The sequence below is a fragment of the Panthera pardus genome, unplaced genomic scaffold (genome assembly GCF_024362965.1).
Source record: "Panthera pardus isolate Hobbes unplaced genomic scaffold, ASM2436296v1 HiC_scaffold_13, whole genome shotgun sequence".
NCBI lineage: Eukaryota > Metazoa > Chordata > Mammalia > Carnivora > Felidae > Panthera > Panthera pardus.
Window position 1 is genome coordinate 47,733,806 of NW_026526688.1, and position 288,358 is coordinate 48,022,163.

Genomic DNA, 288,358 nt, shown 5'->3' on the forward strand with positions numbered 1-288,358 from the left:
CATTGCCAAGTAGTATTCCATTGTATATATAAACCATATCTTCTTTATCCATTTGTCAGTTGATGTACATTTATGCTCTTTCCATAATTTGGCTATTGTTGAAAGTGCTGCTATAAACATTGGGGTACAAGTGCCCTTATGCATCAGCACTCCTGTATCCCTTGGGTAAATTCCTAGCAGTGCTATTGCTGGGTCCTAGGGTAAATCTATTTTTAATTTTCTGAGGAACCTCCACACTGTTTTCCAGAGTGGCTGTACCAGTTTGCATTCCCACCAACAGTGCAAGAGGGTTCCCATTTCTCCACATCCTCTCCAGCATCTATAGTCTCCTGATTTGTTCATTTTAGCCATTCTGACCGGCATGAGGTAGTATCTCAGTGTGGTTTTGATTTGTATTTCCCTGATGAGGAGTGACATTGAGCATCTTTTCATGTGCCTGTTGGCCATCTGGATGTCTTCTTTAGAAAAGTATCTATTCATGTCTTCTGCCCATTTCTTCACTGGATTATTTGTTTTTTGGGTGTGGAGTTTGGTGAGTTCTTTATAGATTTTGGATACTAGCCCTTTATCCAATATGTCATTTGTAAATATCTTTTCCCATTCCATCAGTTGCCTTTTAGTTTTGTCGATTGTTTCCTTTGCAGTGCAAAAGTTTTTTTTATCTTGATGAGGTCCCAATAGTTCATTTTCGCTTTTAATTTCCTTGCCTTTGGAGATGTGTCAAGCAAGAAATTGCTGCGGCTGAGGTCAGAGAGGTTTTTTCCTGCTTTCTCCTCTGGGGTTTTGATGGTTTCCTGTCTCACATTCAGGCCCTTCATCCATTTTGATTTTATTTTTGTGAATGGTGTAAGAAAGCAGTCTAGTTTCATTCTTCTGCATATGCTGTCAGACATCAATTATAAATAGTTGATGAGGTGCATTGCGATATGAGCCCAAAGCTGGCCAATGACTTATCTCTATCTGCCTGAGATACACAAGTTTTGGAGACTGACTGAAGGAACTGGAGTAAATGGCACATTTCTGCAATATTTTCTTTTGGTTTTAGACCATATATTACAAGGTTTTATAAAGAGTGTAATACATGTTTTAAAACTATGACATCAAACTTTAATTAAAAATAATAAAAACAGGGACACCCAGGTGGCTCAGTCAGTTAAGCCTCCAACTTCGGCTCAGCTCATGATCTCACAGTTCATGGGTTTTAGCCCTGCAATGGGCTCCGTGCTGACAATTCAGAGCCTGGAGCCTGCTTCAGATTCTGTGTCTCCCTTTCTCTCTGCTCCTCCCCCACTCACACTCTGTCTCTCTCTTAAAAATAAACATTAAAAAATAGTAAATAAATACATAAATACATAAATAAAAATACTATGAGGTAAAATTTTGTAATATCTGTATATGAATGCACAATATAATGCTGATCAGCATACGCAAAACCAGAGAAGGATATTGTTCTATCTCACCAGCTCACAGAGACAGTTTTTCAATCAAGAGTTCCTAGAGATAAGACAACATTTAGAGATAGTTCTAGTCCATCCATTCTGTTGAAGACAAAGTAAACTAGTGGAAAGTGCTTTTGTAATCACACTAGTAGTAAGAGAGAAAGCAAATTATCTGAGCCCAGGGTGCTTCCTAGGTAAAAATGTATAATGAATTTATATGTTTTATCAAGAAATCATAGGGCTTTATGAGAACCATTGAAAGAATTTGATCTCAGAGGGATGGAAAAAAAAAAATGAAGTGAACCCTATGAATGTCCCAGCTTACTGATCTGATAGAGTTGTCAGGCTATAGCACAGGGAGAGGGAAGCTTAGATTCCACTGGATTTCTTAACCTGAGAAGATGAAGTTAAAAATCCAGTGAAACAAAAGTACAGTGTATGGGATAAAGCACCAGAGAAAAGAGAAGTGTGCAGACAAAACTATGTTGGTCCCTCTCAGGTATGTAGCAAAATACTAGCAGACATCTCAGGTAGGGAGCCAATTACTGATCGGCACATATGCCACATGTATGAGGAAAATACTCAAGGCCAGAGAAAGAGCCACTCAAAAGGATCAGAGGAAATGAGTACTTGGTGCTCACAGTGTCCCCGCCAGACAGACTGGAAAACATTAAAATTTATGGAGTACTGGATAGAACCCTCAGAAGCATCCTGCTTTAGTAGTGAGGCAAAATTCGACCACTAGCAATGCCTAGTAAATCAGACATGAAAGGAAAGATTACTCTTTCCAAGTAACTTAAGAACAAAGTTCCAAAACAGCTAAAGGAATATAGACAGATCCAGCATCCAAAAAGATAAAATCCACACAAAGGATGACATTCATCAAAAATTAGCAGGCATGCTGAGAAACAGGAACTTACAACCTATTGAAGAGAAAAATCAAGAGTCATCAAAACTGACCCAGCACTCGTGCATATGCTATAAATAGCAGAGAAATATATTAAAACAAGTATTACAACTGTACCCTACATACTAAAAAAATCCCAAGTAAAAATATAAAAAATATTTCAGAAAGATATACATTGAACATGAGAGGTGAAAACCGTGTGAAATGCAAAATACACTCAATGGAATTCTTAGCCAATTAGATGGTGTAGAATAAAAAAAATGAACCTTAAGGCACAGCAATACAAACTGTCCAAAATAAAAAGGAGAAAGAAAATAACTTTAAAAAATGACAAGATTACACATGACATCTGGCATGACTTCAAGTACCCAAACTTACATATGATTGGAATCAATGTGGGGGCAAGGTCACAAAAATATTTGAAAAATAATTGCCAATTTTCCCAAATTTTATGAAAAGTATAAATCAACAGATTTAAGAAGTTTAATGATTCCCCAGCACAGGAAACATGGGAAAATCTATACGAATGCATATCAGATAAAATCGCTCAAACCAATGACAAAAAGAAAATCTTAAGAGCATTCAGAGAAAATAAGACACCTTAGTGATATATGATCAAAGATAAGGATGATTACAGATTTTTCTTCAGAAAAAAAAAGAAATAGTGAAGCAATATTTTTATAATTTGGAAACAACAATAACAGAAAATCCTGTTAGCCTATTATTCTATACCCAACAAAAATATCTTGGAAAATTAAGTCAAAATAAGGACTTTTTCAAGTACACTAAAGCTAAAAGAATAATTGAGTGGCAAATGTGCACTATAAGTAATATTAAAGGTAATTCTTCAGGGGCGCCTGGGTGGCTCAGTCGGTTAAGCAGCCGACTTCAGCTCGGGTCATGATCTGGCAGTCATGGGTTCAAGCCCCGTGTCAGGCACTGTGCTGACAGCTCAGAGCCTGGAGCCTGTTTCGGATTCTGTGTCTCCCTCTCTCTGACCCTCCCCCGTTCATGCTCTGTCTCTCTCTGTCTCAAAAATAAATAAACGTTAAAAAAAATTTTTTTAAAAAGGTAATTCTTCAGGCAGAAGGAAAAATGATACGACACGGCAAAGTGGAGCTACACAAAGGAACTATATGCACTAGATACGGCAACTATATGATTAAATATACAAGACTGTAACCATACTGTTTAAATATCTTGAACAGGTAATTGTTTAAAAATGAATAATAGGGGCGCCTGGGTGGCTTAGTCGGTTAAGCGTCCGACTTCAGCTCAGGTCACGATCTCGCGGTCTGTGAGTTCGAGCCCCGCGTCAGGCTCTGGGCTGATGGCTCAGAGCCTAGAGCCTGCTTCCGATTCTGTGTCTCCCTCTCTCTCTGACCCTCCCCCGTTCATGCTCTGTCTCTCTCTGTCTCAAAAATAAATAAAAAAAAAAGTTAAAAAAAAAAGAATAATAATGTAATGTGAAGTTTATAACATATGAACAGTTCATTACATGCAGAAAAGTAAAATATTTGACAACAGTAGCAAATTCAGGGTGAGGAGAAATGGAACTATATTTTAAACATGTTTCTATTGCTATACATGAAGTAAAATAATTCTGAAGATAAATGTGAAAAATTTAAAATATGTATTATACACTGTAAAGCAAAGAGTAAAATGATAAAGTAATTAAATATAGCCAATAAGCCAATAAAGGATATAAAATGGAATCATAACAAATACCGGATTAATGCAAGATGAGGCAGAAAAAAAAGGAAACGGTAAAAAGAACAGATTTCTCATTAGGGACAAAGAGAAGATAGACTTCATTCAGAAAATGTCAATAAATACATTAAATGTGAGTGGTCTAACTATCTAAATTAAAAGATAAATATTATCATATTGGATACAAAAGCAAGACTTTAATTATATGCCAACTACAAGAAACATTTAAAAGGTAAAAGCACAAATAATTTACAAGCAAAAGGATAGAAGATACACCATGTTATCACTAACCAAAGAAAGTAGAGTGACTGTATTAATATCAGACAAAGTAGGTTCCAGAAGAAAGAATATTAACAGAGATAAAGAAGTCTGTGTCATACTAATAAAGGAGTAAATCCATAAAGAGGATATAACAATCCTAACAATCATGTGTCTAATAATGGCTTCAAAATACATGAAGGAAAAGAACTGATAAAATTTCAGTGATAGAGAAATCCACAATTAGAGGTAGAGATTTCAATACCTCTTTCTTAGTAACTGTTAGAACAAGCAGCTAAAAGTTCAGTACAAAACTGGAAGACTTAAATACCCAATAACAATCTAATTGAAATTTATAGAATACTTCAACCCAATACACCAGACTGCAGATGCATTTTAAATATACACTATAATAAACCGTATTCTATGCTGTAAAACAAATCTCAATAAAGGTAAAAGATTTCAAGTCAAAGTATCTTCTTTCACTACAATGGAATTACATAGACATCAATAAGAGAAAAATCTCTTTAAACTCCCCCAATACTTGAAAACTAAATAACATACTTTTAAATAACTTCTGGGCCAAAGAAGAAAGAAAATGAAAGTTAGAAAATATTTTCTATTGAATGAGAATGGAAAAAGCATGTATCAAAATTTGTAGAATGCTATTAAAGCAGTGGTTAGGTGAGATCTCCTGCACTAAGTGACTATATCAGAAAATAACATCAGGCTTTCTTCTACTTTAAGACAATGGAAGAAGAACAAATTAAATGTGAAGAAACAGAACAAATAAATAATAATAATAATCAGGGTAGAAATCAATGAAATAGAGGTATAATAGAGAAAATAAATAAAAATGAAAGCTGGATCTTTGAGAAGATCTATAAAATTGATAAGTTCTAGCCTGTCTGATTAGGAAAAGAGGGACAAGACACAGATAAACAATGTCAGGAATGAAAGAGCTGATAACATTGGAGGTTCTACAGATATTAAAAGGAGAATAAGAGAATATCATAAGTAGCTTTATCTCAAACTCAACTCTTTAGATGAAATGGATAAATTCCTTGAGAAATACCAACTATAAAAGTTTATTTAAACATAAATAGTCTGAGTAGCCTTGTATCTGTTAAAGAATTTGAATTGGTAGTTGAAAATCTTCTCACAAACGTAATTCCAAGCACCAGTAACCTCACTACTGAATTCTACCAAACCTTAAAGAAAGAAATAATACAAATGCTATGTAAACTCTTCCTGAAAATTAGGGAGAGAATACTTTGCAAATCATTCTATGTGGTCAACATTACCCTAATACCAAAACCAAGCAAAGACTTTATAAGAATGGAAAACTGAATATCAGTATTTCCTATAAATGTAGATTAAAATATCGAAACTAAATTTATCAAAATTTATCAAGCCTATAAAAAGTTTAATTATATAAAAGAGAATACAAGATGACAGTGGTTAGCAGAATTTTTTCTCCCCTAGAATCTCCAGAAGGAAAGCAGCCCTGCCAACAGGGGGAGAAAGAGAGATTGAGATTTGAAAATACTATGTGGCTGGTTTTAAACACAGAAGGGCATGAACCAAGAAATGCAGGCAAGACTCTACAGGCTGGAAAAGGCTAGACAGTTTTTTTTACCCCTACAATCTTCAGAAGGAATGTAGCTTTGCCAACAACTTGATTTTAGGATTTCTAACCTTTCAGTGAATTTGTGCTAATCTGTCAGAGCAGCAATAGGAAAGTAATACAATGATTAAATGGAGTTTATACCAGATTACAGCTGTTTCTCATTTGACATTCATTCAATTTACTGTATTAACAAACTAAAAAAGTCAACCATATTATCATCTCAATAGATGCTTTCTCAGAGCAAGCATTTGACAATGTCCAACATTTATTCCTAATAAAAACTCTTAGCCAACTAGGAACAGAAGGGAACTTCTTCAATCTACTAAAGAACATATACAAAAAAATTTACAAGGAACATTATGTTTGATAATGAAAGTCAGAGTGTTTCCCCCCTGAGATTAGGATTAAGACAAGGATATCTTCTCCCAAAACCTATACTTAACAGTGTACTACATGTTCTGGCCAGTGTAACAAGTCAAGAAAAAGTAATAAAACCATCCAGTTTGGAGGGGAAGATATAAAATTGCCTTTATTCACAAATTACAAGATTGGCTATGTGGAAAATAGAATATAATCTATAAATAAAGCTGCTAGAACTAATACATGAGTTTAGCAAGGGTGCAAGGTACAAGATAAATATACAAAAAGCAATTGTATCTCTATATACTTAAACTGAACAGTTAGAAATTGAAATAAAAAAATACCATTTATATTATGATCCAGTACATTAAATACTTAGGGATAAATATGACTAAATATACATAAGACTTTTTATATACTTATAAAACATTGGTGAAACAAACTTTTAAAAATCTAATAAAGTTTGAGAACTACACTTGTTTTCATGGCTCAGAACAATCAATATTATTGTATCACTTTTTCCCAAACTGATCTATAGTATCAATGTAATCTCCATCAAAATCTCAGCAGAATTTTTGGTATAAATTGACATAAGTATTCTAAAACCCAAATAAAAGGCAAAGACAGACAATAACTAAAGTAAACTTTTAAAAGAAAAGCAAAGTTGGAGGGCTAACATTACCTGTTATTATAAAGGAATTATTATAAAATTACAGTAATAAAACACAGTTGATATTGGTTTAATGATAGAAAAAAAAATTAATGGAAAAGAAAAGGGAATCCAGAAACTGACTCACACCTATACGGAGAACTCGATTTTGAAGAAAACACAAAGGTAATTCAGTAGAGAAATCATGTATATCAACATTCAGTGCTTAAATAATTGAAAAATTTTATTCAAATCATTCAATTTTGAACCAAAGTTTATACTATATACAAAAAGCAACTCAACTTCAGCAGATAACTATTGGGACATCCAGAATATACAACCCAAAAAATACCAGTGAGGAGATAATACTTGAGAATTCTTTGGAATTGAATATATGACCCTTCACACTTAAACCACACACACACACACACATACACACACACACACACACACACCAAAACAACAAAAAACAGCCAAAGAAATATCAGTGAGGAGATAATACTTGAGAACTTTTCAGAATTGAATATATGACTCCACACACTTTAACCACACACACACAAACACAAACAACAAAACAACACACACACACACACACACATACAGGCAAACAACAAAACAACAAAAAATAATCTTCCAGGAATCAAGATAGGTAAGTAAAAATAAGTTCATCCTTAGTTTCACTGTTGTGGGTTGGAGAATATCTACAAGGAGAAGAAATCATAGAGAAAAGGTGGAGAGAGACAGACTAAGGCAAACGAGCTGCAGCCTGACCAAAGTGTCTCCTTAGCAACGATAGACTCCAGAAGGAAATAAAGTGATATCTTACCTATGATTTCAATGAATAATTAACTCTGAACCTAAAATTCTATATTGAGCCAAACTATTTTTCAAGAGATGGTGATAATAAAAACGTTTTTAAGTTATACAAATAGCAAGGAAAAAGTCCAAAGAAATTTGAACTAAGAAGGAAGGTGAACATTCAAGAAACAGTAGTGGACATGGAAATCAATACATATTTTGATAAATGTAATTAATCACCAATTGTTAAATTAATAAAAATGTATATATTTATAATAAAATGGTAGAAACAAAACTCTAACAACATTAAAAAGACAGAGAGGGCTTTTTGTTTACTGGGTAAATCATGCTAATACCTTGTCATCTGTGAAAGAATAAAAGTTCTGAATAATTTATTAGAAAAGTTAGAAGGGGCACTTGGGTGGCTCAGTTGAGTAAGCGAGTAAGTGTCCAACTCTTGATTTCAGCTCAGGTCACGATGTCACAGTTTGTGAGATCAAGCCCCCCATCAGACCTGCTTGGGATTCTCTCTCTGACCCTCCCCTGCTCATGCTCGCTCTCTCATTCTCTTTCAAAATAAATAAATAAACTTAAAAAAAAACTTTCTTTAAAAAAAGAGAAAATTTAGATTAAAAAATTGTATTTAAATTTTAAGGATAGCATTAAAAGAATGAAAATCAACCAATAGTTTTTTTTTCTTACAGAGAAAAATGAAGATAATTTTTTCAATCAGTACTAGGTGTGCATGTTAGAGAATCATGCAAAACAACAGTAATTCAAACAGAATATGACTTAATTCTTTTGTTAGGTCAAGTAGATTAATTAGTACAGGCTAATATTTGGAGGCTCCCTGATCATCTGTTTCATCCACCTAGCATTGGGGTTTTTCAAGTTCATGTCAAAGTCTAAGCTGCCTGCCTTGAGTTTGAGGCCAAAAGAAGAAAAGGTAAAATGGCAAAAGAACACTATTCCAAACAATGCAGTTTTCTTTAAGATTACCCACAAGCCTCATGCAACATTTCTGATAACATCTCATTGCCAAGAACTTGACAAAATGATCCTCATGTTTGCAAGGGAGGCAAGAAAAGCTTAGTTATTTTATTCTAATGAGCAGCAAAATGTGTAACTAACAACTGGGGATATACGAGTGGGCATTACGGACCTCAGAACAAATCAAAAAGTTAATTACTTAGTAGACATGATCTCTCATCTGAAATTCTTAGTGTTCTTTTTCTGGGTTTATTTCCTTAGTATATGTCAAAGTTGAAAGATCATATGGAATAAGAACTAAGTAGAAAAGATTTTCCTTTTTGGATTCGAGAAAAAATGCCTTAAGTTACTTTGGATTCGAGAAAAAATGCCTTAAGTTACTTGTTTCAATGACTCGTGAATAGTAGGCATTCGTTTAATATTTGATGAATGAATGAATAATTTCCTATATAATATTCTTACTAAGCACTGAGAATTTCATCTGTGTCAATCATGATAGACTCAATGCCATTGTGCAAACCCTTCACTTGGGATCCTCTAACATGGTTTCAAGAGATTTGGAAGATACAAAATGCTTTCCTGTTAGTTTTTTTTATTTGAAATAATTCAAGGGAAACTAGTATATTTGGTTTAATAAAAAATATCATATTTATGTTTCTCAGTCTCATCCTTTTCATGTCTTCTTGAAAGAGAAATGATATGCAAATTTCATTTGAACAGTATTAAGTCAGCCACAATGTGACATTTCCCTGATAAACCTGAATCAGGACAGAGAACTAAAAGCCACAAGATACTTTTTTTTTTTTTTTAATCTAATAGGATCTTTTGTTCCTTGGTTTGCAAATCTTCCTGACTTACTAGTGGCACCTCTCACAATTCCCCAGACCGTACAGACAAGTCTTAGGAATTCAGTTCAGAAGAAATACAGTCCAGTGCATATATTTTTCTTTCAACCAGAGGATTTCTGAGCAAGTCTCAGAGGGATTTGTTATAATACACTTGCTCCTCTTGGGTGGATCAGTTGTGTAAGAAAATATTGCAAAGGATAGCTGCAGTAAACAGTTGAGAATACATGACTAGCACAGACTTCAGTGACAGAACTCAAATAAAGAAGAATGACTTAGATGCAAAAGAAAGAAAGAAGGAAGGAAGGAAGAAAGAAAGAAAGAAAGAAAGAAAGAAAGAAAGAAAAGAAAGAACAAAATCCATTCAATTGGTCCATTGTTGATCCAAAGGGTATTCAGTGAAAAGTGTCTAAAATTATTTTATTATATTATGTTTTCATTTCAAAGAGCTTTCTCAGAAGATCAGTGTTTTTCTCACTTGTCCTTCCTAACACATGCACCTTGGTATTTTCAAACAAGGATATTTTTGAAACATCACTAAATGTTATAAGACATCCATCTATTTTAAGTGATTTCCTTTTGCTAATTTTACACTTCTCACTCAGTGCAGTTTGTAAAAGGAGTCAGCATTTGGACCTAAAAAGGTGTCTGAGTGTGTCAGTAATGAAGCTATTATTTCCATTTCAAACTCACTGTTCTATACTCTGCTCTGTGATGCTGGGACTAGGACTCTGCCATCCACGTTCAAGCTTCCCCAACTTCTCTTTTTTAGGCTTTGTCAATAAGAAGCAGGCAGAGGGTATACTTTTTGTCATTCACTCCCTTTTCCTGTTTGTTATGTTTCATTTGCTACCAGTTGTGAGAGTGCCCTTCCAGGAGTTATTTCACGCCAGCGAGGATGATTTGTTCATAGCAACAAATTGATTCGAGTTGGCACTGTTTTCTATTGGTTTGGTTTTTGTTGTTGTTGTTTTGGAGAATCGGCCTCATGACCCAGCAAGTACATCCGCACAAGCCAGCTCATCGTCCCTCCAAAGAGGTCTATACCCCAGCAGCTGTGACTCCCGTCTGATTGAAGAGACACAGCTACACCCACTGCACAGACTCCATCGAGTGTGCTTTAGCGCTCAGGAATCCTCCACCAAGCTTCTACATTTTAATAATTTCAACTTCTTCCCTTTTCCTCCAGTACAAAAACTACTTCCTGCACTTGTTAACTGTGTGAAACTCTAAAGTTTCCCTTTGGAAAGTGGTCCCTTTGGAATGTTCAGATTTTAATACTAGGTCAACAGTATTATTTTTTTAACACTTTCTATTAAAATACCTGGTGTGCTTTCCTTCTTATGGCTGCACTCTAGTTAATGTACTTTGTGATCCCTAACCTTAGAATAATTGCTGTATTTATGGGAGTAAAATCTTTTCATTTAGAGATTAGTGATGTCTACGACTAATTTTTTTCCAACAGTGATTTCGTATCTAATAGATGTAAATGTGTTGTGTTAGGCAATGCAAAGAATTATCAGCCATAACTTCACCTGCAATTACTTAGGCAATTAAAAATTTTAGAACCTCAGTAGGCATATAACAATTATAATGTATTAGGCACTTTATGAGTATTATGCAGCTGTAGAAAAGCTCAGACGAAGGAAATTAATGTCTTTGGAAGTCAGAAGACATCTGAGAAATTTTAATAGAGGATACATGATAGTAGATGGAACTTAAAAGGCTATATTTATAAGGAAAATTAATAATATAATCTAGACTGATAGAGCCTTTGAAGGATAGAAGAAAATAACACGAACAGAGCAGGATACCAGAAGACTTCAAAGCATAAATGCATCAACATTTTGTAGAAATAGAGAGAGGGCTTGTAAAATACAGGAGTGGGAGATAAAATTTGCAGGGAAGCTTGGCATGAAATAGATCTTCAAGACTAAGATTTGAGGTATTCTCCTCCAGACAACACAAGAACAATTAAATTTTTCAAGATAACTGGTGGCTTAAGAATAATCTAGGACAAGTTCAGAATTGACTTGGGTGGGAGGACACCAAAAAATGGAAGGAAAAAACCCCACATTTATTAATTATGGATACCATAGCCTAATATCTCCATCTTGAATTGGGAAAACTCATACCACAGAGATTCTCAGAAATAATCAAGGAATCATGTGGTCTGAACCTTCAAGGGAATGAAAGTCATAGTTATTGTAATGGGAATCCATGGTGGAAAAGTGTTTATCTGCCATGGGAAACAAGGGTTCATTTTAGTTCCTGAAAATTTTGAGTTGTTTATTTAATATCCAAGGGGAATTTTTGAACATGTGGTAATATAAAAATAAAATAAGGAGTTCAGAGATGCAGGCAAGGACAGAAGTGTATAATTTTGAACCATCCTCAGGCATATGTATTTATAACCACCAGGCTGAATGAGATCACTTAGCAAGTAAGTGTAGATAGAGAAATAAGAGAATCTGAGGATTGAATCCTCACTCAAACATTTAGAGATTGAGATAAAGAGCAGGATGCCAAAGAAGACTAAGAATGAGCTGTCAACGAATTAGCAAACTTCAGAGTGTGACGTTTTAGAAGCCAAGGCATGAAGGCTTTCCAGGATGCATAAACTGAACAGCTGTGTCAAACAACACTAAGACTAACCAAGATGTGAACTGTAAAGTGATCATAAATTTGTAATGTAGATGCAATGACTTCATTAAGGGCAGTTTCCGTGGAGGACTTGGGGGTAAAATATGATTCAAGGGTTTTAAGTCATAATGAGAGAAAAGGCAGCAAATTTCAGCAACTCTTTTGAGAAACTTTCCTGTAAAGAGGAGCAGTGAAATGGGAAAGTGAGATATGGGTTAAAGGGAACAATTTAGATCTAAAATTATGGTAGCTTCTTGGTGTACTAAGGGAAAATATCCAGTAGAGAGAGGAAAACAAAAGTGGTGAAATAGAGAGAGAGAGAGAGAGAGAGAGAGAGAGAGAGAGAGAGAGAGAAGAAAGAAAGAAAGAAAGAAAGAAAGAAAGAAAGAAAGAAAGAAAGAAAGAAAAGAAAGAAAGAAAATAATTTCAGAAAAAGAAGCCCTTAAATATGTGAGAGTAGATGGTGGGAAAGATGTTAATCTTGGATGAAAGCAAGGATAATTTACCTACAGTTAAGAGGAAAAAAAGTAAAATTTTTGGTATAGAAGTCTGATAGATTTCTTAATAGGCATATATAGTTATTTTCTTCTAGATGCTTCTATTTTCTCATTAAAACAAAAATTGTCATGAGTATTTGGATTAGAGAAACAGGAGACATTGCTGAATTTAAGGAGAAATGAGAAATGATCACTTCAGAGAATGAACTGAATTGAAAAATGTAGTTAGTCGTCTGGGAGCCCTGAGGTTTCTGTTAAATTTTGTTGGAAATAGGTCAGCAGCATAGGTCACTGCTTCAAAAAAAAATCACCTGTTTAAAGTATAGTCTGAAAGCAGGTAGATTTAATCATGAGTAGGGTTTTGCTAGCTGAGCACAATGGAGGAAGTAAAGGTATGTAGTTGAGGCATATGCAGGGATGACAATACATGGAATCCAACGGGAGTAAAGGAGGAACTGAGAACACCAAGTGTGATGATCAGCTAAACAGTAGTGAGACTCATGAATCATAGATTCCACTGCAATTATAGCATTGTCAGACTGGGGTAATACCAGGAGTGGATTGGATATAAGTTGGTAGGGAAGGAGAAGGACAGTTGATATTGCGATCTGGGAGTAGTATAGTTATTGCTAATTTAGAAAGATACTGTTTAGGAGGGCACCTTTTGGGATGAGCACTGGGTGTTGTATGGAAACCAATTTGACAGTAAATTTCATATATTAAAAAATTTAAAAAAAATAATAAATAAATAAATAAATAAAGATTAAAAAAATTAAAAAATAATAATAAATGATTAAAACAGGAAAAAAAAAAAAGAAAGAAAGATACTGTTTGACCCTGAAAGTCAAGTAGTCAAGTTGAAGGGGAGACAAGGTTGTAAAGAGAGAGGAGTTCAAGGGACTGAGAGTCCAGTGTATTAGATTGATTCTCTACATGGATATCTCATACTGATGTTAGGAAAAATATGTAAAGAAGGTAGTATTCCAGATGCTAACATCTTCAATAAATGAAGAAAAGTGATCAAGATCATGGTAGATGATTATAGAAAACAGAAGTAGTGGATATATAACCTTATATCATATACTTTAAATGCCCAGCGATGTTTCAGGGAGAAAAAGGGAAGAATGGTTTGTCATTGGCAGCATGGAACAAGATAGTCGAACATTAATTTTTGGTCAGGGGAGGCTTGTAATGGACAAAAAGAAAATAGGCACCCTTCAAGAGCCTAATGGGAGGAGTTTACTCAAGTGATATCCAGGTTCATTTAAAGCAAGATATAGAAATCAGTCAAGCAATATTTTAAATCAGTCGGACATATTGATAATACCTCATCAAAAAATCTAGAGGGCACAGTAGGATTTCCAAAAGGAGAAGAAATGAGAGATTTTAGGTTACATTAGGAGATATACAATCTAATGGGGACAAAAGTCTGATTGTGGCTGAAGTAAACTGTGAAGAAAGGTGTAATCAGCACAATAAAAAATTTAAAGAAAAAAATCCCCCTGCCCAAGTATCCACTCTCTAACCCTTAAAACTTGGGAATGCTACATAATATGAAAAAGGGAATGTTGCAGCTGAAATTAAGTTTACAGACATAAGAAGACAATCCTAGATTATCTGTGTGTTGCCAATCTATTCACATGGGTCTTTGAAAGCTGAGAACCTTCTCTGGCTGAAAGCAGGGAAGAAATGCGGAGGGAGAGATAAGGTAGACCAGGAGAGCTTCAACTTGTCATTGCTGGTCTTGAAGTTGGACAAAGGGGCCATAAGCCAAAGAATGCGGATGGCCTTTAGACCCTGAGAACAATGCCTGACTGACAACAGGGGGAACCTCATTCCTAGGACTAGGTAAAGCCCAATTCTGCCACCAAGCTTAATAAACGTGAAAGTATATTTTTTGTCAGAGCCTCCATATAGGAATCTATGCCAGCTTACGCTTTAAATGAGCCTAGTCAAGAGGTGCCTGGGTGGCTCAGGCAGTTAAGCATTCAGCTCTTGATTTTCGCTCAGGTCGTGATCTCATGGTAGGTGGGATTGAGCCCTGCTTAAGGCTCCACACACTGACAGCACAGAGCCTGCTTGGGATTCGCTATCTCTATCTCCCTCTCTCTCTGTCCCTCCCCTGCGTGCACATGTGTGTGCACATGCTCTCTCTCAAAATAAATAAGCATTAAAAATAAATAAATAAATAGATTAGCCTAGTCAAACCTAAAGCAGAGAACTCTGTTGAATCCACTAGACTTCCGATTCTAGAATTGTGAGACACTCATTCAGTACAGTATTAAACTGTGAAATTTGTAGACATTTATTGTAGAAGCAATAGAAAACTAAAACAGAAGGCACACTGGGTTCTTATCATTAGATACCTAATGATACCTAATGATGTCTTAGTGGAGGTTGTGGATCAGACACTATATATAATTTTATTAGGGTAATGGGGATGTCTGAGAACTCCATCTCAAGCTTCCCAAGACCATTGTCATAGCTAGTGAACCAGTGTTTTGTTGTTTTGTTTTTTTTTTTTTTTTTTCAGGAGGAGACACAATTTTATGTGCCTTTTCTTCAGTCTAACTGAAATCTAAGTTCAGGCTCATGTGGATTGGGAGGAACAGCCATCTTATCTATGGGTAGCAGACTTTTGTAAGTTTCCTGTGGTCTAAAAAGAAGAGGAAACTGAATTTTGGTGAACTCACAAATTCTTCCACAGGGGGACTTTCATTTCAATAAACAGATTCCCTCACCCAGAAGTCTGATTTTGAGTGGGCCATAGATAGCCCGTTGCCCAGGAAATTCATCTACTTGGAAAACTTCAATATATATTCAATGACACAAGCAAAATAATTAATTATGCGCACTACAGATATGCTCATTCCAATAAAGGGTGGTACCTATATGAGCCATACAATCATTTTGTATTCTGAAGATGTAGAACATGCTGTTGAAAAACTGCACCATTTCAGCTGGTCTGGACGTAGGTGTTTTACCTGTGACATGGTACTATCACTGAGAGTCCATGGGGCCCATTCATGATACACAGAGGGTTTTGATAACTTTACAATAAAGACCTCACTTTATTATGCCACCAGGAGTAATTCCTGTCCTCAATAGTTCTCTTCTGGTTCTGAATTTCATAGGGAAATGCCCAACTATTAGGTCAACACCAACCTACTTCTGTCATGGGCTCAACTCTATTCCTGTGGAATGTTACTAATTCAGACAAGTGTCTAAGCTTTAAAAAGTACAGGACTTAATGAAAAGAAGACAGGAAAGATAAAGGTGAACAACACGTCTGCTTTATGTAGTTAAAAGTTTGTAAGCAGGGACTTCTGGTGCTCACCATGGCCAAGTAGCAAGCACCAAGCTGACCCGTCTGCTTTCAACAACATGAAAGCTGGACAAAAATATGAAATAACACTGCTGGAATAATTTGGAAAAGGCAGTGACAGAGATCGAGCCAGAGGACAAGGAGCCCTGTGATGACACAGCCTAGTGTTGAGAGTTTCCAAGCAGCAGCATAAAGAAGAGGGATCCAAGTTTGGCCTTTCTCCCAGGATGAAAGAGACAGGATTTAAAGTTTGAGAAGGCCAACAGGATGAGAACATGTGGGACAGAGAATGGAAGAAGCCAGTTTTATAGGAAAAGAAAGTGTTTTGAAGAGTTTCCCAATGTTTCCCTCATGTCTTTAGTTGAATAGTAATCAGCACATGCGTATAAATGGAGAATCGCTGGTAAGAAACAAGCAAAACCACCCAAAGTGATCACACAAATCCCACCAGCCAGAGCACAAAGAGCTCCTAACACATGGACATTCCGCACAGTTCTCAGAAAAATATGGCTCAATAAAAAACCTAATTAGCTATCAATTAAACCCTATCCTGGACCTACCTAGCAAAGCTTATAGCTACCACAAAAGGATCAAATCATTTCAAAGAAACTTAACTACGTTCCAAAACAAAGCCCCTAAAATATTAAAAAGAATATTAAAAAGTGCTGCACACAAATGTAAAATTCACACAACTTGGCATTTAATAAAAATATTACCAGATACGCAAGAAGCAAGAAAGTACAAGTTACAAAGGGGAACATGACTAGTCAGTAGAAATCAATCCATGATTACACTGATAGAATAGTCAAGGCCATTTTCAAAGAGCTGTTACATGCATTTATCTACATACATTTGAACATATACCATATGTTCAAGAACTATGATAGATAAGAAACAGAAGATACAATACAGACTCAAAGCAGAATCTAGAGATAAAATATATAAATATAAATATAAAACGTAATATCTGACATGAAAAATACACTGTATACAATTGACAGCATATTAGACACTACAAGGGAAATGACTAATTTGAATACATAAAAATAGAAACTGCCCAAAAGAAAGAGAAAATTAAGTGAGCATCACTGAACTGTGCAAAAATTTCACAAAATTCCTATATAAAGATGAGACAGATGGAGGGTAAGAACAACGTATCTGAAGACTAAATGAACAATTTTTCCCCAAATTTAATATAATCTAGAAATTGATGGTTGCAAGAGTTTCAAGAAATTCTAAGTAAAAGAAATATTATGAAATATGGTGAAACAACACTAAGACATAATAAAGAATATGTTTAAAATCAGTAACAAAGAGAAAATCTTACAAGCAGCAAGAGAAAAAGAAAGATACTATGTTTTAAAACAAATTAAATAATAAAATAAGTTGATTACACATATCAGTGAGAACACAGACATGATCACATTGGATGTAAAATACTCAATTATATACTGTCAGTACAAATACAATTTTAATTATAAAGTTATAGATAGATTGAAAGGAAGAAGATGGATAAAATAGAATATACCATGCTTACAATTATCAAAGAAAATTTCAGTGGCTATTAATATTAATTAATAATCTGATATTAATATTATCAGAAGAAGTAGTTTTCAGAGCAAGAATTTCACAAGGAATAGAGTCATTTCATAGTAATAAATGATTGATGCATGAGGATATAATGATCTTAAATGTTTATGCTACTGATAACGTAGTTTCAATACATATAATGCAAAATCTGATAAAACATTGAGGAGAAATCAATGAAGATTCAACACCTCTCTCTCAATAATTGATAGACCATCAATGAAAAACTTGCCGTAAGTGACATTTATGGAACACTTACCCCCAAACAGCAGAGTATACATTTTTTCAAGTGTACATGTATTACCAAAATAGAACATGTTTGAAAAAGAAAAAATAATCCACGTACAAGTTGAACAAAATGTAAAGTATTACTGGATTACAGCCCAAGTTATAAAATAAATATGCATGAATCCATAATAACTGAATTAATAAATGGGAGAGATGAGACAAATCTTCTGTTAATAAAAATTCCAAATTATTCATGTTTATATACAGCTTTCAAAATGCTGGAGTATAACTCCCCACTCCTTAAGTGTGGGCTACCCATAGAGACTTCCTTCCAAATTGTACATTTTGGAAGGAAAGTGGGAAGAAAAAAATAAAAGAATAACTTGATAGTAGAGAAATCTGAAAAATACTTTTAACCCTCATAATCAAGGTCAACATCAACAGCTATAAATCGTAGACCCTTGGTATGATGTAATTAAAATGGAATTTCACCTCCATAGTTTTCTTCTCAAAATCTTATAATCCCTCCATAATCAACATGAAATCAGACAAATTTCAATAGTGGGGGCATTCTACCAAAGATTTGACCAGTACTCCTGAAAACTTTAAATGTTATCAAAGAGAAGGAAAATCTAAGAAACTGTCACGGCCTAAGGAGAAATGACAACACATTGGATTCTGGATGAGATTCTGGAACAGAAAAAAAGACACAAAGTGAAAACTATGGAAATCAAAATAACTATGGACTTCAGTTAATAATAATTTTTCAATGTTTTTACATTAATTATAACCAATGTAAACTGTGAGTGAGGTATAGGAGAACTCTGTACCATCTTCTCAATTTTTTCTGTAAATCTAAAATTGTTCTAAAAATAAAATCTATTAGGGGGACCTGGGTGGCTCAGTCAGTTGAGCGTCTGACTCTTGACTTCGGCATGGTTATGATTCCAGGGTGCTGGGATCAAGCCCTGTGTCAGGCTCCATGCTGAGTGTGGACCCTGCTTGGGATTTGCTCTCCTTCTCTCTCTGTCCCTCCCTCCACCTCAAGATAAATAAATTTAAATAAATAAACAAATAAAATCTACTAAAAACTCCCAATTGTCCATAGATTATTTTGTAGAAATTGAAAAGCTGACTCTAAATGTATATGGAAATTGAAAGGATTTAGAATAGCCAAAATAATTACAAAGAAAAACTGACCACATTATTTTATTTAAACTACAGGATTTAATATTCAATATAAAGCTACACCAATTCAGAAAATGGAATATTACTGCTTAAACCAGAACTGGATCATTTGGATAACCACTTAAAAAACAAAATAACTTTGACCCTTGCCTCAAAGTGCATACAAAAAGTAATTTAAAATGGATCATAGATAAGATACATGAGTCATGAAAACAATAAGCATAGAAAAAAAACATAGGAGAAAAATTTTATTGTAATGATCTTACGTTAGGCAAAGATTAAGAAATAGAAACAAAAACCATGAGCTATAAAAGGAAGTTTCATAAGCTGAACTTCATCAAAATTTAAAACTTGAGCTATTCAAATGTAATGTGAAGAAAACGAAAAGGCACAACACAGATGGAGAGAAAATATTTTGCAAACAGAGTACTTGGATCTTGAATGTAAGCTCTCAGAATTCAACACGATAATGGACACTAGATTTTATGACACTTTGTCAAGAAGACTGAGGAATCACATGTAGCACCTGAAAAGATGTTCAAAATTATTAGTCATAGGAGAAATGCAAATCAAAACCACTGTAACACTACTAGGCACTCTTTTGATTGGCTAAAATTAAAAAGACTGACTATATCCATTACTGTTGAGGATGTGGAGATAATGAAGCTCTTATGTACTACTGATGGGAACTTGAATGGGAAACATTTTGGGAAACAATCTGGCAATTTCTTTTTTTTTTTTTAATGTTTGTTTATTTTTGAGAGAGAGAGAAAGATTGCACTGTGCATGAGCATGGGAGGGGCAGAGAGAGATAAGTACAGAGGATCCAAAGCATGTTCTGTGCTGACAGCAGACAGCCCAAAGTGGGGCTTGAACTCATGAACCATTAGATCATGACCTCCACCTGGCAATTTCTTAATAAATTAATATACATCTACCACAGGGGCACCTGGGTGGCCCAGTTGCTTGAGTATCTAATTCTTGATTTCAATTCAGGTCATGATCTCATGGTTGGTGAGATCGAGCCTGGCATGGGGCTCTACACTGACAGAGCAGTGCCTGCTTTGGGATTCCAGTCTACAGTGCAAACTAGTCTACAGCGAAAGAAGGCAGACCAAGGGTTTCCTCGAAACGGAAGTGGAGGGAATGATAGGTTACAAACAGCATGAGAAACTCTTAGCGGTCATGGAAATATTTGTTATCTTGATTATGGTGGTAGTTTTATAAATGGATATATTTCAAACCTCATCAAGTTATATGCATTAAATATGTAAATTTTATTGTATATTAAGTGGCTCTCTACAAAGCAGATAAAATAAAATAAAAATCTCAATGTTGCTTTATTCCCTAACCATAGCAAAGAATAGTTGAGATACATGTGGACTCTTAAGGCAATGACAGTGCCAGACTGTTGATACAGTATAACAAATATTTTCTGGTTATTCAGAAACATTAGAAGAGATTCCTGCACCACCATATGCCCTCAGAGTCAGGGACCACATGCAAAACAGCAACCATGACAGTCACCAAAGACACTGCTCCCAGACCCTCAGTTCATCCTCTGAGCCAAAAGGAAAAATTTCTTGGGGCGCCAGGGTGGCTCAGTCTGTTGAGCATCCGACTTCAGCTCAAGTCATGATTTCACAGTTCATGGGTTCGAGCCCTGTGTCGGGCTCTGTGCTGACAGCTTGGAGCCTGGAGCCTGCTTCAGATTCTGTGTGTGTGTCTCTCTCTGCCCCTCCCCTGCTTGTGCTGTTTCTCTCTCTCTCTCTCTCAAAAATAAATAAACATCAAAAGGAGAAATTTCTTTTGGTGCATTTTATTAAAAGAAATATTAATATTATTAAAATAGGTTTTTTTATATTAAGTAAGCAGGCAAGACAGGTGGAGATTTGTTCATATAAAGTGAATTAAATCTAAGACTTCCAGGTGCTTCTGTTTCCACTGAAGAAAACACAAGAGAAAGTGAGATGCCAATGAAAGCCAAGATTGACAGAAATGCCAATAGGAAAAAAAAAGGTTTTGAAGCCCAACATCATAAACCACTGTTATTAAAGACAATTGTAGACTCACATCTGGATATTACGTTTAATCATGAGCCCTCATATCTTGTTCTTGTCATGAATCAATAAATGATATAATATTCATTCATTCCAAGCTAGAAATGCTAAGATCATTAAAAATTTATATTTTTTTCATCTTTCTTGGCCACTTGGAGATTCGGACATGTTCTCTGAAAGGCAAGGGTTTCATCACTATTTCTTAAACTTCCTTGATACTAAAAATCAGCTGTGGTGCTTTGTTTAATACCCAGCTCCACAGACACCTTTCATGGGGATGATGGGGTTCATGGTCCCAGGACCGAAAATCTGTAATTAACTCCATGGGTCATCTAGTGACTGGACAAACTTCAGAAACACTGGACTAAAGCAGATGGAACCTACTTTATCCCCAGATCACTTCCAAAGTTGAACAGGCTTAGCTATTTGTAATAGTGAAAATGTGCATTCAAGTCAGGCACTATGAGCCTCACTTCTCGAACAGAAATGTAATAAACAGAGAAATTTAAGTAAGTGAATAACTAAAAGAAAAGTCTAATAACCCTCTTGTTGGAGGGCTATTGTGAAAGGGTATCAAATCTGGAGTCTGAATCCAAATTCCATAGATTACTGTGTGAACATGGAAAGGTAGTTAACTCTGAGCTGAGTCTTCATCTGTTTTACATATTATATACATTATATATGCTTATTATAGTTATAATACCTTAATATATGTTATATATAATATGAACATTGTGTACATTTTATAAATACAATATATAGTATATCTCTATATTACATATACCCATAGCATGCTTTATATAATGTATATACAATGTACATATGTTGTAAAATATAAAAATAAGTACAATGTATATATATCTATCATTGAAAAATATAAACTGTAACTATTATATATTATATAGTGCATAATATATACATTGTACACATATGATACACATAATGCATTATACATATAATTAATGCCTTTGTGGTCTGTTATGAATGAATGGATAGATTATATTAGATGATGGTGTTAAAGTTCTTTTAAACAGTAGGTTTCTATATGAATTTACAGCAGTAGTAGTCAGACCTTTCTTTTTATGTTCTTTAAATCTATGTTAATTAATGATGTTTTCTAAGAAGAATGTAGCTGCATATTTGAATGTAGTTTTCAAATTTTATTAGTTTCGACTATCCTTTTTTTTATGGTCTTGCTGCCTGAATCTCACTCATTTGGTCCAATAACCACGAGAAAACCCTTGTCCTTTCACTGATATAGCCGACTTCATATTTCTGTTGATACATTTCAATTGACTTTCCTCCCTGATGAACCATTGTGATAGTCTGTATCCATCTGTTATATCTGTTTTTGTAATATCATCCTCTTTATTACTTTACTTTCACTACAGCTCTGCTCTTCTTGCAGATTTCTCTTTCTCTCTCCTGAGTACTTTTCTCCTCCACCACTACCCCCCCCCCCACCCCGTCACTCCATAACTGTCCTCTTTCCTGGTGTTGTTTCTGTCCTTTGGTATTACTACACTCCTTTATTTTTGTACCATCATTGAAGAAAGAGATATTTAATTTTTAGTGTGCAATTAGACATCTTACTTTCAATAAAGATACTAAATTCTCATGTTTATGATCACAAGACCACAAGGCCACTTCCATGGCTCCGGGGACAATCAAATTTACACCAGAGTTATTGTTCAGCATTCCCCCCGAGAAAAGTGACAAGGCCTTGCATCTGATGACATATTGCCAGCTGTCTTCTGTCAAGAAGAGCTGCTGTCCCCACTTAAATCGTCTTGCTATTCTCAGCATCAAAAAGCTTTTTTTTTTTTCCCCATTCGGAGCTCTTACATTTGTCAGTTGTAAGAGTTCATGACCTGGCTCCACTGGCCTCTGATTATTATTGGCAGGCCACTCATCTCTAGTGGTTGCTCTGACAACAGGTGAAAAAACAATGGATTAACAGCTTTCTAGAATATCTCACAGACATAATTAATCCCTGCCCTTTGGTTTTTACACCTCATGTATCAGTGCTGCTTCCTGCTAAATTTCTATTCTAACATGCTTTGCAAGAACCCTAGACTCACCTCCCTATTTCAGTACAACTAAATTATGTACTTCTCCTTACAATTAGAGAAGTGTTTTCCCGTTACTTTTTTCTTCAAATGGATTTTTTGAATATAAAAAAAAAAATCAAACCACAAGCACTTTTTGGATCTCAGTGTATTATTATTCAGAGTTCATTAACTCATTGTATATCACAAGGAAAGACATTTCCATAAATCAGGAAGTAACAATTTGAATCAGGGAGAAAACTGGAATTCTCTCTTCTGAGACTAATTCAGAGACAAAATTACTTTGGGCTCAATACCTGAATTAGCCAGGAGTTTGCTAAATTCTGTAGTAAATAACCCTAAACTCTCAGTGGTTTAATTTAAAAAAAAAATCTGACTCATTCAAAGTATAGTGGAGATGCTTGTGTTTAAGGGGATTTGGGGGAGGCTCTGGTCTAAGTGAGGGGAATCTAGAGTCCAGGCTGCCTTCCATGTGGTGCAGTCACAACCCTTCGAGGCCTTGAAAACTCTCCTCTGTGCATTCTCTGTGTTTGGCTGAGAAGCAAAGAAAGAAAAGTGGGGGGGGGGGATATCAAGGGTGATACATGACATAGACTTCCACTGACATTCATATATTTCCCTACATTCCACCAGTGCTAACTAGTTCCTAGCTCTGACTGTTGCAAACGGGATAGGAAACCCGTCTTCCTCCATGTTCCTGGCACTCATGGGCACTGACTCTGCCAAAGATGGATTTCATTTTTCATCACTATGTACATGTCGTCATTGCTTCCTGGGCCAAGAACTGGCTTCTAATTCCCCTCTTCCGCTGACCACCTAGGAGAGCTTTAAGTCTCTAGAATTTCCCGGGTCCCAATTTCCTTTAAGGGAATGGAAATAAAAGTAACAATCCTAGAGAAGGGTTTTGAGGATCATATAGTGATGAGCGGAGAATTGCTTCAGATGAAGGAGATATTAATATAATGGATGGCTATTAATGCGTATTACCACTTCATCAACTTTTTGTGGGGAAAGAAGGCAGAGATCAAACAGTAGCTCAAGATTCATGAAAAAGCCAATCACCTTCTGATCAAAATCTGAGGAAGAGGATCCTCCCAATCTTCCCCCTGCAATGACTTTAAATGTCATGTATAATAAAAATCTAATTTATACCCCCAAAGTAAGAAGGTGGCAGGAAATCATTAGATTAATTTGGAACAACTGATCTTCATACCTTTCATGATTTTATTATAAATTTGATTGAAGACCCTCAGCAGAATAATGCACAAACATGGAACGTTTTTAATTTTTCAAAATGATTGTCATCAGCTTAGTTTTGTCAACTGCCCACCCTTCCGTGCTCTATGACAAAAGATAATGGGTAAAGGGAGGAAACAGCAGAAGAGAATGTTAGAGCTGCACATTATTAGTGTTTGCTCCAAGAGTTTTGGTGATTTGTAGTTTAATCCATGTTAATGATGCAAAATTTGAGGGTAAATATTCAATCCCATATACATCTTAGTAGCCTTCATCAAGATCAGGTCTGAGAACCCAAAATGAGCATCCACACACCAGCAGTGAGCCCCTGGTTGGCAGATGGGTGTGTGACATACTTTCCATCCCTCTCTCTCCTCCTTCTGATATTCTATTCTGCACAAGCCAAAACCCCAGCGGGAGGTAGGATCGCTACCATGATCACCCTCGGTGGTAGTGAGTTCCTTAGTCCACCATAACTTGGTTATCACATCATTCCTGATCTGGTTTGTGCACAAGTAGGTGGAGGGTCTAGGGAACACCTAGAGCAGATGCAGCCTGCACATCCCTCTCGGCTCCTCGGTATCCCCATGAACAAATATTTGGGGTGCACCACCCCTGGACTCTGAGCCGGCAGCATCATGCATACCTTCCTCAGGTGCGCTTACCTCTCTATCTCAGAAGGCAACAGCCCTGACCAACACGTGTGGCCCCCCACCCCCATCATCTACTCTCTAGAACCCTAATTCAAGGCCTAGGGAAACTCATGAATAGGCTTCTCATCCACGTAGGTGCTGAGGGCAAGCCAAGGGATAGATTTGGCTCATTCTCTTCTAGCAGCATAACCATGCCATTTTTCTCTGAAACCCTTCCCCTGTGGTCCAGTATTGCTGATGCAGATGGATGCTCAGGTACCCATCTGGTGAGTCATGGTGGGCGGGTGATGGGGAGGGAATACCCAATTTCCTATAACTTCATGAATAGATTGAAGTAGACAGAGATTAAAAGCAGAAATCCTTGATAAGAGGGTATTAAAATTGCCTATGGGTGGGGGGGGAGGATTAATTTGGATTAGGATTCTATCACAAGAATACGACGGAGTCCAACGTGGGACTTACCCATTTGACTGACATTTAGTGAGCAACTATTATTTGCCAGGCAGTATGTTAGGTTCTAGAAATACGACAGTTAAAAAATGAATACTGACTTCCAGGCCATATAGCTTCATGGAAGAAGCACATTTTTAAATAAACATTTACCATAAAATGTCAGAAATATAATAACACTGGAAGTACAGAGCCAATAAAAATGTGTAATAGAAAACATAGATGAGGGATTTGGAATGAAAACAATGAAGATGGTGATGATAGGTTACATTAAATCACCAGGCTTTGTTCTCAGTTCCTCATATGGATTAATTCAGTGTGCATATATAATGTATATATGAAGCCCCCGAGAATCTTATTAAGATGCAGATTGGGATACACTGACTACGAGGGTGGATCCATCATTTGACATTTCTACAAGCCCCCTGCTGATGCTATCACTACTGGCCTGGGGATTATTTACTGAGTGTGCATGAACCAGACTAACACCATCTTAGACAAATCCACCATGAAGACCATTCTGTGACCTGAAACCTTCTTGAGCACAGATTTCCACATTCTGTCATTTTGTTTAACCACACCTTTAAGTATGCCTTCTAGGTATAACATCCTTGGGGATATGACTGACAAACACCTATTCTTAAACATTCTCCTCTTGGGTGGTCACCAGCATGTACTCTCAGCCTCCAGGGCTATAAAAGCAGGTGTTAATAAACTTTTTCTCATCAACCTGGACTTGCTGGACTTTTTATTCAGTCTTAAGCCTTCTTCGGCCATCAGCGGTCACTTTGCATGTATCTCCCTTCCATGGAACAGAGTAGGAAGAGACTAGCTCATTTAACATTCATAGCAACTCACTCATGCTGGTATTATTGATCTCTCCACTTTCACAATAGAAAAACGTAAAGCAAAGGGAGGCCAAAGTTGTGTCACAGGACTCATAGCTGGTAAATGAGTGTCAGATTGTGAAGCCAGTTGGTCTAGTTCTGGAGCTAACTCTGCGTGTTTTTGAGTGTCATCTCAACTTGGAGGTGAAGGATGAGAAAGAGGTTTGTGGGTGAGAATGTGCGTGAGGAGGTTGTGTGGGAACATGGGATGAACCGCATTCCAAGGGTAGGAAAGTCTGTGTGTGGAGGTTGGGAGGGAGAGAGGACGACTTCAAGGAACTGAAACATACTCAGGGGTGTTTTTGGAAGCAGAATCGGTGGGATATGAGATATGAAGGTAGGGATGGAGGGGAGGAAGAGGCAGGCACAAAGGAAAAGTCTTAAGATCCAATTTGTGTGGCAGAATAGGGTAATACAGCCAGTCATAAAAATGGTAGACACCAGAGAAGCCTGGGCCAGGAGGCATGCACAGGGGAGAGGGTGACAGGAGCACCCAGCAGAGGAAACAGTGTCCAGGTGAACATCCAGGTCTGAATATCCTTGGCTCAGATACGGCGCGTTTCTAGGCACTCACAGGAGGCAGCAGAGCTGTGTACTGTGTGGGATTTCTGCAACCTTGGACGTGTGATCACATAGTATTATCAAGAAAATAATGAGAGGTGTAAGCACAGAGCAGGGGTCGGGGGGGAAACATGTCCTCTCTGGACTCTGACACAGATCCAGCATCCTGTCACTTGGTTGTTGAACTTCCCTGATCTCGAAGTCACCGCACCACTGAAAATTCAAGAGTAGAGGGGGGGGGAGAGGAGAAGAACTTTTATTTCCACCCAGGAAATGAGTCCAATCTTTCTTTTAAGCTCTGTTCCCTGGTTGTAGTTTATAGTGCCTTTAGTCCAAGAATTAAAGCACTAAGCACACCCCTACAGCCTGCCTCAACGACACAAGCCACAAAGACCCATATGAATTTGAGACACCCCACCCCCACCCAAACACACACACGGGTTTCAGGCCTCTGCTCACCTTATTTTTTTCTCTTTTTTCCTTTGTCAAAACTCAGTGATAAACTACACAAGCAATTCTTCTTTCTTGCAATCTCAAATACACGCAATTCCTATTTCATCCCCTTAGAAAGAGATTTCTCCTTTGGTTTCATATTAAATTTTCAAATTTGTTTTGCATTTTAAAGACAGAGACATGGTAGTTCTGTATGGTTTATTCGGGACAAAGCACGTATGAAGCAATGTAACTGTGCAGCTATCCTAGCACTGGGGGAGAAAATAGGGAATCAAATGCCTTCAGAGAAGAAAGATAATTATGGATATGTTAGTCAAACTCATTAAATCCAAAACTAAGAAGGATACTTAAAACGTGCTGCCCACCCACTCCCAAATAGTGAAATACACGGGCGCAGGCACGTGTGCGCACGCGCAGACACACATATTTTGTAAAGCGAATGCTTAGCAAAGAATATGAAAACTAATCAAGAGTCTTCTTTTCCCCTCTCTAACCCCCGCCACACACACATTTTAGGGGTAGAGAGTAAGTGTGGGTGTGCTGCATTTAAAACTAATGTTTTTCCTGGAATTTGTCTGTCAACACATTGAACTAAGTATGTGCCGTAAATCCAGGGTGTAGAAAGGCGTGCCTTTCATTCATACAGCCTGAGCCTTGTCCTGTGGTGGATATAGTTTGGTTCAAGTACATGCCCATGCAGCGATGATTAAAAGGTAAGCAATTCCATGTATAAGCACGCTTAAAATAAACAGGAAAAGCTGGCCATTGCTGACAATAAAGGCGATACATCTATTAATCGATTGCCTAATTTTGTCCCAGTTACAACAATGTACAACAATGACTAGCCAGGCTGCTTTTCACAAGCAAATTTATTACTTCTGGTTGTTCTCCTATTGCTTTCAATAGGAAATGCCAAAATAACTGTGATTTAAAAATACTATCAGCTGATTTGAATGCTCAATAGATTCAGTGCATTGTAATAAAACTCGCCTCTAAGTGTTGTACTTAGAAGAAAACACGGTGCACACTTAAACCCTCTGCACTGGCTGCACATTTCTGCCTATGTATTTACCGCAGACCACTGGAAGCCGGTCTTTGGTTCCTTATCTGCATATTCATAAGGCTGTCAAACAGCTTGGAGAGAGTTTTTACTTAGTTATCCCACTTTAAATATTAGGACTTGCTAATGTTCAGTTTATGCAAATCTCGAGTCAGGCTCACATCCTTCCTCTGATGTTGTGGGTCGTAATTCCTCTACAAGACAGCCCACAGATGACACAACAGCTGGAACATGGGCCTTTGCACCTATACCTCCGTATCCTTCCCGCCATTCCAAAGCGGGGGGGGGGGGGGGGGGGGGGGGGGAGGGGGAGTACACGCTCCTCCGAGGAAGAGAGGAAGGCCTTGACCATGACCCCATTTCACCAAGGAATGAGGAATCACAGGTAGCAGGCCCCAGACAGTTAAGGCGGGTGGCGCAGCTCATCTCCCCGCTGACATGCAGCCTTCAGACTGAACTGTCTTTGATACGCATTTATTTTAACCGTTGCAAGCTTGAGTGTGTGTGCATCTGTGTGCACATGTCTGTGGGGCCCTCTCTGCTATCATGATGCTGTCGTCTTCTGTGTTTGAGAGCCATACTCTGCCTCTCTAATTTGAATTCATTGCTGATTTTATAACTTCTAGGAAGGTAGCCACTGCAGTATTGGATACGCTTTTATTTAGGAGAAATAATAATTATCTCTGGTTACTCCCAGTTTGCCAACGAATTCTAGGGTCATGGGATAATAATTCAGAGTTTGGAATTGATAGGCCAGTGTGGATCACAATTAGGGTTAATGGCTAAAATATTGATTATTCTTATGAACCAATATTTTAAGCTATCCAGGTAAAAGGCAGTTTGGTTTGTGTATGTGTTTACCTGCCGAGGCTATTGGTTTTCAATGATGAATGCTATCTGATGCCTCTTAAGCTTCATATTTCATGTCAGGACTTGAGAAATCTTTCCCCACTCCCTCTGGTGCCTGCATCATCCAAAGAGAATAATGCATCTAAGTTAAGTGTGAATTATATGTGATCAACACCATCACCTCTTTGGCAATCATTCTTTTGGATTAATATCTTTATTAACATGATTATAATTTTTTGCTGAGTGCAAAATTGGCTCTTCAGAGACAGAAGCTACACGAGGAGTGTTCAGAAAAAAAAAAAAATAAATAGGCATCTAGTTGCCGGGAATTTTGAAGTAGAGCTTTATGCATAAGCAAAAAATTTCACAAGATGATGTCTGATGACCCTACAGATTTTGAGATTCTCCTGGAATTACAACCAGTTCAAGAAGTAATAGGTAAAAGAACTGTGGGAGCTAAATGTAATGAACATAATTTTTATTTCAATCTAAGGGCCCCAAGTGATAAATCCTTTTTTTTTTTAAACTTATAAATGGGCTATGTGTTCCACTGAGTGTACGATTTATATGGTAAAAGCATTCTTATTCACACAAAATTTACCTTTAATTAAAATTCCTTTTTATGTCCACTTGGCGTTACTAGGGAGAATTTAGTGGGTGATTGGCCATAGAGACTTGCATGCAGTTGAAGGTTTCTGAGGGCTAAGCTAGATCCATAAACTAAAAGGGTGGGAGGAAGGCAGTACAGACTGAGGTAGCATTTGAAGAAGGGTTGAACTGGAAAATAAAAGCACAAAGCTAGGGGTGCCTGGGTGGCTGGTTAAGCATCCAGCTCTTGATTTTGGCTCAGGCTGCGATCTCACGCTTTGTGAGATTGAACCCCACATTGGGCTCTGTGCTGACAGCTCAGAGCCTGGAGCCTGCTTCGGATTCTGTGTCTCCCTCTCTCTGGGCCCCAATCCCACTCATGTTTGCTCTCTCTCTCTCTCAAAAATAAACATTATTTTTTTTTAAATCTCAATACATTAAATATTTCTCATGAAAATAGTTCCAATGAGTGAATCGTTACCTATGAAGATTGTGTGTTGTCCCTCAATATCTGGCTTTGTGATAGCAACCTGATACAATTCTCCTTTTTGAAAAAAGTATGTTGGCACATGACTTGACTGGATCTGGCAGCTAACTAAAAGAAAAGGTTACAAATGGATTTACTGGCTGCCACAGGACTTTTTAAAAAATGTTTATTTATTCATTTTGAGAGAGAGCGAGCGAGGGAGGGGCAGATAGGGTGAGAAAGAATCGTAAGCAGGCCCTGCTGCACTGTCAGCAGTTGAAGCCGGAAGTGGGGCTCAGTCTCGTGAACTGTGAGATTGTGACCTGAGTGGAAATCAAGAGCTGGCTGCTCGACCCACGGTGCCACCCAGGCACCCCATTGTTGCCACAGCACTTTTAAGCAAGATTTCAGGCACTTGGGAATTACTTTCTTGGCTGTTTTAATGACTATACAACTGAAATAGAGCCTGAGGGTGGTAAGTACCTAAGTGTTGTGAAAATATTAACTGACCCTTTGGATGAGTACGGTGCCCAAAGATCCAGGAGCTACCGTGAGATGTCGTTCAAGAACTTGAATATAAAGAAAACAGTGTTTGTCTTAAGCACTTTAATTATATTAGCTATCGATAATGGGTCAGAGCAGAGATAAACATGATCATCTTGAAGTGACCTGGACCTGATACTCAGTTACCTTATGGCGTGTGATGCTCCGTATAGATATAACAAGGTGGAAAATTTTATTTATCAGAACTTATCCTTGAGAACTCTGTATTCGAATTTCTTCTGAGAAAAGCAGGCTGAGTGTGAGAAGACGTACATTCCCAGGGAGATCTTGTAAGCTTCGCTCGTTGCAGACTGAGGGAGACTGGGACCCAGAGAGTGGCTGGTGTCTCCAATCCTCTGAGCACAAGCTGGCACAGCTGGTGAGGAGGACTAAAATATAAACAGCCTCTCTCAGAGAGGGGGCGCTGCGGGATGCTGGGGGTGGAGGAAGGCTGATTCCCCACAGATAGGACGTCTGGAGGTAGTTCATGGAGAGGGCTGAAAATAATTAGATAATAGGAGATTCAAGGCACCTGCAGTTTGTGAGAGCACTGAAGAGGAGGGGTCAAAAAGGAATTCTTTGTTGTGGATTCCTACTGTGGGTTAAGAATTGGATCCTCATTAATGTTCATTGAAAGCTACAAGTAAAGGCTGGAATTGGTTTTTAATTACCCTTGCTAGACTGTGGTATTTTTAAAGTGTTATCATGTAGGAAATAGGCCATATGGGATCCCTGTGATTGTTGTGCTACGTTAAGAAAAAATAAGTTCAGTCATAAAACCCGGGAAAAGGAAGAAATACTTAAGCAAATATCGGCAGTGCTCATCTGAGCATCTTAGCTGGATATCAGTAAAAATGTAAACGATCTAACAATTTTATTCTGATTCCATACTATCTCCTTATACTCTTGACTTCTCATGTTGCATGCCTGAAGACGGAAAATGATGCATTGCAGGAACAAGTCGAGTTCCAGCCCACCCAGAATTCTCAGTTCTCAGTGTGCATAGAGAAATGGATTTTCTGATTTTGTACCTTAGTATCTGTGACCCTGGTTAATATGAATCTGCCTCTGATTAAGCAGTGCAGGACGCCTGGGAGGCTCAGTGAGCTAAGCGTCCAGATCTTTATTTTGGCTCAGGTCATGATCTCACGGTTCATGAGGGTCAAACCCCATGTAGGGCTCTGTGCTGACAGTGTGGAGCCTGTCTGGGATTCTCTCTCTCCCTCTTTTTCTGTTCCTCCTCCATCCCTTCTCTCTCAAAATAAATAAATAAATAAACATTAATAAAATGCATGTCCTGATGTTTCTAAGCTTTGAAGACTAAGAAGTTTACACTTGACCTTGGAAAATATAAACTGGACCTATGATGCTAAGAGGTTGCCAGACTCTAACTTCATCATGACACATTCACCTTTCCTATTCAAACTTCCCTAATGGTCATGTCAGTCACACCTTTTGTTTTTGCTTTTGAGACAGAGAGAGAGGGAGGGAGGGAGGGAGGGAGAATGAGGAGGGGAGGGGTTGAGGAAGAAGGAGAGAGAGAATCCCAAGCAGGCTCCATACTCAGCACAGAGACCGGCATGGGGCTCAATCCCACAACCATGAGATCATGACCTCAGCCAAAACCAAGAGTCGGCAGCTCAACTGAAGGAACCACCCCTGGTTGACCGCCCCTGGTCACCTGATCACATCTATTTAGGGAAGAAAACAAATACACCTGTATGAGTACTTGCACACACACACACACACACACACACACACACACACACACACTTCACAAAGTAAGAATAGAAGGGGAATGAAAGGGGCCAACAGAAGGCATAATGACTCACAGCACCACAGAGCACATTCTCCTTGTCCATCCTGTCCTGACATGGTGAGTTCCCCTCCTTGGCATTATGCAAACAGAGCTGGATGGCACCCTGGCAGTGATGCTACATTACTTCTATGAGATTACAGAGGTGAAAACAATGTGCACAAAATCTCCTGCACAATGATTAATATGCAAGCCCTCACTAAGCACTTAAGTTGTTACTGCTGTTGCTGTTTTTTTGACATTGCATGCGAGAATCAGGTACAAGATTTATGACTGTAACGGTAATGTGGGTATCGTTTCTATCTTTAATATTCTACGATTCTACGAGGATGAATGAGGTTTTGATAATGTGTAAATGAGGTAATTTATACACTTTAATAAATAACATCAGTAAGTCAACAATTTGCGCTGCATTCTTACCACAACCTCGCCCAAGTTCTTACTTGGCCCACAAATTCCCGCGGCAGCCACGCCCTGGCCACCTCCCTCCCTTCACCTTCTATGATTCTTCCACTAACTCCTTCTCTTCGGACACGGTGGTCTCCTTGGTATACCCTTCTGCCCCCTTCTGCCACAGAGCATGTGCTATTGCTCTTCCAAGTTGCACAGTGCACAGCCTCAGCTACCGGCAGGGCCTCGTCTCTCTCCTGGTGCTATTGCTTCAAGCGTTATCCTATCAGGGATGCCTTCCTGAGCTTTTTGTAGTTAAAAAAAAAAATCACCCTTTCATTACTATTTTTCTCTTTACCATCTTTAGTTGGCTTCCTCACAATTCAGACTTTAACACATATTGTTATATAGTACGACATGTATTTGTCTTTATCTGTCTCCCCGACTGGAGTGTAAGTTTCATGGGAGGAGAAACTTTGCTTTGACCACATTCAGACTTTAACACATATTGTTATATAGTAGGACATGTATTTGTCTTTATCTGTCTCCCCGACTGGAGTGTAAGTTTCATGGGAGGAGAAACTTTACTTTGACCACTATTCTCATCACCCAGAACACTGCCCAACACATAGTAAGCACTCAATAAATATTTGTTAATCTCCCTATGTGTTGCATTGTTCATTTTGCCCCGAACTCTTTCCCCCACCCCTTAAAAAGCACATGGCTGGCAAGTGATAGGAAGAAACAAGTAGAGTGGTGAATGAGTGAACTAATTATGAAAAGGGATATTTGTTTTCTAACTCGTAAAGAAGTATCACCTTTAGACTGGGAGGAGCCAAGATCTGGAAAACAGAATGCTCCTGGGAGATAGGGATTTGGCCTTAGGAATAATACAGAAATCCAATTGTCAAGGTTAGGCCACAAGGTTAGAGCTTGCCAAGTAACAAACAAATTCACTGAATCCACTGATGCGTCAGTTTAGAATTTCTTAAACCCTTGTTGAGGTCAAAATTGGCTCCTGAGCCTTCAGGAAACAAAATCTAGAGTCAGACAGCACGGGCCCAAATCCCAGTTTTTAACCATTAACCGTCACCTTGCGACATCTCCCAGAGTTACCTAATCTTCCTGTGTTTCCGTTTTCTCACCTGTGCAATAAAATAATTTTACCTATTTTTTATGATCCTTGTGATGATTAAATGAGCTCTTCTATGTGAGGGGCTTAACACATTCTCTGCTCATGTAGGTGCAACAAAGCTGTTGGCTACCAGTATATTCAGCACGCAGTTGCGGGGCAAATAGCTCCAGCTATGGAAAGAAGCAAGTTTCTAATCTCTAGAATTTATTACGCAATCAAAACATCAGTACTCTAGTTGAGGCTGGAAAACAAGTGGATTCTCCACACTCATTGAATCGTCACAGTTTTGCTGATGATAAAACGCATCAAAATGAGGATTTCTATTTCAAAAGTTTAATGATTTGGGGTAAGTAGAGTCATAGGATTATATTAAGAATATTCTGGAAGATTGTCCCCATCTTCCATTTTGCTTTGACTATGGATACCAGGTCACAGTGTTCTGAGGTGAGTTCCCAAAATACCCATGGACCCACATCAGAAAAGTGCCTCCTGAGTGCAGTTGAAGCTTGAGTCCTGACGTTGCCAGGCAACAATTCATGTACCTGGCATGGAAGTTAGCTTCCTGGAAACATTAGCAGAAGCAATTCAGACATGCTTAACTCTGCAGGTGTGTACAAGTCAGGCTTCTGAGTTATTTCAGACATTAGAGCAAATTCTAATATGAATCCTTGGAACACACAGCCTATCAGCCATCATATACATCTACTCTTGTTCCATTCAAAAGCAACAAGGGGTTGGGTGAATTAAACAAAACACTTCAAAATAAGAAAATAAGCAACAATAACGATGGAGGAATCAGCTGCCCTTTCTGTGCTTCCTCTGTCACTGTGAATGGGCTCCTTTTCTTTCTCTATTTCCCCAAGCCAATCAATCCACTGATAAATCAGCAAGTCTGTATAACTCTACTATGACAAAAACATTTTGATTAGGTGCTCAGGGGTTAAAAGGTTTGTATGCAATATAGTTTGTATACTTAAGATTTTACCATTCTTTGAGAAAGTCAAATAAAGGTTCTGGAAAGTTCTTTTTATTCCCAAAATGATTTAAAAAAAAAATCAGTGGTTGCTAGGGAGATTAAGTGGAAAGGAGGGATGTATAGATGGAACGCAGATTTTTAGAGCAGTGATACTTTCTGTATGACACTGTAACGATGGATATGTGTCATTATACACGTCACAACCCACAGAATTTACAACACCAACAGCAAACCCCAATATAAATTATGGACTTGGACTAATAATGATAGGTGTGTGAGTTAACTGATTTTGACCATTGTTGTCACTCTGGTGTGGAATGTTGGTGGGGCGGAAAGTGACGGGGTGTGCGCAAAAGGTTTATGAGAACTCTGTACTTTTCGCTTAATTTTGCCAAGATAGTCTAAAAAGTAAAGTTTCTTTTAAATATAAATAAAGAAATATTGTAGCTCTGAAGAAAGTCAAACAGGATAAGAAGTACCGAGAGTGAGACTGCGAGTTCGGAGAATGTGGTCACGGGAAGTGTCTCCGAAGAGATGCCACGTGACCAGAAACCTGAAGGAAGTGCGCAACGAAGCCAAGTGGGTGTCTGAGGGAAGAACATTCCAGGCAGAGGGAATAGCGCGTGCAGTCACAAGTCATAAATGGCGAAGACAGTATTAGTGCCCTAGTATTCAAGGCCACTAACAAAGTAGTGAACGTAATAACAGATGATGAAAACAAGTGAGAAGAAAATAGTCTCAAATTCCAGAATACTTTTAAAAGAACTGGCCACCAAATCAATATTTTATTCATTTATTCTTGCCATTGGGTTTAAAGTTAACTTAGAGATTTTTATTTACTTAATATTTATTTACCAGTTACTGCTTTCCCTGGTTAAACATTTATCATCACTTGCCTGGACTAGAACAGTACTTCCTCATGGGCTCATGGATTCAGTCTCACCTGTACTGATGCAGTCTCTCCTGATCTACAGTAACTTTTCCTAGGGAGAAGATCTACCCCCATAATGTTAACCTGAACACTGAAAATAATTGTTACCCACCAAAATGAGCCAAATTTCTGAACGCATGATGGATTCTAGGAAATAAATATATATTCAAGTTATTCTAAATTTGAAAATGAAGCAAAGCATTGACCGTGTAAAAATTTAATATCATGCTGGAGCCCTGTCCAACATTTTACTTAAGGGCCCACGGACTGTCTTGGGGATTCTATGTTTGACATAATATTTATAATTGATCATGGCTCAGATATTTTATAACTCCATAAAGCTAGAGGTTAACTTTTAGAACAATGATAAAACAAGGTGACTTTATTTTTTGTAACTAGGAAGGATGAAGTCTGTGATTGTTTTGCAATGTAACATATGGACCAGTTTAAAATCTAGTGTCAGAAATTTAGATCAGTGTTCCTTTTTTATTTCACTGAACATATAAAATCCCATTTCTTTTATATAGTGTTTGAATCAGATTTTCCAAATGGCTGGTTCCATCATTAATGAATTAAATAAAAATATGACAGATGATCACTATTTACTTACATAAGAATTATGTTTTTAACATTTTTAGAATTATGTTTGACACACAATTGATTTTATGATATCAGATTCAACTAAGTCTAGAATTAAATGCAGCTTTCTTATATAAATTCTGAATATTATCTATGTGTGAAACTGTTCCACAGATCTATTCAAACACATCTACAATCGCACTTGCAAAATATCCTTTTGGGAGTTATAAACGCTTTGGAAATCAATTTTGCTTAATTTGATTTAGGATTTCCTAGCAAATATGAATTCTAAACAGGATTTTCAAAGATGGAAAAGGTTGATTTAGAATATTTATATACAGGTAACATTTCTCTGTGATATTGTGACTGCTTTGTATGAAAGCTCAGCCAAAAGACTCCAAGATATAATGGAACTAGGGGATAAAGTGTTTTTAAATATTGGCACATAGAGTGTAACTGGAAGCATTGGGAATTTGGTAGCAAATTTGTGCTCTTGACGTGAGCAAAGTCATGGTCAAAGCCACTTGCAGAAAATGATTTCAGACAGACCAGAATTAAGAAAACCTGCACATTTATAAAAGAGATTATATAATTCCTTGAAAGCAGAGACCTTTATTATCACACACTGCAGCATGACTCTCTCACATTTTAAGGTGCTAGTAAATCCTTGAAGTTATTTATGGTGAATTGACATCAACATAAATTAGGGATTTGCTAGCAGGGATTAAAAGATAAGAATAAATCAAGACGGAACCATAAATTAGGTAAATAGCAAAACTGCACCAGTAAACTAGATTCAGCTTATGTGTGAACATCTGACTAGACTGACTGGGTTCAAATTCTAGCTTAGTCTAGTATTAGCTGCGGGGACTTGACTAAATTACTTAAGCTCTCTGTGCCTCATTTCCTCTGTGCCTCATCTATAAAAAGGGTTAATAATGATACCAATTGTATCAAGTTGTTGGAAGGTTAGATTAGTCAATATAAAAGACATAAAAATTCCTAGCACAAAATATGGGCTAGGTTAGTCTTACCTAATGTTATTGTTACTAGTAGTAATGGTACCTGGGACACAAAAGAGAAAGAGTTGCAAATAACTTCAAGAACCTGAGAAGTCAGACCATGCTATTGCTTGGGCAACTAGGAAGTTAAACAAAATGGAGTGCAGGAAATATACAAAGCTTTCCTGGTTTGTGACAATAGGATTTTCCTAAGGAGTCATTCACTTCATTTTTGTCTGATGAATCATTTGGAACACATTTAATCCAGATTTATAGACTCAGAGAATGTCAGGAAAGAAAGGATTCTTAGAAACTGGTTAGTCCAATTGATCCAGTCTTTGCTTTATATCAAAATCATTAGCAGATGGTTTAAAAATACAGATACCTGGACAGTCTCTAAATCCACTGAGTCAGAGAATACAAGAATATCTTCTTCAGATCATTCTGATGCAAGTAAAATTTGAGAAATCCTAATCTAGTCCAATTATATTCTTCTACCTGCTAGAAAACTAAGGTCTAGTGATGTGAAATGGCCTAGGCAAGTTTACAATCATAATGACACCCCTGGGTTCAGAAACTTTGCCTCCTGTGCCCACCCCACATGTCAAGAAAGAGCGCAGAGCACAAGGAAAGGGTCACCCACAGCCCACACCCTGCTGAGCAGAGGGCTAATGCATCCTCCTGAGTCCTGATTGAGCAGGCATTACACCTTCCCCTTCACCTGACTCTTGAAAGGAAATGTCTGATCTGTTGCTTAGCAATGGCATTGTTCCAGAGTTTTTGGATTTCAGCAAAGAAAAGTGGGGGGGGGGGGTGGGGGGGGGGAAGCAATTGCTAAATAAGCTCCCCACATCTCATTTTCACATTCCCTCCAACGGAGAGCTGAGTTTCTAACCTTCCTATCAATGAGGAGAACTCCTGAGCTTGGCAAGGATGACAATGACAAAAACCATCTTCTATTTGTTAAAGATTATTCCTTTTGTGAGATGAGGGGAGGAGAGATGACTGAGGTGTCAGAATAACACTGATTTTTTTCTTTCTTTCTTCCTCATCAGAAGAATAAGGCAGAGCCTAGAAAATTGCTGCATTTAAGAGCTATTTCTTGCCATTGCTTTAAATGTCCTCCCCGCCTTATTTTCATTGCACTTGAAATTTCCTCTGCAGGGAATTCTACTCTAGGCTCAAGAAGACATCTGGCAGCAGTGAGGGGTGAGACCTGCCTTGTGGACAGTTGCTGGAGAGATGTGATAATTCCAATTTCTGTCGAACAGCCGAGTGCGTGTTGTTAAATGTCAAGTATTTCCAAAAACAGCTGGAAAAATGAAGCCACAGAAAGTCTTGTTTATTACCCTACAGCTTGCTCTCCTGTATAGGAAACATAACTTTGTTTGACCATGTGGTTCAGAATATTAATAGCATCTCGATCCTGGGTAGATTTATTCTCTCCTTTAACAATAAATATGTCTATTTTTCTTTCTCATTTTTCTCCCCACCAATGAGACTCAGAAGTCATCTGAAGAGGATTTGGCAAATCAACTTTCAAACTGAGAAAGAGAGTCCTCCTACAGTTAATTCGAGCATACAATAAATTGCATGTGTGAAGATTGACCAAGGCAGACGGCAAGATCATGAAATGTAAATAGAGTCATCGTGAAAATGAGAATTTAATCATTATTATGATAATATGGGCATTTCCTAAATATCAAGAGTCAACACTGTATGATCATCTCTTGAGACATCAACATATAAAATCTCCTTTCTGTGTTAATGCTCTACACAATTTGACTCTCAGCCTGTAATTTTTGCAGATTGCTATTAAAGACATAGCTGAATTCCCTTCCATGGATGCTGTTTTATTTGGGGGAGAACATTTCTAGAAACCCAAATATCATATTTAAAAAGATCATATAATCAAATTTCTATTTTACAGATTACAATATTGAGGCTAAAAAACATTAGTCCAAGTTATAATATCAAAATGATCAAAGCACTGTGGTCTCCTGTTTCCCTGTCAATTCAGTTCAATTCAATTCAGTTCAATTCAATAATATGGTGAATTAGTGAGTTCATTTGGCAGGCATTGTGCTAGGCACTAGGCCAAAGTGAACAACAGAGCAAAGCAAAAAGCAATGAAGTCTCATGAGTTGGGACAGAAGAGTTACCACCAACTCTGAGTGAGTGTAAGCAAAGAGGAAACGGAATGTGAATGAGCATTTAGTTATTCTTGCTCCATCTTTTCTTGTCTCTGACAATAAAAGAATGAAGGCATGGAATTGATTGACAGGGTGGGGAGGAGTACAAGAAAATTAATTTCCTTATGTCTGGAATAGCTGTAACACAGAACGAGTGGGTCAGTGGGGAAAGTGAAGTCATGCTATGCTAAGGGTTTGGATGTTATTCTAATAACAACTGGGAGTTGCTGAAAAGTTTTTATTTTTGTTTTTAATGTTGATTTGAGAGAGAGAGAGAGAGCAGGGGAAGGGCAGAGAGAGAGGAGAGAGAGAATGTCAGCACAGAGCTTGACTCGGGGCTCGATCTCAGGAACTGTGAGATCATGACCTGAGTTGAAGTCAAGAGTCGGATATTTAACCAACTGAGCCACCAGGCATCCCAGAAAAGGCTTTAGTGGTGTAGTTACAGTGCTCATTCCATTGTACCACATGAAAATTTTGGACCATAGCTCACTGAAGGAAACAAAGCAAAAGGCACCATAAAGAACATACCTCGTAGAAGCCAATGATTTGAGGGATGTTCAAATCAGATCCTTCTGTCCCTAGACATACCTCGTTACTGTTCTCAAAGTCCCAGACTTCTCTCCATTCAGCATACTTCGTTTGATGTCTAGGCCCTGATATAGGGTGAGGTGGGGAGACACACTCGAACAGCCAACAAGGGGACAGGTGACAGATACCCACCAATATGAGATGAGGAAAGGTCTTCATGGGGGACCAAAGTAGAAATAGCATTCATAGGGGCGCCTGGGTGGCTAGGTCAGCTGAGCATCTGACTTCGGCTCAGGTCATGATCTCATGGTTGGTGAGTTCAAGGCCCACGTCGGGCTCTGTGCTGACAGCTCGGAGCCCGGAGCCTGCTTTGGATTCTGGGTCTCCCCCTCTCTCTGCCCCTCCCCCTCTCATGCTCTGTCTCTTTCTGTCTCAAAAATAAACATTAAAAAAATTGTTTAAAAAAAAAAGAAATAGCATTCATAGTTCTCATTTAGTGTTATTTAATTTAATTTTAGTGCTATTTAGTGTAATTTTTTTCTTTATTAATCATGAAATCATGTTCACTAAGAGAACTCAAAAATACTAATCCCACTACACCAATGAGCCAGAAAAGATAAGTGATTTGCAGTTGTCACATAGCCAGGAAGTAGCAACAGTTGCACTTGACCTAAGGTTCCTGGCTTCTGACCCAATAGTCTCCATGATACCATAGCTGTCTTTGAGATGAAGTTCAACTGCTTCATATTCTTACCAAGCACTGACTGTGACACCATCAACCATGGCAGCTTTTCCTCATGAAGTGACCAAATATTTGTGTTGACCACTTGCTCATCGAGGCCCTTAGACCACTGCCTTCCATTCCTCCATAATTTTTAATCATCCTGATGGAGTCAATTTCTTTAGGAAGGTGTAGAAAATCTGTAAAGGGATCAAAGGGGGCGGGGAGGAAGTCTCTGTTTAGAGACTTTAGAGACTTCTGGTAACCTCTGGGAACATTTTTCTACTCACTTAAGATACCTGCCTTAGTAACACATCATTCAAGTACTGTCAACCAGAGCTTAATTATTTTACCAGTATCTGGGATATTATTTAAAATCCCTCATTCCATTTTTTTTTATATTTTTTTTTTTTTGGCCCAGTCACTACTTAGTCCAGTAAAATAAAGTTTCTGCTAAAATCCTCATCTTGTCAGATGCTCTGCATGGTCCTGCTACCACTACTAATTTGCAAAAGAAAAAAAAAATTCACATACTTAGGTGCCAAATAAGACAATCAACTTCAACTAGCATTTTAGCTTAATCAGAGAGATTAAATGGATTTTATTAAGTTTTCTTTTCCTCGTCCATTAGAGCAAATTTTCATGCTGGCTCTTTGAATATTTTGTCAGCATAAATAAGTGCAATATTTTGAAGGCTTTGATTTCTAAGTCCATTTTTCCTCTGTGGAAAATTCATTCTGTTCTAAGTCTGACCATACTCTGGGGCAGCTCTTTCCTCTGCTCCCAGGCTTCCACATTTGGCCCCAGAAGCATCTAGCATGGAATTAGGCACAGAATGAGGATTTAGTAAATGTTAGTTAAAACTGAATGCTTTCCTGTTCTATTTACAGGAAAAAAAAAGAACAGAGTTGTTCAAGACCGCTAAGGAGGTATCCAGGGTGACTGATGGTCATTGCAAGTTGACACAAGGACTGTCATGTTAGCAGCTCTCAGCACTCATAAAATGGCAAGGGTGTCTGGGAGCACTGCTTAGTGATGAGGTGACACAGGCTTCATAATGATCAAATCTGTTTTACTTTTCTTGAGATATTGCACAAAAAGACAGCTTCCCACTGTCCATTTCAGACTTGAATTTTCTATGAGCCAGCCCTGGGTTCCAGCCAATGAGCTGCTGATTGGTTTGGAAAGTAAGTCTTTATTATGAGTACAAAAAGAGGGAATAAACTTAAAATCTCTCCTCTGGATGCTTTGTGTTTTCTTTCTCCCAAAGATAATCAGGGGAGAAGCCTAGCCAGGATTTAAAACCTGTGTTTTACTCGGAGATGCTAATCAGTGGAATGTTTTCTGAGACTTTCTCCGGCCATTAGTTATTCATGAGGAAGAAGTTGTCATGCTTTGTGTTAGAGGCAAAAAATAAAATAAGACAAGATAAATATAAAATAAAATAAAATAAAATAAAATAAAATAAAATAAAATAAAATAAAATAATAATTAAATTAAATTAAATTAAATTAAATTAAATTAAATTAAGTTCTAACATGCAGTGGAGCTATTCACCCTTTGAGAAAGCAGTGCTTATTTGGAGTGGAAATTCAAGGGCAGAGTGGCAGCTTTTTTTTTTATTTTCTCTAATACTAAGAGTTTATGAGCTTTGAAATTTAGAATTTAAGATTTAAATCACAGGATTTTACTGTGCATTACCCAGTCACCAAGTATTTGACTGGTGTTCAGGTCAGTAGTAGAGTGGACTCCATAGTAATTTGGGAGAAATTTTAGAAAATTATATTTGTTAGTCTCAGATCTTTTCATTACTCCCTGTGGTAAAGACCCACGAGTTTTACCAGGGACCCTCTCCTTCGGAAGGTTAGCATCAACCCAAAGAAAAGACAAGGTTTGGACAGAGCTCAGGGACTGATCTGAACTCAGCTCTCCACTCTTCTGTTCTGACCTTGATTCAACGGACAGTGGTGGTAAGGGCAGGGAGCAGATTCCCCAGTTTACTCAGACCCCACTATGGTAGCCAACAGCCATAAAGGTGAGATTCCCACTTATGCAAATAAGCAGAATAATGGTTTATGGCCAGAAAGCCACTATATGAGACAATCAATTTTCTACACCAAACTGAAAAAAGGGCAGAAGCCAAAGCAAAGGGTAACAGATTAAGAAAAAATAGGAGCACAGGAAAATACATCTGCTCTTATCCAGCAGAGACTTCTACCTTCTTCCAGCATCTCTCAGATCTCCTCTCTTAACATTCCAACCCTTGCTCACCCTGTGCCCAGCACATGGGTCTTGCCGTCCCTCCGATGCACAGCCGGACCTTTGCACTGGCTGCTCCCTCTGCTGGGAATGGTCTTCCACCAAGTCCATGATTTCAATTTGCAAACTATACATTCTCCCATCTCCTAATTCTTATAGATTTTTCTAATGGTTAAAACATTTCCAGGGCGCCTGGGTGCCTTGGTCGGTTAAGTGTCTGACTTCGGCTGAGGTCATGATTCTCTCAGCTTGTGGGTTCGAGCCCTGCGTCAGTCTCTGTGCTGACAGCTCAGACAGAGCCTAGAGCCTGATTTGGATTCTGTGTCTCCCTCTTTCTCTCTGCCTCTCCCCTGCTCGCACTCTCTCAAAAATAGATAAATATTAAAAACAAAAAAATAAAATAAAACATTTCCATAGCACTAATCCTATTCTAATGTACTATATGATTAGTTCATTCATCATAATTGTTGTTTGCTTTCTGCCTCACCCTTACTAAAATGTAAGCTCTGTGAGGGAAGTGATCTTTCTTGTCTCGTTCATGACAGTATCCCCAGAGTATTGACAACAGCAGCTGACTCATAGTAGGCACTCGATGCAATTTGGGTGGATGGACAACTGGGTAATAAAATAAACCAAAATCATAGTTGGAAAAATGTGTGGAGAGTTAAGCAAAAAATCCTTTACATAGGTTCCTTATGATAACTTCTTTTTGACCCACTATGGATGAAATTCCCCAGAACCAGTTTGAAAATGAGTACCATTTTCTTCTCATCATGTACAGTAGCCAAGAGCCAACTAATGTATTTATCTAAGTGGTTAAGACAACGGACTTTGAGTCACACAGACATGCACTTGAAATTTAGCTCTGCCGTTTGCTAGCAGTGATTGCGGGTAAGTTATTTCATCCTGTTAAGAATAACTAGCTCATTAAAATGAGGGTAAGAACACCCACTTCACAAGGTCATAGTGAGTATTCACCATAATGTTTATAAAGTGCCTAGCACAGTGCCAGGTGGAAAATCTATAAACATGGGCATTATTACTAGATGATCCATAAGCACCTCCCTGTCCTGACATTCTTAAAAGCCACAAATGTATAATTCCTCATAACTGAATCAAATTAGAGATGGTATTGAGTGATTTGGAAAAGTTCCAGGGTGTACAGCTGGAATCTGTATCATCAGGAGTGAATTATTACATCTCATTGGGCCTCAGTTTCTCTTCAGTAGAAGGAGAATTTCAGTTAGCATCTGTACTCTCAGTACCAAGTATCAAATGCTACATTTAACAACTGGAATATGAAGCCCCTTAGATTCTAGTAAGATGAATTACTTAAAACTTGTAAGTACTTTTGGGACAAAATGAGCAAGTTGCCATTGATCTATATGCCTCTGCAAGCATGCACGCTCATATGTGTATGTACATGCACACCCCCACACACACCCACAGACACCCACAAACACATCTATAAAAAATTATTTTTAATATGGCCCAAACCAATTCAGAGTTCAGGAATCAACTATTTTAAAAAATACATGACAAGGATGCAAAATATGGAAGATCGTTCCAAGGCAGAAAATACCAGGATCAAAACACAGTGTAACTAATGAATGTGTAAGTAGGAAACTTCCTATAGAAGAAAATGGAATGAAATAAGTGTGAAATAGATACATAAAGTGTCTACATTGTAGAAAAACAAAGTATTAATAAACAATGGGCTCAGAAAGGGCTTCACACAACACATGAGTTAAGTCTTGGATGAAAAGAAGATGTTTGGCATAGATGTAGAGGAGTATCCGGGTAATTGTAGGTTATGTGCAAAGTCAGGGAGGGTCAGAAGTGCCTGCACAGTCCAGGAAGGTTAGTGATCAGCCATGAATGGAACAAAAGGATTAAAGGAAGTGCTTGAAAGACAATAAAGTTAGAAGGACCTGGTGGGGGCACCACATGGAAGGCTTTGGACATCAGGTAAAAAGGTTAATCTTGATTGTCCGTGTTTGGAAGTTTTAGGTAACTGGACAGGAAAAAAACAACATGAACTGATTTGTTCAGAAGATAACTCTGACAAGTGTGAAGGATGAATTCAAGAACCACTCACAGCTTGAGAGACAAATACTAGCAATTGAACAATCTCATCAATAGGAGCAGAACCAAAAGGAATGGAAAAGAGAAAACTGATGTCAGAGGCATTGAGGAGGTGGAGTCTTTGAGTTGTTTAGGCATTGTTGACTGGTCCCTCCTACTCTGGTTTCTGTAACACCCTTTCCTGGTTTTTGTTTCTCCATCTTCAATTCTTTTTCTCAGCCTTCCCCATGAGCTATTTCCTTCATCTACTCCTTAATGATATTATTGCCAAGGTTGCTGACCTTGGCCAACTTCTTGGCTGACTCCGTGGCAGCTTGTGGCCTTCAGACTGCTTCTGTGTATATGGCACACACAGCTTTCCCCTGAAGCCAGACTTTCCTGCTGAGCCCAACTTGTATATTGAACTATTTATTAACCATCCTCTTACAGAGATGTTTAACTACAAACTATCTCCTCCCCTTGAAAACTTGTCCCCATCCCTCTTACAGTCTGTATTCCAGTGTTAATCATGTATACATTTAGCTATTCAAATCAAATTTTGGAAATCAGTCTTTATTCTCTGTTTTTTTTCAATTATCCTCCATACCTAGTATATCACCATGTCAAGTATATCTATTATTTCATAACAATTACATCTCCTAAACATAACAGAAATACTTTTCATTTTAGTCCTATTCTTTTAGGTTCTAATTTAATTTCATCCATGAGTAAGGACAAGCCCCAAAGGGAGGACGTTTCAGGTCTGTCTGGAGGTAGTAAGTTCAAGGATGAATTACAAATATGGGAAAGAGAAACAAGCTCTGAAGGAACAGAGGAGCATAACTGAAAAGGTGGTGGTGTACATTATCCTCAAGGATTGGCATGAGAACAAAAATGTACCTAAGTTGGTGGCTGTAAAATTATACAGAGCAAAGACAAAGTGGAATATATAGTTGAAGCCAAGAATTTCAAAAACTAGTCTGTAAATAGAAAATGTGTCCTTGAAAAACTTAAAGTGACTACCAGGTTAACCCTGAGTCGTCCCGCCTGAAGTCTTGCCTTCTTCAACGCATCGTCTATAAGATTGTCAGAGTGGTTTTTCTAAAACCGTAATTGTGCTCATGTCAGTGCCTCACTTAACCCTTAAGAGCCCCCTCTCCCTTTCTTGATAAAATCCCAACCTGTTAACATGGGATGTGTTTCTTCATGATTTGGTTTCAGTTTATCTCTCCCTTCTCATTTCCTCATTGATTGACACTCCTCACCCAGAAACCTTGACCCTTTCAAGCTGAACTACTTCAGTTCCTTAAACACACTATGCTCTCCCACTACTATGTGCTTTTTAACTACATGTCTTCTCTGAGCTAATTCATGAAGGTCCTTCAAGATACATCCTAAGAAGTTTTTCTTACTTGGGCACCTGGGTGGCTCAGTCGGTTGAGTGTCCGACTCTTGATTTTGACTCAGGTCATGATCCCTGGATTGTGGATCAAGCCCAACATTGGGCTCCATGCTGAGTATGGATCCTGCTTCAGATTCTCTCTCTCTCTCTCTCTCTCTCTCTCTCTCTCTTCCTTTGCCTCTGTCCCCTGCTTGCTCTAAAATTAAAAAAAATAAATAAATGTTTTCCTTTACTACACAAACTACCAACCCTCCTTTGGGCTACTGTAGAATATTCCTGTTTTACAGTGCTTATGCTGCATGGTGCACAGCTGGCTTCTCCAATAGGTTTTCATATTATGTTGTGTTATGTTGTGTCATTGTATTATGTTATAGGATGCTGATATTTCCTGAGGGTGAGGAATCATTTCATGTTTGCCAAAGTGCTACGAGCAATAGAAGTGATCGATACACATTAGCTGAACAAATTAATGAATAATTGAATCAACTTAGTGAATGATTAGATATGAAAAGTATATACAAACCTGAGGCTAAATGTTCCTGAGGTTTATAGTCCAGGTGATTGGAAGAATTAAATGACCCAAAATATAGGTCAAATCCAATCCATTTATCCCACGTTCACTGTCTGTACCCATTCAGCTGAAGATGGCTGGAGAAAAAAATAGGCATCATATTGATTGGATTTATTTCAATTTTATTACCTGAAATCTCAAGTGGTTCCTCCGTGCTGCCTGGCAATCCCACATTTCCCAAAACAATTTACGCCCCCACATTCCCAGATCGCTATTTCATATCTTATTCTGTAAATCAAATTTTAAACATATGTCCTGATGATTTTGCTTCTTATTTCACTGAGAATAGCCATCCGGAAGGAAATGTCCATATTCCTTGTTTTTTCTCCACACTTTTTTTCTCTCTCACTCTTTAACTTCTTTCTTTCTGCAGTACTATGAATTCTTACATAATGCAAAGTTACTATTTTGTTTTGATTTTCACCAGTCTCTCCCTCCCACAATAGAATGTAGGCTCCATGAAGGCAGGGTTGCTTCTGCCTTTTGGTTTTTCACTTCTGCACCCCAAGCTGTTAGAATACTTCCTGACACACGGAAATCAGCGAATATTTACAGAATGAAATAATTAGATCTCCCACAAATAAATCTCCCCATTTCTCAGTAACTCTACCAATTGACTACTGTTCCCCTACATTCTATTGTTTTCTATATTCTATTTTAATAGGTGAATTATTCTTTCTCCTAACGCCAAATGTCATCCTTATGATCTGGACACAGGGCCACCATGTATGATCACGTCATTCATTCACTATAAAGCAATGGCTAGCTGAGTGGGCAAGTGAAAGCTGAAAGTCATTTGCCTAGAGGAAAGGTTTTTTGTTTGGTTGTCTGGGTGTTTGGTTGGTTGGCTGTATTTCTTTGCAAATAATTGATGTGTGGAATAATAGCCCTAATTAAATTTTATAACTTGTTACTTATTCATGAACCTTTGTGCAAAAATGTCCTAACCCTTCCCATCTCATAAAAATGACCATCCATGATTATGCATCCTCTTTCTTCTGCTACCCTTGAGAGCAAAACTTCCTGAAACCACTATCACATCACTAGAGACGGACCAGAACCTCCAGGTCTCAGTGGCTTAGCACACCAATAATTTATTTTTAATTCCTTTAAAATCTTGTATGGGGCAAGCAACAGTTCTGTGCATCAAATGTCAGTCAGTCAAGCAAGCAAAGATGTTGTGATCTATTACACCTGGAAAAGTGCTTCCACTTTCAAGGAAGGAGAAGAAGAGAGTCAAGTTCAAGAATCAACATTGAGAGCCTTCACTAGTAAGCAATGCCTGTTACTTTGTCACACAGTTCACTAGCTAAGACACTTCATATGGCTCTGCTTAAGCACAAGGAGACAAGGAGGAGGCGTCTTCCTCTGTGTCCAGAAAAGAGGAGAACCAGTTGTCAATTAACCATTCACAACTGTATGCACTGTCTTTACTTTCTCTCCTCTCAGTCTGTCTTGAACTCACTCCAATCTGGCACTGAATCTTCTGCCAATGTCACTATTACAAAATCCTATGATAAATATTTTTAACAGCTTTAATGAGGTATAAATGATGGATATAAACTCTACCTAATTAAAGGACACAGTTTGACACATTTTAATGTGTGTTTGTGATTATACACATATGTGTACATTATATACATATATATGTATATAACACATATCTGTTTCATATAGATATAGATATATAGATATAGATATATGTAGATATCTATGAAACAATCACCATAATCAAGATATTCAACATATCCATTAACCCCTAAAGTACGCTTGCCTTTTGTAATCTTTGTCATCAGACACTTCCTATGCCCCCTTCTCCCAGGCAACCATTTACCTGATTTCTAATTAGGCTAGTTAGAATTTTCTAAGCTACTCAGAATTTCTAGAATTTTAAACAAATTGAATCATATAGAATATACAATTCGTCTGTCTTCTCTCACTCCACATAATTATCTTGAGATGCATTCATGATATTGCATATATCAAGAGTTTATTGCCTTAGGGACATCTGGGTGGCTCAGTTGGTTAAGCTACTGATTAATTGCTACTTGAGCAATTTCAGCTCAAGTCATGATCTCAAGGTTCATGAGGTTGACTCCCATGTTGGGCCCTTGCTGGGCATGGAACCTGCTTAAGATTCTCTCTCTCCCTCTCTCTCTCTGCCCCTTTCCCAGCTCACATGCATGTTCTCTCTCTCTCAAAATAAATAAACTTAAAAAAAGTTTATTGCCTTTTATTGCTGAGTAATATTTGTTGTATGAATATAACACAATTATTTTGCCCAAATATTGATGTGTATTTTGATTGTTTCCAGCTTGGGACTATTACAAATGATACTGCCATGAGCATTCATGTACAATGAATTCATTTTGCACAGGTAGAGCTGAGAATCACGAACATACCAGTCTTAGAATAGATAAAAACTAGATTGTATGATATGTATTTAATGGGTGCTACAATACACTTTCTAGTAGTTCACCTCAGTTATAAACCTAACCTCCTTCTTTTTTACAACTCTTGAATGAGTCCTATGTCACATGGCCGAGAACCAAAATTCACTTTCTCCATGGATAAGAAAACCCAAAATTCCAGAAGAAGCTTCGTAATGGTTGTAAGTCCCTCTCCAAAACTCGTCCAAAGGATAACTCTGATCTCTTCCCTTGTGAAAGACAGAGAAAGGGGATGTGGTTAGAGGGCAAGCATGTTAGTAAAGTGGGATTCACCCTACATGGGGACATGAGTCAGAACAGAGATTTCCTAACAGTTGGTGAGGTAAGACACTGAAGAAAAGAGAATAGGCTTTAACACTGTGCAGTGATTTTTTTTATCCCAAAAGAGAGTGAACACATGTTCTGATGTTTAACATGCTATGTGCCTTTTACAGATTTTCAATAGACCTTTAAAAATGAAATAGATATAAAATGAACACTCTTTCATGTTTAATTTTATGTTGTTTATCAATGAAAGTATTGCTCTTATATCTTTTATAATACGACTTTAATGACAACAGTGCAAGGTACTTCAAATATCTGAAGTTCAATTTATTTGCTTCTGGGTTGTTTTGTTAATAATTTACTGAGATATAATTGACAAATTATAGAAATCGCTCATGAAGGTGAACAATTGAATATTTTTTTTTTCTTATCTTTAGAGGGTTTTGTGACTATCATCACAATTGATTTTAGAATCTTTCTGTTCTCCTTAAAAGAAATTGTGGTTTTCTCACCTATACTTGTAGTTCTAGGCAAACACTAATCTACTTTTTGCCTCTATAGATTTGCCTAATCTAGACATCTAATGTAAATGGGATCATATATACTCTTTTGTGACTGGTTTCTTTGACTTAACATAATGCTTTTAAAGCTTATCCATTTTGTAGTAAGTATCAGTAGTCATGCTTTGTTATTTTTTCCATAGTATTCCCTGGAGTGCTGCATTTTATTTGTTATTCACCAGTTTATGGACATTTGTGCTGCTTCCATTGTTTGGCTACGATGAATAATGCTGTTATAAAATGTTCATGTGCAAGTTTTTATATGGGCACGTTTCTTTTCTCTTAAGTACAAATATATATAGCATATATGTATGCATGTATGGAGACATAGATCTAGCACAGAATTTCTGAGTCATATGAGAACTCCATGTTTAACATTTTGAGGAACTATCAGAGTTTTTTACAAACTGGCTGCACCACTGTATGTTAACATTGGCTGTGTAACACCAGCCATGTATGAGGATTCCAATTTCTTCACCTCCCTTACTTCCGAAATAACATTTATCTGTCTTTTTGATTATAACCTCCTAGTGAATGTGAGGTGGTGTTGCACTGTGGTTGCAATTGGCATTTCCTGCATCACCAATAATGTTGATCATCTTTTCATGTATTTATTGGCCATTGCTTGTGTATCTCCTTTGAAGAAGTATCTACTTAAATCCATTGCCTATTTTAAATTGGGTTATTTGTTTTTATTATTGAATTGTAAGAGTTCTTTGTCTATTTTGGATTCAAGTCCCTCATAAGACAGGATTTGCAAACATTTTTTCCTATTCTGTGGTTTTCTTTGGATTTGCACACATTTTCTCCCATTCTGTGAATTTGTTTTTGTACTTTATTGATGGCATTATTACAACAGAATAGTTTTAATTATGATGAGGTCCAATTTATTTAATTTTTTTTGTCCCCTGTGTTTTTGGTGTTGTATCTAGCCCAGTCATGAAGATTTACTTGTATACTTTAAGTTTTTTGTACTCTTTGCTCTTACATTTAGGTATGTAATCCTTTCTAATTTTTGTGTGTAGTGAATAGTAGGGGTTCAATTTCATTTTCTGCATGTCGATATCAAGTTGCCCCAGAACTGTTTGTTCAAAAGATAATTCTTTCCCCATTCAATGCCCCTGGCACTTTTATCAAAAATCAGTTGAATATAAATTCAAAGCCTCATTTCTGGACTCATTTCTATTCATTGATCTATATGTCTATCCTTAACGCTATCTTGATTGTGTGGTAAGTTCTGAAATCAGGAAGTGTGAGTCTTCTAATTCTGTCCTTTTTCCAAGATTTTTTTTTCTGGCTATTCTAGATGTTTTCAATTTCTATATGAATTTGAGGGGCAGTTTGTTGGTGTTAAACACAAAAAGTCAGCTGAGACTTTGATATGAATTATGCTTAATGATTCTTGGTCTCAATGGCTTTCATATGTGAAGAAGTTAACTGACAGATGCATAAGACCCAATTTTAAAACTGAATTATTAGCTATCCTTAGTAAAATCATGACATTTGATTTCTAATCCCATTTACGCATTATGATTCTTAACACTGAAACTTTTCATTGAGAAGATTTATAAATATGGTTAAAAACTCTTTTTCCAAGTTATTTTTTGGCACATTTGCATCTTTTTTCGTAACTTAAGTCATTTCATTATGAAAACATTTCCCATTCATTTTAAAAATAATCTCTCCATTAAACAAATTTTATTTTCTGAAAAATAAGTCATTTTGGTTTTGCTTATTGTGAAAAATGTTAGCATTTCCTTCATGGGGTTTGTATTGCCAAGATTCTAAAACTAAAAATTTATAGCCTGCTTAAATCCATTTAACTGATAACACTTTAATTAAACTGCTTCTCAATATGTTAAAAATGTCTGAATAAGATGAATACCACTGACCACCTATGGAGTACTCACTTTTCCCTCAGGACACTCCTAATCTAACATGACATGAAACTGATGAGAGTACTGATTAAATCTAAATAATTAATTTGCAATGCTTAATTTTTTTCAAGGTAAAAATAAATGTATATTAAAGTTTTATATATTTTTTCTGCACCCATGGATCATCTTGACCACCACCTACGGTACATGGATCCTACTTTGTAAACCTCTGATCTGTGGTGTCACATACTGGCAGGATACCAAGAAGATTCACGATGAAAATGATGCGGAAAAAAAAATTGCCGAGTAATTACTTTGTGGCTTTGGTTAAAGTCAATTTATTATAATACAGGCACACAGGTGACATTTTAAGAAATAAAACATCTTAATAAAATGAAATACAAGGTAATCAACTGCTTCAGAAAGGACAGAGCAGTCAATTATGTTAAATGATAAGAATAAGTGAAATAAAGCAATAACAGAGAGCCAAACATCAGAATATGAAAATGGAAACTGTGGGTGATGGTCAGAAGAACCATTCCAATAATATTCTGTTATGGAAAAAATTGTGTCCCCACCCCCACAATTTATATGTTGAAGCTCCAACTCCCAATGTAACTGTATTTGGAGATTAGGCCTTTATGGAGAAAATTATAGTTAAATGAGGTAATAGGGATGGGACACTAATTCAATAGAATGGGTGCTTTTTTTTTTTTTCTTTTTTTGGAGCCAAAACATAAGAGACTCTTAAAAACTGAGAACAAATACAATGGGTGTTCTTACAAGAAGAAGAGGCAGAAGTCCTCTCTCTTTCTCTTTTTCTCTTTCTTTCCCCTCCCTCCCTCTGTCCTCACATCAACAAGAGAAAGGCAGCATTAGAATACCAGTGAAGGTGACCATCTATAACCTAGGAAATCATCAAAAACAATTTTCCCAGCAATTTGTCATGGACTTCTAGCCTCCAGATCTGTGAGAAAATAAATGTCAGTTGTTTAAACCACTCAGTCCATGTAATTTTGTTAAGGCTCCCTGAGCTAACTAATGAAAGTAGTAAGGACAGAAGCCCAATTAGAGTTGGCTGGGGAAACAGTGGGTGGTAACAAAATGGTTTGTGTTTTCACTTTCATTTGTCTTCATGTGATTTTTTATTTCTTCTTTGATTTCTTGGTTGATCCATTCATTGTTTAGTGCCATGTTATTCAACCTCCATGCATGTGTGTTCTTTCCAGATTTTTTCTTGTGGGTGACTTCTAGTTTCACAGTGTTATGGTCAGAAAAGATGCATGGTATGACTTCGATCTTCTTGAACTTGTTGAGGTTTGTTTTGTAGGCTAATATGTGAACTATTCTGGAGAATGTTTCATGCTCACTTGAAAAAAAAAATGTGTATTCTGCTGCTCTAGGATGGAATGATCTGAATATATCTGTTAAGTTCATCTGGTCCGGTGTATCATTCAATGTTACTGTTTCTTTGTTGATGTCCTGTTTAGATGATCTGCCCATTGATGTAACTGGTGTGTTAAAGTCCCCTACAACTATTGTATTACTATCTATTAGTTCTTGAATGTATGTTATTAACTGTTTCACATATTTAGACGCTCATGTTAGGTGCATAAATACCTACAACTCTTATATCTTCTTGTTGGATTGTCCCCTTTATTATTATATAGTGTCCTTCTTTATCTCTTGCTACAGTCTTTATTTTAAAGTCTATTACTCAGCCATAAAAAAAGAATGAAATGTTTTTCCATTTGCTATGACACAGATGGATCTGGAGGATATAAGGCTAAATGAAATAAGTTGGTCAGAGAAAGACAGATATCATACGATACCACTCATATATGGAATTTAAGAAACAAATGAACAAAGGAAAAAAAAGAAAAAAAAGAGAAACACACCAAAAAAAACCCTCAAAACTAGAGAGAACAAACAGATGGTTGCCAGAGGAAGGAGGTGGGGGGATGGGAGAAACGGTGAGAGGATGGAGAGTACCCTTATCTTGATGAGCACTGAGTCCTATATGGTAGTGTTGAATCACCATATGGTATACCTGAAACTAATATAACACTGTGTTAACTACCCTGGAATTAAGACTAAAATTAAAGTAATTAATTAATTATTAAAAAAAAGAAGTGATGTTGGGAATGTAAGCTGGTGCAGCCAGTCTGGAAAACAGTATGGAGTTTCCTCAAAAAACTAAAAATAGAAGTACCCTACCACCCAGCAATTACACTACTAGGCATTTACCCAAGGGATACAGGTGTGCTGTTTCAAAGGGACACATGCACCCATGTTTACAGCAGCACTATCAATGATAGCCAAAGAATGGAAAGAGCCCAAATGTCCATTGATGGATGAATGGATACAGAAGATGTGGTATCTATATACAATGGAGCATTACTCGGCAGTCAAAGAGAATGAAATCTTGCCATTTGCAACTACATGGATGGAACTGGAGGGTATTATGCTAAGTGAAATTAGTCAGTCAGAGAAAGACAAAAATCATATGACTTCACTCATATGAGGACTTTATGAGACAAAACAGATGAACATAAGGGAAGGGAAACAAAAATAATATAACAGGGAGGGGGACAAATAAGAAGAGACTCATAAATATGAAGAACAAACAGGGTTGCTGGAGGAATTGTGGGAGGGGGGATGGGCTAAATGGGTAGGGGGCATTAGGGAATCTACTCCTGAAATCATTTTTGCACTACATGCTAACAAATTTGGATGTAAATTTTAAAAAATAAAAAATAAAACAAGTTAATAAAAAAATAAAAAATGAAAAATAAATGAAAGAAGTGATATTACAAAGCTAGGCAATGCTTCCTAATTCTAAGTAAAGGAGAAAAAAACCCGAATGGTAGCTGGGAAGGAAAGGAAGTGGGACAAGGAAATACACTGTTTTCTTAAAATGGGCTTTATTTTATAATGGCATAATTTGGAGAATATGATCTAACCGACAGGAAAAATGTTAATGCAGAAAAGGAGATAATTTTTCCATTGACTGCCTTACACAGGGATGTGAGTATGAGATTCAGGGCAAAACAGGAAGAGTCACATGACATAGGAGAAGGCAGAGTGTATGGACAGATCAGCAGGTAACTTGATGATGTGAGAATGACACAGTACTTTCCTGAAGTGGTTTATCTAGAAGTTTCCAAGTAAAGACAATATAAAATTAAAAGAGAGCTTAATGGAAAGTTACTTATTTAAAATACAACATTCTTAAGTATATTTATGGCTCAAGATAGCTATGTTTACAAATTTATACCTGAAGATTTAATACAGAAAGGGAATAATTGATGAGTGCCCATTAAACTTTTAATCTGAGGAAGGGGTTTATAACTTCTTGCTCAAGCCTAGGAAAAAAAATAAGGAAAGAATGGGTCAAGATGTAGGAAGGTAAGAGTGGTGAAGGAGAATTGAAGGAGGCCATGCTGAAGTTAACTGTTAAACAGTAAGGAGGGTAAGAGGCAAAGGATGTGGTTTTAAAAAGACAAAGGACTAAACAGCCATCATAGAGAATGGGTACATTAAGTCGGAAGAATAATACACTTAGTGAGATTTAGGATAAGCATTACTGGTCCTGAGTGACTTAAGTCATATTTAATTAAAGTTATGCTAATAAACACCCAGTTTAATTTCTGCATCAGGTAGCAGAAAAAGAGAAAATGGACCATTGAGTTTTGTTCTATAATGGGACCAAGTGAGGTGAGAACAGAGAAAGACTAATTGAGCACCAGTAAAATGTAGTTGATTTGGTAGAGCAAAGTTGTAAGAAGTTAGGAGATCACATACAGCCCCAATTGATTGGCAGCTTAAGTTAATTGGGAAAGAAGGACAGACCAGGGGTCCTGTTAAGGGTGAAATTAAACCTAGTGAAAGTGAAGGAGTGGATACAGTGGATGCAAATTCCAGACAAAGTTCTTGAAGTAAAACAGTTTGAAGTGATATATAATCTGAATTGTGACTATGTGTTTTGGTTAAATAAAGTGGGTAAACAAGGATCTGGGATAAAATACCTAAAAATAAATTTAACCAAGGAAGTAGAAGATTACTGCACTGAAACTGAAGATGGAAAGATATTCTATGTTCATGGATTGGAAGTATTAAGATTGTTAAAACATCCATTCTACACAAAGCAATCTATAGATTCAGTGCAATCCCTATAAAAATTCCACATTTTGTGTAATTTTTCACAAAAACAATTCTAAAATTTATATAGAACCATAAAAGACCTTGAATAGCTAAAGAAACCTTGAGGCAGAAGAACAAAGCTGTAGGGATTATACTTACTGATTTCAAACTGTATTACAAAGCTATAGTAATCAACACAGCATGGTATTGGCATAAAAACAGATACATAGATCAATGAAACAAGATAGAAAGGCTAGAAACAAACCCATGCATATATATGGTCAATTAATTTGTGACAAATGAGGCAAGAATACTTAATAGGAAAAGGACAGACTTTCCAAAAAATAGTGCCAGGAACCTGGACAGCCACATGCAAAAAAATAAATCTGGATCCATATCTTACACAAAATTAATTCAGAATGGATTAAAGACTTGAACATAAAAACTAAAACCATAAAACTCCTAGAGGAAAACAGAGGGTAAACTCCTTAACATTGGTCTGGGCAATGATTTTTTGGATTTGACACCAGAAAGCACAAGCAACAAAAGCCAAAGTTAATCATGAGGAGTAAATCAAGCTAAAAATCTTCCATAAAACAAAGGAGACCACCAACAAAATGAAAAGCAACCTACAGAATGGGAGTAAACATTTGCAAATTATATAAATGGTTAATATTCAAACTATATAAAGAACTCAGCTCAATGACAAAAACAAACAAAATAATCCACTTAAAAAAATGGGCAAAGGACCTGAATAGACATTTTTTCCCCCCAAAACACCCAAGAGCCAACAGGTACATTAAAAAGATGCATCACATCACTAACCATTAGGGAGTTGCAACATTATTCAAAATAGAATACAACTTAAGTGTCCATCAACAGATGAATGGATAAAGAAAATGTGAAATATTTTACATACACACACACACACACACATACACAACAGGATTTTTTTACCATTATTTTACCATAAGAAAGGATATCCTGCTATTTGTGACAACATGAATAGAACTTGAAGGCATTATTCTAAATGAAATAAACCAGACAAAGACAAATAATATATGAACTCACTTATATGTGGAATCTTTAAAGAAAAAAAAAAAAAGGTCACATTCCTAAGGACAGATTCAGAGAAACATAGAGTAGAAAAATGGAGGCTAAGAATTGGGAGGGGTGAAGAAAATAGGGAAAGGTTGGTAAAAGGGCACACACACTTGCAGTTATAAGATGAATAAGGTCTTACAGCTAATATATAACATGGTGAATATAGTTGGATAACGCTACTTATAAGTGAAATTTGCTAAGAGAAAATTTGTTCTCACACACACAGAACAGATAAATGTGTGAAGTGACGGATGCGTTAATTAACTAGATGGGGGGATCCTTTCACAATGTATACATACATCAAACCACCACTACATACATCTTTAAATATCTTGCAATTTTAGATGTCAGTTATGCCTAAATACAGTTGAAATTAAAAAAAAAAAAAACAAACAAGGATCTGGAGAAGGCAGAGAATATTGAGAAATCTGATTTCCAGTCTAACTTATTTTCTGGTCCCGATATGGGAAGGGAATGCTTTTCATCTTGAGGACTCAGAGGAAATTGGGTAGTATCTAAGCAAGGGAGTAGAGGCAGTGAGCAGGAAAGGTTTAAAAATGTTAAGTCATGTGCCAATATATGGACCAAAGGCATATTGAAAGGAGCTAGTAGAGAGACTGGCAAGAGAAAAATGGTCAAAACAATTCACTATGCACGAGTTGCATATAAGAGAGCTATGATACAAGTGTGGAATGTATCTAAGACAGCAACTTGCTCTTTTGGTAGTAACTGTGAACCATGGGAAGTGGGATCATGGAATTTAAAATCACATCTCATTTCCCACAACTATTCTGTACTCCTGAAGGACAAAATCATAAACCAATTCAGTACCATCAGCCCTTTTAATAAGGACAATATTGGAAACATGTCAACAGGTTATGATATGTTTCACATGTTTCGGTCTATTGGCACAAATAATCTGCACTAAGATCTAAGGAAAAGCATGAATAGTTATATCAAATTTATTAAGAGGGAGTAGGGAGAATTATCAAATTATGAGTTGTAGGTACACCTAAGTTCTTTACTTTATGATAATTTTTGTCCCTTTTCTCACTATAAATTAATTTTTTAATATCCCAAAGAGACTTTCTGAGTGGTTTTGAGAACATTTATAAGCTTGAATTTGGGCATTTTTTTTTATATTTAAAAGAAAATGAAATCCTCACCATGAAATTGAGCTAATTTACTCTTCAGCAAGCATATTCAGTTAATACATTTGGGGTTCCATAAATATAATATGAAAAGTGCACATGTAATATGAATTCATTTCATGGTTTCCATCTATCTCCCCTCATTAGAGACACTGGCAATACAATAGCCTCCTGTCCAGCTCACAGAAGCTACGTCCTTGGCAATTATGAACATATTACTTTAACCTTCAAATGGCTAGATTTTGCAGTATCAAGGACCTTTCTGGGCTGAATGATGAGGACAAAGTATTCATAATAAGAGTGTCACCATTAGGCTAGCCAAATCCTGCCATCATACTGGTGTGCCCAGGGAAGGGAGATGGAAATTTTTATGAAGTTATTCCCTTTTGATCCTGAAAGATAAAAATGACCAGCAGTCCCCAGATTTTCACCTATGATGCTTTCAGGGTTTTATGGCTTCATAAAACCACAACGAAGCCCTACTAGTTAAAAAAGATCTCTTCCTCTATCACGTGGTGGTTACAGTCTTTGATCACTTTAGATGGAAGTGGCATACTGCCAGAAGCAGAGAACTAGAAGGTTTTTGTCCTCTTCTAGCTATTAAAATATTCTTATGCATTAAAGGAAAAAGAACAACGCCCCAAACAAGGTACTTCTGTACCATGTAAACAACACTGTGATTTAATTTGCTAATTTTCAAATTTGCCTTGGAAAATAAAAGACTACCTGTAAGCTGTCAGCCTGGAGATAAATCTTATTGTTAGTATGCAAAACTGTTAGCACACTTTTTAAGATTAGATCTGCTCATTACATGTGAGTGTGTCCTCTGCATATTCCATGAGTGAAAGAAAGCAAGAATGTGGCTTTGATGAGCAATAGTCCAGCATGATTCCCACGTGCAAGGATCATCTAACGGGGTTATTTCCTTAAAACTAATCAGAATCTCTTAAGTCTGCTTAATGAGTTGAATCTTTCTTTAGAGTCACTCTCTAAGTAAGATCAGGAATATCAGGAGAGACTTTCTAAAAATGGACTCGGTCACAATGGAGATAGGCTCCCACCTCTGCAAAGTAAGCAGATTGGGTTTTGGGGGGTAAACAGCCAAAATCAGCAAATGCTGCCTTTGAGTACAGAAAACGCAGCATGTTTATGCTTTGGGTTGACCTTCTAGCTCCAAGGCTAATATCCGGATCCTGCTAATAATATCTGTACAATGGAAAGTCCATGTATGGGTAATGGAAAGAAAAAATTATGAGTGTCCCCGCTAGGATATATTTTGGAACAAAGTGGGTTATAAATAATGTTTAAAGTGCATTTTCAAATATTTTATCTTTCCCATTAAGTTTGAAAGTTCTTGAGTAAAATGGTACTGTTACTGCTCCCTGTGGGTTTTTCCCTCTGTCCTTCCGTATAAACAAACCTGAACATCTCCACGCCCACAGACATTGCCCTTATACTATGTCTAATTTACCACTTTATTCAGGCCAATGATGAAATCATCATCATTGTCAAGGTCATCATCGCTCCACATTTTTTGAATGCTTCCACCCTGCATGGAACTCTGCTATTTACTCATAGAGACACCACTTAGATCCATCATTCTACTAATCCGCTTCACAGTTTCTGAGGATAAGGGCTACAAATATGAATTTATGTGTGTTGTAACAACACAGTCTGGCTGGCTTGCTTGAGGCTCAAACCACTACTAGTCAGGTGACACCTCTCTCCCCTCTCCCCGCAAAAAATACCTAAATACGTACATATCTATTTATAGACACCTACTTATAGCTATTATTGCAAATTAAGACTGGGAGAAGGGATTACATTTCTGAAACTATAAGGAACTAGAAGTTTACTTCATATAAGTAAACATATAAAAGGCTGAATAAACGTGGACCTTGTAGTTGACAATACATGAATGTATGTGTATGAGTAAGAGAAAAACACCCAAGGACAGAAAACTTGAGAAAGTGAAAATGCAGATAGGTGAATGTACTATGAGCCGATATTCACTCTGGGATATTTGCTGATCATTGACACTAGAGCTTAATCTTCACCTTAATGGGCTGCAGGAAGAAAATGCAGGAGACAAAACTAGGTCATGAGCAAGAAAGGAGGTTAAATTAGAAACAGCTACATAAAGCTAAAATCCTCCCCCATCTCATCCCACCAAGAAAGTAAGAAACTCTTTAACATCATGATAAGTAATAACAACCACACTCCCTGCAGAAGAAGACAAAAAGGAGAGCTGGTTGCCAGTATTGTTTGCAGCGGCGGGGGGCGGGGGAAGGAAGAGGATGGGAGGGGAGAGAAAAAGTGCCTCTTATAAGAATTCCTATCAAAAACACACTCAAACTTATTTTAAAAAAATTTTGATGTTTATTTAGTTTTGAGAGGGAGGGAGGGAGGGGGAAAGAGAGAGGGAGGGAGGGAGGGAAGGAGGGAGGGAGAGAGAGAGGGAGAACACAAGTGGGGGAGGGGCAGAGAGACAGAGGGAGACACAGAATTCGAAGCAGGCTCCAGGCTCTGAGCTATCAGCACAAAACCTGGCGCAGGGCTCAAACACATGAACCAGAAGATCATGAACTGAGCTGAAGTCAGACACTTAATTGACTGAGCCACCCAAGCATCCCACCCATACTCATGTTTAATGAAAACCATCGTACTATCCATTTGCTCCCAGCAACATCCCAAGAAAATAATTTTAAATTGAGCACTTGTCCAAAGTGACCCAGTTAGCTGGTGTCCTTAGACACCAGACAGAAGCAAATTCAGACCATCTTTCAAGTAACACACTCTAAGTATGGAAAGTCAGGCAACAGAAAAAGTTACAGGGGAAATAAGCTTGTAAAATACTAATAATCACAACATGTACAAGCAAACAAACCATTGCTGAGAGTAGAAAAAAAAGGCTGCAGAATCAAACCCTCAAAAACTTTTCAGAAATTGACTGTAAAATATGAGGTCCTGATATACTTGAGGAAAAAATTTAAAGGTATTAGGAAATATAGGAAGGAAATTAAAAATGACCAAGAAAAAATTTTTTGATATATTAAATTGTAAATATGGGAATTAATAATAATTTAAATTAGAATAGACATGTATAAAATGATACTTAGTGAAATTTGAGACAGATGGGAGAAATTATCTAGAATTCAGTATAGCAAAAGAGAACATATATATGGAAAAAAAAAGATTAGGAGAAGTGCAAATTAAAGATGGAAAGTCTAGCTGTCCCCTGGACCTCTGAGGTTGCAGGGCAGAGAAAAAATTGCAGGAAGTTGAAGGTATTCTAGATATTCCTATAGGTATATCACATTGTCTCAGTAGATTAATAGAAAGCAAGATCATTTCTCTATCATGTGATGTGCTAAGCAAGTATTCCTGAGCTGTAGGTCACCTGCTCTGCGACCAGAGACTGAGGCACCTTCTACCACCTTGTAATTATGACTGCACACCTGGGTGTGCTTGCTGGTTTCAAGTCAAAGGGAAAGAAGGATCACTCATGGAAGCACTTTTTGATACGGGTCCGAAAATGATGGTCATTGTCTTCTGTTCAACTCCATTGCTAGAACTTCTTTGTGTGGTCATACCTAATTGCTAGGAGGTCACAGAGTATAGCTTAGCTATAGAAGCACAGGAAATAGATTTCATCATCAGTTAGCAGGTTTTGTCAGAGCCAACACTTCTGATCATCAGATGTGCATTTCAACCTTCTCCACACACATTAAACACACTCGTGCCCTCCCCAAGGGAGATGATCCGAAGTCCTAACCATTTACTGCTCATACCTGGAAATCCAGGATTCTGTTAATGTCTATTATTCTCCATTAGGAAAGTATATGGATCCTCATATTCTCCCAAACCATTACCTGACAGAGACAAGTTATGCTTACCTTCCCTCACCCCTAAAATACAATAATGAAAAAGGGGGAGAGATACCACAATAAAAGTTCTCACTCAGAGTAGGAGAGAAAAAGAGACATCTGACAGTTACTGATTCTGAAACAAGAGACAGCGCAATATGTGAAAATTGGAGGCCAAACCCACTCACGAATACAGATGAATACATCTTAAACAAAATGTTGACAAATCAAGGTTAGCAAAATGTAAAAAGTGTGATGCAGAGTGACCAAACTGGTTTCCCAGTTATGCAAGGTTGACTTATCATGTGATAACCAGTTAGTATAATTCAACACGTTGAGTGATGGATAGCTAAACAAAATGGCATGTAAAATAAGGAAGTCACAGGAGAGAACTTCTATGATTCACTGTTAAATGTTGGAAACATGCTAAGGCAAAAAGTGCACCTTTTTAGGGGTACATATAGACATATGAAAGCAATTAAGATAAAAGCAAGGTGTGGATAAAAAACAAAATGCAGAGAAATGACTATCTCTGAAATGAGGGGTTTCAGAGGTATTGATGATGCTCTCTCTCTTAGACTAGGGGATAGTATACCTAGTATATTTTTACTATAGTATGTTTTTAAAATTGTTGTTGTATTTTGAAATTTACATATCAACCTAAAAGACCTTTTGGATGGAATTGGTATTTCATTTTTAAAAATTAAAATCCAAGTGTGTAAGAGTGAAAGGAGTTTAGCTGGAGGGGGTTTAGTGAGGGAAAGGAAGATCAGGAGAGAAGGCATGTAAACGCGATGGGGGTAGAGCAGAGTACTCTCCTACCCATCTTAGCGACCTGATTTTAGATGCCGGAATCAGAGGCCTGAGGACCATAAGCTCCTTTTCAGAAAGACTTTGGGAGACTCTGGGCATAAGCAAAAGTATATGGATCCTCATATTCTCCCAAACCATTACCTGAAAGAGACAAATTATGCTTACCTTCCCTCACACCTAAAATACAATAATGAAAAAGGGGCAGAGACACCACAAAAAAGGTGCTTCAGGGCCTAGGCTATGACAAAGCATGTCACAGAAATGAAGAGAGAACATTCTCCCACATTCTGTCTTGAGCCAGGCCTTGCCAGGCACGCCAAACACTGGCAGCCGAGACAAGTGGGGTACTGGTCCAAAAGCGGCCTCTCCTGATGGACACAGTCAGGATGACTCGTGTGAACCTCCTGCCAGAGGCCTCCCAAGCAGCAGATAAAACCAGCGCAGTTAAGGTATGAGAGGCCAAGCATGTCAGGTGCCACAAGGTGGCTGCCACTGCCACTGGGCCTTGTGTAACCATATGAGGAACTGATTTGGAAAATGCCAAAAATATTATATATAAAGAGGCACTCAGAACAGGGTAAGATCCTGCCTGATGATCCTCACCATAATGAGTCTATTTTTATCCACAATCATTTAAACTTGCTGACATCTGACATATGTATTCATGCTTCATGCACATAAACACACACAAACACTTAAAAACTGTATGTGTGGGGGCGCCTGGGTGGCTCAGTCAGCTGAGCCATCCAACTCTTGATTTCAGCTCAAGTCACGATCACAGGGTCGTGGGATGGAGCCCCACATCAGGCTCTGTGCTGAGCATGGAGCCTGCTTAAGATTCTCTCTCTCCTTCTGCCCTTCTCTCTCCCCCATTCGCACTCTCCCTCTCTCTCTCTAAAGTAGGAAAAAAATGTAGGTATGTATGTTTTGTGACTTTTTGAGGAAAAGCAACTATACTGAGTTCTCAAAAAGTATGTTTATTTTAATTAAAAAGCAACTGAAATAGAACATCAAGTTTCTTCTATATTAGTCAAAACATCTGATGAGGGCCCTAGTGTATATTTTGTTTCATAGTCATGCTTCTCTGAGTTCCACTCTTGAATTAAAATTGTTCAGTGCTCAAAAGCCTCTGCCCTGTAGGACATGCCTATCACACTCTTAGACTGTAGCCTCTGGTCTGGTGCCTTAGAATGAACGAAGAGACTCTTCCAGAAGCCACTTGACTTTTTCAGATTTCAATATGTTTGATTGTTTATTAGTTGACACAGCACTCAATAGCTTTGCCAAGTCCTCAGAGCTCCTGTGGCTGAGACATTACAGTCGAGTTTAATTGCATAAAACAGCTACAACGGGAAATTCACTACTAGAGCATTCGAAAACACAAAGACTAATGGTGGGAAAATGTTTCTGCAATGATGATCTCGACAAAATGCCCTGACGTTTGTTCATATCCTTTCTGTTAAAGCATTCTAAGCTAGTTCCCTTATTCTAGCTTTCCTAAAAATGAAGCATTTCTATTAAACCTGCTTACTAGGTACATTCCACAGAATTACTACATTTTAAAATTAGCTTTTCCTCTCTCACATTCAAATGGGTCAAAAAGCAAAAAAGCAACATCCATCAGATGAGGTCATCTCAGCAAGAAGCCCAATTAACTCAAAATAAAGTCCCAAATGGTAGATGAACCAGAACCCATAATAAGCCTTCCCCAGGGTACCATGACCAGTTCATGCATTAAAATGTTTTCATGTGATCTTTCTCTGGTCCTGTCACCTCTGTTACCAATATGTTACTGTCTTTAATGTATAGACTACTAGGTAAATGTAAATAAGTAAACGTGGCTGTGTTCTTATTTCTGTTATTTATGATTAGTTTGTTTATAGTTACCTGGACAGAAACATCTGCTTTTGTCCTTTGCAAAGAGTGAAGATTTGGGGGCTTTTAAAAAAATTTGTCATTCCACAGTTATTTACTGAGATACTGGCAAAGTGGCTGGAAGGAGGGAGGGAGAGAGAGAGAGGGAGAGGGAAAGAGACTGGGAGAGAGGAGTCTAATTATGAAGCAGATGTTGGGAGTGGTATTTATTCACCAAAACCACACGGGTCATTCATTAAAATCTCAGTTTTAATTAGCAAACACCTGTTTTCTGTTTGATTTTACACTGATATCTACTGTCTGCAATTCGCTTTCTTCAGTACAAGCAATTAGATAGCCCTGACAGTAACAGTTAATCTAATTAGTCCAGAGGTGCCCTGGGAGGTGACTATCGACTCGAAGAAATTACAGATACAAGACATCACAGCTTCATTCACCTGATTGGAAAAGATTTGTTCACAACTGTTTTGTTGGGTATCACCTTTCCCCTGGCCCTTCTTTTAAAATTTGGATGTAAGAGTGGATGACTAGTGAAAATTGTTGAGCATTTGTGGGCACCAGTCAGGAAATTTCAGAAAGTAGAAAGATGAGGGGCACCTGGGTGGCTCAGTCAGGCATCTGACTCTTGATTTTGGCTCAGGTCATGATCCCAGGTTCATAAGATTGAGCTCTGCATCGGGCTCTGCACTGTGTTGGGCCTGCTTGGATTCTCTCCCTCTCTCTGTCCCTCCCCTGCTCACACACTCTCTCTCCTCTCTCTCAAAATAAATAAATAAAAAAAGAAAAGAAAGTAGAAAGATGAAACCCTTCCAGCTCCTAGCCTAGAAGAGGGTCATGTCTGATGAAAGAGACAGATACAAACACAGATTATTATATGTGTGAGGGCCTTGGGTGCCCAGGGAAGCAGATCCAAATCCAAGCACTTGTAAGCAAGAGTTAAGATACTTCTCTAATAAATTCTGGCTGCTGCTGAAAGAATAGGATAACGACCCTGGCTTTCTCCACAACTGAGAAAGTTGTGCTTGTTTTCACATTGGTAGAAATTCATTTATAACCATGTGATCTGAGTGACTCTGTCAGCATTTATCAGGAAACTTAATGATGTCATCTGTGTTCTCTCTTCATACAGATGATGCCACGTAGGATGTTCTCTTTCCTAATTCTGAGGTTTAAAGCAAGTTGTCATGGAGTCCTGAGATCTAGGAGATATACATCAAAGAGGTATGAGTCATCAGTCCTAGTTCCATATGCATAGCTCAAAATGCTCTAGCTAGATGATTTAAGGTGAATATGCCCATAAGCGAAGCAGAGGCCAAAAAGCAGTACTAATAGAGATGTCTGGCAAAGCTGCTAATCTTCGGCTCCAGTCTTATCTAATATACTTGTTTGGAAAAGATGAGAGCCCTGGGCTTCACTTGACTCAATTCATAAATTGGGCCCAGAAGGAGAAAACGAATCCATCACTCAAGCGCACACAGGTTGATGTCCCAGTTGTTTTAAGGAGGCATCTTCTCAGCATGCACAAACTTCATGGAAACAGCCTCTGACTACGAGCGTCACATTATGCTAAATGTTGAGAAAGAGGGCAAGGCAAGGGGACTTTGAACAACAAGTCCTATGAAAATTAAGTTATGCTCTGCTGGAAACTTCCCAAAGGCTTCCTCTGGAAGACAGTCATCTGCTGGTGTGTCAATAGTGGTAATAAATGGATGGGAATTTTGCTGCTTCTTCATAGAACAGAAATACCTCTAAAATGGGTTGGATTTGGAGGTTTTCCAAGAGATCAGTCACTGATACATTGAAAGATCATCACCTTGAAAAGCTTCTTGTCCCTAGAAATTGCAGTTGTGAATGACAAGAATGATCATTATGACTGGGGAGACCAAGGTTCACAGCATCAGGCAGTTTGTCTATACAAAGCTTCTATCACATAGGAGAGCAGGGGAGGGAGCTAATATTTGTCAAGCATCTACTACATGTCAGCAATGGTGTTGTTCAGGAGCTTCCTGCATAGTTTTCTCTTGTAAGTCTCATGTCGACCCGGTGAGCTAGGTTTTATATATTTATGAATTAACGTGGAAACAGGCTCAGAATGGTTACATGATTTTTTTAAAGGTTATAATGTTAAGCAGTGACAAATTATTGTGTTGATGAAGATCCCTCTGATTCATTGCACTGTCTCCAAATGATATCGGATAAATACAGATATTCGTATCATGCTCTGTATTTGCTGCACGCTTTTAAAAATTATGTGTGAGGTCCCTACCTAAGAAAGTGGCTGACATTTGCATTCTATCATTTGATTCTTACAATAATCTCAAGACGTTATTGGGACACATAGTATTTCCACTCTGTTAGTGGAAAAGAAATCAGAAAGTAGCAAGCCTAGGGGCCCCTGGGTGGCTTCAGTCGGTTGGGTGTCCGACTTCAGCTCAGGTCATGATCTCGCAGTCTGTGAGTTCAAGACCTGCATCGGGGTCTGTGCTGACAGCTCAGAGCCTGGAGCCTGCTTCAGATTCTATGTCTCTCTCCCTCCGCCTGTCCTCTGCTCGCACTCTCTCTCTCAAAAAATAAAAAATAAATAAAAATAAAAATAAACATAAGTAGCAAGCTTAGAAAACATCGGGACTCTGCCAGATACAACTAAATACTAAATAAATAAAGAGACACCATATATCATACTACCTCTAAGGAACTCACCATGTTATGGACAAGATAAGCATAGGTAATAGAGTCACATAGGAGAGTAATACATCCACATAGGAGAGTCAATAGAGGCAAATGCAGGGTTTTTTGGGAATACAAAATGGCAATCTGCCCTGCAAAACAAAGGCACATGCTGTCATTTCTAAATAACCTGTGGCCCATTTAATATTCACCTTCCCCATGTTGCATTTCCTCAGAATAAACTAACCCAACTTGCAGTGTTCATATTAGTTTGCAGGCATGTTACTTATGACCATAGTCACTGGATGCTGGTAAATGTTTGACAACTGGCATTCTGGGTAAAAGAAGAAAGACCTGATTTGTAGCCTTTGCCAGTTTCCATGGTGTAAATACCCTCACAATTTCAAACCACCACCGTGATGTATTGGCACGTGGAACTGGGGAGAGATGTTCACAATCAGCTTACGAGAGCTGCTAGGAGCTGGCCTCATCACACGATTGCTGTAGTTAATACTGGATAGTGGACCGTGTTTCCCTAGTAACCCAAGACCTTTGCAGTCCTCATTCCTCCCTCCATGGCACTCAGCCTCAGCCACATGTATTCACTGGCACCCTCCCATACTCTCTTTCTCAGGGACAACACTTCCATCAGGAAAAAAATAAATCACTTAGTCATCTCACCTAGAGACTTTTGTGCTTTACTAATTAGGGGGAAATGATGGCAAGGGTAACAGGTAGGGAATGAATTTTAAATGCAGAGTCCCATCTTTGGGTTCATATAATCACAGAACATTAAGTGGTTGCCATCATTCGCTGGACTTATAGGGAAATTCAGCAGTTCTAGCTCTCATCTCTTATAGGGAAGGCGTGTTTTTGTAGCAATATTTCAGCAGAATCAATGCACTAACACAAAGGAGCAACCATAATGCAGAAAACCAGGCAAAAGAGATAACAGAGATAACTAAATCCTTGTGTTATTAATCTCATCAAAGGCTTCTGATGCTGCCAAGACATGGGAAGAGCCTTGAAAAGAGTAAATCGCTTGGTTTTCAAATTTTTCTTGTTTTCAATTTTGTTCCCTTTGTTATTTTACTATTGAAACTTTACCTCAGTAAGGTTTCCATGTCTATCTTTCTCTTTCAGACCAGACCACTTTATTTCTGGCCATTGCTAAAATGCAGGACAGAAATACTCAGAGCATCTCTATTCTGCTGGGGAGGGCATGTAATGGACTCTAACTTACTTTTCAGTATGGAGAGCTGTGATAAGTTATGCTATCTTCTTTTTTTCCCTTTTCCAGTCTTGTTTGTCAGGCAGAAAAACAACCCTGGCTACTTTCTCATTCATATTCAATGACTTGATTTGAGTATTGTTTTAATCCTTCATCAGAAAAAATCATCGTTCTCTTTTCTTCTTTACACATGTAATTTCAAAAGCTTTGATGAATTTTAAAATGTCTTTTTGTCACATCTCCAGGCTTGTATTTTCTCATGAAAAAACACACCTCCAATTTGACAATCGAGGTCACTGAGGGATTTGTTTGGAAATGTACTCTTCAGCACATTCTTTAATAATAATAACAGCAAACGCATACAGAACTTCCTCTGTGAGCGGTTGTACAAAATACTCCATGTATGCAAACTCATTCATTCCTCGTAACTACCTACTGGGAGGTACTGCTATTTCCCCTAGTTTATAAATGAGGAAATTGAGAGTTACACAAACAAATGGTGGAAGTGACATTTGATCCCAGCACAGCCAGAATATATGATTTTTAACTTCAACCCTACATTGTAACAAAAAACAAAAATCATGATCTATGATTTAGCCCATTAAACTGGAAGTACTAGAGACATCAAAGGGTTTTCAAGATTTCAATGAGCTAACTGCAGTTCCTCTAATAAAGAACGTGCAGGCTACCTGGCTGACAGGACAAAACCTATCCTAGGGGGGAAGCAAAAGAGAGAGAGAAGAGAATCTGATCAGGAGAGAATCTCAGAGAGCTGAGTTACATTTGTACAGAGTACGTGATTCAAATCTTGGAAAAACTGGAATATTGTGACATGCTTATGTTGTCTCTTGGTTTCTTTTATACAAGGTTTGCCATAATCCCCCCACACCAGGAAGAGAGCTGCTCATTGTACCAGGCACATCACAAAAGCAGTAGCTCCTTAAAAGACCAGACTCACAGTTAGTGCTTCCCAGATGTTTCCTGAGTGAGTGAAGTGAACCTTAATGGAATAGGTTGCTTTTCATGGAGGCTCACTAGCCTGCAAGTTGGAACCAGAATGAGTTTTCTCTGATTTGCAGTGTATGTGATCACTGATTGAAATGTAAGTCTTTAGGAATGTTCCTGCATTACAACGCTCTAGTATGCTTTAGTATGAATGCATGTACCCATAGCAGTATGCATCACTAATACAAGCAAACGGTGCTCTCTTCTAGAGTGAATCGGTTCTTGGCGAAAACAAGCAGCCAAGTGATAGGGTTGGGAATGTGGCCCGGGGATGGAAATCAAAGATACATCCTATAGAAGTAAATTCTGAGAACCAAGTAAGTGGATTTGGGGATGATGGAGAGTACTGCAATAAGCTTAGGTTTGAAAAAATGAGTGAAGTGAATTCTTAAGACAAATGAAAGAAGAGAGAAACAGATGTTACCTGGAAAACTCCTTGATCCTAGGAAGTAAATATAAAAAAAAAAGGCAGTTAAGAATTTAACCCATGAATTCAAGTTGAAAGCTAAGGATAAACAAAGATGCTGCAAAGGAAAGGGCACGTTCCCAGAATGGAGACCTCATGAACAGGTGCAGAGAGCTGGTGACGTAAGAAGACACATGGGGCAATGAGGAGCCATGTGCTTTCCCAGCCCAGCCAGAGTTGTATCTGACAAACAGCTAAGGGAGACAGCAGTTGATGTGGCTGTCTCATTTTTAAAGACACAAACGTATGTTCAAATACTGAAGTGACTCTATGGATAAAGATGAACATCACCTTTTAAAAGCAAATCACATTGACTGAAAATGTATTTGTGAAATATACCTATCAACTTTTCAAAAGGCTTGATGAAAAATGAAATGTCCAATAAATTATTTGAAGGTATAGCTAAGAAGAGTCAGCAGCATAACATTGGTAAAATGTTTGAATTAAGTCGTTATAAAGATATCTGGTGTGTGTGTGTATGTGTGTGATTTAGTAAATGTGTATACTGTAGAGAAGAAATGTTCCATTCTTGTTCCAGTGGGCATAAAATTATACAGGTATAATAAAATTACATGGGGCCCTTGATAATCCCCAGGAACTCTTTAGAAAAATCATAAAGAAGTGCATTTGATATGCACTTATGTTCTTAGTCACTGCAATGTGCACTGAATTGGCATAAACTTTGTTAAGGAGCACAATCTGGCCAGTTTTCTCCTTTGCTCCTCTCACTGAATGGTTTACTCTTGAGCAGAAGCCCTCACTTTCTGCATTTGGAGCACGCCATATGACTTGCAAATTTAAAGATTCAAGGTTGGGCCTGAATGAGACTTTAGGTTTGGCCCAAATCACATGTTAAATCATGGAAGACTCTGATTTAACACCTTACAGAGGGAGGTCTTATCTGAAAAAGTTTCTGGAATTTTGGTTTTGTTACTTTTTCTAGCATGTCTTCTCTGTGATTCTTCTCTTTTAGAGGGGAGAGTGATTCTTCAATGCAAAGCTTTACATTTTAGCCTTTTATATTCCTGGCTATATCCTGTTTCTATGTAATACCTAAATCATTAGAAGAAATGACTTACAATTCTTATATCTTCTTACTGGGTTTATGATTATGTAATGTCCTTCTTTGTGTCTTTTTACAGTCTTTGTTTAAATTTTTTTTTAATGTTTATTTATTTTTGAGAGAGAGACAGAGCGTGCACAGGAGAGGGGTAGAAAGAGAGGGAGAAACAGAATCCGAAACAGGCTCCAAGCTATCAGCACAGAGCCCAATGTGGGGCTTGAACTCACAGTGAGATCTTAACCTGAGCTAAAAGCCAGAGTTGGACGCTGAACCTCCTGAGCCACCCAGGTACCCCTTACAGTCTTTTTTTTTTTTTAAGTCTAGTTTGTCGGATAGAAGTACTGTTACTCCTGCTTTCTTTCAACATCCATTTATGTGATAAATGTTTCTTTTCTCGTCTCTTTCAAACTGTAGGTGTCTTTAGGTATAACATGAGTCTCTTATAGACAGCATATACATGGGTCTTGTTTTTTGTTTCTATTCTGACACTATATGTCTTTTGATTTAAGTGTTTAGTCTATTTACATTCAAAGTAAGTATTTATAGATATTTATTTATTGCCATTTTATTAATTGTTTTGTCATTGTTTCTGGAGATTTTCTCTGATCTTTTCTTGTCTTTGTCACTTATGGCCTTTCCTTTCACTCACAGAGTCCCCTTTAATATTTCTTGCAGGGCTGGCTCAGTGATCACAAACTCCTCTAGGTTTTGTTTGGGAGACTCTTTGTTTCTCCTATTCTGAATGATAGCCTTGCTGGATAAGCCAGTCTTGGCTGCAGATTTTTCCTATTCAGCACTTTGAATATATCATGCCACTCCCTTCTGGCTTGCTAAGTTTCTGTTGAGAAATTTCTAGCTAGCCTTTCCTAGTAAGCCTTTCCTTACTAGGAACTCTCCTTTACCTAGTAAGCTAAGGACTTCTTTTGTCTTGTTTTTAAGATTTTTTAATCACTATATTTTGCAAACTTACTTACAATATGTCTTGGTGTTAGCCTGCTTTTGTTGATTTGGCTGGGAGTTTTCTGTGCCTCCTGGATCTGGATATGTTTTCTTCCCCAGATAAGGGAAGTTTTCCGCTATTATTTCTCCAAATAATTTTTGCCCCCTTCATTCTTTCTTCTTCTTCTGAGATTCCTGTAATACAATTGTTATTACGTTTGACAGAGACACTGAGTTCCCCAGGTCTATTCTAATTTTGCAGAATTCTTTCTTTCTTTTGTTCAGCTTCATTACTTTCCATTATTTTGTCTTCTAGGTCACTAATTCGTACCTCTGCTTCTTCCAACCTGCTGTTTGTTGCATCAAGCCTGTTTCCAATCTTGTTCATTGCATTCTTCATCTCTGAATGATTCTTTTTTTTTTAACTCTTTTATCTCTGTGGTAAGCTGCTCACCAATGTCTTCTATTCTTTTTTTCAAGCCCAGTGAGCATCCTTATGATCATTGTTTTAAGTTCTCCAGCAGGCATGTTACTTATATCTGTTTCAATTAGATCTATAGCCATGACCTTATCTTGTTCTTTCATTGGGGTAAATTCCTGCCATCTTAGCATTTCGTCTAAGTCTCTGTGTTCTTCTCTGTTAGAAAAATCAGTTATGTCTTCTGCTTTTAAAGTTAGGGCTTTATGAAGAAGAGTTCCTGTAGTGCCTAGGGCCTGGCGCTTCAGGGAATGCCTCTAGTGTGTGCTGTGTATGCTCTGCTGTTACATTTTGGCTGCTTTAGCCTTCAGGCAAGCCATCTGCAGAGGTTGTCCTTGCCTGCTGTGAGCAATGTTTGGTCCCTGGCCTGAGTATATTTTTACTAGGTGTGCTCTGGTCTGCTTGTGAAATAAGACCTGACACCACTTGCATCAGAACTGAGGCCCTTACCAGAAATCTCTGGTCAGGAGACTGGGGCAGGCAGGGGTTTCTGCTAGTCTTCTTCAGGGAGGAGTCCACCCCCACTGGGACTGGAGGCAAACTTAACCAAGAAGGGCAGTACCATCAGAGGGCAGGAGTGTGCACTTACTTGGAATAAGCAAGTTATGCACCCAATGTCCACACTGAGCTGCTTCCCGCAAGTGGCTCCATGTCTATGCTGAGGGGCAGGGGTAGGGAAATTGTGCCAGCCAGCTCCTTTGTTCCCAGAGTGGAGTCTCTGTGAACACTGCCTCTCAGGGAAACATGCCTAGAATAATGAATAATTTCCCTCCTGTGTGCCCCAGGCGCTTCTCAGATAGCTGTTGCCACTTTGTCTGCCCCAGGTTTTTTGGCTGCCTTCTCTCTAGGAGCAGGGAGTATCCCGTGGGCTCTAAGCCAGACAAGCCCACTGACCTGTTGAAACTCCAGGCTTTAAACCCTGCTGGTTGCAAGAACTCACAAAATTTAGCCCCTCTCATATTCCATGCCAATGGCTTTGGGGAAATATTCTCCTGGTGTGTTCCCCTGTGTGCTCCTCTCTCACACACACAGCTCCCTCCCCTCTGAATCACCCATTATCCATTTCTCCCCTAAACTATGTCTCCCCACTTTCTACCTCCTTCAATGTGGGCTCTTCTCTCCTTTTACTTGTAGAGTTTGTTCTGTCAGGCTTTAGGTCGATTTCTGGGTTATTTAGTATGATTCAATAGTTATGTAGTTGTATTCATGGGACAAGATGAACACCCAAAATGAGAGCACCCAAACATATAAACTAATTAATAACAAACATAAAGAAACTATGGATAATAATACAATAACAGTAGGGAACTTTAACTCCCCACTTACATCAAAGGACAGATCTAAGCAAAAAATAAACAAGGAAACAATGGCTCTGAATGACACACTGGACAAGATGGACTTAACATATACTTATAACATTCCATCCTAAAACAGAAGAATACACATTCTTTTCAAGTGCACATGGAACATTCTCCAGATTACATACTAGGTCACAAAACAGGCCTCAACAAATACAAAAAGATTTAAAGCATATCATGTACCTTTTCTGACCACAACACTATGAAACTAGAAGTCAACCACAAGAAAAAAAATTTAGAAAGACCCAAATATGTGGAGGCTAAACAACATGCTAGTAAATAATGAATGGGCCAAACAGGAAATCAGAGAAGAAATTTTGAAATACAGGGGAAGAAGTGAAATGAAAACGCAATGGTCCCAAACCTTTGGGATTCAACAAAACTGGTCCTAAGAAGAAAGTATATGGCAATACACATCTCCCTCAAGAAGCAAGAAAAATCTCAAACAGACAACCCAAGCTTACACTGAAAGCATCTATGAAAAGAACAACAAACAAAGCCCAAAGCCAGCAAAAGGAAGGAAATAATAGAGATTAGAGCAGAAATAAATGATATGGAAACTAAAACCAAAGCTAGAACAGATGAATGAAACCAGAAGCTCATTCTTTTAAAAAAAATTAATAAAATTGACAACCTCCTACCCAAACTTATCAAAAAGAAAAGAGAAAGAACCCAAATAAATAAAATCACAATTGAGAGAGGAGAAATTTCAAACAACACTACAGAAATATTATGAAAAACTCTATGCCAACAAATTAGACAACCTGGAAGAAATGGACAAATTCCTAGAAACACATAAACTATCAAAACTGAAACAGGAAGAAACGGAAATTTGAACAGATAGATAACCAGCAAATATATTGAATCAGTAATCAAAAAAAACTCCCAACAAACAAAAGTCCAGGGCCAGGTGTCTTCACAGGTGAATTCTACCGAACATTTAAAGAGTTAATACCAATTCTTGTCAAACTATTCCAAAAAATGGAAAAGGAAGGAAAACTTCAAAATAGTCTATGAGGCCAGCATTACCACTATACCAAAATCAGATAAAGATTCTGCTAAAAAAGAAAACTGCAGGCCAATAACTCTGATAAACACAGAAGTGAAAATCCTCAAGAAAATACTAGCAAATTGAATCCACAATACATTAAAAAAATCATTCACCATGATCAAGTGGGATTTATTCCTGGGTTGCCAGGGCCATTCAACATTCACAAATCAAACAATGTGATACACCATATTAATAAAAGAATGATTAAGAACCATATGATCATTTCAACAGATGCAGAAAAAGCATTTGACGAAGTACAACATCCATTCATGATAAAAACCCTCAACAAAGTAGATTTAGGGGGAACATACCTGAACATAATAAAGACCATATCTGAAAAACCCACAGCTAATACCATCCTCAAGAGGGAAAATTTGAGAGTTTTACCGCTACACTCAGGAACAAGACAGGGATGTCCATTCTCACCACTGTTATTTCACCTAGTCCGAGAAGTCTTAGCCACAGCAGTCAAACAACAACAACAACAAAATCATCAAAATCAGCAAGGAAGAAGTAAAACTTTCACTATCTGCAGATGACATAATAGTCTATATAGAAAACCTGAAGACTCCACCAAAAAACTGCTAAAACTAATAAATGAATTCAATAAACTTGCAGGATACAAAATCAACATATAGAAATCTGTTTCCTTTCTATATACCAATAATGAAGCAGCATACAGAAAAATTAAGGAGCCAATACCATTTAAAATTGCACCAAAAACAGTAAGATTCCCAGGAATAAATCTAACCAAAGAGGTAAAAGACCTGTGGTCTAAAAACTATAAAAACTGATGAAAAAATTGAATTGGACACAAAAAAAATGGAAAGACATTGCATGGTCATGGATTAGAAGAACAACTATTGTTAAAATGTCTACACTTCCCAAAGCAATCTACACATTTAATGCATTTCCTATCAAAATACCAACATCATTTTCCACAGACCTAGAACAAACCATACTAAATTTTGTATGGAACCACAGAAGACCTCAAAAAGCCAAAGCAATCTGGGGCGCCTGGGTGGCTCAGTTGGCTGAGCGTCTGACTTCAGCTGAGGTCATGATCTAGCGGTCTATGGGTTTGAGCCCCACATCAGGCTCTGTGCTGACAGCTCAGAGCCTAAAGCCTGCTTTGGATTCTGTGTCTCCCTCTCTCTCTGCCCCTCCCCCGCTCATCCTCTGTCTCTCTGTCAAAAATAAACATTAAAACAAAATGTTTTTTAAAGCCAAAGCAATCTTAAAAACAAAACAAAACAAAACAAAACAAACCCATGGTTCCAGAATTTATGCTAGATTACAAAGCTGTAGTGATCAAAATAGTAGAGTATTGGCACAAAAATAGACACAAAGATCAATGGAACAGAATAGAAAACCCAGAAATGAACCCACAACTCCATGTTCAATAAAGTTTTGGCAAAGCAAGAAACAATATCCAATGGGAAAAAGACAGTCACTTCAACAAACAGTGTTGGGAAAATTGGGCAGTGACAGTGGTTGTAGCACCCTCTTACTAGACATATCTCTTGAGGCAAGGGAAACGAATGCAAAATAAACTATTGGGACTTTACCAAAATACAAAGGCATGGGAAGAGCATGGGAAATAATCAACAAAACTATAAGGTAACCTAACGAATGGGAGAAGATATTTGCAAATGAGATATCTGATAAAGGGTTAGTATCCAGGATATATAAAGAACTGACACAACTCAACACCCAAAAAACAAAGAATCCAATTTAAAAATGGGCAGAAGATATGAATAGACATTTTTCCAAAGAAAACATACAGATGTCCCATGGACACATGAAAAAATGCTCAGCATCACTGATAATCAGGGAAATATAAATCAAAACTACAACTGTCAGAATGATGAAAATCAACAACACAAGAAACAACAGGTGCTGGCAAAGATGTGGAGAAAGGGGAACCCTTTTGTACTGTTGGAAGGAATGCAAACTGTTACAGCCGCATAGAGAACAGTATGGAGGTTCCTCAGAATTAAAGATAGAACTACCCAATGATCCAGTGATTGTACAACTAGGTATTTACTCAACGAATAAAAAAATACTAATTCAAAGGGACATATGTATTCCAACATTCATAGCAGCTAGAGAGTATGATAGGAGTTAGAGATTATGATGCTAAGCAAAATAAGTCAGTCAGAGAAAGACAAACACCATATGATTGCACTCACGTGTGGAATTTAAGAAACAAAACAAATGAGCAAATGGAAGAAAAAAGAGAGAGGGAGACAAACCAAGAAACACTCTTTACTATAGAGAACAAACTGACGGTTACCAAGAGGAGAGGTAGGTGGGGGGGGGATGGGTAAAATAGATGATGAGGATTATGGAGTCCACGTGTTGTGATGAGCACCGAGTGATGTATGGAAGTGTTGACACTACACTGCACATCGGAAGCTAATATCACACTATATATTAACTAACTGGACTTTAAATAAAAACTTAAAAAAAAGAAATGATTGTTTTTAATAACATATAGTACAAATATAACTTCTTTCATGAGAAACATAAACGATGGAATGAGCTTACTCTTATTAATGATCTGACAAGTAACGCCTTCATTTCTGATTGGTTTATAGGAAGAGGGTGATGGATACTTGGGAAACACAGCCAGCATCTTAACCACCTTTTCTCAGTTCTAAAACACATGAGACATTTCTTACCAAATTTCTAACAACCATAGCTCACCTTTCTTCCTGTGCCCTATGTTCTGCTTTGACCCTTGGATGCCGTTTTTTGTCAGACCCAACAAGGTTTTAATGTCAAGTCCATTCAACTAGCCAAGAATGAGCTTGAAGCAACCACAAAGGTAATGGGCAGAGGTGGTCCCTAGCAAACTGAAAGCATGGGTCACACAATTAACTGTTGGGCAGAGGGTGAAAATTTAATCCTGCAATTCTATTCATTGACTTAAACTCCATCCGTACATCTAATGCTTTTGACCAAGTGTTACTTGGGTTCCTTGTGCAAATTACTTTGGCCAATCAAGTCCCCTAGTTTTTAGGAGGCACAGTGAGTGGGATTTTTGGTAACCTGCCTAATGGAGGAAACAAAATATGTCTTTCCTCACATGTAGTGAGTCATTCAGCCTCCTCCAAAGGTCTTTTATCAGCCTGCACTCTTGGTATACACTGGGAGTCAATTACTTGCACCACTGGATTTCAGCTGTTGGCATAAGCATTTTTCAGGAACAGTGGCATATTTACCACCTAATTCTAGAAGAGATCACTGATTTCTCTCATCAGTAAAAGAGCAGATATGCTGCCCTAATGCTGGTATTCATAAAAGTCTCTCGTCATTCACGTTCTCAGTTAGGAATTGTCCTCTGTAACATTTCATTTCTTTGCTGTTTTACCCATCTGACCTCTCCTTGTTCTTCCATTTACATCTTCACTCCAAAGACTTGAAGCTTGACACTGTTTTCCTGGCTAGGAATACAGCTGTGCTCTGTGATCACAATTCAAGTTCTTGTTCCCTAGCTATGTAATCTCAGATAATTCTGCATGAACATTCAGTCTGATGTGAGTCAGTCTCTAAATCTCTTAGCTCAGCATCACTTCATTCCCCTTTTGAAGCCCAGCTCATCTGCCAGATTCACTCAGGCTTCTGAGTGAGAAGTGAGACCCCAGCATAGCATCCATGTTCCTCTCTTTCTTCCTGTTTCTTCCAACACTTAAATCCAGTCCTCACACGCTCCCAACACTGACATGGGGAGCTCTATGCAGCTCAGGCTTGCTCGCTTGACAATTTCCATGTTATGCCTGCAGTGGATGAGGGAGAAGAGGGAGTCGTGGGTGATTTGGGCTGCCTCGGCCAGTTTCAAAACCCAAAGGCATAATTTCTCCCCGGGCAGAAAAAAGTACATTTGGAAATAAAGGCATCTGTTAATTAAGTTTTGTATCCTGGGAAGGTTGAGCACAGCAGTTATTCCAGCCCCCTTCCAGGGCCAGAAGGGCATCCCTTCCTGATGCTCTGGGTGGAACTGGATTAGAAGTGACTTCATTGTCCCTGAGCAGAACGAGGAGGCCCATCAAGGACCCAGAGCCCGGTGTGATTAAGATAGTGGTCCTCGCCTGGCAGAACCCCCAAATTAACGCACACTAAAGTCTGGAGCACACATAAGGCCGATCAGAGACTGTAAGACCATTTTCAAAACTGTCTCCAATTACTACAGACTCTTCTCCGCTACATCAGCAGAACAAACTTTGAAATCAGGGCTACTAAAGAAAACCCTTGAAAATGTATCCATTTATTTAACAGTTATTTAGAGAGTGTTTATTATGTGACAGGCACAATCCTGGGTAAAGGGGGGGTACATTAGTGAATAAAGTAGACAAAATTTCCTGCCTTCATGGGGCTTAGCCCAGTCGTGGAAAAATAGCAGCAAATAAAATGAAAAAGTAAACTATATGCCTGTTAGAAAGTGCAAAAATTTGGAAGCGGGTATAAAATTCCGTGAGTGGGATTGTGGGGAAAGTAGTGCAAAATTTTAAGCAGGATGTAATTTTATTTATTGTTATTTATTTCTGAGAGAAAGAGAGTGCATGTGTGAACAGGGGAGGGGCAGAGAGAGGGGGAGAGAGACAGAGAGTGCTGAGATCAGTGCAGAGCCCAACGTGGGTCTCAAGCCTACACCAAGAGACCATGATCTGAGCTGAAATCAGAAGCCAGAAGCTCAGCCAACTGAGCCACCCGGGCGCCCCAGCCGGGTGTACTTTTGAGAAAAGACATGAAGGAAGAAGGGAAACTAGCCATGAAAGTGTCTAAGGGTAGATCATTCTATGAAGAGGGAATAGCCTATGTAAAGGCCCCGAAAAGGACTAACTCCATCCCCTAAAAAGTTCGAGAAACAGCAAGGAAGATGGCAGAACTGGAATAGAGACAGCTAAGGGGAGTCTGAGGAGATGAGGTATGTTTGTGTCTAGGGGGCAGGGCTTATGGGCATACTGAGAACTGTAACTTTTACTCTGTGACCACTCAAGCCACCAGTAGATTTTGAGCAGAGGCACGACATGATCTGACATGACTTAACAGATGGTCTGTTTGGTTGAATGCAAATTTTTGGGAGAACTGGAAGAAAGGAGACCAGACAGGTGATTAACACGACAATGCAGGTGTGAGCTGATCCTGGCTGGGATGACGGAGTGGCAGTGAGGACATTAACAAGTGATAAATTCAGGATAGATTTTGAAGGTAAAGCCAGCCTATGGTTTTTATGCTGAACTCACTATAGAATATGAAAGAAAAGTCAAGATTAAAAGAAGGATTTGGGCCTGATCAGCTGGAATAGCTTTATCTTTAACAGGTATATGGAAGATAACAAAAACAACGTCAGGAGGCAGAAAATGAGGAGCTCAGTTTTGAGTATGCTCACTGAGATGCCCTTTAGACATCCAAAAAGTTGTCAAGTAGGCAGTTTGACATCAGAGCCTCTCGTTTTCATATCTTTATTCATACGCCCCTCCCTTTTTTGAAAAAGAGAGAAAGAGAGAGAGAGCATGTGCATGAGTGCGGGAGGGGAAGAGGGAGAGAGAATCTTAAGCAGGCTCCACGCCCAGTGCAAAGCTCGATGCAGAGCTCGGTCTTACAGCTATGAGATCATGACCTGAGCTAAAATCAGGAGTTGGACACTCAACTGACTGAGTCACCTAGGTGCCCTTATCCATAGCCCTTTGCTAAGGAAAAGGAAAACATGAGGTATGATCAGAGCCTTCTTGGAACTTTTTGTTATTCTAAGTAGCTCTTGGTTGTGGCAGGACACCAATTTCCAGTGTGGCAGGAGATGATGTTCTTAAAGCACAGAAATTGTCCATACTTTAATGAAATAGCAGCTTAGTTACAATGGATTTCCAAAGTGATTATTACCCTGTGTTGTATTAGCTTCAAAAATTTTAGTTTTCTACCACAGTCTAAACATTAGTGTAATAATTTTATCTTCTAATCCTGATTATCAGGAGGCTTCATGTGCAAAAGTTAAGACACTCCCAAACTCTGCTGAGTGGGAAACTGATGTCAAATAGATTTCAGTATTCATGTCTTCATTCAGTGGCTCCAAATCAATGACAAGCTGAGAAGAGACCATGGGATGTTCCGGTGGAATGTCATGAAGAACCAAGTGCAAACATAGATCTCATGACTTAAAGGCACCCGTCTGCCTCTTGCACATGTCAGCCCCAGTCAACAGTGATCAGGGATATCTATTGCTCTGGATTCTTCTCTACTGATTCAGCCTCTCAGAGTCACATGCCAGCTTATTTATTGATCACATTGCGTGCCACCCCAGTCTGCCATCTTACTCTGAGACACAGTTCCATAGCCCCCTGCATACACCAACCTTGAAAGAATCCAATTTTTAGAAATATGCAGATACCCATAAGTATGTAGCATTTCATCGTTAACAAATGGCAATTATTTCCCCTCCAGCTTTTATTATTTTTTCCCATTTATTGCCCACCTAAGTGACCTTCAGACTACATTAGCCATTTACATTTTTAAATTGCATTTTACTTAATTTTAAACTTGAACAAGATAAATAAATGTTTAGTCATTTCCCCCCTGTTACACTCCAGCAGTGTTTCTCAACCTTTTATTTAATTAGATGTATTTTTCTAATTATCCCCTACCCATATAATTTTAATACACAGATGTACTATGTAGCTGCTTTTGTAATGTGGGATTTAAGATCCTTCCCCACTAAAGGACCTAATTTTTCCCCTGTGGGAACAATATTGCCTCTGTTGAACATGCAACGCAAGACCGTTTTGACTTCAGGACTGAGGAGGCAAGGAAAGGAAGCTTGTGGCTTCTGCTATTGACATGGTTACCACTCCTCTCTTCTTCTGGGACGAGATGAGGTGCCCTCTTAGACATTAACATTGATGAGATGCATGAAGTTTTGGGTGTCATGTGGTTCATTTACATCAAACAGTCTAATGTCACCCGAGGCAAGTACACCTGCTGCTCTGAAACAGACAGGCCAATGTGTGATTTCTGTATTCATAGACAATTTTCTAGCTTTGCCATCGAATAACACCTCCTCCCAGAGTTAATTCCCCTTAAAGGATTAAAATCCAACTGGGGGCTCTGCAGAAGTAGCAGTGTTCCAAATCAGTCTTTATAGCCTTTCTAGGAACGCATTATAATTCAAGTCAAGATGGCTGAAAGGCAGTAATTAGGGTGACAAGGGATGGACCTGGGGTCAGATGGCCTTAGTAAGGATCTCCTACTTGAGAGCTTTATGGGTGAACCTGCATTCAAAGATGAAAGGGTAGGGGGCACCTGGGGGGTGCAGTCAGTTGAGCTTCTGACCCTTGATCTTGGCTCAGGTCATGATCTCGTGCTTTGTGGGTTCGGGCCCTGCGACAGGCTCTGCACTGATGGCACAGAGCTTCTTGTCTCTCTGCCCCTCTCCCACTTGGGCACTCACTTTCGTGCGCACGCACTCTCTCTAAGTAGATAAATAATCTTTAAAAAAATTAAAAGATAAAAAGGTAGGAGACACGTTTTGCTACATGCCAGTACACTGGCCTTTATGACATCCACTGGGTTTTCTTTCTAAAAGTGCTTTTATAAGCTCCACGTTTACTATTGGAATAAAGATTTCTAGGTAGAAAGCTTAACACTGTGACTGTATTACAAAAGCTTTTACACATCCAGTGTGAATAACATAGCTAAGAGAATAGATGCCTGTTATTTATACTTTTGCATAACAATAGCTCCATATTGAAGTAAAACGTTAATTTTTATTAATAGCATTTTAGGTGATTTTAAATTAGTAAATACAGTCAGGATGTGAAATAAAAGCACCCTCGCATAATCTGTTCCTCACTAATCTTCAACTTTCAATATTACTTATATTATTCTAAGATGGAAGAAAATTCTTTTTATCTTTTTTTTTTTTCCAGAGGACTCACTTCTAGCTTTGATACCACAGTTGCCTGGCATCAAAAGCCCTGTCAGTAGTTCTTAGTGACCCACATATTTATAACTCGCAATAAAAAGACTTTACGCTTTTTAAAAAATATATTTTGGGCTTTTCTAATTGGCCTCCTTGCTCATATTGATCTCTGATTTTTCCACTTAGAATATAAGAAAAGTGTTTTATTAATTTTTATTTCAGTTCTATATAAGTTAAAAGCTAAAAGAAGGAATTTTTTCCCCACATGGATATGGGGACCTTAATGGCTTTCAATGTTGATCTTCCATAATTAGAGGAGTCATTTACACAGTGACCCCTCTAATATTTAACTAACTCATAACTATCTGCCTTACTTGATATTTACTCTCATCTTTATTAGACATGAATGAATACTCTTGGTACTGAATGAACCAGTTTCCATTAATTTTAACATTTTGACTATTTGGAGCACACATTTTAAAATACACGTGATCAGGGGTGCCTGGTAGCTCAGTTGGTTGAGAGTCCCAGCTTCAGCTCAGGTCATGATCTCACAGTTCAAGGGTTTGAGCCCCGTATTGGGCTCTGTGCTGCTGGTGCGGAGCCTGCTCGGGATTCACACACTCCTCTATCTCTGACCCTCCACCACTGGCACTTTCTCTCTCAAAGTAAATAAATAAAAACTTAAAAAAAAAATAAAACACATGTGATCATCCCTATCAAAATAACACCAGCATTCTTCACAGAGCTAGAACAAATAATCCTAAAATCTGTATGGAACCAGAAAAGACCCCAAATAGCCAAAGCAATCTTGAAAAACAAAACCAAAGCAGGAGGCATCACAATCCCGGACTTCAAGATATACTACAAAGCTGTAATTGTCAAGACAGTATGGTACTGGCACAAAAACAGACACTCAGATCAATAGAACAAAATAGAGAACCCAGAAATGGACCCACAAACGTATGACCAACTAATCTTTGACAAAGCAGGAAAGAAGATCCAATGGAATAAAGACAGTCTCTTCAGCAAGTGGTGCTGGGAAAACTGGACAGCGATATGCAGAAGAATGAACCTAGACCACTTTCGTACACCATACACTAAAATAAACTCAAAATGGATGAAAGACCTCAATGTAAGACAGGAAGCCATCAAAATCCTCTAGAAGAAAGCAGGCAAAAACCTCTTTGATCTTGCCCACAGCAACTTCTTACTCAACACGTCTCCAGAGTCAAGGGAAACAAAAGCAAAAATGAATGATTGGAACCTCATCAAAATAAAAAGCTTCTGCACAGCAAAGGAAACAATCAGCAAAACTAAAAGGCAGCCAACAGAATGGGAGAAGATATTTGCAACTGATATATCAGATAAAGGGTTAGTATCCAAAATCTATAAAGAATTTATCAAAGTCAACACCCAAAAAACAAATCATCCAGTGAAGAAATGGGCAAAAGACATGAATAGACACTTCTCCAAAAAAGACATCCAGATGGCCAACCGACACATGAAAAAATGCTCAACATCACTCATCATCAGGGAAATACAAATCAAAACCACAATGAGATACCACCTGACACCTGTCAGAATGGTTAACATTAACAACTCAGGCAACAACAGATGTTGGCAAGGATATAGAGAAAGAGGATCTGTTTTGCACTGCTGCTGGGAATGCAAACTGGTGCAGCCACTCTGGAAAACAGTATGGAGGTTCCTCAAAAAATTAAAAATACAACTACCCTATGACCCAGCAATTGCACTACTAGGTATTTATCCAAGGGATACGGGTGTGCTGTTTTGAAGGGACACATGCACCCCCATGTTTATAGCAGCACTATCCACAATAGCCAAAGTATGGAAAGTGCCCAAATGTCCATCAATGGATGAATGGATAAAGAAGATGTGGTATACATATACAACGGAGTATTACTCGGCAATCAAAAAGAATGGAATCTTGCCATTTGCAATGACATGGATGGAACTAGAGGGTATTATGCTAAGAGAAATTAGTCAAAGAAAGACAAATATCACATGACTTCACTCATATGAGGACTTTAGGACACAGAATAGATGAACACAAGGGAAGGGAAGCAAAAATAATATTAAAACAGGGTGGGGGGGGACAAAACATAAGAGACTCTTAAATATGGAGAACAAACAGAGGATTACTGAAGACGTTGTGGGAGGGGGGATGGCTAAATGGGTAAGGGGCATTAAGGAATCTATTCCTGAAATCATTGTTGTACTATATGCCAACTAACTTAGATGCAAATTTAAAAAATTAAATAAAAAAAAAAACACATGTGATCAGACCAAAGTATGCAGTTTTAATACTGATATACAATTATTCAAATAGGTATCATGCCCTAATCACTATCAAAGGAATTTTATATCCAAATGTTTGTTTCATATACAACTACAGTCTGTCAAGGTGGAGAGTATTCTTCCTATTTGACAGATTAAAAAAAAAAAAAAAAAAACCTCAGAGATTTTGTCACTTGCACAAAGTCAATTGAGTCTGTGACAGAAATGAGGATAAAATCCTCTTAGTTTCTTCCACAGGAATATATTTTCTTTGGAAAGTAATCATAGTAATGATGAAGTACCTTATATGAAAAAATTGTGATGTGTGTGCCCTTTAAAGCACCTGGTTCAGTTCAGTAAGCATTTGACGAGTATGTTCTAGTCCCAAAACATTGAGCAAGGAGGCGGAGTAAAGACAGACACCATCTCTGTCTCCCAGGCTCTCACTGTGTGATGGGCAGTCCCTTGAACAGCAAGAAATGCTCTTCTCTTCTTCATGTCCAGATTATTAAATAAAGGCTGTCTACATGTCTTTACCTGCCTATGCAATGAGTTACCGTGCACAAATCCAAGCTTAGAAGAGCAGTACTTCACCTGTACCTCATTTGTTAGCCTAATGGGCCAGTACAGAGCACTAGTTCATGCTTGGCTGGTTTCTCTTTTCAGCCTTGGCTTATGGGATTAGGAACTTCCCAGGATTTGAACAAAGAAGCAATTTAAGGGACATGAGACAATTTAAGCCCCAGAAAGCCTTGCATCATTCCTTCTATTGGTAGAGTTCTTCTTATTAAATGGATACATTATTGAAAGGTTGCTTGAAAATGTAAGTACATTTTAACAGCTATTCTACGACCGTGTTAAAACATGATATGACGAAGAGAACTCACAATTTACAACAATCTTGGTTCTAGTTGTAACTCTCCGTCCTTCTTGTTTTGAGATCTTCTGCACAATATTTGGACAGACTCACTTTCCACTTAAATGTCATTGTACCAGAGTCCTGGGAAATATTGAGAAAAACATAGAAGGTAGAATTTTGAGCTAATAAACAGCTTACTTGACTTACCTTACATCCAACCTCCAAATGTTCCATAAAAGTACTCAAGATGTAGATGAAAAGGAAATCGAACAGAATTGTAAACTAAGAATGGGAAGAATTCATACAGTGAGGTCCAGGGAAATTTCCACAACTGTTAAGAAGCACTTTTGCTTTACACTACAGTTGATCCAACTTCTGAAGTAGGACAGGAGGAACATAAGTTTACTCTTTTACAATTTGTCCTGAAATCTCAGATGAAGGTGCTGCACTAATAAAAAACCAAGACAAAAACAAAACAAAACAAACAAACAACAAACAAACAAAAACAAAAAGCAGGCAGTTGATCTCTCCACTGTCTAGGAACAATTTCTGAGCAAGTCACAGCTATTACTTCTCTTTTCACGTGTCCGCTATTAATTATTAACAAGCTGCTGAGACTCGATGGCTCACAAGATTCAACAAATCAAGAAGTAAAGTTGGAAGTTCACTGAGGCAACTAAATCATGAAATTCCTGTCAAAGAAAATATGTACATACCAGAAAAGTGATAAAAAATAAACAAAAGAGAGCAGGACATGCTGGGATATTGTAGGACACCACGCAAGTACAGACAGACATCAAAGAGAAAATATAAACAATCATGGAGTATTTGCGACTAGTTGAACCAAACTGAAACAATTTTAATGTCTAAAGCTATTTAAGAGTGGGAGAAACTGGCACTTACAAATTCTCAGAGGCATTATCAATTGGCTTAACTTTAAGAAGACATTTTGATAATATCCATAAAAATTAGTGATTTACTTATTTAAGGTCCTAGAAATGCTATCTCACATGTCTGTCATATGAAGAAAAACCCCATTCACTTAGGTGCATTAGGAAGCAAGTTTTAATAGTTAACAATTTTTAGTTTAATAGTTAATGGTTAATAGTTTTTAATAATAATTATATTATTATATATCAATATATTATATATCATATATAACTGTACATGTTATATATAGTTAATAGTTTTTAAATAATGATAATAAGCAAATAAACCAATCAATGATCTAGAGGACAAGGTTGAGAAATACCACTGTAATTCAAGAGAAAAGCTTAAAGAAATACAATAAAATACATAAAATTTAAGATAATTTTATATTTATTGAATGGAGAATGGAATTTAAAGAATGGGTATTCCATTTGAGAATTACAGATTTTGTTGCAGAGAAAGAACTAAATAAGAACAAAAAGATAACAGAAATATGACAAAAGAAGTTTGCTGAGCTAGAAATAGAACTCAAGTTCTTTTTTCATTTTCTTGTTTTGCTTTGGGCTTAGTTATGTGGTTTTGCTTTTATATTCTTTAATCAAAAGAGCTTAAAGCATCAGAATTCTAGCACTGTCATCACTGAGGAAAGACTAGTTGAAGTAAAAAACAGATCCTCACATGTTAGTGGCTTAAAACAGCAAACAGTCATTTTTTGCTTATACTATATCTCTGTAGTGGATATAGGCTTCTGGAGGCTCCATCTTTGCCCATTTATAATTGGCAAGGCAGGAAAAGGAAACACTGTAAATCATACACTGATTCTTGGGACTTCTACCAGGAAATGACGCATAACATGCCGGCTCACATCTCATCAACCAAAGTGAGACATATGGTTACACTGAAATTCGAGAGCTCAGGAAACACCATTCTATCAAATTCTCTGAGAGAAAATATTTTATAGGCAATATTAAAAAATACCCATGGGAATGATTTTTGAAATTCTAAGAGATTCTACCCTTGGTCATATTTTAAACTTTTACTGTAAAGAACACAAAATTCTCTAAGTATCTAGAAAAGAAATAATTGACTATTCAGAAATCAATATCAAACTGACCACAAACTTTACTTCCACATCAGCAAGAGAAGACAAAAAGAAGTCTGAGGTAGAAAATTTGTGATTAAAAAGACTGGACTTTTATTTTCCTAAATCTTGCTAGGTGAGGGGCACTAGCTGAAGGAATATAACAGCATTACAATGGCTAAAAAGGCAGGGACAGACATTTTGGAGAGAGACTGGGAAGAACTTGTGGGATGAAGCAAGGAAAGGGAATTGCTAAGGAAAGGGAAACTGAAGGAAGGGAAGAGATGATCAAAGGAAATATTTAGGCAAATGTATTACTTGAAGCACAAGTATAATCTGTCTTCAATCTCTCTGTAAAATATTGATGTTAATTACATATATATGCATATAAACAAATGTATATATGGGTGTATACTATTAATACATACATTTTTACATATAAATGTTTTTTGTTTTTATTTTTATTAATTTTTTTTAAATCTCAGACATATTTAAAATCTTGAGCAGGAGGAACCAAGGAAGCCCTGTGCAGTGAGATCCAGATGTGCTTAACTACTCGAGCTGATTCCAACAGGGTCTATTACCTCTCTTCCTGCCTGATTGAGAGTTTTCCAGCAAGAAGCTACTGGAGCCTCTGATGTAAGAGTGAGATCTAGTCCCACAAAGTATCCTCAGATCTAAATGACAGAGGGAATAGTTTATAAGCCAGGTTGACCTAGGGATCTGCGGCCAACTTTTTTATTTTTTATTTTTTCTTCTGACACTTGAAAACTAGGAAAGAAACCTTTGCCTATTCAAATACATCTTTAAGAAAAATTCCACCAACCCAGCCGTGGTTTTCTAAAACTACAGGGCTTGTGACATCAAGCCTAAACACATTACCTCATCCAAAAATCCCTCCTTAATCTCCCAATCAATTATGGCCCTTTTTCTCTATATTCTCATTGTAAATATCATAATATTTACAATTTTATTGAGTTTCAGTTGAAGCAAAATAAATTGCACACAGTATAGGTACAGTTTTATGTGTTTTGACATATAGCCAGAATGTGAAACCATCACATGATGACAGTGACATTGCCATCATCCCTAAACATTTCCTTATGGCACTATTCAATGTATCCCCCTCAACCCCAGGCAACCACAGATGTGTCTTCTAACCTGGCTATTTCACTCAATGTAAATATTTAATATTCATCTACATATTATATGCATAGTTTTTTTTTTCTTTTCCTTTTTATTGCTGAGTGGCATTCCATTGTAGGATCTGTATAGTATAATGTGTTTACACATTTACTTGTTAATGGACATTTGGGTTGTTTCCATTTAAGGGCTACTATAAATAAAACTCCTAAGAACATTCATGCATAAGTCTTTATGTGGGCCTAGGCATCCCTTTCTATTTGGTAGATAACTAGAAGTAGAATGATTAAGTTGATTAATAAGTATTTAACATTTTAAGACACTGCCAGAATATTTTTCAAAATGATTATAGCCATTTTACATTTCCAAAAGAATTGCATGAGATTTCTAGTTGCTCCTGATTCTAACCAACACTTGGTATGGTCAGTCATTTGTTTAACTTTTTAATGTTTATTTATTATTTTTGAGAGAGAGAAAAAGAGACAGAGTGTGAGTGGGGGAGGAGCAGAGAGAGAGAGGGAGACACAGAATTTGAAGCAGGCTCCAGGCTCTGAGCTGTCAGCAAAGAGCCCAATGCAGAGCTCGAAACCAGGAACCATGAGGTCATGGCCTGAGTCAAAGTTGGACGCTTAACCGACTAGCCACCCAGGCACCCAAGTATGGTCATTTTAATTTTAGTTATTCTAATATTTGGATAGAGTTGTCTCCCTTTGATTATAATTTGTATTTATCTGGTGAGACTGAGCATCATTTTAAATGCATATTTAACTTCTTTTGCGAGATCTGTGATCATCTCTTTTAGTCCTTTTCTTATTGAGTCGCAAAGTTTCTTTATATCTCCTGATTAAAACTTCTTTGACTGATACGCTGTAAATATTATTCTTCCCCCTAATAGTAGCTTGTCTTTTGTTTTCTCAGGGGTGTCCTTCAAATAGCAAAATGTTGTTTGTTTTTTAAGAAGTCCATATTACTACCTGGTTTTCTATTATGGTTCATACCTTTTGTGTTTATCTAAGAATCAGTTACCTAGCCCAAGTTTGCAAAAATTATCTCCTTTTTTTCCCTCCCAGAAATTATAGGATATATTCTTGAGTAAATTTTTATGTATATGGTTAAATCAATGGTAACTTTTCCTGCATATGAATATACAACTGATCCAGCAACAATTGTTGAAAAAAAAATTTTCCCACGGAATTAGCTTTGTACATTTGTCAAAAATCAATAGTTCATACACGTCTAAGTTTATTTCTCGACTCATTAACTCAGCTCTCATTACATGGTTGCTCATTACATAGATCTATGTGTTTAACGTTTTATCAATATCAAACTTTCTTGACTGCTATCTTGAAATCAGGTAAATCTTCAATTTATTCTTTTAAAAAAAATCATTCGTTATTCCAATTTCTTTGCGTTTCCTTGTCAATAAACTTATCATTTTCTATTAAAAAGAAATCCTGCTAGAATTTTGATTGGATTATTTTGAGTCAATAAATCAATTTGGGGAGAGTTATTGTCTTAACAATATTAAGTCTTCCAAACCATACACATCACATATCCTTCCTTTTTTACTTTTATTTTTTTCATTTTTCAACACAGTGATCTTGGACACCTTCTATTTTGTTGAATATGAAGTATTATTTTGGGAGGAGCTACTATTAATCCACTCATCTTAAAATTTCATTTTCAACTAATTACCACTAATCTATAAGAATATATTAGGTATCTCAATATAATTCTTGTATTTTTTAAATCTTGTTAAATTCATGTATTAGTTCTATTACTTGTTTTGTAAGTTCCTTGAAATTTTCTACATAAGAAATTATATAATCTGGACACAATAAATATTTCTTTCTTTTCCAAAACTCTTTCTTTGTTTCATCTTACTGCCTTACTGCATTGGCTAGGACCTATAGAAGAATTTTGAATAGAAATGGCACAAGTGGGCAATCACTCCTTGTTTTTAATGTTTGCAGGTAACCAGTTTAGTCACTAGTTAGTTGTTAACTATGATATTATGATTCATTAAGGGTAACTTTATCAATTTGAAGAATTTTCCTACTATTTCTAGTTTGTCGATCATTTGAAATAGCACGTATTGTTTTCAATGCTTTTTTCCAATATATTGAAATAACATTTTTTCTCCTACATTCTGTTAATGAGTGAGTTGTGTTGATTTTTTAAATATAAAATTAAATCTGCATTACAGAGATAAATCATACTTAGCCATGATATATGATTCTTCTTACATATTGTTGAATTTGGCTTATTACTTTTAAAGAATGCTTGCATCTATACTCGTGAGGAATACCGGGATGCAATTTTCTTTTTTGAGTTGTTTTCTAGAATTTTGAAATCTGAGCATGTTGGTCTAATAACATGGTTTTGAGAAATGTTTCTTCTAAATTCTGAAAATATGTGTATAGAATTGTTGGAGTTATCTCTTCCTTGAATGTTTGATAGAATTCTCTAGCAAAGTCATTTAAGCCTGGAGTTTTCTTTTGGAAAGAGATTTGACATACATTCTAATTTTTAAATAGAAATATATTTAGATTCATATTTTCCTTTTTTTCTTCTGCCAATTTGGACAACTTATATTTTTCCCAGAACTAGTCCATTTCATCTAAGTTATTTTTGTTGGCATAAAGTTGTTCTTTCTCATTTTTGTCAATAATGATTTATGTTATTTTTAGAAAATCTAGGTTGGTATTTTATTTTATGGGTCTTATCAAAGAAATAGCTTTAGACATTGCTTATTTTCCCCATTAAAATCTTGGTGATTTTACTATTTTATTTATTTTTCTCTTGTTTTTTTCATTTCTGCATTCTACTTTGGTTTTATTTTGTTCTTTTTTTCTTTTTCCGTGCCTCTGAAGTTGGAATCTTAGGTTAATGAGTTTAGATCTGTCTCCTTTCCTAAAATACACATTTAAAGCTATAAATATCTTAGGTGAAGGGGATTAAGAGTATACTTATTGAGATGAGCGCTGGATAATATAAAGAATTGTTCAATCACTGTATGGCACACCTGCAACTAATATAACACTATATGTTAATTACACTGGAATTAAAAATTAAATAATAAAATATAAATTATGAGGTAAGAATTTTAAAAAGTGTTAAAATTTTCTAAAATTGAAGAATAAAGTTAAGCATGGCCCACTTTAATAAAGTAAAGCTATAAATTTCTTACTCTTGCTTTAGCTCCATCCTATAATTTTTTATATTTTTCATTATTAATTTCAAAATGTTTTACAATTTTCCTGTCATTTCATCTCTATTCCATGAATTATGTAGAATTGTGATGTTTAATTTGTAGATATTTGGAGCCTTCCTAGATATCTGTTATTGACTTCTAATTTTAATCATATATAGTTCGGAGAGCACACTGTATTATTTTTAAAATGATGAGACTCATTCTATGATCTAATTTATGATCTATTTTGGCAAGTGTATCATGTGTCCTTAGAAGTATTTTCTACAGTTGGTGGAGGAAGTATTCTATAAATTCAATGAAATGACGTTGTTTGATAGTGTTGTTCATATCTTCTCAATAGAAGATATGTACTGATGTTTTTCTAGTTGTTTTATCAGTTACTTGAGGGAGGGTGTTTTAATTCCTAATGAATTTATGATTATGGATTCTCTATTTTTCCTTAAATTGTGTCAATGGTGGTTTACCTACATATATTTTTCTGATGACTTCTCCCCTTTTATCATGTAAAATTGGAGCTTAGTTTATTTTATGGATTTGTTAAGGGCCAAAGATCATTTTTATCCTGTACCTCTACTACCCACAGAATATGTTTTTGTCTGTATAAATCCAGATGGCTCAACAACACATCTGTTTTCCAGGACAGGAGAAAGAGAAAACAGATGAAGAGAAGGCATGCCCCTTTCTTTTGATGTCACATAGAGTTTTACACATTGATTATGTTCATTTCCTATTTTTCAGAGCAACACATACAGACTGCAAGAAAAAATATAGCTTTTATTTTGAGCAATCATGTAATCCACTAAAAATGGAGTCTTCTGTTATTTTAGGGGAAGATGACAATATATTTTGGAGGATAATTTGCTTTCTCCCTTATAAAGAGTAAGTAATCTGTCCAAATTTAGGAAGGTGATATGTGAATGCATATTCTAAACCTTATTGTATGTCAGTTCTTTGTGACTCCTTCTGTTTTGTGATATAGAAATTGTGGATAATGTTTTCCTTTATATTATTCTAAAATTTAGTAAATGAGGTCTCTATACAGTCAGGAAGGAACCATTTTTTGATGTCTGTTTTGTGTTGTTCTTATTTCCCTGAAATCCCTAGTACATTCTATGACATCAGATATTAGAAAATTCTCAATATATATTTGATTAAATAACAAAAATGGATACACTGAAGAACAAGATGATACTCTGTATCTGGATGAGTTCTTTCCCTAATGGCCCAATTTTAATACAATCAAAGGGATACTAAATTATTTTAGTTCATTCATTCATTCATTTCACAAACATTTGTTGATAACTCATTTGCAGGTATGTAACTTTATGCAAGACAGACATGGTCACTGCACTTATGTAATTATGATCTAGTGAAAAATATTTACAGAAGAGAGATAATTAGAAGCTAGGTAGGTGCAATGAAGGGAAAGCGTTGATGCTATTTCAGGTGAATTATTTGAATATTAACCTTTATAAATGTGAAATTCATCAGCCAGTGTTGAGTTTTCTGTGATCTTTAAGTGAAAAAAATAATATTCACAAGAGTAATCTTAGTATTGGTTGACTAACTCATAAGAGCTTCAGGAAAATTCAGTACTTCCTGGAATTTACTGCTTATTTCCAGTGTTTTAGGTCTCACTTCTCTTTAGCCTCCTTCCCCTTGAAAACAAAAGCCTCCTGAACAATGTTCACACATTACGTAGGTCCCCAGTGGCTTAGGAAACCTCAAGCATTAATTTATGGCATCTCTTATCCCGATACACCCTAATCAAGAATACCTGATCTCCCAAGATGAATATTTTCAAGACAGTCTGCAACACCATCTTTTCCCAGTAAGACCTTGATATTGGCTTCCAAAACGTGCTTTTCAAAGAATAATTCCCCATGAATGTTGGGGAAGAAAAAAAATGTCTGACTGTTAGGGTAGCATCAGAAATGTGAAACCATTTCCTAGATAAGGCCTATTAACTGAAAGCATGATTAACTGGTACCCTAATCTTCACACTTTTACTTCCAAGTAGTTAAGTTACTTACACCAGCAAACCATTTTTATAAGATTTGGATCTAGAAAATCTAAATGTTCAAAAACCACAACTTCCGCGCTGATCTTCTTTCTGAAAATGTCTATACCGAGAAGCCATAGAATCAATGACACGGATACGATCTGAAATCTTTGCCTCCACGCAAAGGATTCTGGCCCCCAGTATGTGAACCATGCATATAACACTTTCAGGCTATGTTGTCAGTCCAGGGTCAGACTTGGATGGCTCTTCCTTAGTGATCACCCTCAACATGATTATTCTCCCTATGATTAGGGTCTTAGGATCCATATTCTCCAAAGTTGCCATGATATATTCCAAGGAAAGTAGAAGTGAATAATGCCTTCAATGAGGTCAAGGAAAATTTTTGCAATGTCCAAAAAGTAATACAATACATGACCACCAATTCGTAACAAAGTTGGCTCTGAAAAACCAAAAACGCCCAAGCCCCAAGCATTCTGAGAAACATTTCATGAAAATTGATTACAACCCTTGGTCGCCCCTCAGGGACATGATGCCATCTTGAACCTAATCAGTTTTATTATACAAAATGAGGCACTTTATTCTCAGCTTGTACCATAGCTGAGACAACCGTTATTTTTATGTAAGAAATATTCAAGCTTCACATGAAATGAGATTAGATTATTTTAGACCGGTCACAAATATTCTCCTGTTTGTTGTAGACCCTTTCTGAAGTTCTCTAAACCAGAAGCCACTTTTACTTTGCTAACTCTCTAAAAGCTGAGAATAAAAACATACATTTTATAGGACTTAAGACAATTCCTAAAATGCTATACTTGATAACAGGTAGATGTGAATTACCTAGCAGTCCCCTGTAATGTTCTGCTGCAACAGCCTAGTCCATGTTAGTACCTCAAATTTCATTTTTTTCCAGTAAATACAGCTTTTATCCCTAGTACTTCCCACCATCCATAGCTGTCCCCAACTACTTGAGTCCTTGAACAGTCTACTGAAGAAGAATGTGAGAAATTTATAAGATGCATCCTGTTTCCCCTTGGCAAAGGTTTGTTCCATGAAACAGTAATTCCTCCACACTTCTTGACAGCACATGCATGGGTGCAGAGCAGCTTGAGCACCAACACGGATGCTCGTGGGCTGAAGGTGAAGGGCACATGACAAGTGTGCAGCAAAGTGTTCTTGGACTGTTCCCCCATACATGGTTTGGAGTCCACATAGAGTTGATCACCACAATGGTTTCTGGAGCTATAAAAGATAGTCAGGGGTGCCTGGGTGGCTCAGTTGGTTAAGTATCTGGCTCTTGATTTTGGCTCAGGTCATGATCTCACGATCTTGACCCCCACATCGGGTTCCGCACTGACATGAGCTTGACCCCCACATCGGGTTCCGCACTGACAACACGGAGCATGCTTGGGATTCTCGCTCTCCCTCTCTGACCCTCCCCTGCTCTCTCTCTCTCTCTCTCTCTCTCTCTCAAAATAAATAAATAAGCTTAAAAACAAAAGATAGCCAAAGGGTATGGAGGTAAATGAGGCCAAGAAGATTTAAAATGAAGGATAAGTAATGTCATAACAAGAGAGTTTCATCCTGTGAGATACTTATGCCTACCCTGTTTCACTCACAAATACTTCTGGAGAATGAAGCCAATCTAGACACTTGTGGATCAGTATCAGTGGTTCAAGGAATTGAGCCACTTGGCACCTATATAATTCTCCTAGCACGGTGGCTATCAATCTGTTACTGCATTATCTGTAGGTGTGTGTGTAAGGAGGATATACAAAGAAGTTGTATCATCAAAGGCAAGGACTATTTAAAGTACTGATGGCTGGCAACCAAATGAAAGTTGTGGATCAGACAAAAACGCAATAGTGCTTGCACTGTGACTATTCAGCAGAATTAAGCTGAACTGAACCAAGGCAAATCATATCCAATGCCTACCCTGTCCCCATCCACTGTCCTCAATCCTTGCTCTCTCCAGTGTTGTGGTTGCCTCTCACTCTCCCCGATGCTTATCTTCCTAGAGCAATTACCCCTCTATTCCACCAAATTCTTAGAATGTTCTTCTGTATTTATTTAACGTTCCCATATCTAATTCCATAATGTTCCCTCCCCACTCTCCTGTACCCAGTTTGCACTGAATTGCCAGTATTAGCCAGCTAGAATGTGTAAAGCCACAGTAAAATGAGCCAGGATATAATTTTCATGACTGGATGCATTTGTTGTTTCATCTGCCACTACTCATAAAGGTGTGAATGCTAGAGCAGTCATATGTGGCTATTTGTGATCAAATGTGAGTGGTATAATGGCTCATGTGTGTGCTGTGGTGTCTTTCCAATATCTCTCTCCTAGGACTCTGGGACAGTTAGCATCACTTCTGCATATTTCCTTTGAATGGAATATTTAAATCGAGTAAATATGGCCATTCTTTTCTTCCACTTAGTGCTGGCAGAACAAATAAGACCCTCCAAATTTATATGCCCAATTACTTTTAGGTTAACAAGCTCTGAAGTGCTGTGGAAATGCTCCCCTAGAGTTTCATTGTGGGTTAATGGAGAATCATCCAGACTTTCTTCAGGACTATTAGAACAATAAACACCAGGCAGTTCCATCAATTAGACATTTCAGTAGGACCATCACTCAAGTGGACAAGTAATTCAGACCATTCCCCAAGGAAATTTGGCCTCAATGATCTCTGCTCTTTGCCAAAACCTGGGTGAGAGTTAAGAATTACCCTTCCACGTGTACAAGGCAGAGCCTGTGCAGAAGGCTCTCACAGTGCTTATCTTAGGAAAGTTGCTTAAGAAGGACCAGGAACAGGGTCCTAATGCAGTCACTGGGCATCCCTACTCTGTCTTCTCATAGACTAAGAAAGTCATAATTAACATACTATCTTCTTCTCTGGATGGGAAGAGAATACAGAAAAAACCTCACTATTTCAGACTGCATGCGAGTGTATGAATGTGGGTGTGTGTTGGTGGCAGATTCCAGTTTGAACATGTAAAAAATTCCCAAACAGAACAAAACCCCTGAATTTTAGAATACTTTCAAGGCACTTTTATAGCTTTCAATATAGACAGTAGGTGGAAATAAAGAGGCAAATTGTTTTCTAAGAGGTCTTTAGACACCTGTTTTTTTCATACATATGTAAGGATGATTCATAGCAGCATGTCAATTAATTGTTTATAAATGGTACTTCTCAAGTACTAGAGAGATCTTGAAAACAATGGTTCTTTTAGGTATTTTAAATATCTTCCCAGCATACTTATTTATACTCTGAATTATTTAGAAAACCCTCTCTCTCCTGCTAGCATTAAGATAAAACTCAGCCCAATTCTAACAAAAGTTATCACAACTTTTTATTTGATGCTATCTATATACCCCAAAGCTGGTTGACTCGTACTCTGCAAGCTTAGTCACCATTATAAAGACACAGCTTCTTCTGCAGCAATGGATTTTTATTTCTGAAAGACAGTAAGAAATGGGAAAAAAACATCCACAGTATGATGGAGTGGTTTGACATTTCCAATCCTAAAACGGAGATTTTTTTTTCTTTCTGGTAGTTATTGTAAGGTCACATTTTAAATTAAAGACCAGAACTGGTGTGTGTGCTGGGGGGGATGGGGCGGGAAACAAGCCAACTGTTTTTCTGGTTCCTCTCATAATTAACAAGGCCATTCACAACCATGCATTTTATTAATGAGCTAAACTTTGATAAACATGGGCAGTATTTGTACAGCAGAAACAAGTTTTGAATTTCTGCTAACATTTCTATTGACCTAGCTTGATGTCTTGATGTGTATATGAATATACACAGCTTTTGTGCAATATTTCGTTACTGTAAGAGATCAAATAAGACAATGCATCTTTTGCCTTAAGGATGGAAAGTAAGATACTACTCTCATTTTACTAAAGAGAAAAAGAGATTTAGATTGGTTGTGCATTGCTGGCAAAGGCACGCACTGTTTAAGAATTCCAAAAATAAAAGGACAATATTCCTAGCCCCTCTAGAGAAAAGTGAGACAATTACTTACTTTTTCACTCAACAGTTGCTTCAGAGCACTTACATGTGCCTGCCTATTCTGTCAGTGCTGAGGATATACCAAGGAACAAAATAATGTCCCTGCCATCAGGAAGCTTGCGTTCAAGTACCTGTTTATTCCTTCTCCACCTTTTAACTTCCTAATTACAATTCCATATTCCATTTATGTATCTCTTTATGGTTTGCAATATGTTTTCACTTGCATTATTCCATTCTGATCATCCTAAAAGTTGTATGAATTAGACAATACCTTACCAACTCCTATATGTAGGTAAGCAAACTGAGGCTCTGTGAGATTGACTGATTTGTGCAACGTTACCCAGCTAGTTAAGAGATCTAGGATTCTACCCGGGACCTCTGATCCCACATTTGAGATCTTCCAGGTTTAACAAATAAGATTGCTATTTCCTCACCAGAGTAAAGAGAAGCACACTCAATGCTCATATATTTTACATTTCACCTCAAGCTTATGGTGAATTCTGCATTTGAACATGGCAGATTTTGATTCTACACCTAGCAATGCATCTGCCTCCTTCAAATGGCCACCCATCAGTCTTCTATCCCACAATTTTAAAAAAGGGATAGCTATCCAAGTCCTCTCTTGATGGAGGCTCAATTTTTCCAACATAATTCTCTCCTCCTAGGATGAATTCTTGTCCACATGGACATGCCTTCAGTTCCAAACAATTCAAGAGGAATCACTCTAACACTAGCATGTCAGAAGGAATTCTTCCTGTCAAAACTCGAGGGTCCCTGAGTGGTGACATTATGTGTCTATGTTAAAAAGGGCTTAAAATAATGTCTGAAGAAATTCCTTTAAGAAGACAACCGTGGGTGCTTGTATTTTGAAGCTAGCATTTCCACAGTAACACTGACATTATGAATACAGGATAAAATTTTCACTTTATTGCTTAAACCTGTTATCTGAGGCTATCCCAGATTTAATATATCTAGAATCCACTTCATCTTTCTAGCTTTATTATTCCACACACTAAACCTTAGCATTTATCTAGGTGGCAGGTAACATTATTCTTGCTAAGAACTAGATCCCATTCTCAAGGGTTGTACCAACCAAGATGGCTTAAATACTGCATTCTGGGAGCTTCTGATCCATGAGTGGAAAAAAAAAAAAACCAAAAAACTAGAAATCTGATTGTAACTTACATGTAAGGCCATCAGTCCAACTTTCTCAAAATGGGAACATGTTGATAAGTTGAAAACCAAAAGAAAAAAATATATGTATATATGCTTATATGCATATATGCTTCTATGCTCATATATACACTTATATATACATATAAACATATATATGTGCATATATGTGTGTGTGTGTGTGTGTATTTAATGTTGTAGAGGAAAGTTACCCTTGCCCTATTTGGAACATTTTTCTGTGTTTTCTTTTCTTCTCCCTTTAAAACTCAGTGGCAGGTTTCCTAGACTCCCTGAAATGGGACCCAAGAGCGACACTGTGGAAAGGTCCCCACTTGATTACAGCATGTTCTTTTTACTTTAAATGGCTGACAGTGCCACTAAGCATTGTGCCTTGTGTTAGGAGCACAGCTGGATGTGGAGCTAAAATGTGGGGTCCCTGGGCAGCTTGGTAATTTCATCCTAAATCCAGGCAGCTAAACAATAACTAATAATGTGGCCATGGTTTGATCTGCCTTGAATAAAAGACCGGGGCTGTTTACTCTACAATGGAACACCCAGCAAGACTCTAACACTCTTTTCTTAACCAAATCCTCCCTCCAGCTTTCACAACTGGGGAAGAAAAAAACAAGAGCAAACCTTCCCCACCCCCACCCCTGCCAAGGGAGGGGTCCAGAAATAATTTCAAAATTTGGTTTTAAATGTGATGCGATTAGCAAAGGGAGAAACTGGATGGAGAGTGACACAAATTATCAATGCGTGTTTGTGTGTTTTATCTTTTAATTTCTTGTGGCATAAATGAGTTGCCATCACCCCATGACATTTTCTCTAGGAAAAATGAGTGGACAAGCCTACTTGGCAATAACTGTATTCCCAAAGGGCTCACACTGCAGGAGACAAAAGGTCTAAACTAGAAGGATTGAGAGCAACTCTTCACAATAGCAAATCATTTATGCAGCTCTAAGAATCAGATGACAAAATAGGACCTTGGAGTAAAAACCATTGTCACACTTATCATAGGTTGCTTTCTTCCGGTATCCAATTAGAGAGGTTTTTGACATGATTTTTTTTTTCCCCCTCTTGAGTCTCAACTTTTAGCAAAGACCTATATTGTGGAATTTTGTTACCGTGATCATGGGCATGACTCTGAGAAAGTACATACAAATCTGAAAGTCACAGAATTGGGTAGCAGAGGCAGTGGTATTTACTTACATAAAGCGGTCATGTAGTGGCTAAGGGTACAAAGGCTCAGAATTTGCCACTTACAGCTGTCACCCTAAGCAACTTACGTTGACCCCACCGTGTTCCGGTTTCCCCGTCCCTAAAGTGGGGATAAGAAGAGTAACTAAATTATAAGGGTGCTGTGAATATTAAATTCATTAATCTACATAAAGGACCTACACCAGGAACTGGAACCTAACAAATACCACATCAGTGTTTGCTCTTATGGTAGCATCTACGGTTGTAGTCATGGTCACCATTATTATTTTATGATAGTTCAATTTTCTCTCCTGACTTCAAATCTTGTCTTTTATATTTCAAACATCTTAATTCTGTGCCTCCCTTCTGGCATTTTTGTTTTTCTTATCGCTCTCCTCTTCGATGGTTTTAAGACTTGTGAGTGGGAAGGGAGGAGGTCAGGCTTAAGAAACTACTAGAGCAATGTTGTCAGGAAAGTAGCAGTAACTATAGTTTAAAAAAGTTCTCTGCTGCGGGGCGCCTGGGTAGCTCAGTCTGTTAAGTGTCCGACTTCGGCTCAGGTCATGATCTTGCAATTCATGAGTTTGAGCCCCCCATCAGGCTCTGTCCTCACAGCTCAGAGCCTGGAGCCTGCTTCACATTCTGTCTTCCTCTCCTCTCTCCCCCTGCCCCTCATATAAATAAACATTAAAAAAAAAAAACTTTACAAAATTCTCTGCTGCTTATTCCCAAGATCTCTACTTGAGATGAACCTTATGTATCTGGTAGTTGGTCCACAGAGGTATAGGGGTTCTTGAATGGCACCTGGACAGTCCCTCCACAGCCCCCCCTGCTGCTGTTCCTTTCAGTTGGAGCCACTTGGATTTGTGTAACCCTGAAGGAGGAATGTGCACTCTGCGTGAAGCTGAAGCATGGCCCTTCATCCCCTAATCTTCCTCCTCATCTCTAATTTCTCTCATCCTCTCCCAGCAATCATCTGCTCTCCCCACTGATTTTATAGGCAATTTTTAAAGCTACCCCATGATGTGGGTGCTGCAGGGAACTCAGGGCTGCAAGTGGGCATTCCCTGCTTCCAATTTCTCTCTTAGCTATTTATTACATTTCTAGAACTTTTCAGTACAGTCCAGATTTTAATTATCTCCACTCCCCCAACTTCAAAGAAAGGGTTCTATCACCATTCCCTCTTCATCTCCCAGTTTAGTCCTTGATAGAGAGCTTTGGGGAAGACCACAATGAGAGACCTTTTGCTACGTGTTTCAAACCTTCCAGTTTGGCTCTCTTTTGCTTGGAGAGATCTCCTAGGGTTTAGGAATTTGGTGGAAGGGATGAAGAAAGAAATGATTTACTGTATATTCCAAATCCTTTCTTTTTCTCACATACGTTTCTCTTTAGCTCTTAAACTTAGAAATCTAGAGTTCAGGATCTTTATTTTCCAGCCTTGATCTGACAAGTTTTTCTGAGGTTAATGTCAAGCCATGTTGTGCAGCCAGCATAAGGTAGTTGGAGGGTGTAAAAGTAACCTAAAACTGGTTAGGAAACCAAATTTCATTCTGCCACAGAGGAATTAATACAATTAACGCTGTAGGGTAGGAAGGAGGGATTGGCATACATTCTTAGTTGTCACACAAACATTTCTAAGTGTCGTAGGTCCCAGAAATATCTATTTTAAGCATCAAAGACCTTTATAGATTATTCCCAACTTTAAAATCTTAGCACAGTCATCACACAGATAGATGTGATTTAAAAATAATAATACCAACATAAAGTATTGTGACAAACTTTTTTTTTTAAGTTTATTTTTAGTAATCTCTGCACCCAACATGGGGCTCGAACTCACCTTGAGATTAAGACTTGCGTGCTTTTCCAACTGATCCAGGCACGTGCCCCAATTGTGACAAACTTTTGGGAATTCTCCCTGCAGTCCTATATGTAAGCACTAATTCTATTTTATTGAAGGAGGAAGCTCAATGGTATTAGGTAATTTGCCTAATTTTAGGCAATTTGAACAAAGGTCATCTTGACTCCAAAGCTCTTTCCAATAACACACACTGTTTTCCATTCAAAAAGCCAGACTCTTCAGCCCCTAGTCAGCTGGTGGAAGAAATTATTTACTCTGACTCTACTCTACCTAGGTCAAAACCACTTCCTGTGGATTATTCCACATTAGGAATACATAATGGATTTACTTGCTTCCTTCTTTCAGAAATCCTATGGATAAAGGGCTGTCAGAAGGTACCAGTTATTGGAAGAGTAGAAACCCGGGAAGTCTCTAGGGAGTCAGAAATTATTTTGACTGTCTGTAAACCTTTCTCACATTTTGAGTATCTTGAGCAGGTCTGCTAGAGAAGTGAGTTTTAAATTAATTTTCTCCTGGCAGTTTGTATCTGTGATAAATTGAAGAACTCCACAGAATCATCCACACAGCTAGGTGTTTAATAGCTCAGTCACTTCACTGCCCGTTGGGTCATTTTAGATTTTTTTTCTTTCTATCTAGAATAACATGGAGTCTTAACAAGACTTGGAAGCAATTTTGATATCAAAAACTAAGAGACAGCTTTACTTTTAATAAGCTTTAATATCAGGGTATCAGTAGCACCGTTGGTACTATGGCCGGAAATGACAGTTTCATTATCCTTTCCTTTGAAACCGATAAATTGGTTCAGGCTAAGGGCAGCCTTTTGAGCTGCCACCAAAAAAAAGCAAGAAAAAAGAAACTGACTATCACTAGAGTTATTTAAAGGTCTACAGAAAATTCCAATAGACAGGAGATTTCATATGGTTGTTGTCACTGAGTGTTGAGTGCTAGGTGTTTGCCAAATGCAAAGGGACTTGTGTATTTAAGAGAGAAAGAGCAAGAAAGAGAGATACTAAGAGAAAATATTTACACTTGGGCTCACTGTCAACTTTGCCTTTGCCCACTGCAGTCTATGAATAGCATTTTAACAATGTCATACTAATAACAATATGGACCCAAGTTCAGTATCATCTCCTCCAAGGGCATGAATCGATGGGTTCCAATTCACATTTGCCCAAATTGACTACCACCTCTTAAGTGCAGGCTTCAGAAATCTATATCAGATGTGCTTTGATGCTGAGTGGAAATACTATAATTTCATAAGAAAAACCTTGAGCGTTCAGCAAGGCATCTCTGAAGATACAGAGCATCTTATGTGCACTGGCACTTAGCACTTCAAAATCGGGGAGCTATTTGTGAAAGATCCTGTCATTTCTCTAGACAGGGAGCCATGTAATTCCAGAGGCTGAAATTCCTGCGCACGGTCTGGTTTTTAGACCATACTACCTAATTGGAGCACTGGAAGACAGGTCTTGTGGTCCTTTTCTTCCCTCTAAAATGGTACCCTCAATTCCAGCTGTTGCCATTGTTACAAATCGTTTGTAGATTTTTTCCAGGTACCATAATTTTATTGTTAACAAGTTTATTCAGTTAAAGAAAGAGAGCTGAAGCCTAGAAAAATTTTGAAAAGATGGAAAGAAACTGCTTTAAGACCTAGGATTAGACTTTTTTTTTTTTTGAGACAGAGAGAGAGAGAGAGAGAACAAAAGCAGGGGAAGGGAAGAGAGAGGGGGGACAGAGGATCTGAAGTGGGCTCTGTGCTGACAGCAGAGAGCCTGATGCATGGTTCAAACTCACAATCTATGACATCACAACCTGAGCTGAAGTCAGATACTCAATGGACTGAGCCACCAGGTGCCCCAAGACTTTAGTTCCCTTGAACCACTTGATGATGGTCTCACTATACCATGTGTATGCCCTAGATGGTGAGACAGGTTTAGTTTTTAGAACAGAAGAGAACAGCATCCACATGACTGAATACCTAATATACTGACAAGGGATCCTATGCATTCCCCAGTACCTCCAGGACCTGTGCAGTTAATCAGTGCCCAACCTATAACACCAGTATATTAGTTGACAATATTAGTAGACACTCATCAACTATGAGTTGCTTAATACTAAGAGCACTGAGGGTAATGGTGTAGTCTCTTTAGCCACCTGTGGAAACTTTGATGGGTCAAGTGAAGAACCACACAAACTACCAAGGCACTCTCATCCCACCATGAGGATCAGAGTTGTCAAGATTGTGATTTTAACAAATCAAATGTCATTATAATGTGACCACAACAGAGCACTCCTCCCCATTAACCTTCACAGGTTAGAGATGAGGAAGGCTGTATAGAATAGTGACAAAGAGAACAGGTTAGAGTCAGTTGGGCACAACTTTGAATCTAGTCATCACTACTTATAATGAAACCCTGAACTTATTTCTGTATCTGTACAACAACAAAGTACTGCTGCATTATAAGGAGTAAATGAGATAGTTCAGTTAAACGGTTCACCCAGAATCTGGCACATATACCAGATTTTAAAATGGCATTTGATATTATCATTATATTTTAACTCCATATTGTTCTTAGATCAATCAATAAATAAGTCCATATTAAGCACCACGCATGTTGAACTGAGTTCGTGATTTCTAGACAGAGCAAACACACACATATTCTTCTTGCCTATCAGGTTTATAACATGTTCCTCAATAATTGATTAGTTTCTCAAGGCTAAGGGAAGGGAAAAAAAAGTTTTGCATCAACTATATGAAACCCCTGGTTGTCACTTTTAGTAGATATCTCATATTACAACATCATTTATAGCTCTATTCAGGAATTTTGGCATGGAAGTATGGAAAAATTAAGAACCTTGAAGTCTGACACACCTGGGTGGCACAGACTTGTTTCTGTCCCACCCAGGTGTGTGGGTGGGACATCCTGTTTTGCAGCTCTTAGTGGTTTTGGGAAAATTAATTCACCTACGTGAACGTATTCCCTTAACTGGGATAGGGTTGCTACTGCCTCAGTGCAAAGTAATGTTGTTCTACCCTACAAGCTCCCACGGATTCATAACCAAAGTTGTGTCGGCCATCTTTTTTTCCTGCCTCAACCCTCATTTCCTCTTATTCTCTAGGGAGGGCCTTATTGAACAATATAGGGGAAGCAGGGAGGGGAAAACAAACAAACAAACAAACAAACAAACAAACAAACAAACGTGTAGTGTGAGCATGCCAGGCTGGCTAGCTGTGCCCTGGGCTGCCAGCATGTTCCCCCAGAAGTAATAACTGGCCAGGCTCACTTTATCAGATGGCCCTTGTCTCACTCTGACTGATCCCACCCTGCAGATACTTCTAAGGAAACACGGAGATGCTGTTGTCGTTGTTCAAGTCAAAGTGAAAGTTAAGCATGTGGACCCACGAGATTTTCCCAAACAAAAGCTGTAAATCAATAACATATTTAAACCAATTTTCCATTCCATATTTTCTGTTCAAATGGAGCCAAATACATTGCAGGTAAATATTTAGAGGTGGAACAAGGGACTAAGAAGATATATCTTCAAAAGCGAAGAATATTTGCCTCTTCTAAATATCCTCCTTTTCATTGAATCTTTTAATACTGAGAATAAATTTATCAAGAATAACCACTTGGCAATATAAAAGGGTTGGAAACTAGTATTTTTGTTTGTTTTCTTTGAGGTCACCATCATCAGTAAATGCTGATAGACTTGAGGCTGTCTCTGGGCATAACTGTTTAATAAATTTGGATTTTTCTCTGGCTGAATGTAGTATGTAAACTGTCGCATCTGCAACAGCATGGCAGAAAGGGCCAACTTGCGCCAAACACTACGTGTTCCAGTCTGCAAATATTTGACACTTTGGTCGTGAAGGTTGACATAGCACTGCAATCAATTAAACAAACAAGTTACAAGGGTACTATTGACTGGGAACACAATGCTTCAGCAAATCCGGGCGTTGGAGTGCACGTGTAAAACAAAATCCATCATGCTCTTTCTCAGTCATTTATGTATTCAAAATAAAAGCTCAATACAGTGTTTAATACACTTCAGTGTTCCATAGGCCAAATGGACCCTTTCTCTGAAGTACTCCTCATAACACTGCATTTTAATAGACATTTAGCCTCATGTTATGTGTTAGCTCTTTTGCTTATTTTAATGATTAGTCTTGTCCTTTCTTGATGCTTGGCAAGACTGTCTCCTTTCTTTGATCACTTTTTTTTTCATATGTATACATTGATTTTTCTTTAGCCAAAAGCATTGAACTCAACACTCTTTCATTTTATTGGACTTGATAGCTTCCTTGGACACAGTTACATCATCAGGATGTCAGCAAGGCTTGGGAATAGAATTTAAATGAATAAATGAGAGAACATTCTTAGTTTCTTATATCGTATCCCTCTTCTCTACAGAATATAATGTAGACCTCTAAAATAGTGTCTTGATCATGTACATCAATTTTTTTAATTTGTATTTAATTACACATTTTGATCAGTCAAATGCCTGTGTCCTTCACAACAGTATCATCTGAAAACAAACTTTGGAACAGAGGGGACTCGCTAATGATAGTTTTCATTCAAAGTTTATCCAGAGTGTTTCTGTTCTAGAGGTGCAGCTGAACCTGTCTTACTTTCACCAACAGAATGTGACAAAAGTGATATATTGTATAACTGTGGAGAACATCAGATAAAAAGTGTTGCAGCTTCCATGTGGATTGTGGGAACACTTACACTGAGGAGGATTCCTTAGGAATTCACCATCCTGTTAGAGAACTACAGGAAGATGTCCTGAATAAGGTTCTGGTTCACAGCATCAGCCACTCCTGTGGCCAGTAGTCAGTTTTAACTGCCATTCATGTTAGTAAGCCATCTTACACGTCCAGCCCAGTCAAGTCTTCAACTGTATGCAACCCCAGCTGATACAGGACTGCTAGTCATGAGGGATCCCAGTAGGGAATCACCATTGAGCCCAGTTAACAATTTTTTCCACCAGAAAGAATAATAAATGTTTAAGCCAGTGAATTATATATGAGTAACTGAAATGGGTATTTTAATTGACAGGGGCAATTTTGTGTTTGATCCCACAAAAGTCTCTGCTAAGGAAGTTATATTTGATCTAAATGTTCTTAAAAGTAGTAAAGAGTAACTCATTTTTTTTTAAGTTTATTTATTTATTTTGGGGGAGAGAGAGTGTGAGTGGGGGAGAGAGAGTGTGAGTGGGGCAGGGGCGAAAGAGAGGGAGAGAGAGAATCCCAACCAGGTTCCACACTGTCAGCACAGAGCTCAAACCCATGAACCATGAGATCATGACCTCAGCCGAAATCAAGAGTGGGATGCTCAACTGACGAGCCACCCAAACACCCCAAGAGTAACTCTATTCTCCTTCATTTTATTCACTCCACTGCAATTAGTCTTACGATACAGCCCACCACTGATGCTGATCTGGTCATTTTTGACTCCTAATTGCCAATCACAGCCTTAAAGAGAAATCCTATGATCCCATTCTATCCCCGACCTTTGTGGGTTCTCTAGATCACTTGACAGGCCTCCAGTCTTAAAACTCTATTATTCTTTGATTTCACCACGTACCATTTTTTTGTTCACAATTCTCTTCCTCAAATGAGGAGAAATGTGAGGCATGACATGAGTTCCTAAGTACAGAAACAGCTGTGTACCTGGACTAGGAAAACAGAAGAGAAGCAAAGAAAAGCAATCTAGAAAGAGAAGAATTCTAGAATAGATAAGCTAAGGCACAGGAAAACTATTATCCTTTTTTATTGATTCACTATACCTTTGGCCCAAATTTATGCCCTTGACCAATATGCAGAGGTGAAGAGAAAGGGATTAGAGGAAAGAAAAAAAAAGTCTTGATATTTTTCTAGAAGTTAAAATGTGAAGCCAACATTTTCTTAAAACACTATTTAAAAACAAATAAATAAAACACTATTTTATATCACAAGTGTTTATTGACCATCTTCTCCTCAGTTACATTATGAGTTCCTTCACATCTATAATAAATGTTTGAATAAAAATTTTCAATGCAAAAACTTCTTTATTTTTGAATCAATGTGAGTAAAGATGACTGCCATCATCTCTATTAGAAAAAAATATTGTGTCAACACTCACTCATCACATGAGATGGGAAATGGGTAATGGATTAGGAGGTGATGTGGATTTGGGATCTCTGCCTCCCCTGGGATCTCCTTCCTTCCTTCCCTTCCCTACCTTCTGTCTCTCTGTCCCTTCCTCTCTCTTTCTCTTCCTTCCCTCTCTCCCTCCTTCCCTTCCTTTCTTCTTTTCCTTTCTTCTCTTTTTCTCTCTTCTTCTCTTCATGCTTTACGTATTTTCTTTGCTCCTTAAATGTATGAAGTGGGTTTAAAACAATAGGCAATTTTGTTTTGGTATTGAGAACTTTTCATAAGCAGAACCACTGCAGCACAAATCTGTGCCCAAACAGTGCAAAACTTGAGATCTCAATCTGTGTCTGTCTGTGTTATTATACACTGCTCTAGGAAGATGAACAACTCTTATGTTTGAACATCTATCAGCTTCATGGCTTCTGGATCAAATAGGCATTCCAAGGAAACATTTGAACACCATGAAGCTGCTTCACTCTGTGATATCTATAGTCCCCGAACCACCTCAATCCCAGGTACGTGATACCTGGTTCGGAGAACCACAAAGCCCAGTTGCCTTCCCTGCAACCCTCAGGGCAAGAAAGAAGTTTTTTTTTTCAGCAGAAGAGAAATATGAACATTGAAACCTCAGGCTTTCAGTCCTGGTTCTGACATTTACTAGCCATGGGATCTTGATAAAATAAATTTACCTCTCCAAGTTTTGATCTACTTATCCATAACAGAAAAATTAGCATATAAAAATGTGGTCAGTATTAAACAACAGCAGAAAACACCAAGGATTTGCAACAGGAATAGACTTTTTGAGGAGTTTCATCATACAAATTGTAAAAAGCTTGGTCTTCGAGTGGTGTAAAGGAACTGCCCCTGTGATATTGACTTTTTTGTGTTGATTTACGTTTTGGGGACAAAATGCACCTGGGCACATCCCCCCCACACACACACACACAAACACATGTTAATTATCCAATCTCTGTACACATAAATCTCATTTTTTTCTATTCAGTATAAAAAAGAAAGGTTGAAGCTTTCCAAAGAGCTTTTCAAGTACCAAGAGACAATAAAAATGATGATGGAAACAAAAAATACCACCATTACAAAAACATGTAATGGATACACACACATATGTTTCTGATATTGCCTGCAGTGAATGGTACTCAGGGATGGATGGACCTGTTCTTGAAGATGAGAGAAGGGAGTATAAAATACAAATACACACATACACACACACACACACACACACACACACACACACACACACACACACACACGTCTCAAAGAATAGATACAAGATACAAGATATGTTTTTCTTGTATGTTAATTCCTAGGTTGTCTGCATATTTCAGGAGCTATTATTGAATCCACAACAGAAAAACTGTTTCATAGCTATCTTGGCTCCTTTGTTCAAACACAAGAATGAGTTATTAATCTTCTCCTACATAGGACTTACTGCTAGGACACAAGTGAGAGAAGTACTACCTCCCTAAACAAAAAGAAAAAAATAGTCCCTATACATATGGTTCCACCACGGGTATACACAGAGAAATATTTTCCTGGTATAAGTCTAGTACATTAAAAACAGGAAAAACCAAAGGATAAGTACTTCATGTGAGTGCAATGGGCAGGCAAGGATACAGGATGCTATTCTAACAAGTGGCAAGTGCCACTTTATAGTTCACAGGATGGGTGTGAAGGTCAAATACAATAGCATATAGGAAGATGCTTAGTAAACTGTAAAGCAGTATAAGAAGTCAGTTTAAATTGCAGAGGAGGTAGTTTTACTTTATGGGGAAGAAGGTTCATTTGGGAGCTGGGTAATGTCTGTTTATCCTCAGGCACTCTTAATATTCAGGAGGCGCTTGCTCACTTTGCTCTCCAATCAATTTCTGTATGGCCATAGTTATTCATTGATAGTATCTGCCCCTAAGGGGTAATCAAAATATGTAACAATAACAGGGCAAAGGCACTGATCAATCACAGTGAATGCTACCTGTGAACATCTCTTGTTACTGGCACACACATGGGCTGAACATCAGGCTGGTGACATCAGAGAATGGAGTGGAAGGAGGCAAATACTCCATTTTGGTTCTGCTTCGTTTATTACCTGATTTCCTAACTACTAAAGATGTATGTTTTTAATATTAGCTAATGTGGTATTTGGAGGAGGTGTATGCTGGGCTCTGCAGTGGGTCTGAGGAGCTGGAGGAGAAGAAAACACAAGCAGTACCTGTGCAGAGAGAAGTAACCCTTCAGCTCCCCTTGAGCAATGTTATTGCACTCACCCACTATGTCATGGCATTCACTATAGTCTCAATGACTTATCACAACACCCTTATGAGTGGCAAAATTTCATTGTCCTTCATATTAAAAAAAAAAGCTGTGGGGCATGTAGAGAGTAAGAGCTTTCCCACATCTGTGATCTCTGGTGCCAGGAATAGCTACTCCTGTTCCCAGTGTTGACATCTTCCCATGTTGACGTGGTGAATGTGGTGAAATGGGACTCAAGCGTTTTCTATGCTTTCCTTAACTTTAAAGGAGAAAAAGCAAAAAAAAACCTTCATTTCTCTGAAGATAGTTTGCCAATTATGGTCTATGTTTGGCCAATTTGATTATTTTTCCGAGTTCTGGAGGGTGGAAGCAAAGGCTTCATTTTTGCTACTTCTAAGTTCCTGCTAGTAGGCAGCTGACTGGCCATTAGATTTTTCTGCATCAGGATGAGCAGAGATGTTGGTATCCATGTAGTCACTGGCTTCCTAGGGGTCTAGAGGGAGGGTGAATTTTGTAATTTCTGTGAGTATGTCTCAGAAAGTGCAGCATGGCTCATGAGTTTTCTGAGAAGTTTTGTGGTTGTGGTTACTTCCTGATAAGAGCATTTTCTAGATATTAAAAGGAGTATGAATTGGTGGCCAGATTCTGGAGTATAGACGTCTTGGTGTCAATCCTGAATGTTCAGTTAGAATCTGTTCATCCCTACCAACAATTCTAGAAGTTATTTCCTGAAATTTAAGGAAACGTGTATTGTTCAAAACTTGTTACAGTAGTATTTTCTAAACCTAAACCCTGATTGATATTAGAATTAGAACCAGCAGGGTTGTAGGTAGGAGAAGAAAGGACATGGGAATTTAATTTTGCTCATCCACGCCGATTCGATACAAAAGCAAAGATGATCCCATTAGCATAGCAACCCAAGGGACCGATCGCAGACATTATATTTGATTACATAAAGGGTGACTGAAGGCAAAGATATGGTGGACAAGTGGCTGTCACTGAGGATCATTACTTAGTGCACAAATACAAGTGATATGAATGCAAGGGTGAGCTTAAAGAAAGCAAATGGTAAATGGACAGTTTTAAATCCTCATTAAGCCATAGACGGGAGAATAGGGAAGCTTCTAGGACTGTCCCCAAGCTTCTAGGACTATGCCCTACCTCTGGAATGCCGAGATCAAGCTGACTTCATCACCCACACTGATCTGTGCCATTATCGGAGTAGAGTAAGTTTCCACTGACGAAAAAGAGACACAACACTATCACTCTCTTATCTCAACACTAAGCCAAATCTCTGGCTCTCTTTCATAATTTAATCTCCAAGAGTTTAAATTACCTCATTGTATCACAGGATATCCCTCTGGTCTACTATGTCAATGGAACCATGCCAATGATAAGGAATAAACAGATACCTTTCAAAGTATTCAGGATTCTTCTGTGCCTGTGGCACTCTTGGGATGTTGGAAACCAGTGGTTTATAACATTTTGGTATATCACCACCAGAGTAAAAGAAAAACTGTTATACTATATTACACTTACCACCATGAAAGAAAACAATCCTCAAGGGGGGGCTCTTTGGACCTTGAAAGCAAATATATCACAATGATCCATTTGCCAGGTAAATCATAAAGCACCAGCCTTAGGTGGGACTCCCCAACTTTGAGTGAGGCCTTTGACGGAGCTGCAGAGCAAGAGGCTCTACCACTTGACCAATGCATCAAACAGCCCTTGAATCATCTGCGGCATATCAGGTGTGGACACTTAATGAAGCCTGTGGCAAGGACTCATGGGAGAATCATAGCCCAAGCTACTAGGGTTTTAGAAAAATATACTCTTTGATGACTGATTCTTCACTCTTTGAGGAATAATGTCTGCTTGTTACTATGAGAGTAAGGCAAAAGAAGAGAAGGGAATCACTTCATGTAGGGGGGATATCTTGAGCCAAGAGAAGGCAAAGTATGTATGGAATGCTCTAGAAACCATGAATCTTCTTATAATACTGACACTCAGAGTTTCTGCATCTGAGTAGATTTATTAACTGGGGGAAGAGATCTTCCTGTTATATTGTATAAAATTTGTCCAGATGAATTTGATTGAACTGGTCTGATTTGCTTCTGGTTTTAAAATTCTATAGCCAAGAATGCTTGGTGAGATATTTTTCACTTGGGTCAGGACAAAGTATTCTACTATGAGCCATGCTTGGGTACTAGGAGATTCAGTACACAGCTTGACACAGCTGAAAATGACTCTGCTGAAATCAACTCTGTGCTGCAGTGGCTTAGAAAACAATCTGTAGCACAAGGTATTCAAGCTCATCATAAACTGACAGTCCTAAAACAGGCTTCATACAAAGAAGGTGCCTTTAAGTATGGAATATATATATGTATAATATAATTATATGTTATATGTGTAACGATGAATATAAGTACAAGGCATTTAAACACTAGCGATTGAACATTGCTACAGACCAAACACTATATGGCCACAATAACTGCATTTAGGAATACATTCTATGCCATTTGGGATTTGAGTTCTTGGCAGATGAAATATAAAATATTCATTTTCTTATTCAGTTTTTTTTTTGGTTCCAGAAATAAGGCTTTCAATAATGTTTTTTTCAGTCACCAACCTAAGCTCTCAGTAGGAATATAAAAAGTTGCTCTAGTCTTTCCCTCTTTTTTATTTTTTTGGGCAAAATGTAATGGATGAGCTAACCATAAACTCAGTCCACATTAGTGAATGTTGGATGGATAAGCTATAAGTGACCAACTTCATGGTACTTTTTCATATTAAGTACCCAAAAGAATATAATATAGCCTAAATACATATATATATAGCCTAAAAATATGCATATGTATACACATATGCATATACATACATATATGTATATATGTATATATGTATATATACACATACATATGTATATGTGTATATACACAGAATCTCTGTTAACATCACAAAACTCTTAACTCAGCCTTTAAAAAATTGTTTTATTCTATTTTTTTATGTTTTCCCTTCTACTTGTCTGACAGAACATAATCATATAACCACTGAGACACACAAAACAAAAAATTTTCTGAGTATTGTACCATCAAAAGAGTGTGCAACTCCATACCATCAAACTGACGGGTCCAGTCTAAGTCTTTGAGATGATCACGTCAACCATCAGACAAGAATACATACTCTCTGTCCACTCCAAACTGGGCTTGCTTTTTATAATATGTAGCTGCTCATGGGGAGACCAAACATGCCTTTTTAAAAATATATTTCAGATTTTTATTTCTTAGAGCAGTGTTAGGTTCAAGCAACAGACATGACTTTTTCAACCTTTGGATCATGTACACAGCCCAAAATTACACTTTGCCCATAAAGATATTTGGATTGTTTTTCTGATTTTTAATATGTATAGGTAAAAAATAATGGAAATAATTATAGTATTTGTCTAAACTAGAAAAAGTAATTATATTTTAAAAGCAGAAGTCGGGGCGCCTGGGTGGCTCAGTCGGTTGAGCGTCCGACATCGGCTCAGGTCATGATCTCACAGTTAATGGGTTCGAGCCCCGCATCAGGCTCTGTGCTGACCACTTGCTCAGAGCCTGGAGCCTGCTTCAGATTCTGTGTCTCCTACTCTCTCTGCCCCTCCCCCGTTCACGCTTTGTCTCACTCTGTTTCTCAAAAATAAATGTAAAATAAATAAATAAATAAATAAAAGCAGAAGAAATTATAAGAGTAAGAGAAGAAATAAATGTTAGAAAATAGGACAAGAAAGCGATGGCAATTCTAAAACACTAGTTAATCTAATTTTCTAAATGGAGAAAAGAGAGAATAAACAATTATGTAAAACAAATGAAACAGAAGATACAAAAGTATCATACGAGACTATTTCCAGCCCAATGCAAAGGAATTTGAAAACCTACAAAAAATGATTAATTTTCCAGGGAAATATAATTTATCAAAACATCCCAGTAGACACAGAATGTTTAAAATAACCAAATACTGGAGGAAAACTATGGAGAAAGTTTTTAAAGAACTGTTCACAAGAATCATCAAGCCTCGATTCTTCCACTAGAGGATTCTATCAGAGCTTCAGAGACGATATAATCCCAATACTGTTAAACTACACCAGAAAATAGGAGGAAATCTTCAAAAACAATTGCAACCCAAAGTTTACCTACCACACTTATAGAACTATGCTAAACAAAATATTATTGAATAGAATTCAACAAACGTATTTAAAAATAATACATCACGATCGAATGGGAATTTATTTCACAAATGTAAAAGAATGGTTCAATTGTAGGATATCCATTAATGTAATTATCTATATTAATAAACATGAGAATGAATATTTTACTATCTTTAGAGTCAACACTTATTTCTGCTTCAAAGTATTATTAAATGAGTAACTAATTGAAACATCCTTAAAATGATAAAACTTATATACCTTATTCCAAAAGTCAGTGTCCTACATAAGTGGAAAAATACTAGAGTTCTGCTTGCTAAAATTGGAAAAAGGCAAGAAGGCTCCTATCTCTACTCCTTTTTAATGTTGCACTAAAGATACCAGACTTTGCAGCTAGAAAGCAGAAGCCAATTAGAGGCTTTAATATTGAAAAGGAATTTTTTTTTAATATCTCATTGAAGGTAATATAACTTCACATCTGAAAAAGCCCAGAAGGTTTAACACTGAGGCTAAAACAAGTAGTAAGAAAACTTAGTCATATAGAAAAATATAAAATTCATAAAATTAATTATAGTCACCTATACAAACACTAGTAGGTAATAAGTATAATGAAAAAGATGACTTTGTTTATAAAAAAAAAAAATGAAAGACATAAATCTAATGAGAAATGTACAAAATTTGCATGTGGAGAAGTGTAAAAAAAAAAAAAAAACAAACTCCTGAGGGGCTCTTGGGTGGCTCAGTTGGTTAAGCATCAGACTCCTGATGATTTTGGCTCAGGTTATGATCTCATGGTTTGTGAGTTCAAGCCCTGTGTTGGGCTCTGCACTGAGCATGCAGAGCCTACTTGGAATTCTCTCTCTCTCTCTCTCTCTCTCTCTCTCTCTCTGCCTCTCCCCCTCCACTGTCTCTCTGCCCCTCCCCTTCTAGCTCTCAGGGTGTCTCAGTCAATTAAACTTCCAACTCTTTATTTCAGCTAAGGTCATGATCTCAGGGTTCGTGGGTTTGAGTGCACTGTCAGCGCAGAGGGGGCTTGGGATTCATTTTCTCAATCTCTCTTTCTCCACCCCCCCAAACTCCCCACCTTTCAAAATAAATAAATAAATTAAAAAAAAATAAAATATTCACACAAAGACCCAATCATGGCTAACATTTTGCATTAGGTTGTTAGGTCTTTCAGGTCTTTTTTTTCCCCCCCTCCCTGTTTCTTCCATGTTTCTTCCATGATATTAACATATGGAAGGGTCCAGGACAATTGTCTTTAGTGTGCTCCTCACACTGGGTTAGTCTATTTCCTTATAGAGTATTTTGACTTATTTTCTACCTTCTCTATTTCCTACAAATGGAAATTAAGTCGAGAACATTTGCCAATCCAGAAAATGTATGAAAACTGGCATTCAGTTTCAGTGCACTGCAGAGGAAATTTCTGTAACATTGCTACTACACCTCCCCCAAAGACTGAGAACCCTGTGTGGCCTAGAAGGAGAGAATCTCAGGTATGGTTGCAATTGATTATTTTCCAAATGGCTTTTTAATTGTCCATAAATTGTTTATTGGAAATCCCATATTTCTCTCAGTGATTTCAAATGCAAATTTATAGTTCACTAAATGCTTCTTGGTACTTCTGTCTACACTGATTTTCTATTTTGTCGCATTTGTATGTAATATCTCTTGGTTTTAAGTACAGTATAACATAGTATAATATAGTACAATATAATACATTTTAGATTTGGTGTAGCCACCCAAGTGCCCCTAAATTTTAAAAATCTATTAAAAAATTCTTGGAATCATCTTATATTTGTTCAGTGAAATAATGGTGTTGTGATTACATAAGAAAATTTCTGGGGCACCTGGGTGGCTCAGTGTGTTAAGTGTCTGACTTCGGCTCAGGTCATGATCTCATAGTTTGTGAGTTTGAGCCCCACATCAGACTCTGTGCAGTCAGCACAGAGCCTGGAGCCTGCTTCAGATTATGTCTTTCCCTCTCTCTCTGCCCCTCCCATTCTCCTGCGCTCGCTCTCTCTCTCTCTCTCTCTCTCAAAAATAAAAACATTTAAAAAAATTTTTCAATCAGAAATGTCTTCTTCTTAAGAGAAAATGATTATAGACATGATGCCTATAACTTATTTTCAAGTGACTTAGTTATATGTATAAACAAATATGGCAAAGTTTCAACAACTGTAAATAACAATTATATAATTGTTAGACTTTATGAATGGTTCAAAGTTTTCATAATAAAATGCTCAGAAAATACAATAATTTTGAATTTTTTATCCATACTTATGCTCTTTTAGCTGCGCTGCCTTTACATGGCACTTTGTTTTTATTTTTTCATTCATTTTTCTATTCTGTTTGCATGTTTACATCTCATTGATGAAAAAGGGCCAATCTCTTCAGGTCTGAAGTTTGCTAAGAAACAGTAAGATGCCATTCTCCATGGTTAACCTTCACTGTCCACAAGGTCATTATTTAATTACCCTCAGAACTTAAGCTATAGATCTTGTTGATATCAAATTATTAGTTCAAAACTCCAGTAATTTAAAGGGATGAGGTGATATTTGAAAGTTTAATTCTGTATCCTCTTATTTTCCTTCCTTATTTATTTTTTGCCTTCCTTTCTTGATTTGGTACTCAGTCTTTCTACATGCCAGACTTTAATACAACTTAGGTACAACAGAATAATGCTTTTCTTTCTTTTCTACTTCTGCTCTTTCCTTTTGTGTATAGAGAACTCCAGTATTACTTATTGGGTAGGTTTAGAGGGAATAAGTAAGTACATACAATGTATCTCATTTCTTCTCTTCATACTATCAATTTTTAAGGGGACTGAATTTATAGGGGGGGGGGGGGGAAGACCTGAATCATGGGATACAAGTTCATTTAAAAGTTCAACTTTAGAGGATCCTGGGAAGATGGCGGCATAGGAGGACCCTGGGCTCACCGCACCTCCTGCTGATCACTTAGATTCCACCTACACCTGCCTAAATAACCCAGAAAATCGCCAGAAGGCTAGCAGAACGGAGTCTCCGGAGCCAAGCGCAGACGAGAGGCCCACAGAAGAGGGTAGGAAGGGCGGACAGGCGGTGCGCACTCCACGGACTGGCGGGAGGGAGCCGGGGTGGAGGAGCGGCCCGCCAGCCAAGCAGAGCCCCGAGTCTGGCTTACAAAAGCGGAGGGGCCAGACTAAGTGTGTTCCGACAGCAAGCGGGACTTAGCATCTGGGAGGTCATAAGTTAACAGCTCTGCACAGAGAACAGGAGGGCTGGAGGACAATGGCAGGGAGAGTTGTTGAGCCCCGGACGGACGACAGAGCTCAGCTTGGTGAAGAACTAAGGCGATCGCCAGCGCCATCTCCCTCACCCATTCCCTCGCCCATCCCCCAGCCAAAATCCCAAAGGGAACCAGTTCCTGCCAGGGAACTTGCTTGCACCGCACAAACACCCAAAGCTGTGCTTCTGCGGATCCATCCCTCTGGCGGGTCTGACTCCCTCCCGGTGCCGCAGGGCCCCTCCTGAAGCGGATCTCCAAAGGAAAAGCGAGCTGAGCCTGCCCTCCCGCCCCCATGCACCTTGCCTATCCACCCCCACTAATACGCCAGATCCCCAGCACCACAAGCCTGGCAGTGTGCAAGTAGCTCAGATGGGCCACGCCACCCCCACAGTGAATCCCACACCTAGGAGAGGGAAAGGGAAGGCACACACCAGTCTGACTGTGGCCCCAGCGCTGGGCTGGGGGCAGACATCAGGTCTGACTACAGCCCCGCCCACCAATGCAAGTTATTCAAGACAGCACAGGGGAAGTGCCCTGCAGTCCCGCACCACTCCAGGGACTATCCAAAATGATGAAACAGAAGAATTCCCCTCAGAAAAATGTCCTGGAAATAACAACAGCTAACGAACTGATCAAAAATGATTTAAACAATATAACAGAAAGTGAATTTAGAATAATAGTCATAAAATTAATCGCTGGACTTGAAAACAGTATAAAGGACAGCAGAGAATCTCTTGCTACAGATATCAAGGGACTAAGGAACAGCCAGGAGGAGCTAAAAAATGCTATAAATGAGCTGCAAAATAAAATGGAGACAACTACGGCTCCGATTGAAGAGGCAGAGGAGAGAATAGGTGAACTAGAAGATAAAATTATGGAAAAAGAAGAAGCTGGGAAAAAGAGATAAAAAAAAATCCAGGAGTATGAGGGGAAAATTAGAGAACTAAATGATGCACTAAAGAGAAATAATCTACACATAATTGGTATTCCAGAGGAGGAAGAGAGAGGGAAAGGTGCTGAAGGTGTACTTGAAGAAATAATAGCTGAGAACTTCCCTGATCTGGGGAAGGAAAAAGGCATTGAAATCCAAGAGGCACAGAGAACTCCCTTCAGACGTAACTTGAATCGATCTTCTGCACGACATATCATAGTAAAACTGGCAAAATACAAGGATAAAGAGAAAATACTGAAAGCAGCGAGGGATAAACGTGCCCTAACATATAAAGGGAGACCTATAAGACTCGTGACTGATCTCTCTACTGAAACTTGGCAGGCCAGAAAGGAATGGCAGGAGATCTTCAATGTGATGAACAGAAAAAAATATACAGCCGAGAATCCTTTATCCAGCAAGTCTGTCATTTAGAATACAAGGAGAGATAAAGGTCTTCCCAAACAAACAAAAACTGAAGGAATTCGTCACCACTAAACCAGCCCTACAAGAGATCCTAAGGGGGTCCTGTGAGACAAAGTACCAGAGACATCGCTACAAGCATGAAACATACAGACATCACAATGACTCTAAACCCATATCTTTCTATAATAACACTGAATGTAAATGGACTAAATGCGCCAACCAAAAGACACAGGGTATCAGAATGGATAAAAAAACAAGACCCATACATTTGCTGTCTACAAGAGACTCATTTTAGACCTGAGGACACCTTCAGATTGAGAGTGAGGGGATGGAGGATTATTTATCATGCCACTGGAAGTCAAAAGAAAGCTGGAGTAGCCATACTTCTATCAGACAAACTAGACTTTAAATTAAAGGCTGTAACAAGAGATGAAGAAGGGCATTATATAATAATTACAGGGTCTATCCATCAGGAAGAGCTAACAATTATAAATGTCTATGGGCTGAATACTGGAGCCCCCAAATATATAAAACAATTACTCACAAACATAAGCAACCTTATTGATAAGAATGTGGTAATTGCAGGAGACTTTAACACTCCACTTACAGAAATGGAGAGATCATCTAGACACACGGTCAATAAAGAAACAAGGGCCCTGAATGATACATTGGATCAGATGGACTTGACAGATATATTTAGAACTCTGCATCCCAAAGCAACAGAATATACTTTCTTCTCGAGTGCACATGGAACATTCTCCAAGATAGATCATATACTGGGTCACAAAACAGCCCTTCATAAGTTTACAAGAATTGAAATTATACCATGCATACTTTCAGACCACAATGCTATGAAGCTTGAAATCAACCACAGGAAAAAGTCTGGAAAACCTCCAAAAGCATGGAGGTTAAAGAACACCCTACTAAAGAATGAATGGGTCAACCAGGCAATTAGAGAAGAAATTTAAAAAATATATGGAAATAAATGAAAATGAAAATATAACAATCCAAATGCTTTGGGATGCAGCGAAGGCAGTCCTGAGAGAAAAATACATTGCAGTCCAGGCCTATCTCAAGAAACAAGAAAAATCCCAAATACAAAATCTAACAGCACACCTAAAGGAAATAGAAGCAGAACAGCAATGACAGCCTAAATCCAGCAGAAGAAGAGAAATAATAAAGATCAGAGCAGAAATAAACAATATAGAATCTAAAAAAAAAAATGGTAGAGCAGATCAACGAAACCAAGAGTTGGTTTTTTGAAAAAATAAACAAAATTGACAAACCTCTAGCCAGGCTTCTCAAAAAGAAAAGGGAGATGACCCAAATAGATAAAATCATGAATGAAAATGGAATGATTACAACCAATCCCTCAGAGATACAAACAATTATCAGGGAATACTATGAAAAATTATATGCCAACAAACTGGACAACCTGGAAGAAATGGACAAATTCCTAAACACCCACACTCTTCCAAAACTCAATCAGGAGGAAATAGAAAGCTTGAACAGACCCATAACCAGTAAGAAATTGAATCAGTCATCAAAAATCTCCCAACAAGAGTCCAGGACCAGATGGCTTCGCAGGGGAGTTCTACCAGACATTTAAAGCAAAGATAATACCTATCCTTCTCAAGCTATTCCAAAAAATGGAAAGGGAAAGAAAACTTCCAGACTCATTCTATGAAGCCAGTATTACTTTGATTCCTAAACCAGACAGAGACCCAGTAAAAAAAAGAGAACTACAGGCCAATATCCCTGATGAATATGGATGCAAAAATTCTCAATAAGATACTAGCAAATCGAATTCAACAGCATATAAAAAGAATTATTCACCATGATCAAGTGGGATTCATTCTTGGGATGCAGGGCTGGTTCAACATTCACAAATCAACCAATGTGATACATCACATTAATAAAAGAAAAGATAAGAACCATATGATCCTGTCAATCGATGCAGAAAAGGCCTTTGACAAAATTCAGCAACATTTCTTAATAAAAACTCTTGAGAAAGTCGGGATAGAAGGAATATACTAAAAGATCATAAAAGCCATTTATGGAAAGCCCACAGCTAACATCATCCTCGATGGGGAAAAACTGAGAGCTTTTTCCCTGAGATCAGGAACATGACAGGGATGTCCACTCTCATCGCTGTTGTTTAACATAGTGTTGGAAGTTCTAGCATCAGCAATCAGACAACAAAAAGAAATCAAAGGCATCAAAATTGGCAAAGATGAAGTCAAGCTTTCACTTTTTGCAGATGACATGATACTATACATGGAAAATCCGATGGACTCCACCAGAAGTCTGCGAGAACTGATACATGAATTTAGCAAAGTTGCAGGATACAAAATCAATGTACAGAAATCAGTTGCATTCTTAGACACTAATAATGAAGCAACAGAAAGACAAATAAAGAAACTGATCCCATTCACAATTGCACCAAGAAGCATAAAATACCTAGGAATAAATCTAACCAAAGATGTACAAGATCTGTATGCTGAAAACTATAGAAAGCTTATGAAGGAAATTGAAGAAGATATAAAGAAATGGAAAAACATTCCCTGCTCATGGATTGGAAGAATAAATATTGTCAAAATGTCAATACTACCCAAAGCTATCTACACATTCAATGCAATCCCAATCAAAATTGCACCAGCATTCTTCTCGAAACTAGAACAAGCAATCCTAAAATTCATATGGAACCACAAAAGGCCCCGAATAGCCAAAGTAATTTTGAAGAAGAAGACCAAAGCAGGAGGCATCACAATCCCAGACTTTAGCCTCTACTACAAAGCTGTCATCATCAAGACAGCATGGTATTGGCATAAAAACAGACACACAGACCAATGGAATAGAATAGAAACCCCACAACTGGACCCACAAACGTATGGCCAACTCATCTTTGACAAAGCAGGAAAGAATATCCAATGGAAAAAAGACAGTCTCTTTAACAAATGGTGCTGGGAGAACTGGACAGCAACATGCAGAAGGTTGAAACTAGACCACTTTCTCACACCATTCACAAAAATAAATTCAAAATGGATAAAGGACCTGAATGTGAGATAGGAAACCATCAAAACCCTAGAGGAGAAAGCAGGAAAAGACCTCTCTGACCTCAGCCGTATCAATCTCTTACTTGACACATCCCCAAAGGCAAGGGAATTAAAAGCAAAAATGAACTACTGGGACCCTATGAAGATAAAAAGCTTCTGCACAGCAAAGGAAACAACCAACAAAACTAAAAGGCAACCAACAGAATGGGAAAAGATATTTGCAAATGACATATCGGACAAAGGGCTAGTATCCAATATCTATAAAGAGCTCACCAAACTCCACACCCGAAAAACAAATAACCCAGTGAAGAAATGGGCAGAAAACATGAATAGACACTTCTCTAAAGAAGACATCTGGATGGCCAACAGGCACATGAAAATATGCTCAACGTCGCTCCTCATCGGGGAAATACAAATCAAAACCACACTCAGATATCACCTCAGGCCAGTCAGAGTGGCCAAAATGAACAAATCAGGAGACTATAGATGCTGGAGAGGATGTGGAGAAACGGGAACCCTCTTGCACTGTTGGTGGGAATGCAAATTGGTGCAGCCACTCTGGAAAACAGTGTGGAGGTTCCTCAAAAAATTAAAAATAGACCTACCCTATGACCCAGCAATAGCATTGCTAGGAATGTACCCAAGGGATACAGGAGTGCTGATGCATAGGGGCACTTGTACCCCAATGTTTATAACGGCACTCTCAACAATAGCCAAATTATGGAAAGAGCCTAAATGTCCATCAAATGATGAATGGTTAAAAAAATTGTGGTATATATACACAATGGAGTACTACATGGCAATGAGAAAGAATGAAATATGGCCCTTTGTAGCAACATGGATGGAACTGGAGAGTGTTATGCTAAGTGAAATAAGCCATACAGAGAAAGACAGATACCATATGGTTTCACTCTTATGTGGATCCTGAGAAACTTAACAGAAACCCATGGGGTAGGGGAAGGAAAAAAAAAAAGAGGTTAGAGTGGGAGAGAGCCAAAGCATAAGAGACTCTTAAAAACTGAGAACAAACTGAGGGTTGATGGGGGGTGGGAGGGAGGGGAAGGTGGGTGATGGGTATTGAGGAGGGCACCTTTTGGGATGAGCCCTGGGTGTTGTATGGAAACCAATTTGACAATAAACTTCATATATTGAAAAAATAAATAAATAAATAAATAAAAATAAAAGTTCAACTTTAGCTGCATGGATCCAGAATATCAATAAATAACCAAGCAATGAAATTTGGAGCAAAAAATATGGGAAATGCTAATGGCTTCTAAGATGATTGGAGGGAATGAGACTGTAAGAATTAAACCTACATATAGATTGTCAACTAATTTCTGACAGAGGAACCAAGAACATACGATGGGGAAAAGATAGTCTTCTCAATAAATGGTATTGAAAAAAGTGGGCAGCCACACGTGAAAGAATGAAACTGGACCCCTTTCTTACACTATACACAAAAATCATCTCAAATTCAGGGCACTGGGTGGCTCAGTCAGTTGAGTGTCCAACTCTTGATTTTGGCTCAGGTCATGATCTCAGTTTGTGGGTTTGAGCCCTGCATCGAGCTCCACACTGACAGAGTCAGTCTGCTTGGGATATTCTCTCTCCGTCTCTCTCTGCCCTTCCCCATTTACTCTCTCTTTCTCTCTCAAAATACATAAAATAAACTTTAAAAAGTGTTAAAAAATCAACTCAAATTGAAATAAAGATGTGAACATAGAACCTGAAACCATAAAAGTCCTAGAAGAAAATATAGGGGGTAAGCTCCTTGACAGTGGTCTTGACAATGATTTTTTAAATTTGACACCAAAAACATGAACAACAAAATAAAACAAACAAGTGGGACCATATCAAACTAAAAATATTCTGCACAGAAAAACAAAATCAACAAAATGAAAAGGGAACCTGCAGAATGGGAGAAGACATTTGAAAATCATACATCTGATAATATCGAAAATATAGAAGAAATTATTACAACTCAGTAGCAAAACAAAACAAAAAATAACCCCAAAACAATCCAATTAAGAAAAATCGACAAAGAAATGCAGTAGACATGTTTCCAAAGAAGATATACAGAGAGCTAACAGGTACATGAAAAGGTGCTTAACATCACTCATAATCAGGGAAATGCAATTCAAAACCACAACAAATATTGCCTCAAATCTGTTTGCATGGTTATTATCAAAAAGACAAGAGTTAACACTGATAAGGATGTGAGAAAAGGGAAAAGTGCTGATAAGGATGTAGAGAAAAAGGAATTTGTGCACTGTTGGTGGGAACATATCTTAATGCAACAACTATGGAAAAGGGTGTAGAGATTCCTCAAAAAATTAAAAATCAAATTACCATTTGATTCAGCAATTCCACTTTTGGGCACATAGATGAAACAAATTAAATCACTATCTAGAAAAGATATCTTCACTCCCATGTTGATTGCAGCATCATTTATAATTGCCAAGATATGGAAACAAGTTAAATGTCTAGTGATGGATGAGTGGATAAAAAAATGTGTTGTGTATATATGTAAGTATGTGCATATACATAGTGGAATATTATTCAGCCATCAGAAAGAAGGAAATCCTACCATTTGTGACAACACGGATGAAACCTGAGGGCATCATGCTAAGTGAAATAAATCGCACAGAGAAGGACAAATGTTCTATGATTTCACTTATACATAGAATCTAAAAAGCCTGAACACATAGATACAGAAAACAGATTGGTGGTTTCCAGATGCAACAAGTGGGGATGGGGGGAATGGATGAAGATGGTCAAAGGTAAAAATTTCCATTTATATGATAAAAAAGTTCTGGGTACATAATGTATAGCATGGTGACTATGTTTTTTATTTAAAAATTAATGTGCTTATATCTTGTTAATTTCTATTATTATATCGAGTCACACATCTTTTTATATCCAGACATTTGGCCTTTAACTATTACAACTTGGGCATATTACATTAGCTTTAGTATTTGCCTCTGTAGGAGTTTTCTGGGGAGAGGGGTCACTGATATTTCCCTTGGCTTAATACCAGTTGTGTGATGATATTTTAAGTTTACTTATTAATTTTGAGACAGAAGGAGAGAGAGCACATGTGGGGGAAGTACAGAGGGAGAAAGGGAAAGAGAGAATTCCAAGCAAGCTATGCACTGTCATTACAGAGCCCTATGCAGGGCTCGGACTCACAAACCACAAGATCATGCCCTGAAGCAAATCAAGAGTTGGATGCTCAATCGACTGAGCCACCCAGGTGCCCCTGTGACAATTTTTATAAAGGCAAGGCAACTGACTGTGGACCTTATAAAGTCTTTTCCCTCTTTGTAGCAAAAGAAAATGCCTCCAGATACTTGGAGTCTGTAAGCTTTATGAAAAGTGAGAATATGGAGTTTCACAGCTATAGGCTGAGGTCCTCACCATAAAGGGCTTTCTTCAGTAATGGCACAGACTCTGGGGACCTTAATCAGATGCTAATGGGCACATGACTTTTCCAGGTGTAGGTAACGTGGGGTGGAGCTGAGTTCAGCCATATTGTTTTGGCAAATGTAAGAGTGTCAAGAAAGGCACAGAGACAAATAGTGGAAGCTTTGAGGTGTACATTGCTGAAGCTTGATCTTCAATTCAAAGGCATTGGCCTTAGCATACTTAACAGGCCTTGCAAAAACTTCAGAGGATGCCAGCAAACTACAGATGCAAAAGAAAATCTTAGTAAGCAAAGATGACTGAGGCAAGTATTCATCATTGGACAAGTTGGTCTTTCCATAATCAGGTCTTTTAGTCACTGAAGAGCAGAATGATATTAACTGCTTTCAAATGTTCAGTTCCTGAGCTACTGAGTTTCCAGTCTGAAATTGTTGATGCCCAACATAGTCTACTGAAGTAGGTCAGATTCTTTGTTTAGACTCAAGAAAGAAATTATAGAGATATTACTTGTGCCTGAGAGATCATGCCCGCGAAATTTTTGGACTTGAGACTCTAGGAAACAAACAATAAAGATAAGGTGTATTAAACAAAAGCCAAGGATAAGGATGATAATAGATCCAATTAAGGGCAATTTAAATGATGGAACAATGAGAGGTAATCCTCTGGCTGGAAATATTCAACTCTAGAAAGAAAAGATTTCTCTGAATGGCAACTGTTTGGGTAAACCAAGAAGTCAGTGGTTTAGAGTTAGTCGTAACTATTTCAGAGTCTCACAAACCATAAGATCATGACCTGAGGCAAAATCAAGAGTTGGATGCTCAATGGACTGAGCCACCCAGGTATCCGTGGTGGTTCCAGGAGGATACCCTCAGATAAGTGATTGGTTCCTTAACACAGGCGAGAAGGGATTTGTTCTGATGCACTGTTTATCTCCCTGCCACCCTGGTTGACCACAGGTTCAGCCCAACTAAAGAAAACGAAAAGGCTGGAGAAGGTAGTAGGCGGATGGGAGAGCAGAGCTAAGAAAGATTCTTCATTACTAAGATTGTCTTCCATAGGGAGGTAGAACCAGTAATGCAATACACTTGCTTCTCTCCATCCCCTCACTCTCTTCTCCAGGGAGGAAGAGAAAATTAACAGGCTCTATCATTTTGGAGAAATGAAATGGACATATATTGCCCACCTTCCTCTTCCTTTCTCTTGAGAGTGAGCTATCCACAGACATGCATTTGGCTCCTTTTCCCCATTCTGAATTTTTGCCAGGGCCAGTCTCTTTCCCTGTGAGTTCTGTTCCAGCCCAGAATTGTTTGTGATATGTAGGCAACTGTCATAACGGGGACTCTGAATTAGGACTCACCCACAGATGAAGGCAGAGCCTCCAATATCAGAAAAGGAGTAAAATATAATGGAGAAGAGCAAGGAGCCTGGGGCCAGACTTCCATGGTTCAAATCTGAGCTCTACAACTTACCAACATTGTGACCTTAGTCGAATTACTTAATATCTCGCTCATTCAGTTTTGTTTATGTGTAAAATAGGAAAATATTACCTTTTATGATAAAAGGCTTTAATGAGGATAAAACGGGTTAACGTGTAAATCCCTCAGAACAGTACTTTGACCTCAATATGTTTGAGCTGTTACTATAAGTTTTATCAGCTATAATATTTTGGTCTTTATAGGCTTTTCTTATTGTCTTTTTTTTTCCTCTCTCTCTCTCTCTTTTGATTCTCAAGTCAGGCCGAAAAGAAGGGGACTGTTTTGTTATGAATCTAAAGATCACATACCAAGTATAAACTACAAACATACCCAGCTTTTTTCTGCTTGCTCTGCAGCTATAAAGGTCCAAATCATCCATGGCCTTCTAGGTCTGTATCATATAGCGCCTGTGTAACAATTCTGGGTATCATTAATGTCACACCTTTCAAATGCTATTAGTGAAATGAAACCTAATGACAATCTCCTTATCTGACACATGCAATGAACTTGACACTAGACCCAATCCTTCTCTAATTATGCTTGCAATTATGGAAGAGTCTTGTCTACTTACTTTTTACCAATTAAATGAAGTAACTTTAACAATAACATTCAACTGAGTGTGATTTTGCTATGTGCCAAAAAGAAAAAAAAAATGATTAGGACAAACAAGCAGAAAACAGACAAAAATTTTTACTCAGGACACCATATGCCTATTGATTCACCATAAGTTAGATTTAGCTTTTAGGAAATAATGTCACAATTTGACTTAAAACTATTTTAATGTCAATTTAAATTCAAAGTCCCATATCATCTCTCTCCTATACTTTTAAAATTGGTTTGGGGGTGCCCCAAATTGGCAAACACAGTGAAAGCTAGGTAAGAAATTTAGAGGACATTTAGCACAAGTTCCTTAATGGAAAAATTCTAAGGTTTAGGATTGGAGGTTACACCTTGCAAAGATTTTATAAGTGGTATGATGAAATTCAGTTTTCCTTCTCAGGTTACTTTCTGTTGGATCTTCCACTTGGTTTCTCTGAAAGATCATCATCTCATTATTTGTGTATTGTTAATCTTCCCAGATAATTTAGCTAAATATTTCTCTATCATGTGCTTCATATTTCAGTGTTACCATCAAAACTGAAAGCTTGTTTGTGGGAATGAAAGAAAAAGCCTATGTCTTAAGAACTGCTTCTGATAAGAATTCCATAACAGCTTAGCCTTCCAGATAATTAGTATGTCTTTAAATGTTATTATTATTCGTCTTGTCTTTATACTGGATAATTTAAGAGTGTCTCTTTAAAAATCGTTAAAGCAGTATTATCCCTCAGAAATGGGCTTCAGCCTTGAACAAAACACAAATTGGTTCTACAGTAAATAAAATTTTCTTTCTAGTAAATTGACCCCACAGAGCCCATATTAGTTTTTGAATTGCCTAGTGTAGTAATGACAGCTGGCCTGCTACGCTCTTTACAGCTAATAGAGGAGAGAATATGACCAAATTTTGACAGGTGACTGTCAAACCCACATGCCACACAGAGAACTTGAGGGAGAGAGACCAGCTGGGATTACTTAAGGAAATTTTGTGTGATGCCAAGCATATCACAGACATGAGATATCCAGTGAGTGCTTCACAACTTGTCTGTTGCAGCTAAGTAGGTGGTATCACTTTTGACAGCAGGGTGAATGGTTCAGCCATGGTAGCAGGCTGTACTGAGACAGTATGATCTCAATTGAACTCACAAGCACTACCTTAGGAATGAATTAAAGTTCTTTCCCAATCTCAAAATGGTTCTTGCACTGACAAAACCAGGGAGATAGAGGAGGCAAATCATTATGCATTTGCCAACATTTATTTACTTACATCGACTGCTCCCAAGTCAGCGAGACGAACAAGGACACGGTACTCCAAATGTTCTCAGTTATGCCAGCTTGACTTCTTATAGGACGCATACACACCCCTCTTTCTTCCTTTCTTGGTTCATTCCTCTAACTTCACCTTGGTTTTGTATCTAGTACCTCACAGTGGGACTTGTGTAGCCATCCTTGGGTAATCCCACATTCTTCCTCACTCCTATACCCAACTCAGCTGTGTAAACCTACCACTTTGAATTACTACAGGAGCATAACACAGATAGTGGTTCAATGTCTCTGTATCAGAACAGTCCTTCCTCCATGCGAAACCTGGTGCCAGTTGGCTTTTTTCCAAGCACATATAAATCTTACAGTGTTTCATACTCTAAATTTTGCAAAAACCAGATACCATTTAGTTTCCGTTATATTTCATACACATTACATTATAAAATTTTCTCTCCTGTGAGAATCTGGTTTTATATGTGTATACACACATACACACACACACACACACACACACGGGAAATCTCATGCCCTAACAGTCTATTCCTATAACTAATTAGCATCTAGGTATTGATCATGTAACTATAGTTTCCAAAGAAGAAACTAAGTGTCTGTGTCTTACTTTATTTCTTCTCTTTACCCACCTCTCTTTTCATTCCCTTTCCTTTCTGTGAGAACTTAAATCAGGTCACTACTATGAAGTGTTATTGCCATTTAGAATTCTGTGTTCAAAATGGGCTGAGAATATGACTGAATAGCATCCACCATCAGACAATGTAGAGTCTACAGAAGACACAAATCCCAATTAGTTATCCCCGCCCCCCCCAAATTCATCTCTATCTCTATTTTGCTCAAATTTAGGCCTGGAAAAGCCAATGTTACACTTAGAATCATGTAAATCTGGCACAGGAAAAAAACCCAGAAATGATTTATTCCCATTTCTGGCTACACGGAAGTCACATCAGCTTCCTGCTTGACACCTGGTTACCAGATTCTACTAGATTGACTCGTGATGGAAAGCACGCGACTTTACAACACTGATGGATGGTATTATTTTTAAAAAATCCCTTCTTCTCTTGAGTTCATAACTTCCTTACTGTATTTTCCATCTATTTGTCTTTTTCTATGCTCTAGAATGCTACAGAAGCTGTCCTTCTCTTTTCCAAAGGATAGAATCTAAACAATCTAATCAGTTAGTTCTCTGGCATTAGATGCCTAGCAGTATATTATAATACCTAGTATAATAAAATAATCTCTCATGTCTGACACTGCATGAGGATAGTAGTGGTGAGAATCATGGTTTTCTAAACCTGATTTGTAGAAAGAGGTATGAGTTGTCTGGTTCATTTTTTTTTTTTCTGAAGAAAAAGCAAATTCTCATATTAAAAAGGTATGCATTTAGCTGTGTACATCATGCTTTAAAGATCTTTCAGTGTTGTTTGCATTCTGTGATTTGTACAACCGGCTATGTTTATATTTGTATTTACATATATCTTCTTATATAAATAACTTCTAGTTTGAAAATGCACTTATCAAACCAGGGTTTTTAGAGTTTCTTATTCAAATGCTATCTCTCTCGCTTTTATTTTCATTTTCTTTTTATCTTAACCCAGAAAGTGCCCTATTTTCTTCTTCAATAGATAAGAATTTACATATTGCAAGCTTAATAAGAAAGTTTTTAAGCCGTTTCATTATTATCATGTTTTGGTTGGTCAACAGAGGCTTGGAGTAGAATATATTCACCATTCGTTTCTCATCCTTTAGGAGCTATACTTAAATAATTTGATTTGAGGATAAGATTAAAAGATGCTATGTTTACGAGTAAAATGACCATTTACTGAATGTGACATTTTTTTTACCTGCTATCTGGAATTTGTTAGCACATTTGTCAGCACACTGTATAGCAGCAGAGGGTGTGCAAATATATGATGGGCTTAGACAGCACCGGGAGAGTTCAATCGAAAGACAAACTAAGAAAAAATACACTTGGAACAAGGGCAAAGACCTTCATTATGAACCAATTTGGTTGGTCAAAGAAGAGCATGTGTTTTGAAGACACAGGTACTTAAGCCTTCCAGGTATCAGGAAATTTGGGTCATGAAACTGATCTCAGAGTTCATAACCCAATTGTAACCTCTGTCATTCTGGGTTCTCTAAGCTGACAATCAAAAGTATTTTGGTTTCTCTAAGCCTATAAAGAAAAATCAAGGGTCTTATCCTTTCCATTTAGTATGAGTTCTGTCTACTTAATATTTCAAATAAGGAGAAAACCTAGCAGTAAGTGAATAGTTAACGCTGAAACAGAAAAAAGAAACAAGATACTGTAGATACAAATCTTTCCCACAATTGACTAGGGACAAAATGTTTCATGAAGGTAGATAATGTAAATGAGACATGATTGAATTTAAAGAGTGACAAAGTCTTCCCTACACTTGCAAAGGACAAAGAAAGCCACAGATAATGAGCATCTGCATTTTTCCAGATACTGTCTTAATCATTTTATATTCATTAATTTACTTCATACTCATTAAAGCCTCATGAAGTAGCTTTTAATCTTGTTTTTGTAAATATATAAACTAGGTATGTTAAGATAAAAAGCTAGGGCACCTGGGTGGCTCAGTTGGTTGAGTTTCCGACTCTTGATTTTGGCTCAGGTCATGTCTGCCTGTTCAAGCCCCACATTTGGATTCTCTCTCTCCCTCTCTCTTCCCCTCCCCCCTACTCATGCTTGTGCTCTCTCTCAAAATAAATAAACATTTGCAGTGCCTGGGTGGCTCAGTCGGTTAAGCATCTGGCTTCGGGCTCAGGTCGTGATCTCACTGTTCATGGGCTCGAGCCCCGCATCAGGCTGTGTGCTGTCAGCTCAGAGCCTGGAGCCTGCTTCCGATTTTGTGTCTCCCTCTCCCTCTGCCTCTCCCCTGCTCACGCTCTTTCTCTCTCTCAAAAATAAATATACATTAAATGAATAAATAAACATTCCAAAAAAGAAAAAAGAAATAAAGCTAGGTAGAGTTCATTGATGTGTCCCAGCTCAAAGAAGAAAAACTGACAGGGATAGTAAGACCAGGATACACTGTTATATCCAATGTAGGACCCTCTCTGAAAGGTCTTTACTCAAATGTACATAGTATCCACAGAACTGATAAATGACATATATGTAAAAAATTCAGTAGGAACTATCTGGCTCATCGGAAATAAGATCAGTTTTTTTTTTTTTAAATATATATGAGATGTTAAGAACAGGTCAAGATGGCTACATCATCACAGGGAACGGCATGGAGCATTAATTAGCAGGGTAGGGGTAGCATGATGATCCAAGATGAGAGGCCCCCAAAACAAATTTCACCAACTTAATTTTTGAGGACTGTCCAATTGAGAAAATGTAAATCTACTTTTTCATTTTTTAAAAAAATTTTATTATGTTAAATATATTTTGAATGTTCAACAGGCAAAAGACAATTTAATAATTTTTCAGAAAAATAATTCTGTATGTTATATCAACATAAGGAAGAATATGTAAGTCAGACATTGAAGAGTGTGGAGAGCAAGCATTATCATCCAGGGTAAAACAATGGTTATTTTTTTTTTGTTAGATTCACAGAATGATGTATGACTGAAAGCTATCATTCAGGCAACATATTCTGTCTGGAGAACTTCTAAGTTACGAGATCATGGGTAAACGTACATAGGTTGGGATGGGATGGGGATATATGGAAAAATAAAATTCTATCTAATGTTCTGTTTTAACCTCAAAGAATACTCTCTTTTGAAGGGATATTTGAAAGCCCAGTTTGTGAACAGAAAGCCAGCAAAAAGTTTTAATCACAGTTACTGAATTGATAGTTATACCTAAAATTAAAATGCAATTCATGATTATTTTTTATTGTTTTAATTTTAAAAAGAAATTTTAATGATTATTTTTAAATAAAATTTGAAAAAGTGAAGTAAAATATCTGTGAAGTACATCACACAACAGTTATACTTTTAAAAGTAACTGGAATTGACTTTAGTAAAGAGTTAAGAGTAAGATCTGTCCCTATATAATTGAGCTATTTAAAAGATATAAAGAGGAAAAAGCACACAAAAATCTCAACAACCACCACAATAGGAACAAAAACTACTTAGCACTGAATTAAGCATGAATTAAAAAACATTGAGATCTATGCCACTAAGGTGAACTCCAGAAGAGGAAAAAAAAAAAAAAAAAGTATGACATATTGGAATCTTGGCAGTAGAGGTTAATGGATTACAGAAGAAACACCTTGAATTGAGGAGGCCCAAGGATAAGGAAAATATTATCCATGTAGTACAGGCGAACAATTTAAGGGAATATAAGGTTCTCATTTTTAATTTGGATACAAATACAACCAGTATTCACAGTAAGGCCTCAGATATTCCAAACAATAGGTAATTCTTGGTTCCTTTATCAGAAGGTATTGATAATTCACAGCATATGTCTGTAACAGGAGAATCCCTATCAAACATGGACCCTGCGAAGTGTAAGAGAAATGAATGTTCTCTGAAGTCAAATTGGGACCCAACCCCAGAGGAAGGGACAAGTTTTCTGGGCAGGGCAAGCAATTTGATACAGGGGCAAGGAAAAAGTATGGTCACCATAGCTCCTCAGACTGTGCCTGTCAGATTCAAAGTCTATTAGGCAGCAAAGGAGACTATGGTAGAATTAGTATTTGTAACAGGACAGCTTAATTTCAGAAAGGAGATAATTATTTAATTCTAAGCCATCACAATTTAGTTTCAGGGATTGAGCTTTTGACAAAAGGTGACAAACTAGTTCACTAGAAAACTAGGACAGATAAATCTCACAGATGAGGATTACTGGCAAATCTGGGGATGAAAAAAAAAAGCAGCTAAAGAAATGAGAGAAAGATATAGGATAGATAATTTATTTTTTCAATTCCCAAATAAAGAATGGGTTTTAAACCAAACATAAGGTCCTATTTGAATGTTTGTATTTCAAGGGAAAAGGCATCAACGAGATGATCTACCAATGATCAATGATCAATGACATGAGCTATCCAAATCTGGTACCTGGAGTGATCTATCCTAACAGGTGTCACAATTTACCTGGTGACATCTTACAAAACTGTAATTATATTCACTCCTCCTTTGAGATGCAATTGCTGAATACATACTGTATACTTGGCACTGGGGTTACAACTGAAAAAAATAAATAAACAAACATCCCTGCTCTCTTGCAACCTACATTCTGGTGAGGGACAAAAACAAGCCAATAGTAATATAATATCAGGTAGTTAAATTAAAATAGCTATATAAAAATCTACAAACAAGAATAAGTAAATGAGGAGTGACAAGAGTTCTTATTAATAAGTAAGGGATTATGGAATACCTCTGTGATGAAGCGACACTTAAGTAGAAACTCAAATGCAGCAAGACCCATTATGACAACTGTGAAAATAATGTTCCATGCAGAAGGAACAGAAATAGCAGAGGTCCTAAGGCCAGAGGATGCATGACTGCCTAACAAGGAGCAAGAAGATCAGTGTGACTATGGGGACATGAATAAGGGAGAATGTGGTTAGAGATGAGCTTGGAAAGAATGCAAGGGACCAGATGTTTTAGGGTTTCGTAGAACTTTTCATTTTCTTCAAAGTGTGAATGGAAACCATTTCAGATCTAAGCAGCTGGGTGGTATCATCAGTCATGTGTTAAAGGGATAAAGAATAGGCTTGGGTGACAAAAATCAAAGCAGGGGGACAAGTTAAAAGACTATTGTAGAATTGTATGTAGGTAATGATGTAGTTAAGACTGGGGTTGTAACAGTGTCAGGGGTAAGAAACAGCCAGATCCAGGATAATATGTGAAAAGTAGAATATGCCAGAGTTTCTGATGACTGGGATGTGGGTTATAAAAGAGTCAAGGATGATTCCAAGGCTTAGTCTTTTACTGTGGTGGGACTCATTAGGCTGGAGCAGGTTTTCATAACAAATCATGGGTTCCACTTTTGATAGGTTAAGACAGAAAGTCTTATTAGCCACCCAAATGAAAAAGTTGTGTCTTGTGGGCCAATTGCCAGGCTGCAGAGAGGTGACAGTAGATCATATATTGCTCAGAGATCTCCCAGTGATGAAAGAGAGATCAAAGTTTAGGGAGGTCAAGTTAGTTAGAATTTGTAGAGAAGACTTCCAGAGAGGAGAACCCCAAGCTGAGTTAGAGTTCCAGGAGTCTACATAAAGTCCTGCTTCACCGCCAATCTGCACAAGGTTAAAGCATCACTATTCTAGGTGACAAAAAAAACCTGCTGAGGAAAGAACAATAACCAAGAAGCTGTAAGAAAAATTTCCAGGACTTACTCAGGGGTAAGAATCATTCGACTATCCTCCAAATAAAATGCAAACATATGCATGATAAACATGACCAACCACTAAAAAAAAAAAACCCAATAAAATATATAGCAATAAAGTTAATATAATTATAAAATAAAATCATAAAAATTCAATCCAAATGAAAGAAGGAAAATTAAAAAGGAACAAAAAAATATGTGCAAATAGCAATCAAAGAGCAAGATGGTGGATTCAACCCCAATCATATCAATAATTGCATTCGTGTTAATGTCTAAGCACTTCACTTAAATGACCAAGGTTGTCCCAGTGGGTAAATACCTATTTCATATCTAAAAGTAGTTGACTTTAAGTACAAAAAACACACCTGACTAAAAAATAAATGAATGAAAAAAATAATCAGCGGAAACAGTACCAAAGGATGCTAGAGTTGCAATATCAATGTCATACAAAGTAAAATTCAGTACATGGACTATTACATGAATAAAGAGGAATTATTCTTAATGCTAAAGAGGTCAAGTCATTAATCTAGATGTACAGTAATCCTAAATGTGAATGTACGTAACAAAAGGCCTTCAAAATACATGAAATAAAAACTGACAGACTTGAAAAGTGAAATTAAAAAAATTGCAATGAAAATTGGAAAACTTAACACTCGCCTATTTGATGAAATATCAGTAAAGTATCTTCCCTTCCTTTCCCTTAACTTCAAAGTTTACTACAATTCTATAGTAATCAAAACAATATGGTGCTGACATAGCAACAAACTTATTTATCAATGGAATAGAGAATTCAGAAATAAACCCACATTTATAGAGAACTCAGAAATAAACCCACATTTATATGGTCAATTTATCTATAACAAAATAGACAAGAATATACAATAGGGACAAGACAGTCTTTTTAATAAATGATGCTGGTCGAACTAGATAGTGACATGCAAAAAAAAACTTGTCTACCATCTTACACGTATCACAAAGAATAAATTCAAAACAGCTTAAAGATTTGAATGTAAGATCGGAAACCATAAAATCCTAGTAGAAAACATAAGCATTAAGCTCTTTGATACAAGTCCCAGCAATATATATATATATATATACACATACATACATATACACATAAATACATATATGTATATACATGTATGTATATATACATATATACATATATACATATACACATATATACACACACACATATATATACATACACATATATACACATACACACATATATATAGGTTTACTCTCCTCAGGAAAGGGTGACAAAAGCAAAAATTAAACAAGTGGGATTACAGCAAACTAAAAACCATTTGCACAACAAAAGAAACTGTCCACAAAATTAAAAGGCAACCTGCCGAATGGGAGAAGATATTTGCAAATCATATATCTGAAAAGGGGTTCATACCCAAGGTATATAAAGAATTTATACAACTTAATATAAAAATTGTTTAAAAATAAAAAATAAGCAGAGGTCTAGAATGAACATTTTCCAAAGAAGACATACAGATGGCCAACAGACACGTGAAAATATGCTCAATATCACTAATTTGCAGAAATGCAAATCAAAACCACAATAAGATATTACCTAACACATGTCAGATTGTCTATAACCAAGGAGAATTAAAAAAAAAAAAAAAAGCATTGGCAAAGATGTAGAGAAAGGGGAACCTTCATAAACTGTTGGTGGGAATGTAAATTGGTGAATCCACTAGGAAAACATATGGAGTTTCCTCAAAAAAATTAAAAATAGAACTACCATAGGATCCAGCAATTCCACTTCTAGGTATTTATCCAAAGAATATGAAAACACTAATTTGAAGAGATATATACACCCACCCCTATGTTTATTTCAACATTATTTACAATAGCTAAGACATTGTTAAGCCATAAAAAAGAATGCAATCTTGCCATTTGTAACATAGATGGACCTAGAGGGTATTATGCTAACTAAAATAAGTCAGACAGAAAGACAAATACTGTATGATTTCAGTTATATGCAGCATATACAACAACAACAACAAAAAAAACAAAGCAAAAAGGCAAAAAAAACATACAAAAAACAAAACAGAAACAAACTCATGGATACCCAAACTCTTGGATTGGTAGGGAAGGAGGGATTGGGGGGTAGGCAAAATAGGTGAAGGGACTTAAGTGCTACAAAATTCCAGTTATAAAATAAACAAGTCATGGGGATATAATATACAGCATAGAGGGTATAGCCAATAATATTGTAATAACATTATATGGTGACAGATGGTAACTAGACTTATCTTGGGAATCATTTTGTAATGTATAAAAATATTGGATCATCGTAATGCACACCAAAAACAAACAGGATATTGTATCTCAATTATATTTCAATAAAAAATAGCAGAAAAGATAGAGAGGGATTTAATATCATCAATCAACTAAAGCAAATTTCCATTTATAAATTGTTTTACTTCAAAATAGCAGAATATGCATTCGTTTCATGTGCATACAGAACATTCTCCAAAATAGACCATCTTCTAAACCATAAAAAAGTCCATAAATTTAAATGAAGTAAAAGCATACTAAATAGCTTCTGACCACAATGGACTCAAAGTCAGTAACAAAAAAGTTTCTCAAAAATCTTCCAAAAAAGATGGTAGAATAGAAAGTCCCAAATCCTTCTTCTCTCATTAGGATGCAAATTCAACAAACATCTATAGATAGACCAGTTATCTTCAGGAGGAATCTAAATACCAGGTAAGAGGCTCCCGCACACCCAGATGAACATGAAAATGGCTGCATGGTTGGCAGTAGGATAATGTGTGACACTCACTTGCTAGAACCCCTGCTTCAAGAATAACACAATGCAATCGACCAGGCAGAAACTGAACTCCCAGCTCTTCCCAGAGGAGGAAGAGACTAGGATACACCCCTCATGTTCAGACTTTGGGCAGTTACTCAAAGGACTAATTTGGGTCTTGCCTCCATCTAAGCACTGACAAGAAAGGGCACTAGGTTAGGAGCCACTGAGAAAAAAGCAAACTTTTGGGCTACCAGGCACACACTCACTCTTGTCCCTCTCCTCTGGCTCATGATGCAGCAAATGGGAGAGGACCCCCAATTCCTGGCTTCTCCCTGGGCAGGAAAAGAGTGGAAACTGTGTCCAATGTTTTAGTTTTTCAGGGAAGCTCTGCTCCAGATTGGTTTCTGTCTTGCCCAATTTGAAGTGTTGATGAGTGTTTACTCAAGATGCCTGAGGGCCATTGAGAACGAAAAAGAAGCTAAGTGGCTAGACAAGAAAATAGCCCAAGAACCCACTGATGGATGAATGAATACACACACACACACACACACATATACATACATTGGCAACAGCATAGAGAAACCTAAAGACATTATGCTAAGTGAAATAAGTCAGACAAAGAAAGTCCAATACTGTACTATCTCACTTATATGTGAAATCTAAAATAACAATAACAAAAACATCAAACTCACAGAAAAATAGATTAGATTTTTGGTTCCCAGAGGTGGGAGTTGGGCGACGGGAGGAATTGGAAAAAGGTGGTCAGAAGGCACAAACATCCAGTTGTAAGACAAATAGGTTTATGATGTACAACATGATGACTATAGTTAACACTGCTGTATGACATATAGGAACATTTTTAAGAGTTTTTATCACATGGAGAATTTTTACTTTTTATTGTATCTATGTGAGATGATGGAGATTAACTAAACACACTGGGATAATCATTTCAAAATATGTATAAATCAAACCATGCTGTATACAATGATGTAGATCAGTTAATTCTCAATAAAACTAGACAGAAAAAAAAAAAAAACAGAGTGGCTTACAATAGCTCCAGAATACCTACAGTTCATTAAAGGGAGTAAGATAGGGGCACCTGAGTTGCTTAGTCGGTTGAGCATCTGACTTCAGCTCAGGTCATCATCTCACCATTCCTGAGTTCGAGCCCCACATCAGGCTGTATGCTGACAGCTCAGAACCTGAAGCCATTTCGGATTCTGGGTCTCCCTCTCTATCTCTGCCCTTCCCCCATTTGTGCTTTGTCTCTCAAAAATAAATAAACATTAAAAAAAATGTTAAGGGAGCAAGATATTATGAGCTCCTTAAGAAAGAAACCAGCAAAACCTCTCTAACTGGAAATTTATATGCTCAAATCCACAGAAGTTGCATCCACAGAAAATGTTTGAGAGATCACCAAACTGTCTAGCCAGGCTGATTAATAAAAATGGTCACTGTATAAAGCCAGTCAATAAAGACTGAGGTGGCTACTTTTCAAATGTGTGTATTCTAACACAAACTAACAAGGCACCAGATATTGATAATAAAAAATTACAGACCAACAAAAGGAACAAAATGTATCTCCTGAAACTGACCCTAAAGAAAGGGAGGCATATAAATTATTTGATAAAGAACTGAAAATAAGCATGATAAAGATGCACAAAGAACTCAGGGAAATGATGCATGAACAAAACAGGAATATCAACAAAGAGATAGAAAATACTAAAAAGAACCAAATGAATTTGAAATTTGAAGAATACAAGTGAATTGAAAAATTCACTAGAGGGTTTGACCAACAGTCTTGGTCAAGCAGAAGAAAGAACCAGTGAATTTGAATATAGTTCATTTGAAATTATGCAAAGGAGCAAAACATGAAAAGAATGAAGAGTAAAGAGAGCCTAAGAGACATGGTATAACACCAGTCAGATCAACATGTGTATTAGGGGAGTCCCAGAAAGGGAAAAGAGAGAAAGACAGAAAGCTTACCTGAAAAAATAATGACCAGAACCTTCCACAAAGGAAGAAAATGAATGTCCAGATTCAAGAAGCCTAATGAATCTCAAAAAACATGAACGGAAAGAAAACTGCACCAAGACACATTATAATCAAATTGTCAAATGTAAAAGAGAGAATTTTATAAGTAGCTAGAAAAAAAACAACTTATCACACAAAAAAAGGGAGACCCGTAGGCTACCAGTGAATATCTCAACAGAAAACTTCCAGGCCAGAAGGGAATGGGATAATACATTCAAAGTGCTTAAAGAAAGAATAAAAACTACCAGCAAAGAATATTCTATCCAGCAAAGCTGTATTCTATCCAGCAAAGCTGTATTTCAAAAATGGAGTAATAAAGACTTTTCCTGATAAATAAAAGCTGAGGAAGTTCATTGCTAGTAGACCTGCCTTACAAGATGCTAAAGGGAGTCTTAAAGTTCAAACAAAGAGATGGTGGACAGCAACATGAAACTATATGAAAGTTTAAAGTTTCCTGATAGAGGTAAGTGTATAGATAAATATAGAATACTATAAAACTATAATGGGGAGAATAAATCATTTTTATTTTTTACTGATAGAATTGTATCCATTTATTTTTTCAATTATTATATTTTATACTTGAAAAGTTCTATATTGTGTTTCCAGATTGCTGGCTTATTTAAGGTTTCATTTTTTAAAAGTAGTTTTAGGTTTACAGCAAAATGGAGGGACAGGCACAGAGACTTCCCATTTCTCTTCCTGCTGCTACACAACCAGAGCCTCCCAATTATCAGCATCCTTTACCAGAGTGGTACATTTGTAACAACTGGTAAACCTACACTAAAACCTCATAATCACCCAAAGACTATAGTTTACGTTATGGTTCACTTTTAGTGTTATATATTCTATGGTTTTTGGACAAATATATAATAACGTGTGTCCAACATTATACTATCATACAGAATATTTTCATTGCCCTAAAAATCCTCTGTGTTCTACCTGTTTATCCCTTGGAAACCACTCATATTTGTACTGTCTTTATAGTTTTGCTTTTCTAGAATGTTGGACTCCGACAGTATGCAGACATTTCAGATTGGCTTCTTTCACATAGTAATATGCACTTGAGCTTCCTTCATGCCTTTTAACCACTTGATCGTTCATATATAATATTCCATTATCTGAATGTACCACAATTTCATTATACATTCACCCATTGAAGGATTCTTGTTTGCTTCTGAATTTATTCAATTATGAATAAAGCTGCTACAAACATTTATGTGCAAGGGTTTATGTGGATATAAGCATTTCATTCCTTTGGATAAAGACCAAGGAGCACAATTGCTGGATTCTACAGTAAGAGGGGGTTTAGTTTTGTAAGAAACCGTCAGACATGCCTCCCAATGTGGCTGCGCCATTTTGCCTTCACAATAGCATTGTATGAAAGTTCCTGTTACTCCAAATCCTTTACACCATTTGGTGTTATCACTGTACCTCTTTAGGGCATTTCTAGTATGCATATAATGGTCTTATATGTTGTTTCAATTTGCATTTTCCTGATGACTTACGATGTGGAGCATCTTTTCATATTTATATATCTTCTTTAGAGAGGTGTTCTGCTGAGGTCTTTGGCCCATTTTATAATCAGGTTTTTTTTTTTATTATTCAGTTTTAAGAGTTCTTCGTATATTACACGTAACATTCCTTTAGCAGATGTGGCTTTTTCAAATATTTTCTCCTACTCTGAGACTTGTATTCTCATTTTTTTTTTGACACTGTCTTTCACAGAAAAGTTTTTAATTTTAATGAGGTTCAACTTATAAATTACATGTTTCATGGATTATGCCTTGGATGTTATGTCTAAAAAGTCGTCACCGTAACCAAGGTCATTGAGTTTTAATCCTATGTTATCTTCTAGAAGTTTTATAGGTTTGAATTTTACCTTTAGGTTTTGAGTTAATTTTTGAGAAGGGTGTAAACTGCATCCTAGATTAGTATTATTATTATTATGAGTATTAGTATTTATTGTATTAGTGTTTGTATTACTATGAGGATATGGATGTCTAATTTTTCCAGCACCATTTGTACAAAAGAGTATCACTGCTCATTGTGTTGTCTTTGCTCTTTTACCAAAGATCAGTTGACTATATTTATATTAGTATATTTTGGGGATTTCTATTCTGTTTCAGTGAGTCACCTTCAACTCTGCTATAGAATTTAAATTATAAAACTATAAAAAATTACCATAACAATAAAATATTTTAATAGATATATCATATAAAAGATGTAATTCATGACATCAATAACTTAAATTATGGTAGGGAGAATTTAAAAAGTGGTTTTTGTATGCAATTGAACTTAAGTTGCCACTAAGTTAACATGGATTGTGGGTGTTGTAGTTAAGTGATGAATCACAGGAATCTACTCCCGAAGCCAAGACTACACTGTATGTTAGGTAACTTGACAATACATTAAAAAATAATAAAATAAAATAAATAAAATAAAAATACTATATATAAGTCCCATGAAACCCATAAACAAACTACATCTAAAAGATAAAATAAGAGAAAATGAGAAATGAATTAAAGCATATCACTATAAAATAATCCATGAAACACAAAGGAAAACATCAAGAGACAGCAAAAGGAAACCAAAAAGCTGTAAGACATACATAAAATAATTAACAAAATGGCAATCATAAGCTTTTCTCTATTTGTAATGACTTTAAATATAAGTGGATTTGAAGACATAAGAGCTGAAAACTTCCTTAATCTGGACACAGAAACAGATCCAAAAAGCACAGAGAGCCCCCAACAAAGTTAATCCAAGGAGATCCCTATAAAGACACATATTAAGTAAAATGGTGAAAAGTAGTGATAACCAGGGAATTTTAAAAGCAGCAAGAGAGAATAAAACAGTTCCATACAAGGGAAACCACATATGGCTATCAGCAGACACTTTGCAGGCCAGAGGGGAATGGCGTAATATATTCAAGATACTTATAGATAGATCATAGATCAATAGAACAGAATAGAAAACTCAGAAATGGACCCACATCCATATGGTCAACTCATTTTCAACAAAGCAGCAAAGAATATCCAGTGCAAAAAAAGACAGTCTCTTCAAAAAAGGTATTGGGTAAACAGGATGGCAACATGCAAAAGAATGAAACTGGACCACTCTCTTACACCATACACAAAAATAAATTCAAAATGGGTGGAAGACCTAAATTTGAGGCAGGAAACCACCAAAATCCTAGAGAACACAGGCAGCAACCTCTTTGACACAGGCTAGAGCAACTTCTTACTAGACACGTCACCGAAGGCAAGGGAAACAAAAGCAAACATGAACTATTGGGACTTCAAGATAAAAAGCTGTGGCACAGTGAAAAAAACAATCAACAAAACTAAAAGGCAGCTTACAGACTGGTGGGAGATATTTCAAATGTCATATCTGATAAGGAGTTAGTATTCAAACTCTGAAAAGAACTCATCAAACTCAACACCCAAAAAATAAATCATCTAGTTAAGAAATGGACAGAAGACATGAATAGACATTTTTCAAAAGAAGACATATAGGTGGCTAATAGGTACATGAAAAGATGCTCGACATCACTCATCATCAGGGCAATACAAATCAAAATACGAGATACCACCTCACACCTGTCAGAATGGCTAAAGTTAACAGCACAGGAAACAACAGATGTTGGCAAGGATGCGGAGAAAGGGGAACTTTCTTACACTATTGGTGGGAATGCAAACTGGTGCAGCCACTCTGTAAAACAGTATGGGGGTTCCTAGAAAAGTTAAAAATAGAACCACCCTATGACCTAGCAATTGCACTACTAGCTATTTATCCAAAGGATACAAAAATACTGATTCAAAGAGGAATATGCCCTCCAATGTTTATAGCAGCATTATCAACAACAGCCAAACTATGGAAAAAGCACAAATGTCCACTGACTGATGAATAAAGAAAATGTGCTATATATACAAGTGGCATGTCACTCAGCCATGAAAAAGAATGAAATCTTGCCATTTGCAATAATGTGGATGGTGCTAGAGCTAAGCGAAATAAGTTAGTCAGAGAAAGACAAATACCATATGATTTTCCTCATATGTGGAATTTAAGAAACAAAACAGATAAACATATGGGAATGGGAAAAAAGAGAGAGAGAGGAAAACAAACCATAAGAGACTATTAACTATAATAGAGGACAAACTAAGGGTTGATAGAGGAGGTGGGTGGGGGATGGGCTAAATAGGTGATGGAAATTAAGGAGGGCGCATGTTATGATGAGCACTGGGTGTTACAAGTAAGTGATGAGTCACTAAATTCTACTCCTGAAACCAATATTACACTTGGTGTTAACTTACTAGAATTTAAATAAAAATTTGAAAAAGAATTAATGGAATTCAGCAAAATCAGTGTTAATGGAGAAGTTTATAGTGGCAAATGTCTACATTAAAAAGAAGTAAGATCATGGGGTGCCTGGATGGCTCAGTCGGTTAAGTGTCTGACTTTGGCTCAGGTCATGATCTCTCTTTGAGCCCAGCATTGGGCTCTGCACTGAGGGTATGGAGTCTGCTAGGATTTTCTCTCTCTCTCACTCTCTCTGTCCCTCTTGCACTTGGGTGAGTGCGCACACTCTGGCTCTTTCAAAATAAATAAACTTAAAAAAAATTTAAAAATAAGTAAGTGAGATCTCAAATAAGCAACCTAACTTTACACCTTAAGAAGCTAGAAAAATTAGAGCAAATTAAACCCAAAGTTACACAAAGAAAGTCATAAAAAGGTCAGAGCAGAAACAAATGAAGTCAAGACCAGAAAAAAATAGAAAAGTTTAACAAAACTATGTGCCGTCTTTTTGAAAAGGTAAAAAGGTTTACAAAGTTTACCTAGACTAAGGAAAAAAGAGAGAAGGTAAAAATAAATAAAATCAGAAGTGAAAGAGGACACTTTAAAATTGATACTGCAGGGGCACCTGGGTGGCTCCATTAGTTGGGCACCCGACTTCGGCTCAGGTCTTGATCTCCCAGGTCACCACTTCCAGCCCCAAGTCAGGCTTTGTGCTGACAGCTCAGAGCCCAGAGCCTGCTTTGGATTCTTTGTCTTCCTCTCTCTCTGCCCCTTGCCCATTTTGCATTCTATCTCTCTCTGGAATAAACACTAAAAAAAAAACAAAAAACAAAAACCTGTTACTGCAGAAATAGAATCAGATGACCACTATGAACAATTATGCACCAAAAAATGGGATAACCGAAAAGAATTGGATAAATTCCTTGAAACATACAATCTACCAAGACTGAATCATAAAGAAACACAAAATCTGAAAAGATAGAACTAGTAAGGATACTGAATCAGTAATCAAATTTCTTCCAACAAAGAAAAGCTGAGGACCAGATGGCTTCTTTGGAGACTTTTACCATACGTTTAAGGAATTAATGCCAATGTTTCTGAAACTCTTCCAAAAAACTGAAGAGGAGGGAACACTTCCAAAACAATTTTATAAAGCTAACATTACTCTGATACTAAGGCCAGAGACACTACAAAGAAAAAAAAAAAGAAAGAAAACTATAGGCCAATATCCATGCTGAATACAGATGCAAAAATTGTCAAAATGCTAGCAAACTGAATTTAACAGCACATTAAAAGGATCTTACAGCATGACCAACTGGGATTCATCTCTGAGAATGTAGAGATGATACAACATACAAAGATCAATTAATGTGATACATTACTTCTACAGAATGAAGAATAAAGGACACATGCACTCCCATGTTTATAGCAGTACTATCAATAATAGCCAAAGTATGGAAAGAGCCCTAATGTCCCTCGATGGATGAATGGATAAAGAAGATGTGGTATATATATACAATGGAGTATTACTCAGAAATCAAAAAGAATGAAATCTTGCCATTTGCAACTACATGGATGGAACTGGAGGGTATTATGCTAAGTGAAATTAGTCAGTCAGAGAAAGACAAAAATCATATGACTTCACTCATATGAGGACTTTAAGAGACAAAACAGATGAACATAAGGGAAGGGAAACAAAAATAATATACAAACAGGGAGAGGGACAAAACAGAAGAGACTCATAAATATGGAGAACAAACTGAGGGTTGCTGGAGGGGTTGTGAGAGAGGGGATGGGCTAAATAGATAAGGGGCATTAAGGGATCTACTCCTGAAATCATTGTTTCACTATATGCTAATTTGGATGTAAATTTTAAAAAATAAAATTAAAAAAAGACATATGATCATCTCAACAGAAACAGAAAAATCATTTGACAAAACTCAACAGTTTTTCATGATAAAAACACTCAACAAACTATGAATAGGTGGAATTTAGCTCAACATAATAAAGGCCATATATGAAAATCCCACAGATAACATTATGCTTAACAGTGAAAAACTGAAACTTTCCCAGTAACAAATAATATGGCAAGGATGCCCACTCTCACACTTTTAGTCAACACAGTACAGGAAGTCCTAGCTATAGCAATCAGACAAGAAAAAGAAATACAAGGAACCCAAATCATAAAGAAGTAAAATCACCTGTGTTCAGAGAATATGATCTTATAGACAAAACCATAAGACAATACATAAATACATAAAGACTTCACAAATAAAAATGTTAAAACTAATAAGAGAATTCCATAAAATTTCAGGATACGAAATTAACATAGAAAAATCAGTTGTGTTTCTGTACACTGACAATGAACTATCTGAAAATGATATTAATAAGGCAATCCAAATCACTATTAAGTCAAAAAGATAAAATATTAAGGAATAAATTTAACCAAGTAGACAAAACACTTGTACACTAAAAATCAGAAAATAGTGCTAAAAGAAATTAAACAAGACACAAATAAATCACGAGGTTATCATCTTCTGATGATAGACTGGAAGTGTTAATACTGTTAAAATGTTCATAAAACCAAAGTAATTTACAGATTCAATGCAATCCCTAAGAAAATCTCAATGACAATATTTTTGAAGAAATAGAATGTTATACACAGATGGAACGACAGAGGACTCTGAATAGTCAAAACGACCTTTAGAAATAAGAACAAGAAACTAGAGGCCTCACCCTTCTTTAGTTTAAAACATACTACAAAGCTACAGTAATTAAAGCAATATAGTACTGCAGAAAGGCAATATATAAACCAATGGAACAAAATAGCCAAAAAATGAACTCACAGAAATAAGATCTAATGATCTTTGACAAGGGAGCCAAGACTACACAATGGGGAAAGAATAGTCTCTTCAATGAATGGTACTAGGAAAACTGGATATCCACATGCAAAAGAAATTGGACCCTCATCTTACTTACACCATGCATAAAAATAGATTAAAGCCTTAAACATAGGATCTGTAATTATAAACCTTCTAAAAGACAAAGGAGGAAAGGTTTATAACATTGGTCTTTAAAATGATGTCTTGGATATAACACCAAAAGTACAGACAACAAAAACAAAAATAAACAAAGGACACTACATCAAACTAAAAAGCTTTTGCATAGCAAAAGGAAACAATCAGCAGAGTAAAAAGACAGCCTATGAAATGGGAGAAAATATTTGTAGACTGTATATCTGATAAGGGGTCAGTATTCAAAATGTACAACAAACTCCTACAACTCAATAACAAAAGAAACAAACAAACAAACAAATGACATAGGACTTGAATAGACATTTCTCCAAAGAAGACATACAAATGGCCAATGGGTATCCAAAAAAGATACTCAACAAAACTATCATCTTCAGGGAAATGCAAATCAAAAGCCCACTGAGATATCCTCACTCCTGTTAAGATTGTAATTTAAAAACAAAAACATAAAATAAGTGTTGCTAAGAACGTAGTTAAAATTGGAACTCTTGTGCAGTATTTGTGGGAATGTAAAATGGTGGCAGCCACTGTGGAAAAGGGTGTGAATATTTTTCAAGAAATTAAAACTAGATATTAAAACTAGCAATCATACTTCTTGGTATATATCTAAAAGAACTAAAAATAACATTTCAATAAGATATCTTCACTCCCATATTCATTGAACATTATTCCTGATAACAGGAAGTGGAAACAACCCAGATGTCTACTGACAAATAGATAAAGCAAATGTGACATATACATACAATATTATATCATTAAGCTTTAAAAAAAATCCTGTCATATGCTACACATGGATGAAGCTTTCGTGCTAAGTGAAATAAGTTATATTTCTAGTTATAGAGGGACAAGTTATAGAGCTAGTTATAGAGGGACAAGTATTGAATGACTGTTTACATGAAGTATCTGTAATTCTCAAACTCACAGAAGCAGAAAGTAGAATAGTGGTTGTCAGGTGCTAGGGATAATGGGATAATGGGATAATGGGTGCTAGGGAAATGGGGAGTTGCTGTGCAATGGGCATAGAGTTTCAGTCAAGCAAAATGAAAAAGTTCTAGAGATTTGCTGTACAATATACATACATATGCATAATTAAAAATATTGTACTATACACCTAAAATTGTTAACAACATAGATCTCGTTATATGTTTCTTACCATAATTTTTAAAATGGACATAAGGGGTCTTCCAAGATGTTGGAAATGTTTAAAAACTGCATTGCAGTGATGGTAGGTAGCACAATTCTTTCACCCTACTAAAAAAAAATCACTGCACATTGAAAGTTAGTACACTTAAAATGAGAAAATGTTATGGCATTCTGTAACAATAAAGCTATTTAAAATGCATCAATGAGGAAAACCCCAATATTTCAAAATTAATTAACATTTTAAAAAATATATAGGTCAGAGAACAATATTACAAATTTTGAAAATATTTTAAGTTAAATTGAAATGAAATCACAATATACTCCAACATTGGTAGAAAGCAGCTAAAGCAACTCTTAGATGAAAGTTTAAAATATCAGACATTTTTATTAAAAAAGAAGATTCAAATTAATAACATCCTCCATCACAATAAAAAACAGTACATTAAACCCAAACATAGTCAAGGGAAAAAGTAGAATAAGAATTGAAATTAGTAAAATATAGACTGAACAGTAGAGAAAAGCAATTAAACTGAAAGCTAATCTTTGAAAATAATCAACAAAATTGATAAATCTTTACTCAGATGGGTTAAGAAAAAAAGAAAAAGAAACCTAAAAAATTACCAATATCAAGAATGTGAGAGGTAAAAATCATTAACAGAAAGTAAAGGAATTAAAAGAATAATAAAAAGAGAATTAAGAATAACTTGATGAAAATAAATTTGAAAGACAAAAGCAATCCAAGCTCACTCAAGAGAAGGGCACCTAGGTGGCTAAGTCAATGAAGCCTCTGACTTTGGCTCAGGTCATTATCTCATGGTTTGTGAGTCTGAGTCCCACTCGGGCTCTGTGCTGACAGCTCAGAGCCTGAAACCTGCTTCAGATTCTGTCTGTCTGTCTCTCTCTCCTTCTCTCTCTCTGCCCCTCCCTTGCTCATGCTCTATCTCTCTCTCTCCTTCAAAACTAAATAAACATTTAAAAAATTAAAAAAAAGCTCGCTCAAGAGAAAAATTAGTCTCAGAGTCAAAGAGTCATATCAAATCTGTTTAGATAAACAGATTTCATACCTAAAATTCCCACACGATGAAACTCAAGGCTGAGATTGCCAAATTAGTTAGCTCTACCAAATATTAAAGAAATAATGAATGCTTATTAAATAGAAATTTTTACAAGTGACAATGGCAGAAATGCTTTTCAACTCACCTCATGAGGTCAATAATACTCTGATACCTAAGCCACACAAAAAGAGGAACACTAAAACACTGATAAATAGCCTTCATAAACACAAATTAAAAGATTTTTAACATAATATTAGCAAATTAAAACCAGTAATATATAGAAGTATATAATGGCTAAGAAGAGGGTATTTACAGCACATTAACATTCAAACTACAGTTTAATTATCACATTAGCTAACTAACCAAATAAATAAACAAAATGAAAATGCGGAAGGAAATGACATATAATCACAATAGATGCAGAAAAATTATAAACTTGACCTAACACTTATTCATGATAATAACAGTTATTAACTTGGACATAGAGGTACTTCAAAGTGACAAAGATGTAATGGAAAAACTGAGCTAATATCCAAGTTAATGGCGGAAGCCTGACTGCTTTTTTGCTAAGTTCTAGAAGACAAGGGTATATTTTCTTTTGTCATTAATGAATACTGTACTAGAGTTTGTATTAAGTATGATATGGCAAGAAAAAAAATATCTAGATTGAAAAAGAAAAAGTAAAACTATTTGAAAATGGAAAGTTTGTTTATATGGTAATTCCTATAGAATCTTAAAAATAACTACTTAAGTTGGGTTAGCAAATTTGATGTATATAAGGTAAATATACAAAAACCAAATAAACTTGTGTATATTATCAACTAATGATTTAACTGAAATGGAGTAAATTAGTACCATTCATAATGGCATCAAAACATGAAATACCTAAGAATAAATGTAAGAAAACAGATATAAGACCTTTACACTAAAAACTTCAAAACATCACTAAGTAAAATTGTAAAAGATCTCCATAGATGGGAAGATATACCCTGTTTGTGTATCAGAATACTCACTATTGTAATATGTCAACACTTCCCTAGTTATCTATAGATCTAAGGCAATCTCAATCATAATCCTTGCAGACCTGTTTTGAGGAAAGGATGGGCCTAGAAATTGATAAGTTACTATTAATGTTTATATTGAAATACAAAAAACGTAGAATACCAATACAATTTAAAAAAAAAGGACTTAGTTAGAAGACTTAAATTTCTTGATTTAAAAAATTACCATAAAGCTAACAGTACCAATATATGGTGATATTGGGCTAAAGGATAGACATAAAGAACAAAACAGAGAGTCCAGAAACAAATGTAAAGAGCTCACATATAAACTGCCAATTGATTTTTTACTAATGTGCCAGGAAAATTCAATTAGTTAAGAATAGTCTGTATAATAAATTTTGCTTCAACTCTTAGTTACCCCCATACAAAAATTAAAGTTGTTACTTACTCCATATTTACATGCAGAAGTAAATTAAAATGAATCATAGACCTAAATGTGAGACCTAAAGTCTATAAAGGTTTTAGGGAAAGTGTAAGAGAAAATCATTTTGACTTTGAGTTCGGCAAAGAGTTCCTACACAGAATATAGAAGTATAGACTGTAAAAGAATAGGTTGATAAATTGGATTTCACCAAAATTGTTTTTTCTTTTCAAAAAGCCCTGTTAAGAAAGTTAAAAGGCAAGCCACAAACCGGGATGAAACATTTCAAGCCACATAGCTAATAAACGTGTCCCACAAGTCTCTAAGAAGACAACTTGATTTTTAAAAATGAGAATAACATTTGTAAAGCTACAACACCAAAGAAGATGCAAAAATGGCAAAAGTACATGAAAAGGTACATCATTATTCATTAAAGAAATGCAAATCAAAATCAAAAGGAGGTGCCCTTCTACCCCTAGTAAAACGGCTAAAATAAAAGATTAACAATACCCAGTGTTGATAAGGATGAGGAGTAACTATAACATTTCTTGTGGGAATATAAAATAGTACAGCTGCTTTGTAAATGGTTTTACAGTTTCTTTTTAATGTAAACATACACATAGCATATAACTCAAAATTCAATTTCTAGATATATACCTAGTAAAATGAAGACCTCCATCCACAAGAAAACTGCCCATATGAAAACTTGAACATGTGCATTCTATCCATTCACAGTAGAAATAATCCAAATATTGATCAGAATACATTTTAAAACGTGTTATATCTGAGCAACAAATGATATTCAGTTAAAAAAAAAAGCAAGGAATGAAGTATTGATAGATTCAATGAGACAAATCTTAAATATTATGGTGAGGGAACATAGCAGATGCAAAAAGTTCTGATTGATTTCTATAAAAATCCATAAAAGACAAATTTAATATATATGACAAAAAACAGATAAATGGAACAAGGGAACTTTTGGAAATGTCTGTATTTTTGTATTGGTGGTTGTAGAGATTACACATGTGTATGTATACATTTCTCAAAATTCGTTAAATTGGACACTTAAATTGGATGCATTTTATAGTGAATATTATATATAGTAAGTTTGGTTTTAAAAGAAGGAGGGAGTTATCTATGGCCAGATGCTGCTGACCGGTCCAGGAAGGTGAGGACTGAGAAGTCCACTGGACTCTGCAATGTGGAACCTGCTGGTGACCTTGACAATATGTTTCATAAAAGGGGTGAAAACTAAATCCTGATTCATTTCTGAAGAAATGGGACACAAAGTAAAGACACTGAGTGAAGACAACTGTATAAGTACTTTTTTCTGTCAAGACAAGTGGACAAATTGGGTGGCAGCTGGTGTGGTTGGGCTTATTTGTTTTTAAGGCTTGAAGTAACACGGCACATGTATTTATTTGTGGGGATGATGACATACAGAAGGAAAAATGGAGACAGCGGGAGCATGAAGGGATTGTAAAAAGATTTTGAACAGATTAAGGTAGAAAGTTTAGACTTAAAACGGGTCATCACACAAGAAGAGAAAGTCAAGTTTAAGGAAACAAAACACGAAGGCAGGTAGAAATGATGGGAGTGAAGAAGTTATGCGATAAATGATCTCTGAGAGTAGCACGTAATATAGGAACGGGCAGCACTAAAAGTAATTTACATTTATAGGTCAAAAAAATCCTTCTATACACATGTCTTTAGCATTGAATATGTTCTAGGTACTGCACTGGTGATTGGGAATACAGTGGTGTGCACAAAAGACACTGGTTTTTGTTCTCCGGGAGCTTGTACCATGGAGGGCAGGACAAATAATATATCAGTAAATAATGAACAAATCAATAATATTTTATAAACTGATAAATGCTATGAAGAAAATGAAGCACTGTGTAATGGGCTAGAGAGTCCCTCAGGCATTGAGTGAAAAGGATTTTAGATAAGGTATTCAGAGAAGACTTCTGACGTGCTTTGATTTGAGGAGAGATCTGAATGAGAGGGAGCCTAAGGTAAGTGAACTGGCCAGAGGGAAATAAAAATTGTGAATTCAAGGTAAATAATAAAGCAAGTGATAAGGATAGTTATTACAAAGGCTTGCAAGCGGCATCTCATCCCTGGCTCCATACAATCTTATTCCCAACCGGATACCAAATTTGCAATGTCCAGACCAGGTCCAATGCTACTTTTCTGAAAGAGCCCCCACCTGGTGGGCAATGTATAATTTTAAATCTAGAAGAGAAAGGCACAGTAGTAAGGAAAACATAACAAGACACAGAGGCTGCGTTAATTTCCCACCTTCCCCTAGGGCCCTGAGCCTCATTCTGTTCTATTTCCTAACAGCTGGCAGGCTTTTGTTCTTTTCCTCTATAACTGTTTCTCCAGCAGGTAAAGCTCCATTTGGCATCCAGGGCATATGATTGTTATAAGCAGTGTCCCCATGACATTTCATTAAGCTGGTCTTTCTACACTTACCATCAGACTACTGGAGCCTTGTTAGAAGCACTTAATTGCATCCTATTTTTGAGGCTGTAGCTGTACATCAAGATTGTGCTCTCATGTTAATTTCTTTTTAGTTTTTCCCAAGGTCTTCCTGCTGATTAGAGTTTTAACAATGACTTTCTCCTTCTACCTCCCCTTCTTTATCTCTGCCTCTCTCCTTGCTTCCCTATAATTTGGGACAATGCTGTCGGCTGTAATAGGCAATGCTTTTTTGCTGATGTGATTTCTGTCTGCTCAGGTGTCAAGAATCTCTAAGTCCTTGTGGGATGTTGAGGTCAAGAAATCAAGGTGATGCCCACTGTCCAATATTCTCAGTACATTGATCTCTTCTCCATTCACTGATTGAATAAACTTCTTGAATATGACAACAACAACAACAACAAAAAGGCTCTTTAAAAAAACGTGCTGCTTCTGTGTTTAATTGGTCCTCTTGGGATTCCATAAAACAAACAAATCAGATCATCTGAATGTTTTAGGGTAAAGAGGATGAACTGGTTACCAATGTGTCTTTTGAGATTGATAATGTCTACTGCTGCTTTTAATAGCTAATTCTGTTTGACCCTTTAAGATGGGCCAGGCACTCTTCTCATGCATTATCTCATTTCATCCTTACAACACTCTTACTTTTTCATGAGGCATATTAAGGTGATTGTCACTTTACAGAAGAGAAATGCAAAGCACAGAAATATTAAGTCCCTCGACCAAGTTGCCTGGTTATTATTGGGGCTGGGGTGGGGGGATGCATTCAAACACATGTATCCTGACTCTAGAGCCTAGGGTTTTAAAGCTGCATAGTTCCAGAAGGGTAGGCCATTGTTCTCCTAAGAATGAGATGCTCTTTGACCTGAAGCACATGTTTCTCTTCTGTTTTGTAAGACACTTCTTTATGTTCTCTCATATAGTCATGCATTTCTTCACGTCGACTCAGAATTCCAACAGGACTTCAGACTTTCAACTTGAATTGGACACAATTTGGGCAGCACGTTCCAAATGCCCCCACTGCCATACCATTTCAGTATTCAGCCTCTTTTCTGAGACACCACTACTGCCTCAACTGTTCTCCCTGCTTCTAGAAACAGCCTCATTGTCCTCTACCAGCTGGCTGTGAGTTTTACGGCACACAGCTCTGATGACACTTTTCCTGATCCCAATATTTCCTGGGTGACCCATGCTAAGTGAAGGACAGAGTTCTCATTGCTCAGCAATGGGTTAATTACATTTTTGGTTAAATCTACCAATCAACCCGCATTTCCTGACAACCCCCACCCCCTTTTGCATCCTATCCTATGCTTAATCATACCAATGTACTCATTTCTCTCCAAAACACCCATATCATTGCTTCTGCTATTTCTCTCCCCAGGAGTGCCTTTTTTCTACCTACCCAGATCATTTGTGTCCTTTGAAAACCCAGCTCATGAGTCACCTCTTCTGAGATGGATTTGGTGATCTTCTCCCTGCTTTCAGGCAGAACTAATGGATATGGTCTCCTCTGTCTGTTCATAATTCTTTGTGGAGATAGTTTAGTGTGTAGCAGTTTCCATCTTTTTGTGATAATCACATTTCTGCCTCTCATACAGATTGTGAGTTCCTCAAAGGCAGGAATCATGTCGTATGCACACAGTAGGTGATCATAAATCCTGTCACATAAATAAATGCATGAATAAACATATATCGCTGTACCACAAACCAAATAGATTAATCCAGCGGGCAGCATTTGCATAGAACACAATGGTAGCAATTACTGAGATTCTGGTCTCATTAGGTTGGGTTTATGCCTTTCTTTTCAAAAACAGTCTGTAGCAGAGCTCTGAGAGTGATTACTAATGCCTCTTTTCTTGGAATAAGGAAAATCACACTTAATAAATTATGGTGGGTTTCTCTAGGAAGGAAGGAAGAACAGATGTCTTGAATCAGGTACAATGCCAGTTGGGTAACCCTCTGTACCAAGTGTTGATCATGTTTCTTCCTCATTTTCCTCCATCATCCTAGCTTGCCGTACAGCCTAGAGATTTCCTTTCCCATTCCATCTTCTAAATGAGCCAGTTTATTTGTCCTCCACTGCCCCTCCGAGCCACCCTCCTCTTCTCATTGCTATTTCAGCCTTGGCCCATCTCACTCTTTTCCTCTGCTGCAATTAAATAACTTCCTGAGGTTTTATTAGGTTATTCTTCCAGAAGGTGGACTAGTGCCTAGGGGTATTGTGGAATAAAAACACCAAAAAGGACAGCCTAGTTATTTTCTATGGAAAGTACTCTGCACGACACACAGAGCACACTGGGAGGAGAAAGAGGGAGGAAATTTAAGGATTATGAAGTTTGCATATTTTATTTAACTGCTCTTTCCACCTGCATAAACACAATATGTCAAGCAGCTTTAAAGGGAGTTGTCCTCCATGTTTGCATATTAAGGACTGTGTTTGAGAGCCTCAGATGGGACATTAAGCGTGCACCGTAGGAGCTGGGCAGTGGGCCATGCATGATTCCCCGGATACAGAATCTTCAGGTCTCTCTGTGCAGCAACTACCTTCTTAACAAAATCTGTACTCGAAATAGCCATGGTCTGAAAACCCAGAGCAGGGAAGGGGAGATCCTCATTGTACCTTCCAGAGTCTTGGTAAAAAATTAGAAATAGTTCAAACGTGTGTTCTGTGCTTTCCCATTGCCCCTTTTCTGCTCCTCCTCCTACGTAGATGCCCCATCATTCCTTCCCCACCCTAGAAATAGTCTTCAGTATGGTACGTATGGTACCTCTGGTTTTTTGAAACCCCACCTTGATTTAGAAAATAATACTTTGAACACTGACTCCTGGAAGTTCTTAGATTCTGAAATCATTCAGTCTCTCTGTATATATCTCACTCCCATTTTCTCATTGGAATTCATATTATTTATTGATTTATGACACTTTGGTTTTTAAAACTAGCAAACATAAAACTAGAAGAACTGAACGTTGATATACTGCTTACGCTCATCCATGTGAAATCCAATTTTTATCCCAGATTTTATGACTGAATACAGACATGTATCCAGAAGACAGAAAAGAGTTTCCTAGTACCTTATCAAATCACTTGTGTGAACTATTACTGATGCACTGATACTGGATACATAGATCTGAGTCATCTTGGTCTTTCTAGCTTCTTTTCATATAGGAGTTGGTAAAAATCATCCATCTTCTATTTTTGTTTTGTTTATCTACTCCGACCTCAAATAGTGTTTACCTGTAATAATAGGAAGCCAATATAATAGAAATCCTCCAAAGCAATATCAGTGATAATTAGACTACTCCTTTCTCCAAGGAAATGCTCCTAAATATCTAAATGTTTGAATTTCTATTCTTCTAGCCTGCTTTAATGGACTGAATTCTAATACAATCTGTTTGGCATCAATATAAATGTTCTCTAATCTCAAAAGTGTCTGTATTTAAAAATGGATGTCTAGATACTTTTAAAATCTTTTTTTTAATGTTTATTCAGTTTTGAGAGACAGAGAGCAAGCGGGGGAGGAGCAGAGAGAGAGGGAGACACAGACTCTGAAGCAGGCTCCAGGCTCTGATCCTTCAGTACAGAGCCCAATGTGGAGCCCGAAGCCATGAACCTTGAGATCATGATCTGAGCCAAGTTGGATGTTTAACCAACTGAACCCCCTGGGTGCCCATGGATGTCTAGATTTTAATTTCTCTCCTTAACAATGATCATGTTTGAATTTAACTAAGGCCTTCTTGAGACAAAGCACACTTATCCAAATGGAAGGGTCACAAAATAAAAACTTCTGGTTCTAAGCTTTGGCCTTTCACATTTTGTCAAATTTTCACATGAGATGACACCTATTCTGCTTATGTAAAGGGGCAGAGCCAGCTCCACCAAGAACATAAATGACAACCCACCTCTGAAGGTGTTGTCATGTTCTTATTGCTAATGCTAGTCTTCCTAAGGCAACTGGAGTTCAGTGAAGGATCCTTTCCTACTTGATGGAAACTTGGTAATTGGAGCCCTTGGTGACTTGACCTCTCTCCACTATACATAACTCAGATGGCTGGTAATAGTCATTCAAAGTCAATCTGTTGGGTGCCTGGTTGGCTCAGTTGGTTGAGTGTCCAGCAAGTCATGATCCCAGGGTCATGGGATCGAGCCCCACACCAGGCTCAGCCCTGAGTGTGGAGCCTGCTTGGGATTCTCTCTCTCCCTCTATCTCAAAAAATAAATGAATGAATGAAATATATTTATGCTTTTAGAGTCAATTTGTGCTATTGCAATTTGTGCAATTTGAATCTTCCACTTGCTGCTTCATAAACAGAACACCCCAAATAAATAAAGTATCTTCTAATTCTTCAGTTCCTCAAAATATGAGTCTATTTGTTGTTTGACCCAAGTTGCAGAAGCACCACATTTCCACATCACAAGAAACTTTATCGGTCCTCATTTGGATCATGTTCCAACTACAGATACACCTCTCCTACCACACCCTCCAAGAGCCCGTTTGCCGTCTGCTTGAGTGCTGTTAGTGAAGCATACATCCATGACTTTTGGGGGCAGCAAATCAAATCTTTGCAGGGTAGAAGTCAGTCTGGTATTGTTATGGAACCAGGTGGGAACGCTGACAGAAAAACCAAGCGGCACTCGGAGATCTTGGTGGATTGGAGATTTATTTTATACCGGCAGGCTCCAAGGAGACGGTTTCTCCAAAGGTCTGAGCCTGGAATGCAAGTGGGGAGGGTAATTTATAGCTGACAGCCTCCATATCTGTGGGGGTTTTCGCGCACAAAGCAAACAAAGGAAGAAGAAACCGGAGGAGGGGGTCTCTAAGCTAGAGACCAGAGTTTGTTTTAGCCCAATCAGCCATCTTTGGTGTACTTTATCCACTTCTCCAACAGTATGATTAATCCATCATTCACTGAGAAATTAATAATCAAGCATGGTGATCAATTTACACTCTTGGCTTTTCAGATATCATGTGTACCTTACCCTTTCCATTCTCCCTCTTCATTCATAGTCCGGTAGTCACAGGGAGAAATTACTAAAATCCATCTGTTGAGCTCTGAGTTCAGTGATGGTAAAAGGTGCAGTGGAGGGTATGCCAAAAGAGGATTTACATTATGTTTTAAGTTATGGACACACTATCTTATCAGTTTTGACCACCTTACACCAAAAACTGAGAAGGAAGCGAAACTGACATTTACTGAGCTTGTGTTAACTTCAGGGTCAGGCATTAAGTGCTTTTGTTGAATATTTTAGATCCTGTTTTTTCCTTTATTACTCAGAACAACCCCGCACAGTGGGTGCCCTTAGCCTCATTTTAACAGAAGATAAGTCATCAATGATATAAGCTGGTAAGTGGCAGCATTTGAATATGAATCCAGGACTGTCTAAATCCCAGTCCATGCTTTTATATCACAGGACTGTTGCTATGCCTAAGACTAAAAGGGATGTTTGCAAACAATGGCTGTGCTTTCTATATATAGTGCAAAACCATCTGCAAACCATCAACTTGCTTTTGTGGGTAAGCAACATGAAGAACAGCTATTTCAGAAGGCAGACCTAGAAAAGAGGTAGCAGGAAGCGAGGGAGAGAAAAGCAAAGCAAAGCAAACCAAACCAAATAAAACCAAACAAACAAAAAAAACACCTGTGAAGTGAGCACTGAGAAGAAAGAATCTGCTCTGGATCCTCTTTCTGTAGGACCCCAAAGTGATCAGGTCGTAAAGTTGCACCCCTTCAAGGTGGAGGCTGAGTAAAGGGCCAGGCCAGAGCAGAGAGAGCTCTCTTCAGCCTTCATTCCAGCACATTCAGTTTTGAGTGTAGCAAGCCCTGAGCTACAGTGCTCTGAACGCTGTTCAGTGCAATGCCATGTGGCTTTATGTTTACTCTGGGCATTTTTGTTAGCATTATACAATTTTAATTAACCCATTATGAACTATGGTGAGGGAAATGCCAAGTAGCTGAGTTTTCCACTTCCCATTCCTGGCCATGGCTGTTGGCCATAAAATAGTCTGTCTTCTAATTATGGTGGGACTTCATCTGCCCTAATATTATGCCTTCTTCAATTAAGAGTAGCACAGCAGCACACACTTATTCTTTTAACAGCACAGCTGTTTCCTTGGATCAGACCCAATGACGTGCGTGCTAAAGAGTTTGAGGGAGTCTTAAATCCCCAGGTTTCAGCTTCTGTCCCAACTGGAGTTCTCAGTACTTCCTCTCCTCCTCCCAGATGCTGCACGACTGTGATATTCTGAGTCTAGTGTGGGTTGCCTCCTTTCAGCCAGTGCTGAACCCCCCACATGTAATACTGTCTCTCGGGGATCCTCTCTGGAGCTTTCTGAATAACAGGCAGATGGAGTCACGGAGAAGCATGGCACAGACGCTGTTGTAAAATGCTTTCATACATACTTTTAAGGCCATGGTGACTGAGCTTACGGCATAGCACCCTTTCTCCCCCAACCCTGTTAAACAAGCAGAGACAGCCTAAGGACCTATAAACGACCATTTAAGGGTGCTTGATGCTATGCTCACGAAATGAGGAGGTATAACTAACTGATAATAGCTAGGGTTGTGCCAATCCACAAATCCCACCAGGACATGAAAGGAATGTTGGTCAAGAAATTTTGCTGCAAAGCCTAAGAGAAAGAGTGAGTGCTAATTGAGATCACGGACTCTCAATATTCTCTTATGGCTTCACTTAGTGTTATTTGGAATTTATAGTGAATTCTATGTGACAAAGACAAATTAGAGAAATTTTATCAACTGTTTCAAAATCAGTCTGAATTTCCCTTTATATTTTAAGATCTCACCTTAATCTCTTTTTGGCACCCATCCCAAATAACCATGAACCACTTGCCTACATAGTTTTCTGGTTCACTGAAATGATCATTCTCTTTTATTGCAGAAAAACCTTCCCAACTGTGTGTTTATTTGTGTCCCTTTGAGAAAAAGATCACCATGTGCAGATTAGGAAAATACATGTAGATGTTTGCAAATGTAGGTCCATCACAGGTAAGTGATTGGCACAAACCCGTCTGACAGGAAAATACTCCATGGTGAAAATGATTGATTGAGTTACGAAAGAAAAAACGTGAGCATAGAGAGAAAACTGACACAGTGAAGGTAAAAGCCGAGAGAGGACTAAAATCTAAAGCCTAAAACTAAAATTAATAGGCAGGAAATAGCCATGTCTTAAAGATATCATGAAGCTTGTAGAAAAGCTTCGGTATAAATTGATAGGCAAAGAGATGTCAAGGAAAGTTTTGAGAACAAGAAGGAGGTGACTAGATGTACATGGTATATAATTTCATTGATGGCATGGTGAAGGATAAAGTTTAGAGTAGAATGAAAGACAAAGATATCATTACCTCTGGTCCAGTTTCGAGATGGTGAAGGCCTACGTTCTAGGGTAGTAGCCATGCAGATGCAGAAGGGAGGGGAAATGTGCAACTATACAATGAACGAGCAAGATTTAAAAACAAGGTAGATGTGAAAAGTTAAGGGAGCCTCAGCCATTCAGAATGCTTCTCAAGTGTGTAGCAGGACAACTGGTTTCAATTTGAAAACAGAGAAAAATCCCAAAGAGAGAGTAGTTTTAATATTACGGAGTTGAGGCGTGGGAGGAAGAGGATCTCAGTAAGGAGGATGAGGTTGCAGAAGGTAGCACCACCGGCTCTGCACAAAATCTACGATTCAACAGCCCTGAAGGAAAGCAAGATAAAGAACAGCAAATGCTGCAGGCAAGTCAAAAAGAATGAGGGCCGCCTGGGGGACTCAGTCGGTTCAGTGTCCAACTTTGGCTCAGGTCATGATCTCGCGGTCCGTGAGTTCGAGCCCCGCGTCGGGCTCTGTGCTGACAGCTCAGAGCCTGGAGCCTGCTTTGGATTCTCTGTCTCCCTCTCTCTCTGCCCTTTCCCTGCTCACTCTCTGTCTCTCAAAAATAAATAAACATTAAATTTTTTTAAAAAAGAATGAGGACTAAAACATTCTCATGATAGCAAGTTGGGGGCCACCAGTCAATTTTGCTAAGGCCTGTGGGCAGAGGACTGATTGCAGTTGTATGAGAAGAGAATGTGAGGTGAGGAAATGAAGACAGTGACCATGGAAGAAAGTGACAACAAAGAAAAAGAACCAAGTACGTAGTCTAGTTGTGCCTCCTTTGGAGCAAAGATTTCCATGCACATACCCTCTGTTTTCTTGAGAGAAGTAGAGAATACTAAGGCATAAAAACTCCACATCTTGGTGGGCCAAATAGGATGATGGCTTAATCACGAAAAGTGCTGAACTTTATATTATCCCATTTGTCACTATTTTATTAACCTTAACGTAGTGTGTACTTCAAGATTCTATTTCTTCTTGGAAAGATCTGAACTGACTGAAGGGGCTGCTATTTCTGATGAGCCTATAAATAAGGGGAGAGTGAACAAAATTAAAGACTCAGGGTTATCTTCCCAAAGTGAAAATCTGAAAAAAAGTAGGTCCGTTCATATATCCAATCATTGGTGGAACTGAAAACAATTAGAACCTAAAAAAGGACGTCTCTAACATCATTAACAGATCTGGAACTGTATCAGCAATTTCTAATGTGAATTCAGATGAATGTATATAAAAATGGATGAAGGAGTGCATGTGTTTACAGGCATAGATTTCCTGCATCGGTCTGCTGACAGGACCAATGAGCAATAACATTCCAATACTAATATTAATTTCCAAATCATTCTTTATGAAAGGGAACCAAGGGCCCTTGGGAAAACTGCTGATTCCTGGGCTTAGGTAAGGCCAGAATAAGCAGCACTCAGAGCAGCACCTTGTGGTATCCAGAAATAAGAAAACTATCAAAAAGTAACAGAGATATCCCAAAGGACACAGAAGGCAACTTGAAGAAGCTCCCAAGGGTCAACTCTGGAATAATTTGAGTGATATAGTAAATTACGATAAAAATGGATTATTATCCATATAATAAGAATCCATGTGTTCATTCAAATGTAAGTAAATAGTTGAATAAATAACCAAGTGGGAGATTACAAAAAGCTCCTCCTCACAGAAGTCTCACTAATAAATGTAAAAGATACTATAAAATAAAAAAACATTATTTGGCTAATATCAAGATAAACATCATTTGAGAAAATGCAATGAATGTTAAAGTTAGTTTGCAAAACTAAAAGAAACACTATTTACACAGCCTCAGATTATCTTCTCAGAAGATAATTGTGAATTAGAAAGGGCAAAAATGGCAAGTTTACAGTGGAAAACCTGGAGGAAAACACCTTAAACCAATAATCAAAATTAACTTCATTAACAGCTTACATGAACATCATGTGCCTCCTGATACAATGCACTAAGAAGCATACAATATCACATTGGTAGTATGTTTGCATAACTGCATTAACTCATGATAAAGCATTATGCAAACATGAATTACAGGATATTCTGCCAGGTGTTTTCTGTTTAATTGTTGAAATCAACAAATGGCAGAATAAGCCTGAGGAATTCCCGCAGATTAAAAGGAGCAAGGGGGGCGCCTGGGTGGCTCAGTCGGTTGGGCTGCGGACTTCGGCTCAGGTCATGATCTCGCAGTCCGTGAGTTCGAGCCCCGCGTCAGGCTCTGTGCTGACAGCTCAGAGCCTGGCGCCTGTTTCAGATTCTGTGTCTCCCTCTCTCTGACCCTCCCCCGTTCATGCTCTGTCTCTCCCTGTCTCAAAAATAAATAAAACATTAAAAAATAAAATTAAAAAAAAAAATAAAAGGAGCAAGGAAGTAGGACAACTAAATGCAGTGTAGGAAACTGGAATGCATCTTGGACCAGCTAGAAGTGGCACAGATAGAAAAATTCAAATGAGGTCTCCAGTTGTGTTAATAATACTGCGTCAGTGTTTATTTCCTGATTTTGATCATTTTACTATGGTTGTGAAAGATATTAACAGGGGAAATTTGCAATTTGTAAGGCTAATATTTCAAAATTTTTAAATTTAAAGATAAAATGTATATATTCTTTTGTCATCATGTAATTTAATCTTTATTTCTAACTTGACTTTCTATTTTTATTCTACTCCTTTCCTGATATTAACAAATTCTTTTATTTTTTTGTTTCATTTCTATCTTTAATTTTAAAATATTTGATTCAAGTTATAATTTTCATATACTAAAATTTTCAAGGATATGCAATTTAGTTTGAAGTGTAATAGTGTTCTTTGCTTCCTGATTATTTGGAGGCAGGATTTTATCAGCTGAATATTTGATTGATATATTGTATTATTTCGTCTTGTTTTAGTGGCTATTATAAACAGAATTAGTGCTTTAGTGTCCTCTTCTGTCTTGGAGCAAAATACAGTTTGATTCATGGATGGCTTTTTTGGGAAGTGAGGGGAGATGATATATTCTTCAACTATTTAGTTTTCCTCTTTATATCCTATTCTCCAAAGAGAGACTTAGTTTTTACTCTTCTTCTCCAGTAACATTGCTTTTCCAATACTGCCACTTCTCAATCCTGTGAACTTGTATTTCTCTCCCTTATAGTCAATGATCTGATCAACCAGTACCCTTGCACAGATATCTTTTTTCTCTTCCACACCTTTTTTCTGTGCCCATAATTCTCAACAAAGCTTGCAATGGGAGCTGTGCTGGAAACAGTGTGTGTATGTGTGTGTGTATGTATTTATTTTCTTACTTATATGCAATTTGAAGTTGGAGTACTTATTTTTTACTTATGCTGAAGGTGTAGATTTGTGAGTTGCTTGTTATTTTTGTTTACTTATTTAGTTTACTGGAAAGGAGTGCAGAAATTTGGAATTAAATCAACATTACTTATTATGAGATTTTTTTGGTGGGGAGAGAGGGGCAGGGAGGGAGGTTGGGGAGGCACAGTGGGAGAGGGGGAGGGAGAATCTCAAGCAAACCCTATGCCCAGCACAAAGCCCAGTGTGGAGCTCAATCTCATGACCACAAGATCATAACTTGAGCCAAAATCAAGAGTTGGATGCTTAACTGACTGAACCACCCATGCATCCCTATGAGATAGTTTTAAACCTTATTTCTTTTCTAATATAATATTGAAGCTATGATTTTTCTACAAGAAAAAAATAACTTTCCTTTAAATTGCTACATTCTATACATTTTTATAGATATTTCCATTATCATTCACCTTGAAATATTTTCTAATTTCCCTCATCATAGTTGTCAGACTATGTAGAAGACTATATAGAAGCATATCATCATATAGACTATACAGAAGTATAGACTATACAAAAGTATATTATTTACCTTCAAAGTATATGGAGAATTTTCTAAATATTACAGTGTCCTGATTTCTAAATTTATGATGTCACTCTATTCTGTAAACAGGCTCTGCAAGATTTCAACACTTTTTGAAATTTATTGAGGACTTTTTTGTGTGTGTATGAGCCAGCATAGGTATGGATCTTGGTTCCATCTGCAATTGAAAAGAATGTGAATGTGACTTCTTTAGTTGTTGAATGTGGTGTTTGATAAATATCAGAATGGATTACTGCTACTGATCTGCATTTAGTTTACTGTCTCCAATCTGCTGATAGAAGTAGCCATGAATTTTTCATTTTACTTCTTTTAATTTTAGATGTAGAATTTCCATTTGTTTATAATTCCTATTTCTCTGCTAAAATTCCCCATCTGTATTTATTATTATGACTATGTTTTCCTTTATATCCTTGAAAATATTTATAATGGCTGCTTTATGGTGCTGGCTGTTAATATCAACATCTGCCTAATTTTATGTTTTGTTCCTATCTCCTTTGAAAATGTCTAATTCTGTGTTTCTTTACATGTGTATTAACTTTGAATTATTTGTAGTCACTGTAAGGATTTGTGATTCTGCTGGGTTTTTAAAAAAATTTTTAGCATTTATTTATTTTTGAAAGAGCGAGACAGAGCATGATCAGGGAGAGGGGCAGAGAGAGAGGGAGACACAGAATCTGAAGCAGGCTCCAGGTTCTGAGCTGGCAGCACAGAGCCCCACACGGGGTTCAAATTCACCAACTGTGAGGTCATGACCTGAGCCAAAGTCAGCCGCTTAACCAACTGAGCCACCCAGGTACCCCTGGTTCTGCTGTTCTCTATCAAAAGGTTATAAGTTTTATTGTAAGAGGCAGTTGGATTACTAATGGTTCTTTCTCAGTTTAATTCTTTGTTGGGGAGGATCTAGTTTTGGATCATGGCCATCACTTTAGGATATGTTTCTTCTTCTTCCCTGGGCCTGGCCATTCTGGTGTCCCCGTTAGATATCTGAAATATCTAGCCAGTTCTATTTCAGGCTGTGAAATTCTTGGCAAGTTCTCGTCACTCTCGCCTGGCCAAAACAACAATATCCCCAAGCCTTGTACCATTTTTTGGTGTGTCATTTTACCTCTCAGCCCTGCAACAGCTGATTTTCTACAGGCCTCACAGAATGCCTTCCTCCTTATAAACAGCCAGCAACTGGACGAGGACCCATGCTCCTCCTACATGGGGAGTCCTTGGTTACCCCTCTCAGACTGTTGTAAATTTCTTCTTTCCAGCACCCTGCCCTACAAGTTCTAACCACTTCACTTGAAGCTCAGAGTTTCAAACTCTACCTCGTCAGTTCGTTGAACCTTTAACAATTCTTTGGCTCTGCCATTCCTGTCCCATAGAGGAAAGGAATCCCAGCGAAGAAAGCCTGGATCAATACAGGACTCAGAATCGATGTGCTCCTTCTCTCAAGGATCTCAATTCCACACTGCCTGTCATCCAGTGCATGGAGCCGTTGCATCATATACTTTGTCCGGTTTTATATTTATGGTGGAAGGCATTTCTGTAATCTATACCTAGGCTTTCCTAAGAGACATTTTGAGAAGTAATACTTTCTCCACATAATTACATATAAATCAAGTGGAAGATGAATAGTGTTTCTTAATGTGGAGAGGAGAACAATGACTAGGGGCTGAGTACCACCCTACTGACCAAAAAACTGTTCGTAATAAGATGCATAATGATAAAATAATGCAAAAATGTTGGCTCTGGTGGAATAATGAAAAGCAGACTAGTTCCACATTATGTTGTAATGTATGGCCACTAACAAATGACAAAGCTGAGCACTGAGTTCATTTACTTCTCTAACTTTACCCCACTACATCATCAGCCACTTATTTACTCCTCAGTAGCTATTTATTATGATACAGGCTTATCTCACACCCAAGAATGTCTCAGACGTCTGAAATATTTAAGTTAAAATTTTAAATGGTTACATTTAAATTCAAAATTAAATTAAAAATCTGAAAATGTAGGGAAGTGATTGTAGAATGTGTGGTTTTACAGAGTTTTCTAAGAAGAGCAATGAACGTAAAGCCACAAAAGGCAAGGTCAATAGATTTCACTATATAATTTTCTAATTAAAAAGGATCTGTTGTCAAGTATACACAAAAATGTTGAATGACAAAAGGTAACCTGGAAAAATTATTTGTAACATATGCAAAAGGAAAACATATTAATATATATTAAGCTATTACATATAATTTTAAAAGATATAACCAGAAATAAACTACAAACAAAAAAGGAAATTCATAGAGAAATATGTACTTCAAGGATATGAAGAAATATACACTCTCACCTGTAGCAAAAAAAAAAAATACATATACACATTGACACACAAAAACACTTAAATTTTTCATTTATGCATTTGAAAAAGATTAGGATATACTATAATATTCTGTTTCCAAGAATGCTGAGAAATGAGTATTCTCATATGCTGCAGCTAAGGTTGTAAGTTAATCATTAGTAAATGTAAGAAAAGCTGTAAAAAGATGTGGAAGTTCTGTTACTTAGAAATTTTTGCTTCCAGAAATTAGTCCTGAGTACACGGTTATATTTATATTTGTAGATTACAGATAGATATCTCCCTATAACATCCTATAGATTATGATGGCAAAGGTTCAGAAGCTACAACAGTAGGTGTGAGAGTTCCATGGTTTATGATATATTTATATTATAAAAAACTCTTTAACAATTACAAATACTATAGAAGACTATTGCATGTGGTAGGGAATACTGTTGTGATGTATTTTAATTGGGGAAAAGGAAAACGAAATTACACAAATAAAACACTCAACAATTTGGTCTCATTTGTGTTGCACTGATACGTGTCTAGGGGTTGTTTCTAGAGTGGAGAATTTCTCATCCTTTTTGAGTGTCTTAGTTTCTACAGTACTGAATACATATTACCACTGTAAAATATTCTTTTAAAATTTTATACACAGAATTCTACAAAATTGAGATCTGGAGTGGTAATAAGTCTTTTGGAAATAATCTTTTAATATTTTTAATATGTGTACGTTACCTTCCAGACTAGTTTTCTTTAAGATGGAATCTTTTTAAAAAAGTCTCTCCTCCCTGGAGCTTCATACTAGTATCTGCATTAATATCTCTAAGCAAAAGCTCAATGAGTGTGACTATCTGTGAAAGGAAACATCGTAACTGCTCCTGAGGGAGTGTGTGCGTGCGTGTGTGTGTGTGTGTGTGCACATGCACACATGCAATAATGGGAGATGCCTGAAAAAAGAGGGGTCATTATTGACTCCCCAAATTCTACCACATATGATGCATGAGGCAGAAATATTTCTAGGAATTTCTACTGCAGGCAGCTCCATGAGGAGATATTCCAGAGCAAGGAACCAAAGGGGAAAAGCAGACAGTCTTAAAACCAATACGCTCTCTTCCAAGAACCAAAGACACACGGGGATCATTCGACAAGCCTGATTCTAAAGAGGCACATGCTCCAACTCTGCCCACTGCGCACTGAGTGAAGTGGTGGCTGGTGGTCTGAAATCCATCCCAGAACCTCGCGATGGCAGGTTGCCAAGTAAATTCAAGAGGTAGCAGCTGCCTAGGAGCAACGGTGTGGCTGTCACCTCCCTGGACCAAAGAGCAAGAACTGGAGCCCATTGTGAACTGTTTCGGTGAGCAGAAGGAGCTGAATGGGGGGAGGGCAGTCCAGAGTCAGAAAATATTTGCCAGCTGAGAAGCTGGATCATTACTCTCAGAGCTTTTCTAACCCATCGCTATCTTTGGGGGTTGCCTCCATGGGATCTGCAGATTGCCAAACAAAATTTGAATTAGGCACAGAGTGAGGGAGAACTCGGATGCTTTATTTTGCTTCTAGGCAAACATATGCCTATTTAAAACTTAGTTTCTTCTGTGAATTTATTTGAAAGAATGTTGTGAATTCAGTTATTTTTCAAGGAAGAACGAGTTCCGGTTCTTGCTCCACACCAGGATTTTGCCACATTTTGCATCAGGAGAGCATTGCGTGTGCAGACTAACGGCCCTTCAGTGTGAAGGTCATTAGGATAAACTGTATAACGTGCAGCACTTTTCTGCCTGAGCAATGAGACACTCATTTCTGTGCTGCAAATTTACACTCAGGCTACCCAGGTAATAGCTCCATCTTCTCAGCTCGGACCTGTGTCCCTTCACCCAGAACAATTCCCAGCCCCAGGGCGAATTTGAGAACGGGTTTGCTATTCAGTGAATTACTTCAAAGAGAACTTTGGTACTTGGGGTGAGCTCTAGGAGGTTCATAAATTTTACCTCTGCTGATGGGCTACTTAATTCTCCAGCCACCCTGTGAGGAGTTGAAGATTTATGGGAAGGAAACTACCAGATGCTTTTCTGCAGACTGGTCAGGGGCTTCACTTAAATCATTATGGGTTTGAGAATTGGGGGGAGGGTATGAACGAAACCTCAACGCTTCAAAAATAAATCCTGAAGGAAATAGTCTTGGCTTTTCAGAATTCCCAATCATGATAGTAGGTTATGGGTCATGTGCCTATTTGGGGAACATCTGGGGTTCTGAGGTTGGCTATGCAATGTCGAGAGCGTCTCTTGATCTTTGGGATTTAATGACACCATTCAGAAATCTCTTAGGATCAGGTGTTTTGTATATTCACCTTAGCCCTGATATGGGGCTGGGTGGGAGGGGTACAGGGAAGGAATGGGGAGAAAGAAGAGAGCTAGTTGATGATGGGCTTGAGAAGATTCTGCAACCAGCTGCATAGCTTGAAATTTGATTTTGTCTTTTTTTTTCCAGCCTAATTGCAAACAGAAGTCCACCTGTCTTGGAATAAATAGGAAGAGAAAGAACAAAAACAACTAACTACTCAAAGTTTCTGAATCAAGGGTCCTCTCTGGGCACAGGTGCTAAAAACAAGAAGGACTCAACAGCTCCCCAACCTCCCGCTTGGGAGGAAGATGGCCCCTGCTGCCTTGTAACTGAAGTGTATCGACTGTTTTTGTCAAGTTGGCAGGATTGGTGTAGCTTTGCAGCAGCCTGCTCTTGGAGTTTCCTGTGAGAACAGCAGAGAGCTAGGTGCAACAAAGAAACTGCTATGTTTGATTAATGCACAAGATAGCAGCCATGGTTCTGCCAAGGCCTCCTTTCAAGACTCAGCACCGTCCTTTTGCAAGGAGCAAATAGTGTAGCCCTCCTCTTCAGAACTTGTCATACAAAAGAATCAACAACTTCCCTGACTGTCAGGAAGGCTGTAAGTGAAGATAATTGCTCTCCTTTGCACCTGCCTCAGCCCCTGCCATCATTCTGCAGCAGGAAGCTCTAAATATTGTGATTTACTCGGGTGGTAGTAGGTCTTTTTTAAAATGATGCCCTTTTATACTCACCTGAAGGCTTGAACATTTCAACAGCAGCTAAGGAGTGGTGAGTGCGTCAAAGCGTGAGACCCTCGTGTCACTAATTCTCATGTCCTGTTCTCAACGGTGGGTACCAGAAGCTATGGGAGGTCCCTTATGGCAAGGTTTAGGTTAATACTAGGACACAGAGACCAGTCTTTTTTATTCCTAGGTTTCCCTGAATGAAGGAGAGTGGTAGGCAGGCTGCTGAGGTACATGGCATTGGAGGGAGGTATAATAGCACCACTTACAATAACAAGGAGCAGAATGAGCCACGGTGACCCACTCAGTGGACATAATATTTAAGGATAAGAGAAAGTACGTGGAAGTTGGGTCGACCCAAGTTTGGGGATTGCAGAATATGCCCCAAAAAGACAAAGGGATAACATATTCTGGGTAACTAAAGTTGTAATAGAAATAATTGAGCAAAGGAATTAGAAGGTTTTACTGGGCCTGATTCCTTGTCCATAAACCATTTTAAAGACCATGGAGGTTCCTCTCTCTGTTCTGTCTTGGTGGAAATTTGAGGCTGTTTCCAGTGTTGTTGCCAGTATATACCAGGTTCCCACTCTGATGTCCAGCTTATGTTTCCAATATACATGGGATATTTGTTCAAGAGACTGGGCAAGTCTGGACATTCCTCTCCAGTCTGTATTCTCTAAATGGGAGATTAAAGGCACTTTTCAGAAGCTGCTGAGACACTCAGTTCTCATACTTTCGTTGCTGATGTATATTCCAAAAACATACAGACTTCCAAGAAACAGAGTATTTTTCTCTTGCCCTCCATTTTTCAAATTGGGATTCAGAGAGCTCCCCATCTAAACGTGATCACTAAAGAATAAATCTCAACAATCGTATCTCTGGTGTACCATGAAGATTGACACTCTGCCATGCAAGTAACTCAAACTTCTATGTCTAATGGGGGGAGGGGGAAAGATTAAGTTAAACAATGAGAATGTGATACACGTGTCAAGGACAATGTGGAGACTTTTCTATTCCAACCAGTTACCCTGGCTGTCTTTGGACAACACCCTGGTCCCAGGTCCATGTGGGCTTGGGGTGGCAGCCTACTAAGTAGAAGTCAACTCTTATTTACGAGCAGTGCTTGCAGGTTGATGAACTCCACAAGTGATTTTGAGGATTGAGTGTTTTGGCCTCTATGGAATGCAGAATTCCCTATTCACAAGTTTATCGTCCTTTATTCTTTGGACTATAAATGGTGTTTTCACTGAGGTCTCTCCATTAGTTGGATGTAGAGACAAGCTGTCAAAGCTCCACCAGCGAAAACTATGTTCCACAAAAACACGAGAGATAATGGTGTATACCACATACATACAAGGCAAATGTCACAGAGCAAACACACACTGAAGACAGTTATCTGGAGTGTGTCTGCCCCCTCATTTGGGATCAGAAGTAAGCCAGCTTATTTGGTAGGAGAAAAGCCTGTCCATCCAGTGTGCATGTGCAAGTGTGTGTGTGTGTGTGTGTGTGTGTGTGTGTGTGTGTGTGTGTGTGTGTGTGTTTAATAAAGTCATTATAGTTGATTTTTCTTACTAATACTAGACAGATCAAGGAGATTTTATGATAAACGTACGACTTGAATCTGATCTTGTAAGATAAACAGGAGTTCTATAGGTGGGAAAGAGAACAAGGGAAAGGATAGAATATAAAAGGAGACGAGGGAAAGTAGGTGAACGTTAGGTGCCAGAATACAGAAAACACGTGGGAGATGTGCCCAGTAAGCCTGGAGTGGACTGCACTAGGGAGTGTGGGATTTGATAGCTGGACTCTGGGAAGACTACAGGAGGCCCTAGATTGTTATAAATCGTTATCTATGGAGCTAAGTGTTCTGAACGGGGAAGTGATGGCTTGAATGAGAGAGTACTGGTCAGTGATGACACTGTGCCATCCTTTGCCTGTTGTCAAAACTTTTTTTTCCCCATTCTCAGAGCCAGGTAAATGAAGAAGTCTAAAGTCCATCCCATAGCATTAATAGTTGAAGAAGGTTTGATGGGTTCCACCATGCAAATAACATAATTTTCTGGGTGCTACATTACCTCTGCATGGATCTCAAATTGACGTCACAAGAGACCTTGATTCCAGTTAGTTCATTAAATAATCACTTTCTCAAATTGTAAAAATGGTTTGAATTCAATGTGAATGATTTGTAAAGTACAACAAAAAATATTAACCCATAGCCCCACCATTCAACACTCATGATTATTCTTTATTCTATGTCAAAATTTCCAAAATGAAGTTTTATGAATCTAGCATCCTGTGGAATTTAGTGAGTGTGATTGGTTAATAGGTACTACAGAAAAAAATTAAGTGGATAAATAGGTATAGAAAATACTAAGTTAAACAAAAATAGACTTTGATATATTAATATATTTTAAAATTATCCAAATTTAATGAAACAGGCTTAGGGGAATATGTTTGTGTGCATGTATGTATATGTGTATGTGTGTATATGTATCTATATATTCTTTTTCCCAAGCCTGTTGGATCATATGAATCTTATGGAACTAGTGTCTACAGAGCAGAACCAGGCGGATGGAGGGGTGGTGAATGGAAAAATGATGCTCTTATTCCCTCTTGGTATGTAAGGTGTGTGTGTGTGTGTGTGTGTGTGCATGCTCAATTCTTTTAACCTGCCAATCCATGAGGGAGGAAATCATTTTGTATACAAGTAGATCGTCTTCAAATGCCAAGTGACATGCCTTCATAAATTTTTATTTATAATCATTATATAAATGGAACTGCATATCACCTTAGCTCTCCTTTATTCCTCTTTCTGACTGTCCCATGAAGGGGATAAAGAAAGCTAGGATCTCAAGAGAGTCGTCTCAGGACTGTACAGATTTCAGTTCCAAATCATAAAATTAAATCTGAGAATGCCTAGCTTTGGCAATATTTCAATTTCATAGGCAAAGTATATACTGTGGAAATAGAAGCTCAAATCTTAGTAAAATTTGTAACAATTACAATGAGAAGCAAGGATAATAGGAAGTATTTTAAACTTCTCTTTAGTTAAATTCTTAACTGTATTTCCCTAGTCCATGCATGTGTGTATGTGTGTATGTATGTGTTTCAATTTTTAAAAAGATGCATGTCTATATCCTTTATAGAAAGAGCATCACATAATTTCACATAATTTCAGTAGTTACAAAAATTCTCTTAAAGCTTAAAAACAAGGAAGAAGGAAGGGAGAGAGGGAAAAGAAAGACAAAAAGAAAAAAATGCTACAGTCAAACAGAAAACAGAAGAGAATTCTTGATGATGTGTAAATTGGACAACTCCGGCCAATTTACAGACTCTAGTGAACGCTACAAACTAAATGGCCCTTTACAGGCTCCCCAAGATTCCTTTAGCCTCAGCTTCTAAATCAACCTGAACAGGGTGTCCTGGAAACAAGCCTGTTCCTGCTGATGTTTTTCTTACATCTGGATTTACCTCTTTATCTGGAGCAAGAAGAAACAAACAAACCACTCAATCTCAATCCCCTGAGTGTCATAATTTGACTTTTTGTAGAATGGATCAGGAGTGTTGCCAATCCCGTCCTTTTTTTCCACCATTTAACTGCAGATGCTTTAGTCTCACTATGGGGAGCTCGCTTACTGCTCCAAACCAGTCTATCATCATGTACAAACCAAAGCAACACAGCAAATTGGTAGAAAAACCTATTTGAGGGTCTACTTTGTAGAAATATCATACAGAAAGAATAATTACCTATTGTATTGTGATGTCAGGAACAAGAACATGGATTAATTCAATGTCCAAATTCCTCCCTTCTAAAATGTAGCCCTTGCTGGCTTGTTAAAGACCTAACCTACATTGCTGAAAGTTGATTCCCTCAATTTTGTTTCTTTTTAATTTGTTTTTAATTAGGTAATCTCTGTGCCCATGATAGGGTTCAAACTCACGACCTGGAGATCAAGAGTTACATGTGCCACTGACTGAGTCAGCCGGGCACTCCCAGTTTTACTTTGTAAATCCTGTGTCGACACAACACCTCAAAAGCTAGGTAGTTGGGGGCGTTCCAGAAGATGGCGGCGTAGGAGGACGCGGGGCTCACAGCGCGTCCTGCCGATCACTTAGATTCCACCTACACCTGCCTAAAGAACCCAGAAAACCGCCAGAGGATTAGCAGAAGGGAGTCTCCGGAGTCAAGCGCAGACTAGAGGCCCACGGAAGAGGGTAGGAAGGGCGGCGAGGTGGTGCGCACTCCACGGACTGGCGGGAGGGAGCCGGGGCGGAGGGGCGGCTCGCCGGCCAAGCAGAGCCCCCGAGTCTGGCTGGCAAAAGCGGAGGGGCCGGACAGACTGTGTTCCGACAGCAAGCGCGACTTAGCGTCTGGGAGGTCATAAGTTAACAGCTCTGCTCGGAAAGCGGGAAGGCTGGAGGACAAAGGGAGGGAGAGCTGCTGAGCCCCCGGACGGCAGAGCTCAGCTTGGCGGGGAACAAAGGCGCCAGCGCCATCTCCCCCGCCCATCCCCCAGCCAAAATCCCAAAGGGAACCAGTTTCTGCCAGGGAACTTGCTCGCTCCGCGCAAACACCCAACTCTGTGCTTCTGCGGAGCCAAACCTCCGGCAGCGGATCTGACTCCCTCCCGCTGCCACAGGGCTCCTCCTGAAGTGGATCACCTAAGGAGAAGCGAGCTAAGCCTGCCCCTCCAGCCCCCGTGCACCTTGCCTACCCACCCCAGCTAATACGCCAGATCCCCAGCAACACAAGCCTGGCAGTGTGCAAGTAGCCCAGACGGGACACGCAACCCCACAGTGAATCCCGCCCCTAGGAGAGGGGAAGAGAAGGCACACACCAGTCTGACTGTGGCCCCAGCAGTGGGCTGGGGGCAGACATCGGGTCAGACTGCGGCCCCGCCCACTAACTCCAGTTATACACCACAGCACAGGGGAAGTGCCCTGCAGGTCCTCACCATGCCAGGGACTCTCCAAAATGACCAAACGGAAGAATTCCCCTCAGAAGAATCTCCAGGAAGTAACAACAGCTAATGAACTGATCAAAAAGGATTTAAATAATATAACAGAAAGTGAATTTAGAATAATAGTCATAAAATTAATCGCTGGGCTTGAAAACAGTATACAGGACAGCAGAGAATCTCTTGCCACAAAGATCGAGGGACTAAGGAACAGTCACGAGGAGCTGAAAAACGCTTTAAACGAAATGCAAAACAAAACGGAAACCACGATGGCTCGGCTTGAAGAGGCAGAGGAGAGAATAGGTGAACTAGAAGATAAAGTTATGGAGAAAGAGGAAGCTGAAAGAAAGAGAGATAAAAAAATCCAGGAGTATGAGGGGAAAATTAGAGAACTAAGTGATACACTAAAAAAAAATAATATACGCATAATTGGTATCCCAGAGGAGGAAGAGAGAGGGAAAGGTGCTGAAGGGGTACTTGAACAAATTATAGCTGAGAACTTCCCTGAACTGGGGAAGGAAAAAGGCATTGAAATCCAAGAGGCACAGAGAACTCCCTTCAGACGTAACTTGAATCGATCTTCTGCACGACATATCATAGTGAAACTGGCAAAATACAAGGATAAAGAGAAAATTCTGAAAGCAGCAAGGGATAAACGTGCCCTCACATATAAAGGGAGACCTATAAGACTCGTGACTGATCTCTCTTTTGAAACTTGGCAGGCCAGAAAGGCTTGGCACGATATCTACAGTGTGCTAAACAGAAAAAATATGCAGCCGAGAATCCTTTATCCAGCAAGTCTGTCATTTAGAATAGAAGGAGAGATAAAGGTCTTCCCAAACAAACAAAAACTGAAGGAATTTGTCACCACGAAACCAGCCCTACAAGAGATCCTAAGGGGGATCCTGTGAGACAAAGTACCAGAGACATCACTACAAGCATAAAACATACAGACATCACAATGACTCTAAACCCATATCTTTCTATAATAACACTGAATGTAAATGGATTAAATGCGCCAACTAAAAGACATAGGGTATCAGAATGGATAAAAAAACAAGACCCATCTATTTGCTGTCTACAAGAGACTCATTTTAGATCTGAGGACACCTTTAGATTGAGAGTGAGGGGATGGAGAACTATTTATCATGCTCCTGGAAGCCAAAAGAAAGCTGGAGTAGCCATACTTCTATCAGACAAACTAGACTTTAAATTAAAGGCTGTAACAAGAGATGAAGAAGGGCATTATATAATAATCACAGGGTCTATCCACCAGGAAGAGCTAACTATTATAAATGTCTATGCGCCAAATACCCGAGCCCCCAGATATATAAAACAATTACTCATAAACATAAGCAACCTTATTGATAAGAATGTGGTCACTGCAGGGGACTTTAACACCCCTCTTACAGAAATGGATAGATCATCTAGACACACAGTCAATAAAGAAACAAGGGCCCTGAATGATACATTGGATCAGATGGACTTGACAGATATATTTAGAACTCTGCATCCCAAAGCAACAGAATATACTTTCTTCTCGAGTGCACATGGAACATTCTCCAAGATAGATCATATACTGGGTCACAAAACAGCCCTTCATAAGTTTACAAGAATTGAAATTATACCATGCATACTTTCAGACCACAATGCTATGAAGCTTGAAATCAATCACAGGAAAAAGTCTGGAAAACCTCCAAAAGCATGGAGGTTAAAGAACACCCTACTAACGAATGAGTGGGTCAACCAGGCAATTAGAGAAGAAATTAAAATATATATGGAAACAAACGAAAATGAAAATACAACAATCCAAACGCTTTGGGATGCAGCGAAGGCAGTCCTGAGAGGAAAATACATTGCAATCCAGGCCTATCTCAAGAAACAAGAAAAATCCCAAATACAAAATCTAACAGCACACCTAAAGGAAATAGAAGCAGAACAGCAAAGGCAGCCTAAACCCAGCAGAAGAAGAGAAATCATAAAGATCAGAGCAGAAATAAACAATATAGAATCTAAAAAAACTGTAGAGCAGATCAACGAAACCAAGAGTTGGTTTTTTGAAAAAATAAACAAAATTGACAAACCTCTAGCCAGGCTTCTCAAAAAGAAAAGGGAGATGACCCAAATAGATAAAATCATGAATGAAAATGGAATGATTACAACCAATCCCTCAGAGATACAAACAATTATCAGGGAATACTATGAAAAATTATATGCCAGCAAATTGGACAACCTGGAAGAAATGGACAAATTTCTAAACACCCACACTCTTCCAAAACTCAATCAGGAGGAAATAGAAAGCTTGAACAGACCCATAACCAGCGAAGAAATTGAATCGGTTATCAAAAATCTCCCAACAAATAAGAGTCCAGGACCAGATGGCTTCCCAGGGGAGTTCTACCAGACATTTAAAGCAGAGATAATACCTATCCTTCTCAAGCTATTCCAAGAAATAGAAAGGGAAGGAAAACTTCCAGACTCATTCTATGAAGCCAGTATTACTTTGATTCCTAAACCAGACAGAGACCCAGTAAAAAAAGAGAACTACAGGCCAATATCCCTGATGAATATGGATGCAAAAATTCTTAATAAGATACTAGCAAATCGAATTCAACAGCATATAAAAAGAATTATTCACCATGATCAAGTGGGATTCATTCCTGGGATGCAGGGCTGGTTCAACATTCGCAAATCGATCAACGTGATACATCACATTAACAAAAAAAAAGAGAAGAACCATATGATCCTGTCAATCGATGCAGAAAAGGCCTTTGACAAAATCCAGCACCCTTTCTTAATAAAAACCCTTGAGAAAGTCGGGATAGAAGGAACATACTTAAAGATCATAAAGGCCATTTATGAAAAGCCCACAGCTAACATCATCCTCAACGGGGAAAAACTGAGAGCTTTTTCCCTGAGATCAGGAACACGACAGGGATGCCCACTGTCACCGCTGTTGTTTAATATAGTGCTGGAAGTTCTAGCATCAGCAATCAGACAACAAAAGGAAATCAAAGGCATCAAAATTGGCAAAGATGAAGTCAAGCTTTCGCTTTTTGCAGATGACATGATATTATACATGGAAAATCCGATAGACTCCACCAAAAGTCTGCTAGAACTGATACATGAATTCAGCAAAGTTGCAGGATACAAAATCAATGTACAGAAATCAGTTGCATTCTTATACACTAACAATGAAGCAACAGAAAGACAAATGAAGAAACTGATCCCATTCACAATTGCACCAAGAAGCATAAAATACCTAGGAATAAATCTAACCAAAGATGTAAAAGGTCTGTATGCTGAAAACTATAGAAAGCTTATGCAGGTAATTGAAGAAGATATAAAGAAATGGAAAGACATTCCCTGCTCATGGATTGGAAGAATAAATATTGTCAAAATGTCAATACTACCCAAAGCTATCTACACATTCAATGCAATCCCAATCAAAATTGCACCAGCATTCTTCTCGAAACTAGAACAAGCAATCCTAAAATTCATATGGAACCACAAAAGGCCCCGAATAGCCAAAGTAATTTTGAAGAAGAAGACCAAAGCAGGAGGCATCACAATCCCAGACTTTAGCCTCTACTACAAAGCTGTCATCATCAAGACAGCATGGTATTGGCACAAAAACAGACACATAGACCAATGGAATAGAATAGAAACCCCAGAACTAGACCCACAAACGTATGGCCAACTCATCTTTGACAAAGCAGGAAAGAACATCCAATGGAAAAAAGACAGTCTCTTTAACAAATGGTGCTGGGAGAACTGGACAGCAACATGCAGAAGGTTGAAACTAGACCACTTTCTCACACCATTCACAAAAATAAACTCAAAATGGATAAAGGACCTGAATGTGAGACAGGAAACCATCAAAACCTTAGAGGAGAAAGCAGGAAAAGACCTCTCTGACCTCAGCCGTAGCAATCTCTTACTCGGCACATCCCCAAAGGCAAGGGAATTAAAAGCAAAAGTGAATTACTGGGACCTTATGAAGATAAAAAGCTTCTGCACTGCAAAGGAAACAACCAACAAAACTACAAGGCAACCAACGGAATGGGAAAAGATATTTGCAAATGACACATCGGACAAAGGGCTAGTATCCAAAATCTATAAAGAGCTCATCAAACTCCACACCCGAAAAACAAATAACCCAGTGAAGAAATGGGCAGAAAACATGAATAGACACTTCTCTAAAGAAGACATCCGGATGGCCAACAGGCACATGAAAAGATGTTCAACGTCGCTCCTTATCAGGGAAATACAAATCAAAACCACACTCAGATACCACCTCACGCCAGTCAGAGTGGCCAAAATGAAGAAATCAGGAGACTATAGATGCTGGAGAGGATGTGGAGAAACAGGAACCCTCTTGCACTGTTGGTGGGAATGCAAATTGGTGCAGCCGCTCTGGAAAGCAGTGTGGAGGTTCCTCAGAAAATTAAAAATAGACCTACCCTATGACCCAGCAATAGCACTGCTAGGAATTTATCCAAGGGATACAGGAGTACTGATGCATAGGGGCACCTGTACCCCAATGTTTATAGCGGCACTCTCAACAATAGCCAAATTATGGAAAGAGCCTAAATGTCCATCAACTGATGAATGGATAAAGAAATTGTGGTTTATATACACAATGGAATACTACGTGGCAATGAGAAAAAATGAAATATGGCCTTTTGTAGCAACATGGATGGAACTGGAGAGTGTGATGCTAAGTGAAATAAGCCATACAGAGAAAGACAGATACCATATGGTTTCACTCTTATGTGGATCCTGAGAAACATAACAGAAACCCATGGGGGAGGGGAAGGAAAAAAAAAAAAAAAAAGAGGTTAGAGTGGGAGAGAGCCAAAGCATAAGAGACTGTTAAAAACTGAGAACAAACTGAGGGTTGATGGGGGGTGGGAGGGAGGGCAGGGTGGGTGATGGGTATTGAGGAGGGCACCTTTTGGGATGAGCACTGGGTGTTGTATGGAAACCAATTTGACAGTAAATTTCATATATTAAAAAAAAAAAAAAAAAAAAAAGCTAGGTAGTTGGAAGGACACTATGCACAGTGAGTGAAGGACATGTGTTCCTTTTCTGGCTGGACAAGTAAATAACGGTGTAATATTAAAAACCTCACTTTTTCTTAGGGAGTCTCACTACTTATCTATAAAGATTAGATTTTATGAGTTCAGACCTTAAAATTCCAGAGGCTCCTGGGTGGTTCAGTCAGTTAAGCGTCCAACTTGAGCTCAGGTTGTGATCTAATGGTTTGTGGGTTTGAGCCCTGCATCGGGCTCTGTGCTGACAGCTGGAGCCTGGAGCCTGCTTCAGATTCTGTTTCACTCTCTCTCTCCCTGCCCCTCCCCTGCTTGCACTCTGTCTCTCTCAAAAATAAACGTTTAAAAAAATTTTTTAAAGACTTTGAAACTCCAGAGAAGATATATCTTAAGTTATTATTAACCACTTATGCTTTGGCACATGGGTAAGTTTGAGATTCTTTCCTGGGAAAAGATTTGTCAAGGCAGGAAGAATTAGGGTTTTTTTTCTGTTTCATGTGGAGAATGGTCAGAGGTATAAGTGACATAACTGAGGATGATAAGGCAAAATTTACAGTATAATTTTGTGTGTATGCTGGTGATATAACTTACAGGAAACAAAATATTTTTAAGTTCAGTTAAAAAGTTTGATTGCAAAATCTTAGTTCTTTCCAAACTGACCAGTCCCCTTGCATTCTCTGCCATACTTTAAGACGGGAGTGGAAGGAACTTATTCTCAAGATTCAAATTTGAAAAACCTTATCATTGCTTTATTGAATGTTTTGCCTTGTGTTACTAATGCTTTTCTCAGGTTTCCTGTCCAAGGGAGCGTGCCAAGAAATATTTTTGAAATGCTTCCGAAAGCTAACTGTATCTGAGTAGCGACACTCGCTTTCCCACCCTATGGAAAACTTTGCTCCAAATGTTCCTGAAGCTTACCAGTAAAGAATTTATTGTAGAAATAAAACTAGTTAATAGGAGATGGAGGAGAAAAAAAAAAAACTTAAACAGCTGCAATGCTGAGGTATTTGCATTGGAAAGATAAGATTTACTCATCAACAGGAAATAATAACAACACAGGAGGCAGAGAGAGAGAAGGAGCAGAAGCAGTGAGGACTATAAGGTACAAGAGGGAAAAGAGAGTGAGGGTAAGGGATGGAAGGAAGAGTGATTTCTAAGCAGTTGAAAACTATAAGAGAAAGAAATGAAGGAAATAGGACTTTAAATGTTGTTTGTTTTATGAAATAAATCCCCTTTTAATGGTAACATAGAAATGTATGTAGGGACTGGACTTACTTTAAATCACTTTTAATCGTTTAATTTTCATTTTTCAGTTCTGTTTTAATTTTTTAATGTTTATTTTTGAGAGAGAGAGAGACAGAGACAGACAGAGCGTGAGCAGGGGAGGGCAGAGAGAGAGGGAGACACAGAATCCAAAGCAGGCTTCAGGCTCTGAGCTGTCCTTACAGAGCCCAACATGGGGCTTGAACCCACAGACCACAAGATCATGACCTGAGCTGAAGTTGGATGCTTAACCAACTGAGCCACCCAAGTGATACTCAGTTTTGCTTTTTAATGAATTATGGAGGCCCAGAATTTTTTTTAATTGTGTTATATTTCTATTAATCTGGCCTTAGATTTATTACAGTGACATCTCTTTGCTAGTTCATATTGAGTCTGTAGCCAATAGAAACTGCTAAATGCTTTGAACATGAAATGCTAGGTCTGGTCACTCCTTTATTTACATAACTGATTAGCAACATGTATACAAAAATTTACATTTTCTGTTAAGTTTACAGCTGTGAATTTTGTCCTGTGACGTCAAGAAATTTGCAGTATTTTCCCCGATAGCCATTTTACCTCTCCCAATTAGAATGCCTTTAGCTCCAAGTAACAGCTACCTATATGCAATTCAGTTAAACAAAGAAAATTAGGGATTCGTAGATCATTAAAGTAGACTTCGAAGATCATTGATACCCAGGGATTGAACAATGTCATTGGTGTTTCAGGTTCTTCCTTACTCTCCAGTGTGCTTTCCACAGCTTTGTCATAAATGAGCCACCCTCACGGTCACACAGCAGCTGCCAGGCATGGTCAGGGCTACCACTTCCTTGGTTAAATGTAAGAGGGCAAGTGTACCTTTCATGGATCTCCCTTAAAAGTTAAAGATTTTCCTAGATGCCCCCAGCAAAGTGCTTCTCGTTGATCAGATTACAATGATATGCTCATTTCTGAACCACCTCTGGCAGAGAAATAGCGTCTTCTTTAGACGAATCATGTTTTCACCTATGAGAGCAGTCTGCTCCTTCAAATAGAATTGTACTTATGTTTGAAAGGAAAAAAAGATACTAAATCAGTCATCTACCCATCCTATTACAATAACCCTTTCAGTGTCGGGTCACTGATCCTCTTTGGATTATGTCTTTATCTGATTTTTAACAAAACTGTTAAGATGAAATGCAGGAATCTCTCCAGAGATCACTTTTCAATGTGGCCCCCATTGGTTAATTAACAGGCTAAATGTTAATTTAAAAATCACTTATAGATTATTAACTCATTAGGATCTAGTGTTTCCAAAGTGCAATATACATTGTGAGATAGGTTTTAACTTGTTGCTGTTAAAGACAGTCCAAATATTTACCTCACACCTACTATGTGCCAGGTACTTCTCCAGGTGCCAGGGATATATAATGAACTGCATAAGCCAACATGACTGTTCTCATGGAGCTTATATTTTAAATGGGGTTGGGGGCAGGTAGTATATACGTCAGCCACCTTCTTAGCATATCAGACTGTGATAAATATGTAAAAAAATAAATAAATAAAAGCAAGAAAGGAGAAAAGGAACATCAGGGTTTGTGGGATGGTTAATTATAAAAGATGGCTACAAAGCCTTAGTGCAAAGGAAGCAAAGGTCTGAAGGAGAAAGGAGAGTAAGATGTACAGATATGAGAGGAAAGGACATTCCACACAGACGAAACAGTAAGGCAGAGGGAAGACCTGTGAGAGAGAAACCGAAGAGAATACTCCAGGAGGAGGTCAGACACAGGGCAGAGGGGAGGGTAATTCGTGCTGGGTTATGATGTCACAGGTCATTTTTGTGATTTTGGCTTTTATTCTTATGGAAAGAACCATTGGAGAATCTCACATTGTGAAACATCTAAATTAGGTCTTTAGGGGCACCTCCATGGCTCAGTCGGTTAAGTGTCCGACTTCAGCTCAGGTCATGATCTCATGGTTTGTGAGGCTACGTGCTGACAGCTCAGAGCCTGGCGACTGCTTCAGATTCTGTGTCTCCCTCTCTCTCTGTGCGCCCTCCCCCCACAAATAAACATTAAATTAGGCCTTTAGAAGTATTTTTCTGGCTACTATGTTTGACAGCAAGTTTTAGAAGGTGGAGGAAGAAGCTGGGAATCACAGAAGACCATTGTGATAATTCAGGTGAAAAACAATGGTAGAAACAGCATGTGTTGATAAGAAGTCAGTTTCTGGATAAACATGGAGGCATAGATCATAGATTTGCTGACAGATTGTAGGTGGATGTTCTGAAAAAAAGAATCACTGGTTACTAAGTTTTTTGGCCTGCACACCTGGAATGACTGAGACGCTCTTTGCCAAAATGGGAAAGAACACAGGAGATCTAGGTTTGGGACAGCAAAAGTGTGGTTTTAGGTACATTCAGTTTGAAGTGTCTGTTAGACATTAAAATAGAAGTATCTACAAGTAATACGGTATGCAAGTTTGCAGTGCAGAGGAGAGATCCATACAGATAAACAGTTTAAAGTCATCAGAGTATACAGATCAGGTGAGATCACTAAGTGTGGAAAGGAGAAGTAACCCAAGGTCTGAGACCTGGGAGCACACTTAATTTTAGAAGTTAGGGAAACAAAAAAGCACTAGGCCAAGGAGTCTGAGAGGTCAGTGGTCAAAGGGGACAAGTGGGAAAGAGTTGTCTAAGGAGCCGAGTGAGGAGAGGTCTCCTGTGCGGGGAGTAGTGAAGTTGATCAAACGCTGCCCATGAGTCAGGTTGATTGGAGCAGATGAGGCAGGGTATTGGGGATAAAAGAGACTGAGTATGTTTCAGAGGAGACTCGAAGAGGAAGCATTGCAGACACTGAGTTTAGGCGACTCTGGTGAAGAGTTTCGCTGTAAGGCAAGCAGAGAAAAAGGGCAGTAGCTGAAGAAGGCAAAGTCAAGAGAGTATTGTTGATTTTTAAGGCGAGGGGGAGACAGTATGCTCATGCACTATTAAAAAAAAAAAAAAGGCACAGAGGAGAGAGAGTAAAAGATGATGAGAGAGAGGGCAGAATTCCAGGCACAATGCCAATGTCCTTTAGTTAAAGAGGTGCTATGACATTTAGTGCATACTTGTTCTAAATGTGAATAGATAGCAAATGAGTCATCTAGAGATGCCACAAGGAGATTAGGAAGCAGTAACAGGTAAGTATCTTTATCTCTAAGGCAGATAGCCCATTCACAGATGAATGATGGATACTGTAATATATTTTATCCCTTCAAAAATTTAGTTTTATACTAAAAATACATTACCATGTGTGATCACACAAGATTATAGTGCATTATACATCCATAAAAATATCTTTTGATTGCATTAAAATTAATTTTATGATTGATTTGAGAATGATACAATTAAAAAGACATAAAGGGATACTGGGATCACTTAAAGAGAGGGGCAAAAAACAGACTAACTGGTGCTTCCCAGACTGATAGACGTATTAGTGGAGTTAAAGTCTAGGAGAGCCTCAGTGTTTTAGCTTATGTTATTGCATAAGGAAATTTAGACACTAAAAAGAAGACAAATACGTTATTTTACAGTTTTTATGGGTCAGGACTTCAGATTTGGGTTAGATAGGTCCTCTGCTCAAGGCCTCAGGAAGATTGAATTCAAAGTTTCAGCCATGACTACAATTCTTATCTGAGGTCCAGGATCCTCTCCCAAACACTGATTTTGGGCAGAATTCATTTCTTTGAAGCAGTATCACCAATGTCCCCATTTTCTTGCTATCAGCTGAAGACCTGCCCTCAGCTCTTAGAGACAACTGTGGTTCTTTGCCACATTACCCTGATTTTTTTTAGTAAACTTTAGCTTCTTTTAAAGGATCCTCTGATGAGGTCTGCCCCACCCAGAATAATCATTTAATTCAAGTCATCTGATTAGCAGCTAATCACAGGCGTGATGCTCCATCATATTCACAGATTTCTCATACTCTCTAAGGAAGGGGATTACCCAGGGTGTGTAGACTAGGGGGTGGAAATTTGGGAGGCCATCTTAGAATCCTGCCTACATGATAGTAAATCTCTCAACGGAAACAGGCATCAACACTAACTACCCTTCTTCGTGTTTTGGCTTTATCTGCCTGGGAAGGGGAATGAATATAGAGCTTTGGGAAGAGTATTACATGTTGGACAGTCCCCAGGAAGGAGAGACCATGCTGAACAAGGATTGCCTGCAGTCATGGGAAAGGAGACATGGCCACTCCTGTAAATATCATTCTATTCTCAGCCTTTCACCGACCTCAGCTTCATTATGAGTTTCATCAAATTCTGCACTGTGATGCCATCAAAACAATATTTCATTTCAGAATTTATTGGCTTGGTTTATGCTTTTACATGGCTTTAGGATTACAGATTTACTAAGTTACATTGATAGGAGTAAGGTACAACGTCTCTGAAGGATGGGTCAGAAGGACTTGTGGGAGGAAGGACAGGAAGCAGGGAAGCCAGTGTTGCCCAGGGAGTGAGTGGGGAATGAGGAAGCTAGCCAAGAGGCTAGGAAGTCTATCCAGATTGCCAGCAGAGAACATCTCTCGCCAGAATGATGGCAGGATGAAAGAAACAAATGTAGTTATTTTTCCCTGTAGGCTAATACAACTTCTGTCAGAGGTCACTACAACTAAACAAAAATATCATGAAGCATCTGAAGGCCAACTATACCCACCTCAAGGTAGACAAAAGACTTTTCCTACCTGAGCTCTAAAATAGCAAGACCTGGAAAGCATAGAATGACCTGGGGAGCAAAAAATGCTCAGGCCCTGGCAGTCTTGGTGGTAAAAACCAATTGTCCAATTTTCTGGAATTTTTGCAACCTGGTTATTACATATGGTCACTATTAAAAATTGAATTGTAAAAGCTTACGATTAAGTAACTTATATGAAAGCCAAAGGTAATAAATACGTGTAGCTCATTACTTTCTAATTACTTCACTACATTTTACTATATATGGTATTGAGTTTATGTCTATTATATCCTTAGAGTGGAAATACTCTGTACCAGTGGATCGCTGTGCATTTCTTCCCAAACTGTATTCAATAATGTCACTTTACTAGTGGCTTGAATTTGTCCATGAAGTATTTATACCACTGAAATCAGGAAAAAACAACAAATCAGGATTGATTTAGTGCCAAAGTTGAAAAAGGTTTCCATCTACTTAATTTGCAGAAGGGTGAGAGATAGTTTCGTAGCACATCACATAGCAGATTTAATGATAATAAATCTATTAGGAAAAAGCTAGTAAATTAGGAAGAAGCCCTATTTGTCAAATCATGGTTTAATTGTAGTTTGGCTTCAAATACAAAAATCTGGCATAAGTCAACAAAAACATTCTGCAGGAATTGGTTGGCTATAGGAAGTTACGATAAAGAGTAATGCATACTTGTATTAGGATTTATAAATTTTCTGTTATACATCCTTTATATCAGTACACTTGAAACACACACACACACACACACACACACACACACACACACACACACACACACACACATATATATATATATATATTTGTGTCCCTCCAGCCCAGAGATTGACTGTTTAACATTCACCAGGACACCACTGGGTCTAGGCCAAAGGTGTAATTTGCATATAAGGACATGGGATTAGGTCCTGACTCAGCCACTGGTTTATGAGATTTGGAAAAATCATTTAACTTCTTGGCTTTAGTCTTCCCTTCTGTAAAACAAAGAGATCAGTCTGATATGCCTTCCTGACAGGATTTCTGTGGAAAATCAGTGAAGTAATGGATGTAATTGTCTTTGAAACATTTTAGTAGACAGGAAAGCCCTAGTCCTTGCCCTCATGGAGCTTTACATCTCTGTGCATTCTTTGAAGGTTCCCCGAGTGTGTGAGCTAGAAGCTATCCAGAGATCACCTGCCCAAGCCCTGCACTTTATAAATAAGGAGTGCAGACTATTAGATCGAATTGCTGAGTTTGTGCAGGAAAATGGGCATAGAGTGTGTATATGTGCAACATGGCATTTTTCCATTCTTAATCTAAGTAATTTCCAAAACCAATTTCAATAATGTAAACTAATTAGAGGAAAATAACATATCCCAACATATTATTCAATATATAGACCAGGAAGAGCACCCCAGCATATTACAAGCTGTGTCATCTATTTCACTGAAAGCATTTAAGAAAGAACTTCACTCACACAGCTTCTTGAAAGTTATAGAGCAGGGTTGCTCTTTCAGGATCCTTGACACTAGAAAGATTTAATATTTAAATTGTAAGAAAAAAGGTACACATGAGTGTTATTTAATTCAAGGTAAATATCTCTTGCCAACTCCAGTTGAATATTAAAATCTCTTTCAATATCACAATTGGACAATCATAGTGATTCAGCTCATCTGATTCAAAAGTTTTCTTTGCCTTTGCCTTGTAGAAGTCTTTTATCCCTTGCAGTTGTGCAAGTAGATGTTAATTTTTAAGTGCTCAGTAAATCAGTGGATTCCTGTTAGGGGGAGAAGTCTGCATTGACCAGCTGATGCACAATGTACGGTTTTGCACCCAATATATCCTGAATTTTGCTGCAGTCTTTTTAAACACCTGGACCATGAGGCTACTTGATCTCAGTGAAATACAGACAACATGGATCCATACCTCAAAGAGACTGCGTTATCTCCCCGTAAGCACTGATTGATGAGTGAATTAAATGTATGACTATGAAGAAGCTAGCTGATGATGCAAACAGCTTCCCACTGCCTTTGCGTGGCACATTCCAACAGCTCCACAAAAACCTGGGGTCAAGTCCTGAGTTGCTATTGGGGGTTTCCTTCTGCCCAAAGCCACAAGCAATTCAGACTCTTATTCTAGTAGGTGAAATAATGTCTCTCTATAGTCATAAGTTCTCTTACAGGTTATTAAAATGCAATTTTATAAGGTTTCCCCTGCTTTAAAGCAGGATTGCCCCCCCCACCCCACCCCCAAATAAAAGCCACATCTAGAATCATTTGCCACTTAATTTCTTTTGCCTGTTTGAAGTTAAGAGCCTAGTCACTGCATTAACATGCTAGTAGCTAATTTTACTTCAGGTTTTCTTCTCCTCTAATGATTTCAGGTAATTCAGAGGTAGAAGAGAATATGATTAATGACAGAGGATCATTTCAACACTTCAGAGTTTATTAATCGAGTGTTTGATACACTGGGGCTCTAACTGGAATGCCAAATTGCCGGTGCTCGTGTGCCACTTCTAGATGAATCTTAACACATGTAAATCTGCCGTATGTGAGGATGTAATTATGACACGATGATGGGATGACTCAGGGACGAGGTGACGTCTGCTCGTTGGCTGTCAGAGATTATTCCTGAGTCACTCACACTTCACTGGGTGCTGGGAAAGGCTAGTCCAATGTTCAAGCTTCTGTAAAGCTTCTCGCTCAAGTTCTGTTTTTTTCCCCCTTTCTCCTAAGTCCTGAGACCCTGCTGGCCCTGAAACCAAACTCCTGGCAGAACAAGCAGTAAGGATAACTGGAGAAAAATCCAAAGGATGTGAAGAGGATTAAGTAGTTTGAGAGATCTGGTCTGGCCTTGCCCTTCTCTGTAAGAAAAAGCTATAAAACAGTGACAGTTCCATCATTCACATCCAAAAGACTTCCATGGGGGGGGGGGGAAAAAAAAAAGGAATTCCCATAGGATTTTCCCAACTGTCTCCCAATCAAGCTATCTTTTAGTTTATTTGATTTTGTAGTGATCAGGGTAGATAAGCTCAAGTCCCTTGTTATTTCACAGCACAGAAAAGCAATTTTGAATTTCTATTGATTTTTCCAGGTGTGGGAGGAAAAATATCACAAAGCCCAAATGTTCACGAGTCTTGCCCTCACTGAACCCTTAGAGTCACTACCAGCTCCACCTTTGGGGGAATCCAGGTTCAAGAATGCTCAAATCTCAAAGCAGAAAACAAGTTTCACTCAAAGACTGTCTTAAACCATTATATTTCCTGGATGTCTGATCAGAATTTTTCTTTTGTTTGCAGGTTGGAGGGAAGTAGCAGATTTCTACCCAAATATTTTTGTCCAAGAAAAGTAAAACTAAGGCTCTGACCCAAGCTTAGACCTGAAGCTCATGATAAAATGTCCAATCACTGTATAATGTCCTTTGCAGAAATTCTATGGACTATGATGCTTTAACCGTGAAGATTTTTAAAATTAAAAATTAAATGTCACTTCAGCATGCTATACCTGTAGACATCTATTTGCCTTCTTTGGTAAACTGGCAATTAAGAAAATGCTTGCCTCTGTAATAGACCATGACAGGCCTGGCCTTCCATCATATACAAGTGATAGATCCTTCCAAGCCTTGGAATATGGGGTCATGATTCTCAGGGTTTCAATTTGATAAGTAGGTTGACAGTGTTTAAATAGGCAACAACTTAAAAAGGTAGAAGAAAAATGTCACTGAAATCGGCCATTTACAATTTGAAAAGAATTTGCCTAGCTCTCAGCATTTTTTCTGTGTAGCAGTCCACTTTCCTGGGTCACCCCAGAAGACTATGTTCTTCTCAAGCTGTTCATCTTCTCAAGACAAAAGGGTCTTTCCTAGGCAGGTATCTGCAAAGAGAGCCTTCTGTACAGGTCCTTGAGAAGAGACCCAGGCCATGTCCCAAGTATTTGCCCTTGAAGTCCTACTGAATGGCCAGACAGAGGGACACTGAGTTTTTCCCCAGGGTTTTCTGAATCTCTCTTGTGAACAGATCCCGGATAAGTCTATAAATCCTTAGAACAGGGGTACCCAAATTTTTTATTATAAATTCCTAATTGAAAAAAATGTAAACATTCATGCGTGTGTGTGTGTATATATATATATATATGTGTGTGTGTGTGTGTATTTATGTGTATATATGTATTATATGCTTATCCATAATTGATGTAAGTGTGCTATTGAGTACGTACATTAAAAATAGACTCTAGTTTAGACGTAATAGGGTGGGGTTGAAGGTACATATAAATAGAAGTTGTAGTATTCCTCTTGTGTTTTCCTCATCACAGAGGACCATCAAGCATGGCCCCTGGGGGGCTGCACTGCACGTGTAGACCAGGGAAAGACACCCTTGACACAGTTTAGGATTTTGATTGCTGAGCACGGCTAAGACAAGAGGAAGCCAAGGCCCCTGCAAGAGAGTCATTCCTTTCAATTGATGTCAGCTTTGTTCATTTAGGATCTGATTACTGTTCTCTGTATATACTTTATTTCCTGAGTGTGCTGTTCTTCTTAGGTGATCTATTTTCCTCATCTTTACTCGTCCCTACTTAAAGATCTGATGGAGATATTAAGAATCCCTTACGTTAGAAAATCAAGTTATTCGGGCGCCTGGATGGCTCAGTCGGTTCAGCGTCTTTGACTCCAGTCATGATCTCGTGGTTTGCAAGTTTGAGCCCCATATCAGGCTCTCCGCTGTCAGCACAAAGCCTGCTTTGGATCCTCTATCTTTAATGTTTATTTATTTTTGAGAGAGAGAAAGAAAATTGAGTTATTCTTTGTACCTCTGTAGCATGAGGCTTGGGGACTGGGTTTCCTTTTGATGGACTTCATCTAAATGCCCCTTTAATTCATGTCTGCACTCCTGGAGGAGGTGATGAAAGGGAAGGTGTGCAACACCTGCCCGGGGTTTCCCTGCTGAGCGTCCGAACAGCTGCTGCAGCACGTCTGGCAGAAATGCTTCTGGAAAAGTGCTGTGAATAGTTATTTCTAAAGCTCCTTAGAGACTATGGAGGAGGTGTGCTAGCATCAGTTCTTTTATGGCTGAATTATCCAGTTTGAGAATTATCCAGTCTCATGATTCCTTTTCTCTCCCATTGCCTCCCTGATATCATTGATGTGTAATCCCTTCATCAACATGTGGCTAGGGACAGGGAATTAAAATCCACATCGGCCCTTTTGGCTGTTTCACACTACCTGGGCGTGTATACTCTTGGGCTGCTCCTCATATGGGCAAATCTCTGCACTGTTATATGCTCAATTCATCTAATAAAAATATGAAGTAGAAGTAACCGTAACAATGTGTGAGGCACACTTAGGCTCTGTGACTAAGCATGTACCTGAAAAACAATGGTTTCCGTAGATGAGAATGGGGCGGGGGGTGGGGGCACAAAACACTTTAAAGGGAACTTTGTTAAGATTTCAGTGGGTGGAGAGATTTACATCAAACAATGCAAATACCTTAAAATATTGCTTGCTCTAAAATCAGATCCCTTGGTCATTTCCAAGAGACCAGTCTCTGGTCCACTTGCTCAGTCTTCTTTTCCTTCTCTCCTCATTGCCCTCTCCCTTTCAGTAGCAGAACATACACTCCTCCTCTCTTAAGAGCAATTTTGTTCTTTTGACCACTTAGCTCCAAACACAGGTAGTGAGATCTCTGCTAAAGCTGTGAAATTTTGATTTGGAAGAACCCACCAAGTTGAAGCCAGAGGGTTCCCAGAGCTCTCTGCTGGTTTATCCTCCATGATTCCCCACACCCCCATTTCCCAAATGCCCACATGCCAGGGAGGCCTCTGAGGGACCAGGGACAATTCAAAAGCCACTAGTGTCAGTCCTTTGAAAGACTCCAATTGGTTAGAAGAGTTCCAATGCTTAAAATAAGTTTAAGAACACCAATAGAGCTAAATTCCTCCATGATAGCTACACAAAGAACTCAAAGGAGCTAATTCATTTTCTTTGTCATCATCACTTTCTAATGCAAAACCTTTAATGGCTCCATATTACCTGATGAGTTAGATTCAAGTTCCTAATTAAAGCATTCGACTGTATCTACCCGAGGCTCTTCTCCTTCTGTTCTAGCCAACCAGACTTCTTGCTACACACCTTCCACTAACCCATTTTCTTCTTCCTGTCTGGACTCCTGCTACTTCCCCAGCTTGTAATGGGCTGCCAAGGAATTGCCTCTACCTCTGCTTGTCAACACCCTGTTCTTCCTTTCCTTCCAGCCTGTGGGTCACTTCTGCACCATTAACATCTGCATCTTCCAGCAAGCTACATCTGTCCTCCCACTCAACCTCCCCAGCACCCTTTCCATCTTCAGTGGCATATTCTATTTCATTAATCTTTTCTTTTACTGGTCTTCTTTTTTTCCCACTTTTTTTTTTGTTTGTTTGTTTTTTTTTGTTTTCGATTCATGCCATTCGTTTCAAGATTAGTCTCTGCCTCACTGCATCTCTTCCAGAGCCTTCCACATAATCGGGGCTCCATCAATTTAGGTTGAAATTGAGACCTACTCCTGGCCTGGGTTGGACTGAATTAGGCTTTTCTTTCATTGTTGAGAGAATATTTCCAGATTATGCTGCAATTTACCAGTCTTCTCGATAAGATAAATGCTCTCCTACGGTCACTGGACTTGCATGTCTACTCATAGGAACCAGAAATAATCATTGTCTACAAATATGTGCTCATCTCCTATTCTCAGCCACCCTCACTGTTCTGGACACACTGGCCTCATTGCTATTCAGTGAAGAGAAACATATAACATTTGTTGTTGCCTCAGGGCCTTTGCAATTTTCCTCTCCATGTGGCTGTTTTTTTTACCCTCAGTTCAGCCAAATCGCTGTTCTTGTAACACAGCCTCAAAGAGGCTTTTTCTAACTACTTATCTTAAAGCACTCTCTGTTATTCTCCATCCCCATTATCCTGACTTGTTTTACTTAATCTTCTATATTACACTTTTAAATTGATTTATTAGTTGTCCTAGCTAGAACTTAAGTTCTGTGAAGGCCAGAGGGGCAGAGTGATTTTTCTGAGGAACACTAGAATGGTAGATGATCGAAGAACTGAGTTCCTAGTCCTGTTATGTCCTTAACTAAATAGTGGACTGAGTTAATGCCCCAGTTTGTCTTTTTGGTTTTTTTCTTTTTCTAACAAACTAAGAAAATTAGAGTTTGATTTTAAAAACTTTGTCTAACTTTTTTTTTAATTTAATGATGGCTTTTTCGTTTAGACTCATGGTACCTCCTTATACAGCAAAGGCCTGCAGGTTGCTGGCATATACTGGGACAAGTCAGCTTTCAGAAGGAATTGTGACATAGACAAGAAGTGACCAGAATTCACCCTGGAGCTGTTGATATGTGTGGAGCAGCTTAATGAAATGACAGCCCTTGTTTTGTAAAGCAGTTAATGGACTTGACAAGAATCACGGTTTCCATGCAAGGACACTGGCAGTCCAAATAATGAGTCTTTAACTCACTCACCAGGGCTCTCATATCCTCAAAATGCATTTGTTAGGAGCTGTATTGGGCCAAATGCTTAATAAATTCAATCATCTTTTCACTAAGTGTATTAGCAGTGCCCAGCTATGATCTTGTTGGATTGTATTAGTTGTGCTTAAGCAATTACAAATAGGGCAGCTATTCCAAGAAAGTAGGAAGGGATAGGAAACTAGATCTAATTGGTTGCTTTTCTGAATTGGGATGGGGCAACAAACCTAACTGGGATGCAAAGCCAATTACAAAATCCATTTAAGTGTAACAAATGAAGGTCTGGAAGACTAAACTACTAATTAAGGGCAGGAACATTAAAATTTAAAAGGTGACCATTTAGCCTTAGTCCAATGATGCGTATCTCTTGCCAAGTAAATTGGCAATAGAATTTTGGAAGGAAGACCTTGCTAGAACTCTGAGGTACTAATAGGAGGCTAGAGCAGGAGGCATGAAACCAAGGAGTCCAACTTTCAGTGGCTTTTTGACTTCCTGGCTGATTCTCAGAATCGGGGATTTCTTACAATGCAAGTTATTACTGGCCCACAGGTCTAGCGCTTAAAAAGCAGCAGACCTCAAGTAAGGCAGAGTTAAGTAAAACTTGGCATCAAGACTATGAGCCAGAGCACTGTATTTTTAGGCTCCCCGAGCAGGAAGACTGGGAAGAAACAATTTCCACATAGGGCATCTCTATTGTCCATCTCTCCACCCCATGAGAACCAATGGTTACACAGTGCATATGGTTCCTCTCTTCTGTATTTCGTTTTCTTGGCACTCATATAACACATTCTGTAGGCCCAGCACCGTATTCTGCAGTCACTTACTGCCCCCCAAACAATGGACTGTTCTTTTATCCATCCCATCCTGTAACCTCACCACAATGACTTGTCCTGTTCTATCCCATTTGTTCCAGAGGAAGGTCCTCGGTGAGAAGAGACTAATATGCAGATATCAGTCCCACTACTTTGTGAGAGGCTAATACATGGTCTTTCCAGAAAAACACAAATAACATCAAACACATATTGAATTTTATAACGAGGAGTATTTGAAGACCATCGATTCTAGAAACTTTCTTTATTTACCCCACAAGGAGCCTCAAGTCCAAGCTTCTGGTTGTTCTGACCATTGAGACACAGTGCTCTTTCCAGTAGCCCCAACTGGCACCTTACCAAGACATAATGTTAGAATATTAGATTTTTAGGCTTTCTGGCAGGATTGAAGAAGGACAAGCATCTTGATACCCCCCCAGTACCTCTATCAACTTGTGGGTAAGAATTGCTAACAGACAGAGTGGAAGATATTGGAAACACTTATACAGCATTACAAGCATAGTCTTCTTAGGGACTCAATATGCCTCAAGTCACACCAGATGTCTAGGAGGAATGCCACTTGCTAAAAAGTAGAGCTTTGGGGACCAGCTAGCCTTGAATTTCCATGCTGGCCTCCTAATTTTCTGGAAGAACCGTGTATGCTCATTACACTTCAGTATCTTTATCTATGGAGATAATACCTACATTTCAGTGGTATCATGAGTATTAATATTATACATACATATGTATACTCACCTATACATACATATAACAAAGATTCTGGCATGCAGTAGTAGTCAAGAATCAATTTTTTTATTTTATTAAAGTATAAGAAGAATACTTTTATTAATTATTGTGAAGGATGAATTGCCTGAAGAGCCACCCAACTACAAACAACAGTCTTTTCCTAGACCTATGCATCATCTACTCTGGCAACACTATCAAATTTGGACCTATCAGAAAAGAACACTTTGAATGACACTTGTCCCAAATCAGGTTCTGCTTCCAGTCCACACACACACTATGAAAGTTCATTTTCTAGTACTGAAATTATGAAAACTGGAGAGAAACACAATATCCACTTCCTCCTCAACCACTTGCAAGGGTGTCTTCACTGCAGTGGAACGCCACTCCCGCCGCCCCTGCCAGGATGACTCTCTCAGAAGCTGTCCTCTGTTCCTTTCCCAGCTCCACAGCCCGTTGATCAGCTTCTGCCAGTTGGCATCTGGAAGGTCCTCTGGACATAGTCCCTCAGTAGGATATGGTGTTCGTTTCATGAGTACCAAATGACAGGTTGATATGGGAAAGGCCATGCTTTCCTTTTCTCTTTCTGTAATTCCATCCCCCACAACACAGCCTTCCAAAGCTATATGGGTATTAATGATTTTACTAAAGGATCAGAGTGATTTGGATGAACTACATCTAATACCAAAGAGAAAAATTCAAACTGTGTGCCAGCTTTTCCCGTCACTCTGGGGAAGTACCTGAGAAGCTGATCCTTTATTGGGATGTTTTCCTGAGTACATTCATCTTCACCACTTTGTTCCTCTGCTCTAAGGATTTTTTTTTTAATTTTTTTAACATTTATTTATTTTTGAGACAGAGACAGAGCATGAAAGGGGGAGGGGCAGAGAGAGAGGGAGACACAGAATTGGAAGCAGGCTCCAGGCTCTGAGCCATCAGCCCAGAGCCCAACGCGGGGCTCGAACTCACGGACTGTGAGATCATGACCTGAGCTGAAGTTGGACGCGCAACCAACTGAGCCACCCAGGCGCCCCTGCTCTAAGGATTCTGCTCAGAGAGCATCTCCACCTTCTAATCCGTACAGTATTGATGCTCATCTTTGGGGAGGTCTCCCTTTCACTGAGGGTAACAGTAGACTCTGCAGGGTTGAGTTACTAAGTCAAGGTAATGAACAGGGTGAAGGTCAGGCTTCCCATTTTGTTATAGCTGACCACTGACACCTCATATCTCAGGACTAACCCAGAGGAGGACTTTTCCCATGTCAGGGGCACAGCACACTCTGTACGTGACACGGAAACATTGAAGCCGATTCTCCTTCCAGACCTCTGTCCTGTGAGAGTTATGGGCACACCTAATCATCCTAATTGTCCAGTAACTATGAAGTCAAGTGCAAATGCATGCTAACGCAAACACATGGGATTTCCCAGAATGGTAATTATCACTGACAGTGAAGCCTAAACCCATCAAAGGCAAAATAATATATAGCTTTCTGTCTTCTATATTTCAAGGTGCCAATTGTGTGAATATTTTACATGCCTTTACACAAATAATTATCTCCCGCTTTCAAATTTTACATTTTCAGGTCTTTCTGATTTCTCTTAATGGCCACTCCCATGGGTACCAAAGACCAGGTCAAAGATTTGTAATTATTCTTTGAATAGGATTGTATGAAGTTCTTTGCCATGGACGTTCCCACGGTATGGATGGGAAAGATTTTTGTTTGTTTCCAAATGGAAGTGTATTTAAAGACGTAAGTTTCCCTCTAGAAATCCAGTTACATGGCCTTTCTCTCTGGGTTGACATCTTACAGGCTCTCCACTAGAAATTTCCCTTTTCTAGATCTAGTTTAAATTCAACTTGATGTCTAAGCTCAAATCCCTTTCCTTTTCAATGTTATTGATGTGCAACCGGAATAAGCAGGAGCAAAAAATAAAACAAATAGCTTTTGTTGCATAATGGACCAAGCTTTTTAGTCAAAGACTGAAAGAAATAAAGGGATTTCCTGGCTTCTTTAAATGGGTCCCACAATATCTAGCCTGGTGCTCAAATGCCTTCCAAATCCTCTTTGAGTGCTTTTTAATCCCTGCTAATGTGGAGCAGCAAGTCAAGGAATTGTGTATCTTTTTTCACCTACGTATTTGTCTGGCAAGGAGCACTAGATATCCTAGATACTATTAGAGTCTGAGCTATTAGAGGGGGACATGCATCTGAGCAGGCAGTAAGGAGGGTGGGGAAAACATTTAACCTAATGTGTATTCTTTAGACGTAAAGCACTGATGTCTGCAGTTAACAAGACATATGGTTGTATTGAGCAAAGAGGAGAAAGCTTTCCAATTCCGTTAAAGGTCTATTTCCACAACATATATAATTGAATTACATATCTGATTTAATCAGAAAATGGGAAAAATCTTTGGATATACAACACCCTGTGCCGACTACCTTAAATGAGAGCTCACCAGCTACCTCACTGCCAGCTTTAATACAGCAATTAGTGCTGGCAAAATTCTATTTGCTTATAGACCTAATTAGAGATCAAGAGAGTGGCTCACTTTTGATAATTGCATGGCTGTGGCCCATCTATCAGCCATTGTTAAATTGTTGTTATATTAATGTAAAGCTTATAATCACTGCTGTTCCAAATTGAATAAAATGTTCTTGCCAATTCTCCAATGCAATTAATTTACATAAAAGCCTCTGGAACCAAAATTAAAATGATATACATCTTTGCAAAGGCTTCAGTTAAAACAAAGCTAAGTAATAAGGAACTCATACATCTTTTTCCCCTGCATTTTTATGTTTACCGGAGTTAATGGCCAAACAATCATTAAAATGTGCCTAAAACTAATTAAAATTGTTATGCGCATACCTCATTTACTATGTACTCTAATTTATTATTCAAAGCATTAATATTTTAAACTCCCTGTCCCGGAGTCCGGGGAGATTCCAGGCAGTGGAACAGGAGGTCAGCAGCTCCCCTTCCTTCCAAGAATCTGCATATAAATCACATGAATCTTGCCAAGGCATTTGATATTGGCTCAGAAGAAATGATGGTATAGGTAGGCCTGTCTGGTTTGTTCCTTCTGCTTAAACTTAATAGATAAAACACAGTCATGTATCATCTGCAGATCTGTACAAGACTGCAAGCAAGGAAAATTACATGATAGGTGCCACATTTAGATCTACTCCAAAATAGAGAAAAAGAATGGTTCCAGGCTGTGTGCCTGGCACCTCCCCATTTAAGACTAGTAGAGGCAGGTATATGGGGTGGTATTAGGAACCTTCAGAGTTCCATAGTCAGTAGTCAATTGACGTGATCATTTATAGCAGAGCCAGGTAAGAGAATTCAGTCTGTGGGTCTGACATCAAAAGTCCTATTAATAATGTATATGCTCTCTGCTAATTTTAGGTCGTTAGTCTAGTTGTGTTGTTATTCGGTGACTAATATCTACCATTTATTTAGACACTACTCAGAGGCAGTGCTTCTCACATAATTTATCTAGTTTAATATATACACCAATACTATCACTGCTGCCATGTTAATATATGTGATGAGGAACCAAAGCTCAGAAATATTAAGTAGCTTGCCCAAGGTCACAACTGTCGATGACAGAGCAGGAAATTAAGCTCATATGTGTTTCCAAAATCCACGATCTTTCCATTAGAAGGATCCAGGATCCTTCTAAATAATGTCAATTCTTCTGGAGCTGATCAGTCAACCATTCCTTCCTCACACATCTTCTACATAATCCACCTTCACAGGCTTTGTTCTTTAGCTCTTCCTCATGTGGTTTTTGCCACCATGTCACCATAAGTCAGATCTAAAAATGGTACTTAGACCAAACGTGTGTGGATATCTTCTGCTATGGAAATAGGTACTAGGAACCAAAGCCTGTTCAAAGCAGAATAGTTGGTAAATCCCTGGCTTACTTGAGTCAAGTTTCACTGCTCTATGGACAGAGGAATATTTCAGACTAACTTGAGGTGAAAGAAAATACTAGTTATTTTGGCAAGGTGGAGTACAAAATGTGCATTTTTCTTGAAACCCATTTCTGATTTTTGATCTCCTGACTTGTACTCAGTCACACTGTGAACGTGAACAAATCAATCCCTCTTAGGGCCTATTTTCATCATCTCCGAAAACAGATGCTGTACAAGAAGTTCAAGAAGCATCCGTGAAGCTCTATTATCTATGATTTTATTTAGAAGTGCTTGAACTTAGACAGTGACCATAACTTAGGGCTCACAAAGTTGGAAAAGATTCTACAAATGTGCTACAGAGTGTGGTTCAAAAGAAAGTTAGAAACTGAAACTTCATGGGCTAATAGGTAGTCGTGCATTCAGTTTTTAAAAAGGTTTTCACAAATAGAATAATTTTGTCCAAGAAAAGGTCTCCATGTGTGCATGCACACACACATGCACACCTGTTTGAGTGTAGAATTCCAATATATTCAACAGGTACAGCAAAAACAGGTGTGGGGGCAAAGGATGTGCATGTGGAAAGATTCTAAGAATTTCTAGTTCCTGACTGCCTTGTCTCTACAAGAAACTCAGTGAAAGTCCAGGTCTCTGGGGACCTTCAATGGCAAATTATTCCAATGAGAGAGAGGCAGTGGCAGAGAGGGGGAAGGATCTAAAAAAATAGAATTATATGAAGCTCCTCATGGGGCTCTCTGGAAGTTTAGGTCACAAAAAATGAAAGAACCAAAGAGTGGTGAGTAAGACATCAAGGAGAAATAGAGACGAGTGGGTTTAATACTATCACAAGAGGAGCCAAAGCTAAGGTGCATCAAGGCTCAAGACAACATTATCGACCTTACACACAGGGCACAGAGTGAGAATAAAAATGAAGAACTCCCTGCTGGTGGGGGATGGACACTTTGGAGGAATGGTATGGTTGTTCAGAAGATTACTTCCAACTGCGGCCAACCTGTGATGAGGATAAAATAAAGCCAAGAACCCTTTGGTTGTAAAGGTGTTGGAAAATGGCAATGGACAACGCAACCTTTTTGAAGAGATGTGAAGATTTTGAGATTTGGCCTTGCAGAGATTTAGGGATAGGATGAAAGATGTTCCTGGCAAAGGAAAAGGCTGCCATGCCAAAGAAGGGAAGAAGGGGAACATAATGTCCACCCAGGCACAGGATAGCTAGGCTCTGTAGGAGCAAAGGCTGGAAAGTAATGGAAGGTACATGTATTCATTTAACAATTAATTAGGGAACACCTACTATGTGTTCTAGGTGCCAGGGGTACAGTAATGGACAAAATAGAGAAAAATCCTTCTTAGTCTATAAGGAGACAGATACTTGAAAGATTGTGCACATGATAAAAATACATGGTTTAGTAAAATATTATGAAAAGAAAAAGTAAAATAACAGAAACCTGAAATGTTGAGGTGAGAGTTGAATGGGAAGCCTCACTGAGAAAGGAATTTTGAATCAAAACCTGAAGTAGTTACACAAATGAGGGGGTGAAAAGCATCCTCAAAGAAAAACACCACCTGTGCCAAGATCCTAAAATGGGAACAAGCCAGGAATAAGAGGGATTATAATTGGACAGAGAGTGGAGGGGAACCTAGGAGATGAGGGGAGCAAGGTAACCAGGGTCCAGCCTGTATAGGGCCTATAGAAGACAGTAAGTGCACAGACACTTCCTCTGAGACAATTAGGAAGCCACTGGAGGGTTTTAGCCAGAAGAGGAGTTTGAGCCATTCTTAAATTTTTAAATGATAAATCTGTCTACTGTGTGGAGAGAAGACAGCAGGAGGCAAGGACAGAAACAGGGAGAGCATTTAGAAGGCTAGACCAATAACCTAACAGAGAATATGGTGAATTGGGTTAAGATGGTGGCAGGGTGGGGACTAAGTGGTCAGTTTGTGGATATATGTTAAAGGTAAGATGTGCAAAAGGAAGAGACCCATAAAAAAGGACTTCTAGGGCTTTAGCTTCAGCAACTAAAAGAAAGACAAATGACTGACAAAGGAAGACAGAGAATAATTACTTTTTGTTTTATGTTGCTCTGCTTTTTCATGGAAAAATATTAGGAACTCTATTTTAGACATGTTAATTTTGATATGGATATCAGACATCAGGTGGAGGTATTACTTGGGCAGTTAGATATATCAGACTGAAATTTAGGGATAAGTCTAGGCTCCAGGTATAGATACAATATGAATGGGATGTAAAACCATGAAAGATCATCTAAGAAATAAGTGTAGGTGGAGAAGAAAAGTGTGACAGACTCAGTCCTGGAGCTCTCTAATGTTTTCAATCTGGAGATGTAAAGGCACACTGGTGAAAGTAATTGAAGAGAGATCAGAAAAGTGGAAGAAAAAAATCAGAACATAGACGCCAAGAGCAGACAGTATTCCAAGAAGCAGAAAATAATCAACTATGTCAAATGCTTTTGACAAATCAAGTTAAATTAATGTTGAAAAATGACCATGACATCTATTAGCACAGAAAATATGAACTTGAGGAGGTCAAGTATGGGGACATGGTTAGGGAAAACTCTGATTGCAGTGTGCTCAATTAAGTGTGTAAAGAGAAAAATGGAGACGATGAGTATAGACCTTTTAAGAGGGTCTAGATGGAAAAATAATGGGGCAGGCGACAGAAGAGGATGTGAGATCCACTTCTCTTTTACATTTTTTTAAGATGCAAAAATATAAACACGTCTGTGTGATGATGAAAATCATCAAGTTAAGATTGGAGAAGATAAAACTAAGTCAAGATATTAAGCATGAGGTTGATAAATTTGACTTTTGTTTCATAGGCAATAAGGACACATTGGAGTCAGCAGGTATAATATGTTTGAAGCAGACAAAAAATAGTATTGTTAAAAATACAGACTAGTGGGAATCATGGCCTAAATCACTTAATTTTTATTTTGAGAGAGAGAGAGAGAGAGAGAGAGAGACATGGGGAGAGAATACAAGTGGGGTAGGGACAGAGGAAGAGGGAGAGAGAGAATCTGAAGCAGGCTCCACCCCCAGCACAGAGCCCAACACAGGGCTCAATCTCACGACCATGAGATCATGACCTGAGCCAAAATCAACAGTCAGACCCTTAACCAAATGAGCCACCCAGGAGCCCCTACATCACATGATTTAAATCACCTTCCCTCTGCATTCCTAATGTTATAAAAACAGAATCTGGCATATGTAACAAAGATTGTGGTCTGGAGTGTTTGTTTCCTAAGTCCATGATCTATTAGACCCTGCTGATCCTTCTAAATAATGTTGATTCTTCTGGAGCTGACAGGTAACCATTGCTGCCTCACACATCTTCTACACAATCCACCTTCGGTCTTTGTTCTCTAATTCTTTCTTATCAGCTCTTCACCACCATGTCACCATAATTCAGATCTAAAAATGGCACTGAATATATCAAATGCATGGAGATCTCCTTCTATGGAAACAGCTATAGGGTGGTAAGGGAATAACACAAGTATTCACTGAAATAGGGAAATTGGGAAAGGGTGGGGCCTGGACCAGGTTAACTGGTGAAGTGTGACCTGGCAAGTGTGCCTGTGCTTGCAGACATCTACATGGAACTTTGCAACACGCAGTGGAGAGTAATCACCGTGTTGAAGAGAATCAGCTTAAAAAAAAAAAAAAAAAAACACTCTTGGGCCGCTGTGAATGTTTAAAAATTATAAAAGGTTAGTAAACCAAATTAAAATAAAAATATCGCCAATGCTTTGGGGCTCATTTCCCTTTAATATGGTTTATATAAGAATCCTTTAATATCTGCCTAACAAGATACATTATCATTTAAGAAGGAAAAAGTAATATGCACTAGTTGACAACATAGAAGCATATATTTCCTAACATTTTGATTCCAATAGATACAGCTAGTTGTACAGTGTCTGACACATGAAAAAGCCATTTTCCAAAATGAAAGCACAATCAATACCTGAAACCTGGAGAATCCTTAGATAATAGCTGTAAATAATCATAAGCCCTCACTGCCCAAGGATATTAGTGCCAACGGTCTTCACCTCACCCCTGTGTCTACACCAGACCTACCATTCTCCTCCACCATTAATGCTGTGTTACATGGATTTGGGGATCAATTCCTAGTTTTCTGATACCTGACTTTCTGACATGCTCTCACCCCACACTTGGCCCTTTGGTCCTGTTCTCTGTGCTTAGCATCTCCCTCCCTCTACCCCAATTGCTTTTGACTTGGTCTTTCCCAGCCCAGTACTAAAACCTTGTTTCATTGTCTACTTGGATAGACTGGAAAGATAAACTAGATAGGACCTATTTTAAAGACTCAAAAAAAAGCTTCTAATCCAGACATCAGCAATCTTGACAGCCTCTTGGGGCAGAATGAATTATGCCCATTGTATCTCAAGGCATGTACAGAGAAGATGAAAGAAAAGAGGAGGAAGGGGAAGAGTAGAAAAGAAAAACTAGAAAACACAGAAGCAGAAAGAGAGGGTACATTTGTCCTGGTCTGGATCCTACATGTCATAATATTCCAAATGCCAAGGGAGGGATGAGTCCCAATCTAGAATTCATTTTTTAAATGTGTGTGGCACAAGAAAAGAAGGTCAATTTAACGAATTTTTCAGAATTCAAATTTGTTCAATTTATAACTCTGTCATTTATTGTGAAAACATATATTAAAAATGTTTAATCCTTTGTAGATTAAACCAAGTGATACTGTTTGCTTATTTTTAGTTCCTGAAAAATGAAGAGTGAGCCATTATGGGTGTAAGTGTGCCTGTGTGTATAAGTATGTGTAGTATGTAGATCGTTTACTCTGAAAAACCCAAAAATCTGGCAACCGCCGTCTAAATTAACTTACTTCTTTGTCAACCATGCAAGTTTGGCCGAGGCATTTTTGAATAGCTAAAAGAAATCATCAACATAGCCTCAGGATATATATATATATTCTTCAGTGAGTTTAGTTAGCAACTACTGTTGTCTTAAGTGGGTAAAAGACACAGAAATAAAGCACCTGTATTGTAAAGAAGGAAAGAGTAAGCAATGTAAAACATCATGAAAGAGCCATCCTTATCTGTAACCCTACCCCTGGGACCGTGGGTACCAGCCCTCACATCTGGGACCACAGGTACCAGCCCTCACATCTGGGACCACAGGTACCAGCCCTCACATCTGGGACCACGGGTACCAGCCTGGCTGGTAATCCTTAACCCTGTGGAGGAATGATTTTGTAATTTAGGTTGGTCCCCGTATTTTTCTTTTCCAATTTCTATGAAGGTGCCTGTTTGGATTTGTACATGCCTTCATCTTATTCAGGCTGAACTTAAATGTTTCCTATGGCTGAGGAGGCACCTGGGTGGCTCAGTCGGTTAAGCATCTGACTTCATCTCAGGTCATGATCTCATAGTTCGTGAGTTCGAGCCCCATGTCAGGCTCTGTGCTGACAGCTCAGAGCCTGGAGCCTGCTTCAGATTCTGTGTCTCCCTCTCGCCTTCTGCCCCTCCCCAACTCACGCTGTCTTTGTCTCTCAAGATAAGTAATAAACAAACAAACAAACAAACAAACAAATAAATAAATAAATAAATCCATCCATCCATCCATCCATCCTATGGCTGAAACAGTTCTTCCTTGGTTGTCTTTTGTGTAAAAAGCTCCCCATGGTCTTCTTTTCTCTCCACTTTCCTTTCTAGGCAGGAACTTCTAGGAAGCCAAATTTTGTTTACCTAAGTATGGCTGACACTAATTAACATGTCACAGAACCTCCTAATGTTCACTCATGTTCTCCTGCCTCTAAATCTTCATTCTTTTTTTAAAGTATATTTATTTATTTTGAAAGAAAGAGAGACTGTGAGCAGGGGAGGGGCAGAGAGAGCATCCCAAGCAGGCTCCATGCTGTTGGTGTAGAGACTGACGCAGGGTTTGAACTCACGGAGCATGAGATCATGACCTGGGCTGAGATCAAGAGTCTGATGCTTAACCGACTGAGCCACTCAGGTGCCCCCTCTAAATCATCATTGTGAGCAAACTTTGGTATATACCTTCCCTCTTCTGTTAGGGTCTTATCCAATGTGACAGCAGCATGAGCAGAATGTCAGCCCTCAGTTCATAATGTGGACCAAATTCTATTTTAGCTTAATCTTTTTTGCCTACAGAGATACAAGTGAAAAAAAAATTGCATCCACTCCCCTCACTCAACATGCTCACTTCTGACCTTTCACGTTTTCACAAGAAGTCAACATTTGCAAAGGCAATAGTACAAAAGGGAAAAAAAAAAAACAGGGAGGGAAGAGAGAAAGTAATAATCTAGCATTTTTACTCTGCCAGAGAAGTATATTTACTCACAGCAACAGCTGACCTTTTTCAAGAAGGACATCTTTAGACAGGTGGTTTTCCTGTTAATCATGAATTATCATTCTGCTCCTAGCTTACAAGGCTGTGCTCCTTACAAACACCAGAGATAACGCAGTAACACAGGGGGCATGCCAAATTCTCTTAGAATCCTTGAATGCTAGCACTGAAAAAGTGTTTAGAGGTCAGCCGATACAGAAAGTTATTCATTTCAATAAAACACGCCTTGAGAACCTTTTTTTGTGTGTGTGTGCATATTAGGGGAGGGGGGTGGGTGGTTGGTATCTGCCAGGAAATGTACTAGGTGATGGGAATATACAGATAAAATAAACAGTTTCTGTCCTCTTGAATAAATAATAGCCAGAAAGGTTAAGTGACTTAGCTGAGGTTGTATGTGTAGTGGCTATGCAATGAGGTACCCTCATTACACAACCCTCCTACTTCTTTCTTCAACGTAGATTTATTTACCTTTCTAACTACCAACGGTATTAATAACATCTTCCCTTATGTTCCTATTGAATTATCATTACATCGTCTTTATTCATCCTTGTGCCCACCACTAGTTGGCGGGGGGGGGGGGGGGGGTGGTGCTTGAAGATGGCACATATTTGCATTTCTTCCTAAGTGTGTACATGTTTCTTCTGGGTGTAGACTCCACCATAACCCATGTTGATGGGATTGTGTGTACGGTAGGAATGGGCAAGGGGAAAATATGTAATTATGGAGGATTGGTCTACTGTCCCAGTGATCTCATGGTTCAGTGCTTTGGAGGTCAATAGAAAGGTTATAACAGAGTCATTCCACACCAATAAAGAGCAGTCCTTTCCAACTTACTTGATCCTTGTCTGCTTTGCGACTTTTAACCAACTGAGACCCAACACTACTTACTGCACACCTTCGCAAGCCATGTAAGACAGTAAATAAAGCTTCAGAAGCACACTTTTCCTTTGGCTCACAAATTATAATACTTTTTTCATACCATTAATGCAGATGAAAAGAGGTCTTTAGGCTCCTTATTATAAACATACACAGTAAAGCCCTGGTTTGTGAGCATAGTTTGTTCCAGAAACGTGCTTGTGATCCAAGTCACTTGTATACCAAGCAAATTTCCCTATAAGAAATAATGGAAACTCAGAGGATTCGTTCCACAACCCAAAAATATTCATATAAAAATGATTACAATATTGTAATAGAACACAAGGTAATAATTAAAATACAAAATATTAAAAAAATAAATTAACCTGTACTTACCTTTGAAAACCTGAATGGCTGGAGTGAGGGAAACCGGAGAGAGGAGGGTTATTGTGTAAGACGACTTTCACTATCACTAACAGAATCACTGCTATCTATTGGCTCAATGGAATCTTTGTCTTTTCCTCAAACTTTAACAAGGAACCTATCTAATGACCTAGAATGAAGCAAAGCATTCCTAAGCTTACTCTTCTTTGGAAAAACCAAGGACTGTCCATAGGTTCTTTGAAGTGACAAAAAGTACACTAGTGCCAGTTGTGGAAACCTTCCAATGTTCTGAAAAATCACAGATTTCTGTCAAATACCATGGCCTGAGACCAAGCACGGGAGAGGATCACCATCAACCATCATCATCACCATCATCACCATGGGAGAGAGGTAGAGACACAGAGACAGGAGGGAGGGAGGGAGAGAGGATGTGCTCAGTTGTGATCACGCGACATTCGGCATCACACACTACTCATATTGCAAGATATCACTCGTTTGTCAAGCTAAAATTTATTTGAAATGTTTGCTTGTCCTGCAGAACACTCGCAGTAAGTTACTCGCAATCCAAGGTTTTACTGTATAAAATTTCATATACATGTACCTATGAAATGTTCAAGTGTAGCAAAAACAACTGGCTAAAGCTCATCAGAAATCATCTAGAACATGAACAAGGATAATTTTGATATATAAAAGTCTCATTTAACTTTTAAGAAACGATTTTGCCTTAGAAAGACTTTTGTGAAAGCAAAATAAGTGATTTTACTTTTCTGTAAGTAAGGCTATTACAGCTTAGAGAATTTGCCAGGGGATTCACCACAAATCAAATTAGTTTTGAAGAAGCATAAGTTGGTAATAAAAATAGGAGTTACTAAAAATGGAAAAAGTACAAAGTTTAGAAATTATTTTTGTTTGCTTTTGATAGGGAAAAAAATGACCATATTAGAAGTGAAACCCTCAGAATGATATCTTAATATTCCAAACTTTAACTGTGACATTTCTACTTCCTGGTTCAGCGTTATTCATACGACCTAAGTAGGTTCACTGTGATGGAAATCCACACCCTCCATGGAAATATTCTCTCTACCCTGCAGGGTCGGGCGAGGGAACAACTTCCATTTTAAGACAACCATAGGGAAGGCTATTAGAATGATATCAACACCTGGGAGTAGACCTAAAAAGGGAGGGAAAAAAAAAACTTATTCCTGGACAATTTTGCAAAGAAGCCATATCAAGCTTCCCCTAAAATCAGAGTTAACTCTTCCATTTTTAGGTAAGTTCAAAACTATCTCTTATTGTTTAAATTAGATGGAGCCTATTTCTGGATCCTTGCCAAAATATCATTGCTAATTTGTAGGGTCATCATAGCCCCAAATCTGGCCCTTGGTCTGTCAAAAATTCCCATTCTATCCTTACCTAGAAGTGATCAAAATCTTGGAGAGTAACTCATGCCAACTAAATTAATAAGAAAAAAAGATTTTTAAATTAGAGTTACAATTAATTATGTCCCAATAATAAATGGTCAAAAGAAGATTTTGGTTCTTTGGCAATTACATTTTCTCCTTATCCCGAATCTACATCAGAAGCCAAATTTTATCTAGCAGTATATATGGTGACCTTGAATTGGAAATAAGTATAGTCATTTGTATAGCTTTCATGAAGCATTTTCTGAAGAAGTATACTTCTAGAGTACAACTTTTGGTGGATATTAATAGCTATTACATAAAAAGGTATTCTCTAAGTCAAATGGTTTTGAGAAATTCTAGGTTAAATAATTTAAAGTGCAGGACTTCTAAGAACCTTACTAAATTAACATGCTTTGTAAATACCAAGATGAAGATACATTGTGGGTTATGCATATTTTACTTTCCTTTTTCTATGGACTCTGTTATGGGGTAGAGCCACGTAGGGTTACTTCTTGTTCTTGTCCTATTAATTCTTGCTTTAAAATACATCCTAAACCCAATATTGTCACCACTTCTGTTACTTATGCCATAGGTCAGCTCATTGTCAGCTTTCACCTGGACTGTTGCAGTAGCTTCCTGACTGGCCTTACTCTTTCTACCCTTCACCTTGATTATTTATTCTCCACAAAACAGCTAGAATGATTATTTTAGAACTAACGTCAAATTCTGTCCCTCATCTGCATAAAACTGTGGGAGGTGACAGGTTTATGGCATTGAGTGTACTGGTGGTTTTGTGGGTACATACTGATCTCCAAAGTCATCAAGTTGTATACATTACACATGGACAGCTTTTTGTACATCAAAAACATAAAAATGAAAGAAGGTTTCTAAGAATGCTAGAAAGAAAAAAACCAACACAAAAACAAACTAAAGACCCAATGGCTTCTCATAACACAGTAAAATTTAAAGCTGTACCATGAACTAGAAACCTTTTTCATCTGTCCTATAGACCCATGCCTTCATCTCCAACCCTTGTCCCCTGCTCATTCCGTCCCAGCCACCGATGCCCTCATTTCCCCTCAAATACATATATGCACCCTTGCCTCAGACTCTGCCTTTTCTGCTACATTTGTCCACGTGCTCTTTGCCCACATATCCTCTTGACATGTGCTCTTAATTTATTCTCGTCTCTCATAAGATACCACCTTCCCAATCTACCCTGCCAGTAATAGCATCCTGTCATCTCTGTCCCCTTCATACAGTTTGTTTATTCAAAGCTCTTTTCACTATCTTACGTCATATATTTGTTATTTATTTTTTGTTACCTCTCTTAAAATTTAAGTTCCACCAGGACAGGGATTCTGTTTCACTAACAACTCTTTAACCATGGCCTTCACAAGATAAGCACAGAATAAACTTTGTTGCATCAATAAAAACTCAAAGTGCCCTCTTCTCAGAAGAGTAGAGAAATACTGACCAATTCTTCTTTTATCTAGGTACCAGGCTGACCATTCTCTAGTCTGTTAGCAAAATTTAACAGAATATTTCTTCAGGGTTTCTTCTTCCTGATGATAGCCATATTCTAGTCATGTTTTTCTTGATTACACATTTTTTCTCATAAAGCACCTTTACCTACACAGGTTAATTTTAGAATAGGTTATTTTTTCAGAAATATAATCTCATCCTTACATGACTTTTTAAAAAACAGCTTCACTTTTTGAACATATTTTTAACTAATGTTAGCACCACCCTGATAGCTTCATGTACAGGCCACACTTATTCACTGAATACGTTTTAAGAAAATTTTCATATACTCCTAGTTCATAGGCATTAGATACCTTGTCTGACATACAGCTTGTAATTAGGACGTGGATTTTTGTGCATGGAGCTAGAGTTAAGCCTTACCATGCATGTGTTATTTATGCCAATTATGTCTTAGGTTTTTCATTAGTAATTATCAGTAGTTAAAAAAAAATTACAATACAGTTAGGAAGACTAAATGAAATAAGACATTCAAAATGCTTAGCACAGATCTCCATAGGTGGTAAACATTCAAATGTTAAAGGTTTCACTATGTAGTATCACTGTCAAGCCTATTATTAAGCACCAATACTTAATCAGAGATTCCTGATGAAAACCTCTATGTTGGGTCAATAAGATTATTCATATTCTATGGCACAAAGCACTGATTCTAATATAAATGAACTAAACATACAGCTATAGCAACAACCTACAGATAAAAACTGAGTATAGCAATTGTACTCCTACGGATTCTATAATCAAAAATAGTTCTCAAAGCCAAACCTCTAAATTGAGCTGATAATCATTCTTAAAGTGTCACCAAGGGATATTCTTACTTTCTGTTTCTGGCTGTAAAAAAACCGCCAAAAGTAATGATGAAAGAACAGTACTGAGAGGCTCCTGGGTGGCTCCGTCTGTTAGGCGTCTGACTCTTGGTTTGGGCTCAGGTCATGATCTCATGGTTTGTGGATCCAAGGCCCTCAACAAAGTGCTTAACTCACAGTACAGATTTTGTGATGGTACTACAATTGGAATACAAACCTTCAAACTTCCCAACCAGTCATATGAATGCCATAATATTGTGTTTCTCATTGCTGTAAAAACAAACAAACAAACAACTACAGAGGACAGGATGAATGAGCAGGTAAGAGTCAGGAAATACTACCAAGGTAGGTATTCACCACCATCTACCAGGGTGCTCTACCCATGGTTACAATAATGAAATACTTCCACACCGGTTGACAAAGAGCCACTGCCCTGCACCCATCAAATGCCCTCCCCTGATCCTGCATGCACTGATGCCTGTGCCCACCTAATCCTTTCCTCTGGAACCCCTGGTTCTTTCACATTTAGCAACTAAAGGATCAGTGCCTACTGCAGAAGCCTCTGCAGGCCCACTGCTGACTGCTGCCTCCTCTGTTCTGAGCATTTGGTACAAATGCAGTTTCTGTTTTTAAGATTTTTAAAACCATCACTGACTGCTTAAGACTTCACAGAGATGTTATGAAGATCCAACAATGTTATGTTTATGATAGCAATGTTAAACTAGAAGATGCTAGATATCAAGATGAGTTCTCTTGATGGCACTAAGCCACATTCCCATGAGACATGTATGAACACCTCTAAAGGGTATCCTAGTGTTCATTCCTAATTGTTATATTTCAATACCAACAATACCCATTAGTTCATCAACTGATAATAAAAATTATCATCTACAACTCTTGTCAAAATTATCTATCTGGTCAATTTCATTTCCTGCCAAAGTATCTAGCAGAAGGTAGCTTGGTGACCGTGTAGGAAACAAATGGCCTGAGAGACAAGGTGAGGGCCGGGTGGCCTCAAATTAGAAATAATGTGTGAATGTCAAAGTACTTAAAAGAGGTGGTGTGGGATGAGGAGGTGTAGAGGAACACACTACTTTCCTTTTGTAGAGACAGAGTTAGAGGTTTTATAGTTTAATTCACTGAATTTGGGTTTGAGAAGGGGCTCCTCTCCTCAGGAGTCATAATGTAAGATTGTCAGAGTTTAATTTCTAAGCAATTTTCTTGAAAGATAGATAGATATAAACAAATTTACCAAAAAAACCAAAAAACCAAACACACAGCATCTATATATAGTCACTGGATTGTTTTTCTTTTTCCAAAGCCCCAAATTTTGTTCTGGCTATTGACGCTTCTAATTTCATTTCTCATTTTAACATGCTTAACCACATGACATCTTTGCTTCACTAAATAATGGAGTTGAATATAGAAAAATATATTATGGTCATGTGGGAAAACGCACATTTCTCCTAAGAAAATAGGCCACTGAGAATGTCGTTCAGTAGGCAGTATACTGGGGGCACTTCAGAAGTTGACCATACTGTGCACGCTGCAATTCATCCATATCCATTAAAGTTTATTTACATCTAACCATCATTGCTTTAAAAATAATTATTATTCTACTTTAGAGGGAAACAACAAACATTTTGGAAAAACAGTCTTTTGTCATAATTTTAAAAGATACTACTGTGAGAAGCTGTGCTTTCAGAAGGGATAAGGAGACAGAAAAGAGTAAAATGATTGTGAGGACTGGAGCAGAGAATTTGAATTTACAGAAAGCTACATACCTAAATAATAGCTTTCAACAACCTTCTTTATTACATTTATTTCTTCGTCGTACAAAATAAAATTAATTGTCTTAGGCTATGCTGACATAACATGGGATATTTCCATGGACATATAACTGGTATGATTAAATTTACTGAATTAACTCGTTACTTGAGTATTGTTTAGACCAAAGCTTCATGGCACAGAAACACAGACATGATTTTAACTTATGTTGGTGGTGTTGATGCTGAGCAGAGGAAAAATTCAAAACCTTCCTATTATACAGACACCCAATTATCAGCCCATCACAGCAGAATCTGTTTTCCTTAAGCCTAATAGAGCATGAGGATACCATAACCAGGAAGCAGCAAACATCTATTTATGCCACCCAGATGACGGCACTGAAACCCCTGTGTACTCTTTATAGTCCTTTGGGAAAATGATTAGTGGAGCAAACAGGCAATATACTGCTGAAAGCACAATCCATTATCACCCAAGGCTGTCTTAAAATGATAAAATCTGAAAACATCGGAACAACCTCTTTAGAAAGGAAACAGGTATTACTACGTAATGGGGTCAACCAGTAAACATAGCCATAATAAACTCTAATCGTACAGTTTTGTCTCTTCCTGTGGACAGTCATTTGAAATAGAAGCGAGAGAAAAGCCACTCCTGGTGTTTGCAGAGGACACCCCAATATTCACAAATATCATACTGCTAAATGCAGGCTAGGTGTCTTTAGAGGCCAGCATGTTTGCAAACTCACTTTCTTCCCGACCGACTTCACAGTAGGGTGGGCAATTTTTGTATACAATGCAAGATTCATTGGAATTGCAATTTAGAACATTTTCAAAATGGGGCACCGTGTCCCCTTCTTCACATAATTCTTTTTTAAAAAGCAAAATTCCATTCTTTGAGCAATTCATCCGTGTTTCCTTTTCATCCGCGGTCAGTGAAAAAGGGTGGAAACAAGGCATATTATCTTCCCATCCGCTTCCCCCATCCATCTTGCCACCCGCTACAATTACTTTCTGCACCACCCTGCATGAACCAGAGGGACAGCCATTAAAACACCACCACACGTTGGAGCCAAGGCTGCTCCAGCCCACAGCTGAACTTAATAAAACCGTTAATGTCAGAGCCTGCCGGCTAGCATCCCAGGAATGCCACTTGCTCAAAGCCCTTCCATTCCAGCCATGCATGTGGCATTTCATCCTTCTCCCCATGCAGAACCATGCCATCTGCTAGGAGACACAGATCTACCACATGCCAGGTGACATTTTCCTTTAAATTCTTTTTTTTTTTTTTTATTTACTAGGAAATATGCTCAACAGGCAGACAGCAAGAAGAAATTTGAGCTCTACCTAGGCCTGTTTCTCCAATCTCTTAGAATTTATTATATTCTGGCTCTGCATTTGAATGGTTGGTGAGTAATTTGTGGGCAGGAATCCTTAGGAATAAGTCTGGAAATAAGTAATAAAAAGCTCCAAGCACTGGCACTGTAATAAACCAAGGGGTAACTATGGAGTTGAATTTAAAAAAAAAAAAAAAAAAAAAAAAGGAAGAGGAAAGAGTCATTAAATCAATAATACTGAGGTCTGATGGAGCTGTGTGAAGTCAATATCATAAACTTTTATACTGACTTTGGCATGGGAACATGCTATTTGTGGCAAGCGATGGTGGAAGAATTCAGGTCTGATGCCTTCTCCTCACAGAAAAAGAGGTGGGGGGGGTTGGAAAAGCTTCGTGCTTTTGTCCATTTTAGATAAGGGTTGAATACTACCTACATAGATGGCAATGTATGTAAAGTCACTCAGACTGTGGTGGAGTCAAAGGAAAATACGAGAGAAGCGATTTTTAAAAATAGAGATCCTTACCTCCAGGTTTAATTCAAATTGTGACTAGAACAGGTCCTTCCCTTCAGGGATAGCTGTAAAAATCTTAAGCTATAGATTTGGAGTGTCGATATAGGACAGAGAAGTAAACCACAAAATTCAGACATAGGGTCCCAGCAGCCCCTCTGTAGGAAGAAGCATGTTCACTTAAGTACCAAAGACGGTCTCAAAAGCCAGATCAGCTATGCCCATTATCTTTGGCACATACCATATGACTTATTATTATTTGGCCTAATTATGAGCGTTGGTAGAACACTTAGATAACATTGGACAGAGTATATGTAATATTGTGTGTGTATATATGTGTATATACATACATATATATACATAATAAGCACATATATCATTACTGGGTCAATTGTTTAAACCTACACAAGTTATTTCAGTTTACTACTCCTGAAATTGACTAATAAACAAGATTTATATTTAATAAATCCTTACTTTCCTCCGTGTGTTATGTTCTTCTATTAATTCCCCCCTTGACTTCATACATTCAAATAGACACCCATCTCACCTCCCCAAAACTCACACTCAAGCTGTCAGTGACCTCCCCGTGGCTAAACTCCACAGCGTCCACTTGGGCAAACGGATGGATTCCTCGAAAACATCATTCTGATTACGTCAGTTCTTCCTGATGCCTGCCTTCCCCTAGCCTCCTCTGTCAGCCCTGACAAAATACTTAAATGCTGATTTTGTTATGATTCTTGTCTCTGGTCTGTCCATACCCCTCCAGACACCACCACCCCCAATATCATAGTAACTACCTGTTCACCACTGCCATCACACTAGCCTCCCTTTACTTTCTTGTATTTGTCATGGTCCCTCCCACCTTTGTACCCGATACTCCTTTTCTGAATGTTCTCCCTTTTCACCTCCTGACCAGGTACTCTCAACGGCACCTGTTACTTCACAGTAGCCTTTACACAACTTCAAATTTATACTAATGCTTTGACTAGTGATGACATTTGTTCTTTTGAAGTAGTTTGTACACTTCCTGAAGACATGAGAAACCTATTTCTCTGACCTTTGAATCTCTGGCATCTAGCACTCCGCTTGTCACTTACTAAACCCAGAATAAAAATCCATTCCAAGAATAGATGGAGAAATATCACGTGTCCGGTGCTTCTTCCGGACTCTTATTCCACTACTGTTCACTAAGTGCAAGAAAGCTTAGAAATAGACTGGAGATCAGGATACAAAAAATTAGCTATTGATTCATCCATGAAATGTTACTGTGCCTTTTCCAAAAAGGTTAACAAGAAAAGGATGATCACTGTACTCAAAGAATTTATGTTCTGGTGTGATAAGCAAAAACAAAAACAAAAACAAAAAAACAAACAAAAAAAATAACCCACCAAACCAAACCCAAAACCCAAACCAAAAAACAAGAAAAGATACACATTGTGACACTGCTTAAAAGGAAAATACATAAGGAAACAGGATAAATAAAATATCAGGAGTGTCCTTGGGGTGGTCAGTAAAAATATCTGAGAAGAGCAAACTGAGAAACCAAGTGGACAAAAAAATGAGCTGTACAGAGAAGGAAGGGGAGAACATCCCAAGCAGAGAGAATGGCGTATTGAAAGGCCCCAAGTAATAACTGATCTGACATCTTCCAGAAATAAAAAGAAATTGCCTGAACTAACCGTAGAGTGGCAAGGGATAAGATTAAAGGTGGGTCTGGGCTCTGCAGACCAACATAAAGACTGTAGATTTTATTTAAAATGTGATGGATAATCATTGAAGGGATTTAAGTAGGCAGTACCATACTCTGGTTCACATTTGAGCAAGATTACTATTGCTTCTGTGTGAAGAATGGATTCAAATGAGCAAAAGCAGAAGGAAACGGGCTAACTGGGAGTCTTAGGGACTCGTAGACATAACATGGTGTGGAAAAGCAGGTAGCTATGAAATGGAGTGCCACAGACACATTTGAAATATATTTTGAAGATAGAAATAAAAGGACTTGTTAATGGTTATGAGTGCTGAAAGGGACACAAATTGAGGATAACTTCAGGTCTCCAACTTCAACACTTGGGTAAATGATGGTGATATTTGCTGAAATGGAAAGCTGGGGGGAGGGTAGAGAGAGGACAAGAGGACCAAGTAATATAGATCAGAGTAAGAATCTGGCATCAGCCTCTTTTAATCAAGACATTCACCTTTCTGTTCACAGCCATCTCTACAAAGCTGCCCCTGTGCATTTTTATGATCCGGTTGAAATTACAGGTCTTTGTCTACCCTACATTGGTTACTGGAAAACAGGATTTTATCTTTCTCAATAATAGTGACTATATAACCAATAGGCTGTACGCCTGATATGAAGACTAGACTTAGTGAAATTCTTTCGACATATAAAGGTCAGTGTCTGCCCAGAGTCTGTAAGCATCCCCAGGAAACAACATCACTGTAACAGGCCCACTGGAGTGAAAAGTGGAAAGCTAGCAGGGCAAAAGACTGGCAGTGTCCTCTACTAATTAAAAAAAAAAGTCCATTTAGCAATGGAGCTGAGAAGTGAGCACCAGCTGGTCCAAAGTTGTACCATCAGAAGAGAGTTCAAACTGTTCTGTAAGCTGAACAGAGGTCGTGATAGGATCTTGTCAATATAATTCAATTAAAGAAAATGGGCTCTAACAGGGTTAGCAGCACATGAAGATCACTGGTGCAGATTTTTAGAAGATAAAATCTGTGGCAAAACTAGAAGTCTAGAAACATAGTACCTTTTGGGGAAAAAAAAAAGTCAGGAAAAGCCCCTCTGAAAAGTAGGAAATAAAGACATCACCGTCCTCCACGGCTGCAGTTGGCCGCAACAGGATGGGGAGATCACAGGAGACAGCTGGCAAGGATCCTACCTCCCCTCTTACTGAATGCCTGCTCACCCTCTCCAGTCACAATAGCAAAATAGAGACCCCCCCAGGTAATCAGCTGAACCCCAGCCATGACATCACAAATTATTTTAGACAGAGTGGCTCCTGTAAGTAAACCCATCATTCTTGAGTTTTGTAAGACACAGAATCCTTTTAAAAGGTGACAAAACTAGGGACTCTCTCCTCAGGAAAAATGTGTTTAGAATCATATATTCATTTGCATATAGTCTGGGGATGTCCCCAGCATGCTTTCCCCTCCCCCAAACCAATCTCTCAGGAATCTAAGAATATCGGGTCAAGCTCCTCCATCTTAGCTGAAAGGGAAAGGACCTGATAGACAAAATCTGTGTTTTGGATCAGCCCAGTAACAATGTGTAGATACCTGTGGTTGAGTCAGCAGCTGAGGCAGACCCTTCTTCCTTACCTTCTATGGCTGTGAAAGAAAAATTCTTTTCTCCGGTCCCTTTGAGTCTGTGGGCCTCCCGATATTTCAAGAGCTTTTGTTGTTACTGTAAATCAAGTTTTGTCTAAAAAGCCATAGTACTGCCCTTCTAAGGATAATAACTAACATTTATCACATACTTCCCATGATCGGGCATACACACACCGACCTGGGAAGCCAGTACCACTATTAGCTCCATCCTGCATTTGAAGAAATTTCAGGAAGGGAACTTTCCCAGTATTACCGTTCAATTTTCTCCTCAGAACATGGAAGACTACAAGTCCCAGTGTAATTGCATATAGCTTGGGCCCTGTTTCTGGTTATGTCCAATAGAATGTGAAAGGAAATACTGTTATTCCCTTGTCCCCAAAATGTTATGTGTGATGTTTTATGGTTTGCTATACGCTCCTCAGCCAGCTGAATGCAGATATTAAGCAGAGCACCTAAGGGATGCCAGAAGCCAGTAAATGGAAGGGCATGGATCCTTTTATCACCATCTGGAGTAGAGGTACCCAGGAAAGTCGTTCCATAAGGCACACCTGAGCTGGATTTTCTGCACGCTAGAAGTCTACTTATTACACGTTAAGCCGGGTGTTAACAACCTTAATGAAGACATTTATGCACAATCATTTGATGGCCTGGGACTCAAACCCGGGTCTTCTGATTTCAAAACACTCAAGTTCAACGGCAACACTATGCAGCTCCCCATCTAAATGTTCAGCACTTACCCTTTTGATAAAGATACAGTAACTGATTAGTTACTGGAGCAATACAGATTTTTAAGGAGAGCTAAGGGGAGCCTGTCCCAGAGAGTCTGTGACTAGAATAAAATAGAGGAATGTTTGGGCAGTGTGTCTTAGAAGTGGAAGAATAGAGAATGCTTGGAGAGTGTTTGCCCAGCCTCTGTCTTAATCATATGATGGCCTGGCTGTGGCATCCTTCTCATTGTTGGTCAGCCAACTATGAACAAAACAACTTGAAATCTCAAAGAAATCACAATCACTCCCACAGAATTGTCTCTGAACCTTTAGGATAAAAAGAGCTTTCTGAGGGAATTAAGATAATTACTGAAGGAAGACTGACAGAAATTGTTACACCAGCATGAGTGACATCTGGTGCTGTGTTAATGAGAACTGGGACATGGGAAGATAGGGAAGAACATCTTGATGAGATAGAAGAGAAATAAGTGGCTATCACCTCAGATGGAATGCTATTAGGTCCTGGAGTCTTCCAGGAGTTAAAAAAAAAAAAGGTAAAAATAAAATAGAATTTGCTTGAATGAAGGAGGAAAAAAAATAAAGGATCTGGGATTGAACTCTACTCTGTATCCTGGGCAACAGAAAATGAACAGATGGTCACAAGAAATGCAGAGATTTACAAATATGGGGGGGGAACAAAGAATTGTATAACTATAAAAGTAGAGCATATTGGCTCTTCATAATGAGAGATGTTAAGACAGATGATGTAGGGAAGAGCGGTTGGCAGTGGAGAGAATAGTAGGTAGCCTCTGTGTTAATAGCTTACATCTTGTTCCAGATGACGAACTGACTTCTGGTTTTCTCGTTAGATCAGTGGAACATATTTTTAGAGTGATTTCTTTCTACATTGGTGGAAAAGAAAATGGGGCAATGACATCGTATCCTCTTCTTTGCTAAGAAGGTGAAGCAATTTCTACCAACAATGGACTCTATTCTTACCTTAGAGATCAGAACACCCATGGGAAATAAAGACCAAAAGGCCTCCAGTATCTCTCCTGCCATCACCCTACGCTCCACATCAGGCTTGGAGACTGACACAGCCCTATCAGGTATTATTTATTCACTTTCTTCAGAGGAATCTCTTGTGAAACTATCAGAGTCAAAAGACTATGGATAACTCACTTGTAAAGATGTCACTTCTGTCCGTTTTGATCTATAGGTTCAATGTAACCCCAATCAAAATAGAAGTTTTCGGTGCTGTTCATCTGACAAGCTAATTTTAAAATCTATATGGAGGCAAATATATATGCATTCTGACTTCTCTGCAGAATATACAAAGAACATCTTCAAACCAGTAAGAAAAGAAGAATAGATGGCAAAATGGAAAGACAGGCAAAGGCTAAAATAGGATTCACAAAAGGGGGTATCCTAATTATCATCACCTATTTGCAAGCACTGCTTAACTACCATCAATAATCCCAGAAATGCTCATTAAAAAACACATGATGTAATATGACACAAACTCTATTAGCGAGTGTGGCTGAAGGCACAGAGAACAGGACCTCTCCTGCACTGCTGGAGGACGTGGAATTTCTATAACCACTTAGGAAAGTATTCAGCATTATCTGCCAAATATGGACATATACATATCCTGTGACCAGAATGCCCATAGGTCCTAGTTTACACAAGGCAGACTCAACATATACCTATTTTTCTGGTATAATGACTCCTGGTAACTCCTTTCCCTCTCAAAGTGTACTTGCTTGGATGATAAGTTTTATTCTACCAGTAGCCTAGATATTTCACAATGAGGTACATCCTCAACATAAAGGTGTGTATATATGGTACAAAAGACATGAACAAGAATGTTAACAGCAGCACTATTCTCAATCTCAATAGACAAGTATTGGCAGAAGCCCTAATGTCCATCACAGTAGGATGAACAAATAATTCTTGGTAACTTAATTCAATAGAATGTGATTAACAGTCTCCTTTAAGCTGATAAGGAGTCTGAATGCATACTAAAATTTATTTATTTGCACTCTCCACAGCCCATGTTTTGGTTTTGATGATATAATTTACATTTTTTTATCTCATGCATCCATTAACAAATTATTATAGCTATATATTTTTTTACTACTTTTGTCTCTTAACATTCATCTAGCTATTATTAGATTAATAAACAATTCACCTACCACTGTTACAACACTAGAGTATTCTGAATTTCCCTATACAGTTGGCCCTTGGACAAACAAGGATTAGAAGAACTGACTCTCCCCTACACAGTTAAAAATCCACATGGGATTTATTTTTGACTCCCCCTAAAATTAACTAATAGCCTACTATTACTGAGAGCCTTATCAATAACACAGTCAATTAACACCTATTTTATGTCTTCTATATGTACTATATTACTTACTTTCTTCCACTTATTTAATCTGTTGTTGAGCCCCTTTATTGAATTTTTCAGTTATTATATTCCTTGGTTCTAGGCTTTCTGTTTGGTACCTTCTTACATTTTGTATCTCTTTATTGAAAGTCTCACTTTGCTCATGCATTGCTCTCCTTACCTTTGTGAACATCCTTATTTTGAACTCTTATCAGGTAAATCATTTACCTCAATTTCATTAAGCTTTGTTTCTGGAGTTTTATCTTGTTTTTTGTTTGTTTGGAACATAGTCTTCTGTTTCTTCATTTTTCTTGACTCTGTGTTGGTTTCTGCACATTTGATAAAATAACATTTCTCCCAGGCTTGAAAGAGTGGTCTCATCTGGGGTCAAGCTTATAATTTCACCTGAACCTAGATCTTTGTCGACCCTGAAACTTCTGTAATTGTACAAGCCTCCATCTTTCCTCTTAGTGGCTCCCAGTGGTTGAAGGGGGCCAAAACTTGTGAGTGTCCCAAAGGGAGAGATCTCAGCACCTAAAAGAGGCTCATTGGAAGCCAGACCCTTAAGCAGCATTTTTTGTTTTCTTGTTTTTATTTTTTGTTTTTTGTTTTCTGAGAGAGGAAGAGAGCTAAAGAGCATGCATACATGCACACACACGAATGGGGGTGGGGGGCAGAGGAAAAGGGAGAGAGAATCTTAAGCAGGCTTCACATCCAGCACAGAGCCTGACATGGAGCTCAATCTCAGGACATGAGATCATGACCTGAGCCCAAATCCAAAATTGACCTAAGTCACCTAAGCACCCTGACAGCAGCTTTTAAAGTGCATAAGCAAAACTCTTTCAAAAACTCCAAGCTGAGAATTTGTCTGATCCTTCTGCCCCAAGCTCTGGAAGAATAGTTGGTTAAGAACTATTTCCTTGTTTGGTACAGTGAGGGACCCATGAGTGCAAGCCCCATTAGTCACCAGAGCCAGGTTATCATGGCATGAATCTTCTAGCAGCAGCTACAATAGCCAGGGTACCAGACATGTGCACAAGTTCTTTCTAGAGAGACACTCAATGTGTAGGGGTGTGTGTGTGTGTGTGTGTGTGTGTGTTTCTTTTTCCCCATTCACATGATTTGTAGGAATCAGTCAGCTAGTTTCTGGATCTCTTTCAGAGAGGATTGTGTCATGTGTAGCTATTGATTCAGTGTGGCCATGGGAGGAGGTGAATTCAACAGCTACCAGTTATCACCTCAGACCAGATGATACAGCAATAAAATGAACAAATTACATCTATATATACAATATAGCTGTACAGTGATCATTTTTATAGTAATAATTCATTTACCTGTACCTTGTTTTATACGGTCTTCTGTATATGTATTACTACTTCAATTTAAAAACTTAAACTTCCATCCTGGCTGCATATTTGCATTGCCCCCCCCCCACACACACACACACACAGTCCCTTCAGATATAAAGCAGAGGAAAGAAACACTTAAAATTCTTCCCAGTTAGGTTACTCTGTCTTCCCTGCAGTGGTCTTCACACCTACCAAATAAACCTGTCCTGGAGCAGGTCTCACCTACAGCACTAACTCCAATCCAACTGCTTTGACTGTTTGGGGTTCTATGTTGGGCAAGATGATAAAGTCTTTATACCCAATAGCAACAGCACATTGTCCTCAAATACTATTATCTGCCATGGTAATTAGACAGGAAGAAATGGTAAGTGTTATATATGGGTTTACCCAGAGAGAACACCACTCTATGATTCCCAGAGTTACAACAAAGGGGAAAAACAAAAACAAAAAAATATTTGCCATTAGTAAATTCATTTGACTTGTGGAGGAGAAAGGAGAGGTGTGCATGAGACTATGGACTTCTAGATATTGAAAATAGAATTAAGAGGAGTGAACAAGAGAGAAGAACCAAAGATCTTAAACCTGCTTTGGGCTTTTGCTGCTTGAGCTTAACACAAAGTCTTCTAATAAAAGATCAAAGGGGAAGACACTAAACGATGCACCTCTAGTCACTTTGGAGTAGAGCTATATTGCTTTCTAAGTAAATCAAAGGCGAAACACTTCTATCTTCTCATACTTTTGGATAACATCATCAGTCCTAACAATTAACTGTGGTCTTAGGCTACATTAGAGAAGCATTAGAGATGACTGGGTGTTCTATGGAATTAGTCTACTTTAGAAAGAAAATTTTATACACACACACACACACTGTAGTAGACAAAACTTTGAACTAGTCTCACCAGCAGTACTGGAGTTTTGTCCAAAGACATTCCTCACTTTCTAGAATATGATCTGGGGAGACAGCATCAAGGAATTGTAGATGGAGTGGCTAGAACAAGTCTAGAGAGGCAGGCTTACTTGGAAGGTGAAGGCAAACAGCAGCATAGCCCTCGATGTACACAACTCTTTTCCTCCTGCAAACAGAGGAACTTGAGCAGGATACATTTGGGATAATCTGAACTCTTAAGATGGGTGCAGTAAACCCAGATGGGTTGTATAACCCATCTGTCAGGAGAAGCAACAATGGTCCCTGCCTGGATAAAATCCTTGATAGGTTAAGATCAAACAATATGTTTCCAGCTAAGCATCATCAAGCAATTAAGAAAGTGGCCAGTAAGAAAGAATCAGGAGAAACAACAAATAACAGATTTAGATACTAATGGCTTTAAATATGGAGATTACCAGACACAGATGTAGACGGTTATATGTGAAGCACATACAAAAATGTATGTGTTTTTTTTTAATTTTTTTTTTAACATTTATTTATTTTTGAGACAGAGAGAGACACAGCATGAATGGGGGAGGGGCAGAGAGAGAGGGAGACACAGAATCCGAAGCAGGCTCCAGGCTCTGAGCCATCAGCCCAGAGCCCGACGCGGGGCTCGAACTCACGGACCGCGAGATCGTGACCCAAGCTGAAGTCAGACGCTCAACCGACTGAGCCACCCAGGCGCCCCCAAAAATGTATGTTAAAATCTCAAAGTTTGTAATAAGAAACTATCATTAAATAATAGATTTGAAAAATTAAATAAATCTATAAGTGCAAAACATAGATGTTCAAATAAAAATGATGGACAAGTTAAACAGCAAATTTGACACCCCTGTAGAAAAATCCAATAAAATACAGAATACAGCACATTGAGACAAAATTAAGAAAATGAAATACACTTTTATCTCATTTGACAGAGACAGAGAGAGCAAGAGTGAGCAGGGGTGAGGGAAAGAAGGAGAGAGAAAGACTCTTAAGCAAGCTCCACGCTTAGCACAGAGCTGGATGCAGGGCTCAATCCCACAACTCTGGGATCATGACCTGAAGTGAAATCAACAGTCAGATGTTCATTCAACTGAGCCACCCAGGAGCCCCATAAAATACAAGTTATATTTTAAAAGACAGACAGAAGGGCACCTGGGTGGCTCAGTCAGTTAAGCGTCCGACTCTGACTTTTGATTTTGGCTCAGGTCATGATCTTATGGTTCATGAGATTGGGGCCCACTTCGGACTCTGTGCTGACCGCATGGAGTCTGCTTGGGATTCTGTCTCTCTCTCTCTCTCTCTCTCTCTCTCTCTCTCTGCCCCTCCCACGCTCATGTGGGTACTCTCTCTCACATGTGCGTGCTCTCTCTCACACTTTAAAAAATAAATAAAACAAAAAATAGGCAGAATAGCGGAAAGGTAATATATACATATACACGGAGTCCCAGAGGGAAAAAGAAAAAAAAGAATGGAGAACACATAGTGTTTACAGATATAATGGATGAAAAATTTTCAAACTGATGAAAGTATTATGTAACACTGACAAAACCAGGAATCATAATACAAATCAAGCAGGATAAATGAAAAGAAATTTCTCTATAGACCTGTTGTCATGCACTGCAGAACATCAAAAACAGGAATAGTTTTTAAAAAGAAACCATGGCGGGGGGGGGGGGGGGGGGGGAAGAAAAACCCTGATTTTCCAAAAAGAACTAAAATTAGAAGAACAGCAGAAATCAAAGCACCCACAAAGGAAGCTGGTAAACAATGGAATACAATGTACAAGTGATTTCACTTAGAAATAATTTTAATCTAGAAAGTAAAACATGAACTCAGCAGAAAAGAACAATTATAATCAAATTCAGAAAAGTAAAAAACTATTCAGTACCACTCATCAAGCTAATCACTGGATCTAGAACACTGCCGTTGAAATACCCACGTTCCAATGCCTTTTACTCACCATAGAAAGTCTCTAAACAGGAGGAAAATGGCTTTCACTACGCTTCCGCCATATAAATGTTACATAAATGTATCGAAGTGCTGGAACTCAAAATCATAAAGTTTACCTTCAAGGAGACCAGTCAAAGGAAGTTTTTGCCTTTTCAGCATCTGTAATCAAGAAAAGCCAAATCAAAATGGAATAGAATGGGCCACGTGCAAGCAAATTGATCCTATCTGCCCAGATTTGCCAAGGCCTCTGGCATAAGGGAAACAAAAAAGGGCAGAGGGAAGACAACGTGGCTAACCTGCAGGAAATCAGGGAAAACGGCGCAAGGTCAGTTCATAGCAAAGTGTAGGACCTAGACTGCAGGAGAACCTTACAGCCTAAACTAAGGATTTTGTTCTTTATCCCAAGAGCAAATGACGTCAGCTGAATTCCTTGGACTTTTGTGGTAGAGTAGTTATATTACATTTAAAAGAGATCACTCCGGATTCAAATGTGGAAACCAGATTATGGCAGAGTCGGCCATTCCCATGGTTGACTAGCTCGGTGGCTATGCTCAGGAATCATTCCTAGAAAAGCTGACCAGATCCTACTTCTTCAATCCTTCAGTGATACCACAAGCACCTGTTCCCTATGACCGCTACTAAATCCTTTTCTTCTTAAAAAATCTAAAATGATTTCAGTTCCCTGTCATGGAATCTGACATAGTATAAATCCTATATATTGGTATATATTTATATAGGACTTAAATCATATTAATCAGATTAAATTATATTTAATCATATTTAAACTTCAAGGAAATGAGCTCCAGGTCATTAGAAAATAAGATATTGATAGATCATCCAAGAGATAGAGCATCAAGACCGTTAATATTGAAATTAGAACCGTTTCCTTTGGTACTATCACCTAGAAGTAATGCCTATTAAAGGAAGCTTTAGCATATCGAGAATTTATTGCAGTAGACTTGTGTGTAAAAAAAAAAAAAATCAGAAAAAGGGAACATGGTTTTATCCTCATCTAAAGAAAAAGTTATAAGCTAACAATCTGAAATTCTTAAGCCACAGTCAAAGCACCAGCAAACCATAAAAGACTTTCTTCTCTTTAGTAGCTAAAGGCTAGCATGGCCAAAAATCAGATTCAAAATCTGAACACCGGTTTGCTGAATTACAGAGTAAGTTGGATTCACAGTCTCCCTGCGTTTTTATCTGAAAGCAGCAATTGCCCAATATTAAAATCCTAAGACTTGGTTTGGGGATATTTAGTTCGATTCAGATGGCTCTGGATTACTCGAACCTCATAAAACTATAATAATCAAGGAGCATCCCTTGCTAGTAGAACTACCCAGCATCTATTTTCGTGACTTTTGGAAGACCTTAAAATAAACTCATGTGAGGCAAGAGCATGTTAACTGTCCTAAAGCCCCATCTCTATCAACTCTCTTTGCTTCCAGATATGCATATTCATATTCAAGTCAGGTCTCTTAATTGGAAAAGGTCTGACAGATCTTCATAACCATAATGGCGGGAGATACAATTAGTTAACATCAGAAAGAAACTTTTATGCATTTTTCACTGGTTAAGGATTCATTCATCTGAGAAATATTACTGAGTACTTACTATATATCAGGCAGTGTTCTAAATACTGGTAATATGGCAGTAAAGGACATGAACACAGTCCTTGCTTTCATAATAAAGTATTTGACTGAAGTGAAGAAATGAGCAGACCATATATAGATGTGGTGCAAGAGCATCTGGGCAGACAAAGGAGCATATACAAAGGTCCTGAGGTGGAAATTCACTTCTCCCTATTAGGAAGATCAATATGTCTGAAGCAGAATGGATCTCACTGAAAGTAACAGGAGATGGAATCAGAAATAGGCAAGACTCTGAGCAGCAGCATAGAACTTTGTGGGCCATAGTAAAGACTTGGATTTTGTACAATCATAATATGGCAACCATGGCTATTGATGATCTAAGAGTATGCTCTAGAAACTCATGATGAAAACAATATGCTATGTAGCACTCTTTATAGGTATATAAATAAAAGAAAAACAAAAACTCAACTTTGCTAACCACTGAAGGGTATTTTATTTTATTTTACTTTATTTTATTTATAAAACACAACAGTCCAATCAGAGCTTGAAAGATGTAACTTAAAAGATGTAACTAAGATTCAGTTTTCCTGAATGTTTTCTGGACTGATTGCCTATTGGCCCCATCCTCAAACTTTTCTCTCATGGCAATGAAAGAACTATCAGGAATACCCAGAGCGCCATCATTCTCTAAGCATGTCCAGCCGAAAGAGGATGTGCTCTTTTTATCATCTCACAGGGAAAGGATACTTTTCTAACCTGGAAGCTTTATAAATACCTCACTAGAATAACCCAAAAGAATATTACTTGCTTTGGTCATTTTAAACACCCATCCCAATATACAGCAGATTGGGCTGATTGCATAAACCAAGAGCCCACTGCTAGAGTAGGGAACTGGGTCAGACCAAACTACTTAGCTACAAGATACAAAAATGGTTAATTTCCAAACAGTAACTTAGAGTATTCTTATTGGAAAATGGTTGTGCCAAAAAAGGAAGTTGTGGAAGATACCAGCAACTGCCTACCAGAATAATTTTTGGAGTAACCAATTGTATTAGTTTGTTCAAGCTGCCATAGCAAAGTACCATAGTCAGGTTGACTCAAACGACAGAAATTTATTTCTTCACAGTTCTAGAGACTACAAGTCTGAGCCACACAGTCCATTTCTTCTGAGGCCTCTCTGACATATACAGATGCTAGTCTTCTGTGTCTTCACATCACCTTGCTTCTATGTGTGTCCATGTCCAAATGTACTCTTCCTATAATGACACCAGTCCCATTGAATTAGGGACCACCCTAATGACCTCACTTTAATGATTTCTTTAAGGACCCTATCTCCAAGTATAGGTGCATTCTGAGGTACTGGGAATGAGGAATTCAACATATGAATTTGGTGGGGGGGCAGGGAACATATGTGTCAAATAACCATGGGGGAGGGGGAAAAAGTTACAAACAGAGAGGGAAGGAGGCAAACCATAAGAGACTCTTAAATACAGAGAACAAACTGAGGGTTGAAGGGGGGGTGGTGTGGGGGAGAGGGGAAGGTAGGTGATGGGCATTGAGGAGGGCACTTGTAGGGATGAGCACTGGGTATTGTATGGAAACCGATTTGACAATAAATTATATTAAAAAGTAGCACAATAAAAGATATTTTTCTTCTGTGCCTAGTTCGTGAACATTTATAAGCAGATTCAAGATGCTTTCATATGTTAACTGCTAACCTAATATTGAGGGTTACTCTCCACCAGGCTTTGTGCTAAATGTTTCACATGTATTATCTGATTTAATCCTCACACTAAATCTTGTGTTTTTCCACCCCACCCCCAAAAACAAGCAGCAGCAGCAGCTTTTATGAGTCCCTAGACCCTAAATTAAGAAAAGATCTGGGTTAATCGAGGATAGCAATCAATCTCCGGGTCTTAACAGCAGCCTCAGAACTTTCCCTGAGCTATCCTAATTTCAGGGCTTGCTAATAGCTGTTGGGTAGAAATTGCCACCTGGATTTGAGCAGTGACTTAATCCCATGAGGAAGTCGGAAGCTAAGCCAGAGTGGCACAGATCTGGAAAAAACGATCTTTGTGTCACCATGAGTTCTTCACATATAAAACAGGTTTCACAAAAAAAAAAAAAAAAATTAAGTAATACCCTACAGAGCAGTGACTTTCATCTGGGGTTGCATACCCCAGAACGTCTGGGCCCCACCCCAGAATCTGTAGGAGAGAGGCCTGGCCATCCGTTTATCTTTTAGAAGCTCTGCAGGTAATTCTAATATGCAGCGATAGCTGAGAAACATTTTCATAGAGATAATATGATAAGGTATCTAAAGAATATCTTTTGTGAAGATTGGAAAAGAAAGAATAACTCCTGATTTCATTCCTGTCCTAGACACTAACAACCCGATTCAGTTTCTCTCTTAGACTCAGGATTTCAGTCATCTTACACATGGGCATCACTGCAACAGGAGCCTGTTCCTGTTGAAATAATAACGAATGAGACCCCTCCCCCCAGCAATTAGCTCCTGGGGTTTCTAAAATATTTACGAAGCATGTATCATTTCCTGGTGTTATACATAATATAAGATTTGCCCTAAAGGTACTTATATTCCAAAACAGATAAATTTAAGAATAGGCTCAAAAACTCCAGGGAAGTAGTTTCATTATTTATTAGAAGTGCAAAGTTTTAGTTTTCTCTAAATAATAGCTTCAGGCGAGTTACCTATTCTCTCACTTGGTGAGAGAATGGGCAAAACATACTGGATAACTGATGTCAAGTGACCTGTGTTTACTTAGGATCTATCTGTCTTGTTGATTGTTGGTTCTGGGCCTGGACCACCTAAAAAAGCATCTTTGCCAAACTATCCTTTCAACTGAATTGAAGAAGCAGAACTTTGAGCAACGGCTTACCTTCCATGGCTATGAAATCCTCAGGCACTAGAAAGAAGATTCTGCCACTTTGGGATACAGATGTGACACTGACTTCTAGTTGGAAGGCTACAATATGTCTGCATGGAATGCTTAGCGTTTATGCTGATCCTGCCCAGAAGGCATTGCTGCCTCCCTTCTCTCCGCTAACAGTCTGGCACTGGGGGGTAGCAAGTATCTTTTATCTACCTTGTAATCTTGGATCTCAATAAGCATTATCTCTATTCTATTCCACTACAAGGGAGAAGTCAAAAACATCTGGAAGATCTTTCTCTGCCTGATTTAAAGAGAGGTTTAATTCAGTCTATTTAGCTGAACCTTCTTTTAGCAACTAAATGTAACTACACTGAGGAGGAGACCAGGTAGGGTCTCGGTCACCAATGTAGCACTAGCACCTAGTTAATTCATGAACCATATAGAATCTTTTGTAAACATTTCAGTGAAATGTCTATTTAAACATAGGGAAGTTTATGTACATGAATGAATAATGTCCGTCAATGCATTCACCATAGAATGCTATGAGGAGGGTATCATGTGGGTCTTTCCCACCCCTGTGGCTCTCAGTACCAGCAATTTATGAGCCATAAATAAACCTCTACATAGATTGCAGCTGAATGTTTGTGTAAACATGGGGGCAGTTGAACATACATTTTAATATATACTTTGAGGAAATTAATGCCCTTCTAATAACCCATTCAGAAACTGTCCCAAAGAGGACAGTTTGAGGCCAATCTTGAAAAAAGCAGAGTTCACAGAGAGAAGAGAAAAAGAACATACACCCTGATAAGAGAAACGGTTTTACAAAGTCATGAATTTAAGAAAGTGATGGCATAATCTGGGATATGGAAGACATCATGGCTTGATCATAGTGAGCACTAGGGAAAAGCCTAAAGGGAAGACTGGAAAAAAGGTAAGGACTTAATCATTTGGGCTGGACTAGAAAACTTGAGCTCTATGCTCTAGATTAAGGGAGACTGTTAAAGTATTTTAAGGTTGGGGCTGCCAAGGTTATGCTCACGTTGTAGAAGAATCACTCCTGGGGCTCTAAGATTGGAAAGACCAGCTGAAAGTGTACAGAGGGATACTATTAGGAGATAAAGGAGGAATCTCACTAAAGAGCATGAGTGGAATATTAGACATTCAAGGGATATTAAGGTGGTTTAGTTGCCATTTGCATGTAAACAGTCGGGGGATAAGTAGTCTTGAATGACCACCAGATTTGTGGTATCAAAGACTAGGGGCTAGAGTTGCCATTCTTCTAAAAAGAAAAGCAGATGAGAAGCATCAAATATGGCGGAATATATGGTACACTGAATTTCAAATCTATACCTGTATTGTACCTATGTGTCACATTCTAATAAGCAAATGGAAATGACTGCCATTCCCGAAAACCTACCAGACATCAAGTGTTATCCTATTGTATACCTTACCTAATTTGTAGCTTTTAAATCTTCATGACTAGAATTATTCTCTCGGGACCAATGATCTGATTCTTAAAATATTTCAGTTAAGACCAGTGCAAATGGAACATTGAATGTCAGAGGCACAGTGAGAATGCAGATCTATACGAGTCTAAATGCCACATTTGTCCTCCTTTCCAGGGCCTCACCAAAGCTTAGATCTATCAAAACTGAAAATATTGATTTGGAAGTAATCTAGCTATAGGTAGTAGTTGGGAGTCATAAGAAGAAATTCACACAAGAGAGTCTCTATGGTGACACAGTAATTATTAGTTACTGGTAAGACCAAAATGTTTGTGACACTGCCCTTCTCACCTTTTCCTGGTCCCCATATTTCAGATTATTTCTTCCCTCCTAATCCATTCTCACTGTTGCTATATTAGTATTTCTCGAGCATGACCCAAATCATGCCCCACACTGGCTTAAGCATTCATTTATTCAATGGATATTTGAACATCCATTGTAAGGCTACTAGATAAAAAGAAAAGTCAAAGCCCTGCCCGCAAGGAGGTCACAGTCTAATGGAGAAAGCATTTAATCAAGAGAAGTAACGTACAGTACAACCTTGGATCGTAACTTGTTCTGTGAGTGTTCCTCAAGACAAGCAAACATCTGTAATAAATTTTAACTGTATAAATGAGTGATGTCTTGCAGTAGTATGTGATCCCGAATATAACACGATCACAACTGAGCCAATGGTCCTAGAGAAATTAGCTTTGGTATCTGAGTGCTTTGCATTACAAGCATGTTTCCAGAATGAATTGTGCTCACAAACCAAGATTTTACTGTCATTGCCAAGTAGAGCTAGGTCCATGGTTCTACAGTAACGCAGAGGAGAAATACCTAAGCTACATGTCACTGCAGTGGGTGGACATACAAAAGAAAATGCTCTATAAACTCCATTTAGAAAGACAAGAGGGGTGCCTGGTTGGCTCAGACAGTTAAGTGTCTGACTCTCGGTTTTGGCTCAGGTCATGATCTCACAGTTTCGTGGGTTCAAACTGATAGTGTGGAGCCTGCTTGGGACTCTGTCTCCCCCTCTGTCTGCCCCTCCCCTACTTTCACTGTCTGTCTGTCAAAATAAACTTTTAAAAAAAAGAAAGAAAGAAAGAGGAGAGATAGGTGAAAAACCCTGCAGGGAGACTTTTTGGCAGAAAGGGCTTCATCGCAAAGCACGGCAGTACCAGGCTTTTAAGAAACTGACAGATTAGGTAGGGATAAAGGAGACGAGCTGTGGGAGAAATCAGGTGACACATCATGAATGGTCTTGTGCGCTTAGCTCAGGAGTTTGGATTTAATCCCCAAAGAAATGAGAAACCATAGAAAGGTATATAACAGAGAGATTTGAACAGATTTACACTTCGGAAAACTACTCGCGCTTTGATGGAGAGATAAGTGTTAGATAAGCCTGCAAACAAGGATATCCCTTAGGAGGCTAGAGGAATAGTCCAGGGAGAAACTGATAACTTTGATTATTGATCCAAACGAATGTCTTAGCCTAACATTCAATGCACCCCACAATCTGGCTCTAAACTCCCTTCCCAATCTTCTGTCCAATATCCCCTTTCCAACAGACTGCTTCCATCAAAAACCATCTGGCTATTTTACAAGTCTTACTCCCATGGTCTATGCTCCGTACTCCAGACCCCAGTTCAGATTATCTTTACGGCATATAGCACATACCTGCGTGGCAGGTAGTAGATGGCTCAAAACAAAGTGAGGTTAATTTTAAAAAGAGCAGATAGTTTTAAAATTCAGATGTTTTATAGCCACGACATCTTCACTTGAATGCTTGCCCAAATCTTTTTAGAATTGTTTCTTTAAAACCTAAAGTAATTTGAGAATTTAATCCCTATATTTAACCTTTTAAAACAGATTTCAATGAGCTAGTGGTACTTTGGCTCTACTGGACAAATAAATTTCTTTGCATCCTAATTGATAGAATGGTCACAAATAATGCCAATTTTGGCTACATGTCCTAAATAGATCCATGAAGTATGACTGTATTTCCAATTCTGGTGCAGAATATTCTCAACGATTGAAGTTTTAGACTGTGCTCACAGCTCTAGCTGCTATAGGATTATTATTTCTTGTGAGGTACCAGTAGGACTTAGGAAACTCCAGCAATTAATGCAACTGTTTGGCTTTTTAAAGTGTTCTTTGAGATGCAAGGAGGTGAAAAGAAACTTCAAAACATGGGTGCCAATTCAAAGTGTCTTGAGGAAATAATTTAAAAATACATTTTATATCAAAAATAAATAAATACAACTTTCCAAGGCCAAACTTAATTTTTACATGGTTGTAGAAATAATAGTGTAGCTAATAAAACAAGAGTGTCATACACCTACTGGAGTATAATTCATGATTTGTACAACAGGCAAAAATGAGAAACTACAATGGAATCAAACCTATATGGAAATAAATAAAACATAAGCAAAGCAGCCATCGTGTTAGTGCTATTAATAAAATGTGCATGCACAGGGGGGCTTCTTGGGAAATGAATGCAATATGTTAACAGTAATTATTATTTTAGGACTTCAATGCAACTGTGAAATAGCTGGTAATTAACAAGTAATTAGTGCTGCAAGTCCTTTGAAAGATAAAGCAGTGGTTTGCAGAAGACTGGTTTGCACTGGATGGGGCTCTGAGAAAGAAAAATCAGACTTAATGGATACTTTTTGGATTGGATGTAGAGCTTTTTAAGAGTTTCCCCTTATCAAAATTATGGATAATGGAAGTATGTCTGGTGTTTTGTCTTATTTTCTATGTCTGTCCATCTGCTCATATTATTGGGGGTGGGGGATGGTGGTGTGTGATTTTGTGATTTACAATAGGACATTTTTATTTGGTCTTATTCCCATTCCAGTACAGAGCCCTTAAGACCCTTGGAATTCCCTAAGTGATAAGAGCTTTAAAGCTATAAAGCTTTATTTATAACAAGCCCCTCTCAACCACACCTGAGTGTGGTGACTTTTGGAAAGCCTTTATGTACGGTGGCTGGTGGCCAGAGGCACCAACCGTGTGATTAGAGGGCTGGAATGTTCAACCCCATGCCCCAGTCTTCCTGGGAGGCGAGAGGGATTAGACATTAAGTTCAACCATAAATAACCAATGATTTAATCAATCATGCTTATGTAAGGAGTTCTCAGCAAAACCCCAGAAGGATGGAACTCACAGAGCTTTTGGGTCGGCAAATGTGTGTGGATATGCTGGGAGAGTGGCCCACCCAGGGAGGCCAGGGAAGCTCCACACCCTTTCCCCACACCTCACCCCCTACCCATCTCTTTCATCTGGCTGTTCCTGAGTTATAGCCTTTTATAACATACTAGTAATCTTTAAAGTAAACAGTTTTCCTGAGTTCTGTGACCTGCTCTGGTGAATTAATGGAACCTAAGGAGGAGGTCGAATGAACCTTTGATTTACAGCCAGCTGCTGCTGGTCATAAGCACAGGTAACAACCTTGCTTTGGGATTGGCACCTGAAGGGGGAAGAGAGGCAATCTTGTAAGAATGAGCCCTTAACCTGTAGGACATGATGCTATCTCCAGGTAGCTAGGTCACAATTGACTTAAATGGTAGAATGCGTAGCTTGTGACACAGGATTGCATGGTGTGTGGAAACTCACACACATGCTCATGTTTGGTGGCCAGAAGTGTCAGAAGTTAAAGGAAGCATGGGAAAAATGAATTTTCTTCTGCGGGATGTATACAGGAAATGTTAAAATCATCCTCTTCCCCCCCTCCCCCCACCGAGAAATCAGGCAAAATTCATTTGATCTCCTCCTTATTGTCAGTTATGAGGAAGATGGTTTTATGTGATGAATAATGTTCACTTACGTTTTTGTCACATCTCATCTTTAGGGTCCTTCCTTAAACAATGCAAAGAATTTGCTTTGTGTGAAATCACATGACCCACCACTTGATGTGATGAACTGTAGACTCTACATTTCTTCCCATGTCCTGGAACTCCTTCATGGCCCAACCACCCTGCTCAACCACAGAAGCCCCTTTAAAGGTGCAGTATTAAAAATAATTTAGTCAAGACATTTTTTTAATGGAGGCATTTAGCTGGAATCTGGAGAAGTCAGGAGTTATCAACTCTCCTGCACGGCATTCACGAGTTTATCCCTGATGGGTCATACAGCGCAGCCAAATTGTGTCTCCATGATTTCCCTAGGGGTCTGAGTATTTCGATGGCTTCTGAAAGAATCAATGAACCCCTTATGTGACTCACTTTTCACCTTTATTAATCTGTCCCACAAGTAAGGGCTGGGTTGGGCTGAAGGAACTTATTACTTTTATTGGTCAGAATTAAATTATTTACTCAGACTTTTAACAAGGCCACAGTATTTTGTGATCCACAAGGACCAGAGTAGCCTTCCCCAAGCTAAGAGGAGTCAGATTTCAGTTTTTAGGAAGTATTAACTGGTTATCCAAAAAGGGGAGGCACTTTATCCCAAGGGTTTCCTGAAAACACAGAGTGTATTCTTGCAGATCTAAGCTCCTAGACTGAAGATCATCTTGTCAAAGACCCAACTGATAAGTGGCAATGGGCATGGAGTAACTTCCATAGCTCGCTGAGTTTAATTAGACACAAACCAGAAAGCCATGTCCATGTTGACCCATTGTTCGATAAACAAAGTATTACTTTATATACGGCTCTCATTTTCTTCTCACAGTACTTTAAAGAACAATATACAGGATTCCTTGCAAATTCCCAAAAAGGATCTGTTTAAAATATCCCACCCCATGGCTACTTAGCAGATACCTATATCCTCAAGTCACATAAATTGCAAACAATACACTTAATGCTGTAGAAATCTGACCTTTCCAGCAGACCTGCTAGAATTAAGATCATCCCTCACCCCTTAAAGATTAATACTGCCTTTATTCCCAGATCCACCTCAAAAATAGGTATTGTTAGGATTAAGCAAGGCTTGATATTTGTTAATAAAATCATTTATTGAAATATAACCCCTGAAATCTTAAGTGTACAATTCAATACATTTTCACAAAGTAAACCCCATGATGTATTCAGAACAAAGATTCAAAGAGGAGTCCTTGCCCTTCTTCCAATCACTTAAGATAATCAACATGTAGGGGCACCTGGGTGGCTCAGTCAGTTAAGCATCCAACTTCAGCTCAGTGCATGATCTTGCAGTCCATGAGTTTGAGCCCCGCGTCGGGCTCTGTGCTGACAACTCAGAGCCTGGAGCCTGTTTCGGATTCTGTGTCTCCCTCTCTCTCTCTCTCTCTCTGCCCCTCCCGCACTCACAGTCTCTCAAAAATGAATTAAAAAATGTTTAAAAAATTTAAAAAAAGGTATCTTAACTTGAATCATAGATTAGTTTTGCCTGTTTGTAAATCGTGTATACCCTGACCCATGTTGTAGATGCTCTTATGTTTTTTTCTAGGTTATACTTGTGAGATTCATTCATGTTGATGAATATAGTAGTAGCTCATCCATGCTCATTGTCACAGAAGAGTCCATTGTAGGAGAAGATAGTATGCCACCATTCTATTGATGAAGATTTTGTAATTCTCTCAAACTGGCAAAACCTTAAGAGTATGGTCGTGCATATTATGGCAGATCTTTTGTGTGCATAGGTGTACATTTCTGAAGGTATATTCTCAGGAGTAGAATCACTGGGTGATCGTTTTGCCTACGTTAAGCTCTAGCAGACACTGACAAGCAGTTTTCCAAAGTGATTGTACCAATTACAACTCCAGCCAGGGTGTTTTTTCACTGTGACATCTTTGCCATCTAGAATTGTAGTGTCTAGTTCATTTGCATTTACTATAATTAGTGATATATGTGGGCATGTAGCTACAGTTTTCCCTTTTATCCCTTTGCTCTCCTTTCCTGCCTTCTTTTGAGTTAATCATCTTTCAGCTACTCAATTTTCCTCTGTACTAGCTTGTTAATTATAGATCTCTTATCTAGGAGAATTCAAAATCTGCCCATTTGATTTATTGCAAGTTAATATAAATTAGGATTTTATCACTTCCTAGACAATGCCAGAATCTTGGAATATTTTAACTCCATAATTCCCCAACTTCTGTACTGTTGAATATACAATTAAAATGTACTATAACATTTCAAAGCCCCTAAGACATATTATTACTGTTTCATACCATTATTAGTACTATGAATATCTGGAATTATTTTTCATATTTCCATGACCCTGTGTTCTTGCATTTTTCTAGGTAGTTCCTTCACTGCCTATAAAAATCCCTTCAGTATTTTTCTTAGTGTTGCTTTCATAGCAATGAATTCTCTCAGGTTGGTTTTTTAAGGTCTTTTTCTTTGAATTATATTTCATGGATATGTACACCAGTGGTTAGTTTATTTCAGTACACTTTAGAGATCTCCCTCTACTGTCTTCTGCCTTCCATGCTTTGCTGAGAAGTAGGTTGTCCATCTCTCAATTACCCTCCAAAGGAAACGTTTTTTTTCTGCCTTTAAATTTTTTTCCCTTTTTATTAGCCTTAGTCAGTTTTGCTCTGATGTGCCTCATGTAATTTCCGTTGTATAGATCTAGCTTGGGGATATTAGTGCTTTCAGTCTGTTTCAAAGTTTATCATCAGTTTCAGAAAACAAGTATAGGCTACTATCTCTTCAAGGATCATGTGTCTTATTCTCACTCTTTTCTCCTTTTGGTACTTCAATTTCACACGCATTGGATGACTTCATGTCTAATATAGCTCCTTTGTTATAGGTATTATATATGTATGTATGGTATGGTAGGGGCGGGTTGGGACAGGCCGTAGGGGATGGGATGGGACGCATGTATGTATGTATAAACATTTTATACATCCATGGATATATATCTTTGTATATTTTTTGAAGGTGCATAGAGATCTAGCTTTCTCTGCTTCATCTTGGATATTCTCAAGTATTAATTTATTCTTCTCTGTTCAATTTGCTTTTTAAATTAATGTATATTGAATTTATAATTTCAGCTAGTTTTTGTTAGATATGGGCTATCAATTACATTCTTACAGATTCTATTCCTCTGATGAAAGTCATCATCTTTTGTTATTGTTGTTTTCAACATGTCATTCTGAGCCTTTTGTTTTTAAATCACAGTTAAAGTCAATGTCTGATAACTCCAGAAACTAGGATATTTGTAAATCTGCAAATGTGATTCAGTTGTCTATTTTTTTTAAATTGGTAAGCCTAGTGGATTTTTTACTCATTTCCAGGTGTTTAATAAGAATATTTTGGTGAGACTCAAGATGATGGTATCTTCTTCCAGAGTGTCTACCTTATCTACTGCTAGGAAGTTACAGTAGAGGATATATCACCTAAGTTCCACCTGGGTCTGTACTGAGTTGAAGCTGGCTTTCCAGTTTTAAGATGTTCACTCCATTTTTATCCAAATCCCTCCCACTCCCAGGCTTCTGCCTACTTGGGAGCTCCTAATGGAGACCGCCCCTAGGTAGGGAAGGCCCTGTGGCTCCTTCCTTTTAAACAGTTCTGTTTAAATTCTCAGCCTCTCACTCTTAAGAATTGGGTGAAATTTTGATATGCCATTAAAAAAAAAAGTTCCTTGAGAATTTTGTCCATTTTTTAAAGTTTATTTTGAGAGAGTGCGAGCACACGCAAGCGAGCACAAACAGAGGAAGGGCAGTGAAAGAAGGAGAAGGAAAGAATCCCAAGCTGTTAGCACAGAGCGCAACGCAGGGCTTGATCTCACAAAGATCAGGACTTGAGCCAAAAATCAAGAGTCAGACGCTAAACCAACTGAGCCACTCAGGTGCTTCATGCTCTGTTTACTTGTTGCTTGACTGACATTTTTGAATGATATTACAACAAGACTTCAATTATATCCCATGCTATAATTCCTAAATTTGAAATTTATTTAAGAGAGAGAGCGCACATGGGAGGGGCAGGGAGAAAGGGAGAGAAAGACTCCCAAGCAGGTTCCACACTGCCAGCACAGAGCCTGATACGGAACTCAAACTCATGAACTATGAGATCATGACCTGAACTGCAATCAGGAGTCAGATGTTAACTGACCTAGCCACCTAGGCTCCCTCTTAATTCCTAAATTTCAGTCTCTAGTACTAATCTCTCCATCTCTTTACCAAGATAGAAAAGGATCATTTCGACCTTAATAGCCTGTGGGATATATATTTGTCAGAGCCAAAATTAAACCCGAAGTCCACTCTATGTGATGTTCTTCCCATTTCTATATTTCAGTTAATAATACCCAAATTATACTGAATATACCAGTTGCCCATCTACATCACTTTAAAAAAATTATTTTTGAGAAAGAGTGTGAGCAGGGGAAGGGCAGAGAGAGAGGGGCTCACAGAATCTGAAGCAGGCTCCAGGCTCTGAGCTGTCAGCACAGAGCCTGACGAGGGGCTCAAACTCAGGGACCTTGAGATCATGAACTGAGCCAAAGTCAGATGCCTAACTGACTGAGCTGCCTAGGCACCCCTAGGTCACATCTTTTTAATTCAAAATTGAGTTATCATATTCCCTTTATTTCTATTTTTCTGAGATTCTCTAATTCTTAAACACTATTTCCAGAATTTGTTAAGGCACAGGTTATCTACTAATGCATAACCCCTCACTTTTTTGTTTTGTTTTAGTTTTTGTTTGTTTGAGAGAGATCAGGGGAGGGGCAGAGAGCAAGGGAGAGAGAGAATCCCAGAGGCAGACTCCACACTGGCTCGGTCCAAGCCAGCTCAGACTGGCTTCTAATTCCTGATAAAGGTAGCTTTTAACTTCCTAAGTCTTTGTGTCCTAAAAGTGCTTCCACAGTTTTCCCTGATCCACCCTGTTTTGTCTTATTCTCTTAGGTCTACCCCGTTGGTGCCAAACCTCATCCACCTCCCCGCCTTTCCCCTTGCTATTAAAGCCAGCTAGAGAGAGGTTTGCTTCCGCTTTCTTCTCTTGGAAAGTGTCAAGGTTCATCCTATGGAGTCACCTTCTGTGAAGCCTCCCTTTTCCTGCTACCAACAGAGTTAATCATCTCTGCGCACACCTTGAAAGAACTGCTATTTTTGAATTTAGAATCTGGCATTCTTGTTACGTGTTTACTTTTAGCCAAAAATTCTTCCTTAAAAACATCCATCTTATTAAATTAGTTCCAGAACCTCACACAGTCCATGACAACACATCAAACATTTAATATATGTTAGAGTAGAAGTAAGTAAAGTTAAGCTCAACATGTCAAACTCAGTTGTGTCAGGGTCTTACAGTGGAGCCAAAAGCCCACCGAGCAGCTGACCCAGGTTCAGCTTCTCGTCGGTCCAATAGTCAGTTTGTCTCAAGGTTAGACGCTTAGAGCACACTGGCCACACTTTCTGGTGTGAGTCTTATTTTCACCAACTAGCTTGTCTCCAACTCGCACTCCAACTTCACAGGTAACACCATTTAACCTGGTTTAGTTACCGTGTCACCAGTGCCTTGGTCATGATGACAGCTGAAGAAAAACAAAGTCACTGATGAGGCAAGTAATCTGGAGGACAGAACGAACTACCTCAAAATGCATCCTCTGTAGCTCATCAAGCAGGTCTCTTAAGTGCACTCCAGATGGTACGTTGTAGAAACGTCACAGCAAAATAACTTAAATTTAGAAAGGAGCTGCGGTGGAAATAGCCAGCCCTAGCTCACAAGTGGGAAGACCAACAATGACGATTTCCCAGTCTGAACAATTCAAAACCAACAAGGTACCTCCTACCCTAAAACGTAAAACTGCTAAACATTTCTATAAATAGGTTTTAATATTCAAATACGAAAATCTTTGAGATTCATATTTCAGTTATCTTTTTCCTTATGAGCCAAGAGCGTCATTCAAAAGGATACTTGTGGGTTAGGGTATGTCAAAAGATCTTTCTTTTTAATTATTGTTTTTTGTTTTTTTAAGAGAGGACTGGGAGAGGGCAGAGTAGGGTGAGGAGGGAGAAAGAGGGGGAGGGGGAGAGAGAAGAATAAGAGAATATCAGAGAGAGCGAGAGAGAGCGAGAGAGAGCGAGAGAGAGCGAGAGAGAGCGAGAGAGAGCGAGAGAGAGCGAGAGAGAGCGAGAGAGAGCGAGAGAGAGCGAATCAGAGCGAGAGAGCGAATAGAGAATGAGAGAATCAGAGAGAGCGAGAGAGAATCAGAGAGAGACAGACAGAGAGAGAGAGAGAGGATCAGAGAGAGAATGAGAGTGAATGAGAGAGAATGAGAGTGAATGAGAGAGAATGAGAGTGAATGAGAGAGAATGAGAGAGAGAGAGAGAATGAGAGAGAGAGAGAGAATGAGAGAGAGAGAATGAGAGAGAGAATGAGAGAGAGAGAGAGAGAGAGAGAATGAGAGAGAGAGAATGAGAGAGAGAGAATGAGAGAGAGAGAATGAGAGAGAGAGAATGAGAGAGAGAGAATGAGAGAGAGAGAATGAGAGAGAGAGAGAGAATGAGAGAGAGAATGAGAGAGAGAAAGAGAGAGAATGAGAGAGAGAATGAGAGAGAGAGAGAATGAGAGAGAGAGAGAGAGAATGAGAGAGAGAGAATGAGAGAGAATGAGAGAGAGAGAGAGAATGAGAGAGAGAGAGAGAATGAGAGAGAGAGAGAGAGAGAGAATGAGAGAGAGAGAGAGAGAGAGAATGAGAGAGAGAGAGAGAATGAGAGAGAGAGAGAGAGAGAATGAGAGAGAGAGAGAGAGAGAGAATGAGAGAGAGAGAGAGGATCAGAGAGAGGATCAGAGAGAGGATCAGAGAGAGGATCAGAGAGAGGATCAGAGAGAGAGAGGATCAGAGAGAGGAGAGAGAGGATCAGAGAGAGGAGAGAGAGAATCAAGAGAGAGGGGGGAGGGGGGGAGACGGGGGGGGGGAGACGGGGGGGAGAGGGGAGAGAGAGAGAGAAGAGAAAGAATAAGAGAATCCCAGCAGGCTCCATGCTTAGCATGGAGCCCAACACAGGGCTCCATCCCATGACCCCTATGATCACGATTGGAGCTGAAATCAAGAGCTGGATGCTCAACTGACTGAATCACCCAGGTGCCCCACAAGATCTTATTTTCAAAAGTTATCTACTTCCCCATCCATTATTTTTCTTTTCTCTCCACTTTCCCCTTGACACCTAACCCTCTTTTTCATACCATTTTTCCTTTAAAGAAATGTTTTTCATTTGTATGCTCATGCCCCACATAACTTGATTCGGTTTCTCCTCCATGCTTAATAGAATTGCACCCATCTTTCAAAATCTGGCTGAAATTCTTTTCTTAACCATTCCAACTTAAAGATCTCACTTTTACCTGAATTTCAGTGCCATCTACTATAGCTACAATAGTTTATTACGAAAGAATGTTTCCTTTTTATACCCTCACGCAGATCACAGAGGCAGCTAACCACAATAGGCACTCCTACATTAGCCAGGCTTAAATGACTTTATATCAAAAAGAATCAGCAAACATTCAGAACTATAAAGGAAGCACCTGAAAGCACAAATCTCATAAGAAATGTCTACCCCCAAGAACATTATTTCCAAAATTCACCAGTATTATTTTCTTCCTAAGATTTTAATTAGTATTCTGTTAATTGAAGGGTTTTCCATGTGTTCTCAATAACCTTTATATCCTATCCTTATTTTGTATAATCCTTATTTACGGCTATTTTAAAAGATTAAGTTATCCGGCTTTGTTCCCATTCTGAAATAAACATTCTTTGGGTGACTTCTACTGAAATCAATCTGACTCCCTGCATGCTATTTGGGCCCTGTGTAACTTTGCCTTTTTTGTTTCTTTCCTATGGTCATCAAGCTGAAACACAATTTTTAATTTCTCAGGTGCCTGTGCTTGTTTTTATTTCATTTTTCTTTTCGAATCTCCGAATGGACACAGAAACGACCTGAGGAAGGCAGTTCAGTTCAAAAGAGTAGAGCAGTACTAAAAATGTCAGGGATCAGGGAGAAGGCAATGTAGTATTCCATGTTTGTCAAGGAAACCTGTTTCAAGGGACAGGAACAATTTCACCACAAGATACTGAACAGAATTTTTCAAGGAGCTCCAAGATGAGACAGGGAGGATCTTGGCCAGCCCTAACATGGCAACACCATACCGCCAGCCGTCATGGTTAATTAGAATGTAATTAAGATCGCACATTCTCACTATTTTAGGATAAGGGATAATTTGTATAGAAGACAACCTTTATTTTCTATACCCAGTTCCTTTGAAACACATACAATAGGAGTTACTCACTAGAGTATTTGCAAGAATACATTCATTTAGAATGAACTAAAAATTGTTGCAACACGATCATCTATACTGAATCTGCCTTTATGGTTTTATTTCAAGGGTCTCAGAGAGTAACCCATCGCTGTTAACAGCTTTAAAGAGCCAAAGGAAGAAAGAGGAGGTACCAAGGGACATTTCGTTTATACCTCTCTCTTTTTCCATGTTCTATTTTACCCTGTCCCACCTTCTAAGACACGTTCAGAAGAAAGAAAAAACGTGAGAACTTTTCTTGAGCAGAAAGGCACAAGAGGATTGAGCTTGGGAGAAAGCAGCAATCAGGAAGACGACAAGGAGAGGAGGACGAGGAGATGGAAGATGAGAGAACAAGGAGAACAGGCCGGAGTATTACAGGAAAGATGCTTCTCAGAAGCCAGGAACAGAAGGAAAGGAGACCGCTGGAGAACAAGAGACCCTGGCGACTCTTCTACCAGAACCCAGCATGCTCTCCTCCAGGGTGCAAGGAATCAGGCACCCAGGCTCTCCAACACGCACAGGTGTTGAAATCTGAATGCACGTTGTGCCTACTGCTAACGCAGTGAATTTAGCCTCCACACTTCTTGCCTCCTACACAGAGTATCTATCCAAATGAACACAGGGTGGCATTTGGTGGTAATAATGAGAAATCAGGGTCTTTGGAAAGAATAATGAGAACACAGGGTAGCAGTGTGGTGGTAATAATGAGAAATCAGGGTCTTTGGAAAGAAATCAAAGGAAATTTTAACATAGTAAGAGGTCGAAATAGCAGTGAAATCAAGGAATTTCCTGTTAACACAACATTTCAGAGCCTGCACACAGTTGAAAAAAATACCTAATAATTTCAAAGAGAGTGTCGTTGCAGCTAAAATTGCTAATCAGATACTGTGAAAGAGCTGACAAAATTAGAATATGATCTTTTTATAATTCCATTTAATTATTTTCATTAGTTGCTGCGTGGAAGTTTCCCCTTAGTTATCTACGTTTTCCACTTCGGGTATTAGGTTTGTGGGGGGAGGGTGCTACGGACCCCAATATTTGATACTAATATATAAATAGGATGTTATAACTTCATTTGATGTCAAGGTCCTGAAAAATCCTATTACAGAATTCCTTGAAGTTTTAGCTTTATATAAAAATTAAACAGTTAAGGATTTCTTTCCAGACTGGACAAGCACACAGGTGCTAATGTTTCCTTCTCCAGAGAGCAATGAAAATTTCTATTTAAGAAATAAACTGCTGGACTCTGGATATTGCACCCTCCTGTTTTTTCACAACATTCATTTATAAATAGGTCTCAATACCCACCCCCCCCACACACACACACCCCAACCCTCACCACTATCACCAGTCTTTCCTTCTGGAGAACCCACCATAATCAAAAGAGTCAAAGAAACAGCTTCATAAACCATGGTGGGTATTGCAAAAGACAGGAGTGAGTTATAAAAATTTCAAAACAGGGCCAAAGCACTGCAACAAGAGAGGACTGTAAGCAAATAATGCATTCCTTCCACATCCATAGTGGCTTCTCCAGAACTGAAGTAGGTGCTCAGAGAAAGGGAGAAAACAAAACAAGCCACGAAAATAAATCCTGGTATTTTAAGCCCCCTTGACAAATTTTTTTCTGTTTGTCAAAACAGTCCAGTAATGAATCCTTCTAAAACTTCATGAATAATAAAGTACTCCAAAAAAGTTGAAGAAATGAAAGGTGTTACGATGGCATGCTCTGGAATGAACATTCTTTGGTGCATGGAGATTGGGTGGCAATACTTCATCTGGACCTTTCCAGAAAAGGGAACCCATGGGACCCTGGAACTCTAAGGTCCTGACACTGACCCTCAAGCTCCAGGAAATGAAGCCAAATAGGACAGAAGAGGCACTGTCCTAGCAAGCTCTTAAAGAGCTCAAGAAAGCAACCATCAGAGAGCTTTGGTAGGGTGGCCAGCCTTCCCCGCTTGCTTGAGTCTGTCTCAGCTTTGACACTGCAAGTTCAGCAAGGAATCCTGGTATTCAGAGATAGGTGTAGAAGTTTGGGGAAAAAAATAGAAAAACTCATTGGACACTCCAAAACATAGGGGCTGAAAGCAACACTGTTTTTAGGGTCAAATGAATAGGGCAGAGATTACTCACCTTCTGTATCATCGTCACCAGGTTTTTTTCTGACCCCTAACACTGGCAATCATGATTTGTACAGCGCCATAACGTATCACCCATTGTTCTGCTTTTTCTCCAGATGGTGCTAGATTTTTAACATTATAAATATTGTGACCATAGTTTCCAAGAGGTCAGATGATGAAAAAGAGCATGATGACAGGATCAACGCTAACATGACCCCAACTTCACCAAAAAAGAGGGCTAGAGAACTGTGTGAATTTAAAGATGGGTAAAGGGATTCAGATAAGAAATAAAAACCAGAATATCCTGCCAATAAACCAATTCTAAAGAATTTTAGATTGGGCATGATGGAGAAAGGCAGGTCTCGATGAAACAGAGTAAACTTCCAATTCCCGATTCAGATGCTACACCTAAAACATGGAAAAACAACAGAGGAAATTTGGGGAACAGTTGTGTTAACCCCTTACAGGGTGGAGAGGATTCTGTCAGAACTCACCCATGGTCACATTTCATATAGTGTATCAGTGAAAAACGGAATCACAGCACAATCACAAGCATTCTAGCTCTCGAATAATTTGGTTTGGAAAATGGGGTTTCAAATACACCTTGGTTTCTGTGAAGCTTTTAATAAAGCCTCATTAAACAAAGTCAGATTGCTGAGATCTTGTCCAGTACAACTAGACTGTGTTCACCGATCTGCACATTGGGCAGGTGTATGTCATTTTGCCAGATTTGGCAAATATAAATTTTTGACCTATTCCATTCAGTTTAGGAGGTCTTAGCTGAGAAAAGATCTTAACTGCCAAATAGCCTGCCCCCGACACTGCTACGGGGGGGGGGGGGGGGGGGGGGGGGGGGCGGTGATTGTTTTATGTCTGATAGGGTACCTCTGTCCTCAAGTTTTTGGTCACTTTTCAGGTTTCCCAAAATATGCACAAACTTCATAGAGAAGCACCGAACGTGTCTAAAAATAGAACCTTTGACATGTGCCTACAAGATGGTGGTCATTGTTGCCAGTCACAGAAAAGATGCTAACATGTCAGCCCTTGAGAACATCATAGCCTTATAATGTGGGACAAGAAGAATGACCTTCTCTAATTTAAGAGTGTATGGAGCTTAAAAACTGAGAACAAACTGAGGGTTGATGGGGGGTGGGAGGGAGGGGAGAGTGGGTGATGGATATTGAAGAGTGCACCTGTTGGGATGAGCACTGGGTGTTGTATGGAAACCAATTTGACAACAAATTTCATATTTGAAAAAAAAAAGTGCATGGAGGGAGGAAATGAAGTGAATTATAGCAGGACAAAAGTTTCATAGTTGTTTATTTGTTTTTAATCCTTGAAGAGGCACAAGGAGCCTAGAAAAAGACAGGCTGATTGTATTTGAGTTCTTCACTGTTAAGTGTAGATGGAGACCAAAACATACTACAATAAATTGACTTGTTGTTGTTGGAAATCAGATTGCTTCAGAACTCAAAAAATGTCATCAGAAAAGGGCAGTGAAATTAAACAGGACTGTCTCACTCTCTTTACTAAAACTCTAACAGTTCTGGAATCCAGCTTTAATTTCACAAGTTCAGTTTACCTCTGTGCTTTAAAACCATTTTCCTGAGAAAGAATTCAAGGGGACATCCAGTGTTTAAAAACGATGGCATATTAGACATGGTATAAATTTAGTAAATTTATAGGTGCAAAGGACTTGATTGATAAACAGCTAATATGCCAAAACAAGCCTGTAGACAGAAGGAAGTGCATGTTTTTGGAGAGGTGGAAACTAATTTCTACAAGTTGAAAAACCTGTTGTTGCCAATAAGTAAAATCCCAAATATTCTATGCTTAGACATTTTTTTCGAGAAGCTATTTGATTTTATGTCCTCAGTTTGGATGGGCACCAGATTTCTGTGTAAACTGGACTTAAGAAAACCAGAGGTGTAAGTCAGAGTGAACTGTACCGTTGACTGTGCTAAGCTTTATCACTGCATAAAAGAAAAATGTTGTAAGATCTGCAAGGAAGTCAGAAGTATTGGGAAAAGACATAAGGAAAATAAAAATATCCTGGAACATGGCAAAGAAAGGTGTAGCTTTGTAAAATTAAATACAGGTAACATCTGTGTGATTAGTCCTATTGAATTTATGTTCGTTGAAAATATGTTACATACATGTATCTTAAATAAAATACAGGCTACAAATTCATATACCCAATAAGAGTTTTTTAAAACATGAAAAATAAAAAAAAGGATAAAAAGAAATCTGAACTATTTTTATTAATCCTACTATTAATTACTACTAATTCTCACTGTTAACTAGTCCTAATTTTTTGCTTTAATGAGATTATGTAATAAAATAGGCATTTATATGAAATTATACTATTTATAGAAGTTTAAGTCCTAACATATGTGTGTAATTATTATATACTAGGTTGTTTGTTTAGTACAGCTAGGTCCTGAATCAGCTTTCTACAAAGTTGGTCACTCCAGTTGGTAGAGAACTAAAATCCAGGCTTGAAGGAAAACCTGTCTATCAGCTTTCACAATGTTCACAAACAACTCCCCGATATCACTGGCTTAGAACAAAGGTTCGCCTTGTAGATGCCTTTATTCATTATTCTTTGACTGCATCTCTGTTTTTTGTCTTTAGTTCTAGAAACAAGGCTGAAACAGTCCCTATCTGGGGCATACTGCTCTGGTTGTGGCAGAGACAAGACCAAGCTTTCTCCGATGTACCATACATCCCTGTTTTCTGACCTCTTACTGACCAAGTGAGTCACAATGCACTAGCAAGCAACGGGATAAAGCTAGGACCAATGGTTCGAGGGTATAGAATCTCCCCCGGAGAAGAATAGGATTTCCTAACTCTTCTGAGTGGGTCACTTCCTTCCACTCCCATAATACACTCAGCCCCTTCTCCAAGGTAAACCTCATCTACCACCCACTGGAGACAGCTGTGCTCTTTGACTTCTTTATCCTGAGACTGAAGCTGAAAGAGAAGGCCCTATATGGGGCATGGTGCCTTAGCGATAAAGCAAAGAATAATGGTAGAGCTGAGGTAGGACTCTGCTCACACAGCACATGTGTTATTCTGGTCACATTTTATGGATCAGATTTTAGTCCCATCAGGGCACCTGACATCCATGGTAGCAGGATATCCTTTTCTTGGTTACCAAGGAGGGCAACAGATACTTGGAAATCATAGTCAACCTTCTCAGAAGGGGAAGGAGAAATGCCAAAATAGAAGTTTGCAACAGGGGCACCTGGGTGGCTCAGTCAGTTAAGCCTCTAACTCTTGATTTCGGCTCAGGTCATGATCTTACAGTTTGTGGGTTTGAGTCCCACATCAGGATCTGCACTGACAGCATGGAGCCTGCTTGAGATTCTCTCCCTTGCCCTCCCTACTTGCTCTCTCTCAAAGTAAATCAACTTCAAAAAAAAAAAAAAAAAAAAAAAGAAAGAAAGAAAGAAAGAAAGAAAAGAGAAGAAAAAAAGCTTGCAATAGAGAGTGGAAGACAGAACATAGTGGAACATAGTGTGATCCTTTGAGCCACTGGAACAACAGTCATTTTTATCAGGTGCCCGAAGCTTTAGTTTCAGGTGGAGGGAAGATGGAAACAGGCAGCAAGCTGCCTCCCACATAGCATGTGAGCTTAGAATAGAGTTTCTGTCAAAGCATCCTTGACATTATAGGAAAAGGCACACCTTAAATCAATAAAGTGTACGGTACCTACAATTCACAAACTACTTTTCTTCATAATATTGAACAGGGATTTTCAACTATTATCTTGTTTATTCTTCCGATGTTATTTAAAACAGTATGTGGAGATAACGATAAATTCCAGTATTCTTGGTTAAAAAAAAAAAAAATACCCCACAAAGGTAAGAATCAGAGGATACTTTTAAAAATTCTAGAGGGCATATGTTTTAAGTCCACAATGAGCAATAAAGAATCACCATTAAGGGGCACCTGGGTAGCTCAGTTGGTTGTGTGTCCAATTTTGGCTCTGGTCATGTCATCAGGGTTCATGAGTTTGAGCCCCACATTGGATTTTCTGCTGTCAGTGCAGAGCCCACTTCTGATCCTCTGCCCTCTCTTCCTCTCCCCTGCTCTGCTCTCTGAAAAAAAATATACATATAAATATTAAAAAACAAAACAAAACAAGAATGACCATTAAAAGCATTTCCAGGGGTGCCTGGGTGGCTCAGTCGGATGAATGTCCAACTTCAGCTCAGGTCACGATCTTGTGGATCATGGGTTCGAGACCCGCATCGGGCTGTGCTGACAGCTCAAAGCCTGGAGCCTGCTTCAGATTCTGTCTCCTCTCTCTGCCTCCCTCCCACTCACATTCTCTCAAAAATAAACATTAAAAAAATTTTTTTAAAGCTTTCCCATAAATGGTGTAAACTACATGTTTTGCTATCTCTAATATCAAATTTTTTTTTTGCAATTTCCCCTCCATATAATAAGATCTGACAGAATATTTGAAATATTTGAAACAAGATTTGAAATAAATATTAGGACAAAGCTTATGTGATAGGCTACACAGTGTTTAAAAATCAATTGTTTTTAAAAATGGAGAAAATGTAATTGGAAAACACTATTCCATTTGTAAAAGCTTCAGAGACTATAAGGAGATTGAACAGTAAATGTGTTGTCAAATGGAAGTGAATCTGTATCCCACTTCTGCCACTTACTGTGTGCCTCGTGTCAAGTGGTTTAGCTTTCTAAGTTTCAATTTCTCTCATTGTAAACTGTAGATAATAATTCCTGTCTGATAAATAAACTTAAAAAAAGTCTTATTTATTCCCTGAAACAATTAGTTATTTTGAGAGCGAGACAGAGAGAAGCAAGTGAGCGCAAGTGGGGTAGGGACAAAGAGAGAGGGAGAGCTCAGATCCCAAGCAGGCTCCACACTGTCAGCATGGATCCAGCTGGTCACAGGGCTCGAACCCACAAACCACGAGATCATGACCCGAGCTGAAATCAAGAGTCAGACGCTTAACTGACTGAGCCACCCAGGTCCCCCGGTAACAACTAAAACTTTGAGAACTTGCTGTACTACACTACAATTCTACGGAATTTGCATATGTTATCTCAATTCTAACAATGACCCTATGAGGCAGATAACATCATTAACAACCATCCCTCCATCCCAGATAATAGGGGACCACAAAATGCCAAGTAGCTTACACAGCATCACTCAGCTACAAAAAGCAGTGGTGGGATTTGAACACAGGCTGCTGACTCCAGAACCCAGACAAACAACAACTGCTTACCATCCATGGATATTTACTGAGGGTTACTAAGTTCTTGAGATCTATCCAAGAACAAAAGAGATTTAGGACCTTGAGGTTATATTCTAGGTAATGGAAAGAGATAGAAAATATCAACACCAACAATAAATAGGTTATATAGTATGCAAAAAGTCATTATGTGCTGTGGAAAAAGAAAGAATCAGCATAAGGAGGAAGTGTCAAGAGGTGTGGAATAAGCCTGATTGGGAAGGTGACATGAGCAAAGACTTGAAAGATAGGAGGAAATTAGAGGGGTGCCTGGGTGGCTCAGTCTGTTAAGCATCAGGTCATAATCTCACAGTTTGGGAGTTTGAGCCCCACACTGATGGTGTGAAGCTTGCTTGGGATTCTCCCTCTCTCCTCTGTTCCTTCCATGCATGGTCACACTCTTGCTCTCTCTCAAAATAAACTGAAGAAAAAAATACATGAAGAAGTTAGCAAAGCAGGCATCGAGTGTCGGTGTTCCAGGAAAGAACTAGAGCAGAGGGCCTACAGCAGGGTCACTCCTAAGGCAGAAGTCAAGGACACCTGTGGCGAGCATGAACGGAGCAAGCAGGACAGCAGTAGGAGATGGAACCAGAAGTAATGAGGAACGAGTTCTTTATTTAGGAGATTTTACATGTATTTTGACTTCAACTCTAAAATGGAGAGCCACTGCAGGATTTTGACCAGGAAAGACAACAATCTAACTTGTGTTTCAGATTTTCACTCCAGTTGCTGTGTTGAGAATGGATTGCAGGGGGAGCAAGAGCAGAGTCGGGGAGACCTGCCTGGAGCTCATGCTGTAATCCAGAAGAGACTGTGTGGGGCTACCAAGGTAGTAGTAAGGGAGGTAGGGGAAACAGTCCTATCCTATACATAGAAAATAGAGCCAACAGTAAGATGGATTAAATGTAAGATGTGGGAGAAATCAAGTAGCCAACGATGTCAAATTTTCTGCCCGATTCGACTTGAGCAACTCAAAAGTGTGGAGTGGTGGAATGGAGGTGGAAAAGCTCCAAAAGAAACAATTTTGGTAAGAAAGGTCAGGGGGTCATTTTGGACATGTAGAATGTGAGCTGTCTTTCAATCATCCAAGTGGAGAGGTGAAATCGGCAGTTGGATACATGATTGAAGAGTTTAGCAGAAAAGTCTGTGCTAGAGATAGAAAGCAATGAGACTTGATGAGATCCAGAAGGATGCTAGTATGAACAAAGAGGAGCACCAAGGACTGAGCTTGGGAATCCTCCAACACTGGAACATTTAGAGAGAGAGAGACCCCACAAAGACTGAAAAGAAGCAACCAGTCAAGTCAAAAACCAAGAGACTATGTATGTCCTAGAAGCCAAGTGAAGAAAGTTCATCAAAAAGAAGGAAATGCTAAATGCTAGTGGGTTAAAGTCTTCTGATAAGGAAAATTAGAGGAAAAGGGACCTTGACTATTAGATGTGTAACATGTGGATCACTGAGCTGGCATGGGAATGGCAAAATCCTAATTCACATGGGGTCTAAGAGAGAATAGGGGTAAATTTTATGGTTTGTGAATAATTATCCAAGGAGAGAATGAGAGAACGGGAGGTAAGAAATTGGAGATAGTAGCTCATCCAAGGAGTTTTACTACAGAGGTGTTCAAATGAATAGTATGAAAATTGGCAAAAGAAAGAAAAAAAAAGATTAAAGTTTTTTTTCCTTCCTTCCCTTTCTCTCCTTCCTTCAAAAAAAATGGAAGTTTATTGTTGTGTGATGGGTAGGATAGAGAGTAAAATTTTATACTATACTGCAAAGTAGGGAAAATGGCTATAGTGATATCCTCAAGTTGGTGAAAGATACAGGAAATAATATTCAAGTGTTCATGTTGACTTGAGTTAAAAGCAGAGATATGTCATCACTGGTAAAGATGGGAGGCAGAGCATAAGAGCATAGGTGCTTTTAGATAGGTGGATGTGGTGGTAAAAGTCTATGGGGCATCTCTTCTGTTTATTTCAGTTTTCCAATGAGGTAAGAAACAAGGTAATTATTGACAAAGAGGGACGCAGAGGAGGTGGTGGGAGTTTTGCCAAGAGTAGAGAAGGGGTAAAATGGTCTGAAAAAGCAGAGATGTAAACGGGCTAGGGTGTGTATCTATTTGCCTGGCATCACTGAGCCCACATAAGTTCTGTGTATCACACTACAGGACAAATATGTAAAGCTCTAAAGCCCGTGTTACCAATCATTTGTTCTTGATTCATTTACCCATTCAGCATGTATCCCTGCATGCCATCCATCCACTAGTGCAGTGCAGACCTTAAGCACTGGTAATGCAGCATGGGTTAAAAAAAGAAAAAAGTAAATAACTGTGCCTTTATATACTTTACATTCTAGAGGGAGGAGTAAAACTGACAATGTGCAAAACAGCCAAGGACCTATTGGTTTGGATGGTAAGAAGGGCTATAAAAGGAAAGTATTAGAGCAGCAATGTGTGGTGTTAAAGTGGTCTTCTAGCAAGTGACATGTACATTGGAACATATAGAAGCAGGCAGGTTCTGAGAAAATAGCAGCCAAACATCCTGGGGAAATAGCATTCAAAACAAAGAGGAAAACAAGTCCAGTGCTCTGAGTCAGAAATAAGTGGATTGTGTTGGGGGCAAGAAAAAGGTTCGAGTGACTGAGTTCAGTGAGTGAAGCCTGAGAAACCTTGGTCTGCTCTGGTCAGAGTTTGGATGTTTCCTCATTGCAAAGGGAAGCTCTTGAAAGGAATGGTTGTAAGCACTGATCACTTTCATTGCTGTTTAGGTGAACAGTGGGATGAAAAATGGGTTGCAAGAAGGGCAGCTGGGAAGCTACTGAGTAAAAACTAAAGTTGGTTAGGATCAGGGTTACACAGCAATGGTAATGACAAGGGGTAGGATCTCAGGCAAACTTTAGAGGACATGCTAATGAAGCAGGTGGGCATATGAAGAGAATGTGTAGGAGACAAATAGAACACGTAGAATATTTGACCTTGAAACATGAGGATACAGTTAACCAAGATGGGAAAAGACTTGGGGAAGGTCAGAGGGCAGTGAAATCATCATGGACATGCCAATTTGTAGATACTTAGTAGACTTCCATGCAGAAATGTTGAGGGGGCAACAGAATATTTAATCTGGAAGCCAAGGGTAGTATTAGGGCTAAAGATAAAGATTGAGGAGTAGAGTTTCCAGACTTAGTGAGTTAAAAACAAAAACTGGGTGTCCAGTTAACTAAGAATCACCTATTAGAAGTACCTCCTGAAATATTTAAGACACACTTATACTAAGAGAGTATTTGTTGTTTATCTGAAATTTAAATTTAACTGAGGTCCTATATTTAATCTGGTGATCTGTGACATCTGTATCTATCTGCTTAATATTATTTCACTTGTCTTAGAACACCTTCAGAAGAAATGCATACAACTGATATATACAGAAAGTTGAGGGGGTTGAGCTAATTTAAAATTTTAAGATTCAAACTGCAATTTTCAAAAAGGTGTGTTTTTGCCCATTAAAATGTCCTCCATAAATGGGCAGAGGAGACGGAAATCTATGCATTTGTTTACTATAGCCAAATTAAATATTCCTAAGAGCAATTTGGCAATATGTATCAACAATCAGTTGGGAGAGGTCAGGAATTCCAGAATGGTCTACCTCAAACCAAGATATACTCTGGCCCCAAAGGATCTGACTTGCCACCATTATTCCATGTTCAGGTACAAACATCACTGGAAAGGGCAATACATCCGTTATCAGTCATAACAGGCTTTGTCATACTCGAACCATTTCACAGGGCAACCAGTTGGTAACAACATCCCATAGATAAAACACATGATACCTAAGTTTTAATAGAAGAATCAACCCTGAGAATGGCTTGGAGAGAGAATCCCACCCAGGGTCAAGAGGGTGCTTTGGCATTAGCAAAGTGTAAGGAGAGCCAGCACACCCAGATGTGGGAGTTAGCAACTGGAATAGAACCACTGAGGGGGAAAAATTCTCAGGACACTTCTAATTGTAGACAGCACCACAGCCTGAGCTGTTGATTAGCCCACTTGGAAGAAAAACCATGAAGAAAATCCACTGCGAAGGAAGATGGCACGCCTGAGAAAAGGCATTCAGTTCGATCAGGACAGATCACCATGGTGGTGTGGCCAAGGACTCCCATCTCGACCCCTTCTGGATTTGGGTCTCAGCACCAACCATGCAACAAAAGCACAGGTGGTGTGGATGTTCAGCAGAATGCACTGGCAGATGCCATCCAGAAAGGGACCCAGGGGAGAACTCACCTAGGGCCCCGTGTTCTCACATTTGTTAGTTTGATAAATGAGTTTTTGGCACTAGTTCCTTCTTTTCCCCCTTTGCACTCCACATACTTCCAGAAGTACTTCCTAATTGCCTCTGTACATTAAATCTTTCTAATGATAACAGCATTAACGCAGGCTCACTTTTATTTTGGGCCAAATTATCATCGTTGTACCATACGGAATTAATTAAAATGTAGCCAGGCAAGGCGGCTTTGAACGACGGAGGCAGGGTTTGATTCTCAAAACCTGTGGGAATCGTCAAGGCGACGTGAAGAACAGCCAGCAGTCCCTGGCCAGAGCCCTGGCCGGGATCTCAAATGCTGTTGGTAAGGGAGGGCATGGTGGGCTAGGGGAAGGGGACAGGAAGACAGAGGAAACATGGGCAAGAAATTGAGTTAACAGCTTTAAAAACGCGCTTGGGCTGTTCAAGTCGGGAGCATCATTTGGCGTAATTGCATACGTTCAACATTTAATATCTCTGGAGATTTAGCTTGAGTTGCTACTTCTCACATTTAATGAAGCGAAACTCTCTCAGGCCACCGCAAGACATATCTAAAGGATGAAAACCAGTAATTTACAGCTTTAGTGACCTTATTACATTGTACTTTGTGCTTGGCTGCTCCTCACTCTTATCTGGACCATTATCAAAGGCTCCGTGGAATATTGGCCATTAGCTACATGCAGACCAAGAGGCTTTGTCTTCAAGGCAGTGACAGGAGGATGGAAAAGATATTCAATATTTTACCTTAACTCGTAAGAGGGGGGGGGGGGGGTGGTGGGAAAGAAATCAAAATAGCAACATGCTCTTTGAAACAGTAATATGCATGTGAATGGTGGTGATGAGGCAAAGTCTACAACAACAAACAAGCTTTGGTGCAAAGGCTTCTAAAAGATGAGCTAATTACACTGCCAGCCCAAATAACAATGAATATTCTCCACTAGCTGATGAATAGCTCCTGATTTTGAGATGCCTAACCTACATCTGCGCTATGGAGATGGAAATAACAACGGACCGAAAACACCATCGTTTTTGCCAGATGCCAGCAGCTCACAGGGCGGGGGTGGGGGGGTGGGGACCAGGAGTTCAGGTTTTCTTATCTGGATGGGTCTTGCTGCCAGAAATTAGCCCATGGAAGAAGAGCCACTTAAGACACACTTCAACACACGTGCACACATTCATTCAATAAATATATGGAGCGCTTACCGAGTGCTGAAAAAATTTCTAGGCTGGGAGGCAAACTTTCCCTATAAGAAGGCAGAGAGAAAATACTTTAGGCTTTGTGAGCCACATGTGGGGTTTTTTCACGTATTCTGTAAAAAAAAAAAAAAAAAAAAAAAAATTAAACAACCCTTTAAAAATGTAAAAACAATTCTTCCTTTGGGAGATCATGCAAAAACTGACCGCAAGTGATTATTTGCTGACCCTTGTTGTAGGCACTTAATCCATACTCCCATGACCAAAGTAAAACCACACCAATAAAAAAAAAAATAAATTAAAAAAAAAAAAAATCGCCCTGCCCTCGAGGAGGGTATGCAACAGAAAACACATGATTAGGATCATAAAAAAAGATATTCACAGGTTGTTAGTGCAAGGGCAAAAAGAACAAAGTAGATCTGGGGATACTAGAAGGAGAACATCAAAGAAGAGCAGCATTTAGAAGAAAAAGACTCTGATTTGAGATTTCGTGATTTGAAAGCATGATGAGAACATCTCTTAGATGTGAGGTTTCAGGCTTCAGAAGCAGCAATACAGTTGCTGGAAAAGCACAGATATTTTAGAGTCCACATCCTTGAACTTGCCAGCTCTGCCCCATCAGCTTTGTATGGCCACAAAAAAGTGTTGGATTTTTTTTTTTTTTTTGCATATGACAAATGGGAATCTTGATGCATATGACCTGTCATCCTACAAGTCTGCTGTGAGTCTCAATGTGCTAATCTAGGTAACAGTGTTTTGTGGTTAGTAAAGCCAAGAACAGACTTTTGTAACAACCTCATCAGAACTGTAGCTACTAGAAACGTGTTTTTTTTTTTTTTTTTTTAATCAATTTCATGAACATGGATTGTCTGCTTGAAACACGGGATGAGAACATTGTTTTAAGTTTCCAGGATAAAGACAAAGGGCATAAAGACAGAGTGGCCTGTGAATCCAGAGAGAAGGTCCTCGCCTATGTGAGGCAGTTAAAGGAACACCATCCAGAAGTCCCACTTGACATAAAATATTCTTTTATAGGCTTCTTACAATAACTGTAATTCCAAGTGGTTGTCTTACTCTTTTGACAAAGTCCTGTGCCATAATAAAGTCTCCCATAAATATGAAGAAATTGGCTTGTGATGGTAATGCTGTAGATTAGGATAATCTTCTGTTAAAGAACAATTAAATAAAGCAGGGATGGCCTCCTGGATAAAGATTTATCCAAAGCACAAAACACTGGGTTGGAAGTCAGATATTCACAGATAGCATGTTTGTACAATTAGGTCTAAGAAGAACCAAAACAGCAATCTATAAACAGCATGGCCAAGGCAGCAGTTCACTGGGTACCCTTGGCTAGTGATTGAAGCTGTAAGGTGAAGGTAGACACCAAAAGGAAAGCATGTGGATCCCAAAGAAATAATGAAGGCTCATGCTTGAAGTCCAATTTTGGAACTTAGCAAAAACAATGTGTAAGTCGGAGAAAAACCTGCCTTAAGGCTTCATGGAAATTCTGTTAACTCTTAAGTCATCCACATACCCCTTGAAACTGAAAAAACAGATGTTATGTCCTACACTTTCCACTTAACAGATACTACAGTTTCCTAATATTGAATCTGGTAGTTTTATTCTAAAATATTAATAGAGCTAGACTTTATTATAAAAGATTAAATGATTTAGAGTCCGTTTCCTTGGGGGAGTCACTATGATCATCTCAACAGTCCATTTGAAGGGAAGAAAATGGTACCACAAAATTCATAAATAGTCAGTATACCTTATAAATGCCAGCACCTTCGGTGGCATTAACATGTGAAGGCATGTTAAAAGAAACGGCTTCATAAAATGGCACTAAAGAACATACCTGAGCCTGAGCCTATAATTAATCCATTAAATAAAAAGCTTTTCTTTGTAGTTAATCAAAAAGGACCTCTCTGCTCTCGACTCACAAGTGAAAAAATACATACGTACTTAAAAGCTATCTTTTTCAGAAGCAATGAAAGAGAAGGTTTACTTTCAGGGACTTCCTGACAACCTGTTACAAAATTATTCCCTTTAACTCAGCCTGAGGCCATTTCATTTCTAAAGATTTCTTCCTATATAATTAAAGAACCACTGCCACACTCCGGCAAGCTCTACCAAATGTACTTTAAAAAAATCTTCTCACTCCATTTTAACTGGGCATTTGTCTAGATTTCCTCTCTTGTCATCCCTGATTAGCAGGATATTTCTATGTAAACAGAAGCAGAGGTTCTAATCAGCTCGCCCCACTCCCTCTGGTGAGGCTCTAAGATGTACCAGCACCTCATTTTTTTTCTGCAGTGTCTCAGGCTCTGCCTTGGCTCGGTGAAGCCAAGCTGTCCGGAGAGGGGTCTCATTTCAAGGGCACGTGTGAAGTCACCTCTCCTTAACCAACAAGCTATGGCATAGGGTTACAGACTATGCACATTTTTAAAATCACAACATCCATATGAAAAAGCTATTCTTATTCATTTGTTTGTGCTTGTCCAGTCTCTGGCACATAGAGGGAATCCAATACGTATCACTGAATAAATACTAAAATGATTTTTTTTCTCCCTGATATGGAAACTCAAATTCAGCAAGGTTAACCAACTCGGTATCCGATGAAAATGTAGATCTGAGCATTTATATCCCGCCCAACCTGTACCATAGACTCTAAACTGTGAAAGATTTCAGTTTGCAAAGCCAAACTGGGTTTGCGAGATACGTTGACTGGGGACAGCTTAGATATTAGAGAAACAAAACTGCCCAATCTGAATAAAATAATCAGCCTTACCACTTGGCATTGATATACTTTCAACCAAAAGGAGAAATCCTATTTAGTTGGCCTGTGCAATTGATCATGATATTAGAATATTTAAGATAATTAAAAGAGCTCACAAGCCCAGCTTGCTGTAAGTGCAGAGACCTTGGATGGGGACTCAATAGCTAAATAAAATTCTTATACATGTGTCAGTTGTTGCTATGAATACAGACCTCTAAATGAGTGGCCAGCTTCATGAGAAGGCTATGGCATCATTTGTGGACGGAAGGGGAAACAGTAAAAAGTCAGAATAAGTCAGAAGATCTGGATTTCTAATTTTAACGTGACTTGTAACTAGCCATTAAAATTAGGCAGGTCACCTAGTGGCTGTGATCACTTACCTTCAGCTTTCCCCACGTAGATAGGTATGAATGTCCTGGGTACTAGATAAAATTAAGTCTATAAAGTTATTTTTAAGCTATAAAATACTAGCTCATACATTATTTTAAAAAGTATGATTAGAAAAGGTAGGAAGAAAAGGGCTGGATTTGGCTATAAACTGCATCTATCCTACTTGTCAATTTGGCCAGCTAGAAGAACAAGCACCCAAGAGGAGGTCAATGGCATTGAGATGTTCCTTGCTGCAATTAAGTTATATGCATAAACATTTGATGAACCATGGATAAATAACAATGGGGAAAATGGGTAATATTGATTGATTCGCCATTGTAAGAAGAACAAAAATATTTGATTGCCATTACATTTGATAGCCTCTGAGGAGAGGTACTATACAACATTGATCATTCTTTCCATAATGAGGCTTAATTTCAGCACTGGCAGCTGAAGGATGAAGGGAAAAACTTGATTAAAAGTTTGAGTGACCATTGTGTGGAGGAGGGAAAAGAAACGCCCACACAAGAGAAAAGGCACATTTTCCCCAATTTTTTTCCCCTAAATAATCTGGACATTTTTTTCTGATTCAAAATAACACATCACCTTTGGCTTTTTAATGGTTTCTTAGTTACCCAAATATGTGAAATACATTCTCCTTCCTCCTGGATTCATCTTCTCATTTAAATACGAATCCTCCAAGGGACTCCTGGGTGGCTCAGTCAATTAAGCTTCCAATTGGGCTCAGGTCAGGATCTTCGCAGTTTGGGAGTTCCAGCCCCGTGTTGGGCTCTGTGCTGACAGCTCAGAGCCTGGAGCCTCCTTCAGATTCTGTGTCTCCCTCTCTTGCTGCTCTTCCCCTGCTCACCCTCGCCCACACTCTCTTGCACATGTGCTCTCTCTCAAAGATAAAAATAAAACATTAGAAGAGTTTTAGGTACTAGTACCCCATCCAGATATCCAGGTTGGAATTTGCCACAACCTCTCCTTCTCCTTTAGCCTTTCCTTCTATTGTACCAAACAATCTACGAGCTAGTGGATTACACCTCCAAAGGAGGTTCTTTTTTAATGTTTTATTTATTTTTGAGACAGAGTATGAGCAGGGGAGAGGCAGACACAGAATCTGAGGCATGATCCAGTCTCTGAGCCTTCAGCACAGAGCCCAACGCAGGGCTCAAACTCACAAAGCATGACATCATGACCTGAGCCGAAGTTGGACCCTTAACCGTCTGAGCCACCCAGGCGCCCCCTCCAAATGAGGTTTTGAATCTAGATCCTCATTTGCCTACAAAGCCTTAGGTGAGGTCTTCATTATGTATAATTGCCTCTAGGTTGTTCTTCCTTTTGTTCATCTTTCATGTAGATTTTTTTCCTCCAATGACTGGTCCTAAAGCTAATTTTCAAATACATACTTTTTAATCAGATTAATTCCCTGCTTGTAAATGGCTCCTTACCACCTAAAGGATAAGATAAAAATGCTTCATATATAGAGCTTTGCCTGATACAGTTTTCTGCTGCTACTCCACTGAGGGTCTTCTCCCTGCCTTGTTTCTGATAACTAGAAGGGTATGTGTGTTAACATGCCAGGATTTGATAGGTGTTCCCCAAGTAGATTTCTTTCTAAATCCAAACTGAAATTCTACAAGTTAGATACATCTCCAACATCAAAATATGTTAAGTGTGGAATTAAGATTTTGACAGGTATAGAACACCTTACGTATAAGCTATAATATCCAATGTTATAGATATTTGTGTATATTGTGGATTTTTTAAAAAATATCCTTATCTGTGTGCATCTTAATGCTTTTTCTTACTATGCTTTTAGACACTGTCACTGCTTTTGTCCTTATCTGATATAATGGGGTTAATAATGCTCATAAATAATTTGTTTGTTAAAAGCCTGATGTCCCCTACTTAAAATTCAGAAACTGAAAGAAGACTTCAACAGAAGCCAGATAAACTATGAAACTCCCACTTTTCTCGATGGAATCAGAAAGCTTCATAAAGGGCAACCAAGTAGCCAAAATTCTATGAACAATATGCCTACTGAAAAACATGTCGTGTTTCATTGGATGCTTGTTGATCATGCCCTGTAAAAATGTGGATTGTGCCCACTTTGCCAGTGAAGGCTCCACTTCACATATTTGTTAGTTCACAGCTAACACTTCCATTTTTGGTTAACTAACGTGTCCTTGGTGTTAAAACTCAATGCATTCGAGGACAAAGCAAGTGAAACAGAAGAAGGAAGCAATGGGGAACAGTGAATCGTGTGGAGCATTGGCAAATTCCAGTCCTTTTTGTTAAATGTTTTTATTCAATTTTTTTTAAATTTAATCTTTAAGGTTTATTTTTTGAGAGAGCACGTGAGAGTGAGAGAGAACACACAGGCATATGTTGGAGAGGGCCAGATAAAGGGGGAAAAGACAATCAATCCCAAGCTGACTCAGCACTGACAGCACTGAGCCCAACACAGGGCTCAAACCACACACAGTGACATCATGGCCTGAGCGGAAACCAAGAGTCATACGCTCAATCGACTAAGCCACCCAGGTGCCCCTCCAATCCTTTCTAACAGCTTGTGTTGCTCTGTGCCATAGGAGAATGTGAGCCAGGTTTGGTCCATTTCTAGGATTTCTCAAGAGGAACTAGAAATTCCCGATTTTGTAGGAAATCTGTTTGAAAATAGGACAGCTACTTCCCTTTTTCTGTAACCCTGATGAAAACAAAACCCTGATCTCTGTTCCAAAGTTTACTTCTCTTATTGAAAAGAAGTCATCCCTGTGTTAGTCCCAAGTATGGTTGCACATTACACAGTGTAGGTTTCCCTGCAAAGGGGCATGTCGATCAGACAGATAATTAAAATCAAGTTCTCAGCGCATCAGGGATGCCTGTGATTTAAAGGAAACCCATAGTAAGTTCTTTTGTCTTAGAATTATTCCCAAATTTGGTTTAATAAGTTATTGCACAAGGAGTAGAAAGGAATTGCAGACAGAGTAAAGAGCAAAGACAATGGAATCAAACAAGCATGTATCCATACACTAGTTCTGTCACATACGAGGCATGAGGAGAAGACCAACTATAGTTCTGTTTCCACCCTAGGCAATTTGTGAAAATTAAAGCAGATCTGTGGTTTTATTGCAAATTAAATGAGGATAGAGCTAAATATTATCAAAATGACTAATGGTAGATATTACTCTTCTAAGTACTGCAAATGTGTCGTTTGTAGAAGGAATATTTTCTTGAGACATTCATCAATTCCAAATTTAGGGAAATTTGAGAAGAGAAAGGATAACTTGGGTGCATCATTACTGCTTTTTAGGTACCAAAGTATCTATGAAATGGACCATGTACGTCAGCTTAAATCAGTTCTCTATGCTTGGTCTTGAGGCCATAGGAAGACTGTCAGCATTTAGTGAAACATAACTAATGTCTTTGATCTAAAGGTTATTAAATACCATAGCAGGTCCTCACTGTCTCAAGAGACCTTTAAGAAATTGGAGAGACCATTCAGTCTTGTAGGAATTAGGTGTTGACTGACCAGGACAGGACAAGGACAAGCTAGTTGCCCTCTAAGGATTTCTTCCTTCTGCTGAGTTTGATTCACTACTATGCAATCTTGGACAAAAACATCTGGCACTGCTGTGACTTCTTATTTCTCAGCAGCACAGAATGATAATGTCCCCATACTTCTAACCCTGTTATTCCCAGGAATTAGGAGATACAGAGACAAGACTGGAAATTACTTCATGAGAAGCCCCAAAGCAGTCTGGAGACAGACACCTTGACAACATGTGTCATGCCATCCAAGTTTAAGGTTGGCATGGAGTCACAGAATTCTAGCAGTTAAATTTTAACCTGGGACACTAAAACAAGCACCTAGTCCACAAACATGCAAAACCTCTTAATTGTTAAAGATATTCACAAAGATTTTTTTATTGACACATTTATACGTTGTCTTGACTGCTAAGCAATATGTGTACAACTCGGGTCATAAAATACATTCACATTTTTGTAAAACATCCTTATGAGACAGACCTGCTTATTCCTTTAAGTAAAAATAACTAAGTTCAGTTGATAAGTGAGGAACAATTTGCTTAGGATATCCTAAGAACATCAGACTTCTGCTTCCCCATAGGCTACAACAAAAATCCTAAGGATGCACTACAAGCTAGATAAGCACAAAATGCACAGATTTTTTTTAACCCATTAGGAAAATGAGGATGTGAAGACACATAAATGAACTAAATTCCAGAATGTGACAAGTCTTTCCTAGGAAAATAGGCCACCCATAGCTTTTATACCTGGGAGGAGTAACAGAGAAAGATGAAACCATACTAAGGGAAGCAATGTAAAAACAGCTGTGATTGGCTAGTGTGGTTCATTAGAACCCTAAAGTGCCCCAGCCACAGAATAAGTCTGGGGCACCTGGCTGGCTCAGTTGGTTGAGCCTCAGACTTTGGCTCAGGTTGGGATCGCAGATGGAGCCCTGTATTGGACTGCTGTCAGTGCAGAGCCTGCTTTTAGATCTTCTGCCCCACTCTGTCAGCAACCCCCCTCCCCAACACACACACTTGTATTCACATGTACACACTCTCAAAACTAAACGTTAAGAAGACTAAGTTCGTATCCATCAATTTGATTGGTGCTTTCAGTGAGTGCTCAGGGGTCACATGTCAGTGGGCAGAGAGGGCTGAAAGAAATCCTTCCATGGTACTCTAGGTCTTCACTCACAACATTGCAGCAATCTGGCAAACACTGGGCGCAGGGTAACAAGGTAGGCTATCTGCTGGGTGCCAAAGCCAAGTGCAGGACTTGAGAGCAATCAATTCCTCAGAAACTGAAAACCTCCCCCAAAACACTCTATGACAGGGAATCTCCCTTCTTCATGCTTATATCCACAGCCTTCCTAAATGGAAAGTCCTAGTCCCACCCTTACCATATTTGAAGCACTGACAGAATCTAAAGCTGCCACAAGCCCAAACCCAGCTCAGCTGGTAGTTTTATTAACACTGGTGGTCTCACAGAAGAAAAGCTTTCAGCTTTTTCTGGATACATTATTTATTTCAGTCCCAGCTCTAGTTTACCCAATATAAATAACAAAACCAGGTAAAAAAAAATTTCTCAGAAAATTAAAAATAGATCATATAATCCACTTCTGGGTATATATACACAGAGGAAGTGAAATCAGGATCTTGAAAAGCTACACCTTCATGTTCGTTGCAGCATTATTACAAATAGTCAAAACACGAAAGTCACCTAAGTGTCCATTAAAGGATGAATAAATGGTAGATGTAGACAATAGAAAATTAACTATGCAGCCATGGGAAAGAAGAAAATCCTGACATTTGTGACAAGTGGATGGACCTTGAGGGCATTCTGCTAAGTAAGTCACACAGAGAAAGACAAATACTGTGGGATCTTTTATGCAGAATCTCAAAACAAAACGACAACGACCTATAGAAACCCAAAGCAGAGTGGTAGTATTCAAGGACTGGGGGGGGGGGGGAGTGGGGGGGGGAGTGGGGGGGGAGGGGGGGAGGGGGGGGAGGGGGGGAGATATATTAGAGAATATAAACTTCCAATTTTATAATGATTAAATTCTATAGCTCTAACATAAGGCATGGTGACTATAGTTAACCATACTGTATTATATACTTTATAGTTGCTAAGAGCATAGATATTAAAATGTTCAACACACATACACTGCTATAATTATGTGATGGATGTGTTAACCTATTGTAGTAATCCATTCACAATATGTATGCATATCAAAGCATTATGCTCTACACCTTAAACTTACACAATGTTATATGCCAATTATATCTCCGGTAAGCTGGTGGGAAAATAAAAATGCTATAAAAAGAGAACACATCAGAAATTCAAAGTTCCTTCACTGTGTGTGTGTGTGTGTGTGTGTGTGTATACCTTTTTTTTTTTTAACCTTTAACTTGAAGGAAGCTCTACACCCAATGTAAGCCTTGAACTCACCAGCCTGAGATCAAGAGTCGCATCTCTACAGACTAAGCCAGCTAGCCACCTCTCCTTCAATGTGTTTAAAGCACACCAGACACAGAATTAATGATTCAAGGAAACGTCAATAGAGATTAGCATAGTAACAAAAAGAAACAAGGAGAGCATATGAGAAATCAGTAGGACAATACCAACGTGCTTAATATATGTGTATGTGGAGTGTCAGAAAAAGAATGGGGCACTAGCAATATTTGAAGAGATAATGGCTGAGAATTTCCCAAAATTGTTGGAAGGCATCAGTCCATAAAATAAGTGAATGAAGCAAGACAAATAAGAAAACAACACTTAGGGGGAGCCTGGGTGGCTCAGTCCATTAAGCGTCTGACTTCAGCTCAGGTCACGATCTTGCCTTCCCGAATTCAAGCCCCGTGTCGGGCTCTGTGCTGACAGTTCAGAGCCTGGAGCCTGTTTCAGATTCTGTGTCTCCCTTGCTCTCTGCCCCTCCCCCACTAGCACTCAATGGAGCTCTCTCTCAAAAATAAACATTAAATACAAAATTTGAGTGACACCTCTAGGGCATTGGAGGACTTTTCTAAACCAAAATTCTAGATCCACTAAAAACATTTCAAAAATGAAAGCTAAATGAAAACATGATAGCTGACAGATTGGTCTCCAGTGGACCTATACTGCAAGAAACTGAAGATCTGCAGGCCCAAGGGAAATACTAGCAGATGGAAGTCTGAATCTGCAGGAAGTAATAAAGAGAACTAGGGGTAAATATAAAACACATCTCTCGTTCTTCCTAGAAAGCTAAGCATACTGGTAGATACGCAAACACTTTAATGCATTGATAGTTACATAGATGCAGACTCTACACTCTACTTTAAAAGCCATTGACCATTTAAGCAAAACCATACATTATTTGTAGGTATACCACAGAGGGCAACAAAAGTATAATATGGCTAAGAAGTTTATACTATAGGTAAGGTAAGTCAAATAAGAAAATATACTTCACAAAAAGAAAAAAAGGTGAATGGAAAGAGGTCACAGGGAAACAAAGAACAGATCAGACAAATAGACATGTATCAAGATGGTAGACTTAAATTTCAGTGTCAAAAACTGTATTAAATATTAAGGCACTAACCACTATTACAAGTCAGATTGACAGACTAAAATAGCAATAAGGAATTTTATGAGGTTTATAGTAAACATACTTGAAATATGAAAACAGATTGAAAATAGGGTGAAAAAAATATATGCAATGCTAATACTAAGCCCAACAAATCATCAAGATAAAAAAAAAAATACTACCAGACATAAAAAAAAAGAACATTCTATAAGGGTAAAGGAGAATATTCATCAAGAAGATATAAAAATTGTAATTGTGTATGCACCAAATAGAGCTTTTAAAAAAAAAAAAAATCAATAAAGCAACACTGACAAAGCTAAAGAAAGATAGATGAATTCACAATTTTACTTACAAATTGTAACACTACTTTGTGTAATTGATCAAGTAGACACACATTCACACACACACAAAATAGTCTCAATATTTTTCGAAGAATCATGTTCTTATAGAAAATATTCTCAGGTGACAGTAAAATTAAATTTGAAATAATACAATTACCTAGAAAATTCCCAAGTATTTGGCTATTGGCCAAAAACATATCTAAATAATCCTTAAATCACAAAGCCCCACGAAAATTAAAATATATTTTGAATTGCATGAAAATATCAAAGTTTGTATACAGTAGCTAAAGCAGCTCCTAGGATATTTTTACCTTTATGAGCATGTATTAGGAAAGAAAAAAGGTAGAAAAAATGGAAATAAACAGCAAACCACAGTAAGAAGTGGAAATACAAGCAGAAATAAGTGAAATAGAGAATATACAAGCAGTAGAGAATCAAAAAAGTAAGAACTGGCTTTTTGAACAGATTAACATTGAAAAACCCCTAACAAGACTGATCAATAAAAACAAAGTTTACCAAGAATGAAAGAAAATCCATCACACAAAATACCACAGATACTAAATATATATGTGGATAAACAGCATCTTGCCACTATATTTGACCAGTTAAATACAATGAATACCTCAGAAAATGTTACTACCCAAAATTAAAACAAAAATCTTATCACTTCATGTATCAAAGACATTAAATTTGTAATAAGGAAAACTTCAGAGGTGTTCACTGGTTAAAGCCTAGAAAATATTTTAGTGAGAAATAATGCTAATATTGAACAAACTCAAAGAGATTGAGGATATAGTTCCCGACTCATTAATAAGCTAAGCATAACTCTAATACGTTTAGAAGAAAATTACAGATAAATATCCCTCATTAAATAATAGGAAATACAATCCAGCAATTATTGAAAAGCTAATATATCATGATCAGGAGGTTAAATCACAGGAATGCTTATTTGGATTAGCATTTGAAAGTTAATCAATGTAGGGGCACCAGCCTGGCTCAGTCTGCAGGGTATGTGACTCTTGGTCCAGGTTGTAGGTTACAGCCCCGTGTTGGATGCTGAGGTTACTTAAAAATAAAATCTTTTTTTAAAAAACAAAATTCGTCACTGTAAAAATCACACTAAAAGGATAAAAGAGAATGTGATCTTCAGCAGTGATGGAGAGAAAACACATTTGGCCAAATTTAATTACCATTCATGATAAATACTCTCAGCCATCTAAAGTTAGAGGAAAATTTCTCTAGCCTTATAAGGTGTGAACTTATGAGAAACTTACAGGTAATAATACCATAGTTAATGGTGAAACAACCAACAACTTTTCTTTACAACTGACAACAAGACGAGAATGTTGTATTTCTTTTTAACCTTGTTCTGTGGGTCCTAGCCACTGAAGAAATAAACTTCACAAAGACTGAAAAAAAGTGAAATTGTCTTTATGTGTAGATGAGATTATTGCATACCTGAAAAATATGACATTTAAATACAAAAACATCTCCTGGCACTAATATAGAAATTTAGCAAGTAAAGAGGAAACAAAAGTAATATTTAGTAAAATTATATTTCTATATGTTGGCTACATACTACTGGAAATAAAAGTTTGAAATATAATCAAACACCATTAAACCCTTTGGAATAAAAATGCTCATGACCTCCACGATGAAAACTAAAGTATTACTAGGACAAAACAAGTCTTATATAGATATATCACTTCCTATATTAAAAGATTCAGTATCATCAGAATGTTCATTCTCCTCAATATTTAGATTCAACACAATTGCAATCGAAATTCTGTGTTAGCCAACATAGTGGTATAAAAACACAGATTTGGAGGACTTTCAATACCCACTTCATGACTTACCATAAAGCTACAGTAACCAAACTGGTGTTGTATCATCAGCAAAAAGTAGACTAAATCAAAGACAGACAATAAAAAGTTCAGATAGGCCCACTAATATTAATTAATTCCAACCAAAGTACTAAGTCAGTTCAGTGGGGACAGGATAGTGTTTTCAACAATTCTAGAACAATGAATTATTCATATGGATAAATGGACCAAAAATGTAATTTCAACTCCTAAGATACATTTAATTTTTGATAGATCATAGACCTAAACATAAAAGCCAGAACCACAAACCTTCCAGAAGACAACCAAGAACCATTTGTGATGTTAGGCTAGGAAAATAGTCTGTAGGTAAGTCACAAAATACTACCCACAAAAGGAAAAAAAAAAAAAGAAAAGAAAAGAAAAGAAAACACTAGTTTGGACTTTTCCAAAATTAGAAATCGCTGTTCATCAAAAGGCTTTGTTGAGAAAATGAATAAGCAATTTATAGAATGGGAGAAAACATGGACAATGAATGCATCTGACAATGAACTTGTATCCAGAATACATAAAAAAAAAAACCCTACAAACCAGCAACAGAAAAACATAACCCAATTAATAAGTGGGCAGTTTTTTAAAGTTTATTTATTTATTTTGAGCAAGAAAGCGAGTGAGAGAGAGCGAGAGGGTGCCCACACGCCTGGGGGAGGGGGAGGTAGAGAGAGAGAGTGCGAATCCCAAGCAGGCTCCACACTGCCAGCACGGAGTCCGACAAGGGGCTCAACCCCACAAACTGTGAAATCATGACTTTAGCCAAAATCAAGAGTCAGACGCTTAACCAACAGACCCAGCCAGGTGCCCTAAAACTGGGCAACAATCTTAAACAGACACTTCACAAACAAAGCCGTAGGAATGAATTAAACACACGAAACCATAAAAAGTTGCTGAACATCACTAGTTCTGAAGGAAAGGCAAATTAAAACCAGAACAAAACACAATCTCAAACAGAATGGCTGGAATCAAAAAAGAATGACTATACCAGTCTTTGGCTAAAACGTGAATGTTGGTTCACAAACCCCAGGCCCCCAGCTGCACATAGAGTTCACGACAGACAGCACAAGGAGGGAGAGATGTACCACACAAGGAGAGACCTAAAAGGCAGGCCACTCCAGATGAGTAGGTGCCCAGTATGGTGAGAGAACTTACCCAGCAGGCTCGTCCGGAGAGGCCGCAAGCCGAGCAGAAATCCCTACACCAACCAACCAGCCAGCCGGCTACTACTTTAAGGGTTTATATAAAGGCCTTAACTGGGTTCAGGCAAGCAAGCGCCCAGGTGATCTCAATAACACATTACTCTCTCAAGGCTGTCTTTGAAATTGGCTCCAGCTGTAGGCACAGTGGGTGGAAGGTACATTTCAAGGGCAGGGGAGGGGTGAGGGGCCTGAGTGCTCCTGCTTGCAGGTCAACCAGAGGTCATGTCCTCTGAATGACCTCTTCCAGTCATTAAACAGGAAATCTCAACTCTTGTGACTAGTGGAGTACAGAATCATTCAATCGCTTGAAAACTGTTCAGCAGTTTCTCATAAGCAGCTACCCTGTGAGCCATCAGCTCACCTTTTAGGAAAATAATCAGAGAAATGAAAACATGTGTTCAGTATGTGAACATTTTATATATGAACTATTCATAACAGTCCCCAAGTATAAACAACCCAACTGTCCACTCTCAAAGGCATGAACTGGCAAATTGCTATATATCAAAGAAAGAGATACTGTTAAGCAATAAAATGGTACACAACGGGTTATATACACGTAACATACATGAATCTGAGTGCATTATGTGGGGCAACAAACCCAAACTCAAAAGAGGAATCTGTTTATATAAGAGCCAAAAACAGGCAAAACTAATCCATGGTAAAATCAGAAAGTAGTTGCCTCTGGGTTGGGAGGGGGGTGGGGGAGGGCCAAAACATTAGGCAAATTAACTGAAAAAGGAAACAAAGGGTCTTTTCTTTTTCCATCCGAGTACTGATGGGAGTATTCTATATTTTGGTTGGTATAGTCAGTTTATGGGTGTATACTTTACAGTGTATATAGTTGTCAAAATCATCAAACTGAATATTTACTATCTCAATACATAAGAATAAACAAACATGAAGGAAAAAAAAGAATAGTGATCAAATTGCAGAGATCCAAGAGTAGTGATACCCTCAGATAATGTTATTCATACCACCCTGTAGAAAAGTGAACTCTCACATATAAACATTCATCTGCTCTGTGGGAGGCTTGCAGTGGGAGAGCATATTGTATAGACAGCCTTGCAAGCGGCTGTGTTTATTTTCGGTTTAAGACAATGAGACAATAACAGGCTGTGAATTTGAGAGGAGAAGAATCACTGTGGGATCTGTTAGGTATATGAGAAATGACAAGTAGAATGGGCTCAGAAAAGAGCAGTCTGAGTGTCTCCTTAGGTAGCCAAGCTCAGGAGGGAACAGGAGTCAGATGGTCTTTGGTGAATGTTATCGGTTTGAACAATCCTCAGATTCAAGCACGATCTGCTCAATAAACTGAAACACCACTTGGGCCAAACTCAATCTGTAAGGTAAAGAAAACCCTCCCTGAAACATACACCCAACTCTTTCTATGGCGTTCCAAGCTCCTGATGGTCAGTCGTCACACGAAGAAAAATGGCCTTTACGGTCATCACTGTATACATCCATATCAGTGTAAGTAGTATATTCCTGCAGTTACTTCCTAGACCAACTAAGATTCAAGCATTTTTAAAATCTAAACAGATCAAGAAATTAGTGACCTCTGCCACCTTGCTGTGATGATGCCCTGTGCCAAAAAAAAGAATTGGTCAACCATATAGAAAGCAGCACTGAATCCTTCCTCCACCTTTCACGGAAAGAGAGGAAACCATATACATGGGCCAGTAATCAATTACACACACTGCTTTAAAAATTCAAAGGCACTCATATTTTATTACCTCAGTTTTTTTCATATTCCAAATCTCTGAGGAATACAGAAAGTGTTTTAACCGGCCTGAGTTTCGGTTTTCTCACTTATGGCTGGTGGTAAATGGCTTGCCCAGCTCACGTGGTGACCCTTCCTTCTGGACAGAAGGAAGCCCATGGAAAGGAGTGGGCTAGGTAGCTTGGGAAGATAATTTCAGCTGAATAACAAATGTTTAATATATAAATTCTAAATATTTATTGAGAATATACCATTTGCCAGACAGAGTGCTCGGTGCTAGGGAAGCAATTGTAACGACCATCGTGAGGTGTAAATGATCACATTCGACTGCGTAATCTGAGAGATACACAGACAGGTCAACAGGGTGGAGAAAATGTAGAAACATGGAGACAGGAGCTGGTACATATCTTTCCTTTTTTTTTTCTTTTCTCTGTCCTAAGTTTTTTGGTTGTTGTTGTTTTCTTTTGCTCTAATTTGAGGAGCTCTAAATGACTCTCTTGAAAATCTATTTTGAAAATCCATATCACCTGTCCCTAATTTCAGAGCACCATCAGTCTGTTTCTTTAAGAATTGCACACACAAAAAAATTAGTTTAATTATATGGTGTTTTCTTCGGCAATTTTCTTTAGCAGTACATGGGATTAGAACTATGTTTTCCCTGCTGCTCTGCTCCATTCTTCATACTCTTGTACCCGCCTCACGTCCGGAGGTCCCATCTCATTAGATGCTACAGCTCTGTGTGCAGAGAGTTGGCATTATTATGATTGGAACATTATTTATTCCTATTAAACAAAAGGTGGTTTTATGTAAGTGTTAAAACGTTATTGCTTTTTGACTCCCTCGATCCATCAAACACCAGCTTGTGCTGTATGGCCTGGCAGGGAGTAATCATATGTTAACATTCAGCCCTGGGGTACACAGAAAATGAAACCAGTATTGGTTGTCTTTAAATGTTAGAAACGTGTTCCCTTCTGACGGCTGTTTCTTCCCAGGACACCAGCTAGGAGGAAGTAAACAGATAGCTTTCCTAAATCCTGTGCGTGGGAGGAAAATGGACCAAAAGCCGTCAGAAGCCTAAGCTTCACTCTCCAGCAGGTCAGGAGACAGAAACTTGGGGGCTTTGGCAAAGCTTTGTGAGAATCTAAGGGAAAAGATGCTGAATTAATATCAGCAGGACATGGCCAGAGAGAAGTGGACGAGGTCTGTCTATAATCCCCAGACAAGCAAACTGGTCTGCCTCCCCTGATCCAAAAGATATCCTTAAAAGACAGGAGGACACCTTTCACCTTCATTTTTGCCTTAGAGTTTTCGTTTCTTGAACATAATGCTAAAGACCAGCAATTCATTTTCATAATCTTTTTAATATTTGTATATGTTCAGGTCATTGTCATGAATAACTAATACTGACATGGATAATTATGGAAAACAACCTCAGTGTGCACCATCAGGAGACTGGAATCCTAGTCTTGCTGTGCCATTGAATGAATACCAGGGTGACATGAGACATGAGGCTGGTGTTTCCCACTGTGTGGTCCCCAGTCAGCAGCATCAACTCACCTGTGAATGCATTACAAATGCAAATTCTCAGGCCCTTGACCTACTGCAGCAGAAAGGGGCGGGGTCTAGCACTTCGTGTTCTAGTAAAGTATGAGAACCACTGCTTTAAGAAATAAAGTTTTCTGTGACTCAGTTTTACAAAAGGAGGGTATTTATCTAGATGATATTTCAGATGTATCTTATTCTAATACATAACTGATTTTGTAACATTTTAAACCGAATCAAGTATGTTGAGCATAGTGCCTGGTGCATAGCAGGTGCTCATGGAAAAAGATGGTTATAAGATGATCTCTTTTCAGACCTGAAAAAACTCACAGCTTAATAGTGAAATGCTTCGACACTATGACCATTTGCTTATACCCAGGAAGGCCAGGAAAATGTTCCAAAGGAAACGTGCATTTCACATGGCTCTTAAGAGTGAGTTCATCAGAGAGTGAGAGAAAAGCCAAAAAATACAACAAATACAAAAAAATTAGGTATGGAAAAGCATTTTGTTTGGGGGATGGAAAATAGAATGCAGTAAGCCAAAAACAAAACAAAAAAAAGAAAAAAAAGAAAAGACTAACAATACTCTCCACTCAAAATTTTGATAAAGAGGATTATGTATATTACCCAGCCTTACATAGCCAGTATAAATTTGCAACACAAATTTGGATATATGAGAAATATCACTTTTTTTTCCCTTAACGCAAATCATATTTGACTCCAAGCTTCCATTCTGTGCGGCTGGTTAGAGATTCAGTCATCACACTCCTATGCACACCTTTCCCCCTCCCCCAAAGATGGGCAAATATTCAAGAGATACTGCGCCATACTGGGTATTCTAAAAAGCTTTAAGCCCATATTACTTCTCTCACATCTGATGACTCTGTAGTTTCTGTGCCTCCTAGAGTAGAAAAATCTTTGCCAGGATTGGAAACCCAAGTGCCTAAAATGTCGGTCTCAGAAGCCAGGGAATTGCCAGAAGGCAGGTATATATTTCTTCTAATCTAGGGATATGGAATCCTCTACCCCACGATATCTCTCCTCTTTCTTGCTGCCTTTTAAGATACTCACCTGAAGGGGCACTTGGGTGACTCAGTCTGTTTGTATCCAACTCTTGATTTCAGCTCAGGTCATGATCCCTGGGTTGTGAGATCAAGCCCTGTGTTGGGCTCTGCACTGAGTGTGGAGCCTGCTTGAGACTCTTTCTCTCTCTGCCTCTCTCTGTCTCTGTCTCTGTCTCTCTCCCTCTGCCCTGCTCATGCTCTCTCTTCCTCTCTCTCTATAGAAGAAAAAGTAATAATAATAACAACAAGATACTCACTCATTTCTGGAGCACCCTATATAATTTCAAATATAGATCGGAGGTTAACTGTGAGCGGCTTCTGTGAGGGCTTGTTGTGGGAAAATGACAGAAGGAAAAAATATAGAGAAAAATATATGTGAATGCAGTTATATTTTTAAAAACAAGATTAGTGGGACTGAGTTCTTTCTGACACCTGGAGTACGTAATGGCATTCCACAAAATAAAACTAAGATACAACTACATATCCCAAGGGACTGTTGTTTTGATAATCTGAAGAGGAATCTATGAGCTAGAATGGTTCCCCTATTAGTTCATGGCTTTGAAATAGATGAAAATGTTGTATTGATAAGAGCCCCACAATTGACTTTATGTAGCCAAACTCACATGTCCTTTAAAGCACTACAAGGAATCTCAAGGAATGAGTAGCTAGGTTTTCTCCTGACAATGATAGAACAGAAACCATACCTCTGGGATGCAGGCTTGTTTTCTGATAGTTTCAAGAAAGTCTTGGCAAGGTACAGAAGGATTATTTTCAGAAGAAAGGTCTGCTCTGTGTGATGTTTATGCAGCTGTATGAAAGGGAGATTCATGCCATTAGACATAAGTCACTTGATTTGCCAAACACTAAATCCTGCACATTCAGGCCACTCCATGGTCCCTAGTCCTTCCTCTTCAGAGAATTTTAAAGGGATAACCATTTTTCTTAAGCCTAGCTTACAACAACCAGTGAATTTTCTTTCTTAACTCTAAAAAAAAAAGTTTCTATCTGTATCTCCCTATTCTGTTCCCATAAACCTCAGGAAATTAGTCTGGGATGGAGACAGGACATTCAGGGGGAGGAGGACATTCACTTAGGAAGGCTTCGGTTGTTTCTCTGAAGGATCACTGTAATTCAGACCTTCCTTTGTGATTTCTTATGACCATTTGGATACATTTCTCCTGCCTGTTCTTTCTAAAGAAAATTAAAAAGCGGTGTTTTCTTCAGTTTTCAATGAAGCAATACTTACTGATTATCAAGTATTGAGGAAATTCAGAAAATCAAGCCCGGGCACTAAATGCAAAAATCATCCATAATTATAATTTCATCTCTCAGAATTAGCCACTGCTAACATTTTGGTGTTTAATGTGCCAGACTTTTCCCCCTGAGTATGCACAAATGCACACACAATCACCCATTATAACACCATGTCATTACTGAGACTTAACCACCGTGGAAACTACAAATAGATGTTTGATACAACTCTACATGCATACACACCCACTTTAGAAAATTGGAAATATACTCAAGATATGCAGTTGCTACTTTTTTTCCACTTACATTTTATGATGAATATGTTCTAAAGCCCTTACTAGTTTCTTTGAGCTAGATGATGTAAATAGAATGTAATTTACTTAATCCCCTGTTTTCTTCAGATTTTCTACTATTATTAATATCGCTGTGAATAACATTCTTAAAGATAAGTCATTTGCACACATCTAGTTTATTCCTTAGGAAGAAATCCAGAAATTGCATTGCTGTTTGAAGCTATGCACATTTTAAATGTATTTGAACAAAAATGCATTTGGAACAGGATCTATCAACATACATTCCGAAGAAAAATTTGAATACCATTTTTCTCATTCCCACAAACACCAGGTATTATCTTCCTTTACTCTGAATAATTGATAGTTGAAAATGGATATAATTGTTGCTTGTGTTGCATTTAAAGAATTACTAGGAACATTGAACTTTTAGTCAAAAGTTTTCATTGTTGATTTGTGCTTTTTCTTTGATGAATTGCCTCTTCATGTTTTCAGTTTGACCCACTTTAACTTTACCTTTTTTTAGCTGACTGTATTTAAGTAAACTAACAAAATATTGGCAGCAATAAATATAGTTCTGTAAGCCATGCTGGTTAATGGACCACCTAGGAATTTACTTTCTACCAGGAAGTGAGGATCCTCTGGCTACTTAGTATCACGTAGAGGTGAAAAGGAACATATTTTGCTGTTTCAAGGAGAGAAAATACCCTGTAGGGCTTTCTATTCTAATACCTTAAATTGAATAAATTTTCTATTCTAATACCTTAAATTTTCTTACGTTTCTATTGGAGTGTAGCCCTCTAACCTCATCTTCAGAAAACAAGCAAACATGACCTAGAGACTCTTGGAAAATACGACCAGAGGTCTCAGTTTCTGAGTTCTGTTAGTTTCAAGTTGTTTCTTTAACATTTTCAGATTGCCTCTGTAACTTCTTTTCCTTTTGAGAATATGTGTTCCAGGGTATATTTTACCAAAAGGGGGGAGATGAGCAGAAGTGAAGATGATTTTTCCTCCCCATACTAAGCTTCTGCTATTTCCCCTTCTTGAATTATGGTGCAATTTTGCCATGAGAAGTGATTCTTGGCTCCATTTTTTTTTTCTCGGATTTCTGTGTCACAAGACTATGGTATCAAATATTTAAGGTCCTGTATATCCATGAATAATAGCACAGTCAATGAGATACAATGACCTTTTCAGTATTCTGTATTGTGACTAGCTATAGTCAATCCATTCATTTCACTCTTTTATGGCCTCCCTGAGCTTGAGAGCAAAGAGTGAAATGGCCATCCGAATCAAAATATGATGTGCCAAAAGGTCAAAATAGTAAAGTACACTAGTATATTTCATAGAATATATTAAGGCATTAAAATCCTAATATCCTGCCTTGGTGCCAGACTCTATAATGGGAAAAGAAAATGACAGTTTAGGAATTTGCCCTTGTGAAAACTGGAATGAATCCAAATGGGTAATGACTATTTCTCATCTTAATTACAGTGAAATTTTATTTCCTATATTCTAAAGTCTATATATGGTGTTACATTTTTCAAAAGCATATGTGTTGGGGGTTTGTTGACACATATAATCTCACCATTGAAGGTGAGAGAACTTGTCTCCTCTTTAGCTCCTGCCATATGGTACATTATTTCTTATAGTTTCCCACATCTTTCTAATTTCATCTCACTCTTAGAAAAAAAAGTGTGTTTACTCTTATATCTGAAGACAGATACAGAGGCAGTCAGATAGATAGAAAGAGAGATAACACCATTGGCTTGGCTTTCTTATTTATTTCTTTTGCTTTTTATATGTGGTAAAAAAAATTTTTTAACTTAATTTCATTAATGACACTCCAATACAGTGCTGTAAGTTCAGAATACTAGCTCAAGAATGTCATTTTCATTTATTTCTTCTCATCTTGTGAGAACTGAAATCTTAGCATGTTTTTATCTATGAGTATCTCAACCAAAAAATTATGTCAAGTGTTGAGCCAATTCTATAATGGCTTAAAGGAAAAAATTATCATTCAGCTAGATGTTATAAAATTAATTCAGAAAAAAAAAATGCTATCAGACCCATGCTGAAATTTATACTGAATCAGAAAAGTGTGTTAGCCAGATTTTTTTGTGTTTTCTTCTCAACACTACACACACACACACACACACACGAGAGGAAATGCACTTATTTTGTTTATTTTTTATAGAGTCAAATATTTGTAAATTAATTTTCATTTGAAACGGCAAGGGAGGATGGGAGAAAGAGATTCAAAATTATAATTAACAAAGGAAAAGTACTTACTAAGCTTTTCTTACCAAGACCCAAGTTCAATATTCTCTTTTAAATAATCTATAATTAAAGATTATGCCTAGTTTCAATTTTTAATTTTTTAAATTCTACCAACTTTGAGCTTCTCGTGGAAATATTAGTCTGAACAAATATTATGGCAAAGAATAGATAAGTAATACTTTTTCTAACACATTTAATATAGCCCATGCTTATTACCAATAAATTTCAAAACCTGGGATAGTTTTGCTGCGTACCTGCATAATAGAAGAAAAATAAGCACCTTTAGGTTTATAGTCAAGATCATGAACTTTCTCCTTGATCCCATTTAAGACTATTTTGATAAATAGCAAATGTTTATGGTCACTAATGATAGTATCAAATTACCCAGCTGGCAGGAGGGGTCTGACTTCTCTTTGCATAATCTTCTCGCTCTTACTTTATAGTTAATGAGCTCATTTTCTATTGCCACCCTTGTTGCTGACCACTGGCTACCTGGCAGATTATCCAAAGGGAAACGTAGAGGAATAAGTATCTTTCAGTTGTGTTACTTTCCCTAGCACATTCAGAGAGAAATTTGCACAGACCCACCATATAGTTCCACAATTAGCTTGTTTTTGGAAGGTGTACATTAATTTACCTACTAGTGAAAGGCCAGTGGCCATAGGAAAAAAAAAAAGGAAAAAAAAAAAAACAGAAGAAAAATAATATAATATCTTCAGGGATAGGCCCGCACTCCGTATCACTAAAAGGGAAGATAGAAGTTTTAAAAAGCTGGCCAGCTCCCCCACAATGCCCTGAAAATAGGGTCCTCTCGATCTGTGATATCACTCTATGTAATTTACTTGGCACTCTGATGAAATAGGATAATAGACGTTTTTCAGATAACTGATGAATACTCCTTGATTACCGCACTTTAAGAAAAATCAATCACCTGGCATGAAATCCTTAGAAAAATGCATTCCAGTTTCCTATCCTTTAAACAAATTATTCTGTGAATAATGACTTTTCTTTTGAAACGTTAAGTGGTCACTGTGAACACGGCAGTGAGGCAAGAACACCTTTTGAAACTACGCAGACTGCTATATTTTGATGTTCTCACACTTGAGATGTATAGAGGTACGATCTTCTATCTACCTTCACAATAGGGAAAGTTCTCTTTCGCCAAACGAGAGATATTAGATATTGGTCCTCTGCCAGTGGCTGAAGTCTCCAACATACAGATATGTGAAGAATTACTGTATAGCCCAAACTCCTAGGTAGGTACATATTTTGATATCTCTAAAATATGTTCCTCAAATATTTATTCAACATTTATTTATAAATCAGGCTGAATGATGCCTTAAGGAAGGACAGAGAAAGGGGCTGACCTTTTCTTCTGTTGCCCTGACCTACTCACTTAAGCCCCAATTTTTGTACCTTATTAAGCAGCTTTTGTTTTTTATTATAGAAAAGCGGGGTGAATGAAATGTCCAGATGCCCATTATTTACTTTTAACAATTGTTAACATGTTTCCATATTTGCATAATCTATTTTATTTTGCTGCTGTATTTTAAATTAAATTACAGACAGGAAGCCACTTCAGACCTCCACATTTCAACCTAAGTCTTCATAAAATAAGGAAATTTTCCTGTGTAAACACAAAATTGTTCATACACCTCAGATGATTAAAAATATTTTAAACTGTCATCTAACAGGCTGCAATTACCCAGCTGCAGCTTCCCTTGATGGTGGTTTAGAGATGGATCATCTGTTATTACTCAAACCTGCATTTTGGATTTCCACTCTAACTCTGAGGTCAACTCCAGCCTCTCAAAGCTGTGCTCCCAGTTACCAGGATGATTCTGGTGAGTGAGATGGTCTCCATTCCATTACAAACTCAACAATATTCTAGTGTAGTGTAGCCGTGACCCCTGGGCACCTACCTCCTTTCTCTTTGTCATCCTACTGCAGTGTAGGTTTTAAAGGAGAGCCCCTCAGTTTATTTGGGGGAAAGGAATCACCAGAAACCAGGACCATAACGGGAGTTTAGGAGACTGAGAGATGAAACAGGGACAAAGACATATGTTGTGATCAAGCTCATAAAGTGAAAAGAAAGCTAAAACATTTAACATCTGGGGGGCCCCTGGGTGGCTCAGTCAGTTAAGGGTCCAACTTCAGCTCAGGTCATGATCTCCAGGTTTGTGAGTTCAAGCCCTGCCTCAGTCTCTATGCTGACAGCTCAGAGCCTGGAGCCTGCTTCAGATTCTGTGTCTCCCTCTCTGCCCCTCCCCTGCTCGCTCGCTCTCTCTCAAAAATAAATAAACGTTAAAAATTTTTTTAAACATTTAACATCTGTGAAACGGACTCCTGCACAGGGAATTCTAAGCTTTATAATTCAGCTGCTTAAATAAACCACAATATGAATCTTAGATTTTTGGTCAAAATGAGTTTCACAGCCTCTGGTGCCTGAGCAGTTTGCTCTGCCGTTCTACCTCTCTGGCAACAGTGGCGGTGTTTTCACTGGGTCTGAAACCTTGTGCCCCAAATGCTAACTGTAGGCATTAAAGGTGGTCATGAATCAAGGCTAAGACAGAACATATCTTCAGGGTTCTGTGCCCTACGGTGTGCAGTGGGAATGGACTTTACAGTTATTATACACATTTATTCCTGAAGGGAACGTGAATTTGGAAAAGCAGAAACTGCCATCAAGACCCTGAGGAAAAGATAAAATGTCCTTTTTCATCTATACGACAAAATCACACCAAAGATTTCCAGGAAGTATGCTAATCAAAATAATTACAGAACTATAAGCATTTGTGATGGTGATATTAAAGTCTATATCTTCCTGATGGAAAATAGGAGATATTTTTCCTGTGAAAATGAAATATTCCACAGTGGTGATTCTCATCCACAGAGTTACCTTATCTATTGAAGGGTCAGTGGAAAGGAAACTGGGAGAAGGGTGAACCATCCAGCTGGCAGAATAGTGAACATAATTTGCAGCCTTAGTACAGAAGTCAAAATGAATGAATATTACAATGAAGATGCAAGTCCTTACAAACATTGTCCCATCAGGAAAGTCAGGATGAAAAGAATGTCATATGTCATTCTATAGAAATTCAAACAGGATCAGCATTGCATGATTATGTTTAAAATCTAGTCTTGCAGCTTACTGGTTGTGTAATGTTGAGTAAATTACTAAAGCTTTTAAAACTCTTAGCTTCTTGATCTATAAAATGGAGTATCTACCAAAGAAGTGGTTGTGAAGATTCATTAAGTTAATATAAGAAAGGATCTTTTAGGGGCAGCTGGGTGGCTCAGTTGGTTTAGCATCTGACTTGATTTCAGCTCAGTTCATGATCCCAGGATCATGGGATTGGGCCCAGAGTTGGGCTCTGCACTGAGTGTGGAGTCTGCTTAAGATTTTCTCTCTCTCTCCCTTTGCTCCTTTCCCCCACACATGTACTGTCTCTCTCTCAGTAACTACATACATACATACATACATACTTACTTACTTAAATGAAAGGATCTTTTACAACACATATTAGCTGATATCCATATGGTTTCTTTTTGGGGGGAAGGTGGGTAGGTATCAGTTTCATATTTTATCACTGTTATAAACATATCTGAATGGCTTACTGGGACAGCCAGGCTCCAAGATTACCCCGATAATCTTTACCCCCTGGTGTTCACGGCCTTGTATAGTCACTTCCATAATGCATGAGGCCAACCTATTTAACACGAAGATACTATAATAGTGATAATGCATGACTTCCAAGGCTAGATATTGAAAGGCATCATGACTTCTGCCTTGTTCTCCCTTGGATCACTCTGGAGAAAGCCAACTACCATATTGTGAGGACCCTCAAGACATTCTATGGAGAGACCCATAGGGCAAGTTGCTGAGGCCTCTTGTCAGCAACCATGCAAGTAAGCCATCTTGGAAATTAATTCTTCAATTCCAGTCAAACCTTCAGATGACTGCACCATAGGACAAATTCTCAAGTAAAATTTCATGAAAGACTCTTGGTCAGAATCACATAGCTAAGCCACTCCTGACGTCAGGACCCACAGAAATTGCAAGATAATAAGTACTTGTTATTTTAAATCACTGTGTATACAGTAATTTGTTAGGCAGGAATAAATACTAATATACCCCTCATTTTATGCTACACTGGAAATGAATAAGATCCATGGGATCTTATTATAATGCAATCAAAACTATGTATCACCATGTTTTCAAGTTGACTGAGTCCCAATTTCATTAAAGGGGTTTGGTATTAATACATGGAAATACCCTTTCAGGAATAAACTACCTAATTTAAAAGATGATGGGAACTAGGAAGATTGAGAACTAGGAAAACAGTTGGGTTGAAAGCAACTGAAGTTGTGAGAGTAATGTAGCAAAGAATCCAGAAAACCATTGAGAAGTAGAAATTCTAACGGTAAGATTTCTTCCTGTTAGAGCCTGTGATAGTATATGTCAGCCAGCCAGCCAAAATCATCTACTTAAGATGGGCTCTGCAGAGATTTGGTGGGGTACCTAGGTGGCTCAGTCAGTTGAATGTCCAACTTCAGCTCAGGTCATGACCTCGCAGTTCTTGAGTTCGAGCCCCGCGTCGGGCTCTGTACTGACAGCTCAGAGCCTGGAGCCTGCTTCAGATTCTGTGTCTCCCTCTCTCTCTGCCCCTCCCAAGTTTACACTCTGTCTCCCTCTCAAAAATAAATAAACATTAAACATTAAAAAAAAAGAATTGGTGAGATAGTTTTTGACAAAGAATAATCCAAGGTTTACGGGTGCCTTGGTGATGTAACAAGTCCTCATTGCCTGTTACTTCCTTTGGGATATGTACAGTGGTTCTGAAACTCTGCCTGGGTTCCAGACACACTAGTTACTGAAAACTGAATGAAGGTAGCCTGTGCCTCCTTTACAGAGCCCCTTCCGTATCTCATGACTCTGCCAGGTGAAAGACCAGAATTGATACTCATTCTTTACCCACAAACCAAGAAATCTGAAAAGTCACATGAGTTTAAGTGCATCAGGTAACAGTCTGTTGTATAGTATCATCCTGAAGAGATTTTGTTAAGACTATTTTTGAGGGCAGTTTTAGGTTCACAACAAGACTGAAAAGAAGGTTCAGAGATTTCCTATATATCTCCTGCCCCCCCCCCCCACATGCATAACGTCTCCCATTACTAATATCCTGCACCAGAGTGGTGCATTTGGTGTTCCTTCCTTACTTTGGCCATTCTAATAGGTGTATAGTGATATCACACTGTTGTTTTAATTTGCATTTCCCTGATGACAGACGTGGATCATCTTTTCGTATGCTTATTTCCCATCTGTATATCTTCTCTGGTGAGGTGTCTGGTAAGGTCTTTGTCCCATTTTTTAATTGGATTGTTTGATTTCTTATTGAATTCTAAGAGTTCTTTGTATATTTCTAATAACAGTCCTTTATCAGGTGTGGTTTTTTGCAGACATTTTCTCCCAGTATGTGACTTGCATTTCATTCTCTTGACATTATCTACTGCAGAGCAGAAAATCTCCCATCTTCGTGAAATCCAGTTCATCGATTATTTCTTTCATAGATCATGTCTTTGGTATCTTATCGAAAAATCATCGCCGTACCCGGGACCATCCACGTTTTCTTACATGTTATCTTCTAGGAGATTTATAGTTTTACATTTTATGTTAAGGTCTGTGATATGGTTTGAGTTAGTTTTTGTGAAGGATGTGAGGACTGTGTCTAGATTTATTTATTTATTTTTTTGCAATGTGGGTGTCCAGTTCCAACACCATTTATTGATGACACTGTCTTCACTGTACTGTATTGCCTTTGCTCCTTTGCCAACTGTCAGTTGACTATATTTATGTGGGTCTATTTCTGTGCTCTCTATTCTATCCCATTTATCTATTTGTCTCTTCTTTTGCCAATACCACATTATTTTGATTAATGTAGTAATCTTACAGTAAGTCTTAAAGTCAGGTAGTGTTAGTCCTCCAACTTGTTCTTCTCCTTCAGTGTTGTGTTAGCTATTCTGGTTCTTTTGCCTCTTCATATCAGATTTATAATCAGGTTGTCAATATCCACAAAATAACCTGCTGGAATTTTGATTGGGATGGAACGGAATCTATTGATCAAGTTACAAAGAAATGACATCTTGACAATACTGAGTCTTCTGATCCATGAACATGCAATATTTCTTTCTTTTCCTATTTCTTTGCTTTCCTTCACCAGTTTTATAGTTTTGCTCAAATAGATTTCATACATATTCTGTCAGATTTTTTACCTGTTTCTGTCTCAGAAGGGCAGTCTGCTAATATTTTTAATTTCAAATTCCATTTGTCATCACTGGTATAGAAGAGAGCAACTGACTTTTGTATATTAACCTTGTATCCTGCAACCTTAATCAATTAGTTTCAGGAGTGTTTTTTGTTGTTGTTGTTTTTTGTCAGTTCTATCAGATTTTCTACATAAATGATCATGTCATCTGTGAACAAAGACAGATTTACTTACTCATTCCTCATATGTATACTTTTTATTTCCTTTCCTTGTGTGGGTTCATTAGGTACAACTTCCAGTGCAATGTTGAAAAGAAGTGGTGAGAGGGAAAATCTTTGCCTTGTTCCTGATTGTAGTGGGACACCTATGAGTTTTTTTCAATTACGTATGATGTTAGCTGCACTTTTTGTACATATCCTTTATCAGGGTGAGGAAGTTTCCCTCTCTTCCAAGTTTACTGGCAGTTTTTATTATGAATGAATTTTGGATTTTGTCAAACACTTTCTCTATATCTAGGATATAATCATATTTTTGTTCTTTAGCCTGTTGATGTGATGGATTACATTAATTGGTTTTTGAGTGTTGAATCAGACTTGCATACCTGAAATAAATCCCACTTGATTATGGTAGATAATCATTTTTATACACTTTAAATTCAATTTGTTAAAATTATGCTTAGGAATTTTGTGTCTATATTCATGAGAGATATTAGTTCATAGTTTTCTTTTCTTATGATGTATTTGTCAAGATTTAATATTAGGGTAGTTCTGGCTACCTGGCTAATATTAGTCCATTTCATCAAGGTTATCAAATGTGTGAGCATAGTGTTGTTCATAATATTTTTTTATTATCATTTTAATGGCCATGGAATCAGTAATGACTATTTCTTTTACATTTTTTTATTAAAAAATTTTTTTTAATCTTCATTTATTTTTGAGAGAGAGACAGCATGTGAACAGGGGAGGAGCAGAGGGAGAGGGAGACACAGAATCTGAAGCAGGCTCCAGGCTCTGAGCTATCAGTCCAGAGCCTGATGTGGGGCTCAAACTCACAAACTGTGAGATCATGACCTGAGCTGAAGTCGGACACTCAACCGATTGAGCCACCCAGGTGCCCCTACATTTTTGATATTAATAATTTGTGTCCTCTTTATTTGTCTCTTATTTAATTTGGTGAGAGTTTTATCCATTTTACTGATTTTTTTTCAAAAGAACAGATTGATTATATTCATTTTCTTTATTGATATCCTGTTTCCAGTTTCACTGATGACTGCTCAAATTTTATTATATCTTTTCTTCTGCTTACTTTAGATTTAAAGTCTCTTCTTTTTCTACTTTCTTAAGATGAGTGCTAATATAATTAGTTTCAAATACATCTTCTAGGAGTGCCTGGGTGGCTCAGTCGGTTAAGCGTCTGACTTCAGCTCAGGTCACGATCTTGCGGTCCGCGAGTTTGAGCCCCGCGTCGGGCTCTGGGCTGACAGCTCAGAGCCCAGAGCCTGCTTCCAATTCTGTGTCTCCCTTTCTCTCTGCCCCTCCCCCGTTCATGCTGTGTCTCTCTCTGTCTCAAAAATAAATAAACGTTAAAAAAAAACAAAAAAACAAATACATCTTCTTTTCTAATATAGGTATTTGACGCTATAAATTTCCCTCAAAAAACTGCTTTTTTTCCTGCAGTCCACAAAGTTTGGTAACTTGTGCTTTAAAGTTTAGTTCAAAATACTTTGAAATTTCCCTTAGGATTTTGTCATTGACCCATGTGTCAGTTAGAAGGGTGTTACTTAATCTCGTATTTTGAGGTTCACCAGCTCTCTTTTTGCTACTGATGTTTAGTTTAATATCATGTGGCCTATGAGTGAGCCTTGCTTACTTTCTATTATTTGAAATTTGTCAAGATGTATTTTATGGCCTATCCTGGTAAATGTTCCATGTGAACTTAAGAATGTAATATTCTGCTGTTGTTAGAGGAAGCAGTAGTCACCTGATTGGTGATGCTGTGCAGTTCAACTCCGTCCTTATTGATTTTCTGCTTGCTGGATCAGTCAATAGATACAACAGAAGTTTGTTGAAGTCTCCAACCATAACAATTCATCCATCTATTTCTCCTTGCTATTCTAGCAGTTTCTGCCTAATGTATAATAATGTTGTATCATTCGGTGGATACATAATAAGGATTGCTGTCTTCTTGAAGAATTTACCCCTTTTATCATTACTAATGGCCCTCTTCATTTCTTATTTTCTTTTCTTTGAAGTTAGCCTACTCTGAAATTAACATAGCTATTCTGGTTTCCTTTTAATTAATGTTTGCATGGGTTATCTTTCTTCATCTTTTTACTTCTAATCTCCTTGTGTGTTTATATTTAAAGGGGATTTCTTGTAGACAACATATTTGGGTCTTTTTTTTAAATCAGCACTGACAATCTCTTTAATTGATGTTTTTACCTTAAAATCATTAATGATATGCTTTGATTAATATCTGTCATATTTATTATTTTTCCTATTGTCAATGTTCTTTGTTTTGTTTTGTTTTTTTGTTTTGTTTTGTTTTGTTTTTGTCTTCACTCTTTCTGCCTTCTCTTGTTTAAATTGAGCATTTTGTAAGATTCCATTTTCTCGGGGCACCTGGGTGGCTCAGTCAGTTAAGCATCCAACTTCGGCGCAGGTCATGATCTGGTGGTCTGTGAGTTTGAGCCCCACGTTGGGGCTCATGGAGTCTGCTTCGGATTCTGCATCTCCCTCTCTGCCCCTCCCCAACTCACACTCTGTCTCTGTCTCTCAAGAATGAATAAATGTTAAAATTTTTTTAAAAAGATTCCATTTTCTCTTTCATCATAATGATTTTTACTTCATTTTTACAATTTTTAGTCGCCCTATAGTTGCAATGTGCACTTACAAC